Source organism: Drosophila bipectinata, chromosome 3L (genome assembly GCF_030179905.1).
Source record: "Drosophila bipectinata strain 14024-0381.07 chromosome 3L, DbipHiC1v2, whole genome shotgun sequence".
Taxonomy (NCBI): Eukaryota; Metazoa; Arthropoda; class Insecta; order Diptera; family Drosophilidae; genus Drosophila; species Drosophila bipectinata.
In genome coordinates this window covers 12,633,725-12,865,626 of record NC_091738.1, presented here as the reverse complement: position 1 = coordinate 12,865,626, position 231,902 = coordinate 12,633,725, and the positions used below count along the sequence as shown (strand labels likewise).

The 231,902-nt window shown below is 43.2% G+C and overlaps 43 protein-coding genes, 2 long non-coding RNA genes, 1 other non-coding gene and 1 pseudogene across 76 annotated transcripts; 23 read left to right on the top strand and 24 right to left on the bottom strand.

Annotated features, from left to right (window-relative positions):
* Positions 1-8,821: 8,821 nt before the first annotated feature.
* On the bottom strand, positions 8,822-11,793 carry LOC108120054 (prominin-like protein). Of its 4 annotated transcripts, none has more exons than XM_070279401.1 (8): positions 11,425-11,793; positions 11,255-11,362; positions 10,840-11,204; positions 10,661-10,788; positions 10,438-10,603; positions 10,021-10,381; positions 9,201-9,969; positions 8,822-9,140 (listed from the first exon to the last, which is right to left on the bottom strand). In XM_070279401.1, the coding sequence occupies exons 1-8, from the start codon at positions 11,781-11,783 to the stop codon at positions 8,874-8,876; spliced, it is 2,523 nt and encodes an 840-aa protein (XP_070135502.1). In that variant the 5' UTR covers positions 11,784-11,793; the 3' UTR covers positions 8,822-8,873. The 4 variants fall into 4 exon arrangements, with proteins under 4 accessions (XP_070135502.1, XP_070135505.1, XP_070135503.1 ...); XM_070279402.1 differs by having other exon boundaries at positions 9,106-9,161; XM_070279403.1 differs by lacking the exon at positions 8,822-9,140 and having other exon boundaries at positions 9,794-9,961.
* Positions 11,794-12,982: 1,189 nt separating this feature from the next.
* On the bottom strand, positions 12,983-23,981 carry promL (prominin-like). 7 transcript variants are annotated; one of them, XM_070279395.1, is made up of 16 exons: positions 23,880-23,957; positions 22,796-22,987; positions 18,390-18,469; positions 17,744-18,322; positions 17,539-17,686; positions 17,348-17,476; positions 17,104-17,291; positions 16,882-17,046; positions 16,691-16,821; positions 16,289-16,624; positions 16,119-16,228; positions 15,115-16,057; positions 14,919-15,058; positions 14,252-14,311; positions 13,985-14,164; positions 12,983-13,278 (listed from the first exon to the last, which is right to left on the bottom strand). In XM_070279395.1, exons 3-16 carry the CDS (start codon positions 18,451-18,453, stop codon positions 13,167-13,169), a joined length of 3,285 nt encoding a protein of 1,094 aa, XP_070135496.1. In that variant the 5' UTR covers positions 18,454-18,469; positions 22,796-22,987; positions 23,880-23,957; the 3' UTR covers positions 12,983-13,166. The 7 variants fall into 7 exon arrangements, with proteins under 7 accessions (XP_070135496.1, XP_070135497.1, XP_070135498.1 ...); XM_070279396.1 differs by lacking the exon at positions 22,796-22,987 and having other exon boundaries at positions 23,880-23,981; XM_070279397.1 differs by lacking the exon at positions 22,796-22,987 and having other exon boundaries at positions 23,870-23,953.
* TRNAM-CAU (transfer RNA methionine (anticodon CAU)) lies at positions 19,035-19,107 on the bottom strand. Its single transcript has one exon. It is a non-coding gene; the product is annotated as a tRNA-Met (tRNA).
* Positions 23,982-24,346: 365 nt separating the features above from the next.
* LOC108120060 (hippocampus abundant transcript 1 protein) lies at positions 24,347-40,305 on the bottom strand. 5 transcript variants are annotated; one of them, XM_070279547.1, is made up of 9 exons: positions 29,803-29,984; positions 28,071-29,112; positions 27,490-27,585; positions 26,898-27,422; positions 26,629-26,837; positions 26,478-26,564; positions 26,323-26,420; positions 25,990-26,262; positions 24,347-25,831 (listed from the first exon to the last, which is right to left on the bottom strand). In XM_070279547.1, exons 2-9 carry the CDS (start codon positions 28,836-28,838, stop codon positions 25,734-25,736), a joined length of 2,154 nt encoding a protein of 717 aa, XP_070135648.1. In that variant the 5' UTR covers positions 28,839-29,112; positions 29,803-29,984; the 3' UTR covers positions 24,347-25,733. The 5 variants fall into 5 exon arrangements, with proteins under 5 accessions (XP_070135648.1, XP_017089042.2, XP_017089043.1 ...); XM_017233553.3 differs by lacking the exon at positions 29,803-29,984 and having other exon boundaries at positions 28,071-28,346; positions 28,419-29,176; XM_017233554.3 differs by lacking the exons at positions 28,071-29,112; positions 29,803-29,984 and adding an exon at positions 39,646-40,305.
* A 370-nt stretch (positions 40,306-40,675) lies between these two features.
* On the top strand, positions 40,676-42,133 carry Alg2 (alpha-1,3/1,6-mannosyltransferase Alg2). Its single transcript, XM_017233563.3, has one exon. The coding sequence runs from the start codon at positions 40,845-40,847 to the stop codon at positions 42,117-42,119; it is 1,275 nt and encodes a 424-aa protein (XP_017089052.2). The 5' UTR covers positions 40,676-40,844; the 3' UTR covers positions 42,120-42,133.
* Positions 42,134-42,237: 104 nt separating this feature from the next.
* On the bottom strand, positions 42,238-44,999 carry Usp5 (ubiquitin specific protease 5). Its single transcript, XM_017233562.3, has 2 exons — positions 44,375-44,999; positions 42,238-44,318 (listed from the first exon to the last, which is right to left on the bottom strand). Exons 1-2 carry the CDS (start codon positions 44,889-44,891, stop codon positions 42,355-42,357), a joined length of 2,481 nt encoding a protein of 826 aa, XP_017089051.2. The 5' UTR covers positions 44,892-44,999; the 3' UTR covers positions 42,238-42,354.
* Positions 45,000-45,417: 418 nt separating this feature from the next.
* BtbVII (BTB-protein-VII) lies at positions 45,418-54,815 on the top strand. 2 transcript variants are annotated; one of them, XM_017233547.3, is made up of 7 exons: positions 45,418-45,487; positions 46,754-47,389; positions 47,452-48,073; positions 48,159-48,397; positions 48,471-48,579; positions 53,021-54,192; positions 54,250-54,815. In XM_017233547.3, the coding sequence occupies exons 2-7, from the start codon at positions 47,219-47,221 to the stop codon at positions 54,622-54,624; spliced, it is 2,688 nt and encodes an 895-aa protein (XP_017089036.1). In that variant the 5' UTR covers positions 45,418-45,487; positions 46,754-47,218; the 3' UTR covers positions 54,625-54,815. The 2 variants fall into 2 exon arrangements, with proteins under 2 accessions (XP_017089036.1, XP_017089037.2); XM_017233548.3 differs by lacking the exons at positions 53,021-54,192; positions 54,250-54,815 and adding an exon at positions 49,621-52,093.
* Positions 54,816-55,743: 928 nt separating this feature from the next.
* ND-30 (NADH:ubiquinone oxidoreductase core subunit S3) lies at positions 55,744-56,836 on the bottom strand. Its single transcript, XM_017233550.3, has 3 exons — positions 56,660-56,836; positions 56,516-56,587; positions 55,744-56,456 (listed from the first exon to the last, which is right to left on the bottom strand). The coding sequence occupies exons 1-3, from the start codon at positions 56,721-56,723 to the stop codon at positions 55,801-55,803; spliced, it is 792 nt and encodes a 263-aa protein (XP_017089039.1). The 5' UTR covers positions 56,724-56,836; the 3' UTR covers positions 55,744-55,800.
* Positions 56,837-56,973: 137 nt separating this feature from the next.
* On the top strand, positions 56,974-58,903 carry LOC108120058 (uncharacterized). Its single transcript, XM_017233549.3, has 2 exons — positions 56,974-57,126; positions 57,190-58,903. The coding sequence occupies exons 1-2, from the start codon at positions 57,124-57,126 to the stop codon at positions 58,765-58,767; spliced, it is 1,581 nt and encodes a 526-aa protein (XP_017089038.2). The 5' UTR covers positions 56,974-57,123; the 3' UTR covers positions 58,768-58,903.
* Positions 58,904-59,181: 278 nt separating this feature from the next.
* On the top strand, positions 59,182-60,819 carry rasp (protein-cysteine N-palmitoyltransferase Rasp). Its single transcript, XM_017233544.3, has one exon. The coding sequence runs from the start codon at positions 59,248-59,250 to the stop codon at positions 60,760-60,762; it is 1,515 nt and encodes a 504-aa protein (XP_017089033.2). The 5' UTR covers positions 59,182-59,247; the 3' UTR covers positions 60,763-60,819.
* Positions 60,820-62,974: 2,155 nt separating this feature from the next.
* On the bottom strand, positions 62,975-64,182 carry Asciz (ASCIZ zinc finger protein). The gene has a single exon (XM_043213779.2). The coding sequence runs from the start codon at positions 64,135-64,137 to the stop codon at positions 63,055-63,057; it is 1,083 nt and encodes a 360-aa protein (XP_043069714.2). The 5' UTR covers positions 64,138-64,182; the 3' UTR covers positions 62,975-63,054.
* A 20-nt stretch (positions 64,183-64,202) lies between these two features.
* On the top strand, positions 64,203-67,755 carry LOC108132814 (LITAF domain-containing protein). Of its 2 annotated transcripts, none has more exons than XM_017252378.3 (3): positions 64,203-64,333; positions 66,700-67,001; positions 67,068-67,755. In XM_017252378.3, exons 2-3 carry the CDS (start codon positions 66,730-66,732, stop codon positions 67,171-67,173), a joined length of 378 nt encoding a protein of 125 aa, XP_017107867.1. In that variant the 5' UTR covers positions 64,203-64,333; positions 66,700-66,729; the 3' UTR covers positions 67,174-67,755. The 2 variants fall into 2 exon arrangements, with proteins under 2 accessions (XP_017107867.1, XP_070136204.1); XM_070280103.1 differs by lacking the exon at positions 64,203-64,333 and adding an exon at positions 65,601-65,619.
* A 184-nt stretch (positions 67,756-67,939) lies between these two features.
* On the top strand, positions 67,940-70,377 carry LOC108132803 (tRNA (guanine(37)-N1)-methyltransferase). The gene is made up of 3 exons (XM_017252368.3): positions 67,940-68,033; positions 69,625-69,786; positions 69,842-70,377. The coding sequence occupies exons 2-3, from the start codon at positions 69,625-69,627 to the stop codon at positions 70,013-70,015; spliced, it is 336 nt and encodes a 111-aa protein (XP_017107857.1). The 5' UTR covers positions 67,940-68,033; the 3' UTR covers positions 70,016-70,377.
* LOC108132783 (tRNA (guanine(37)-N1)-methyltransferase) lies at positions 68,059-69,597 on the top strand. Of its 2 annotated transcripts, XM_070280119.1 has the most exons (2): positions 68,059-69,230; positions 69,276-69,597. In XM_070280119.1, the coding sequence occupies exons 1-2, from the start codon at positions 68,177-68,179 to the stop codon at positions 69,551-69,553; spliced, it is 1,332 nt and encodes a 443-aa protein (XP_070136220.1). In that variant the 5' UTR covers positions 68,059-68,176; the 3' UTR covers positions 69,554-69,597. The 2 variants fall into 2 exon arrangements, with proteins under 2 accessions (XP_070136220.1, XP_017107835.2); XM_017252346.3 differs by having other exon boundaries at positions 68,060-69,595.
* Positions 70,219-71,161, bottom strand: LOC108132794 (protein G12). The gene has a single exon (XM_017252357.3). It carries the CDS (start codon positions 71,153-71,155, stop codon positions 70,373-70,375), a length of 783 nt encoding a protein of 260 aa, XP_017107846.2. The 5' UTR covers positions 71,156-71,161; the 3' UTR covers positions 70,219-70,372.
* A 256-nt stretch (positions 71,162-71,417) lies between these two features.
* Positions 71,418-77,116, bottom strand: MnM (myomesin and myosin binding protein). The gene is made up of 4 exons (XM_017252300.2): positions 76,754-77,116; positions 75,466-76,229; positions 73,966-75,400; positions 71,418-73,910 (listed from the first exon to the last, which is right to left on the bottom strand). The coding sequence occupies exons 1-4, from the start codon at positions 76,833-76,835 to the stop codon at positions 71,857-71,859; spliced, it is 4,335 nt and encodes a 1,444-aa protein (XP_017107789.2). The 5' UTR covers positions 76,836-77,116; the 3' UTR covers positions 71,418-71,856.
* A 406-nt stretch (positions 77,117-77,522) lies between these two features.
* Positions 77,523-79,514, bottom strand: Agpat4 (1-Acylglycerol-3-phosphate O-acyltransferase 4). 2 transcript variants are annotated; one of them, XM_017252280.3, is made up of 5 exons: positions 79,412-79,514; positions 78,811-78,982; positions 78,209-78,744; positions 77,789-78,146; positions 77,523-77,728 (listed from the first exon to the last, which is right to left on the bottom strand). In XM_017252280.3, the coding sequence occupies exons 2-5, from the start codon at positions 78,974-78,976 to the stop codon at positions 77,649-77,651; spliced, it is 1,140 nt and encodes a 379-aa protein (XP_017107769.1). In that variant the 5' UTR covers positions 78,977-78,982; positions 79,412-79,514; the 3' UTR covers positions 77,523-77,648. The 2 variants fall into 2 exon arrangements, with proteins under 2 accessions (XP_017107769.1, XP_017107777.1); XM_017252288.3 differs by having other exon boundaries at positions 78,811-78,977; positions 79,412-79,466.
* A 345-nt stretch (positions 79,515-79,859) lies between these two features.
* LOC138926259 (uncharacterized) lies at positions 79,860-83,014 on the top strand. Its single transcript, XR_011442713.1, has 2 exons — positions 79,860-79,942; positions 82,345-83,014. It is a non-coding gene; the product is annotated as an uncharacterized lncRNA (long non-coding RNA).
* On the bottom strand, positions 80,155-83,580 carry Agpat3 (1-Acylglycerol-3-phosphate O-acyltransferase 3). Of its 3 annotated transcripts, none has more exons than XM_017252240.3 (5): positions 83,474-83,580; positions 82,109-82,295; positions 81,515-82,050; positions 80,631-80,988; positions 80,155-80,571 (listed from the first exon to the last, which is right to left on the bottom strand). In XM_017252240.3, exons 2-5 carry the CDS (start codon positions 82,287-82,289, stop codon positions 80,486-80,488), a joined length of 1,161 nt encoding a protein of 386 aa, XP_017107729.2. In that variant the 5' UTR covers positions 82,290-82,295; positions 83,474-83,580; the 3' UTR covers positions 80,155-80,485. The 3 variants fall into 3 exon arrangements, with proteins under 3 accessions (XP_017107729.2, XP_017107738.2, XP_070135932.1); XM_017252249.3 differs by having other exon boundaries at positions 83,446-83,507; XM_070279831.1 differs by lacking the exon at positions 83,474-83,580 and adding an exon at positions 82,432-82,529.
* A 549-nt stretch (positions 83,581-84,129) lies between these two features.
* Positions 84,130-87,910, top strand: LOC108132761 (uncharacterized). 2 transcript variants are annotated; one of them, XM_017252322.3, is made up of 7 exons: positions 84,130-84,407; positions 84,489-84,810; positions 84,873-86,762; positions 86,824-87,027; positions 87,094-87,289; positions 87,364-87,573; positions 87,648-87,841. In XM_017252322.3, exons 2-7 carry the CDS (start codon positions 84,515-84,517, stop codon positions 87,687-87,689), a joined length of 2,838 nt encoding a protein of 945 aa, XP_017107811.2. In that variant the 5' UTR covers positions 84,130-84,407; positions 84,489-84,514; the 3' UTR covers positions 87,690-87,841. The 2 variants fall into 2 exon arrangements, with proteins under 2 accessions (XP_017107811.2, XP_017107803.2); XM_017252314.3 differs by having other exon boundaries at positions 84,130-84,810; positions 87,648-87,910.
* A 445-nt stretch (positions 87,911-88,355) lies between these two features.
* Positions 88,356-91,011, top strand: LOC108132774 (neurofilament heavy polypeptide-like). The gene is made up of 4 exons (XM_070279600.1): positions 88,356-88,528; positions 88,592-90,359; positions 90,423-90,663; positions 90,733-91,011. The coding sequence occupies exons 2-4, from the start codon at positions 88,708-88,710 to the stop codon at positions 90,772-90,774; spliced, it is 1,935 nt and encodes a 644-aa protein (XP_070135701.1). The 5' UTR covers positions 88,356-88,528; positions 88,592-88,707; the 3' UTR covers positions 90,775-91,011.
* Positions 91,012-91,333: 322 nt separating this feature from the next.
* LOC138926242 (uncharacterized) lies at positions 91,334-92,951 on the top strand. The gene is made up of 4 exons (XM_070279601.1): positions 91,334-91,496; positions 91,881-92,329; positions 92,384-92,518; positions 92,580-92,951. Exons 2-4 carry the CDS (start codon positions 91,956-91,958, stop codon positions 92,719-92,721), a joined length of 651 nt encoding a protein of 216 aa, XP_070135702.1. The 5' UTR covers positions 91,334-91,496; positions 91,881-91,955; the 3' UTR covers positions 92,722-92,951.
* Positions 92,952-93,813: 862 nt separating this feature from the next.
* On the top strand, positions 93,814-95,165 carry LOC108132612 (uncharacterized). The gene is made up of 3 exons (XM_017252057.3): positions 93,814-93,974; positions 94,381-94,766; positions 94,821-95,165. Exons 1-3 carry the CDS (start codon positions 93,972-93,974, stop codon positions 95,029-95,031), a joined length of 600 nt encoding a protein of 199 aa, XP_017107546.2. The 5' UTR covers positions 93,814-93,971; the 3' UTR covers positions 95,032-95,165.
* Positions 95,166-95,399: 234 nt separating this feature from the next.
* LOC108132688 (uncharacterized) lies at positions 95,400-103,635 on the bottom strand. Its single transcript, XM_017252217.2, has 9 exons — positions 103,499-103,635; positions 103,101-103,438; positions 102,985-103,043; positions 102,807-102,930; positions 102,567-102,747; positions 102,320-102,512; positions 100,885-101,973; positions 95,775-95,915; positions 95,400-95,674 (listed from the first exon to the last, which is right to left on the bottom strand). The coding sequence occupies exons 1-9, from the start codon at positions 103,633-103,635 to the stop codon at positions 95,438-95,440; spliced, it is 2,499 nt and encodes an 832-aa protein (XP_017107706.2). The 3' UTR covers positions 95,400-95,437.
* On the top strand, positions 98,483-100,814 carry Gagr (Gag-related). Its single transcript, XM_017252228.3, has one exon. It carries the CDS (start codon positions 98,833-98,835, stop codon positions 99,871-99,873), a length of 1,041 nt encoding a protein of 346 aa, XP_017107717.2. The 5' UTR covers positions 98,483-98,832; the 3' UTR covers positions 99,874-100,814.
* Positions 103,636-106,698: 3,063 nt separating the features above from the next.
* On the bottom strand, positions 106,699-114,897 carry fax (failed axon connections). 2 transcript variants are annotated; one of them, XM_017252071.3, is made up of 6 exons: positions 114,765-114,897; positions 113,955-114,519; positions 109,753-110,091; positions 108,438-108,781; positions 108,265-108,367; positions 106,699-108,202 (listed from the first exon to the last, which is right to left on the bottom strand). In XM_017252071.3, the coding sequence occupies exons 2-6, from the start codon at positions 114,360-114,362 to the stop codon at positions 108,149-108,151; spliced, it is 1,248 nt and encodes a 415-aa protein (XP_017107560.1). In that variant the 5' UTR covers positions 114,363-114,519; positions 114,765-114,897; the 3' UTR covers positions 106,699-108,148. The 2 variants fall into 2 exon arrangements, with proteins under 2 accessions (XP_017107560.1, XP_017107570.1); XM_017252081.3 differs by having other exon boundaries at positions 108,438-108,772; positions 114,765-114,896.
* Positions 114,898-115,558: 661 nt separating this feature from the next.
* Serinc (serine incorporator TMS1) lies at positions 115,559-118,139 on the top strand. Of its 4 annotated transcripts, none has more exons than XM_017252139.3 (7): positions 115,559-115,713; positions 116,016-116,571; positions 116,630-116,739; positions 116,795-116,978; positions 117,032-117,241; positions 117,554-117,695; positions 117,758-118,139. In XM_017252139.3, exons 1-7 carry the CDS (start codon positions 115,678-115,680, stop codon positions 117,894-117,896), a joined length of 1,377 nt encoding a protein of 458 aa, XP_017107628.1. In that variant the 5' UTR covers positions 115,559-115,677; the 3' UTR covers positions 117,897-118,139. The 4 variants fall into 4 exon arrangements, 3 of the variants coding, with proteins under 3 accessions (XP_017107628.1, XP_017107618.1, XP_017107610.1); XM_017252129.3 differs by having other exon boundaries at positions 117,542-117,695; XM_017252121.3 differs by having other exon boundaries at positions 117,533-117,695.
* On the bottom strand, positions 118,031-119,915 carry GluRS-m (putative glutamate--tRNA ligase, mitochondrial). Its single transcript, XM_017252109.3, has 4 exons — positions 119,520-119,915; positions 119,050-119,460; positions 118,607-118,993; positions 118,031-118,547 (listed from the first exon to the last, which is right to left on the bottom strand). The coding sequence occupies exons 1-4, from the start codon at positions 119,855-119,857 to the stop codon at positions 118,136-118,138; spliced, it is 1,548 nt and encodes a 515-aa protein (XP_017107598.2). The 5' UTR covers positions 119,858-119,915; the 3' UTR covers positions 118,031-118,135.
* A 95-nt stretch (positions 119,916-120,010) lies between these two features.
* On the bottom strand, positions 120,011-121,957 carry TyrRS (Tyrosyl-tRNA synthetase). Its single transcript, XM_017252094.3, has 4 exons — positions 121,248-121,957; positions 120,822-121,188; positions 120,439-120,762; positions 120,011-120,383 (listed from the first exon to the last, which is right to left on the bottom strand). The coding sequence occupies exons 1-4, from the start codon at positions 121,885-121,887 to the stop codon at positions 120,137-120,139; spliced, it is 1,578 nt and encodes a 525-aa protein (XP_017107583.2). The 5' UTR covers positions 121,888-121,957; the 3' UTR covers positions 120,011-120,136.
* Positions 121,958-122,647: 690 nt separating this feature from the next.
* PIG-C (phosphatidylinositol glycan anchor biosynthesis class C) lies at positions 122,648-123,802 on the top strand. Its single transcript, XM_017252155.3, has 2 exons — positions 122,648-123,217; positions 123,275-123,802. Exons 1-2 carry the CDS (start codon positions 122,663-122,665, stop codon positions 123,632-123,634), a joined length of 915 nt encoding a protein of 304 aa, XP_017107644.3. The 5' UTR covers positions 122,648-122,662; the 3' UTR covers positions 123,635-123,802.
* Positions 123,803-123,905: 103 nt separating this feature from the next.
* Positions 123,906-124,152, bottom strand: LOC108132669 (drosomycin-like). The gene has a single exon (XM_017252178.3). It carries the CDS (start codon positions 124,150-124,152, stop codon positions 123,943-123,945), a length of 210 nt encoding a protein of 69 aa, XP_017107667.2. The 3' UTR covers positions 123,906-123,942.
* Positions 124,153-124,912: 760 nt separating this feature from the next.
* On the bottom strand, positions 124,913-125,483 carry LOC108132660 (drosomycin). Its single transcript, XM_017252167.3, has one exon. The coding sequence runs from the start codon at positions 125,121-125,123 to the stop codon at positions 124,914-124,916; it is 210 nt and encodes a 69-aa protein (XP_017107656.2). The 5' UTR covers positions 125,124-125,483; the 3' UTR covers position 124,913.
* Positions 125,484-125,950: 467 nt separating this feature from the next.
* Positions 125,951-126,163, bottom strand: LOC122322307 (drosomycin-like; annotated as a pseudogene).
* Positions 126,164-126,519: 356 nt separating this feature from the next.
* On the bottom strand, positions 126,520-129,646 carry ZnT63C (zinc transporter 63C). Its single transcript, XM_017232590.2, has 6 exons — positions 129,460-129,646; positions 129,277-129,401; positions 128,687-128,784; positions 128,113-128,629; positions 127,820-128,054; positions 126,520-127,752 (listed from the first exon to the last, which is right to left on the bottom strand). The coding sequence occupies exons 1-6, from the start codon at positions 129,634-129,636 to the stop codon at positions 127,549-127,551; spliced, it is 1,356 nt and encodes a 451-aa protein (XP_017088079.3). The 5' UTR covers positions 129,637-129,646; the 3' UTR covers positions 126,520-127,548.
* Positions 129,647-135,251: 5,605 nt separating this feature from the next.
* pst (pastrel) lies at positions 135,252-137,955 on the top strand. Its single transcript, XM_017232588.3, has 7 exons — positions 135,252-135,474; positions 135,532-135,731; positions 135,794-135,928; positions 136,002-136,540; positions 136,605-136,694; positions 136,768-136,937; positions 136,992-137,955. The coding sequence occupies exons 1-7, from the start codon at positions 135,371-135,373 to the stop codon at positions 137,818-137,820; spliced, it is 2,067 nt and encodes a 688-aa protein (XP_017088077.2). The 5' UTR covers positions 135,252-135,370; the 3' UTR covers positions 137,821-137,955.
* A 771-nt stretch (positions 137,956-138,726) lies between these two features.
* LOC108119407 (protein ST7 homolog) lies at positions 138,727-142,078 on the bottom strand. Its single transcript, XM_017232589.3, has 2 exons — positions 141,666-142,078; positions 138,727-141,598 (listed from the first exon to the last, which is right to left on the bottom strand). Exons 1-2 carry the CDS (start codon positions 141,802-141,804, stop codon positions 140,139-140,141), a joined length of 1,599 nt encoding a protein of 532 aa, XP_017088078.1. The 5' UTR covers positions 141,805-142,078; the 3' UTR covers positions 138,727-140,138.
* Positions 142,079-142,213: 135 nt separating this feature from the next.
* HIPP1 (HP1 and insulator partner protein 1) lies at positions 142,214-145,738 on the top strand. The gene is made up of 6 exons (XM_017232591.3): positions 142,214-143,543; positions 143,603-144,141; positions 144,201-144,883; positions 144,937-145,147; positions 145,207-145,353; positions 145,409-145,738. Exons 1-6 carry the CDS (start codon positions 142,430-142,432, stop codon positions 145,559-145,561), a joined length of 2,847 nt encoding a protein of 948 aa, XP_017088080.2. The 5' UTR covers positions 142,214-142,429; the 3' UTR covers positions 145,562-145,738.
* Positions 145,739-146,578: 840 nt separating this feature from the next.
* LOC108119410 (uncharacterized) lies at positions 146,579-149,261 on the bottom strand. Its single transcript, XM_017232592.3, has 2 exons — positions 149,090-149,261; positions 146,579-149,022 (listed from the first exon to the last, which is right to left on the bottom strand). Exon 2 carries the CDS (start codon positions 149,015-149,017, stop codon positions 146,732-146,734), a length of 2,286 nt encoding a protein of 761 aa, XP_017088081.2. The 5' UTR covers positions 149,018-149,022; positions 149,090-149,261; the 3' UTR covers positions 146,579-146,731.
* A 62-nt stretch (positions 149,262-149,323) lies between these two features.
* On the top strand, positions 149,324-168,060 carry Pka-R1 (protein kinase, cAMP-dependent, regulatory subunit type 1). Of its 4 annotated transcripts, none has more exons than XM_043209824.2 (5): positions 149,324-149,992; positions 166,256-166,615; positions 166,674-167,048; positions 167,118-167,254; positions 167,315-168,060. In XM_043209824.2, the coding sequence occupies exons 1-5, from the start codon at positions 149,819-149,821 to the stop codon at positions 167,397-167,399; spliced, it is 1,131 nt and encodes a 376-aa protein (XP_043065759.1). In that variant the 5' UTR covers positions 149,324-149,818; the 3' UTR covers positions 167,400-168,060. The 4 variants fall into 4 exon arrangements, with proteins under 4 accessions (XP_043065759.1, XP_043065732.1, XP_070135780.1 ...); XM_043209797.2 differs by having other exon boundaries at positions 167,115-167,254; XM_070279679.1 differs by lacking the exon at positions 149,324-149,992 and adding an exon at positions 161,581-161,697 and having other exon boundaries at positions 167,115-167,254.
* Mst77F (Male-specific transcript 77F) lies at positions 150,129-151,512 on the bottom strand. The gene is made up of 2 exons (XM_017232584.3): positions 150,878-151,512; positions 150,129-150,818 (listed from the first exon to the last, which is right to left on the bottom strand). Exons 1-2 carry the CDS (start codon positions 151,307-151,309, stop codon positions 150,441-150,443), a joined length of 810 nt encoding a protein of 269 aa, XP_017088073.2. The 5' UTR covers positions 151,310-151,512; the 3' UTR covers positions 150,129-150,440.
* Positions 153,000-153,712, top strand: LOC108119404 (uncharacterized). Its single transcript, XM_017232585.3, has one exon. It carries the CDS (start codon positions 153,140-153,142, stop codon positions 153,602-153,604), a length of 465 nt encoding a protein of 154 aa, XP_017088074.3. The 5' UTR covers positions 153,000-153,139; the 3' UTR covers positions 153,605-153,712.
* A 960-nt stretch (positions 168,061-169,020) lies between the features above and the next one.
* Positions 169,021-170,803, top strand: LOC108124708 (uncharacterized). The gene is made up of 2 exons (XM_017240494.3): positions 169,021-169,674; positions 170,191-170,803. Exons 1-2 carry the CDS (start codon positions 169,383-169,385, stop codon positions 170,559-170,561), a joined length of 663 nt encoding a protein of 220 aa, XP_017095983.1. The 5' UTR covers positions 169,021-169,382; the 3' UTR covers positions 170,562-170,803.
* Positions 170,804-171,538: 735 nt separating this feature from the next.
* Positions 171,539-172,496, top strand: LOC108124709 (uncharacterized). The gene has a single exon (XM_043214041.2). The coding sequence runs from the start codon at positions 171,967-171,969 to the stop codon at positions 172,189-172,191; it is 225 nt and encodes a 74-aa protein (XP_043069976.1). The 5' UTR covers positions 171,539-171,966; the 3' UTR covers positions 172,192-172,496.
* A 156-nt stretch (positions 172,497-172,652) lies between these two features.
* CSN3 (COP9 signalosome subunit 3) lies at positions 172,653-175,227 on the bottom strand. The gene is made up of 9 exons (XM_017240490.3): positions 175,069-175,227; positions 174,706-174,954; positions 174,383-174,645; positions 174,128-174,322; positions 173,881-174,057; positions 173,331-173,462; positions 173,089-173,271; positions 172,959-173,026; positions 172,653-172,898 (listed from the first exon to the last, which is right to left on the bottom strand). The coding sequence occupies exons 1-9, from the start codon at positions 175,121-175,123 to the stop codon at positions 172,883-172,885; spliced, it is 1,338 nt and encodes a 445-aa protein (XP_017095979.1). The 5' UTR covers positions 175,124-175,227; the 3' UTR covers positions 172,653-172,882.
* Positions 175,228-175,246: 19 nt separating this feature from the next.
* On the top strand, positions 175,247-176,999 carry LOC108124705 (zinc finger protein 846). Its single transcript, XM_017240491.3, has 4 exons — positions 175,247-175,678; positions 175,731-176,256; positions 176,309-176,689; positions 176,752-176,999. The coding sequence occupies exons 1-4, from the start codon at positions 175,392-175,394 to the stop codon at positions 176,884-176,886; spliced, it is 1,329 nt and encodes a 442-aa protein (XP_017095980.2). The 5' UTR covers positions 175,247-175,391; the 3' UTR covers positions 176,887-176,999.
* Positions 177,000-178,673: 1,674 nt separating this feature from the next.
* On the bottom strand, positions 178,674-220,247 carry LOC108124703 (uncharacterized). Of its 4 annotated transcripts, none has more exons than XM_070279676.1 (19): positions 220,079-220,247; positions 216,340-216,508; positions 192,097-192,807; positions 188,823-188,959; positions 187,778-187,965; positions 187,593-187,696; positions 187,282-187,512; positions 187,073-187,203; positions 186,107-186,289; positions 185,101-185,130; positions 181,997-182,188; positions 181,528-181,937; positions 181,248-181,466; positions 180,854-181,187; positions 180,529-180,795; positions 180,286-180,469; positions 180,015-180,221; positions 179,743-179,944; positions 178,674-179,599 (listed from the first exon to the last, which is right to left on the bottom strand). In XM_070279676.1, the coding sequence occupies exons 2-19, from the start codon at positions 216,341-216,343 to the stop codon at positions 179,494-179,496; spliced, it is 3,840 nt and encodes a 1,279-aa protein (XP_070135777.1). In that variant the 5' UTR covers positions 216,344-216,508; positions 220,079-220,247; the 3' UTR covers positions 178,674-179,493. The 4 variants fall into 4 exon arrangements, with proteins under 4 accessions (XP_070135777.1, XP_070135779.1, XP_043066451.1 ...); XM_070279678.1 differs by having other exon boundaries at positions 220,087-220,247; XM_043210516.2 differs by lacking the exons at positions 216,340-216,508; positions 220,079-220,247 and adding an exon at positions 193,468-193,709.
* LOC138926288 (uncharacterized) lies at positions 199,972-206,030 on the top strand. Its single transcript, XR_011442758.1, has 3 exons — positions 199,972-200,118; positions 200,248-200,325; positions 205,927-206,030. It is a non-coding gene; the product is annotated as an uncharacterized lncRNA (long non-coding RNA).
* Positions 220,248-231,902: the final 11,655 nt, after the last annotated feature.

Sequence of the window (231,902 nt, the reverse complement as noted above, 5' to 3'; positions counted from 1 at the left end):
TTCCTCATTCAAAACATTGCTTAAATGTGGTGTTTAAATTTTTCGAATTTTTTCCTAGGGGTACCCCTACAAAATTGTGGGTTTTCCTGGTTTCCCCTTTTTGCTCCATCCGATGGCCATAACTCTGCCAATTCGTATCCGATCAGGATATAAAGTACCATTTAGTAATCAGCGAACCTAGAAGCTACTTTCCTCATTCAAAACATTGCTTAAATGTGGTGTTCAAATTTTTCGAATTTTTTCCTAGGGGTACCCCTACAAAATTGTGGGTTTTCCTGGTTTCCCCTTTTTGCTCCATCCGATGGCCATAGCTCTGCCAATTCGTATCCGATCAGGATATGAAGTACCATTAAGTAATCAGCGAACCCAGAAGCTACTTTCCTCATTCAAAACATTGCTTAAATGTTGTTTTTAAATTTGTCTTATTTTTCCCTAGGGGTACCCCTACAAAATTGTGGGTTTTCCTGATTCCCCCACTTTTGCTCCATCCGATGGCCATAGCTCTGCCAATTCGTATCCGATCAGGAAATTAAGTCCCATTTAGTAATCAGCGAACCCAGAAGCGACTTTCCTCATTCAAAACATTGCTTAAATGTGGTTTTTAAATTTTTCGAATTTTTTCCAAGGGGTACCCCTACAAAATTGTGGGTTTTCCTGATTTCCCCACTTTTGCTCCATCCGATGGCCATAGCTCTGCCAATTCGTATTCGATCAGGATATAAAGTACCATTTAGTAATCAGCGAACCCAGAAGCTACTTTCCTCATTCAAAACATTGCCTATATGTGGCTTTTAAATTTTTCGAATTTTTTCCTAGGGGTACCCCTGCAAAATTGTGGGTTTTCCGGATTTCCCCACTTTTGCTCCATCCGATGGCCATAGGTCTGCCAATTCGTATCCGATCAGGATATAAAGTACCATTTAGTAATCAGCGAACCCAGAAGCGACTTTCCTCATTCAAAACATTGCTTAAATGTGGTGTTTAAATTTTTCGAATTTTTTCCTAGGGGTACCCCTACAAAATTGTGGGTTTTCCTGGTTTCCCCTTTTTGCTCCATCCGATGGCCATAACTCTGCCAATTCGTATCCGATCAGGATATAAAGTACCATTTAGTAATCAGCGAACCTAGAAGCTACTTTCCTCATTCAAAACATTGCTTAAATGTGGTGTTTAAATTTTTCGAATTTTTTCCTAGGGGTACCCCTACAAAATTGTGGGTTTTCCTGGTTTCCCCTTTTTGCTCCATCCGATGGCCATAGCTCTGCCAATTCGTATCCGATCAGGATATGAAGTACCATTAAGTAATCAGCGAACCCAGAAGCTACTTTCCTCATTCAAAACATTGCTTAAATGTTGTTTTTAAATTTGTCTTATTTTTCCCTAGGGGTACCCCTACAAAATTGTGGGTTTTCCTGATTCCCCCACTTTTGCTCCATCCGATGGCCATAGCTCTGCCAATTCGTATCCGATCAGGAAATTAAGTCCCATTTAGTAATCAGCGAACCCAGAAGCGACTTTCCTCATTCAAAACATTGCTTAAATGTGGTTTTTAAATTTTTCGAATTTTTTCCATGGGGTACCCCTACAAAATTGTGGGTTTTCCTGATTTCCCCACTTTTGCTCCATCCGATGGCCATAGCTCTGCCAATTCGTATTCGATCAGGATATAAAGTACCATTTAGTAATCAGCGAACCCAGAAGCTACTTTCCTCATTCAAAACATTGCTTAAATGTGGTTTTTAAATTTTTCGAATTTTTTCCATGGGGTACCCCTACAAAATTGTGGGTTTTCCTGATTTCCCCACTTTTGCTCCATCCGATGGCCATAGCTCTGCCAATTCGTATTCGATCAGGATATAAAGTACCATTTAGTAATCAGCGAACCTAGAAGCTACTTTCCTCATTCAAAACATTGCTTAAATGTGGTTTTTAAATTTTTCGAATTTTTTCCTAGGGGTACCCCTACAAAATTGTGGGTTTTCCGGATTTCCCCACTTTTGCTCCATCCGATGGCCATAGGTCTGCCAATTCGTATCCGATCAGGATATAAAGTACCATTTAGTAATCAGCGAACCCAGAAGCTACTTTCCTCATTCAAAACATTGCTTAAATGTGGTGTTTAAATTTTTCGAATTTTTTCCTAGGGGTACCCCTACAAAATTGTGGGTTTTCCTGGTTTCCCCTTTTTGCTCCATCCGATGGCCATAGCTCTGCCAATTCGTATCCGATCAGGATATGAAGTACCATTAAGTAATCAGCGAACCCAGAAGCTACTTTCCTCATTCAAAACATTGCTTAAATGTTGTTTTTAAATTTGTCTTATTTTTCCCTAGGGGTACCCCTACAAAATTGTGGGTTTTCCTGATTCCCCCACTTTTGCTCCATCCGATGGCCATAGCTCTGCCAATTCGTATCCGATCAGGAAATTAGTAATCATTTAGTAACCATTACTAATGATTACTAATGGTAACCAGTAACCATTTAGTAATCAGCGAACCCAGAAGCGACTTTCCTCATTCAAAACATTGCTTAAATGTGGTTTTTAAATTTTTCGAATTTTTTCCAAGGGGTACCCCTACAAAATTTTGGGTTTTCCTGATTTCCCCACTTTTGCTCCATCCGATGGCCATAGCTCTGCCAATTCGTGCTGATTCTGATTACTGCTGATTACTAAATGGTACTTTATATCCTGATCGGATACGAATTGGCAGAGCTATGGCCATCGAATGGAGAAAAAGTGGGGAAATCAGGAAAACCCACAATTTTGTAGGGGTACCCCTAGGAAAAAATTCGAAAAATTTAAAAACCACATTTAAGCAATGTTTTGAATGAGGAAAGTAACTTCTAGGTTCGTTGATTACGAAATGGTACTTTATATCCTGATCGGATACGAATTGGCAGAGCTATGACCATCGGATGGAGCAAAAGTGGGGAAATCAGGAAAACCCACAATTTTGTAGGGGTACCCCTAGGGAAAAATAAGACAAATTTAAAAACAACATTTAAGCAATGTTTTGAATGAGGAAAGTAGCTTCTAGGTTCGCTGATTACGAAATGGTACTTTATATCCTGATCGGATACGAATTGGCAGAGCTATGACCATCGAATGGAGCAAAAGTGAAATCAAGAAAACCCACAATTTTGTAGGGGTACCCCTAGGAAAAAATTCGAAAAATTTAAAAACCACATTTAAGCAATGTTTTGAATGAGGAAAGTAACTTCTAGGTTCGTTGATTACGAAATGGTACTTTATATCCTGATCGGATACGAAGTGGCAGAGCTATGGCCATCGGATTGAGCAAAAGTGGGGAAATCTGGAAAACCCACAATTTTGTAGGGGTAACCCTAGGAAAAAATTCGAAAAATTTAAAAACCACATTTAAGCAATGTTTTTAATGAGGAAAGTAGCTTCTGGGTTCGCTGATTACGAAATGGTACTTTATATCCTGATCGAATACGAATTGGCAGAGCTATGGCCATCGGATTGAGCAAAAGTGGGGAAATCACGAAACCCCACAATTTTGTAGGGGTATCCCTAGGAAAAAATTCGACAAATTTAAAAACCACATTTAAGCAATGTTTTGAATGAGGAAAGTAACTTCTAGGTTCGCTGATTACGAAATGGTACTTTATATCCTGATCGGATACGAATTGGCAGAGCTATGACCATCGAATGGAGCAAAAGTGGGGAAATCAGGAAAACCCACAATTTTGTAGGGGTACCCCTAGGAAAAAATTCGACAAATTTAAAAACCACATTTAAGCAATGTTTTGAATGAGGAAAGTAAAAGGAATGAGGAATGAGGAAAAGGGGTACCCCTAGGAAAAAATTCGAAAAATTTAAAAACCACATTTAAGCAATGTTTTGAATGAGGAAAGTAACTTCTAGGTTCGCTGATTACGAAATGGTACTTTATATCCTGATCGGATACGAATTGGCAGAGCTATGGCCATCGGATGGAGCAAAAGTGGGGAAATCAGGAAAACCAACAATTTTGTAGGGGTACCCCTAGGAAAAAATTCGAAAAATTTAAGAACCACATTTAAGCAATGTTTTGAATGAGGAAAGTTCTGGGTTCGCTGATTACGAAATGGTACCTTATATCCTGATCGGATACGAATTGGCAGAGCTATGGCCATCGGATGGAGCAAAAGTGGGGAAATCAGGAAAACCCACAATTTTGTAGAGGTACCCCTAGGAAAAAATTCGACAAATTTAAAAACCACATTTAAGCAATGTTTTGAATGAGGAAACTAACTTCTAGGTTCGCTGATTACGAAATGGTACTTTATATCCTGATCGGATACGAATTGGCAGAGCTATGACCATCGAATGGAGCAAAAGTGGGGAAATCAAGAAAACCCACAATTTTGTAGGGGTACCCCTAGGAAAAAATTCGAAAAATTTAAAAACCACATTTAAGCAATGTTTTGAATGAGGAAAGTAACTTCTAGGTTCGTTGATTACGAAATGGTACTTTATATCCTGATCGGATACGAATTGGCAGAGCTATGGCCATCGGATTGAGCAAAAGTGGGGAAATCTGGAAAACCCACAATTTTGTAGGGGTTACCCTAGGAAAAAATTCGAAAAATTTAAAAACCACATTTAAGCAATGTTTTTAATGAGGAAAGTAGCTTCTGGGTTCGCTGATTACGAAATGGTACTTTATATCCTGATCGAATACGAATTGGCAGAGCTATGGCCATCGGATTGAGCAAAAGTGGGGAAATCACGAAACCCCACAATTTTGTAGGGGTATCCCTAGGAAAAAATTCGACAAATTTAAAAACCACATTTAAGCAATGTTTTGAATGAGGAAAGTAACTTCTAGGTTCGCTGATTACGAAATGGTACTTTATATCCTGATCGGATACGAATTGGCAGAGCTATGACCATCGAATGGAGCAAAAGTGGGGAAATCAGGAAAACCCACAATTTTGTAGGGGTACCCCTAGGAAAAAATTCGACAAATTTAAAAACCACATTTAAGCAATGTTTTGAATGAGGAAAGTTCTGGGTTCGCTGATTACGAAATGGTACTTTATATCCTGATCGGATACGAATTGGCAGAGCTATGGCCATCGAATGGAGCAAAAGTGGGGAAATCAGGAAAACCCACAATTTTGTAGAGGTACCCCTAGGAAAAAATTCGACAAATTTAAAAACCACATTTAAGCAATGTTTTGAATGAGGAAACTAACTTCTAGGTTCGCTGATTACGAAATGGTACTTTATATCCTGATCGGATACGAATTGGCAGAGCTATGACCATCGGATTGAGCAAAAGTGGGGAAATCAGGAAAACCCACAATTTTGTAGGGGTAACCCTAGGAAAAAATTCGACAAATTTAAAAACCACATTTAAGCAATGTTTTGAATGAGGAAACTAACTTCTAGGTTCGCTGATTACTAAATGGTACTTTATATCCTGATCGGATACGAATTGGCAGACCTATGACCATCGGATGGAGCAAAAGTGGGGAAATCAGGAAAACCCACAATTTTGTAGGGGTAACCCTAGGAAAAAATTCGAAAAATTTAAAAACCACATTTAAGCAATGTTTTTAATGAGGAAAGTAGCTTCTGGGTTCGCTGATTACGAAATGGTACTTTATATCCTGATCGAATACGAATTGGCAGAGCTATGGCCATCGGATGGAGCAAAAGTGGGGAAATCACGAAACCCCACAATTTTGTAGGGGTATCCCTAGGAAAAAATTCGACAAATTTAAAAATCACATTTAAGCAATGTTTTGAATGAGGAAAGTAACTTCTAGGTTCGCTGATTACGAAATGGTACTTTATATCCTGATCGGATACGAATTGGCAGAGCTATGACCATCGAATGGAGCAAAAGTGGGGAAATCAGGAAAACCCACAATTTTGTAGGGGTACCCCTAGGAAAAAATTCGAAAAATTTAAAAACCTTATTTAAGCAATGTTTTGAATGAGGAAAGTAACTTCTAGGTTCGTTGATTACGAAATGGTACTTTATATCCTGATCGGATACGAATTGGCAGAGTTATGGCCATCGGATTGAGCAAAAGTGGGGAAATCAGGAAAACCCACAATTTTGTAGGGGTAACCCTAGGAAAAAATTCGAAAAATTTAAAAACCACATTTAAGCAATGTTTTTAATGAGGAAAGTAGCTTCTGGGTTCGCTGATTACGAAATGGTACTTTTTATCCTGATCGAATACGAATTGGCAGAGCTATGGCCATCGGATTGAGCAAAAGTGGGGAAATCACGAAACCCCACAATTTTGTATAGGTATCCCTAGGAAAAAATTCGACAAATTTAAAAACCACATTTAAGCAATGTTTTGAATGAGGAAAGTAACTTCTAGGTTCGCTGATTACGAAATGGTACTTTATATCCTGATCGGATACGAATTGGCAGAGCTATGACCATCGAATGGAGCAAAAGTGGGGAAATCAGGAAAACCCACAATTTTGTAGGGGTACCCCTAGGAAAAAATTCGAAAAATTTAAAAACCACATTTAAGCAATGTTTTGAATGAGGAAAGTAACTTCTAGGTTCGCTGATTACGAAATGGTACTTTATATCCTGATCGGATACGAATTGGCAGAGCTATGGCCATCGGATGGAGCAAAAGTGGGGAAATCAGGAAAACCCACAATTTTGTAGGGGTAACCCTAGGAAAAAATTCGAAAAATTTAAAAACCACATTTAAGCAATGTTTTTAATGAGGAAAGTAGCTTCTGGGTTCGCTGATTACGAAATGGTACTTTATATCCTGATCGAATACGAATTGGCAGAGCTATGGCCATCGGATTGAGCAAAAGTGGGGAAATCACGAAACCCCACAATTTTGTAGGGGTATCCCTAGGAAAAAATTCGACAAATTTAAAAACCACATTTAAGCAATGTTTTGAATGAGGAAAGTAACTTCTAGGTTCGCTGATTACGAAATGGTACTTTATATCCTGATCGGATACGAATTGGCAGAGCTATGACCATCGAATGGAGCAAAAGTGGGGAAATCCGGAAAACCCACAATTTTGTAGGGGTACCCCTAGGAAAAAATTCGAAAAATTTAAAAACTACATTTATATCTAGAACTACATTTATATAAAGAACCAATTTAAATGGTTCTTTATATCCTGATCGGATACTAATTGGCAGAGCTATGACCATCGGATGGAGCAAAAGTGGGGAAATCCGGAAAACCTACAATTTTGTAGGGGTACCCCTAGGAAAAAATTCGAAAAATTTAAAAACCACATTTAAGCAATGTTTTAAATGAGGAAAGTAACTTCTAGGTTCGCTGATTACGAAATGGTACTTTATATCCTGATCGGATACGAATTGGCAGAGCTATGACCATCGGATGGAGCAAAAGTGGGGAAATCCGGAAAACCTACAATTTTGTAGGGGTAACCCTAGGAAAAAATTCGACAAATTTAAAACCACATTTAAGCAATGTTTTAAATGAGGAAAGTAACTTCTAAGTTCGCTGATTACGAAATGGTACTTTATATCCTGATCGAATACGAATTGGCAGAGCTATGGCCATCGGATGGAGCAAAATTGGGGAAATCACGAAACCCCACAATTTTGTAGGGGTATCCCTAGGAAAAAATTGAACAAATTTAAAAACCACATTTAGGCAATGTTTTGAATGAGGAAAGTATCTTCTAGGTTCGCTGATTACGAAATGGTACTTTATATCCTGATCGGATACGAATTGGCAGAGCTATGACCATCGGAAGGAGCAAAAGTGGGGAAATCAGGAAAACCCACAATTTTGTAGGGGTACCCCTAGGAAAAAATTCGAAAAATTTAAAAACTACATTTAAGCAATGTTTTGAATGAGGAAAGTAGCTTCTGGGTTCGCTGATTACTAAATGGTACTTTATATCCTGATCAAATACGAATTGGCAGAGCTATGGCCATCGGATGGAGCAAAAGTGGGGAAATCAGGAAAACCTACAATTTTGTAGGGGTACCCCTAGGAAAAAATTCGAAAAATTTAAAAACCACATTTAGGCAATGTTTTGAATGAGGAAAGTAACTTCTAGGTTCGCTGATTACGAAATGGTACTTTATATCCTGATCGGATACGAATTGGCAGAGCTATGGCCATCGGATGGAGCAAAAGTGGGGAAATCAGGAAAACCCACAATTTTGTAGGGGTATCCCTAGGAAAAAATTCGACAAATTTAAAAACCACATTTAAGCAATGTTTTGAATGAGGAAAGTAACTTCTAGGTTCGCTGATTACGAAATGGTACTTTATATCCTGATCGGATACGAATTGGCAGAGCTATGACCATCGGATGGAGCAAAAGTGGGGAAATCCGGAAAACCTACAATTTTGTAGGGGTACCCCTAGGAAAAAATTCGAAAAATTTAAAAACTACATTTAAGCAATGTTTTGAATGAGGAAAGTAGCTTCTGGGTTCGCTGATTACTAAATGGTACTTTATATCCTGATCAAATACGAATTGGCAGAGCTATGGCCATCGGATGGAGCAAAAGTGGGGAAATCAGGAAAACCTACCATTTTGTAGGGGTATCCCTAGGAAAAAATTCGAAAAATTTAAAAACCACATTTAGGCAATGTTTTGAATGAGGAAAGTAGCTTCTTGGTTCGCTGATTACTAAATGGTACTTTATATCCTGATTGTATACAAAAGTGGGGAAATACCTTGAATTAGTTTAATGGATACCCCCAAAGAGGGGTATATTGTGGGATTTCCTAATTTCCCCACTTCTGCTCCATTTAAAGGTAGGGAAGGTATTCAATTTGTAAATCCGCCAAGGGTTAGCCGAGCTAAACACGAAGTTTTGTTTCATTTCTGTCGTCTTCATTATTGGCAGAATGGAAAACATATAAAACTTATCCTACTCCCTCTTGTGTTTGGCCACATCCCAATAGAAGTCGTCATCCACATTCGATTCCTGATGGGCGGGCAAGTATTTATAGCAGTAGCAGCGAGGCAAGGACACCGGAATCATAGTTGGGGCCACAAGGTTCTCCTCTCCCACGGAAACCAGTGTGGCGGCGGAACGGAAGCCCAAACCCCTCAGACCACATCGCAAGTAGTGGGTACAGAACAGGGCAGGAAGCAGCAGGCAGGCGAAAAGGAATAGCCCAAACCAGATTCCATTCTAAAAGGGGGGGAGGATAAACTATTAAAAATAGTAAACTACAAAAATATATACTTTTACTATGGGTTTAACAATGCGGTTGCATAGATCCGTATAATCCTTCATGGCCTTCGAATCTCTGCGAGTCAGAGGCTCACATATCGCCTCCGCATCGTGGGTGGCCTCGTCCACCTTGCGAATGTAGTCATCCAGCTTACTCTCCACTACATCGTTGATGTTGCGACTGAACTTATTCATATCCTGGTTAAGATACTCATCGCCCTGCTTGATCTTCGCCAGTATTTGGGTTATATGTTTGGCGAAGCTGCCAAAACCTCCTGCTAACACATTGTCCACACCCTTGAGGGCACGTAGGAGCTTCTCTAGGATCCTGAGCAAGGGTTCAGCCAGGTTATTATGGAAAGCCCTTAGGTGAATGGCCTGATTTTGCAGGACGGGGCCGGCATCTACCCTTCCTGAAAGGCTTTCTAGGTTCCGAATCACCTCCGGCAAAGGTCCTGGCTTGGGTTCGGGCACCAGCTGCCTGCAAATATGCTGGGTAAACATGGTGCTATTGTATCCGGAGAGGTTGCTCTTGAGGAGCTTCTGGGCCTCATCGTCGGCCTTCGGGTGAATGGGCTTAAGGTCTGTCGGGATTGATGCACTCTCTAGATTTTTTAGGTCCTTGTTTATATCGTCCAGCAAGTCACTGCGAAAGCCGTCCAAGTTGTAATGATCCTTCAGACCCAAAGCATTGTAAAGGGTGTCATTGTTAACGCAGTGCCGCAGGACCTTTCGGATATCAGTTTCCGAATGAGACTTAGTTAATCCTTTGGATGATCCTGCCCCTCTGTAATATTTATATTATTAATCTTTAAAGCATTTTTTATAAAATAATTACCCAGAACAGAATGCGTGATACAAAAGAGCCCCATGTACCAGATAGAAAAGCAAAGGTATTATGATCAACCAAAACAGGACAAAGATGGTGAGTGTAGCGAGGCATAAAAGCCAGGTGGCCACTCGGGGACTGGAGAACACGATCAGCAGACTGATGAGGAGGAGCAGCGGCACCACCATCAGAAAGCAAAGAATGATTAGCGTGGTAGCATACCAGGAGGAGCCGAGCTTGCGTCGCAGGGCCTTAAATGGTGGGGATGAGGCGGCCTTCCTTATCGTTGATTTCGAATCCTCTTTCTTATCCTGCAACACTTTTTTGAAAACTTCCAAGGATGCTTTATGCTTTTCTTGGAGATTCTTAGCTGTTGATGTTACAATTGTATCAGGTAATCAGGGTTTAGTATCTCTTAATTAGTACCTCCCTTTTCCAAACCCTCGTGGACTACTTTAAGCAATCTGTTCAGGTGATCCTTAAAGGCACTGGCAATACTTAGCAATTGTTTGGCTGCCTCTTCAGGATATGATGCAAAAGTACTCTTTGATAGCTCCTGAATGCCTTTCAGGAAGTCCTCAGTATCGGGCAACTGGGAAAAAATATGATCCATCGAAATTGAATTAATAAAGTCCTAATCGGATCTCACACTATCATAATGCAGGCAACCCAGGTCCAGTATCCTTATCTCATTCTGACGATAAAAGTCCTGACACTGACTGTTTTTACACCCTGAGATCAGATGCACCATTAGCTCCCGCTTGACACCACGCAATCCTGGAAAGATCCTGGATCAAACAGAAAGGAAAACAAAAATAAGAAACCCACCATCCCTTAACTGAGTGGCCAACCGTCTGCCTTTGGCCAAGTCCCTTTTAAAATCATCCAGAAGTGTTTGAACCTTCGGTAGGTTTTTAAATCCCTGGCCCAGGTTTTGAATGGTTTTCGCCAGGGCCTTCACTTCGCCAAAGGAATGGGGTTTATTCTCCAGGCTATCCTCCACCTTTTTGGGGAGATCCTGGTAATTTCTTACGTAAAGCTTTCGCAACGGTTCAGAGATTGTGTCCATCATGTCACCATCATCATTGACCGTCGTACTTGAGTTACTCGTATGGCAATGGCCTTTTCTGGGCAAGGACTGAAGGTTTTTTTTCAACTGGACAGTGGCAAGGATGGCAAGTATAAGGATCAAACTGTAAACGGGAAGCTAAGAAAGGATAGTAACAAAATCATAACCTCTTACATCATGGCCAGAGCTAGGAGGCCGAGGAGGGAACCCAGGCAATAGCGCTTTCCCGGGCTGGCCACATGTACACTTCTGCATTTAGAACAGCAAAAGGCATAGATTATCCTGGCAGAAGTTGAGGGCAGGTCTGGTTATAACGACTCTCAGAAGTAAAAGTAATCTCTTACCCAAAGATGATGATCCCTATAAACCATAAAATCAGCAACAAACAAAATATATTTAATATCCTTTGCGAGGCCAAGTACTTTCTCCATTTATCGGCCTCCGCCTTGGGTCCAATGTCATTGCCATCGGAGGAGACGTATCCTTGGGGTATTTTCTGTGAATCGCTTACCAGCAGGCCAGTGAATCCATTTGACACTACATAATAGGGACTCAGTGAGTCGACATATCCCTTTTCTGGAGTACTCTTTTGATCCAAATTAGTAATCTTCGAATAATCAGAATCATAGTTGGGTTGACAGTAAATCAAGGACAATGGAATAAGCCCAATCACTCCCCAAATAATAGGACTATTCATTTCCATGTTTTTGATTCTAGACTGATTCTAAAAGTAATGATTGCTTGGCTAGAAATCAATTCAATGTTTGGAGAATGTTCGTACATAAAACCACTTGAAGTTTATTGACAAAAATGTTTGCAAACGACTGAGGCAACCATCAACGTAGCTCGATGATCGACTGGCAACTCGGGGTCTTGTGTATTCGATTTTTCATTTTTAAAGGATCTTATTAGATAATCTTTACTTGCACAGGGCAATATTGATACATGGTTACTTGACTTAAGCGGAAATCATTCAATGTACGTCAATCGTAAAATACAACATACATTCTTAATTGTATAATAATACTAAAATTATGTAATTGTGTAATCCATACAATATATGATCCATTAGTGTCAGTGTAGATTCGTGTATGTTTTTTCTTTCCAAGGGTAATAATCTTTTCTTTTTTTGGAAACTTACAGCTTGCCCTTAGTTCCTAGACATTACAATTGGAAACGTTTAAATGCTTTAGGGTTTTTGGGGGATTTTTCCTTTTGGTTTCACTTACTAAACTATGACAACGTTTTAAAATACGTGTAGCGGTATTTTCTGTATCTGATAGGTAGTATAATATTGAATTTATTCCAGTGTTTGAGTGCTTTACTATTTTTTAGTGTTTGCCTTGCCGTTTTCTAAAATAAATACATTAAATGCATTGAATAACTCTCTCTCTCGTCGACTGTTTTTCTCAGATTTTACTAAATTAAAATGGCAGTTTTGTTTATAGATCGTAGATATTTTGCTTTTCTTTCTCTCAGATTTTGATTTCCTGGAAGTTTACAGATTCCATAGATCGGTTATTATTATTTTTTTGCATGCTAAATACTGTTCTATGTTTTATGTTTTATGTTGTTTAATGTTTGTTGTGTATGTGTTGTTGGTGTTTGGGTGCATAATAAAATTATGAGATTCCTTAAAGCTTCCGCCGCCGTGCGGCCCGGCGAATGGCCAACTTCTTCAAGGGACTCATCAGATCCGACGCCTGCCGCTCGGCTCTTTCAACTTCTCCTTCATCTTCTCCACTCGGACTATCCACTCCGGACTCGTGCTCCTCTCGTCTTTTGGCAACATTTTCAAATTAATTATGAAACAATATTTTTAAGAATGTTTGCTTCGTCTCTAACTTAATTAAATAGCTATCCTCTCGCGCCCTTTTTGGGCCAAAGTGATACCACATAATGTTGCTACAATACTACTTATTTAAATTATATAATTTCAGTTATTTTCCGTTTACGCTTTTAACTAAAAGTACAGTCTCAGTAAGGGGGGCACAGAAGTAGGGTATTGGGGGTCGGGTTACTGCGATGGTTCAAAATAAAATCATTCTCTCCTCCATGTTGCCTCCTCTCTGTTGGCTCCGTCCGCTTAGTCCTGCTCGGAGGCACCCGGATAGTAGTAGGGTGGCGGACGCTCGTACTCCGAGGATGGCGGCGCAGCCGGCGGGTTGTGGTAGCGTGGCGGCTCGTGGTCCCAGTGCCTGTGAATGGTAGAGAAAAATAGGGCATTAGGTCGTGTCCACATGCAAGTCGAATTGAATATTTATAGTGCGACCACTCACGCACAACAGCGAAAAATGCAAACACCGGGAAAAGCATTTAACTTTGTTTAATCGGATTAGTCGGCCATCACAGATTAAGGACCGATGGGGAGTGTTAGTTTCGGGGTTATCGAAACGGGGTTTATGGCTCCAGAAGTGTCTGTTTGTCTGGAGCATCGATTCACAATCAAATCACATAAATAAGCTTTGGGTAGATCAAAATCCGTACACGGTTTCGATACGAACTTCTCGTACAAATATTTGCCAATAAAGTCACAAAACTATAAGGAAACCAAACCACTCGAATCGAGGTTGGTTGGGGGGGAAGCACACGGATTGACGGAATTTACCAAAAAAACGAAAACCAAACCGATTAGCGTACTGGCCATGCCTAAAAGAAACCATCTGCCGCCAAGGCCCTTGGACGAGCGCCAGAGGCCACAATTTTAGCGCTAAATTAAACGAAAATTAAAAATTAGCAGCTCTCTATATGAAGTCTATGAAAAAAGCAGCTAATAGATTTCTGAAAAGTCCGGCATTAACTTATTTTACAAATTTCATTAAGGTTAAGATTATAATAGCTTTTAATTTTTTGAGGATTTCTTCAAAGATTTCTAAAACAACTCTTTCTTAGGAAGACACTTACGTGGGAGCCATGTCGTTGTAGCGCATGCTGCTGCTTCCCGGGGCATCATCCCGTCCACCACCACCACCGCCGCCACGATCTCCGCCAGAGCGGTTCCGCGACACACTGGGCGAGGCGTCCTCGTAGTAGTCCTGCTGCTCTCGTCGGCGCTCGTAGGCCTTGCGCCGCTTCTTGGGGACACTACACCGGGAAGATGAGGGGACGGACATTATGATTAGGTTGAATCCTGACCAGAAACTAACTACAAATAAGTGACATCGCTCTTACTTTGCCAATGGAACGTGTTCACGATCGCGTTCGCTGTAAGCGTCGTACATATAGTCGCTGCTGCGGATGCAGATGCAGATGTGGATGCGGATGCGTGCAGTATTGTTTGTTTTTGGTTTTGTTGGGGTTAGCAGTGAAATGAAAAGAATATGGTTGGAGGTTAAGTTGTGGTGCAACTGGCAACTGCTAGCAAATTTAGTGACATGCAAAAATTTGACAAGATTGCTGACATTCTTGATTCTAAGTTCTGGATGGAGTCGTCAATGAATAAAATCTTGTCTTCGAGCTCTTGCTCCGCTAGAAGGTTGCCCCCCTAGTGTTAGTCCCTCTTGTGCTTGCTGGAGGACTTCTCGACTTCAATCTCTGTGTCCGCCTGGGACGTAACATCGCTCGAGATATCTTCTGTTTTGCTACTTGGGTATTCGTAGTCCTTCATACCGTCATCTTCATCGTCGGTGGCATTAAATGCACCCTCGTCCTCGGGCTGGATGCCGCCACCCCCGCCCCTAGGCCGGCTCGGACAAGCGCATTCACCTTGCTGTCCACCCGAGCACATCATCCGTGGCGGTGGGACATAGGGGGCACCCGTACAAATGGGACAGCTTAGGGTTTAGGTGGGACAAATAATCGCCTAACAATGATGATAATTTTTATCCTAAAAACTCACCCGCCCTCAACCACTCCGACGGCTCCAACGGAAGCTAGATACGGATAGATCTTCTTGTACAAGCACATTAGTTTGTGGGCCACAAACAGGATTGGCAGGAGGAGCAGCGCACACAGCAGGATGCCCACCCAGAAACCATTCTGCAATGGAGATTCTAATTAGACAAGTGGGATGATTAGGACTAAGAGGTACTCACAATAGGGTCCACTAGACGATGGCAGATGTGATCGACTCCACGATAGTAGATGTACGACAGCGGTGCACAGTGTCCCACACTATTCTCGGCATCATTGATTATCATGTCCACGTACTTATCGTAGTCCACGTGAATGGATTCGGTCATGTTGGCGGCGATCGTGTTTATGTACTCCTTGCCGCGAGTCTTGATGAATTGCTCCGAGGCGATGGCGGTCGTGGTCAGGATGTCGATGCTGGTAGCGAAATCTCGGTTGTCGTACAAAATCAGTTCGTCAATCTTTTTCAGGTTGTGTCTCATCTTCTCGACAATGCTGTTCAGCTTGGGCACAAAGTTTCGGTGGAAGGCCTTGGTGTTGAGGCCCTCGTTCCAGAAGGAGACCTTCGCCCAGCCGTACGTCGGATACTCCAGGTCGTTGGAGAGCTTGTACATTTGCTCGGCGAGAGCATTCAGATTCATGGGGGTGAACTGATTGCACAGGTTCGTCAAGTACATGGCGCTGTGGTATTGGGACAAGTTGGTATCCTTTATACTGGTCAGATCTTTTTGTTCTTGCTGAGTCAACAATACGATTTTGGAGAGATCCTCATCGAAGAACCTGTTCGGATCGGCTTCCTCGTCCGGTTCCGTCAAGATTTTCACGCGCGACAAATCACGGATGTCGTAGACCCGATTGTCGCGTAAGACATTGAATATGGTCTGGTTGGCATTACATGCCTTTATTGCACTCGACATCCTCATCGGAGGCCGATCGTCATCATCGCCACCCGAGGGCGAATAGTCATTCAGGTTAATGGCCGAGTCCAGTTGGCGGAACAAGGCGTTATTCTCCTGATCTCGTAATGGCGCACAGGCACCCTGGTACGTCACGAAGCCCACAATAAAGTAGAAAAGTCCAATCAGAGTGAGGAACGAGAAAACGCAGAATATTAACAATATGGCACTGAAAGTAAAGGAATAATAGTGAGTTATATTCATTGAAATAACTCGCACAAACCACTCACAATAGTAAACAAGATGCGCCTGTGGCCTTGCTGCAACAGTCGTCTCCGTATCCAGTTCTCCGGCGTCCAAAACATCCGCAGAGCAGTGCCACCACCAGGATAAACAGAATCTAATGGGGGAGTATTTATGGATAAGTAGGTCTATGACTCAAATAATATAATATGCATACCAGTAGTATAAGTAGGCAGGCAATGAGACTCATTACGGAACGGTCCGGTCCAAAACGCTCGTAGACATCGTCAAAGGACTTGCCGGACCGTACAGACTTCAGGTGGATATCACTTATCATAGCCTCAACCTTGTTTCGTAGATCTGTAGCCGTATCGCGGAAAGTGGTCTTGCCCTTGTTCAAGTCCTGCGCTATGGGCGGGAGAATGTTCGCTATGTGTACCTTTACTTTCTCGTTGATATTCTGCATGCGCGCCAGACCCGCTTGAGGAATAAGACGATAATTCGCATTTACTATCGCCTCCATTCCCGAAACATAAGCCGATGTGTTTGGCATCTGGAATACAGATTAGAGATTAGTTTTAAACATTCTTTACAAACTTATGGGCTAGTAAGGACTTACCTTGTCAAAATGTAAACAATTGGATGTGTCTATGTACTCAATGTTGCTGGTGATCAAGAATTTCTGACAGGCCTGAAGTTGGCAGAGATTGGCCACAGCAAAGTTGATGTCCCGTTTAATGCCTCGAACACCTAAGGGTTTAAGATTGGTGAACAAAGCGGATATATTTCAAAAGTTGAATGGTAACTTACCATCTCGTAACTGAGCGCCATAGAATCGAAGGTCCGTTTCCAGTTTTTCCACTTCTCGCATCAATTCGAGGGCCTCTGGCATGTTGTCCAAGATGCGCTCCAACTCGGCCAACGAGTTGCTCTCGGATGTGTCCGCCAAATCCAAAAAGATGTGCTTGTGGGCCTCTGAAAAGGAAGAGTGGGCATTAGAAACTACACTTCCCACTTTATGGCTATTCTTACGGTTTAGTTGGTCAGTGACATGGGTCTCGAACTCCTCGTAGTTGTAGACCAGCAAGTGGTACATGTGGTCGCCGACGTCCTTCAAAAACGTGCACGTATCCTGGCTGCCGCGTTTAATGGTCTGCGTGGTTTCGGCAAAGCCATTGTCCAGCGTCTTATTAGTAACCATAGCAATGATGATGCCAAAGCTAAAGAATCGAAAGATATTTAAGATCAATCAGAGGAGAGGCTACGCTATACTCACATCAGTCCAATGATGAGGAACAGCAGGCAGATGCCACAGCAGAATCTACGTTGGGCATCCTGCTTGGTCGTGCATGGCGGACAGCCTTGGCGGCACCGGCGACAGCAACAGAAGCAGCAATAACAAATCCTAAAGAAAAGGAGAGCTACCATTAATATCCATAAACTCCAAAGATCCATCATTAGACTTACGCAATGAATGGTATGACGATGATGAGCACCAACAGTAGGAAAACAATGATGAAGACCAGCCAGTAGTGTCGGAGCAAGTCACGCCAGTCGTTCTCCTCCACTTTGGGTCCCAGAGCCAAGGTGTCCCCATTCTTGACCATAATATAGCCTTAAGAATACACCGATTACAATTAATATTCCAAATGCAACTGTTCCTGCTACTCACCATCGGGAATGGGCGTATTGCTGTAGAGGATCTTGTCGTAGAGAAAGTGCGTAAAGTTGTAGATGGAATTCATGGACGACGTGGGCGGTGCAGGCTCTTGGGTATAGTTCGAGGTTGGCGTGTAGGCGCTATACTCCACTGGTGCATAATGAGGTTGGCCCAGTTGTTCGTGGGTGGTTCCATGGCCTGCGTATCCCATGCGCCATGGTCCCGAAACCGTACCATTGGATGTGCTTCCGCCATCGCCGCCTCCAGGGCCTGCACCTCCCCCGTCTCCGCCTCCGGCTCCACCGTCTCCACCTCCCCCACCACCACCGGGAGCATCAGGGCTGGCCTCTGCCGGTCCGGCTCCCGGACTGGCTTCGGGGCTCGCTTCGGGAGCGGCCGGCGGTTCGTCCTGAGCGGCCGCTGGCCGGATCAACGTGGATAGGGCAAACCCAAAGATGACCACACTCAGGCCACAAATGACCAGGTAGGCGATCTGTCTCCTCCGGCGCTGTCGCCGCTTTCTGGTGCGCATCGACTTTGACTTGCCAGGCGCCGAGGTGGCGTCCACATCTGCAGAGTTCATCGCCATTGCTGGATACAATGATGTGTTATCGCAATGTTGTTGGGGTTTGGGTTAAGCTAAAGCAATCTCACTAACACGATAGAGGCAGGCTGGTGCAGCTTTTGATCTTAATTCCTTCGGTGCAGTTGTCCACACCCATTTCACAAGCCAGGCGCCTGAAAAGATACGAAAACCGATTAGCTTATAAGTTCTATTTTTCGCCAGCCATTTGCATTTCGATTCCCAACATGAATAAGACAAAGCCCACACCCTGATGTGGGCAGTGGCATGTCCTGCTCCCATAACATTCTGCTGGGGTTATAAAACATATAAATGGGGGCGCAACCCACTCCCCAAGACTCGTCGATAGCTAGGATTGGTTCACTTGGGGAACACTCTCACAAACACATCCACTTGACATCAATTAAGGTCAATAAAAGCCAAGAAGATGACAATGGCTGGAGAGGCTCAAGCCCCTGCTTCTTGAGTGCCATCCGGTGGCGACACAAAAGGACTGCAAGTGCTCATATTGACGGGCAGGTGTTACCACCTATGCCTGTCCAGGAGGTGCAAGTCTCTGCTATGACTCACTGGGTCATAAACGTTGCGTGAGTGACCCGCAATATACAAAAATATAAAAAAAATTAGCCAGCAAATTGCACAAAATACCAATTGCATATGCAAATAGCTAAAAATAAATGTAATAAAAAAAAGAAAAATAAAATAACAAAAAAATGTACATGCCCCGGGTGAGGCTCGAACTCACGACCTTAAGATTATGAGACTTACGCGCTGCCAACTGCGCCACCGAGGCGATGTGTTCAGCGCCGGCAATAACGCCAGTTGTGGCTAACTAATTCCCAGGAATGTTCTAACGCCAAAACGAGTATAAAGTTCTATAATTAGATTTAAGATGAAAATAATAATAAAAAATAAGAAACAAGTGTATGAGTTGATTGGAAATTATTTAAGAAGCTCTGGCAGTGGATTCTAAGAATATTTTTGATGACAAATCGGAGAACCTCTATATGGATATGCAAATCATTTGTTGGAAAACAAAGGCACTCACAACCACTGGCAACTGTAAAGTTATGGTGGTTTGCTGGAAAAAAAAGCAACAAGCAGCAGTTACACTCTCATCGACTGCCTTTCCACAGTCATAGATAGACAAAGAAATCGAAAAGTTTAATGAACTTTATGCGGCCTGGCCTGGTCTGGGCTGGCCTGGACAAGGGAAAACTCAAGCGGCCAAGGGTCTGTCCTCAGCTGCTCAATGCTGTCGGTTTTATGCTTTATTGCCCTCCTTGCCCTCCTTCTTTGACACTTTACTATTAAATATAGTACAAGAGCACACAGAAAGAAAATATTTCAAATAATTATAAAAAATCAAGAATCAAGAAGGTTTTAACAAGAAAGAACCTCTAGCAAGACCAGAGGAGCTATCTATCTAGTAGTTGAATCTTTTAATACTCTTTATTTTTTCCAGTGCATAGGCAACAGAGGCGACAACGTCAACAGCTACCCCAACACATTACAGACACACACACACACATGTATCAGAATAAACTCGGAGCACTCCACTGCATTCGCCGCCAGCTTATCTCGGAGGTTTCTGTTTTCAGTGCTTACTTTCCGAAAAGCGATGGGTATTACTTCGGATGAGTGTCTGCTAAAATAGATGCCACTGCACCTGCTGACAGGGCTCTTGGCTACAGGGCTCTTATTTGATATTTGGTCAGGCTAGGCCAACAAACACACACCAGCCAAGACAGTGTTTGGTTTCGATTGCGTATACGCCGCGTTGTCTGGCTGGGAGCGAACTAAGCTGGGAAGCTGGAAAAACTCGGGAAGTTTCGCTTGGGAAGAGACGCGCGCTGATGCTGCCACTGCTGCTGGAGATGCTGTGCAGAAAATTCTGTATACCGTTACTGGAGCAGCCAGTGAACGGCCTTGACACAAGCGGCATGCAGGCAGGCAGTCCACGAGGAGGTTGCCAGAGTCTAGGCTTTTCCACACCGCCTGTGTGGCAGAGGCAGTGGCAGAGTGGCATGCAAATGAGCAAATGACCGAATGGGTTTCTCAATTCTAAGCCATGCCTGGCGGTGGAACTTTTTGGTGAAAAGCCGAGCCGAGAAAAACAAAACAATTTGCAGGCTCAGCTTTCGGGGAGGACACTGAGGCAGGACATGCGCAGTGGGAGGCTGCACGGAAGGACTGCGATGCTGCATTTGAACAGTGGGCGGGACAGGCAAGCTCTCGACACAAGGCCACCCAAAGGAGGTCCTAGTTCCGGCGGTTAAGGTTCTAGCCTCTAGCCCAGGGTTAAAGTTATTGGGAAATATTTCAAATGGAAAATATTTCCAAATATTTCGAAAAACTTTCCAGAAACTCAAAAATTTTAAATACCATTCCGATCGCTGTAAACAAATAAAATTAAAAAACAAATCAAGCCAATAATGTACATGCCTCACAATAAAATGTATCTTCTTGTTTATGTTTTTGGTGCGTGTGTCTGTCGGTTTGAGGAAAATAAAGTAATAATAATAATCAGGTAGTAAAATGAACCGAGTTCTGGGAATTCTGAGACTAACAATATGCTCATTTGTCGGAATAAACTTCATTGTTGAGATCCAGCAAGTATCTGCAATGATATCTTACATGCTATAACCTCGAGATACAATATACCCTTTTGTGATGCGAGTACCGGGTAGCGTAATAAAGTTTCCCTTTTCAGACAGAGGCTTTTTCTTTCAAATAATGAATAACATCTATCCAGCTGATTGAAGCCAACTGGTTTTCAAAACCAGAGAAAGTTGGCAAAGTAAAAAGACTTATTTGGCAAAGGTAAGTAACCAGTATTAGGTCGCCAGCACGGAAGAACTACTACTGAACCGGAGAAGTCAAGTGCAGGTATTCCATAAATCAGCAAAAAAATAAATACACACTTAATGAAGCTATCTGAGCGACTGTATAAACAAAAGAATTAAATACAAAGTGAAGGATAAATTAATGAGAAGCAATTTTCACATATAATATTAAAACCAATGTCGGGCAAAAAACGCTGATTGCTAAACAAAAATATATATATTTTTATAGTTCCCATGGAACTGCTAAAAGTGTCAAGTGGGTATTGAAATTAATAGCAGGGGAGTAGTAGCTGGTACTAGCGATAAGGCTAATGAGAGATTTAACCTTAGAGGTTCAAGATAGATTAAGAAAGATCCATTTAGAAGCTATTATTTTTAAAAGAATAAATGACTTGTTTCTTAAGAGAATCTCTTCCAAATCAACTGATATTTGGAATTAAAATTAAGAGCATCATCAGGCTGGCGAATGTGGAACAGCCGGTGGACCATGGACCATAGAGGTGGTGCGAGTGCGAGGCTCCAAAGAGACAGCCAGAGAACAGGTTGCCCTGCCAAGGCAAGAAACTCGTTTCACCGGCGGTGCTGTGACTCACACACTCAACTCTGCCATATAAAGAGACCGCAGAAATGGGCTAATCACACAACCAACCAGATACAAAGTAAACTTCTTTAGATCAAAAACTGAACGAATTCAAACAAAGGAAGTCGGGTAATGGAGCCCCCGAAGAAAGGGGCGGAAATGAAGAAAGAGGCAGAGACGGCCACGGAAGCCATTTACACTCGAGATACAGATACGTGCCAGCACAGAACAGTATTATAAAATAGACCATAAAAATGTATATTTATTCAATGAATCGGCGAGAGGGCTACCTTATCACATATATCATATAACTCCTGATAAACTTGATCTATTTTGGTGGGGATTATGGCATTAGATGAGAGTATTTATTCAACAAATCACTGTCTCTAGAATCTAGAATTACGTATGAGTTTATCAAAAGTAGCTTCCTTGGATAACAAGACTTTAAAAGCAAACCCAGCCACGTCAACTGGTATCTAAATACAATCTTTGTACTCTCACTCTATAATCCCATTTAATGGCCAAATTACAAATCCAGCAAGTCACTCACATTACTCAATATTTAACCAAATAATCACAGCCCATTAACCCATTTAAGAGTGACTAGATTGGTCGCTAATTTTAGCCGATTTGCGGACTATTCGAGTAGAATTCCATTTCCTGCCCAAATCCGTTTGAAGTGTATGCTGTGAAATAGGCCTGCGTATCTATAAATACATAATTTCTCTCGGTTGGGTGTCGTTTCGGAGTTGGAATACACAAACACGCCAAACATACGCACGCACACTGTATCTGTATCTAACGCAGGTCAGGGATGTATCTTGTGGATGCGGGTGCATGTGTATCTTGCGGCTAGCTCCCTCAAGTAATTAGTGGCAGTGCCGCACATTAATTATGCACTTCGTCCAGGTGACGACGAGTGCAGGTGATGGGAGACAGGATGGGCGGATGGGATAAATGGACGCCACCGCAATTCGGGTAACTCGGCAAATTGAAAATAAACGAAATAAATGGGCTGAATCCGAGGCAGGCACAAAAACACATCGCCAACTCACCGACATCGACAACGACTGCCCTCCGCCCGCCTAAGCCAATTAAGCTGGCTCTTGGGCTCTTCGGCTTCGTTTCAGGGAGATGATAACGATGATGATGATGATGATGATGATGCGTTGTCCCAAATCCAATTAAACTGGCCAGTGGCGGAGCGTCTCAAAAAGTATCCAAATATTCGGGAATGTTGCTGCTTCCTGTGTGGATGAACCGATAAGTTCGAGACCGGGACTCAAGTTCACTATTTTGGTGGATAACGTTCCTTCTCTCTTATGGAAATTCCGACGAAAAAATAATGCTGGACCGACCCGAGCGGGTTAAAACAAAAATTTGGATATCTCTACTGGTGTCTGAAGGGTTCAAGAGTGGTGTCTTAAAAGCGCAAAACACGGATGCAACTTTAATTAAAATTATAAACTAGTGTTTATTTATAGTCTTATTTTGTCTCAAAACCCTATCGAATATGTTGGAGTACAAAAGTTGTAAAAGACTGTATAACAGATAAGTCAAAACAAAGTGTTTTCAAAATCAAAACCAGAACTAGGAATCTCAGAAAAGCTATTTCCGGAAAAGTCACTTGTTTATAGTTGAAAGACCATCTTGTAACCCTTCAAAATGGGTCACGAGAATTGGAAAGAAAATAAATTGATTACAAAAACGTATTCAGGTCGCTGTCTCTGCCGCAATGAGATTGTTTTCCCAACGCAGCTTCCAGTGGCCTGCCTGTACGGTCTGGCTGCCCCAATTGGAGTTTAGCCGAGTTCTCCCAAGAGTTTCCCAATCAATTAGGCAAATTCACTTGCATATCCGTTTTGCCATTAAATGGGAAAATCATATGCAGGCACGCGAACTTATGCTGCTTCTACATATGTATATATATATATGTATTTATGTACAAACATATCCATGCTTGTTTGTATGTATCACTGCACCGCCCTTTCGAAACATTCTGGCTCTTTGTTTGCCTTTGCACCGTTACACTTGAATGGCGGTTGTTTTGATTGCTGAGACACTTTTGGGTGCACTTAGTAGACCTCCACGAGTCTAGTTTCAGTCAGTTAATCGACCATTTAATTCACCTGGATTCACCTTTTTCTTGTTTTCACAGGCACTGGCACATTCTCCGATCGAAATTTTCACCCACGACCGTGGAGTTCTGTTTTCGCGTCTAGTGTGACCGTTGGCGGAGCAACTTGAAATACCTAGCGGCTCAAAAAGATACTTAAAGATACTATCTGAATGTTATGGAAAGATACTTTTGTTAATAAAAAGATAAATAGTTGCTATTGCTTTAACTTTACTTATTTTAGTTAGAAATTATCTTAGAATCTAATAATTTTATCAGTATTTGCAGTTTATGGTATTTCAATAAAATACCACCAACTATCGGCAACTCTTAGAGATGGCCGAGAAAAAGTTCGTTACTTTTTAAATTTCAAACCAAAATGATCAAAGTCAGATAATACACCTTGGAACTGGACAATCTTTTGAAAATTCCAAAACTTACCTACAAAATACGTTATCTTTGAGATATCCACAAGTTAAAAGATTAAAAGTGTATTGTACTAGCGATTCATTAAACAGTTTTGTTTATTTTGGTTTCGTTTAAAACACTAAATTACACGTTAAATAATTTACAATCAAAATTTGGGTTCAGTTTTGTTTTTGTTTTTGTTTTTGTTGTATACTGTCTCTAGCTGCCCACCAATAATTGTGGCAGGGGCACGATGCCTCCCATTGACGGTTGCCTCTTCTAGCACTGATGTATGTGTATGTATGTCCTATGTCTGTGTGTATTGGGGGCCTTCTTGGGGCTCGAAAGGATCAGGTTGGGAGACTTTACACTGTTGTAGCAACGTCGAAAAATATAACTTTCATCTATATATTATAGTACAATACATACACATGCACGTGTGCTTCGTCCTATTTTAAATATGTACGTTCAAGCATTGACTTTATCAAAGGCTATGCATAACTTATGTCCTTGCGCCAGGCTTATCATCATAAAAATTAGAAAATAAAAAACTACAGCGAGTTACACATGATCTCGGTGATCTCTCGGAGGCGCTAACATAGCAATTAGCTAAATAAAAAAACATTACAATTTGTGTGTCATACATCCATCCTCCTCATACTGTGCCACATACATATATCTTTCTCTATATATATATACAATACATAATTAATTTTTTGTATATATAGTTTCTGGTTTATCGGTTCTCAGCTTTAGCATCCTATTATCCTCATGTTTCGCTTTTAGATTAGGGTTTTAGATTTTAAATCACTACAATTTTCAAAGTAAAGCTTAGTATTCAGTTTTGGATTTTCTTAATTTTTTTTTAAATAAACACTGGAAACGCGAACTAAGACTGTGGCGTGGAAAATGTGTTTATTGTGCTGGATTATCGCATTATCAGAAGATGACAAGTTTACAATTACTCTGTTGTTCTTTCTCTCTTTTTTTATTTGGCAGTTATTTTGTTATTTTTTTTTTTGCAAAAAACATGCTGTGATGTAATCCCGAAGAAAAACGGAAGCCAGAAAGCGGGGCAAGCATACAATGACCGAATTTGTGACTACTCTTACTTAGGCGATAATAAATTATATACGAATCCTGGCTGAGGTGTTTGTGGTGTGTGGCCTGTGTGGTGGTGGTGGTGGGTGGAGACTAAAAACAAAGATTTAACCACGCAAAAACATAACATTATTATCCTCGGTACGATCTATATGCACCATGTTCTACTAGACTCGGGGGAAGGGGGAAACTAAAGCCAAACTAGTTACAGCATTTGTTACAGTTACAAAATCGGTTACAGTTATACTCCTTTCTATCCTTAACTCTCCTTAAACGTATATGTTCTATATGCTGCAGGTGTGTGTCCGTCAACGTGGATGGGACAACGACCAGGATTGGGATTGGTTTGGTTTACAGCAGGAGCCTTACTACAGCTGCGCCAGCGAGTCGGAGCGGATGAGCGGCGCCAGGGAGCTGGGCGCTTTGTGGCCCGTCTCAATCTCGTACTGGACGTCGAGCGAGGCACCTGCAACGGCATTGGAACGGAACAAAAGAGGTCACAGAATGGCGAATTTATTCATTAATTTTGCACAATACTAATTCAGAACTGGCGCGTCTTGCCCAGGGCCTGGGATGATAATGGTAGGAGTGACAATGATTTAATGGATGGCTCGCCTTGCTTACGTTTCTTCTCCAAGTTGGTCTGCTGGCCCTCCGGAATGAAAGCGGCCACAATTATGGCACAGAAGACGCACAGAGCGCCAAACACGAACGGCGGACCCGGCACATGCTCCGAGAACTTCTCCACGTTCGTCGCCCGGCTGCCGCTGCTCCTGGCGTGCGAATCATGGTCATCGTTCAGATCCACATTGAACAGGTAGAATATAACACCGAATACTGCCGGACCCAGACCGTTGCACAGGCCTCTCATGCCCGTAATCATGCCCTGAACAGCGCCTGTCAAGGATAATAAGTGTAACTAAGTGATATACTAGGATGTACTAAGGTAAAGCTTACCCTGACTCTCGGGGGCTGCATAGAGCGACACAAAGGCGCTGATGGCAGGATAGGTGATCGAGCCCAGGGCTGCCACAACGCCACCCGACCACATCATCCTGGCGGACAACAAACATTATTAATAGTTCAAAGAGAGCCTAATCCGATATACTTACCACTTTTGGCTACCAAAGCCGTACCACAGCAGCTGGACCATTTCCAGGGCTAGGCCCACAATGATCGTGCGCTTGGCTCCGAAAACCCTGAGGGAAAGATATAGCGGATATAGCTTCCATTGAATGGCAAAAGTCTGACCTGATCACTTACTGCATAAATGAGCCGAGGGTAACCTGGACTGTGATGCTGAGAATGCCAACGATGGCTATGAATATGGAGACCTCCACATAATTGAAACCCATTTTCAGCTTCAGGTAGACAAACATGCAGGAGTACTCGCCAGCCTCGGGCAGATAGGAGAGCAGCACGGTGAGGCACAGCATCAAGACGGTCTTGTCGGTTCCCACCTTTCGCAGAGCCTTTGAATATAGAAACCGAGAAATGAGTCATCTTCCAACAGAAATCAGAGGCATTCTTACCGCAAAGGGATCTGCTTGTTCCCAGCTGATGGGCGCTCCCCAAGACGAAGGCCGCATCTTCTCCGACAGACTCTCCGGCACGGCCACCAGGATGAAGAACACATCCAGCAACGCTATGGCCGTGGACAGAGCCACCACAAGCGTATCACCATACCAGTCCATCAGGGCATTTCCCAGGGCGGGCGAAATGACCAGACTGGCGGCAAAGGTGGCCGAGGCCAGACCGTATGCCTTGGAGCGCTCCTCGGGCGTGGTGACATCCGCCACGTAGGCAAACACCACCGAAAAGGTGACGGCGAAGGCGCCGCTTATTGAGATCATGGCAAAGAACCACCACGTATTGATGGACATCAGCGGTATGGGCAGGCAGGTGAAGAATACTGTGACTAATAGGAAAAACTTGCGGCCCCAAATGTCCGACAGGGCGCCGATCAAGGGCGCCGACAGGAACGAGAGGATGCCCTTGATGCCCATCACCAGGCCGTTCATCAGGAATGTGTGATCCGGAAAGGTCTGGTTGAGGGTCTGCCAGGGAAGATATACGATTAGCAAGCAGGTAGATAAGATCTGGATGAAGTCATCGTTAACTCACCGATATTATGGGCATCGTCAGCAGGCCCCAGGCGAAGAACTCTAGGAATATCACAACCAGCGCATGATGAACACTCGGCTCGCCGATTCCGGAACTCTGTGGGGACAAGACAAGAGGATAAATTAATGACTGGACTGGCATTAGTAATAATAGATGGTCGAAGCAATTGTCATAATTGCAGGATGCCCAGCAGAGACGCACCCAGTCGAGTGCGTCATCCGATCCGGTGGATAAGGCGCCGTGTGTTAACCCTTTGAGGCCCCGGTGTGTCCGCGACTGGCTGTCTCTGAGTGTGTCTCTTTTTTTTGTATATTTGTAAACATTTGAGTCCCAGAGTCTCGGTTCAAAATAAATTGTTCTAAATGCGAAATTGTTTGCGCTCGTTAACTGCCCCAATGCCACTTGGAGCGGTGTCAGCGGTGGAGGCTGGTGATTCCACCAACTGATTCGTATTGTTGCGCATCAATAAACAAAAAAAAAAAAGTGAATTCCCTCGAAATTCCTTCTCTATTTGGAGATGAAATCAATTGGGCGGAAACCAAGTTCAAGGATGATACCCCCACATAGCCAGAAAAACCCACCTTGCAGCAGCAGATGTTGCAGGCCACCCGCAACCACTCAAAGAATCGATTCCGTTTGGGCCGCTCCGGCTGCTGCGGATCTGTACTGCCCGCCAGTGACCGCATGGAGATGTACGACGCCGCGGAGTGGGTGCGCCGGTGGGCAGCGCCTCCGACACCTCCGCCGCTGGTCCGGCCGATTGCAGCGCTTCCTCCTCCACACAGAACGGACGAGCTGGCCGCCGTCTCAGCAAACGCTGCACTCGGATGGGCGGCGGCGGCTGCATATCTCGACGACTGTGGAGGATTCACAGAATCGGAAATGGTAGTGGATGAGGGCTGAACTTCGCGTCGATGACAGCCGCTTACCGTGGGCACATCGTCCAGGTCCGGCTGCTGGCTGCTGCTGGAACTGGTGCTGGCACTGGAGCTGGTCGTGTCCGTGCTGGTCAGTTGTTTGTCCTTTAGCGGAGAGTGCCGCTTGACCAGTTGACTGCCGGCGCGCTCCTTGAAGCCGGGCGGCGAGAGTGGCAGGGAGCTGATCGTCTCCACGTCCACATCGGCCACGTCGGCGGTGGTGGGCGTGGAACTGTTGCTGTGGAAGCTCAATGTGTCGGTCTGCTCGCCGGTCTCCTCTCCGAGATTCCTCTGCTCCTGATCCTTGAGCGGCCCTGAAGCGCCTCCCTGTTCCGTATCGCACTCCGCCTCGGAATCCTCGGGCTCCTCCAGATCGAAGCTTCCCTCCAGGGTCTCTGTCTGCCGCTGGGCATAGCTCCTCCCGCTTCGCATGATCACTGGCTGTCTACCTCCTGCTGACCTTCACTTGTTCTACTAGCTGGTTACTGTTTTTTGGGTTTGTTCCTTCCGCTATCACACTAATGTCCATTGCCACGGACTCCACACTATCATTGGAAGATGGGTCACAGCTTCTCGCTTCGGTCTCCTTCGTCTCCTCCTGCTCCGGCTGGTGGTGGGTGCTGCGATCGGAGCCACTTATCTTATCATTGGTGTGGACTACCCGAAATATTTCCGCTACTGCTCTCCGCCGCTGGCACTTTTCTGGCTGTAATTAAAGTTGGCCAACATTTGTTTTCACTCGAAATGCGCGATTTGCTTTCCTTCAGCTGGGGGGACTGGGACCACTCTACAGGGAAACTTCCCTAAAGCGAACTTAACCTAATAGAAATTATGCAAATGAAGGAAAACTAGAACATGGTGTCTTAACAAGGCTGATTAGGAAGATAAGCTTCCCAACATTAGATAAGATATCTAGACCATGTGTTCTAGTTTCTAGTTCTTTATCATTAAATCTCAGAAAATCACTGTAGGCAAGTTCAACTGTACTGTACACTCTTGTTAATAATTTATTATTTGCGCGGCTTTGGGTTTCAATTGGCTGGCTAATTGCGAAACCCGAGACACTATCATCATGAATCAGTATCAGAATGAGAATTCGGCTCAAACGCCGCCAAGTATGCAATGCCCATTAGCACCAGCCTGTTTATTTGGCCCAGAAAAAAGGCCTAAGAGATCGCGCACTTAATCCCATTTCTGTAATGCTTTTAACATCTGAATGCAAATTGAAGCCACAAGCTAACCAAAATAGCACCTCAACAAAGCAAATTAAATCAAAAGGCATATTGAAATATCTAATTCGAGTCTCGAATATCGGGGTTAGCCTGGAAATTATTAACAAGTTATACAACAAGGGACTCGGAATCGGACTGGCAATCGCGTCGTGCAACAAACATACTCGCCGGTGGTTTTAAGGTTCAGGGCTCGCGAATTTCCACTGCCAATTTTAAAAACGCACTCGCGCTATAGGTTCCAGCCGAAAATATTAAAAAAAAAAAACCAAAAATCGAAACTAAAACTTGGCTATAATTTTGACAAACATCTCTATAACTCTATAACCGACTACACCGATCTATATGTCTGCTGCGTTTCAGTGTTCGCGACTCACAAACAGCAAGTGCCGAAAGCCAGAAAGCCTCCAGCGTGGAGCTGTCGGTTCTCCGGCGAACGGAAGCTCGTGTGTGTATCTGAGAGATACATTTTCAGCAAAAGATACTCTCCGCAGAGAGAGAGAGGGAGAGTGTGCAAACTGACGAATTGAAAAGAATTAGACGAAGGTACCCCTCAGCGTTTTCAGATGCGTGCTTTTAATGAAATCCATTTGGAAGCATTTAACATTTTATTCCATTTAGTTAATCGAATAGGAAACTCAGAGATAGAGATACAAAATAAACCATTTTATGCTGTGATCAGCAATTTCCAACACGATCGCCGGCAGTTTATTTACATTGACATCACAGTAAGCCCCACGCATAAACGCCTTTATGGTGTTAATGCTATAAAAATAATAATAATAAAAAAAAAAAACCCCAAAAAGTAATTGTCGCACATATCCAATAGACGAAGCTCCACACACACCGCGATGATGATGAAAGTTTCTCGCGAAAAAAATATCAAATGAGCTCCGGAATGGAAATGCTCATGGAATTTATTTTTATCTTTTGCTCGGCAATTATGCTGCCACTAGTTGTGTTGGCTTAATCCAACAAAAGTCCAACAGATGACGAGGCTAGAGAGATACACAGCTCTGAGACTGAGATTGTTTGGCGAGGGGTCGAGTTTGTTCTTAGAATGCATGACAGAAACAGATTCTTAATTCTACAGTGTCAGCTCTAAAGAATGGTCAACAAATTCAGAAATTGTAACAAGAGTGGGGGATTTTTTATAGAATCTTTAAAAGGGAATACTTCCTAGGAAATATATTAAATTTTATGAGCCTATGTTAATTCTATCAAATAAAAAAAACCATTGTCGCGGTAAAATACTGAGACTAACGTCCGATGATCCTATATTCATTTTGGTGGGGAAAATGGGGAAATTCTGACTAGGCTCGTATCTGATTTATATTTTATATAATACATACATTTACATAAACTAAAATTTATAAAGCCTTATGCCCATTATTCATATCCATCAAATAAAAAAAGCATTTTGACGCCATCAAGGTGACGAATGCAGAAAATATCTAATATTTTTTTTTAATGCAGAAATCATCCAATATATTTTCTATGTAAATGAATCAAAATAGTATCTGATTTATATATTCTATTCTAAATATCTAATATTTTGGCATGGATTAAGGCTTGGATCTGATATGTATATTGTTATTCTTATTCTTATCTATATATTTTAATTATAAGAACCCTATTGCCAATATTCTCAAATCTATCATGTAAAAAAAAAACAACCACATGACTCGGTGACGAGAGTAGAAAATGTCAGATATATTTGGCATGAAACAAATGGCATTCCTATAATATTCATTCCCTCATGCCTCATTATTAGTTATAATAACTAGGAATTACTAATAATAATTTATCAGTGATAATTAGTACGTTTTTATTTAAAGAGTACTTTTACTTAAGTTACTTTTTTTTAGGTAAGACTTTTTCTTACTTTTCATAAACATAAAAGTTCATAATTTTTGGCGGCATAAACCTGAAACTGCTGACTGTCGCTGTGCGTGGAATTAGTCGGATGAGAACACATTTAAAGTGACCCGATGTGTGGCTGGCCAGTGGCCACCGTGCATAAATCATGACGACCTGCCTGGCTGCCTCGCTGCCCTCCTCCCTTGCTGACACTGCCGTCCCGTCCAGTCCCGTGGGCTGTCCGTGTGAAACAGCAATCGGGTCAAGTGCAGGCCCGAGAAGGTAGTGCCAGAAAATGAAATTTCCGTGGAATCAGGCTGGATGGACACAGGATGGACGTGGCATAGAATCCTGTTGCTGGGAATCCCAACAGGAAAGACTGGCCATCAAGTTGAGAGGCAGATGGATTGAGTGCAGTTAGCTGAGAGGGCGGGGGGATTCAACATGGGGCATGCCACATGAAAAAAACAAACCCCACCAACTGGCTGCATGTGTCGCATCAAAAGGCATTAGGAACGACCTTGACAGAAGCGGGCAAAGACAAACGGAAAACTGGAAACCGTCGGAAGGCGACAGGAAAACGGCCGGACGGACAGGCATCCGTTTGGGGCGATTGGAGGAGGGGTGTGTGGGTGGTATGGCAAACAAAAAAAAATGACAGCAAGTCCATGATGGCGTAACGGTTTTGGCAAAAGAGACGGAAACTGGAAAATACATTTCCATGTTTTTCCTTCATTAATGAGGAAAACAAAGCATAGGTTGGGCCAAATTGAAAAAAAAAAAGCCGGCTAAAATGGAAAGTGAGCTAACGTGCCACAAATGAATGTGTTTGCAACAATTTTTCTAATTAATCTTGAGGGGAAAAAAACAGGACACGCAAAATTAAAAAAAAATGGGGGGTAAGCATCAAGGTTATTCTCTAATCAAATATTCTAAAAATTCGTGATGAAAACTTTACTGGGTTTCACCTTTAAAATACTCTCAATTTTAAGCTTGGAACTATGTATACCACGCATGTGGCGCCTTGATTTGAAATTGGATTTCGCAAAAAGACCATTACGACCGCCAGACAATGGCCAATAAGAGGCAACTCCATTGTTGTGGCTTATTGAAAAGTAGGCCAAAGCCCAAGGCAACGAGGACGAAGCCAGTGCCATTGGCATTGGGATATAGAAGCCGAGAAGTTTGGGCCAAAAGACTCATGACTTTTCTTTGAGTAGGTGGTAGATGGTGGGTGGTCGGTGGTGGTTGGTTAACAAAGACTCCCTAAGACTGTCGTAATTTTAATTAAAAATATTCTTGAACAGGTGACGGCTCGCAAATCAATCAGCCAACCTTCCGGACCCTTGCCTTCCTATTTCTTGGCAAGCTAATTAATTATTAAAAGCCAGAAGCTTAAAACAAGCTTGGAACAGGTTTAAAACCTTCAAGCCATTGAAGAACTTCCTGAAAAATATCCTATTTCATATATCCTCAAAACCTATTTCCTCAAAAGTATGCAATAAAAATAGCAGCCAAGAGAAGAGAAACCGAAAGCATGTTTTTTTTTTCATTTCCTGCTAAGCGTGTGTGACGCCAAATGTCAGGCGATATGAAAAATGGACCCGCTTCTGTCGACTGGTGGCTAATGGAGAGGCATTCCCTCGCCCAAGATGACATCCAGAACCAAGGTCATATGAGTGCAAGAGCAAAGGCAAAAAAAGAAAAGCCCATAGTCGAGGCAGATGCTGTTGAAATTCAATTCAAAGCCTGCAGCGCGTGCAACGTGGCGTATACGTATTTTTCCCCCTATACGTATACGTAATGTGCTCGTTCACATTAGCCTGTATGCCAGAGAACACACACACATAAAGCCACTGGCAGTGGTAGTGGCACTGAAAAGCTGCCTGCCGCCTTTCAATATTAAAAATAGTTTGTCAACAACGTGGCTAGAAAGTGTCAAGCTGCGACGGCTGCAGCGTCCAAATTGGTTTCGGCCACAGCCGGGGAGGCTCTGAGGGACATTTCTCTTCGTCTCAGATCTGGAGCATGGATGAAGCCCGCTCATTAATCAATAGTATTGATTTTTTAAAAACTAGATTATGCGAATAATTACTAAAATGCTTGAGGTCTTTAAAGAAAATTATTTTATGGCAGTAAAGGGTTTAGGCCAGAAAGTATGGAGTCTGAAAATATGACACCTTGCGATGGTCATATCTTGGCCAATATTTGTACGATTTTTACGCGGAATATTTTTAACAATTACTATAAAAATTCTCCCTCAATCTGTATCTAAATCTAAAAAAATAATTTTTTGACAGATTTTAGGATAAGTTTTCCGGTGAACCCTCTTTGCAAAATTGGAAAGAGCTTAGAGGGTCGAAGAGCCACCTAAAATAAAAGCCATATCTCTACCAATATTCATTCGATTCTTCGATACCAATTCTTCATTCGAAGACACTCCGATCTTAAAAGATTCGTGGATGTATTCTCCATTAATATGCATCAAAATCCTGAATACAATTTTTTTGTCGATTTTCTGTACATTTTTCTGGGGGTGTCTCATCGTAAAATGCGTTAAGTACGTTACCTCTGAGGCCATACCTTACCCAAAATTCAAGCGATTCTTAAGCGAAGTATCTTGTAAGATTTGTAGATCTATCCTCCACCCTTCTAAAGGTTTTTTAAAAATCATTCCTATATAAATTTTAAAACCAAATTTAATAGACCAATCTATGATATCAGAGAGAAGTTCACTCAGGAAAGCATGAAATTTCTACAGCAGTAACTACATGACTTATTTGTGTGCCCTCCTATTGATTTTGCTGAGGTCCACAGATTCGGGCTGTCAGATAATGGAAATTGCATTGCAGGCCAGATGTCCGTCCATTCAGCAAAAACATGGCCACAAACCAACCCCAGACGGACGTTTGGTGGAAAAGGGTTAAGAGATTTCGTCACAAAAAAAGGCAGAACGGCCGAAAACAACAAAAATTGCATAGAAAAGATAGAAAAGCTTAGTTTGGGCCAATCCGAAGTTGATATACCCTTGCAGTTAAGTTTATGAAAGTTTATTTTCTATGATAACATACTGCCAAAATGGGATATTCCAAAGGGATGGCAATAGGATTTTCCTTGTCAAAATAATTTTTTTTTTTAATAATTTATTTTGAAAAAAGTGGCAAGCTTCTTTTCTTCAAAAACACAAATATAGCTTAAAGCTAAAAAAAATTACAAAAAAATATTAAAAAAAAAAATTACAAAAAAATATTAAAAAAAAAATTACAACAAAAATTACAAAAAAAAAAAAATTAAAAACAAAAATTACAAAAAAAAAAATTACAAAAAAAAAAATTACAACAAAAAAATTACAACAAAAAAATTACAACAACTAAAATTACAACAAAAATTACAACAACAAAAATTACAACAACAAAAAATTGCAACAACAAAAAAGTACAACAACAACCAACTACTACTACAACTACAACAACAACCAACTACTACTACTACAACAACAACTACTACAACAACAACTACTACAGTAACAACTACTACAACAACAACTACTACAACAACAAACTAGCAAAGCACCAAATTACAAAAACAAAAACTACAACTTATAAAAAAAAGGAATTTTTCCCATTTTCGGGCCTGCTTAAGTGCAACCTATGAGAATCGAGGAGGAGGGCGCTGTTTTTTAATTAATTATTTTTAAAAATAATTTTTATTTTTTATTAAATAGTCATCGAATTAAAGCATCTTCTAAAATGTTATTATACCCAAAAGAAAGCTAAAATTAAGCTCTTTATTACTATTTGACTTCTAGAGGCCCTTAAAAGTAGGCAATGGAAATATGAGGGTTTATATTTTCAGATTAATAATTTATAAAAAAAAAAACATGATTTTCTATAAAAATTATAGTTTATAAAAGAATCATACCCTCTGCAAAGGGTACAAAAAAGGGCAAGTGAATAGGTGTCTCTTATTGATTAGCTGCGATGATGCATCCTACCTACCTAACCCCATCCGAATGCTAACCCGATCCGAATTTAAATTCGATTCCGAGCACCACCATCGCCACCGCCACCGCCGCCGGGGATGACCTTGCATGTGGCACCAAGCACGGCGGAGTGACAAACACGGAAGCGGCGGGCAGCAGCGCGGTTCGTTTTGGCAACACAAGCAATTTTAATAAATTTATGATTCTTGAACTGTTGCCCAAAATGTGTTGACACAACAACAAAAACAACAGACAGCAACAGCCACTAAAGGAAAATTACACGACAGGACTGCATCCACACAGGAAGCCGTGCAGTTAATTTGCATAAGGAGACAGCGGAAGCGACTGAATGGAGGTGGCTCCTGGCTCCTGACTCCTGGCCAACATTCTTTTTAGGCAAATTTTTAGTTTCGACTTTTGTTGGCTTGACAATACCAGCGATAAGTCCGGTCCGAATAAGAGAAATGTGATTAAATAATATAAACAAGACCCCTTTCTGAGGCAAGACTTTAAAGATGGAAGGATCCTTCCAATCCTAACAGGACAGTATCCCCAATGCAGTATCTTGGAAACAATAGAGACAATGGCCTTACCTCCAACAAAGGACCTCTGCGGTTCATCATTCCGCAGCTCCAAAAGCAAACAATACCGCCAAGCAGGAAGGGCTATAATTTATGGATGCCACTGGATTGGGTTATCTAAATGCTTCCCCCCTTCTATATAGTAGCACCACTTGTATGGCAAAGTTTGGTCATAATTGATTGGTATTAGAGCGCCGCTGACTGAACAAATATTTGTTGTAGCTCCAGGACTCAATCCGCCATCCAGAATCGACTGTGAGGATGAGGATAAAAATTTATGCGTGGCAGACTTTTTTCCGTTTTGACTTTCCCGCCGACACACGAAAAGTGTCGTGGAAAATTTGCCAACGAAAGTTTATTGAACTTTTCCCTAGTACGTCAGATTCCTAGGAATAGCATATATATTAAAGCTGGAAATCTGTGGGACTACCCCCACTCTGGAGAGCTGGGTCATAAAAACGAGCTCTCCTTTATGAGCTCCAAATACGTTTGAAATTATGCGAAATTTGCAGGACATTAAACAGGAGGAGGATACTGGTCAAGGGAAAGTCAGCCGAAGGATTAGGGCGTTGGGGTGACCTTCTTCAAGGAAATGTACACAGAGCGAAAAGGTCATTTCTTGAAAATTTCAATAAATTATACAAAGTTAAATAATGGAGAAAATTAAATATATACTTTGGGTAAAAAAAAGGAAAAGCCCTTTTCCTTTTGCACGAACTTTGTTTTTCTTTGCACGAAAGGGAACAACAAAGAAAATCCCAAGCACGATGGAAACTCTTGAAAGGGAAATCCGCCCCCAACCACCAACCCGAGAAAGATGCCAAAAAAAAAATATAACCACATATTGTCTGATCTCATGAGCACGTATCTGAAAGATACAGATACAAGACAAAGGCATAATAGAATCGAGAATAACAACAACAACAAGAGTGTGAGTACAGTTACAGTTTGCGTAACGGGACAGTTTTCCGTGGGTGGTGAACAAAAGCATCGAAAAAAAAAAACAACCAGAAAAGAAAAGCACGTCAATTGAGTGGCCCAGTCAGTAAATTGGGAAGCATTTCAAGTTCACTTTTTGTCAATTTACTGCTCTTTTAAATTCTTTTAAATTTTTTTTTCTAATTCTAAATTCTAAATTAAATAAGCACACACTTTTTCAACTTTTTTTTCAACACGAAACACGGAATTTTCCAAGGGAAATTGGTTTATTTGGATATTATATGTATATATTCTCGGTAGAAGGCTATATATGTATATATACTATATATTTTAATTGCACATGTTGAACGGATAATTAACAACAACAACAACAATAACAACGACGTCACGAACCGAAAAACGAAACCGTAAAGAAAACTCTAGTGTGGAAATTATAGTTTACAGTTAGTTTTGATTATTTTGGTACACAAGACGCGACAAAAGGTGCGCGATTCCGTTGTGCGCTTTTCCACATGCTGCGTCCTACTCCGTGCTCAGCTGGAAAAGCGTCTGTTTTTCACTCGCTGCTACCCTGGCCTGGCCAATGAGCATTTTCTTGCTATGCACTGCAGTGTTTTTTCTTTTTTTTTCCCAAAAACACGCGACCCACCAAAGCTTAAAAGTGTGTGGAAAGCTTTTCTGGTATTTTTTAATGGGGTTCTGGGTTCTCTCCGCAGCGAGAACTCATGAATTATTCGAGGGAATTGCATATTTAAGCAGTTAAATATTATAGGATATTTTAGAATAAATTTAAGAGATTTAATGAGAATTATAGTTTCTTATATGTGGATTCTAACACCCACAGTAGGGCCCACAAAAGAATGTCCCTAATCTCTCTTACTTTCACTCGTGATTTCGATTTTTTTTTTGTTTCACTTTCGTCGTCGATTTTTGCTCCAAAAACCTGCTTTCTCGCGTGCCACAAAATTTCCCATAACAATTACCACAGGCTGGACTTTTTGCATTGTTTGCCTTGTTGTTTGTTTGCATTCCCTTGCTGTGTTGCATGCCACATTGCATGCCCCCCATCTGCCTCTGGTGCTCGCGCACCCGGCGTTGAGTTTTCCGAGAGCCAGAGCTTTTGCGGGCATTTTCCTCTCTTTCTCTCTCTCTCTTGCCAATTCATGATACGACTTTGGCACCTGTTCGCTTCTGCGCCCTATGGCAGTATTTTATGAATGAAGGTGCTTTCCTTTCCCGATTCTGAGCCCAAAGCTTAGACAGGGGGATATTTTCGGGAGGGAAATTTTTGAAAAGTCTGAAAAACCAACAACACTGGCAACATTTTAAGGCAAATCCCCCGGGCAAGATATCCAATGTAACGACTGCCTGGTTCGGTAATTAAGGGGTTACCAAGGTCACCAAGGCAAACTCCAAACATCAATTATCGTGGTGCCAGCATATAATTAACCCCCATATCCATACCCCTCCCAGCAGCTTGCAGCGCAGGCGTCATGAGCTTCCACCGGAAATTCAAAATCTGTTGCATAAAGCCGGGGGCTTGGCGACAAACAGACTGCCACCAAATTCCACTACCCATTCCCCAACTCGCACCTGCGGCTAGTTTTCATTTGGGCCTAGCCAGAGGTCTCAAGCGCCTGCATTAAATATACATGACGGAGTTGTAATGGGTTTGGTTATGGGATTGGCCTGAGAAATGGGTTAACTTAGAGGAGGAGGAGGAGTAGGAGCCGGTGCCCAGGTGGTGGAAAATAATTGTGACTAATGTAATACATACACGCGCGGCTAGTTGGAGCTGTGATTTGCGATCATTAGTGCTGGGAAAACAAGAGCCAGTCAAATGTAAACAAACCAGCCAGCTGGCGGTTCAATGCCCCAAAAACAAGACACAAAAATAAAAAACTACTCCAGAGGCAAGTAGCAAGAAGCAGAAGACAAGAAGCGAGAACCCACTGAACAGCTTCTCCATGAAATCGAAAGTCAACCACAAGTGGGGTCACCGATGTTGGGAATTGATTACGCCATCGTACCCAGTGCCAGTGACATACTTATGGATGTGGATATGGATATGGATATGGAACTGGAGTGGAGTTTGAAGCTCTTATCAGGCACGAGCGCACGCCTTTTTATGGCATAATTGCACTTTGGTTTCGGTTCCAGTGCAGAGCTTTAAACAAATTATGGCCCCTAGGCTGGGGCCGTGATGCTATGGGGAAAACCTAGCGATAAATCGACGGATATCGGCCGATGTTAGTCACAGTTCGCACCTTTTAAGGTGGAAATTTGTTTTTCGTGGCAATAGTTTGTTTTTATTGAGACAATAAAAGGAAGAAAATTAATTATAATTGAGAATATTATGATTATTTTGTGTATTAGTCATCATAATGTTTATAAATGTACTCCAAGTTGTTTTGAATTATAACTCACAGGCTGCCAGCCAGTGCATCACACAATTGACATTAAAAAACCCCCCCTAATGTGTTAAACCAAACGATCCAAAATCGCCTCATAGTACCTGATTACGTCGAAAAACTAATGCCAAATCGCTGTTCGGAGCACACGCTGTCTGTGGCCTGCTGATTCATGGCGTTCGACAGGTCCGCCGACGATAAGGGTTATCGCCGTGAGGCGCTGAAGTGTACACTTACCGTAAAGATACTGCTCTTGTGGGCGCGATTCCGAATGACCAGACCCGCCAGGGGCTTCTTCACATAGATTTTGGGCATCTTGGCGGCGGCGATGGCGGTGGCGGTGGCAACGTTGCGGCTACGTGGCTCTAGTTCTTGCTCGCTGGATGGGTGGGTGGTGGTGTTTGTTTTGAATGTGGAATCGTTGTACGCCGGAGAGCGACGACGGCGGCGTTGATTAGCTCTCGTTATTGGGTGCCTCTAATTTTTTTTGTGTTGCTTCTCTGAGCTTCAGCACCTGGTATGCATCATCCGCGCCGTGTTTGTTGCTAAACCAATTGAGGCACACACTCGCTCACCCCACTTATTTGTTGCTATTTGCACGGAGCGCGATACTAGGACGATTATTACACGGTGGATCTGGATATAAAGATGCCTGGCGGATAACAGCAACAATAAGAGCGGGCTTGAGGCTATGGCGCGACGCATGCCTATGGTTGGATGTTAATCGGCCGCATGTGGATTGGAGTGAAGCACCTGGTCTATTGCACTGCCGGTAATTGTGGGTATTCTGGCTGGGATTCTGGATTCCACGGAAAATTTAATGCGTTCGTTGCAGAAACACGGACCGAAAGCAAAGTCTAGTTGTGGCTAAAAAACGCCGAAACGCGATAAACAGGCGCTGTCAACATGTGTTCTAGGGTTGCCAGCTACTACAGGGTTCTAGGGTTGGAAAAGGTCTAGATAATGGTTAATGAGATAGTAGTCTTTAAAAAAATATATATATACCAATTTAAAGTTTAAATAAATGATTACAACTTAAAGCTAAGATTTATGAACCAGAAAAATAAGACTTAGAATACTAATTTGATTTTTTTATTACTTGTATTTCAAAAAATAAAAAGGTCAATTTATTAAAGATCATGTTTAGCTTTTAATTTATAAATGTTTTGTTTTATTTAAAGAAATAATTAGAATACTCCGTTCTATGTTAAAAGATCAATCTTGACCAGTTCTGGGTAACTTGAATTAGGAAATGATCTAAATGGTCCACGAAGACAGTCACACTTAACCAGTCAGCTGAACAATATTTAAAAATAAAAAAAGTCCTTAAAATAATGATAAAATTCTGACCTCTTGTTAGATATAAGGGTCCTTCCCAGTTGGTAGTTTATTTTATTCTTAAATTTTTTGTTAAAAAAAAAAACTTCTACTTTGTCATGGTTCGCGTTCTGTTCCTTCATCCGGATCTGGGAATCGGCGGAGCCGAGCGCTTGGTGGTGGATGCGGCTTTGGCCCTCAAGGAGCGAGGTCATCAGGTTAGCTTCCTGACGAACCACCATGACAGTACCCATTGCTTCAAGGAGACGGCGGATGGGACATTCCCCGTAAAAGTCATCGGCGACTGGCTGCCACGCAAGCTCTTCGGAAGATTCTACGCCTTTTGTGCCTATTTCCGTATGCTGTATGCTGCCTTCTACGCCAGCTTCTTCATGCCGCAACGGGAACAAGTGGACGTGGTTATCTGTGATCTGATTTCCGTGTGCATTCCGGTTCTACGATTGGCTAAACATCGTCCGAAGGTTCTATTTTACTGTCACTTCCCCGATCAGCTACTGAGCGCCCAGGAGGGCCTATTAAAGAGGTTGTACCGTTTCCCCATCAACTGGCTGGAGGAGCACACCATCGGGTTGGCGGACAAAGTGCTGGTCAACTCCAAGTTCACCCTACGGGTGTTTCGTGACACTTTCCGTCGCCTCAAAACTGTCCCAGACGTACTGTATCCCTCGCTGCACACTCAGTACTTCGATCAGATGCAGAAGAAGCTGGACCAGAGGGCAGAGATCCTGGACGAGCCAGTGCATCCGAGGGTTCCACGCAACTCCTTCATTTATCTGGACATCAATCGCTACGAGCGAAAGAAGAACCACGCCCTGGCCTTGTACTCCCTTCGGCTTCTTGCGGACCTGCTGCCCGATATAGACTTTAAGCGTTGCCGGTTGATCATCGCCGGAGGCTATGATACCCGCTGCCTGGAGAACGTCGAGCACTTCGCGGAGCTGGAGAAACTCGTAGAGAAGCTAAAACTCCAGGACCACGTCATCCTGCTGCGCTCGCCCACAGATGAGGAGAAGTGCCGCCTGCTATTCGCTGCCCACTGTCTGCTGTACACGCCCGAGAATGAGCACTTTGGTATTGTGCCGCTGGAGGGCATGTACTGTTCCAAGCCAGTGGTGGCGCTGAATAGCGGTGGCCCCACGGAAACAGTGGTACACACTTCTACGGGATTCCTATGCGAAAAGCAGGCGAAGAGCTTCGGCGGGGCTATGTACCAGCTCTTCCGGGACGAACCGCTGCGTATGAAGATGGGCGAGCAGGCCCACAAACGCGTCCAGCAGAAGTTCTCATTCCAGGCCTTTGCTGATCGGCTCAATAGCATCGTCCAGGAGCTAACCACCATTCCAGAGCAGTCGCGCAAAAAGAAAACTGAATAAAATTCAATACAAAGCTGCAGAAATTGGATTCTTTTATGGTTCGGGGGGAAAATATTTTCAGGATGAGTCACCATGGAATTCTCAGAAAGATTACATACATACATAGATATATCATATATTTGTGTAGCAAGTGTATTTTATTCTTAATTTCCGTTTTCAGGGCGTATTATAATAATATTCAAAAGGGGCAATATAAGGAAACTTATGTTTTGGACTGAATGTGAGATCGGACTGGCTACTCGTCGCGCATGTAAAGATACAGGTAGCCGAGATCCTTCGGCGGGTTCTGCGACTTGGCCACCTTGCTGTCATTGAATATGACCCACTCGCCCTGCTTGCGAATGTGGCACACGTAGTGGCCCACCTGGGCGGAGGTGCCCATGTGCGAGATAAATGCCACCAACTTGTATTTTCCGCCCCCATCTCGGTAATTGGTCTTACTATTCCCACCCGACGAAGCTGGGGCAGCGGGGGTGGGTGCAACTTCTTCCACGCCAATGGAATCGGCATGCGAGAAAATCCAATCGGTTGCGCGTTCCACATTCCCATCGGTGGCCTTCAGAGCAGCTACCGCCTGGCGCTCATCAAAGCCCATGCTCATCAGCATGGCCAGGCTTTCCGGATTGGCCACGAACTGATCGGCGGCGCAGTCGCCAATCCTGTTGTTGGGCACTACAAACGGTTCCGAAATATCCTCATCGGCAATGTGTTCCATCAGCCAGTTGGAGGCTGCCTCCAGTCCGGTATTCTTGGTGTGGAAACAGGCCCGTTTGCAGGCTTCGGGCGGGAAGCCCATGGTCAGAAGCTCCGAGATAACTGCCTCGTCGAAGACGAACTTGACTTCTTCCGCCGCCGCTTCTGGTAGGGCTTCTTCGCCAGCCTGCAGTCCTCCAGCGGACTTCCAGTTGCTCAGATCCAGCTGGTCCGGCATGTCAACCGAAACATCGAGCTTCTTGGGCACCCAGTCATCGCCCAGGGTAAACTTTCCAAGGTGGATCATCAGGCAGTCGGGCATGGTGGCCAGTCGTGTGGTCTTCCTGGCGTTGGTTTTTCCCTCAATGGCAGTAGAATAGAACTGCTCGATCAGCTCCGGGCCAAAGAAGCGTTCCAAACAGGCCTGCAAAGGCACCTTGTGTCTAACGATGTCTCGTTCTACCAAGCGCTGGCCGCTCTCGCGGGCCGCCTTCTCCCGCTCCTGAAACTCCTTCACTTCATCCAGATTCGTGGCCTTCTCCAGCGGAATCGGCAGTCGGAAGCTATACTCCTCACGGGTCTTGTACTTGACCTTACGGCTGGCCAGGCACTCCACACGATCCTCGAGCAAGAACTTCAAGGCATCTGCCGGATTCGATTGATTCCTGGAATTCCGGTCCAGCAGGGTGAGCAAATGTAGATAGAAATCATTGGCATCCTGCTGTTGTTTGGTGCTGAAATCAGGGTGATTCTTGCCAACGATGTTCTTGAACATGGCAGGGGAGATACCCGTGGCGTGCTCCGTGTCCAGGGTGTTGGCAGCGATGCTGCTGTACTTCCCAGATTGCAGGCCCGATCCCAATTTGGCCATCTGAATATTAAAGTCGTTGGCTGGGTCGTTGGGGAACTGACTGAAGTAGCGTTCGGCGCCGGTGCCCACAAAGCGCTGCTGGAAGTCTGGGATAACGAACAAAACCTGCATCACACTGTTGATGTAGCAGGAGTTGCCCAGATTTTTCATGCCCGTGTATCCTGGTCCGGCCAGAGGCTGCAGCTCACTCTCGCTCTCGGTCAGCGCCGACCACTCTCCAATTCTCTGATTGATGTCCAGTTCTAGCTCCACCATTGACTTTTCGCTCTTCTTCATTGCCGCCATATTAATGCCAAAGTGGGACAGATGACGCTCCAAGTGCGGATCCAGCACCATGTCGTCCTCTGGATACGAAAACACATCTGACTTGCCATCGGCAGTAATGGTTCCCAACTTAACGGCCAGCGGATAGCCCGTCTCACGGAAATGTTCCACGGCGTGGTCATTGCCTCCGCTACCGTCAAAGAACTTGCGGCCACAGAGAATTGAGCCGTCGGTTAAATTGAGCCAAAGGTTGTTGGTCAAATCGCACTTCTGGCACTGCCAGCCGAAAGGAGGGATCTTCTTGCCATTATCCAACTGCTGCAGGTCCTCTGCGTACTTGGAGGGCTGTCGCACCTCACCATCCCATGTACCTAAAGAAGGAATATTCATGTAGTTAGCAAAAATATAGATTAATAATCGTGCTTACCCATCAGTGTGGCCTTCTCCAGCTTAGCAATGGCTGAATCGGCGGCCAAAATGGCCTCCACCGCCTGGGTGACGCGCATAGGCAACTCGGGATCCGGATAGGGCAGCTTTTTGTCCAACTGTGAAGCCACCACGATGCTGTAAGTGTCTTTGATCTCGTATTTCTTGGCCATATCAGATTCATTGTATCCGCCTTCAACCCCAATAGCTAGACGTGTGATCTTCCTCTCCGGACCGGCCTCAGCTTCAGATTCCAACTCTGGATTGCCATCAGCACCTTCTTTCAAAGTTTTCACCCGTTGGATGTGAAGAAACACCTGGTTTCCCGTCTTAGAGGCGTACTCCCGGACGTAGGCCTCTCCAAAGCCCAGGAAGCTATTGAGGCACACGTATAAGCCGGTGGGCGTCTCTGGGTTGTCGTATGAGTAAACGCACTCGTCCTTATAGATCGGCGGAGCTGCCGATCCTGAGCCGCAGGGCACGTTTATTTTGGACAAATGCTTGCGTAGTTCCTCCATAATGTGATTTGAAATTCTGGAGACAGCTTTTTTTTTTTTACATATACTAGGACGAGTCGGATGAATTTGAGTTTTTTTGCAGCTGCTACTGAGTGTGACCAGGTTACGATAAAGAAAGTGTCCATTTTTTCCCCAACCGCCAATTAATAGAAAAGCTTGGAAGTCTATGTTTAAATTATTTTTAAGTTTAAAGCTTCAAATAAAAACAAAGTTTCATCGAATTTCAAAATATGTTTGTATAAAATTTGGATAAATTAAATGAATACGCACAATTTTTCCTGCGTGTGAGACCATAATATGAAATAAATTTAATTCCTGGGCTTTGAAAAAAAATCATCCTAAGAATCTTAAGATTGTTCACTACTAAGTTACTATTCAAATATTATTATTTTAAAAACCCTGAGCATTGTTAAAAATTAAGTTTATCTAATATAACTGTGTTATTTGTTGAAATTAAAAAAATAGCTAGAACGACAGTTCTGTTAAGTGTGCCCAAAACACCCTGAAATGTGCAGGCGCTAATTCCAAAGAATGTAGTACTACATCACCTTTGCTACCTGGCAACACTAGCGAAATAACGAATAAAGAAGTAAAACGTAAGAATTTTCAAATACATTTTCGTTGGAAAATATAAAGAAAAATAGTGATAAACAGGTGCCAAATAATAGTGCGTAAAATGCTGCTAATGAATGCAGTGAGTTAAAATAAAATGAAGCAGATTTTAATGCTGTTTTGCACTCGCATTATTTTCGTTGGGGCTCTCGCGCCATTTTGTCTGTTGTCTCTGTCTCGCCTGTGGGAGTCTCTGTTTTTCCCTCTCCGCAAAAAGGCGAATACAAAAGCAAAAACCTACGACAAAGGCGAAAAACAAGTCGGAAAAGCGGTTGAAAAACATGTGGCAGGATATACATAGTTTGTGTATTAGTTTGATGAGCCTATACTAAAATAACGCGCGACATCACAGTCTCATAAATAAATGCTACTGAAAATATCGATACGATGAATAAACGAAGCAGCGATTAGTACGTCGGCCGCCGTTCGGATGTGTGGGTGCGAAAGAGAAAGAGATGTGTTTAAGGGGGTGGTGGAGCTGAGGGCGACCGCGATAATTACGTCATAAGAATCAAAGAAAATTCAAGGTCTACGCCGCACACAGCTATTCGGTTTCGTTACGTTTACGTTCTCGGTTTATCAAAAATAAAACTTTGGCCAGAAGCAGAAACAGAGCCGCCAGCGCCAGCGCATCGGGCCCCAGCAGGGGGAAAAAAAAGACCTCAAAGCAACAACAAGTACAAGTTCGAGTGTGCGGGTGTTTGTTGCTTCGTTTTCGCGACTGTATAATTACATACACACGCAGCAACAACACGCGGATGTTGTTGTTGTGGTTTTTGTAAGCAGCGAGAGCGCGCAGCTGTGATACAGAAGAAACGCGGAGAAAGGAGTGTGAGAGAAAGAGTGGCCTCTAGTGGGAGGGCAACAGCAGCATTCGTGATGAAAGCAGGAAGGTAGGGTGGTAGGGTTGTAGGGTTGTAGGGTGTCGGGAACAACGGCTGAAAGAGCGAGAGAGAGCGGCGAACACAAACAAAGTTCATGGAATTTGTTTTTCGGACATATTTTTTGTAATTAAAAATATATATAGCGTAGAATTTCACAAAAAATCAAAGGGAATAGAGGCACTAAAAACTTGTAAAATATTAAAAAAAAAAAAAAGATATTTTTTGAATATAAAAATATATAATAATTAAAATTAAGTCTCTTAATGATCTAATCATTCCTAATGATTCAAAATAGATCTAAAAAGAAACACCACCAGATAAGACTGACTAATGTTGACTGTATTTTTTTTTTTACCCCTTTTTCAGTGACTCGCGATGCGTGCGGCATAGAAGTCGTCACCCCCCGCAACCCCCGACCCCGAGTGCCACACACACCAAACACGAACACTCCGGCGTCACAGACAAAGTCGCCCCGAAAAAAGTAATACTACTGTTCTTTAATATTAATTAGGCAAGGGCAGAAACAAAAACAAAAACAAAAACAAAAGCAGAAGCAGAACCAGCGAAGGAAAACAACACACCTCGGCGCCACACACAAGGGAACAAAAAAATAACAAAAGAAAGAAATTAATAAAAATCAATAGAGCGGCAACGGTCGGTCGGTCGGAGGCGATAAAAAGTGTTATCAGTGTGAATTCAATTGCCGCCTGTGTTTCGAGCAGCGCCGATAACTGAAGAGAGAGAGAGAGAGGCGCGAGGGCGAAACGCGGGAGGAGGAGGTGGCGTCGGGAAGCGATCCGATCGCAGCCATCCGAATCCGCATCCGGCACAATGTCCGTGCAGCAATTCTGTCTGCGCTGGAACAACCACCAGCCCAACTTCATCTCGGTCTGTTCGTCGCTACTGCACAATGGTACTCTGGTGGACGTTACCCTGGCAGCCGAGGGACGCCAGCTGCAGGCGCACAAGATTGTACTGTCCGCCTGCAGTTCGTACTTTCAGGTATGCATTGGGAACCACTTTATGGGGCTTAAACAAAATAATCCATTGCCCTTTCTCTGTAGGCACTGTTCACCACAAATCCGTGCCAACATCCCATCGTCATACTGAAGGACGTGCAATACGATGACCTCAAGACCATGGTCGACTTTATGTACTATGGCGAGGTCAATGTGTCGCAGGAACAGCTGCCGCACATCCTCAAAACCGCCGAAATGCTCAAAATAAAGGGCCTGGCGGAGATGCCAACGGACCCGGCCAATCTCACCAAGTCCGACAGCAAGTCCTCCACCGATGGCACAGAACTGGTGGGCGGCGGGTCCGGAGTAGGTGCCGGGCCGGGTACCTCGGCGGGCAGTCTGGGCGCTGCCAGCGGTAGCAGTGTGGGCGACTCGCTGTGGAGCAGTAGCGAAGCGCAGCAGTTCCAGCAGCAACAGCAACAACAGCAGCAGGCCCAACAACAGCAGCAACAGCAACACCATCACCACCAGCAACAACAACAGCTCCAGCAGCAGCAGCAACAACAGGCGCAGCAGCAACAACAACAGCAACACCATCACCACCACCAGCAACAGGCGCAGACGGCGCAGGCCCATCACCACCAGATGAGGCGGACACCGTCGCCCCTGAGTGCTGGAACGTCGCCAGCTACGCGGCGTAAGCGATTGCGGAAATCCTCGAATAACGGTGAGTTGGAGTTGGGTAATGAATCGCCAAAGCAGCTTTCGTTCCTCAGAAATCATATTGGAACTAATATGTGCTATCGTTGTAGGCTCTGGCGAACGGAACAATGTGGCGGAGGAGCACAACAGCTCACTGGAGACCGGCGCTGGAAATGCCGGCTTGAGTCTCGCCCAGATGAGTCAAATGTCGTTTGGCGCTGGCGGAGGCCTGGCCGGGCACTCGCTGCACGCCGCCAAGCTGCTGAAGGAGTCGGCAGCCGCCGAACTGGAGCAACAACCCCAGGACTCTGATCTGGACGACGGACACGGACACATTCACATGCAAATTGTAATGAAATTGGTCACGTAGCCCTCGCTATTGGCATCCATGAACAATTTAACTAATCGTTGTCTACTTGCAGAAGCCCGAGGTGGACATTGGAGGCGTGAACCAAGCGATGCCGTTGGACATCTCTGGAGCCACAACCCCGTCGGAGCACGATGCGCCCAACTCTCAGTCCTCGCACTCGGGTAAGTCTAGAGAAGAAAAGCCGAAAGCTATCAAGTGCCCTCCAGTACACTGTCTCATCCATAACTCATCATTGTTCATCGGGTAGGGAAGTCATTTGTTGTAGAGCTATTCAAGTTGATTTAATTTTTGTTTAAGTTTTCCACACAAGACACACGACTCCTAGAGGCAGGCTTAGATTGGTTCGAAATGATATCATAACTGCACCATTGACTTGGTCTCTATTTTCCGGGGAGGGCGGGAGGGTAGACTGACTATCATCACTCTCTGACTCAATCAGCTCAGAATTTTGATTAGTGGCTCATCGATCATGCTCACTATTGTTCTCCACATGCCATTATATCTCACAAAACCACAATCGAAACAATTTCAGTACACAGCGCTTGGAGAAATGAATGCTAAAGCTAAATATGAGAACTAGCATATATACCGATTTACCGACTAAGTGCAACCGACTATATATTTGTAAAATGCCGATAAAAAAAAACAGCTGAAATTGCCGTACATTGTTTTCTCTATGTTTAACTATTATTGTGTATTGTATTCCAAAAAAGAAAAAAAAACCAAAAACCGAATCCAAATCCTGCCTGAACTTGGGAATGGGAGAGAGCTAGCACAGAGTCCAAGACAACCAAAAACTTCCAAACTATTTTTTATACTATTTCGTTTTTTTCTTAAATCTCAATTTTGTTCAATTTTTGCTAATTGCCTTTTGCATTTTGTGAATTAAGTTTTAATTTTTTTTTTTTAAAGAATATATTTTGAAATGAACAGCGGTTTCCGATGATAATGATTTAGCCTTAGCAATCTTTCTACCTCTACTACCTACCTACCTACTTGTTTGTAACTATCCAAGAGCTGCTATGAACCAGTACTGCCAGAACCAGACCAGACTAAGACTTGCCCGGCAGACCTCAACCCCCCAAAATCCTTTAGAGCTAGGAGAGCGATCGAAATAAAAAAACCAGTACCCAGTACCAGTACCAGTAACAGTACCAGCCAATATCTCATTCGCTGTCTCTCTCTCTCTCTCCCCTTCCCAGGTCTGCAATGGACGGTTGTCGATTCCAACTATCCGCGCTTTTCCTTGCCCGCCTGCCAGTCCAATCTTCTAGGCAATGGTGGTGGCGGCGGCGGCTCCGGCAGCCAGAGCAGTGGGGCAAATAGCGCGAATAGCGATCAGCGCCAGCAGCAGCACGAAGCCCAGCAACAGGCGGCGGCCAATCAACAGCAGCAGCAACAGCACCTGCAGCAGCTGCACTACCAGCAGCAGCAACAACAACAGCAGCAGCAGGAGCAGGCCTCCGCCTCGGCTACCGCTGGACAGGCGTACTCCTCGCAAATCATCACAGTGAACAGCTTGGTCAGCGGCTATGCGACGACGGCGCAGAACCTCTCGCCCACATCCCCCAACGAATCCAATATGGTGCAATCGGTCTACAGTCAGGGTCCCACGCCCACCCAATCGCCCGTACACGCGGGCACCGGCGGCAGCGGGGGAAACGGAAATGCCACCGGAAACGGAGGAACAGCCGGAGCGGCCAGCCAGGTGGTGAAGCGAAAGCGTTCGGTCAACCCCCAGGGAGATGAGAACTTTATCCGAGCCCTAGAAGCAGTGCGCACGGGAGGAATAGGCTTCTGCAAGGCAGCCCGCTTGTACGGAGTGAACAACCGCACCCTGTGGCTGGAGTACAAGAAGAGGGGATATCCCGTTTCGCGGCCGAGCATCAAAGCACGGGTGGTGAAGCAGGAGCCGAATCTGTCGCCATCGCCGACACCCTCGACGAACCCGGGAGACGATAACACAAACGAGACGCTCAGCATGCAGATTCCTCCTCAAGCGGAGACGCCGACGCCCTCACTGATGTGCACGCCACATCACACGGGCATTGGGAGTGCGGCTGGCAGTCTGCCGGGCAGTGGAAACTCCCATCCGGCCATCGGTGTGATGAGCCTGTTCGACCCGCGGTACATGGACTCACCCGGCACGGTTCACTCGATGACGCGGCAACGGTACATCGACAGCGGAGCAGGGGCTGGGGCGGGGGGTGCGGCCACCGGAGCGGGAACCGGCACCATCAATGTGAACCCGAGCACCGCCATGAATCTGCAGAGTATTAACTTCAACTCGATATAGAATACGATTTCGAGCCAGGTGGCGGGGGGGAGCACCACTCTGCTGCAGGCAGCCGCCAGGAGCCAGGAACCCCTGAGCATATCAGCCATGCCCGTCTCCGTGCCCGTACCCGTGCCCGTGCCGATGGGCATGGCCCACAGCTTCCTGATCAATAACTTCGTAACGGTGACAGCTCCACCCGTGCAATACCTGGATAAGTAGAGCCAGGAACAAACGTGAAACGTGGATACGGAACCGGAACCTCAGAATCGAACGATACAGGTATTACAGAGAAACCAACGGCAACAATCTAGTGTACATAGCGGACCGCCAGAGTGGACACAAAGTATAATCGCGTCCTGCGCTGAGCTGAGCTAAGCGTCGCAGGACCCAAACACCAATGGGGTCAAAACAATGGGTGGCAATAGAAGGAACATATGTATAATCCCGCCCTGCCCCTGCCGCACTTGTAATAACTTCAATTCCTTAAGCTTAATGTTTTGAACCCTTACATTTTTACGATTGTTAACTAAGGAAAATCGGTAGTGCAGATACGATATATATATCTATATATATATTTGATTATAAAGTATATGTAAACGTAGCTATATTTCGTGTAAAAGATTATTGTATTTGTATATAAATTATAGAATTTTATTAGGGTTATAATCCGAAACATTTAATGATTTGTACACAAACTAATGGTAAAAAAAAAACAAAACTAAAAATATGGATAAAAAATAGAAGAAAAAGAAAGAAAAAAAGATAAAAATGTGGTGCTGTGTGCCAGCAGCTGATCAAACCTTCCGGAATTGGAATATTCCATAATTTTCCCCCACTCGTTTTTCTGTAATTTGAACAAGCAATGGACGAAACCAAAAATTTTTAACTTTAATTGTAATTAGAGATGTTAAGAACGTATGAGATTTATCGGCAACTATTTGGCTTGATTTTAAAAAACATTTTCAATGGAGATTTTTTTAATTGAAATTCTAATGAAGTCCCCGAGGGTTTGCTAGGTTGTACTGGCGCATCAGAAAATAACTTATCTTCCTCGTTTCTAACGAAATTTGATTTCTGCACTTGTGTTACAATAGCAAATATGTCGGTATGTCGTTGGCTAAATCGAAATCATATAAACCCATACACATACATACATACATACATATATATATTTATATGTAGCTTAATTAAATTAAGTGTCAGTGATGCGAATACATTTTATTTAAAGCATATAAGCGTAATCGTTAGCAAACCCTTCACGACTTCACGCCGAGATATATAGCGAGAGAGAGATGCGCGGTTCACAATAGTCTATAGAAAATCGGATATGTATGATAAATATGTACCAATCAATATACGTGTATATATATTTATATATTTGTGAGTGTATTAACCAACTTTTTCATTTACTCGATCATCAGTTTTTCTATCAGGTTTTAATACCTATATATATATTCGACATATCTGTGAGGAGGGGTGTATATTTTTCGGGGAATATATATTTATTGTTCTTTTGTTTCGGAAATGATTTCTTTGTACATAGGTGTGTACATATGTTGGGGAAGCGATCGGTAGTGGAGCCACAGATCAGATCAAGATACAGAAACTTAAATAACTCGTAACCACCCAAATCCTAAATGGAGACTGCAGCTAAAGGCAAAAAAATAGAAACGAAACGGAAGCGGAAACGAAATTCAAAATGGAGTAACTCTCATAAACGACAATTTCCGGTTATGATAACGATTACGAATAGTGTTTTTAATACTAATATTGTAACTAATAGAGAACTTTTTATATTGTGTCAAGGCATACTAAGAACTAAGCGTGATTTGTTAGAAGTCATAGAGTAACGTAAACTTTGATAATGGACTTTTATTATGAGAACACACACCAACACACCCCCAAAAGGATCCCCAGATCCCAGAACAAAAACAAGATATAGATACAAATCAGAAGATACAACGCGAAAATAGCCGAAAACAATAAGCAAATATTACTAACTCTGTTTCCTAAAATTGCAAAACGTACCAATAACTACGCTAGTTATGTGTGTTAAATATATATATAAATTATTTAAATCAGCGAGAGGGCATAAAACGAACCGATTGTATTATAAGTTGCATAAACCATACCAACTAACGCGATCCCCGAATGATGAACGAGTATCGCGATGGAACAAACATTCTAGACTGTAGTCGATGTGCAAGAAACGAATAAACTTTCAAACCTAAAACATACACCATCCTGTCGTCTTCACTGCTCCTTGATTGGGGATGCAACGAACCTAACTAAATGCAGACACCTCCCATATTTTGTTCTTTCAGAGCCCAGTCCGGCGCACGCTCCTCCGCCGGCCCATCCGCCGCTGGGGGCCACCACCAGCAGCAGCAGCGGCGGCAGTGGTAGCTTCGAGCGCTCCTTCAGCATCGGCGGAATCGGAGGCGATGTGGATCCGGATGCCCCGCCCAGTTCTCCGGTGGTTATGGGAACGAAAAGGAATCGGGTACTTACCCGACAACCGCGAGTGAAGCGGGACAGCGACAGCATCTCCTCCACAAATCAGATATCACCGGACACGGCTGCCACGACGCTCGACTTTGATCCTTTTAATGCAGCTGGAGCTACCACGGTGACTGCCAGGGACTACTCCACTACTGGATCCCATCATCTCCACCATGCGCATCACCATCACCACCACCAGCACCTGCTCACTGTGCCACCGCGTATAGAGCGGCACGCTTCGGAGCCGGCGCCCAGCCTAGGGTCCTCCTCCTCGTCTCCCTCCACTCCGCACCTGCTCAGCGTGCCGTCCAGCACTCCCTATCTCATCAAGCAGCACTCGGATCCGCTGCTGCCCCGCCAGTCCGCTCTGCAATCGGTTGGCTCTACTTCCGGGCTCTCTGGCAGCAATCCGTTCGCGCCGCTGCACCGCCAATACTCGCATCCGCTGTCAGGAAGCAGTGCCGGCTATGTGCCGCCCACACCACTTCACCATGCGCATCATATCTCGCTGCCCGAGTCCATCTACGCCTCGGGGTCTCCGCCGCCGGCCGGCTCGTCCCAGTACCTGGTCCCCACACGGGTGGTGGCGGTGTCCAGCGAAACGGCTGCCACCCCGACGAACGCCAGTCCAGGCTCCTCGGCCCCTGTATCAGTGGTCACCTCACCGACGGCTGGACTCCAGAACAGCGGCAGCAGACCCTCGTTTTCGCCCACCTACGCTGGCGGATCGGAGGTGTCGATAGAGAGAAGATCCCCGCACTCGCCGACCATCACCAGGACACAGATTATAGAGCGGGGTGTCAAGAGCCAGGTGATTACAGAGTCTGCTAACGGAGGATCGCGGCTGCGAACATCTAAGTCGGCCTCGGGCTCTGTCATTGGCAGCAGTAGTCACTTGCATCCTGGCCAGGCCACCATGAGCAGTTCGTTTGAGCATTTGCCCACCCTACGCGTCAAGAACGAGGAACTGCAGCGATCGGTGTCATCTCCGCAGGTAAGACCTTTAGATGAGAACTTGAGCTTGATCTTACTTACGAGAGACTTTTTTCAGACCCAACGGGAGATTATTACCCTGGAAAATCCGCGTTCTAGTCACTGCCCCGTCATCCGGCCGGGTCCGGCGCTGGGCTGCAACTTCTGCTGGAACACCATCGACGGGCATGGCCGGATTTTGCGACGCAAAACGAAATACCATTGCCCGGAGTGCCAGACGAATTTGTGCATTGTGCCCTGCTTCCAGGAGTACCATGAGCGGCTCAACAACGAGGCTGCTGCCGCAACCAGCGGTACCGCGGCGGGTTCCGGGGAAAACCAGCTGAGCAGCAGCACCGGCTCTGGGTCGGGGTCTGGTAGCGGCAGCAGTGGCAAGGCGTCGCCGTACGTCTCATCCGGCAATCGGCATTATACCAAAACGGAATCCATATAATCCGACGGGTGCTCCCGCTAATTTGTATTTGGGAACTGATGGCCGATCAGGAGGACGACCCAAGGTCCCTCTAGGGCCGTCAGTTGAATTTGTTTTTTTGTCAGCAGGCTGCCACAGTGCACCTGCACCCGAAATTTTAATTTGTTGTCCAGCGATCGCGCTGTGCCTCCGCGGACTCGACATCCAAGGAGCACGCCGACATGGAACAAAGGCCGCCGGCGGTGGCGGTGGAGATTTGTTTTGAGTCGTGCGCACAAATGTGCCGCGCACGCAACCGTTGTAAAGTAACGAAAACGATTTGGAGCCTCCTCCCGTCACCATTCCGACGGAGGGGGGCACTTTTTAAAAAAAAATCGCTAAATGTAAAACTATGTTTATGTGTGTGTACCTATGTATATGTGTATGTTCTTGTACAAAACCAAACGAAACGGATAAAATGAAAAATACATTAACAAAATAAAAACGTTATTCGGACGTTTAAGGAGCTCGAATTACGTCTAGGTTCTCACCAACTAAATACTAACTCGCCCCTCAAGTATATGTACTAAGGTGTATCTGTTACAGGTTTAAAATGGGACACCGCTAAGCAGGAGAACGATGGGTCACAAGCTCACCCACAGTGGTTTTTGCTAAATATTTTATATGTGTGTAAGGAGGATTGAGGTGCTAGATATCAGGAAGAATATTTATCTGAGTGTGAACTACTAACGATATGGAAGTCTATAATGTTGAGCCCTATGGATTTCAAAGTGCGTTTCAAAATATTTAGACATTCTCTATTTAACATTTTCATTTTGAAATAACCTATTGAAGAGCTTCACAAATAATATTTCCAAATTGGTTAATTAGTTTCTAAAACTTCCAACAAAATCAAGTTTATTTTATTCTTCTAGAAACGCACTTCGATTCCAACTCTCTGTTTTAATCCAAAAATTAAAAAAAAAAAAGTACAAAATTCCCAAAAACTAACCCCGTTTCCTAATCGTCAACTTTGTTATTGTACATGTTTTGGTGATTTTATGAATGCGAAAATGAGCTTAATAAACTGTCTCTACTGAACTCAAAGAGTTGAATATTCAATTAACCCTCGAAGCGTTTTTTTTCGGTGTACTACATATCTCATTTGATGATCTCGTTTATTGATCTAATTACCATTTAACACGCCGACCTAGGGGCTTACTTCTTTTCAGGCTGTGGGGGGATCACCTCGGCTGGGGGATTTGCGTTACGGAAGTTGGGGAACTGCTCCCAGGGAGCCGACAAGTCAAACTTCCTGAACTCCTGGGCCAACTCCAGAGGTTCGCAGACCACACGTTTCTTCTCGTCGTCGTATCGGAGCTCCACGTAGCCCGAAAGTGGGAAGTCCCGACGCTGTGGGTGTCCCTCGAAACCATAATCGGTCAAAATGCGACGCAAGTCTGGGTGGTTGGCGAAGAAAACGCCGTACATATCCCAAATCTCACGCTCGTACCAGTTGGCCGCCTTGTGGACCTCGCAGGCAGAGTCCAATGGAGTCAGTTCGTCGGTGTAGGTCTTCACACGGATGCGCGAGTTGTAGCGCAGGGACAGGAGGTTGTAGACAACCTCGAAACGGTGCTTCCTGCAGGGCACATCCACGCCAGCAATGTCGACCAAGTTGGTAAACTGCGCCTGGTGGTGATCCTTGAGGAACTGAAGCACGGGGACCACTCCTTCGGGGGCAATAAGGACCTCCAGCTCGTCTCCAGAGGTCAGCTGGACCTTCTGCACATATTTGGGCAAGCACTCAGCCACATATCGACCGAAGTCGGAGAGATGTGACCTGGCGACGGCATCCGGCTTACGAATGGTGGCTATCGGAAGAAGATTGAAGCTGCAGTAATGTGAGTCGATCCATTTATCTGATACTCACGCTTGTCAGCTTTTTTATCTGCTGGTGGAGCGGTGGACATCCGCAGAGCAGCTCCTCCAACAGCTGGCACCACTAAATTATGAGATGAGGTTTGGATGTTAGAACAAAATAGAGCTAATAGAGCTGGGCAGGGCTTTTACTTACACTGTTTGGACGCCAGGGCAGCGACAGTGGCCCGGGCACCCAGATTCCTGATTAAGGCCGCCATTAGTACGAATTGTTTAGTTTAAATTCAACAATTTGCACCCAGTTTTGACAATTTATGTAATGCTAAAATGTCAATACAGTTGTTGTAGTTCCAGGGCTGGGAAATCGACGGGAGTTGACAACCCTGTTAGCTGTTTCGTTTGTGAAGTTAGGAAAGCAATTAATGTAAGAAAAAACTTCATAAATACAAAGAAAAAGTAAAAAAAATTATAACTAAAATATTTACAAAATATATTCCAATTTAACATCAAATTACATTTTATTTTTCAGCTGGAACGCGTGGAAAAGAGTGGCTAGTGTTGAAAAATACGATCCAAGGGGCAGTGCTGAAAAGCGTAGGGTGACAGTTCTTATAGCGACGCCACAATAGGAAATTGCAAAATAAATCAAAACAAACGAAAATGGTAAGTGGAATCCCGCAGTTATCCATTTAAATTCTTACGTGTTTTATCCCTTTCGATCCGCAGAATCATCTAAAGTGGATGGGGCACTCGTCCACGATAATGGACATCCAGCGCTCACTGCGGAACGATTCCCAGAGCTGTGAAGTGGTGCTGGCCTCCAGGGATGGAGTTCGGGTGCGCGCCCATCTCTTCGTGCTGAGTACTTGCAGCGACCTGATGCGGAACATTCTAGTGGACGTGCTCCCGGGGCAGGAGGCTACCATCATGCTTCCTGATATAAGGGGCGAACTTCTCGAAAGCATGCTTTCCTTTATATACATGGGAGAGACCAGCCTGCCCTCCGCGTCGCTCTCGGAGTTTTTGGAAGCCATCAATCTTTTGGGAATCAAGTCTGCCATTAGTTTTGAGTGCAATCCTTCGATTTCAAATCACTCCGCGGACGTAAGCTCAGCTAGTACGATGGCTGTGGAGACTGCCAAATCCATATCTGGTCTGCAGATAGCCCAGGCAGAACTTCTGGAGGACGAGGAGGAGGTCCCAGCCCCCAGTACCGTTGCAGCCACTGTCATGGCTGACCCGCCCACTCACTCTGCACGTTCGCTGGAATACTTGGACGTATACGACCCCCCGAAGATCACCTACTCCATCGAGCATATGGATGGAAACACAAGTGGCAATCAGTATATTCTTACGGAAAATACGGGAACCTTTACCATTACACAGACCGCTTCTTCTCTGAGCAAGCTAACAGACCCAACGGAAGCAGCGGCTGGTGTTGCCGATGCGGAAATGGCGGAAGAAGATGTTGACGCAGATGGGGATGGGGACGCGGATCAGGACCCAGACGTAGACCTTGCTGAAGACTCCGAGGAACCCGATACCCAGATTCTAGAAGAAGAGTATGTGGCAACCAATCCGCCTTTCGAGATAGAAAACGCAGGAGACATGGACGACGATGATATGCCCGAGGAAATTGATGAGGAAATTCTGGAGGTAAAACCACGTAAGTTTGGTGGAGGAAAACCACGCGGCCGCCGTTCAATGGGTGCCAGGACGACAAGGAGGTCATTTGGTAAGCACCACCAGCACCAGCAAGAGGAATTCGTGAATCTGAAGCGCGATATAAAGGATGATATTAACGATGCCCTGGACATGGCAGCAGATGCAGTGATCCTCGAGGGATTGAGCCTGCAGAAGGCAGCCGATCGATTCGACATCTCCAAAACGGTGCTGTGGCGTCGTGTGCGCACTAATCCAGCTTATATGCGAAACAATCGGGAAAGGCCTTCACTTTCGGAGGCATATGAGCGCCTTAAGAACGGAGACTCTCTGAAGAGCATCAGCCAGGACCTGCGTATCCCCATGTCCACTCTGCACCGGCACAAGGTACGTCTGTCGGCCCAAGGCCGTCTGCCCGATTTCGTGGCCTGTCGCCGCAGGGACACCACGCCGAAGGACGAGCTACGCGACAAATTGGCCAAAGCAGTACATGCATGCCTGAACGAGGGCATGTCCCAGAATCATGCAGCGAATCTCTTTGAAATCCCGAAGAGCACACTTTGGCGTCACCTTCAGCGCCAGGAGGACCGGAAGGTTAAGAAGGAGCAGCAGGACGAGTACGAGGACGATCTGTTAAACTAGAGTTTGTAGAAGCAATCTTTAGTTTCTTTTTTAGATTTATTTTTAAGCAGTTTACGCGTACTTTGTCCCATCAAAATGCATATAATACTAATAGCATGTTAATGTTTATAATCTAAAATAAACCAAACCTATCATATACGTTATTTTATCAATGAAGTAGTGTGAGAATTCAAGCACTAGGTAGTTCCCCCGAAATAAATCTAAGAAGCCATTATTGCTAAGTAAATGCGTGTGTGTAGGACGTCCCCTCAACGTGTTCTCCTCCATAGTTTCCTAATTATGAATTTAAATAAAAATAGAAAACCCTAAATAATATGTTACGAGTCTGGTGTTGGATGTAGGGTTTATTAATCTAAAAGGTTGGTTCGATTTCCTTCAGAATCTTACCAATTATTCTAAAGAGTTATGGTCACACCTTATTCCGTCCATGGATCAGAAATCAGCTGACAGGAATGAAGATTCCCCGGCGAAGGGTAAACAATGTCCAGGATACAACCTGCTAACCGATCTCTGCTGAGCAGGTTCGAGATACTCCTCTACTTCGGCGTTTACATTGCCTACATAGTGACTGGCCTGTACAAGATATATGGACTGAGGGATCGCATTGCCGGGGAGTCCAAGTTCCAGTTCTCGGAGGGATGGAGCCTGTATCCATTCTCGCAGCGTAGGCGAGATGATAGCAACGACGAGTTGGAGAACTTTGGAGACTTCATCGTTAGGTTTTGGCCCTACTACGTCCTCCATGCGCTCGTTCAAGGTTTAATCTGCTGGAAGCGGCCACGACTTCAGAGCTACGGATTTGCAGGAGTATGTGCCCTTGCACTGGGCTTAAACCTAGACTGGTCATCAGGACTCGTGGTGGCCACGCTGATTGGTAGCTACTACTTGGTTGCCTTGAGTTCCTCCAAGAAACTGGTGTGGCTTGTTTCTGCCGGATGGATTGTCTGCATAAATCTGATGCAGAAGAATGCCTGGTGGACGGATCGTGTGGGGTACTCGGAGTACGCCCTGGTGATAGTCACCTTGTCCTGGAGCTTGCTTAGAGGCTGCAGTTTCGCCTTGACCAGGATGCGAGCTAAAGATGAGGATTTGGAACGATATACCTTAATTGAATACCTCGGATACGCTTTGTACTTTCCCTGCCTGACCTATGGACCCATCATCAGCTACAGGAGATTCGCATCCAGGCGCGAGCAGCAACAGGACTGGCTGAGCTTTGCTGGCGGCATACTCCGCAGTGCTATTTGGTGGCTGGTCATGCAGTGTGCCCTCCACTACTTCTACATCCATTACATGTCGCGGGATGTGCGCATGGTGGAACTGATGGACTCTGTGTTCTGGCAGCACTCGGCCGGATATTTCATGGGCCAGTTTTTCTTCCTGTACTATGTGGTCACCTACGGTTTGGGCATAGCTTTCGCCCAGCAGGACGGGATCCCAGCGCCAAAGCGACCGCGTTGCATCGGAAGGATTCACTTCTACTCCGACATGTGGAAGTACTTTGACGAGGGCCTCTACGAGTTCCTATTTCAGCACATCTACTCGGAGATGTGCGGGCGGGGATCCTCGATAGGCGCCAAGTTTGGAGCAACTGCCCTGACGTTTGCCTTTGTTTTCGTGTGGCACGGCTGTTACACGTATGTGCTCATATGGAGTGTCTTGAATTTCCTCTGCCTGGCGGCGGAGAAGCTCTTCAAGGCCCTGACTTCCCTGCCAGCCTATCAGCGATGGACCCTCCGCTATTTAGGCCCAGTCGGGGCTCAACGCCTGTACGCCATGATGGCCACGCAGCTCTTCATTCCAGCAGCATTTTCCAATGTGTACTTCATCGGAGGCCAGGAAGTAGGAGACTTCCTAATGCGAGGCGCTTACCTAAGTGGCGTAGGTAACTACATGGCGCTCTGCTTCTGCAGCTACTGCTTCTTCCAATGCTCCGAGCTCCTTATGACCAAGTCGAAAGACAAAAACAACTTACCTCGCAGAAAGTCTGCTTAGATATTAAGTGAAAAGTGACTTATTTTGTACCATTTGTATTACGAAAGTATTTTGAAACGAGTACAATTAAATAACAGTATAAGAAGACTTACTTTATGTCCTTCCCCTCCTTGAAAATGGCTATATCTTTCCCAATTCTCATCCGATTTCCAAGCGGAGTACCTTAAACGATTTCTGGATCGATTCGCCACCGTTCTGCACCAAAATCCTGAGACAAAATATTTTTTAGATTTTTTGTCCATTTTTCGTGATGGGACCCCTTGAAAGTGGGGTTTTCCCCTATAGCGTCCACAGTGAAGGCTATATCTTTGCCAATTCTTATCCGATTCTCAAGCGGAGTACCTTAAACGATTTCTGGATCGATTTGCCACCGTTCTGCATTAAAATCCTGAGACAAAATATTTTTAAGATTTTGTGTTCATTTTTCGTGATGGGATCCCTTGAAAATGGGGTTTTCCCCTATAGGGTCCACAGTGATGGCTATATCTTTCCCAATTCTTATCCGATTCTCAAGCGGAGTACCTTAAACGATTTCTGGATCGATTTGCCATTGTTCTGCATTAAAATCCTGAGACAAAATATTTTTTAGATTTTTTGTCCATTTTTCGTGATGGGATCCCTTGAAAATGGGGTTTTCCCTTATAGGGTCCACAGTGATGGCTATATCTTTCCCAATTCTTATCCGATTCTCAAGCGGAGTACCTTAAACGATTTCTGGATCGATTTGCCATTGTTCTGCATTAAAATCCTGAGACAAAATATTTTTTAGATTTTTTGTCCATTTTTCGTGATGGGATCCCTTGAAAATGGGGTTTTCCCTTATAGGGTCCACAGTGATGGCTATATCTTTCCCAATTCTTATCCGATTCTCAAGCGGAGTACCTTAAACGATTTCTGGATCGATTTGCCATTGTTCTGCATTAAAATCCTGAGACAAAATATTTTTTAGATTTTTTGTCCATTTTTCGTGATGGGATCCCTTGAAAATGGGGTTTTCCCTTATAGGGTCCACAGTGATGGCTATATCTTTCCCAATTCTTATCCGATTCTCAAGCGGAGTACCTTAAACGATTTCTGGATCGATTTGCCATTGTTCTGCATTAAAATCCTGAGACAAAATATTTTTTAGATTTTTTGTCCATTTTTCGTGATGGGATCCCTTGAAAATGGGGTTTTCCCCTATAGGGTCCACTGTGATGGCTATATCTTTCCCAATTCTTATCCGATTCTCAAGCGGAGTACCTTAAACGATTTCTGGATCGATTCGCCACCGTTCTGCATCAAAATCCTGAGACAAAATATTTTTTAGATTTTTTGTCCATTTTTCGTGAAAAACCCCTTGAAAATGGGTTTTTCCCTATAGGGTCCACTGTGATGGCTATAACTTTCCCTATTCTCATGCGACCGTGTGGAAAGGTAATGCTCTCAAGAATCCATCCAATTCTTGACTCTATTGACGGGTTATAAAGAGGTAAAAACAAAAAAATTTTTTTTTTTTTTTGAATTTTTTAATTATTTTTAAAAAATATGGTGTTCCTAAGTACCCCATATGAGAATCGAGGAGGAGGGCACTTTTTTTTTTATTATTTTTATTTTTTTGTTTAATTGGGTTCTATTCTATAAGAATTTATATATTTTGAATATATTTATAAGAAAATGGTATGACAGTATATTCATTCATACATCTTGGCGCTATTTGCCAAAAACTTCACAAAAACTAAAATCTGCTTGGAATTTTTATTCAGAATGATAGATAATGGTTCCAGAAGTCATTTTAATCATCCCGCAGAGGCAGAGTTATAGCCTTTGCTGGGGACATACTGGCATTCCCCGTGTTTTTGCAGGGGACCCCCTACAAATTTTGACAAAAAATCCAAAAAAATATTTCCCTCCAAGATTTTTTTAGATTTTGGATTTCTAGATCGATTTGCCACCGTTCTGCATCAAAATCCTGAGTCAAAACATTCTTTAGATTTTTGTTCGATTTTTCGTGATGAGAGAAACTAGTTCGCGTAGAAACAGACAGATAGAGGGACATGCTTAAATGAACTCAGGAGGTGTTGCTGATCGAAAACATATATTCTTTATAGGATCGGGGATGTCTCCTTTACTGCGTTGCACACTTTTGATCAAAGTTATAATACCCTCTGCAAGGCTATAAAACACAACTGACCTCGCGAAAAGGCTGCCTAGATATTAAGTGAAAAGTGACTTATTTTGTACCATTTGTATTACAAAAGTATTTTGAAACGGGTATTAATAATTAACAGTATAAGCCGACTTTCATGTCCTTTATCCTTCCCCTCCTTCAGCATTTTCCTGCCAGTCTAACCACCTGGTTTGTGTGTATGTAGAGTTTTCCAGGAATTCCAGTTCGTTCAGCATCTCCTCGCAGGTTTGTGTATGCTGGGTGTTGTGCAGGTTATCTGGCCAGTAGGTCTGTGTTTGGATGTGAGATAGGCCCAGCTCCTCGAACAGTTCGTCGCAAGTCTGGGTGTACATGTGAGCGGATGTCTGAAGACCGAACATGGACTCGTTTCCAGGATAGGTCGGGAAGTTGCTCTCTGCTGGCGGTGGGGCTGGATTCTGACTTTGCTCCTGAACTGGGGGTAGTTCCTCCTCTGGTATGTCATCTGTCATCGTGCCCTGATCCCATCGCGTCTCTGGAGTCTGCGTCTCAATGTCGCGCAGCAATGGGGCCAGAACTTCGTTCTTGATCTCGTTAAGATCATCGAACTCTGTCTGGGTCTCAATGTCCAACTTCTGTGACTCGATTAGTTCCAGATATTCAATCTGCAAGGTGGGCAGATAGCATAGGATTTGCTCCTCAGGTACGGGATCGGGGATAGGTTCCGAAGGCGGAAGTTCTGGGACTTTTTTCGGAGGTGGATTTAACTTTTTCCATGTGTTCAGCGAGGGTATGGAAACCTTGTTCGTTGGAATATCTGCAATGTGGTTCTTCCGTCGCATGTGCGTCCTCAGGGCAGCCTTGCTGTTGTACGTCAGCTCGCAAACAGGACACTTGTGCTCCAAGCACTCATGCTTCTCCAAGTGCCGCTGGAGCAGGAACTTCTCGCCACAGCCTTGGCATTCGAAGTTTTTGTCCAGGTGGCTCTTCTGGTAATGCTGTCGTAGCAGCCGCAGACTGCTAAAGCTCCGGCAGCCCTTTCTCTCGATATGGTAGATGCACTGCTCCACGGGGCAATGATAGGCGGTGGGCTCAGGTGTCTTATTTGATGGTATGACGACCTTGTGCCGCTGGCGGAGGTGCAGCTGGTAGTGGCTCTGGTTTCCGAACACCAGATTGGGACACTGGTCACAGCGGTGCTCCCGTACGGGCTGTAGTTCGGAAACGTCTGGAGTAATTTGTTTCATCTGCACCAAAACAATAACAAAAGGACCACCCTAAAGTTTGAATCAGATGTTTATCGAAGATTGCAGTGTGACCAGACAGCGATAGGTAGTGGATTTTGGAGAGAAATACCAATATCAATAGCACACCTGGTTACACGGATATCGAATTAATTTATTGAAAGTAAACACGTAAAAGTCTCTCGTAACCAATTTCGAGGTAATGCCACTTTCGAAATAAAAATTAAACTCTTTAAATTGCAAAGGTGTAAGCAATCATAAAAGGCATTTAAATAACGGCATTTCAAAATCCTTTTACTGTTGCTAAAATCAGATACTCCTAAGATTAAGATACATATGTATCTTCCCGTGTATATACATATGTTTTGGTTATGTGCGTGTGCTCAAAATTTGCATAAATATGAACTGAATTTACGGGTATATCGCGGATACAATTGAAAGTGCGATTGAAAGTATAGGAACTACCCTACATCTATAAAAGTTGGTCGCAACACGCCAGTTTGCATTCCAGCCTCACCTGAACACACACACACACACCTGTTAGGTGTTGCTCTTGTTTTTTTTTTAGCCGTCCCGCCCCCTTTTTGCTACCGCCTACAAACGCGGCTATTTTTGGCGCGACTACGTCATCTGTAGCATCAATTCAAAACATCTGGTGTGAAGATAATGTGCGCGAACTATCAAAACGAAACCACATCATGGAGCTGAGGGGGGGACCTGGGGTTAGGCCGTTTCAAAAGGCACCCGCCCAAGGCCGCCCAACCTCAAGCAGATAGTTGTAGTTTCCAGTAATTGCTTTCTGCGGGCTGTAATTATGCTTTTCTTAAAAAAAGTTAAAGATCAAAGTTGAAGTTGTGGAACAACCTACCTTTGAACAGAATTCATTATTATTTATATTTTCAAAAGGCCACACATCCACTGTGTCTGAAATTAACACAAAGGCTAAAATTAAATACATATTAAGACGTTTTTTTTCAAATCTCTTCTGTCAGACCTTGCACGCACAGACATACACAGCTGAATTCTAATTTTTATAATACCCTCTCTTAATGTCTTAAGACTTTGTGGTTTCAGAGAAATAAAAGTTATCAGATATCATTTTTTAAAAGTGAAATTGAGTTCCATTTCCCAAAAGATAAGAATTTCCCTTAAAAACAAACTAAAAGTATTCGAACCCATTAAGAACTTCTAAGAAAAGAGGACATAAATTAAACAATTATTTTTATTAGTTTTCATAGTCATATAGACAATAACTAGAAAAACTTTTTCAACAAAAGCCAATTAGCTGGATGTCAAGTTTGAAAGAACCAGAGATTCATCTGAGCTGAGAGATAATTGTCTGACGTAACCACTGTAATGCAGTATCTGTAAGATTGGTTGTCGTGCCTGTGGCTGAAAATCGTCAATTAGTGTCGTCAGTCGGTCATACGCCTCTGGTCTTTATCTCTCCATGCGCGGAAAATTTGGAAACCCCAAAATAGTGACGTATGCGATTGCTAATTTCATTATCGTGTTGGCCGAAATCAAGTATAAACCGATTCAGAGTTGATTCAGCAGCTTGGAAATGCATATCGCCCACATCCATCATCGTATCCAGCATTGAATCGAATCTGTAGTTGTTTCCGCCAAGTGCATCAGCTTTTAGCCAACTGTTGGCGTTCTGGCCAAGACATCTGGTTCTCGGCACTCGGCCATATCTACTTCCGCCTGCAACTTTGAGTTTCCATGTGGATATCTGACTGTGCGGGTATCTGTTGCATGCCAGCCAACGGAGAAAGTTGGCCTGGCTATTGGATGAGGGGCAGGTCATTGTCCATAGTGCCTCGCTAAAAAGTGTTTGAATATTTGTCTATTGGGTCAAATATTTGTTTAAAATCATTGCCTGCCAATTTCAGTAACTTATCTGAAGCGAACAATCATCAACCAGAAACTCCAAACACGCTTCCAATTACCTACATGAGTACATACATACTCCCTTCATGGAATTCAAATTGCTAATTGCGATGTGACCTCTTTTAGATGATCAAGCCCTGTCCGCGTTTCCATCAAAGTACACTGACGAAAAATGCTACCCACCTTTAAGTCCAAAAACCTCAACCTAACTCAACATTTTGGGAAAGAATCACACTAATCTAATCTAATTTATTGTATTTTCTTTATATGTATTAGCATATATATTTCAGAATTGTCTTGCAGGGTATATATATGTGGATGTCTCTTCAAGAGAATCGCATAATGCTCTTCTCTTTGATAGATTCGATTTGTGCCAAATGAGTAAAAGTGACTCATGGCTGGCCATAGGGCTGTGATCTATTTTTAGTCCTTGTTTTTTTTAATCGCCTCTCAGTTGGACATTTACCTTTATTTTGAAACAGTTCTTTATTAAAAAAGTGTATAAACTTATCAATAAAATACTTTTTTAAAGGTGTTCCCATATAAATTATAGTATTTTTGAATAGAACTCTGATTCAGATTAAACAATTAGTAGCCTCAATTGCCAGAACGTATTGCACGAATCTCCAATTAAATGATTAGTTTATTTTCTCTTTTAATTTTCCTTTTTAGAACGCCAAGTGCATTTATTAATCTACCAAAATGAGCAAACCGGGCAGCAGTGCGCCACCGCAGTTCACCTATGTGCCGCCTCCCTCGGCGCCACCGTCCTACCAGGAGGCCGTCGGCGGGGTGAAGCCTGTGGGTCCCTACACGCCGGTGGCAAACACCACGATTGTGACCACTGTGGTGCCCATTAGCCGCACCTCGACCCACATGATCTGTCCGTCTTGCCATGCTGAGATCGAAACGACGACGCGCACAGAGCCTGGAATGATTGCCTACTTGTCTGGATTTCTGATTGCATTGTTCGGGTAAGTGGGCTGCATTATTCATAGTCCAAGAACGTGCATTCATTGAATCTTTCTTATCTTGTTCAGTTGCTGGCTGGGATGCTGTCTGATACCCTGTTGCATCGACGACTGCATGGATGTCCATCACACGTGCCCCAACTGCCGGGCGTACCTGGGCCGCTACCGTCGATAATTCGGCCCAATCCCAATCCAAACGAATCTGGAAGCTCCAATATCACCGTGGTGTAGGCGGCTTACTTTAAGAGAGCGTTTTGCCTTTATTTATTTAATTGTAGAAATGTCATTCGGATTCCGACGAGACAAGGCTTCCCCTAATCTAACGCTAACTTTTCTAAATTGCTCAACCCGTCTTACCCCCGTTTCGATCGTTTTTATTTGGCATAAGCTAACTCTTTACCTGTTGATTGTACGTTTCTGCCACAGACTAAAGATAGGTATATATGTATGTAAATTAAACGGTCCAGCCATCCGCGGATAGATTACTACAAAAATGAAATAAACTTGCTTTTGTACGCAAACTCGGCCCGGAACCATAAGCACTTTGAGACGCGCTTATAAATATCAGCACAAATTGTAAATCCATTGAACTTCGGCCCTAGTTTTGTTGCACATCGATGGTCAAGCAAGTGACCTAAATTAGTTTTTAGTCATTTTAGCTAAAGACAAATACAAGATATTTTTGTAACAATTTGTAAAGAATCTTCAGCGAAAGTGCATATTGTACACTATAAAAGCTAATCCGTGTAAAAATTAATCACTTAATCTTTTATTCATAATTGAATTTTTATTTTTAAATAAAAATAAAATGTGACTAAAAATTGTCCAAATAGGTTTAATGGGAGATGTCCTTTTAACTAAAAGGTAGTTTAATTTTTAAAATATTGGGAGAGTATACATTTTAAAAAATAAGTGTGACCGCATAATATGTAACGGAAAACGCAGAATGTTTATCGATTACCTCTGGAATCTCACCATTTTGTTTGGCTTTAAAAAGGAAGGAGCAAATTCTAACGAATTTCGGAATTTTTAAAGGTACATTGGGTTTTGTTTTTGCATTTTATGAAACCTAAGGTAGTGCCACAGACAGTTGCATAGTTAGAAGTTAAAAGCAGCACGTTCTAAATCATCTGAAAGGAGAAAAACTGAAAATTAGAACCACACGTGCTTGGATACCTATGGTGACCAGAGTGAGGGTTTCGGAAATAACGATTTTATCCACCCGTTTACGTCACTACTTTCGAAACATGGACTGCTTGGACCTCCAGCCACCTGCCTCCGTTCGCGGAATGCAGGAGCTGCAAAGGGAGCGGTTCCAGAAGAGTGTCCCCATTCCCAGATTGCGTGTACCTGAGTCCCACGTCCAGCTGGTGATGCCTTTGGTCAAAAAGTTTCTGCTTAAAATGGAGCACCTGCATCCTGTGAGGGCGCTCGAAGCTAACCGTGAGATCCTTCTGCATCCGACACCCGTTAAGGACTGGGACTCTCTGCCCACTGAGGAGTTGCAGCAGAGGGAGGTGACCAAGGAGCATTTTATTGTATCGGACCTAGAACTATCCTATGAGAATTGGAGCGCCAACGAAATACTGAAGAGCGTCCTGCCGGCGGAGGAGGAAGGCCTCACCTCCTACTCCCGCATCGGCCACATCGTTCACCTGAATCTTAGAGATCACTTGCTGCCCTACAAGCAGCTAATTGGTCAGGTCTTTCTAGACAAGCTGCCCAACTGCCGCACGGTGGTGAACAAGGCTGCCACTATAGACAACACTTACCGCAACTTCCAACTGGAGTTGATCTGTGGAGAGGAAGATTACCAGGTGGAGACCAAAGAGAATGGGGTGCCTTTTGAGTTTGACTTTTCAAAGGTGTATTGGAATCCACGCCTCTCCACAGAGCACGAAAGGATTGTAAAGTTGCTAAATGCCGGAGACGTGCTCTACGATGTCTTCGCAGGCGTGGGGCCTTTTAGTGTCCCGGCGGCCAAGAAACGCTGCCATGTGCTTGCCAATGATCTAAATCCAGTGAGCTTCCAGTGGCTGCAGCACAATGCCAAAAGGAACAAGTGCTTGTCCCACATCCAAATGTTTAACAAGGACGGGCGGCAGTTTATTCTGGAAGAGCTGAAGAAAGATTTGCTGAAGCGCCTTTTGGAAACTGACACCACCTCCTATTCCATCCACATAACCATGAATCTTCCCGCCATGGCAGTGGAGTTCTTGGATGCTTTTAGAGGTATTTTTAAGGAGGAGGAGCTGAGTGACCTCCCTAGTAATGTAGTTTACCCCTTGGTCCATGTTTATTCGTTTGCGAAGGGAGAAAACACCAAGCAGCTAGTGCAAGAGCTGGTTGAAAGCAATCTGGGCACCACCCTGGATGATGAACTACTCCAGGGCATCAGTTTTGTTAGAAACGTGGCACCCAACAAGGATATGTACAGGGTTTCCTTCAGGCTCTCGCACAGATTACTGACAACTCCCAAAGAGGCCGTCTCGGTAGCCTCTAGGAAGCGAAGCGGCGAGGAGGAGGATGTGCCCACCAAAGTGAAATGTGTTTGATATTTAAAGGAAATAAAGCTATTACTTTATTTAAAAACCATGAACCATGTCTCCTCTTATTCTATTTTCAGATGGGTCGCAACAAGGCGAATAACAAAAAGGTGGCTCCCGGGGCAGGGAAGCCAAAGACTCCCCTGAACAAGTCCAAGAAGGCCAAAAATGTGTTCAAGGTGGCCGACAGCAACAAGGGCAAAGGCAAGAAGCCCAAGGAGGTGCAGGGAAAGCTAAAGCAGGTAAGAAGTTATGGTCTCTAAAATAATAAAACATTAAACTGGGTGTAATTTCTAGATCAAGGAGTCCGTCAAGGCTAAGCAGGAAAAGGTGGATGCCAGCCTCAAGACGCTGCACAAGGATCTGGTGGTGAAGAAGCCCAAGGCCGCGGTGGCTCCCATCAAGAACCAAAAGAAAAAGGCGGGAAATGCCCAAAAGGTGTCCGACACGCTTGGAAAGCTCAAGTTTTGAGCAATCAGAAGGCTATTGAATTAGTCTGATTTGCGATTTACATAGAAGTAGTTAGTCCCATTTATTGTTAAAACTAGAACAAAGATCAGGCAAATATACCCCATGGCTATATCAGCAGTGATGGGAAGGTCTACCTCCTAGAGATTTGTACCTTTACCTATTAGGAAATTAATGTTTTATCCAAAATAACAAAAAAAAACTACTTGTGTTTAGTTTCCTGCCCCTTTATACACATACGATTTGTAATATATTTTAAATTCCATTTAAAATTGTATAATATTTACAATGCCTAGGTGTCTCCTTTGACCATGTCCCAGACCATGTGTCTTTCCCATCACTGTGCATTAGCTGAGTCCCCTAAACCGTCACTGTGTTGGAGTTATTGGGGGGCACTACTGCACCCGGGATTCGGGTTGGAGCAGGGAGAGATGCTGGAGCGGGTGTGGTGGTTATGTTTACGACATTCCATCCAAAGAACTGACGAATTCCAACGTCCAACTGGACAGTGTCAATGCCAGCGTTCTGAAGCTGGGTCAGTAAGCGGGTAACTTCCGCCGAAGCCACCCAGCGATCGTAGACGACCCGAAGGCCCTGGACTCTGGACCAGAACTGGGAGAAGATGCCCGGCTGCATAAGTTTCGCATCGATGTGTGCTCGAATGGCGTATATGGGTACATATAGCTGCGCCTCGTTCAGGAATCCTTGCCAGCCGTAGACCGTGCCAGACCAATAGGGAAAGCGATTCAACAGTGGCACTTTCAGCTCCTGTTCCTCCATTTCCCAGCCGCCACCAGAGGCGAGAAGTTGCTGGTCCACCCACTGCAGGAAGAGGATGAGCTCCGGCTGGGAAAGCAGACGCCAGCGGGCTGTGACGGCGTCGTTGCTGTTGATAATCCGGACAAAGGCCTGGAACTGGGCATCGTTAATGAGGTAACGCACCGCCAGTTGCTTCAGCTGCTTCCACTGCACTAATAGTTGGATCGGCTCCAGGTCCTGGGTCAGAGTTGGCGGCGGAGCTAAGGTTCCGATGGGAAGAGGGGGATACTGTCCATTGGGTGGTCCAATCAGTTGAGGTGGCCACTGGGCGAGGGAGCTGCTGGCCAGCGAGATCAGAAACAGCCAGCCCAGAGTGAAAGCCATGACTGAAGGAAGATGACGGATCCCCGAAAATATATCGCCCTTTATATATCATTCCCAGATTATCATCTTCTGATAACAAATCCCCGGAATTTGTCGCAGCAACATCACTGTTTACACTCGGCGGGATCTGATAAGCGTTCTTCGATCTGTTTATAGTTCCGAGATTAGCTCTTCTCCCAGCAGCATCTCCAAATCCCCCACGGAAGTCTCTGATATTGGGTAAACAAGGGGCTAAAATTGTCCAAGAGAAAGTACTCAGGTGTACGAATTTATAACATGCTAAGCTTTATTTTCAAAGTGAATCACCAAACAATCCAACGAACACTTCATAACATCAGGATGTACATAGCTCCACATACATACACAAGGCAAAACCAAACTTGGGATGGGGATGGGGGTTACGAGATGGAGGATTACGGGAATATATTGCAGTCCTGGCCAAATGAATGATATCCGAATATTGAAAGGTTAAAGCAAGCAATGGTTACATGGGAATCCCGAGAGGATTGAAAAGGATTTACGTATACAGTTTGGGGTAAATGGATAAGCCATGAGCTGGGCATGAGAATGAGGATGAGGATGAGAACACCTTCAACTTTACCTTAAGACATATTAAAATAAGTCGTATGTAATAATAACTAACTTAACCGATAAACGCATGTGAGTGTGATTAGGGGATGGGATGGGATCTGAAGGATCTCCTAGCTGCCATCCCCGACCATCCGGCGTCGCATCCAGCCGGGTATGTAACCCCTAACGGCCTCACCCAACTGTCGGTAGATGATTAGTCCTAGGATGGGCAGCACCAGGCGGGTGTCTTTGAACAAGTAGACATAGCAGGCCACCAGGAAGAGGACCAGATCCGTGCAGTAGCTTAAGGCGGAGCGCACCTTTTCGTGGGCCTGCTCCTCCGACTGGAGTAAGGCCAGGGCGGCTGCCTTCTCGAGAAGATCCCGGTCGGCAGCAGAAAGGACAAGTGCTGTCGAGGGAGTAGCCTCCAGAGCGGGTGCTCGACTAAGTGAGGCGTCCCGCGAACGAGTGCTGGAAGGCACCCGCCTCTTGATCACCCTCTTCACCTTCACCAGGCGAGTCCTGCCCCTGGCATCAGGACGAGCTTCGACCATCTCGCTCATGACGCTCTCAGTTTCAGACTCGCTCTTATTCTTGGACTTGGGGGGTGGTACAATCAGCACAGTGGGATACTCCGGCTCTTCGTCGGGCTGCTCATACGGTTGCTGGACAGGAGAGTCCGGCCGAGGTTGCTCCTCCGCTTCAGGAGCCTTGTGAAGTGCCAGGTTGCTGGCAGCATCTCGGACATGGACGAGCTGCTCTCGCTCCGAGATGGACAGACGGCGTTCCCGGACCACTGGCGGAGCCAAAAGCATGTCGTCGTTGCTACCGAGCCTCTTCTTCAGTTCCGCCTTGGTGGAGGTCAGCAGGTCCTCCTCATCGGTTTCTGCCGCAGCCTTTGCCGCTGCCCGCTTCAGTTCATCCCTGTCCAGGTAGAGCGGCGTGTGGTATCTGTGGGAGCTGCCCACCTCGCGCACCAGATCGCTGTAATGGTCCACCGCGGCGTGGGACTCCTCCTGCATAAGACGGTCTTCTTCCTGACGTCGCAGCTCCTCCTCCTCCTTGGCCCGTCGCTTTGCTTCCAAGTCGGCCGCAATAGCTGCTGCGTTTGTTTTCTCCAAAGGATTGGATATCTCGGCGTTAGCCTCCGTGTTCTTTTCGGTGGCTGATCGCTTGTCCCGGCTGAAGAAGGACTTGATGCCCTTCGCCAAGTCCATTTTGAGATTACTAGGATTAGTGGGAGGCACTGTCGGAGGGGCTGAAGCGGTAATCGATTCCTTGGCAGGTCCAGTGGGTTGAGGACTAGGTAGAAATTCCACGTTCTCGTTGGAGGATCGTTTCAGAATGGGTTTTGGCACGAAATCGGGGCTTGGGAGTGGCACTGGACGAGTCAGGACCACGGCTGCCTGCTCCGGAGTAGGCGCCCGGTAGGGAGTGAACGTTCCAGATGCCATACTGCGTGGATGATAGGTTTCCAGATCCCGGGGACTCGGCGACCGAGTTCGTGCCAGCAGCTCCATCTTAAACTTCTCAATGGAGTCCTGCTCCGAGGACGCAGTGCTCTCCGTATAGTCGGATCCAAGGTCACAGCTCGACTGTTGCTGGAGCTCCTTAGGCGGTCGATACTCCTCGTCCTCGTCGTAGTCTATGTCTTCGCTGTCGTCGGCCGTGCTCTCAGTAAGATGTTCCTCCTCCAAATCCAGTTCCTCCTGCTCCAGCTGCTGTCTAGGCTCGGGACTGGGGCGCGTTTCCAAAGGCAGCTGTCCTGTGGTGTGGATGCGCGACAGATTCGATTCGTTGACATTCTCCCTGGAATCCCATTTGCGTCCCATGGACACCATGTCCGCTGACTGGCGACGCAGCTCGCTCCTTCTTTCGAAGGAAACCCGCTCAGCCTCCGAAATGGAACCGAGGCGCTTTCGAAGATTGGCCGGCGGCTGGTGAGGTGGATTGGCCAGCTTTTCTTGCGATGTCTTTCGCGATTTGGAGGCCTGTTCCAGTTCTACAGCCTCATAGAACCTGGCCATCGCCCGCTCGTAAAGAAGCTCTGTAGAGCTTACGGAGCGACGGAGCGGGAAGGTGGTGTGCAAGTTGGTGAACTCCAGGAAGGCCAGGTCCGGAGCCGAAATCGAAATGGGCGGCGGCTGAATAGCGTCCTCCAGGTCCAGCTCAAAGGAGTCTTGTTCTGTAAAAAGTTAGTATGTAGTTTCCTGGAGTCCTTAACCTCCCTTGATACTCACTGTCCTTGTCCTTGACCTTGCTGTTCTTATCGAAGACTACGAGCATAAACTCATTGCTGGTATGCACGTCATCGTGTTTGTCCGCCGTCCTGGAGAATCGCCTAGAAGTAGAAGGAGCTGCAGCTGGAACTGGAGATGGAGATGGAGAGGAAGGAGCTGGGGATCGCATCGGTGGTAGCTCCTCTTGGGGCGTTGGAGGCGCACTGATTTCTATAGTTGGCAGCTTTTCACCAATCACTGCAGTCACCCCTGAAGCCACCGCCAGGGCCAAGGAGGGTACATTTCTGGCCGGGCTCAGGGTTTGACCGGAGAAGCGCCGCACATTCTGATTGACCCCCAACTGGACAGGCTCCGCACTCCTGAGCAAAGCTGGTGTGGATTTGATGGGCTCCGGTGGCGTGGGACTTTTGCGAAGGGGAAACGGTTGCCTCTTGTTGGGTGGACTCAGACTTCTCTTCCGATTGGGAGAGGATTTCTCCAGCTTCTCTTTGGGTGGCGTTGGCAGAGGCTGAGGCTGCAAAGGGCTTCTGTCCCTGGGAGCCGACGCAGGCTTCGGGTTGAATAGTTTGAGCGGCGAAAGGGTCGGCGACTTTGGTGGCTTTGGAGGCGATACCTTCTCTGGTACTAACACCTTCTCCACGGGGGCCAGAGTAGTGGTGACCAGGGTCAGGTTGAGCTTCGGATTGGAGCCAGCGGTCGTCGGCTTGGCGGCCAAGTCGGCGCTGCTCTGGGAAGGACTCTTCCGCACATCCATCTTCAGAGCCTGATCCGAGGTGCCGTAGGACATCTCGTGATGCAGCTGCTCGTTGTCGATAAGCTGAGGTTTCGGCTTCCTCTTCGCGCTGGGCGACTGCTTGGGAGACATTCCAGTCGCGGCATCGGCATGCGGACGTGGTGGCGAGAGGGTCTTCCGGCGTGGAGGAACCTGCACCGACGAAGCACTGCCCTTGTTTTTGTCCTTCTCGTCCCCAGCAATCCGGATGGCTGACTTGGGTTTTGTGATACCCCTCTTCGGATCGGGTATGAAGAGCAGTTCAGACTCCCCGGAGGGCTCACTCAATCCGTAAGGGTTCTCTGCCTTCACCCGGAACTTGTACTCGGATCCCTCGATCAGATCGTGAAGCGTTGTCGTCAAAGCCCGAGTGGTGGCCGCCTTCAGCCAGACATTCCAGCCGACGCGGAAGTACTCCACAATGTAGTTGCCTATCTTGCAACCACCATCATCTAGTGGAGCCGTCCAGGACAGGGTAGCCGACTTTCCAAAGGACATGTTCAGCTTTGGAGCTCCCGGTGGATTGGGTCTGGCCGTCACAGTGACCAGAAACGAGGTAGTATCTTCGCCTAGTCGGTTCCAGGCCTTCACCATGTACTCACCACGGTCCTCCCGCTGGACATTGTCGATCTTGAGCAGCGAGTTCTTCTCCGTGTTGGTGACCTAGCGGAGAAAAGTTAATTTTTAATTTAAGGATATATGATGTAATTTGGAAGGATGTACTCCACCTCGAAGCGTCCACCTGGGGCAATCACCTCGCCCTCGTGAAGCCACGTGATGGCCGGCGGCGGCTGCCCAGCCACTCCTACTTTCAGTCGCAGCACCTCCTCCGCTTCCACAATCAGACCATCCTCGTAGGTGCGTGGAAGGCGAATCTTTGGCGGAGCCTGCACCATGAGCCGGGCCTTGGTGACGACATGACCCGCCCGGTTGGTGGCGGTGCACTTGATTTCTCCCTCATCCGTCAAGGCCACCTGGTGGATGACCAGAACACTGACATCGTTGTCGTTGACGATCTTGGTGCGCCGGCTACTGAAGATCTCGTAGCCATCCTTGAACCAGTTGATCTCCGGCGGAGGTTCGCCCAGGATGCGCACCCGGAACTCAATACGCTCATCCTCCACAGCATCTGTGTCCACCAGCTCGTCGATGAAACGGGGCACGGTGATGGCGTTCCTCTGAAGAGTCACCGTCAAAGGATCAGACAACTCGCTGGCATCGGACCGCCCAACGATGTTCTCGGCAAAGCAGCGGAACTGGTAGCGCCATCCAGGCTCCAATCCACTGATGCACACATCGCACCGAGCCACTGGAGTTGGTGTGGCCCGCACCCAATGCGGGGAGCCCATGCGTCGATGTTCCACGGTGTATCCGGTGATGGGGGAGCCGCCATCGTGAAGTGGACGATCCCAGCGTAGGTTGACCACGTCTGGCTGTTGCTCCGGCAGTGCTAGTGGTGTAAGTATGGGTCGTCCTGGCGGGGAGGGTCGTTCTGAAAAGGGATTACAAGATGGGCAGAAATCTATTTAGTTTTTGAAGACATTTCGGGTTTATTGAAGATTTAAATATATCTGAGATATAAATTTAAAAATTATTTGAAAAACAAAAGATTCTTATTTTTTAAAAGAAGATAAATAGGATTGAAAGTAACCAATGCACTTGGCAGTGCTCGAGTGGCTTCCCAGCATAATGTTTTCCTCAAATTCCGAACAACAACATTACTTTGACGTAGCAAGTTTTTGGGGGCACATAGCCGGACGGAGAGACAGACGGACGGACAGACAAAGCGGACGGACAACCAGAAGAACACTGAACACAGAACACAACACGGCAACCACTGAGTGTGCGATTGGATCTATTAATAGATGCATTTCTAGCGCTCCCACCAGCCGACATCTATGCTATGTGGGCTCCGTCGTCCGCCTTCGACCTGCCTCTGATCCAATAGAAAAATATTTGTATCTCTTGCAGGCCACCAGCGAATGATGGGATCCTTTCCGGATTATTTCTACTTGCCTGCAGACTTCCAGGTGACATTCTTCTTGGGGCGCCCGCTCTGGTTCTGATGCGTGTGGAGCTTGCCCGGCTGATTCCCCATTTCGAGGCGTTAGAATTTAACCTATTTGCAATTGTGCTTGCCTATACAGAGGATCTATATATAGACAGTCGAAATTAACTTGGGACACTCGCGGACCCGTCGAATATTTATCGCCAATAGAGGCACCGTATTTGAACCGAAAACTAAGAAGATTTATTAATTAAAATTGAAGTTTCGTTGTGATTGGCTTTTGTTTCCAAGCGTAGCCATTTTTGCGGCGTTAAATAATCCGTTCGTACATCCTATTCTCCGGTCCGATCCACAAGCGTTTCAAACGCTTCTCTTTTCGAAAGCTTTCTAAACTTTTTTTTTTCAAAAAACCAAATTTTTGAAAGCCAAATATCGGATGCTGTCGATGATTCGGATGGATATCGATAGGTAGCATAACTATAACGATCCTGATCGGTTAATCCTGTTAGTAACTTTTAGTAAAAGAAAAGTGTTCGTTTAACTAGGCCCTAATCTTATTATAATTTTTGAGGAGCACTTAGCTTTGGTGCACTTTAGTTATCAAGTAATATTTTTTAATCAAGCAGTACTCATTAGATTTGTGATTTAATAAATCTGATTAAAATCATTTTCAATGCGACAAGGCTTACGACATTTCAATGCGACAAGCAACTATAGTAACAGTCTATTGATCGAAAAAATGTTTTTAATACCTTCTGAAAGAGTAAAGAAATAATCTTATTAATCAGTTCATTAAAATATTTATTCAGTTGGTTTTTATTTTATTTCTAAAGATTTTACAGTCCATTTTTCGATTAAATCATGAAAAAATGTCACCGAGTATATAAACTCTGGAATAGGATTCTATTTCTTGGCAGAAGTTCCATAGGCGGAAGCCTTGCTGATTTTGGAGGCATTCACGGCGTGCTCCATGAGGCCATAGACTGTAAAAGACTCATTAGGTTAAATAGTTGACTCATAAATATTGCATTTAATGAACTTACATCCAGCCAAGATGGAAAAGACGGTGAAAAAGCCAATCCAGTTGCCGGCAAGCAAGGAAGTAACCATATAATACAGAATCAGGAGAGTGGAAAAGCTGGCCCAGCCAATAAAGTTGAGCAGAGTGCTCAGACGCGGCTTGTAGATCTTCTCCGGCACAGCCTTGACCCCGGAGGTCTTGAAGAAGTCGCCTGTCTCATGGAAGCTGTCGATGAGCTTGTCCTTCTCCACGTAAAAGTCCTGCATCCATTGAGCAGCCTCCTTTTCACCTTCGGGAACCACACTCAGAGGAACGCGGCGGATGTACATGTACGGCTCCACAGCCTCTCCGTTCAACTGAGACAACATGGTGGGCTTGGGCTAGAAAATCACAGATAATAATTAGCTATCCTGGACATTATACGGGACTTGGGAGCACCCACCTCAGCAGTACGCTTGAAGGCCAGATTGATGTCGTGGATGCCAGGGCAAATGCCGCGCATGGTGGGCAGACTGGTGATGAATCCCTTGGTGCGAGGAATGAGATGGTGCTTCAGGATGGGCAGGCCACGTTCCTCGGCAAACTTCACGGACAGCTCGTGCTTGGCCGGAGTGAAGCGAGTACCCTCAGCATTCAGCAGTAGCCACACGGGATCCGGGTAGGAGTAGACCTCGGTCAGTTGGTTCTTGATCACGATCTTGTCCTTGTCGAAGTTGCGGTCCAGGAAGATGAACTCAGCCATCCACCAGACCCATCCCAGGATCGGGACGTAGCGCAGCATCTTCTTGGCATAGGCCTTGGTGTTGCCCAGGTTGCCCAGCTTGTCGGAGATCATCCAAGCGGTCAGCCAGTCGATCTCGTAGGTGTGGTTCATCAGGAGCAGGGCGTGTTCCTTGCCCAGGAAGTACTTCTCATCCTCGGGATCGATGAAGACGTGCAGTTTACTGCCGGCATACCATTCGGCGACACAAACCAGAACTGGAAATTGGCATCAATACTTTGTAGTCAAAAATTAAAGTTTAAAAGATTTTTAGATCAACTTACTGCCGTAAAAGGAGTAGGTAAGGTAGTACATAATACTCCTGGAGAGTCGCTTGTCGAAGGGCCTCACCAGAACGATCAGGAGAAGCTGGGCGATGTTGACAAAGAAGCCGCACGTGAAAAAGGTCACGGCGATCAGCAGTCGCCCCAGGCCCTTGTAGTTGCCCATCCTAAGCTAAAAATAAATGAATTAATATTAAAGAATCACTTTACCGGAATTTACGTAATGTTACTTGAGAAATTCGGTATTCCACTACGGAAATATGGAGTTAATAAATATGTCTAGCAAGCGATATCGAAATAATTATGGCCCCAATCAAACTTTGCACCCAATGTATCACGGACGTACCGAGTTGCTTGAATTATAAGCACTGTAAAAGCACACACAGGTAGACAGTACCTACTTATATATAATTATATAGCTTGGATTAAAGATGAAACTGGTAATTAAAAGATCATAAAAGGTTCGGACTTATCCACCTTTAAATACTTTAAGTGTTTTTCTTCTTCACAGGTTTCAGATAATTTCACAATTGTTGTCTTTTTGTCCACCTTATAGATAGTCTCCTGTAGAACACACACACACACACAGTGACTAACTCACCTATATTTGGGGATCTTAACAAATTGGAGACCAGAAGTCACAACTTGTGCTACCAAACGACCGAATCCAACTGAATGAAATAAAAATTTCGTTGGCAAGTTGGGCCCCGGTGATAAGGATCTTTTACACCCCAAAAAAAACCTATAAACCGATTCTATTAATCAGCTATTATCAGTTTTGGGGGGAACCAGCAGAATAGCTTATCTCGCAATATAACGACAAATTTATGCTGAGTGTATTTGTGTGGGGGGTAGTCAAGGGCACGGGGGCAGTCTACACGAGGAACCAGCGGAACGAGCGCCGCCTTTGATTCTTACAACTGATAATATTATCAATATTCTAAATGACCAAAAGTGTTTGACATGGTGATAAGCAAATATATGTCGAGAACCAAGGAAAGCAAAGATAAGAAAACTAAAACCCGAACAGTAATGTATCTTGGCTCAAAGTTTACAGTTGTGTTTATTGTAGTTGCGCAATAAAGGAATTATCGCATTTATTTTGACGTGATAAATACACATCAATTGTAAGGTAATCATTATTTATATTTTTATAACCACAGTTTATTTTTGAAATTACCTTTTTATAACTAACTTCATCGCGCCAAGGTACAAATATTTTAGTATTTACTGGCAGAGTAAATACTAAAAAAAAATACCTCTCTCTCCACTGCTTGCGATCATCAGCTGTTTGCGCCCTTATCAGTGCACTGCTTGCTCTAGGAATATAAAAACACAAAGCAGTTTCTATCGGTTATTTTAATTATTGCAATGCTCGCCAAAATACACTTGATTAAACAATTAAATTTCCACTTAGGTGTACAGTACAACTACGAACTACGTACGCAAACTTATGGCTCTGGCTTACGGGAGTTGCCCCGTATAACCATAAACTTAGACAAAACATTCAAGTATTATTTATTCTGTTCAAACACTATTACATCGTCCTTTCCAGGAGAGGAGGAATCGCGAATTGATCCTTGTAGCAGAGAGATTTGTGAGAGGACTGCCTTTTAAAAAGTCACGTGTAGATAATTGAGTTTGTCAACAATCAAACTAAATGCAAAACTGAAAGTTATTTTGTGCTTGCTTTTGCCGCTCCGTAATTCGAAGCCTTGCTAATCTGGGTCTTGTTGATGGCCTGTCCCATTAGCCAGTAGACTGAAACGGTGAAAGGTCTATTAGATTAAGATCTTAAACAAATGGTTCATTAAACTCACATAGCCCCAGCACGGAGAGGGCGGTAATGAAAGCGGTCCAGTTGGCCGCCAGCAGGGAAGTAATCAAGTAGTAGAAAATGCAGAATAGCGAAAATATCGCCCAGCCGGCGAAATTGAGCAGCGAACTTAGCCGGGGCTTGTTCACGTAAGCAGGAACCTCCTTCACACCGGATGTCTTGAAGAAGCTGCCTGTCTCGAGGAAGCTATCGATGATTTTGTCTTTTTCGACGAACAGATTCTGTAACCATGTAGCCGCTTCCTTCTCGTCCTCAGGCACGGTTTCCAGAGGAATACGACGCATCAGAAGGTGAGGTTCCACGCTCTTACCGTGCAACAGACTCAGCATAGTGGCAGGGTTCTAAAAAGAGAGAAATAGTTAATTAAAGTCTGAAAAATTTAATTGAAAATAGCGATGACTTTGATTGATATTGACTTTACGGATTAATGATGACACAAACACGCTAAATCACCATCAACAAAATACTTGCTTTAACGAGCTTTTAAAAAAAAATACCCGATCGTTTATCAATTTGTTTCCATCAACGTTATAGCCGCAATATAAGGGGATTATTTAGTGGCCTCATAAACAGATTTTGTCAAATTTGCTGCAATTATTTTTGGAATCGAGATAATTAGCCAGATAGCTGAAGCATTTTATGATTAGATTGCTGCCAACAGTCAGACGGAATCGACTATACTGACTAATGTGGTAAAGCTTATCGGCTTTTATAAATACATATAAATGCACAATTCTGCATAGAAGATAATTCTGACCTTGAGCTTCTAAAAGTCACAGCAATGTTGGCCTGAACATCAAAAAAAAAGGAAATGCGAAGTTCCTAGGTAAAGAATCTCTACTGTAGCTATAGCATAACAATGATTACCTTGTCTGTGGGCCTGTAGGCCAGATTAATGTCGTAGATCACGGGGCAAAGACCGCGAATTGGCGCCAAACTGGCAGTGAATCCTTTCGTGCGGGGGATCAAGTGATGTTTCAGCACCGGCATGCCGCGCTCCTGGGCGAACTTGACGGATGCCTCGTGCTTGGCGGGAGTGAAGCGAGTACCCTCGGCGTTGAGCAGCAGCCAGGTGGGATCGGGATAGGAGAAGACAACTTTGAGCTGTTCGGTGATAATGGACCTGTCCTTCTCGAAGTTGCGATTGAGGAAGACGAACTCGGCCAGCCACCAGCCCCATCCGATGATGGGCACGTAGCGAATGGGCTTCTTGGCGTAGGCCTTGCAGTTGCCGAGGACACCCAGCTTGTCACAGATCATCCAGCCGTTGAGCCAGTCGATCTCGTACTTATGGTTCATGATGAGCAGGACATGCTCCTTGCCAGCACGCTTCTCAAAGTCCTCTTTGTCCATATAGACAGTCATCTTACTGCCGGCATACCAATCGGCCACAAAAACAAGTTCTGGAAAGGAATCAAGATCGATAATTATGATTTTCAGAGATTTTCGGGTCAAACTCACGGGAATACAGCGAGTAACAGGCATAGTACATCAGCTTCCGGAAGAGTCTCTTGTTTATGGGCTTGATGGTAACGTGCATCACCAGCTGAATCAGGTTCAGACATAGCCCACTGGTGAAGAAGGTGAGCGCGATGCACAGGTGTATCAGTCTCAATTGTTTCAGCTTTTCCAGCGACACCATTTTGATCTGTAATCATAATAATGTGAACTTTACGTAATTTCAACTTTAATTGTAGGTTTCCCCTCGACTGGCCCGATCGTAAAAGTTACGGTTTACGGTCCCATATGAAACGCTTCTCAAAAAGTTACGATCTCACACTCACTCAACTTTGACTTTCCGCGAAAAAAATAAAACTAACTAGCGGCCAGACGGCTAAAAAGACGGGAGTAGAGGAAAACCAACTGAAATCCACGCCAGCTGACAACGAACTGGGGACTTCAACGGCAGCTAAGATGTTCGCAACCTATTGCTGCCATATAGCCACCGTTGGCGGAGGAATCTAATCAGCCTTGGCCTCTGGCTATCGAATCGATGACTCCCCTGGAAACACTACTATATGTACATATACAGCCGAGGGGAACAAAGTCCGGACGGAGGAACCGGGTAGGTAGTTATTATGGGGCAATTGGCAGATACTGCAGACAGAGAGTGCTCGAACGTGTAAACATTGTTGGGGAGTGAACCCCACTAAAAGGTGCAAGGTTTGAATATTACATGAGGAGCGGTTTAGTTCTATTTCAGCTCTGCGTAACTTTGTCCAGGTCCAAAATAATCTCATTTGTATCTGATGACAACGAACATTCTTAAGACCATTCTATTGAGGATTATAAGATACATATAGAAAATCACGTAACCTTTAAGTTATTCAATGACTTTAAAGAAATAAATTATACTTGGAAATAAAACATTTAAATGCCTTCTATTTTTGCAATCACTTTTGATTGGCCAAACACCTTGGGGAACGTATTTAATTAGTTAACTCAGACTACAAAAGAGTTCTTTGCGCTCACACACACGTAGACGCACGTGTGTCCGAGAAGAGCAGGGGTGAGGCGGAGGAGGAGGCGTGTGGCCTGTGTGACGTGGTTGAGATTGTGGTTTATGATTATCACTCCTTTGATTCGCGATCCACGACCGCCTCTTCTCCACCCACTATTATCAAAAACAAAGTCCACGGTTGGGCGATCCGTCTTTATCAATCCGCAGCTGCTCTTATCGGTTATTCCCACTCAATGATATGAAACTCTGCCAACGGCTTTGTTCTTAATGCTCACATATCTCCTGCAGCGAGTTTTATTTATTACTTATACTATTATCTACTAGAGTGCCTCTTTACCACTTCAATTCACGACCCCGCCGTTTACCTTTTTTGCAATGTTTTTGTGCGAATTGTTTTGTTTTTTTATTTGTGGCGACGTACAGAGCTGTAAAAATATCGATGTAACTATCGATGGTATTGATAGTGTCACGTTGGCCTATCCAGATTGTCACGAGATATTAAAATAATACCAAATAATATTACTTTATGAATATTAGAAAGTAATATCATTGAAGATATACATAAATACAATAATTTATACATTTCGAATATTCTTTCCAACTTTAAAGAATCTTTTCTCTTTACAAATTTTTTCTTCTTTAAAAATGTTTTGTGTCTGGTAATGTTTGTTTATCTTTTGCTTTTTGGGGCAAAAGGAAATAAATATATTTTTTATATATATGACAAGTTTTATAGATGTATAACATTGGAAAACCCAAATTTAGGGAGATCCCTAAATTTGGCGGGAGATGTGATAGCTCTTGTATTTCCTTTTCTTTTGAAACTGTGCGTGTATATAGGGCTTAACCGATTCAGGGCAGTGCTTTCAGAAATCAAAAATTTTAACTCTCAAGCAAAAAATATGATTTAATTTTACTGGGGTTTGCTAAATAAAATTAAATAAAATAATAATTTACAAAAATATATGTAGTATTTTTATATTTCGATAAAATAATCAATTTGACGAAGTATATCGATATATTGATATTTTGATAATCAACAACCCTATCTGAAATTTTGCAAAACGCGAAATTCTTTTTGTTGGACAATTTGGAGGGCGATTTGCAGCAAAGTAGGGGCAAATCGAAGTGCAATAAGCCAAACTAGTTCAACTTGCTCATTGGATGATCCATTTAGGAGGGTCCTGCAGTCAGCAAGGTCCAAAAACACGGTCGGCAAGAAAGTCAGCCGGCAGACCAGACGCAGACGCTTTTTTCGAGCGAGCCAATTTTGCAGACGTGAGCAGGAGATAGGAGTGCGTGAGTTGGGGGTTAAATCCAAATGCATATAGATACCTGACCCGGGGGAACACTATATGTCGTTGCAACCGATCCAATCAGATCCCCGATCCGACCGGCAAAGTGACATGGACTTGAAAGTCAGTTTGGAAGAGTTGAGCAGCGATGAATACAGTCAAGGCGATGACGACGATTTGATGAATGTGGCTGTCATTAAACAACAGAGTCCAACTCCCAGCCGGCCTATAGTCAAATCCTCTGAAGTTTCAGGAAACGGAGAAGTAGGACAGAAGAAAACTGTCCTGGAAATTCAGCGTCCACCTATCAGTAGGGAAGAGACTTTTCGTCGCATTCGGCTTCTACGCGAACAGCATAATCTAAGCGCGCGTCCGTATCTCTACTTCAAACGCCGCAGCATTAAATGGTAATATAATTTATTTTTTATTTTTCGGTTTAAACACTATATGACAATTGATGTTTCTGCAGGTCGAGGACCAAGGCCAAGAACTACAATACGTATTTAGAAGGTCTAAAGATTGTGATTCCATTAAGTAACTTCGCAAAGATATTCGAAAGGATTATAAAGAAAAATAGAAAACACTGCAGAAGCAGAAGTATGACTCGCAGCTACAGCCGATCCCTCAGTCGCAGTCGCAGTCGCAGCTGCAGTCGAAGCCAGAGTCTCAGCCGAAGCCGCAGTCGTAGTCCCCACAGCGCCAGCCAGTCTCCAGACCTCATATGCCTCGATGACACTGAGAATGAAGAGTCACCTGAAAAATTCGATCCACCTCCGAGGGTGGTGGTGACGCCTGAAAAAGAATTCAAGACTGGGGTCATTGCGCCCCCAACTCATTTTGAGCCTCGCGAAAAACCCAAGGCACCCCCAGTTCATACCGAGAACGGTTCCTCCGGTCTGGAGGAGTTCCTCATGCTGAAGGACTCAAATGCAATACCCAAACAAGCGTTCGTTGGTGAAAATGATTATGAACTGGCTAATATTTCTGCCTCTTTGGAGCTTCAACAGGAAGTGGTCAATAGGAGTCCGATTCAAGAGTCGTTACACAGAGAACAGGAAGAGGACATTTTAATGGAAGTGGATGGCCCAATGAAACGACGACGATCAGTGACTCCCCCGGAAAATGCCATTGAAAAGCGTTCTAAGCCAGATTCTACCGAGACTTTGGAAGAAGATGATTCATCAATTCATTTTCTGACAGTTCCGGAAGATGATGCCGTTATGGAAGCGGACCAACAAGAGCCTCAGATGCTTCACAAAGAGTCTGTTGCTCCGGCATCTAATTCAGATCCTACTACGCAGCAAAGACAGCCTGGTTTTAAGCTAAGCTCGCCCTATTCATTGACGGTGCCCGATTCAAATGACCAGGCAGTTAACCTGGCAGCGCCATCCTACAGCTTGGATACACCTACTCCGACGGCAGTACCAATGGAAATTTATTATCCGCAAAAACTGACAAAGATTACATCCCACCAGGGAGGACCGCCTCATGTTAATATAGCTCAAGCTCAGCATCCTGCTTATTCTTATCCCAAGACTCATTCTCCAAAGGTAGCCCCATCCCAACCAGTGGTTCCTTCTTTGAAGACCCCTTATCCACAAAAAACGGTTCTTGCACAGAAGGTTATGGCACCGGCTGCAGTCCACCAGGTCGCTACTCCTATTCAGGAGGTCGCTGCTGCAGATCATCATGCAGTGGATCCATCACATTACATAGTTCACACACAACATGTAGCTTCTTCGCCACACTTGACACTTCCTCCAGCTTCTCCGCAGCTGGCTCCAAAACAACACCCAACTCTGGCTGCTAATCCATCCAACTTTGTGGCTCCTCAGCAACCACGCCGCTCGGAGACGGTATCAACTCAGACGCAGGAACCTGAACAATCGCTTCCTCGCCAAAAGACCAGCATTGATCTCAATAACAGCGACGCCAACTTTCACCAACGGGTGAAGGAGCTCTACACCGAAATGGACTCGATCATAAAGGACAAGGTAAAGACGGTACCCCCCGACTTTTGTTCTTATTCTGATGAGCGGGAGCGCGTTGAAGCTGATTTGAAAACGCTGGATAAGCTAATAGCTCAAAAAGAGGATGAATACAACCGGCTTTTGCATTTACGATGCGTTAAAGAAGAGCTGCGGGGAAGACTGGAGCGTAAGCAAATAGTGTCGGTAATCAAGGACATGTTACCTCCACTTTTGTCAAAGTCATGCAGCACCGTGGAGCTTCAAGAGATCCATTCGATGCTTTTAGAAGAAGAAACGGCGCCGATACCATCTAAAAATGGACCCTCGGCCATTGAGCGCTGCTTAACCAGCATGGAGCAAAACCAGACTACTATCCGACTGCTTAAAGGGTAAGGTAGCGCTAAGAGAGTTAAACTGTGATATTCCTCTAAACTTTTTAATACCTTACAGAGTCCTAGGGATAAAGCAACAAGATCCGCCGATTCCTCTTCGCCAATTTGAGGAACAAAACTTGTATCAGCTCAAAAGAAATTCGTTGCCGGGTCGCCAAGTCCGAAGTCGAGACCTTCGGGAAATGGAGGAAGATCCTCCAAGGAATTCACGGGAGCAAAGCAGCGAAATGCCTCCAGCTAAAAAGCGGGCCAAGCTTGATAGGTGCGAAGTGCCTCCCTAGATATTTTTTACTTTAGCTTTGATTAACAATCAATTCTTTTTGTTTAGATTCCCACCTGAGATGACGAACTCAATGCCAAATCTGTCCCATTCTTCCTATCTCAACAATAAGCTTCAGTCTAAAGGAAAGGCTCCAGTGCAGAGTCAGAGCTCTTTGGATACCCATTATTTTGAAAATGAATCGACGCTCAAACCTCTTTTCAACAGCAGTCCTATGGTTAATCGCCAAACTCTCATAGGACAAGTAAGAAAAAATCAAAATTTATTCAGTTTTTCTTATGAAAAACCTGGATAATGAAATGTATTTTTATTTTTCAGCCGTGCTTCGACTTATATTCCTCCTATCGTAATGACGGTGATTTAAGCCGGACTAACGTGGCAAAGTCACAGATTTCGCGACGTAGAGTCGAGAGCACTGCCACCATGAATGGCACCGATGTTAAGTCCTGCAGCTACTGTGGTAGCCCCGAAGGTGTCTTTAAGTGCCCCAGATGCCAGAATCAATCTTACTGCAGCCGTGAGTGCCAGGTGAGGATTACAAATTATTTACATCCTTTTATACGGTAAAATGATAAAATGATTCTTTTAATTTACCATTAAAGATGCGCGACTGGAACTCGCACTGGGAAACGTGTGGAAAGTAGATGGGCCCTAGGAGATCAGCATTACTATATCTTTAAACTATAACTACACACTAAGCGTATCGTATTATATCGCATATGCCCAGACTTCATTAATCAAATTCATAGAGTCACTCATGATGATGAAGTATAATTTGTACTCATCCCAGAAATAAATCAAATACTTCAAGATCGTAAGAAATGTCAATAATAAGTTTATACGTTTATTTTTTAAGAAAACTGAATTTTTTGTATCATACTCATGTGGTTTGAGTTAATTTCCATTTAACGAATATAAAAAAAAATTCGGTTAGCTATGAAATCGATTACATTTTTTCTTTTTGGTTGAATAAATTTAATATTTAAAATTAAATTTAGGTTTCAATTATTTTATGTTTTAAGTTTAGTTCCGGTTATGGGTTAAATCAATACAATAAATAATTTATATTTATTTAATAAAAATACTAAATTTATTAAAATAGTGTTTTTTTTTTCAACACTCTTATCGATAAGTATCGAAAGCTTTTTTGTTGGCGCCAAACTTTTAAAGAACCAAACTTTTGCAGAATTCAGCTGGCGGAGCGCGTGAGTTTTAGGTTATAAAAATTCACATATGAACTTCAGTTAGGGCAATCACCATGTCATTTCTGTCAAATGTCGATGACGATCCGATATATGTGACTGTCATCTCCATCTACCCTTCCTAACGTCAAACTGTCAGAAAATCAAGAAAGTTGAAGTGCCGCAAGAAAAAAATCTGCAATTCATTTTGCACAGATTCCCGGTGCATTCGAATACAGAACCGGCGGCACCACGATTTCTTAGATTGTCGATTTCTATTGCAAACGCCGTAGCTTCAAATGGTAATTATTGGTAATTTATTATATTGCTCTGTTATAAAATTGACATTCCTATCGCGTGCCAAGGCCAAGGACTAGAGCACGTGTTTGGAAGGCTTAAAGATTGCGATATCATTAAGTAATTTTGCAAAGACATTCGAAAGGATTAAAAAAAAAAAAGAGAAGACTGCCAAAGCAGCAGTATGAATCGTAGTTACAGCCGATCCCCAACTCGCAGTCTCAGCCGTAGTCCCCACAGCGCCATCCAGTCTCCAGATATAATATGCTTCGAATACAGGGAGATGGAAGAGTCACCTGAAACAGCCGATCTACCCCCGAGGGAGGTGGTAACTCCTGAAAAAAAATTCAAGACTGGTGTCATTACGCCCCCAACTCATTTTGAGCCTCGCGAAAAACCTGAGGCATCCCCAGTTCATACCGAGAATGGTTTCGCCGTCTTGGAGGAGTTCCTCAAGCTGAAGGACCGAAATCCAATAGCCAAACAAACGTCCGATGGTGAAAATGATTATGAACTGGCTAATCTTTCTGCCTTTTTGGGGTTTCAAGAGGAAGTTGTCAATAGGACTCCGATTCAAGAGTCGTTACACGAAGAACAGGAAGAAGAAATTTTAATGGAAGTGGATGGCCCAATGAAACGACGTCGATCAGTGACTCCCCCGGAAAATGCTATTGATTCTACCGAGACTTTGCAGACTTTTTCTACTCAGCAGAGACAGCCTGTATCAAGTGAAACGCAGGACCCTGAACAATCGATTTCTCGCCAAAAGACCAGCATTGATCTCAAAAACGTCAACGGCGAATTTCACCAACTTTTGAAGGGGCTCTACAAAGGAATGGTCTCGTTCACAAAGAACAATGAAAAGACAGTACTCCCTGAACAATCGCTTCCTGGCCAAAAGACCAGCGTTGATCTCAAGAACATCGACGCCAACTTTCACCAACAGGTGAAGGAGCTCACCATCGAAATGGACTCGTTCATAAAAAACAATGAAAAGAAAGTACTCCCTAAACACTCGCTTCCTGGCCAAAAGACCAGCGTTGATGACCAAAAGACGGTATCAACTCAGACGCAGGAACCTGAACCATCGCTTCCTCGCCAAAAGACCAGCGTTGATCTCAAGAACATCGACGCCAACTCTCACCAACAGGTGAAGGAGATCAACATCGAAATGGACTCGTTCACAAAGAACAATGAAAAGACAGAACTCCCTAAACACTCGCTTCCTGGCCAAAAGACCAGCGTTAATGACCAAAAGACGGTATCAACTCAGACGCAGGAACCTGAACCATCGCTTCCTCGCCAAAAGACCAGCGCTGATGACCAAAAGACGGTATCAACTCAGACGCAGGAACCTGAACCATCGCTTCCTCGCCAAGAGACCAGCATTGATCTCAACAATATCGACGCCAACTTTCACCAACGGGTGAAGGAGCTCTACACCGAAATGGACTCGATAATGAAGGACAAGGAAAAGACGCTACTCCCCGACTTTTGTTCTTATTCTGATGAGCGGGAGCGCATTGAAACGGATTTGAAAACGCTGGATAAGCTAATAGCTCAAAAAGAGGATGAACACAACCGGCTTTTGCATTTACGATGCGTTAAAGAAGAGCTGCGTGGAAGACTGGAGCGCAAGCAAATCGAGTCGGTAATCAAAGACATGTTACCTCCACTTTTGTCAAATTCATGCAGCACCGTGGAGCTCCAAAAGTTCCATTCAATGCTTTTAGAAGAAGGAAAGGCGCCGATACCATCTATAAATGGACTTCAGGCCGTTGAGCGTTGCCTAACCAGCATGGAGCAAAACCAGACTACTATCCGACTGCTTAAAGGGTAAGGTAGCCTAAAAAAAGTGTAAAACTGTAATATTCCTCTAAACTTTTCAATATCTTACAGGGTCCTAGGGATAAAGCAACAAGATCCGCCGATTTTTCGCCAAGTCCAAAGTCCAGACCTTCGGGAAACGAAGGAAGATCGTCCAGGGAATTCACGGGAGCAGAGCAGCGAAATACCTCCAGCTAAAAAGCGGGCCAAGCTTGGCACGGATGTTAAGTCCTGCAACTACTGTGGAAGCCGCGAAGGCGTCTTTAAGTGCACCATATGCCAGAATCAATCTTACTGCAGCCCTGAGTGCGAGGTGAGGATTAAAAATAATGTACATCCTTTTGTATGGTAATAAAATGATTCTTTTAATTTACCATTAAAGATGCGCGACTGGAACTCGCACTGGAAAACGTGTGTCAAGTAGATCGGCCCTAGGAGTATTACATCGCATATGCCCAGACTTCATTAATCAAATTCATAGTCACTCATGATGATGAAGTGTAATTTGTACTCATCTCAGAAATAAATCAAATACTTCAAGATCGTAAGAAATGTAATAATAATAAGAAGTTTTTGGGTTCATTTTTGGAGAAAACTGAATTTTTTGCATCATACTCATGTCGTTTGAGTTAATTTTCATTTAATGAAAATAATAAAATAATAAATAATAATAATCAATAAATAAAATATTTAAAAATAAAATTATGTTTCAATTATTTTAAGTCTTAATTTTACTTAGCGTTATGGTTCATTGAATCAATACAATAAATAATTTATATTTATTTAATGAAAATACTAAATTTATTAAAATAGTGCTTTTTTCAACACTCTTATCGATAAGTATCGAAAGCTTTTGTGTTGGCGCCCTTCTTTTAAATAACGAAGTTTGCAGAATTGAACTGGCGGAACTCGTGAGTTTGGAGCTATAAAAATTTATATATAAACATAAGTCAGTGGAATCACCATGTCATTTCTGTCAAATGTCGATGACGTTTCGATAAACGTGACTGTCATCTCCAGCCTAACGTCAAACCGTCAGAAGTTTCCGGAAGTAGGCGCATAAAAAAAATCTGCAATTCAATTTTCGTCGCATTCGAATACAGCATTTCGTTCGTATTTCTATTTCAAACGCCGCAGCATTAAGTGGTAATTATATATTTTATTTTATTGTTCTGTTAAAACATTGACTTTTCTACCACGTGCCAATGCCAAGAAGTGGAGCACGTGTTTGCAATGCTTAAAATTGCGATCCCGTTAAGTATTTTTTCAAAGACATTTCAAAGGATTTAAAAAAATAGGGAAGATGTAGCGACATACAGCCGATCCCCTAGCCCCATTTCCCTTTCCGGAGGCCTCCAATCCAAAGAATGAACTTCCTTCACAAAAGGCTATGGCTCCGGCTGCAGTCCACCACGTTTCGGCTTCAATAGCCCTTCCATGGCATTATTATTTTTATACACAACATGTGGCTCCTTCCCCACAAAAATCCCCAGCTCTGCCTGCTAATCCAACACTTTCCACTTTCCTCAGCAACCACGTATCTCGAAGCCGGTATCAAGTCAAACTCAGGAACTTCAACCATCGCTTCCTCGCCAGAAAACCAGCATGGATCACAACCACCAACGGGTGAAGGGGATTTTCACCGACATGGACTCGATCCTGCAGAACGGGACGGGTCCCTTTTCTGATGAGCGTGAGCGCATCGATGCTGATCTGAAATCGCTTGACAACCTTATAACTCAAAAAGTAGATGAATACCACGAGCTTTTGCGTTTGCGAAGCTTTAAAGAGGACGTGCGTGAAGGACTAGAGCGCCAGAAATTAGTGTCGGCCATCAAGGACATGTTACCTCCACTTTTGTTAAAGTCATGTAGCACCATGGACCTACAAGAGATCCATTCGACGCTTTTAAAAGAAAAAGCGCCGATACCATCTAAAAATGGACCAACGGGCAGCGAGACAGTTAAAATAGTCAAAGGGTAAGTTAAGAAGCTAAATTTAGATATTCTCCTTAACTGTTCAATACATTACAGATTCCTAGGCATAAAGCCACAAGATCCGCCGATGTCTCTTCGCAAATTTAAGGAAGAAAACGTCTTCGGGCCCATTTTGAAAATGGAACAAAGCAGCGAAATGCCTCCAGTTAAAAAGCGGGCCAAGCTTGAGAGGTGCGAAGTGCCTCCCTGTTTTTATCCCAGCTTTGATTAACAATCAATTCTTTTTATTTAGATTACCAGCTGAGCTGACGAGCTCAATGCCAAATCTGGAGCGCTTATCCTATCTTTACGATATTATAGACGAGGGTACTGCCCCCATGAATGGCGAGGAAGAAGAGTACTGCATCTACGGTTGTACCCCTAAGTGGGATTGAGCGCCAGCACCTAGACTCAATGGCGTTGAAGCCTGAAGCATGTAGATCTTATACTTAAATCTATACTCTTTTACTCATTCAGATTATACTTCTGAAATTCAATATCCATAAAGTTACGCACCTGGAACTCCCATTGAAAAACTTTTGGTGTTCTACTTAAATTCCGTTTAATGAAAAACGAAAGAAATTCAGTTAGCTGTCGAATCTATACTTTTTCTTATGTTTGGTATTCAATTAAATAATTCAAATATTTAAAAATTAAATTGATGTTTCATTTATTTCTTATTTTAATGTCTTAAGATTAGTTATAGGTTATAGGAATGGGTATGGGGAGGAGTTAAATCGATGCATTAAATCATTTCTATTTATTAAAAAAATAAATATAAAACCACAACAAAAAATTGCGGCAAACCTTGACCTCCTTGGATGGATGTCCATATCTTTGCCAATTCTCACCCGACCCTTACGGGGAATACCTTAAACGATTCCTAGACGGATTCTCCACCATTCTGCATCAAAACCTGTGATCAAAATTTTCGATCCATATTTTTCGAATTTTTGTGGTGGACCCCCTCGTGAAATCCGGGATTTCCATAAATGGATCTAGCAATGTCTATATCTTTGCCAATTCTCACCCGATCCTTGCAAGGAATACCTTAAACGATTCCTAGATGAATTATCCACCATTCTGCATCAAAACCTGTGATCAAAATTTTCGATCCATATTTTTCGAATTTTTGTGGTGGACCCCCTTGTGAAATCCGGGATTTCCATAAATGGATCTAGCAATGTCTATATCTTTGCCAATTCTCACCATATCCTTACAAGGAATACCTCAAACGATTCCTAGATGGATTCTCCACCATTCTGCATCAAAACCTGTGATTCAAATTATCAATGCAATCCATATTTTAAAAGAGTACTTTTTTCAACACTCTTATCGATAAGTATCGAAAGCTTTTGTGTTGGCGCCCTTCTTTTAAATAACGAAGTTTGCAGAATCGAACTGGCGGAACTCGTGAGTTTGGAGCTATAAAAATTTATATATAAACATAAGTCAGTGGAATCACCATGTCATTTCTGTCAAATGTCGATGACGTTTCGATAAACGTGACTGTCATCTCCAGCCTAACGTCAAACCGTCAGAAGTTTCCGGAAGTAGGCGCATAAAAAAAATCTGCAATTCAATTTTCGTCGCATTCGAATACAGCATTTCGTTCGTATTTCTATTTCAAACGCCGCAGCATTAAATGGTAATTATATTTTTTATTTTATTGTTCTGTTAAAACATTGACGTCCTACCACGTGCCAATTCAAAGAATTGGAGCACGTGTTTGGAAGGCTTAAAGATTGCGATCCCATTAAGTTATTTTTCAAAGACATTCGAAAGGATTTTAAAAAAATAGGCAAGACTGCCAAAGCAGAAGTATGAATCGTAGCGACATACAGCCAATCTTCCAGCCCCAGTTCCCACTCCGAAGGCCTCCATCCAAAGAATGATCGTCCTTCAAAAAGGGCTATGGCTCTGGCTGCAGTCCACCAGGTTTCTGCTTCAATAGCCCTTCCATGGCATTATATTTTTTATACACAACACGTGGCTCCTTCGCCACAAGAACCGCCAGCTCTTTCTGCTAATCCAACACTTTCCACTTTCCTCAGCAACCACGTAGCTCGAAGCCGGTATCAAGTCAAACCCAGGAACCTCAACCATCGCTTCCTCGCCAGAAAACCAGCATGGATCACAACCCCCAACGGGTGAAGGAGATTTTCACCAACATGGACTCGATCCTGCAGGACGGGACGGGTCCCTTTTCTGATGAGCGTGAGCGCATCGATGCTGATCTGAAATCGCTTGACAACCTTATAACTCAAAAAGTAGATGAATACCACGAGCTTTTGCGTTTGCGAAGCTTTAAAGAGGACGTGCGTGAAGGACTAGAGCGCCAGAAATTAGTGTCGGCCATCAAGGAGATGTTACCTCCACTTTTGTTAAAGTCATGTAGCACCATGGACCTACAAGATATCCATTCGATGCTTTTAAAAGGGTAAGTTAAGAAACTAAATTTAGATATTCTCCTTAACTGTTCAATACTTTACAGAGTCCTAGGCATAAAGTTGCAAGATCCGCCGATGTCTCTTCGCAAATTTGAGGAAGAAAACGTCGTCGAGCAAAGCAGCGAAATGCCTCCAGTTAAAAAGCGGGCCAAGCTTGATAGGTGCGAAGTGCCTCGTGGAGACGAGAGTACTGCCCCCATGAATGGCGAGGAAGAAAAGTACTGCATCTACGCTTGTACCCCTAAGTGGGATTGAGCGCCAGCACCTAGACTCAATGGCGTTGAAGTCTGAAGCATGTAGATCTTATACTTAAATCTATACTCATTCATATTATACTTTTAAAATTTAAATATACATAAAGCTACGCGCTTGGAACTCCCATTGGACAACTTGTTGTGTTCTTTGTTTCATTTATTTCTTATTTTAATGTTATAGATGTTAAGATCAGTTATAGGTAATGGGCATGGCTATGGGGATGAGTTAAATCGATGCATTAAATTATTTATATTTATTTAAAAAATAAAATCACAATGTTTCAAAATAGTGTTTTTTTCAACACTTTTTCCGATAAAAATCGAAACCTTGTTTTCGTTGGCGCCAAACTTTGAAGGTGGATTCCAAAGTTGCTGTTTGCTTGTTATCAGTCAAATGAAATGTGCAACTATTTGCTCCTCTTGCGCACCTGGCACAGCAGCTTAATGTCATTAATATGCAGTCGTAGTGGCTGCCGCCTTGACCAGGGGCCTCGTCTCAGCTTCCGTATACGCAGCTGCCTGCTGCAGTGCAGCCTAGATTTAAGATGAGGATTCCACACGGCACCGGCGTTGTTTGAGGCGGAGGGCGTGACGCATCTATACGCGTATTGCCACCATAATCGAATGCTCTGCTTGGTGCTGTGCTGTATAAAAGGTGGGTGGGTGGATTATTTAGAAGGTGTGTGTTAGGCCGTAAATATTATTGGCCCTAAAAATTGTCTGATGGAATAACATAACACTCACCATGTAGAGGGGCAAGACGTGGAACCGCCTGCACTCCCGCCTCCTGAAATTAAAGGTGATGGGGCGGCGGTGGGTAGCGGACAGTTTGGTCAGGTGCGAGCGGATAGCACTGGCGCTCGTCGATCGCTGCAGACGCTGGAGCTGCAAAAGGCGCGCGCACGTAATTAGTTTTTCAAACAATTGATCGTTTTTCGAGAACACAATTAATATGCGCAAAATGTTGGCAAAGAATGCGCTTGCCAGCCGAATTTGGCTTGCAAATTACTCGTATTCGAATCGGGCTGTTTATTTGTTTTGATTTACGGCCGTTAAGATATTTATAAACAATAGTTGTAAAGTTGAGGGCTGTTTTAACACCTGGCGGCTCTAGTCAGCCATTTTCGGTACTCAAATATCTACTATATTTAAATATTTTTGATTTGAAATCGAATTTAAAACAAAAACAGCCACGAAAATCAAACTTTTATAAAATCATCACGACTGAATAATTATTATAGTAATATTCATAAATTTAAACTTGTAACTAGCTTTATGGAAGTGTTATTTGATATACGATATAAAAAAAACTGATAAGATTTTAAAATTGAAAAACAAATACAAATCTAAAATGTATACATCAATTGTATTTGATAAGAGACTATGAATGAAATAATATATATAAATCCCGATATCTTATAATTTTTATCTTTTTTAAGGGAAAACTCCACAATTGCCTGGGGCTTAGGCATTTATTTTTATTTGCTGGGTAGGTGGGTGACTGGGCTGGGTCTTGGATCGGGCGTGGGGGTGTCCCTGAACCCCTGAGCTTATCAAGGCGGCAAAGTAACTTTGCTGTTATTGTCTACATAATGACTATAAAAATTACAGTTGCAAGTGGCGTGAATTGTTTTTGCTATTCCAGTCACTGTGCTTCGATTGCAACTAAAAGCGACAAGCGAAAGTCATCCAACTCGAAATTGATAGCAATTAAATCCGCTTATCAGTTTAGAGACTCGATTCAAATTAGCACTCCAATGGAAGAACGATCAATATTCCCCCTTTCACTCCCTAAAGCTGAGTAGTCTCTTTTTCTCCGATTTGTCCTCGACGATGACGACTACCCGCCGACAAGTTTTTGCTATTATTAAACAGTTTTACAAGCCGCTAACGCTCAGAAATTGTTGCTAATTAGTCGAACCGCGCACGCCGGCGCAGCAGACCTTAAAAGCTACCTCTGATGGGCCGGGAGTTGCGGGCGGGGTTATGTGGGAAAACCGTCAAGCCGTGCCAGCTCTAATAAAGGTGCGCATTGGTATTAGTTCCTATGCACAGTTAAAAATAATAGTTTTTACAAAAACTATTAAAATCAAAGTCTCACCATGCCTATTAAGAGCTGCTGATACTATTTGGAAAAAACACCCGTCCATAATAATTGCCCTTATAAATCGATACAAATCGATAATGACAGATAAAGGTTCCGTTTACAATACTAATTCAATGAATCATTATATACCGTTAAAATTCGTTCAATTATGGCTAATTCGGTCATGACGGAAATATGTACATTAGTTTATTTTAGAAAAGAATTCCCCCAGTGTACGTGTCAAGATTGGAGGCAATCGAGCTGAATTAGACGCTCTGGGGTCGATTGAGTGCAGATCAAGCGATGAGCAATTCGAGTGCAGGGTGCAGCGAGCGGCACAATTAAATTCTTCGAAAAAATCTGAAATTATAAAAGGACCTTGAATGCAATTGCTCTGCGAAAAAATTTGCATTTCAATGCAGGCTGTTCTATTTCTGGGACATCACTGCGTATGCGTGATTTTTTCAAGCAGTGCTTCTAACGGGGAGAACTCCTTTTCAAGCAGTGCGCAGCCATCCTAGACTGTGTTGGTGTTGTTGTCTTAACCTCACGATCGGCTACCTCTCTCTCTCTTGAACTTTCAACAATTAACACGACAACAACAATGGCAACAAATGCAAAATAAACAAACAAAAACAAATCTAACGCTTCGTTTAAAGCGATTTGTGCGCGCTTTTTCATGAAATTCGATGTTGGTCTATAAGGGGGTATGTGCGTGCTTCGTCGCTTTATTGGCGCGCTTTTGTTTGTGTGTGAGTGTGCGGGTGCGGGTGTGTGCCGTCTCCGTGTCCGTTGGGTTGTCACTATCTCTATCTGCCCGGGCTATATCTAAGCGCGATCGGTCCGGGTCGGGTCGGGAGCAGGGCGTCGTAGTATTTGTATTTGCAATTGTATTTAGATTTGTGTGTGTCTATGATTCAGCGCCGGGTACACCACTAAAAACAACAACAGTAAACAAATGCAAAGAATCAAGTTTAACGACTTTAAGATACTCAGTTAATAAATAACGGGAAAATCACAATAAAGTGTACATAAATAGTGATTGGGAAGTGATGGGAAGTCTTTAATTAGTATCTATAGTTGGATTATGAGGGATTTAAACAAGAATAACAGTATCCTATAGTCCTTATAGTCCTTATCGTCTTATCATTAATATTTTTGTTTGTGAATTGAGGTAGAGATGGGATTAAGGAGTACTTTCCACCATTTTCCTTACTTAAATTTAGTCAAATATCTTCAAATAGTTGAGAAACCGATTCCCCCACCTGAGTACACCTGGAAAAACGAAATAGCATACCCGACACACTCCACACCCACGAGGTACCACAACTCCCACCACAATGAATGGCGGCCGCTGTGTTCCGTTCTGTTTTATTCCGCCAGTTGATTTCGGTTCGGGTTCGGATCCGCTCAGCTCAGTTCTGTTTTGTGTCCCGTCGAATTCGCAACCCTCGACCACTCAACACATCGCCGATCGCCGGATCGGTGAGGGTCTTGCCAGTAAAATTCATGTTAATGAATGTTAATTTATACATTTGTAAGAATCTAAAATCTGTTTTCCATACACAACAATTATTGGTGCGGCAGAGTCGCTCGTCGGCTTCAAATTTGGAAACAGTCGCGCCCGAATCGTCACCGTGATCGTAACGATCGTTGAAAATAACGGTAGCATAACGGTAAAAGTAACGAAAACGAAAGTTTAGCAACGTTTCCGTGATGGATCCCGAGTTTGTGAACAAATACAACCAGGTCCTGAGTCGCCTGAAGCTCGTGGAGAACTTTGATGGGAGTGATCCTAGCAAGCTGCCGCAGTTCCTGCAGAAAATCGAGGCCCTGATGCCGGCCATAAATAGTTTCGATGAATATTATAGAGCCCAGTTAATAGGGCACATCAAAAACAAATGCACGGACCGGGCAAGAGAGGCGGTCTTCACCCGACAGATGAGTGCTCCGGTGGGGAATGGCAACGGCGCCGCCAATGGTCACCTTCTGAAGGCCGAGTCCTGGCTGAAGCTCAAGGATCAACTGCTGTACAATTACGCGGAAAAGGAGTCCAGCTACTCGCTGATACACAAAATACGTAGTGCCGTGGTGGACTCCAACATAGAGCTGTATTACCAAAAGATGGCCAAGCTGAAGCACAGACTGATCAACAGGAAACTCACCCACAACGACACCCTGTACTCCCTGGAGGATATAGAAAGGATCACGCTGCAGGTGTTCAGAGATCACCTGCCTGAGCCCACGCACTCCATGATCCTGCGCCGCAATCCCAAGTCCATGGAGGAGGCCTACCGCTACATAGTCGAGGTGCAGCAGCAGTTCTACACCCAGAGCGGATCCCTGGCCACCGACCAGGCGGCCACCTTCAGCACCAGCCACAAGCAGCCGACCCACGGCGTGGGCATGGGCGGAGTGGGTGTCAGCACCGTGGGTCTGGGCGTGGGGATGGGAGCTGTGGGCCTGGGACTCTCCTCCTATGCCCGCCAAATGTCCGACAAAGGACAGCAAAGCAACACCAAGAGCTACTACAACCAGGCAGCACCTCCTGTGGGGGCCGGAAAGACCAATCCCATGTTCAAGAGCATCGGCAACCCCACATTCAAGTCCAGCTTCAGCTACAATGGGAGCAGCTCCAACTCCGGAATGGGCTACGGCTACTCAGGTGGCAAGAAGTCGGACATAAAACAGAACTATCAGCAGCAGAAGAACCTTAACTACGCGAAGAACTCCTCGACAAGTGCCTGGAAAAAGTAGTAGAAGAGACCTTCAGATCTTCAGATCTCTGGATGAGACAATCTGTAGCCATGGGCATGACCTAATCCCTTGGAGCCTGTGACTAATCCAAGGCAAAGTGCTTGCCACCTCATGCTAATTACCCGATCCCAACCTCACCTCTAATAATTCAATGATTCCAATGATGAGGTAGATGCAGATTATAGAATGTGAATGTAGATTAAAAGTGAATAGAAGTGTGTAATGCCGAGTATAATAGCGACAGGCAGACAGCAAGCAGTCTACAATATAATCATGTAAATAAATAAATTGTTAAATAAATTAAATAACCCCGAAGATAAAATAACTTAATCAAAAATAATGTACATATAGGAATATAGCCGAATGCAAATAATACAAACGATGTGAATGTAGATGAAGATAATGCAAATAATAATACATACAATGTGAAAGCAAATAAAGTGCCTGCTGATAAATGTAATCAATTCACGTTAAAATAAATACCGTTGTTGATTTTAAAATTATGATAGTAACGGTCAACGTTGTACTAGAAATGCTATGCATCGAAATCAATTCATAATGTTGTTTTGTTTTAAAATTTAAGTATAAACTAAATCGGATCTGATGATTGAATTACAGAATTAGACGATCAAGTATACATATAAGGAAGAGATCGTGGAGATGATGTCGATATACCAGATAATGATGCCGATCAAAGCTGATGATGCCCAATAATGATGACATCGATCGCGTGTCTATCGATGATGATCCATCCACCGACAGTATGGACATGTTAATTATTAGCTCATAAGACTCGAGTGTACATAGCCCCACACCTCAACCCAAGCCCCAACCCCAACCCCATCCCCCACCCCATCCCAGTCACATTACCCACTTTTTTCTCCCACAATCGCCCACCTTTAAATGTGTTTTTTGTTAACAATAAAGTGTAAAGTCTAACAGTCTTCTTGTGTACTTGAGGGATTTGAGGGTCAGGGAGATGAGCCTATTTTTGGCCACTTGTTTACTTACTATCTGCTGTGAATTGGATCGACTGGCCGAGAGTCTCTGCTCGTAGCCCATGTCCTGGGGCAGTGGCTCCGCCTGCTGTTCCTGCAGCTTCACTGCCTTCGGCTTGCTCTTGTCCTTCATATCCTTCTCCGGCTTTCCAAACAGTCCCCTCTGCTCTGCTCTTCGGATCAAATACTTCTCGTTCAGGTGGGTCAGGGTCTTCCTGCGCACCAAGGACAAATAGCTGCCGGTCACCTGCTGCTTGATGCAGTCGTCCTGATTGATGCAAATGTCCGGAACCGTGTCCTGCACGAACTCATCTATTTCTGGATTAACAATCAGATCGATACTATCCACCCTGGGCAGGGGAGGACCTGTAGATCCCGGAGGTCCTGCAGCTGGTGCCTCGGCTGGCTTGTCCTTCTTCCGGGGAGAGTCCTTGCTCATGGCGGCCGCTGGAATATTGGCAGCTTCCAGCTCAGCCAAGGCCTCCAGGCGCTTCTGCTCCTTGTAGGCATTGCGATGTTTCTCCAGCGCTAATTTGTTGATCAATTCCAGGACGTGCCGGACCATATCCTCGTTTTCAGTGCCCACAATGGAGTGCGTTTGGTAGAGCACGAACTGGACTTGCGGCCGCGACATAGACATGGTGAGGGTCAGCAGCTGCTCCTCCAGAATCATGGCCACCCGCTGACGGCCCTCCTCGCTGACCTCCGACTCCGTGAGCACCTCCAGCATGCTGAGATCCCCACCCCGCGAACAAATCAGGTCGATGGGATCCGAAATGGCGCTAAAGGAGTTCGGCGGCGTGGCAAATATCCCCACCACTGTCCTGAATCGATTCGATTCCATGGGAAACGAGGTAAAGGCATCGCCGAACAATCTGATATTATTAACCCCGATTAATTCCATATAGCGACGATACTCCTTCAGATTGGCTCCCGCCCCATACACATAGAAGTTGTTTACCCGATTAATCGAATAGAAGAGAGCTGCCAAGTATGCGGTGGATCTGGGGGAACCGATATGGGTCTGAAGAATGTCCCCGTCCAGCTCAAAGTAATCCATCAGCTTGGACATGATGGCCGGACCAAAGGTAAAGTTTTTGTCCTAGAAAATCAATTAAAGTTAAGAGCTTCAAGCTATTTAAGACTTAACTCAAAACAAAGTATTAATTACAATAAAGTAAACTCTATAAACTTTATAGTCTTCTCCGATTTCGTTTTAGAGTCTATCACTCATACGCAGTGTAGGCTTCTGGGTACATCTGTGTTTACAAATGGACACATAGAGACTATTTTCCACGAAAAGACGAGCGTACGTGTTGTTCGATCTATTCTAGGCCTATCACATTACAATACATTAAATCGTATTGTCTTTAATTTATCCATTTAACTAGCTATTAACTAACGAGACGGTGGAATAATAAAAAGACTAGAATGATATCACATCTCACCTGCATAATAAAATAATGCTTGGTCATCAGTACAGATTTTGTGAACTCGCTGCGATCCTTGGGAATACAGGATATGACCAGTGGACATATATTATCCCACTTGCAGTGCTGCTCCAGAAGTGGCTGTTCATCGTCAGGTCCATGGACAGTGAATCCCATCTCAGTGAGAATCTTATCGGCCTCATCCTTGTTACTAAAAAGGAGTATATTTATATTCTTAACCTATATATCCTTTCCATTTACTAACCGCACTAGAAAAGGATTTATCCAGCCTGTGACTACGGGATTAGCAGCTGCAAAGGCCACTTTCTCATTTTGCAAGTGAATGGGCAGCAGTTGGGACAGCCGGAGTGCTCCCACCCGTATCCGCATCCGGGAAATCGAGGCGGCCAAACGTATGCGATGCTGCCAGAGGTCAGAGGCCAGACCTTTTGGAATTCATAGAGGGTCTTGACTAACTAAACTAGTACATTATTCTACCTAATACCTGTTACTTCGGCCTCTTTGTAGAGATCCGCTTGAAGACCCTTTTCTTCAGAGTTACGACCCTTGAACTGACGATCGTAGAGCTCGAAGAGCATCAGCCAGATACGTTGTTCGTCTTTCAAATACTGGAATATATGATAAGATTTATGATATTTATTTTAGGAGGATCTTTAACCCACCTCACTGTGCTGCTCAAAGAAACTAACATCACTGAGCGCATTCGATAATACAACCTTATCTGTAAAGAACCAGGAAAATCTAGAAAAATACAAAAAGCACAATTAAGGACACCCACATCGAAAGACATCATAGATCAAGGAGTAGGCCAATCTCATCTCATGCTCGTTCTGGAAATGGACGGGAATCGGTGGCTTCCTTAGAAGTTTGGCGGCATTGGCAATAGTGGGCAGAGTCCACCGGGCGCCAGATTTTAGTTTTATTTTCACAGTGGTGGCATGGCAGTATTTGAGGGTCCTACTCCGCCGACCATTTGGGCTAACCCCAGGCGATATTATCTTTGTGATTCTCAAAGGATCGAAAACTGGTTTCTCCTTTTTGTTGATGTCCTGCAGGGAAACAGTATCATCGGTGGAGTCATTCACCTGTCGTTGAATCTCCAGGAGCATATAATACCTTTCAAGTACCATTATTTAGGTTGGTTTTGAGGTAAATAACAAGGATTAGTGTACATACATTTTGTCCTGCCACTCCTCATCACTGGGCAGATATATTTGCTTCATCTTTTTAAGCTTTTTGCTCTGCTCCTTGAAGATGGCGGGATACACCGAGAAGATGTCCGCCAAACTCAGGAAAAATAATTGATTGGACATGTCTAGGATTTTAGGATTAGTTCTAGGTAACTCTAGGATTACTCAACCACGTTTATTGAGTTAAATAACAACCATTATATAGCTCTAATTTCCACACTAGTTTTTTAGTTCTCTAATATTTATTATAGAGGGTTTTTGTTCAGATTAAAATTTTATATTTTTTGTATAACATGGCTATAAAAACACTATCCAACGATCTACATAATTTCCACGATCGGTTAATTGCAATGACCTGAATCACAAGCCCCCATCACCCCCACCCACACAGTTGAGTCACAATTTAAAAACTTTTCTTTAAACTTTTGTTTGATAGTTTGAAGGTTAAACGGATAAAAGGACACTCGGATAAAGGACTGTTGTCGTTTAAGGAAACAATAAAAGAGCACTGCTACTTATCCGAACCGAGCACTTGGAGTGAACAACAGCAACTGCTGGATGGATGAGCAGGCTGAGGTGGCTCCTCCTTACGTTGGCGTGTCTTTCATCTCCCTTTGGAACCTTGAGCCTTTGGTCCCCGCCTCCTGTCAATTCCTCCTCCCCCCTCGCCCAATGACAATGACAACTGCTGATTTTCATTCTCGTTCTCTCATTTTCATTTCCATTTCCATTTCATTTCATTTCGTTCGGTTCGTGCTTAACACCAATTCAATGCTGGGAGCCTCTGTTTCTGCTTCTGTTTCTGAATCGACATCAAACCGCGCTGCATGCTCCATGGAATTACTTATCTATCTCTTGCACTCCCAACCGCCCCACCGACCCACCTGTCGAGCCCTCTCGCTTCCACCTACCTGTCGCCGCATGCAATGGTGCACGCCAATATAATGGCGCCGTCCTCCCGTTCTAACTACCTGGGGTAACCAAAAAAAAAAAAAAGATATAGTATGTTTGCCGCAAAGGACAAACGAAATGTTACGGTTACGCTTCTCAGGATACAGATTGGGTTAAAATAATAGTTTCTTAAGAATATTTCATTAAATTAAAGCTCTTTGCTTTTCAATTCTTGAAACCGAATCTAGCCAAGATTAGAAATCTTAAGAAAAGTTTAAAAAGCAATTAAGATCTTAAATACTATACCAGAGGATTTATACTGATACCTCTATAAACCTATAACCACTATTATTTCATCAACAACTGTAGTGCTTTAGCTTTAGCTGGATAGCTATATAGATCGAAACGATATCACACTTACCTTTTATTTTTTACGGCCCATGCCCGTCTGGCGTAATAAATTCCGTTTGCCATATTCGCATGATTTGCTCTGATTGGAATACGTCTTCAATAAATTGCCAGTTTGCCAGAAATGTCGCTGATAGAAGGGATGGGTTTGGGGGCTAGACCAGGGGTGGGTGGAGCAACGTAGTGCCGAGGGGCCTGTCATTCTTCGATGTGTTTGCATTGATTAGTTGGGGGGCTTAGAGCCCGAACCCCTATTTAATGTCTGATGACTTCGAAGCGTTCGAATCGAACATAAAATTAAATGTTGATTAGACAACTTCCCGTAACTTCACCAAAGGGTGGGGGGGAGGTGACGGGAAATTTATTGGCCTAGGCCCCTAGGTCAAATATCGATTATCGCCCGTCACTATATACCGTTATTTTGGGTCAGATTGAATTGAATGTCAATTTGATTGGCATATCTGGGATATACAGTCTATACTCCAAACCGAAAGTCTCCTTTGTGACCTTGAGAACCGGAGATGGTTCCATTATTGTGTTTACGATTTCATTCCGGCACCGAGTTTGGCATAATTGAATTGCTTTCGGTTGGCTTTGGTTAACTCCTTAACTGAGATCAATTATAATTGGAAAAAATCATATCAATTAAAAATGTGCCCCAATCTGATTCATCTAGCCTGATTGGCGATGACCGCACAAAAAAAGCTACGGTACGGGGGCTTCTTCCTCCCTTGGTCACCGGGGACCAGTGAGTGCTATCGAGGAAATATACGGCCGAGTACGGCCAAGTACTATGACTGGTTAGATATGAATAAGCAAACTTGAATTAGAGTTATCACGGGGCATATGTCCAAAGATAACTCGAGTGTCATAATTAAATTTTTCTCTGTTTCCCGTAGTATACCCGTAGCCTTTTGCTTCACATCGTAAGCCACCCCGGCTTAAAGTCGACCGATGCGACTTCTTTATCGAGACACCCGGGTATACCTACCTATACGTATACGGTATACGGTATACCTGTCGTAAATCAGGGGGGCGCATTTTGGGGCTTTGTTTTGTTTTGTTTTTATTTTTTTTGTTTTTATTAAGAAGCATATTTATTATATATAAGATGTATGTAATACAATAATTTTTCTTTCTGTCCTGGTTTTTTTTTTCGGGGTTTTTTCTTTGTTTTCTTTTCATCTCTTTTATGGTTTTCGGTTTCATTTCGGTTTATCGTTTTCATTTTTGTTTTGTTTTTATCCATTTTATATAATCATATAAAACACTGAGCTACAATACAAATATTTTGATAAAAACTTACAACATAACCTTTAATACATAAAAATACTTGCGTAGTCTACAAATCGTATCGTTATAGAGATTTATTCTGCTTCTGCTTCTATATCGTCTTGCTCTGGCTCTCTTCTCGGATCGATCGATCGTGGGTTTCTTCTGGTGCTTCTTTCTTTCTTTTATTTTTTGACCTTCCCCTAAATTGTTTTTACTGCTTCGGTCGCGCCTGAATGGATTCTGTATTTGTTCTCGTTTTATTTCATTTCTCCTTAGTTGTGTGTGAGTTTTACCCTATTAAAAGATTTCATTCATTCATTCCATATTTGGTGTGGCTCTTGAATGTTTCTTCAGAAAGAAGGTTCGCGATAAGACAAAAAAAAAACAAAAGGACCACAATAAACACCGAGAAATCCGTGAACGAGGGAGGCCGACTGGATAAGGGAGAAAGTGTGTGATAGTGAGAGTCGAAGAAAGCCCTCCCAGAAGACAATTCTTCTTCGCCAATTAGCACGAGTTGTTCTTCCGATTCTTCTCCTTGGATGTGTGTTTCTATGAGTTTTGTTGTTTGTTTTGTTGTTGTTGTTTGCAGCGTTTTAATTACAGTACAAATTATGTTTATAATTATATATATATTTGCATAATCCATATAATTAAATTAAATCGTATAAAACACAAGACAGTAGAAAAAATATAAATGAGTCGTACATAATTTTGTTCAGTGGACGTACCAAAAAATGTTGAAACATCGATAAAGCAACGCTCTGAGCATCTCATACGAAAAGGATTTTGGTTAGCAAAATCATAATACACAATACAATTACAATAATATTTATAGAAATAAAATATAATCATAATATAAAAAAAAAAAGAAAAAACACCAACATACTGTTTTTATGTTAGGTTTTTCTTTCTTTCCTCTGTTTTTTTTATACACATATTTATGCATAATGGGCGTATATAAGGTTTATGTATATAATTATAAGTAATAAATTTTATCAGCATTTTTAATTATTTGCACACGAGAATCAAAATTACTATTTGCAATCATATATATATAAAAAATAAACTTAATTGCCGGCGTTCCGTTATATCATTATATCGTTCCTATACCATTCTTCTCATCATATATCATTCCCATTGCATTCCATCCCTACTCCACCGTCACTATATCATATCATATCCTCCTATCGTTTATCGTTTATCGCGTACTGGTTTTGGGATCCTTTCCATTTTTATTATTTTTTTGTTTTTTTTTTACTTTAAGCTTAATCAATTTTGGAAGAGTAAACAATACCATCGAGTTGCAATTGTTGCTGCATATGCTATATATATATATGTGAGTGTGTCTGTGTGAGTGTCTGTGAGAGTGTGAGAATGTGGATGAGTGTATTATATAGAGCGCTTTGAATGAAAACTAATGATTAATGCGTAATGTATGCTGTTCTACACCTTCCGTCCTCCTATACTCTCCTACATCCTTCATCCTTCCTATCTGCCTTCACTCTGTTTTTTACTCACGTTTAGCTCACTTCATCTTTTTGTTTTATTCGAGTTCTTTAACTAATTTTTTATAATTTCTCCATCTATTCGCCCTCATTCATCTTAATATTTATACGTATAAACTTTTATAATTTTATACTAAATGGTTTTTTTTTACGTTTCTTGTTCTGTTAATACAAACGTCGTCGTGTATATATATAAAAAAAGATGTCCAAAGTTTTTACGTTACGTTATTGTATATACTTTTTTTTTGTTTTTTTTCCCTTTTCTTTTTTAATTACTTAGTGGATCGTTTTGATGGTTTTGCCTGCGTTTGCTTTACAGTTGTCCTAGGTTTGTAAATGGGTGTTTTCATTTTTTGTTTTTGTTTTTTGTGTTTCGAGTGGTTTTCTGATGTCTGAATGCTTATATATGAGAGCGCAGCGCCTAGCTATATAGGGCCTTACTATATAGTATCGTACTACATATGTATATATATATAATGTGTGTGTATGTGGGGTGTTTTCTCTCGATCATACACATATACTAGATATATGTACGAATATAACTAACGGCGAATTTACTTTGTTTCCTCCTTCTCTTTGTTCTCCTCGGTCGACTCCTTCTCGTTCGACTGTAAAGGATTAAATTATAGCTATTAGTATAAGGATCTTGACCAGGTAAGTATTAACCTACCTTGTCCTTCTCCAACTCCTTCTCAATCTTGTCGCCCTCGGTGCCTTCCTGCTCATTTGATTTCTCCTGCTCGCCGCCTTCCTTGCCCTCCTTAGTCTCTGGCCTTTAGAGTTCAAAAAAAGAATCAATTAGTTCCACAAATCCTTGTTTGAAAAAAGTCTAAAAGTACTCACTCTGGCTTGGGAATGTGTGCATTCAGATCCAGCTTCGTGCAGATCTCGTCCCAGTCGGGGAAGCACTTGTCCTTCATGCGCGAAACATGGCCAATCAAGTTGGGGCACTTCTCAGTCATGTAGTCGCGCAGAGGATATGCGATGTCCTTGGAGAGATAGTGGAGCTGCGAGAGGACCGCAAACGCGACCACATCCAAGGTAGTGGGCTCGTCACCAAAGAAGAACGGCTTGCAGTCGAGCATCTCGCTGAGCACTTTCAGATCGCTCTTGCCGAACTCCTCGATCTCCTCGGCGCTGTGGACACCGATGCCATGCGCCTTCAGCTTCTTCGTGCCCTGGAACCACTTTTTGTGTTGAATAGATGTTTGCCGCACAGACGGTTACGGTTTACGGGAGATTACGGGGGATATTAAGGAGGTTGGGAGGATTCACAAGCATTCATTAGGGGATTAGGGGAGGAGTTCAGTTACATGGGGTTAAGGGTTAAGGATTAAGGGGCACAACACATTACAGTTAGATGTTCAAAACCAAAGTAGTATGCAAAAAAGAACGAAAAAGAAAAAAGAGAAAACCATGCAGAGTTAGTGATAAAGTAACGATCGTTTTTTCTTGTTTTTTTTTTTAATTTTTTTTGCTTAATTTTTTGTTTGTTGTTTTGATCAATTCCAGCTGAGGTTTGGTGGGTTGCTGTTGGTTGTTATGTGAGAACCCGATGGTGTTATAAACAATATATCCCTTTACGACACGATTTGTTTATATTAGGCCAGGGTTTTCGGGGTAAACTATGTGTTGGGGATGGTTGGGTGATTGTGTGTTTGGAGTTTTAGTTTGGTTTTGGTAGGTGCAACTTAATACTCTACCGCTTCCTTTAATTGTTTATTTACACTACCCATCCATCCCCGCCTAATCCACAACGCCAGCCAACTGGGGAACCTCTTCAGTTTTGAATTTCACTTGAATCTAAACAAATGGCGGATGATACATTTGATTTTAGGAACTGGCTGGAGTTCAGCTGCTGGCGGTGTGAAATGTACGGAACCAACTACTTCAGCTACTATTTAATTCGAACAAAAAAATATGCTATAATTTTGGGTATCCTCTACTGGTCTAACAGGCTTCAATCGGTTTTCATATGTACGTATTGTTTGACTTTGATTTAGAATGAAAACAAACTCAGTAATAGAATATATTAACATTTGTGAAAACGACCAAAAAGTATGCAATAGATTAAAAATTCCATCGAAAATCATACAAATTGACGCAATGAAAACCAAAATACCATGATCATGACCTTCGATTCAAACCATCCAGTTACCTTGCGACCAAAGGTGATCTTGAAGAAGAAGTTGAGAATGGAGTTGGGCAGCCGCAGGCCCAGGGCGTGCTGCAAGTTGACCTTGTAGCCCTTGAGCACATTGTCCGGATACTTGGCCCTCCAGTAGAAGATGATCCAGATGAGATGGTTCTCCAACATGGCAATGGTGGCGTAGGACACATTCCTCTGCTCGGCGGTCAGTCCAGCATCCAGGTTCTTATCGTACTTGGCCGACAGCTCCTTGATGATAATGGCAGAGTCGGCGATTTCCTCGCCGTTCAGCTCGATGAACGGTAGCTGACCCTTCTTGGAGCGGAAACGCATCTTATGATCAACATTCTGAAATGGGGAAAGAACACAACCGTATATTTATTATTTCCGTTCGGTATGATGAGTAATAGATTGTGGAATTCGAGGGAGTGGGATACTGTTGTTTATCCCCCACACCTTATTATCTGGGAGAAGCATAAAAATATTCATTTTGCGGAAAATCATCTTAAATGGTCATCATTATCAGTGCTTTAAGTATTCTATATACAGAAGAGACTTTAAAAAGTCTTAAGGTCTTGAAAAAGAAACAAAATTATCATTATCCTTCCAAAGAGATAAACATTCCTACCCCTATGTCTTCCTCCTATCTTCACAAATCTATAAATACCCAAAGAATTGTAATGTCCATATGGACGAAATATTGGGTTTTTTTTCTCATGACTAACGGGAAATGTAGTTCAATCCTTAGGATGAATACCGGCCGCTAGATGGTGCTCATGACATACATATAGCCGGCAAACGTGTCCTACCAATGTGTATGTACATATTTCCTATGTATGCCAAGCAGATGCTGAAAAACCAACCACTACACAAAAAGCTGTACCTCCCAGGAACCCAAAACCCAAAACCCACAACCCGAACTCTAGCGTTCAAACCCAAATCCGACTACGAAAAACCCACCCAGGAACCAACACCCCTAACACACACACACACAGAGGCTAACGCAGACACCAATACAAATGCAAATGTGAGCACAGCGGGAGGGAGACTGCGTTCCAATTGCCCGCTATTTGAACATTTTGACATATTCCAATACTTCCAGTGTGTACACACGTCCGCCGTTTGAACATGAACCGTTACACGGCTCGTGTGACAGATATAGGCGGGTGTCCGGTTCTCTAGATTTCGTTTTCGGCTTGGCTGCACAAATCTACATAATAATTTCTAATTAGAAATTTGAAATTGCTGCCACAAACAAAAAAGCCGATCCGAGCCGAGCCGAAACCGTTGAAGCCGTTGGGCCGTTGGCATATTTTATGCTTTCGCGCCCTGCCGAAAAGGGAGAGGCAGGGTGTGGTTGCCCGAGAGAAATGGAGAGAGACACCGGTAGAGAGAGAGAGAGCGAGTGGCGGCGGCGGTGTGTTATAGAGAGATTTCCAGCAGCATCGCAAAAAGGGTGGAGTCCCGTCCACATTTCAATTCCAATGATCCACAAAAAAGGCAGCCTGTCTGCTCCCACTTCTTCTTCTTCATCTTCCTTCCCCATCAGCGTCTTCTTCTTCTTACTCTTGCCCACCGCCTACGCCAATGAGCATAACGGTCGCCTGTCAGGCCATAAGAACAGCCGCCACATTGTCGCCCCACAATGCAAATATTTATTTTTTTATTGAATCATTATGCCAATTAAGGCGACAATAATGGAGTTTATGATTGCTCGATTTTTTCGCCAAGTGTAAAATCCAGCAAACATCAAGAAGAAGAAGATGCATGAACAGCAATGCAATTATGCAGCTCATTTGTGAAAATGTATGAGTGTGTGTGTGTGTATCCACACCCTTGTTCAAAAATCCAGGGAGAGAGCCAAGAGAACCCCAAAATTGCAGTCGAGCGAGTGAGCAACAACAAAGGCAGTTGGCTGTTGTTTTAATGCAAATATGCGGTTTATTAATTAAAACAAAAGCAACAACAGACCCACTGAAATAAAACATAAAACAAAAACAACAACAACAACAAAAACAACAGCAAGAGCAGAAAAAAAAAACTTCACTTCCTTTCACACGTACAGTTGCATACAGCACAACATATGCGACACAGAGTTGCCAGATCCGCTGGCAAATTAAAGCGCGCCAGCATTTTCTTTATTTGAATTGTAATCAGTTTGCGAAGCAATTGAAATTTATGCGTCGTCGATCGCCCTCGACTTATTTGTGTTTGTAATGCAATATGCATATGGTAGGAAAAATGTGAATTAATTGCACAATCTACAAAGCGGCAGCGGGCGACACTAAGGAATTCCAGCAATGCGGGCCACCGCCTCAAAAGCGAAACTGATGTGCTGTTGTTGTTGTGGTTGTTGTTGGTCTTCGTTGCCTGGCTGACTCGCTTGCTGCTTGGCTGTTTTTGTTTTTGTTGTATTTGTTAATGGGCGCCGCCGTCGTTGTAGTGTGAAAAAAATATGCATTTGGTTTATCATCAATAAAGAAACAACTTCTGCTCTTGTTTACACTGATGAATGTGTATACAAAAGCAGGGAGAAAAAAAAAAAATGCAGTGGCAGCGGGGCAAGCAGCGGGTAGCGGGGGCCCAGGGGGTAAACTGGCTTAGTCAGTTGCAGTGAGTTGCACCCTCCCTTTGGTGATTAATGCAAGCAACGCTACGCCACGGACAACAACAAAGACCGACCAGAAATGTCAAAGGTCCACACAGTTTGTTGAACTCTTTTTTTCCTTTTCCCTATTTCATGTCCCCCCCATCCCTGCTAGTATTATTAATATTTTTTTTTGGGTGCCTCGTTATCAGTGGAAATGAAAATGGAAAGTATTTTTCAGCTGCGGGCCAACTGACGGACTGTCAATCATAATTGCCTTGCAATGCATGGAATGCAACATATGGCAAGATGCGGGGCGAGGCGACGGCGGTGGGGTGGGGTGGGGTGGGGTAGTACTTATCGGACATCTGTAGATTCTTCAATTAAAATTCCTCAGAGGCTCGTTTTTCATTAACCAGTGTAATTAATAAGATTAAACAACAATTGCGTCTCTAGTTTTGTGCGGGTGACCGCACCCATTCCTCCCCGTTCCCGCTGCGCCACCCACTGTCTCAGACCCCTGTCCCTTTTATAGTTTTTCCCTCCCCACCACCCTCAAAAGTGTCTGTAAGCCTATAAAAAAAAAAAAAAAATATGAAAAATATGCAAACCGCATCGCGCGCTTTAAAAATGAGTAGGAAAAAAAGCGAAAAGCTAAAATGGAAGGCCCCAATGGAAGTCGTTGACAGTCGCCCGGCTGCTCCCCCTGTCCGACCGCCCACACCATTACAGCTACTTAACGGGCTGACAGATAAGAAGAAGCAGCCGAGGAGCCGGGGACCCAAGAAAGCTATTTCTGAGTCGGTCTTAAACTGCATCAATTTTAATTTTTTTTTATTAAAAGCAATTACAAGCTGAAAGAAGCAAGAAGTTGAAGGAAAAGTGAAATAAAAAACAGTGCAGCAGCAACAAAGACAAAGAGCAGACAAGAGAGAGTGAGCGGGAGAGACAAAAGGAGAGAGTCAGAGTTGGCAAGTGCAAAATTTGAAGCACGACTTCGTTTGAAGAGGGGTGGTGGGGCCGTTGTTTGGGGGGAGAGTGGAGCATAAAAGTTGTGCTTTTATGAGAGGCGTCAGTGGCGTGGGAAATGGGGATGAAGGAATTGCAAGTTTCGCAAACAAAGAATGGATTTTTTTCCAAAAGTATCTGTGATTTTAAGAAAAGACCTATTCCAGGGCAGATCCTGTACTGCAAATAATGCAATTATCTATGTTAGGACTCCCACTCAAAATCCTGCGTACGCCCCTGTAAGGAGCAGCACTGAGGCAGCGACGCCGCCGCGGCGTCGGCGCACACACAAATTTTATGTATACGCTGTTTTATGTAGACGACGCACGCACACACTCACACACACAGGGCCCGGGAAACTGGAAGAGCGAGCGAGAGAGTTGATGCTAAATGTATCCCTTCTTCAGCTACGGGGCAGGGCAGGTCACACACACACAAACACACACGCGCAAACAGGCTTAGCACACAATCATGGCGGTTGAGAGCTCTCTCTCCCTGTTCAACGCTCTCCTGCAGGAGCCAGGAAAAAATCTGTACCGCAAAAAATGCGTGGCTTGAAAATCAGCCAAGGAAGAATTCTGGGGCTCCGAATCCCGGATACGGAGTTGGGACTCACCTCGTACTTTAGGCCCACCAGGCGCAGCCAGGTCTCCACCTTGAGGCAGTAGGGCGAGAGGGAGGGCAGCAGAGGGGTGCGTGAGAACTGGTACAGATAGATGATGTCCTTCTCGAAGTTTGCCTTGTGCACGTTGAACTTCTGTGCGGGCGGCGGGGCGTCCGTCTTGGCCACCGCTGTGGCCTCCTCCTTCTTGGCCTCACCGTCTCCGGCAGCGGCGTCCGCCTTCTCCTCTTTGTTATCCTTGTCCTGGGCAGCATCGCCCGCGCCCTCCTTCTCGGCAGGGGCGGCGGCTGCGGGGGCGGCCTCGGTCGCCGCTGCAGGCTTGTCGGCCTGCTCCGCGTTTTCTGTGCTGGCCGCCACCGCGGGCGTTTCCTCAGCGGGAATCTGGGCTACTTCAGTTGCCATTTTATTTGCTTTTTTTTTTAATTTTCTGCCTGTCTAATGTATGTTTTTCCAAAGAGGCTGCTTCTGCTGCGCTTTCTTCGGCTATCACACTTTCCTTGCACACGCGAACTCGGAACTCGAAACTTGAAATGCGAAATGGAAGAGCGATCTGGAAAATCTGGAAAAAGAAAATTGTTTGGTGGTGGCGGTTCTGTTGCGACGCTGTTAAGGCTCTGTTAAGGCTAAAGGAGCGGTAGCAGCGATTCAACTGAAGAGAGAATTCTGCGACGTCTCTCTCTCGCGACCCGGACTTTACCGTCTTTACAGTTTTAAAAACAGCGCGCCAAATTTTAAATGATTTTATCTTATATTTTTAATGTTTCTTTTTTTGTATATATCCCTAGAACTCGATGTTTCACTCACAATATTATCCGTTATCCGTTACCCGGTACATGCGTCCTCTGTCGCTGTCGGTACATTGATTCTCTATTTTTCGTTGCTCTCCGCTTTTATACCCCGGGTGGCTGTTGCGGTTCTGTTGCGACGCTGTTATGTCTCTGTTATATCGGTGTTTTATCTCACAGATGGCGCCAGCGGTTATTTTTTATAGGGTTTTCGGTATTTGTCTGGCAACACCAGAAAAATATATCGAAATTTACATTGAAATATGGAAAATAAAACAAAAGTGAGGGTAAAAACGTTATTTTGAATTTAAATGGGAATTATTCTTACATTCTTTATTTTCCAAAATAAGTACAACTAATATTTGTTTTCCTAATTTTTTAAAACGACAGTTTTAAAATTCTCTTTCAATAATTTTAAAATAAACCAATTATGAACAATTTGAAGACATACAGCCAATACAAAAATAGGTCAACTATTATTAGTTACTATTATTTCTAAAGTGTGGCCGGTATTAAAGAACTTAGCCCACATCTGTTAAAAACCTAATATTTTTCATTTCTATTTCCCGAGAGATAGAGGTTTGAAAAACATGCTGTTATTAACATAATTATTTTAACACAAAATATTCTTTTTGACCAGCTTTCCCATTATACCTTTAAAGCGTTCTCTTATTCTTCAGATTTGGTTTCAAAGAGTTCTATTCTACTGCCTTACATTTTATGAAATTTATAAAAAGAAATCTAAAATTCCCGCTGTACATTATTTTAACCGCAATCACACTTTAAAATATCAAAATCTAACGGGAAAAGGCTGAGGTGACACCACTGCCACAGGGAGCTGTTCAACACTGCTGGAAGGGGCTTTGTTTTCCTTGTGAAAATTGATAATTTGATAAAAACGCAATAAGCAAGTGCAATCCAATTCTTCTATAATGGGAGCTGTCCTAGGACTCTGTTCCGCCGCCCAGGTGAGTTGGACAATTCCAGACCAGCCAAGGAACCGAGCAGCCAAAAAATAAGTTTTTCCATTTGGCAACAAATCAATAATGTCGCCATATGTTACCCCAGGGAGTCCCTAATTGTGGGATTCTCCCTTCCTAGATCGGGGTATTCCGTTTGAACTGTTCAGATGGGGAATTCTTGATTCTCAGCAAGCATTGTCTTGATTATGGCTATTTTCCTTTCCAAAAAGAGTTTAAATATGATATCCTTAAAACGCATCCAGACAAAGGACTTCAATTATTTTATTGCCTTTGTTTTTTATTTCTAGTGCGCTATGTGCTGCGGCGGCACTGCTGCCAGCATGTGCTGCTCGGCCTGCCCCAACTGCACCAACTCCTCTTCCTCGCGTTTCATGTACGCCTTCATGCTGTTGGTGGGCACCATCCTGGGAGCCATTGCCCTCTCTCCGGGGCTGCAGGAGACCCTGAAGAAGATGCCCTTCTGCATCAACTCTACTTCCACGTACAGCGCCGGTGCCCTGAGCACCTTCTCCGGAGGAACCTTGCAAGCTGACTGTGACTTCGCCCTGGGCTATATGGCTGTTTATAGGCTTTGCTTCGGATTGGCCTGCTTCTTCGCGTTGATGGCTCTGATTATGGTGGGGGTGAAGAGTTCAAGAGACCCGCGATCCAGCATCCAGAACAACTTTTGGCCCCTGAAGTTTTTGATCTGCTTTGGAGCTGCCATTGGAGCCATCTTCATTCCGGACGGGTCCTTTGGCCCCTCCATGATGTGGGTAGGTCTTATAGGTGGTCTCGCTTTTATTCTCATCCAGCTGGTGATTATTGTGGATTTCGCTCACACCCTGGCGGAGAACTGGATAGGTGAGTCATAAAGGTCACTCTCTCTAATGATTCATTAAACATCATCTTTTTATTCCAGAGAGTGCCGAAAACAGCCGCGGGTATTATTATCTACTAGCTGGGGCCACTTTGTTGTGCTATATCTTATCGTTGACTGGGATTACACTGCTCTATATCTACTTCACCACTGTGAGTGCGCCATGGACAAATATTTGTTTAGGATTAACCATTTTCCCTCTAACAGTCCACCGCTTGCGGCATCAACAAGTTCTTCATTTCCATAAATTTGATTCTTTGCGTGGCCATTAGCGTGATCTCGATCTTGCCGGCTGTTCAGGAGCGTTTGCCTCACTCTGGACTGTTGCAGAGCTCTTTGGTTACCCTGTATACGGTTTACTTGACTTGGTCTGCTGTGGCCAACAACCCGGGTAAGATTTTTAAGCCTATAGACTTCTCTTAAATGAATATAAACCTCTTTTAGAGAAAGAATGCAATCCCGGCATGTTTGGGCTGATGGAGAGCTTTAGCAACGCCACCACCACTCCGGCCCCATCGACTCACAACTCCAAGGTTACTTTCGATACCACCAACATCATCGGTTTGGTTGTGTGGCTGCTGTGCATTCTGTACAACTGCATCAGCTCGGCAGTGGAGGTGTCCAAGATTACCCATGACAACAGCGAGAAGCGTGGTAAGTTTTGTGTTCCCCATTCCTGGTGCTCCGTCCGCATTCCCATCCCACTCCGCATTTCCACAGTTTCCATAACGCACATTCGATCGCCAATCACTTTTCATTTAGTTCGCTGTAGAAACAAAACCAAGCTAATACTGGTAATTAACACTCTTTTGCTTTTGGCCGCCTTTTGATTTCCTGATTTATTTTCCGACTAACACCACTAACCTGTGACTGGGTTAAATGATTCTTGAAACTGTGTGAAACATGGGGCCGCTGCCGCTCCTCTTTGAACTCCGATTAATGTAGTTTTAACAGAAGCTCTATCAGACACAGAGGCTGGCACGGATGCCAACGGAAAGTCCAACACCGACACCGAGACCGAAGGCGTCTCCTACTCCTGGTCCATGTTCCACATTGTCTTCGTGTGCGCCTCGCTCTATGTTATGATGACCCTGACCAACTGGTACCAGTAAGTATTAAGTCCTTAGTAATCTTTGTGTGGAATACTCAACATATGGTGCCTCCTTTCAGACCCAACTCGGACATTAAGCTGTTTAACGCCAATGAGGCTTCCATGTGGGTAAAAATCATCTCCAGCTGGCTGGGCGTTTTCATTTACGGCTGGAGCTTGGCCGCCCCAATTGTTCTCACCAATCGCGACTTTAGTTAAGCGATTTAAAAATAGCGATTACTATCTATAGGAGTGGTGCTTAACAAAGCAAATCGAGAATGGCCAAACGGAACCGAAAGAGCAGATAGTTTTGAAACTGACGAAGAATAATCATACATAATTTTGCCTCTTAGTGTGGTGTCTACTCATTGATCTTATTCTCAAATTGCAACAGTTACAGTATATATATTAAATGTAAATCTATAAACACTTAAACAATATAACTAAACTTAACCAAATCAAGACTTTTGTTTCAACTGGATCTCGTCCTTGGGCAGAGCTTCTCTGAGACGTTCCAGGGTCACTGTCTTGCCCAAGATCTCCATCATTTCAGCCACGCCTGGACCTTCTTTCAAGCCGCTCAGTGCAGCTCGTAGACTCTTCATCATCAGCGGGAACTTGATGTTTTCTTTTTGGGCAAAGTTTTTCAGTCTGACATTGAGGTCGTCTTTATTAAACCCTTCATGTGCGTCGAGTTCGTGGATTAAAGTATTCAGTTGCTCTCTCGAGAGGTCCTTTAGCTCATAACTTGATGGTTTCACCCACAGGAAGCTCAACTTGCTGCTGGTCAAATCTTGCAGAAGGGTCAGACGCTGGGAGGACCAACGCAAGACGTCCACTACGTGTTCCTCAGCCAGATCGAGATTTGAACTGGAATTTTAAGTAAATTATAGGTTCTACGTGAAATACTTTAAATAAAGAAGGCTCACTGTTTTGGATAGGCTTTTTTGACTAGTTCCTGAACGTTTCGGATCAAAAGCAAGCGGCTCTCATTATCCGCCAATCGCTGTTCTATTTCAAGTCGATTTAGATCTTCGAGTAGCTCTGGGTTTAACCTACTAGGATGGGAGTTGACTCGCTCTATAAGAAACTGTCTAGACAGCTCCTGAACGCTGAGAAGTTGCTGCTTGCCACTGTCTCTATGCTCGAATCCACCGCCCGCGGAAACCACATAGTTCAGTAGAGCCAAAGGAAAGTATCCCTTCTCCCGGAAATGCTGGATACCTATGTCGCCCTGTCTCTTGCTTAGTTTTGTGCCATCGGCATTTACCAAGAGCGGCAGATGTCCAAATTTGGGAGGTTCCCAGCCAAATGCTCTAAGGAATTCCAGAAAATGTAAGTAAGTTAAGGGAGATATTAAAAGAATCCTTACTTGTAGAGCAGGAGATGCTTGGTGGTAGATATCTGCCACTCCACTCCTCTCAAGACATGAGTGATGCCCATTAGATGATCGTCGACCACGTTCGCAAAGTGGTAGGTGGGGAACCGATCGCTCTTCATAACCACGGGATCGCCTTCGTTGTCGCTGACATTGTGATGGACTTTTCCGTAAATGAGATCATCCAGCGGCTCCTCATGGTCCGTTAGCTTGAATCGGATGCAATGAGGGGTTCCCCTGTCTAAGAGGGACTCCACTTCTGATTTTGTTAGATGCCGGCATTTGTTATCGTAGCGCGGAACCTGTCGTGTTCTGACCGCCTCCTTACGCAACAGATCCAGACGACGTTCCGTGCAAAAGCACCTGTAGGCAGTGCCGTTTTTCAGTAGCTCCTCGATGGCTTTGCTAAAATCATAAGTAAACAGTTTAATTAATTAATTTAGGGGTCCCTTTTTGGTAGTTACCTGTAAATCTCAGTTCTTTGGCTCTGAACATACGGTCCAAATTGCCCACCAAAACCAGGACCCTCATCAATCTCTATGCCCGCCCACAGTAGATCCTCCACCAGGCGTTCACTGGCACCTGGAACCAGACGCGTTTGGTCAGTGTCTTCGATCCGGAGCAGAAACTTTCCATTCAAATGCCGGGCGTAAAGAAAATTGTACAACGCCGTACGGAGACCTCCCAAATGCAAGTATCCTGTGGGACTGGGAGCAAAGCGCACTCGCACTTGGCTTTGGGATTGGGAGTAGGAGCGGTGCAGCACCGACCAAAAGAGGTATCTTTGGCTAAATTTCCACATTTTTTAATTTAAAAAAAATCTAATGGGATGCAAGTTTTGTTTACATCGAACAGCTGTTAGATCGAAAGGAACTGCCAACCTATTTTATTACCAGTTGTTGGTTAACAGAGGCTTAACATAGGCGCCTGATTCATGATTTAAAAATATGAAAGATTTAGAGACTTGCGCGCTTTATTTAACAAAAATGCATTTTTTTCAGAAGGAATTAATAAATTAGCAGCTTGTGAACATTCGGCTTAATAAGTATTACACGGCTCAGGTAGGCTGGTACGTGGAGACCTATTTAATAGAACAGTTGGCCAGCTTGCTGGAAAGTTTCTCGCCCTCGGGCGTCAGCAAGAAGTTGTCCTTCCACACGGCCAAGCCATCGCCGTTTGTCTTAAAGTCGACGGAGAGCTTTTCCCATACCTTCTTTTTGGGATTCAGCTGCTCGTCGGGCGTGCCACTGAATCCTTCGAAAGCGAGCCGGCTTCCAGGAGCAGCTGAAGCCGGGACTATAATGGGCTCAACAACAGTATGATCGGCGCTGGAAAGGCATAAACAATTAATGGAGTTTCAAGAATGATCCAAGCCAGACATACTTGGAGGTGCACAGAACCATTCCCTCTGAGAGAATACCACGCATCTTGGAGGGCTTCAAATTGCACAGAACGGTCACTAGTCGCTGTTCCAACTCCTCTTGTGTGACAAACTTGACCAGGCCACTGATGATTGTCCTGGGCTGCTCCTCAGCCAAGTCGATCTTAAGGACGTAAAGGGTGTCGGCATCGGGGTGGCGAGCTACCTCCACAACCTTGCCCACGCGGATATCCAGACGATAGGGGGCATCCTCATCAGCGCCAGCAGCTGGAGCAGCTCCAGCCTTAACCTTTGCCGGTGGCGGATAAGCAGCTGCACTAAGTTTTCTACAAAAAAAGGGTTCCTTTAGAGAAGATTAAAATAATAGAGATTTTAAGAAACCCACTGAAGTTCTGGCTTCTCAAAGGCCTTGCGAATGGGATCCAACAGTCGGTTTATGTACTTCTCCACCGTGGCTTTCAGATCACCTGGGTGTAGCTTGTCTTCAGCGTAGTACTTCTCCAGATCCTCGTACTTCAGGAAGGTAACATCGCCACCATGCTCAGCCTCTCGGTTGACCTCGAATCCTTCTCCTTCTTTAAAAAGTGAGAACAGGACGTGCTTCACGAAGGATAGCAGTCCATTGTCGGCAATGTTTCCGGGCTCGCAGAAGGCCTTCTTCAACTTCTTCTTGACATTGGCGGGCGAGTCCAGCAGGTCGATCTTGGAGTCTTCCTCGGAGGAGGACATCTTGCCACCAGCCAGACCAGGCACTGTAAGTAGATAACTATAATGAAATACGCTTCAATTTTACGAAATTACGATGACTCACCCATGGGGTTCATGAAGTGGATGCGCTTCTCATAGCCCAGCTGGGGCAGGTACTTTTCGGAGAAGGTGAAGATCTTACGCTGATCCACGCCACCAAACTGGGCGTCCACCTTCAGGTACTCCTCGTCCAGGGCCTGCAGTCCTGGGTAAAGCAATCCAGAGAGCAGAGGGTACTCCACCTGCTTGACCACCTCAGCTCCGGCCTTCTTTGCGTCGTGCTGAGTCACAACCGAGCTTAGTTTGTAGACATCGAGGGTGTATTCCTTGGAAAGCTGGTAGTCGCTGCCCTTGACGAACTTCAACTTCTCAAGAGGAACTCCAATGGAGCTCAGCATGGCTTTGATAACCTGCTCGTAGTACTGGGTCCTCAGCTCCAAGAGGGACCACGGCGCCTTCATGTTGTCCAGGTAGGCGTGCAGATCGGCAAACAGGATGGTGACCTCGCAGCCGGCCTTCAGGAAATCGGCAATCTTCGACATGGGCACGAAGTAGGCGACATGTGGTTTGCCCGTCGTCGCCGTTCCCCAGTAGATCTTCAGATCCCGCTCTCCGAGGATCTTCGTGAGCTTGTCATCGCCTAGAGTCTCCTGCAGGTTGCGCGTTATGAGCGCTTTCTTATCAGCGGGCGTTAATCCAACCATTTTTATGGAAATTCTTGCGTGCGATTTCGCCAAATGTTGTTGGGGAAGAGGAAGAAGAAGACACCTGCATGCGTGGTAAGCAGCTGATGGGCGGGCCAACTCGACGAGCACTTAACAGCTGTTACATCACTGTTATTATGATGTATGTAATGATGAATAATTGTAATATTGAGCCTGCCTGACAACGAAGGCCATATCTCAGTCAAGCGATTATTCAAGCGATTCTCAAGCGGAGTACCTTAAAAGACTTGTAGATAGATTCTCCACAAATCTGCATCAAAATCCTAGATACGATTTTCCGATCCATTTTTTGTGAATTTTTCCAGGGACCCCCTTGAATAATTGGATAAAGCGTGAGGACAGAAAAAGTGACCTACTGCGAAGGCCATATCTCAGTCAATATTGAAGCGATTCTCAAGCGGAGTACCTTAAAAGATTTGTGGATAGATTCTCCATAAATCTGCATCCAAATCTGAGATACGATTTTCCGATCCATTTATTGTGAACTTTTTCGGTCAACCCCCATGTAAAAGCGAAAGTGTCGTACTGCAAAGGTTATATCTTGAAAAATATTCTTTTGATTTTTGAGAAAAAAACCATTAAAGGTTTTTAGGTCGTTTTTCCAAAGGTCTTCATAAAAAATTTTATAAATATTGTAATATTTTAAATCAAATTAGTCCAGAAACTAACAAATCAAATAAATTGGATTAAAAATACATACTAACAGAGTTGAAATACTGAAAAATACCGCACATCAGCTGTCGTTCCCTAGAGGATGTGTACACACTGGTCTGCTAGCGGATGTAAACAAAAATTTAAAACGATAAAAATGGTTAAGAAGGAGAAACCGAAACTACCGCCATGGGTGAAGAACCTCTACTCCAACCGGGAGTACCCCGACAACTACACAGATGCCAGCTTTCTCAAGGATCTCCGTACAAATCTTCATGTCAGGATATACACATATCCGGAGGCGCTTGCCGGTGCCACTGTGCTGAGCAATCAAATATCCTGCATTACTGGTTTCCTTATTCTCTTCCAACTGCTGCTCAGCGATAGAGTGGCACCCACCACGATCCTGGTACCGAGCTGCGCAGTCACTGGAATCGGTTATCTCTGCTATCGGGGCAGGAGTCTTAGCCTGTCGCTCCTTGGCGAGGATTCCAAGACCCTGTTCACTGTGGTCTTTTTTGGCTACTTATTCTCCCCGATGCTGCACACCTTGACACAGGCCATCAGCACGGACACCATCTACACGATGACCTTCTTTGTGCTGCTAGCTAATCTTGTGTTTAGCGACTATGGGTTGGATGTAGCTATGGTCTCCAAGGTGTACCTTTGTTCTCTTTTCACTTAAACACAAATCACTAATATAAATCGTTACTAGGCCATCTCCCTCAATGCAGCCATATTTGGAGCCATTTGTCTGGCCTCTCGCCTGCTGACGTCCTATCATGCATTCGTCCTGCTGGTCGAGGCTGCCGTCTATTTTGTGCTTTATCCCATTATGACTGAAGCTAACTGGAGTCCTTTCTTTATGGTGCCCATCTTCGCCGCCTGCTGCTCATCTTTGTATTGGATATCACAGCCCGTGCTCTACCTGTACGCCTCCACCATAATTTTCATCAACTTTATCAGCCCGTTTATTTTTGTGAGACTGCAGCAACACAAGTTCAACATTCACGGACCTTGGGACGAGGCGATCGTCGAGGAGAACACCGACGAGAACCTGCATGAGAACTTATAGCGGCAGCTTTGCTTCTCACAGCAGCTGCAGCCACTACCAGGTGGCGGCGATGTCGGGGAGCACTTCACTGATCATTAACCAATCGCACTATATTTTGTTATTTTTTTAATTGATTGTTGATATTTTATGAGTTATTCTATGTCCTTCTTCTGGCCACTTTTATCCTGCTGCCTCATTATAGTTGTAAGTAAAACTTTTATAAATTATACTACAAAATATACTGTTATTAGAATCGTAATGAAAAATAGTTTTTTGAATGAAATTCTTTTATTTATATTTCGAATTATTGTTGATACAATAAGGGCCAGCTAACATCCTTCGCACCAGCATTTGAGACTAGCACTGCAGTGTCCACTGGGTCGACGTTCCTCCTTGCAAACACGTCGGCAGGTTTCGTTGTCCCAAACAGCACAAGGACCTCTGTACCTTCCGGAGAGACAGTCAGCATCCGCTTCGTGGGCTCCCAGGACGACCATCATTACGACGGCGGAGAAGGCAAACCAGAACTTGAACTGCATTGTAGAAAGTTAGGATACTGGACGAGAAGCTATCGAGTTAAGACTTGGGTTGGATGTGTGCGGGCTCTTCTTGTGTCGGAGTTTATATAGAAGGGCACTTCCTTTGCTATCTTTCCTCCTTTTTGGTTAGGTTTCTCTTTCATATGGGTAAGCAAAGTCATAGACATATGTGTCATAAAGTCCTGTATTATTCCCAGCATATGTAGGTAAAGACCAATTCTAAGAACAATTTCGGGAGTTATCCCTATTCTCCTGAACCGCACTAATCCGAATGCAATTTATTGTTGTATTGCCGAAAACGTTTCACTGCAAGAATATTTTAATATAGGTACATTTTTTCACCCAGCAAGGTTTTGTAAATTTTTCCAGGGACCCCCCCTAATGCATAAATCGGCATAAAAATCTGAGATACGATTTTTCGATCCATTTTAAAAAGTGAAAAAGTTTCCTACTGAAAAGGGTTCTAAGTGGCCATATCTTAAAAAGTATTCTTTTGATTCTTGATGGAAAAACCCTAGATGTCGGGAAGTACTTCACTGATCATTAACCATTCGCACTGTATTCTGTTTTTAATTTAATTGCTTGTTGATATTTTATGATTTATTCTATGCCAGTTTTCTGGCCACTTGTATCCTGTTAAGTCTTTATAGTTGTGAGTAGAGCTTTTTTAAATTATACTACGAAATATAAATTTTTTTTTGAATGAAAATAATGCATTTATTTGAGTTCCGAAGTTATATTCATAGTTATATAAGGGCCTGCTAACATCCTTCGCACCAGCATTTAAGACTAGCACTGCAGTGGCCACTGGATCGACCCTCCTCCTTGCAAACACGTCGGCAGGTATCGTTGTCCCAAACAGCACAGGGACCTCCGTATCTTCCGGAGAGACAGTCAGCGTCTGCTTCGTGGGCTCCCAGGACGACCATCATCACGACGGCGAAGAAGGCAAACAAGAATTTAAACTGCATTGTAGAAAGTGCTCGAGTAGCTATCGATTTAAGGCTTGTGTTGGATATATGAGACTTCTTCTTGTGCCGGGCTTTATATAGGGTCCAAAGATGCAGTTTTTTTTATTTTAGAAACCACTGAGAACTGCTGTCGATGATAACAATGTTTACGGTTGATCTGCTTCTCGGTACACAAAAATATTAACCGGTTGCTGATAAACCCAGTTTATCATTGTTGGCTTCAAGACTGAATCAGTGAAATGCGTATTATTATAGTTCTGAGCCGTTGGGAGTTCCCAGAGATGTTTACTTCCGAATGGAAAAAAATATCATTAAACAAATAAACAAAGTTTGTACTCTAGTATCTCGACTAAATATATGCTCATATTGTACTTCTTTTGTACTTGAATAAGTTGTTTTTAAAATGATTTAAAGTTGATTAGGTTATAAAGGATATCTATTATCATTATTTATTTATGAAAATATTTATGAAATTATATATTCTAGCCTATGGCCTGGGAAATGTAAAGTCGGGACATCCGTAAAGAACTCTATTTTTGTTTATTTTTCAACAAAGAATTGCACTAAAACCAAACCTGTATTTTAGTTTGGTTGAAACGCCATTTAAAGGTAATAAAATATGTTGATCAAAACATACATATATTGTTTATTTTTGTGGGTCAATACTACTGAAGACATAAAAACAAATTAATTAGTAACTTATAAAGTAAGCAAAGTTTAGACATAGAAGTTCTTTAAGAATATACTGAAATAAAAACTTACTGAACAGTAGGATCATGCAAATCCTGGAAAATTATTACTTTTATTTATTAAAAATTTATTTTCTTTTAACATCCTGAGCACCAGCATTTAAAGCTAGGACTGCAGCGTCCACTCACGTGTCCTTCCTCCACGCAATACCGTCTGCACAGCTCTTAGTCCCATATGGCACAAGCTTCTTTAGATTTCCCTGAAAGGCAATCGGCTTCAATCATGTTGGCAGTCAGGACCAGAATCAGGACCACGGATAGAAGAGCGTAAACAAATTTTATTTGGGCCATGATGATAAGGATTTTTATCAGAGAATCAGGATCCGCTAAAATGATTACTTTGAGTCCCCAACAGGGACAGGAATGAGCTCTTCAACTTCGGAGAAGGCGTATATATTCTGTATATATTCTGTAGATCTGTTGGCTTAGCTTGAAGATTGTATTCCTTTTGCATTGACTTACTCATCCTCCTAATTGATTATATAAATTCTTCAAGATTTGCTCGAAAAATGAATTTTTAAACTGCTGTGCAATACTTATTCTGAGCTTAACACCTGGGCTTTAATTTAAAAAGGATACATTGTAAAAGCACCTAGAATTTCATTAACTTTAAGAAACTCTCATATTTAAATAAAAATATATAACAATTGATTATGTTTGGCATTTATTTACAAACATATACAGGATGAAAGTCAATGCAGATCATAAAATAATACATGATGTTCGCATTAAATGTATATTCATTATAAAGATTGATACGATTAGAACTAAATAGAAACTAGTTTGCTTGTGGTAAAAACTCGATCTTTTTTTTACAGATAGCAATAAATCTACTAAGATTAAGAAACTATGCCTAACCATACATAAAACACACCTATGTGTTTCGTAAAGTGTCTTTAGTCATTTGCTAATTTGTAGGTTTGAACTATTGAATACAATAATTTATTTCACGTATGTATAAACTTTCTCAAAATGTAAAAAAACGTAGTACATATGTATGCTCTGTTGGTTAGGCTCTCCTATTGACTTACTAACTAATGCAATTAACTACCATCGCATAGGTGTAACATACTATATAGTATATATATATGAATGACGCTTCATTAACTGCATAATCCTATAAAGTTTGTGCCCACTCCGCACTCGGATCAGATGATCGGGTCTTTTCAAATTTCTAGCTTTTCTTTTTTGATTTTTCCATTTGATCTAACCTTCACTCCAATCCCCAATGTCCTTCGATCCTGCGATCATTTGTCCTATTCTCGTTTATGTCTAAATTCCGCTAAGAACAAATAATATTACAAACACTAAAACACGAACGCTGCACCATGGCAGACCAGTCTCCATTGCAGCGGTTACACAGATTTAACGTTAAACTAGGCTCCTAATTAGAGGGCCACCTCGTCACCGTTGCGGGTGCTCAGGGGTGACACCTGCTCCTGATACTGCTGTTCGGCCCGCAACTGAAGCTCCCGTCTCCGCTGGGCGGTCACCGAGAGATGGCTCTCGGCTGCGGTGGAAGCCACTTGGTTGTTGGCGCTTGGCTCGCGCATTTTATCACGTACGGATGTTGTTGCTGTTGTGGTTGCTGCTGCTGCAGCTGCTCCTGCTGTTGCGGTTGTGGATTTTTTGGTCGTGGCAAAGTGTACTTGTTGTTGCGCCTGCTGTGGCTGTTGTCAGACCAAATCGCTCTTTGGCGTCGACGTCGCCGCAATGGCAGCCAAGGGCACTCCCCCGGCACCCGCACCCGAGGCAGAGCCAGTCTGGTTGCCACTGGATGTGGCTTCCAGCAGGGAGCCCGCCTCCACGTCGCCGGCTTGCCGGGCTGCGTTGCGCTGGCGGCACAGGTAGGGCGAGTTGGTGGGCGAGGGCAGTTGATTCTGAAAAGTAAATAGAGTTTAGTGTTGGTTTTTAATTTTAAAAATAAATTGTTTATAAATAACTAACCAGTTTGTTGTTATTCTGGCAGCAGGTGGCCTTAACGCAGCCCTCTTCCGTGGTGGGACAATCCAAGGCGCAGCAGTCGGAGCCGCTCATGTTGATGCTGGAGGTGCCATCCGACATATTGCAGCCCTCGATCTCGCTGAACTCTGGCTGGATGGTGGTGGAGTGGATGCCCTCGTTGTGGAAGAACTCCTTAACCTTCTCGGCGATCTTCATGTACTCCGATAGATTTCGGCAACTAAGTAAGTCCAATAATAATAAAATATAGTATTTAATAAGGACCAAGCAAAACTTACCGAATATGAGCCGAGGCAATGATACGGTCCCCGGCCAGTTGCCACACATGGAACTCGTGCACGGCCAGCACGCCGTCCACCTTCTCAAGCAGCCGCTTCTGGATGGCGTCCACCTGGATGTGGGTTGGCACCGTTTGCAACAGAATCAGGGCTGATTCCCGCAGCAGCGGCCACACCGAGTGCAAAATCAGGATCACCAGCAGAATGGACAGGGCAGGATCCATGTAGTAGCGGTACTTCCACTTGGTTAGCCACACCACCAAAGCACTGATGACCACAATGATGCTGCCCAGGGCGTCGCTCAGGACGTGAAGGAAGGCTCCGCGCATGTTCATATGACCGGGATCGTGGCTATGGCCGTGACTGGACTTCTTAACCGGCTGCTTCTCCTTCTGCTTCTCGTAGGAGTAGTCGTTCTGTTCGTCATCGCCCTCGTCCATGTTGGCCAGCTCGGTGAGGCGGCTGTGGTTGCGGGTGAGGCCCCCGCCATGCGAGTGTCCATGGTGACCGCCATGTTCTATGGATATACATAGGTTTTAGTTTATTCTCCAACAGTGTATGGATGTACTCTTACCATATAGAAGGCAAAGTCCAATAACGTTCACCAAGAGGCCCAAGGCACCAACGATCACCAAGAGCTCGGGCTGGTGGATGGGTTCCTCCTCGATGAATCTGAAAAAAATATCAAAGAATATTAGTATCAATTAAATGTCTACTTGGGCCAATTAGACATAGTCCAATCAAATATTAGTAACCTTTTTTTTTATCAATGCTAACTTGTTTAATTTTTATCAGTGTGTCGGACAAGTATCGGTCGGTGGCTATTGGCAACAGATTCAGATTCACCTCGTTTAGCTTTTAAAAATATATATACATATATATTGTGCACGTTATGCGCATGGAATGCAAATGTAGTTACTAAAGTGAATAATTCCCAAGCCCGGCCTGGCACTAAAACTTCGTATCGAGCGTATCACAACAAATTGGCTCACACAGACAGGGAATTAAGCGATTCGAGAAAATTAAAACAAATCACGTTAGCACACACGTCGATGCCAAGGCGAGCTTATTTCTCGTAATTCGGCTTACTGCTCACAGATCACCGAGCAACTGGGACTGGGTGTGGATCATTGATCGGTAATTACTCCTAAAAAACCCACTCACCTTTTACACGCCTCGATGGTAATGCTGAAGCAGAGGGCCACCAGGAAGACGGCGTTGACGAGAGCTCCCAGCACCTCAGCCCTGGCCCATCCAAAGGTGTTCTTCGACCACTTTTTGGGTGACATCTATCAAGATAGGGGTTACAATTAGTGATTTGGAGATACCACTATGGAGGAGACTTACCTTGACCGACAGAAACGAGATAACCAGGGCGGCAATGTCGCCCAACATGTGAAAACTGTCGGCCACCAAGGCCATGGAGTTGGTCACATAGCCCACAATGATCTCCACAAAGAAGAAGAACGCCGTCAGCCACATCATCGAGAGCAGGCGACACTTCTTGCCAGAGTACTTGGCCATTTTGGAGAATCTGAAAAAAAGAAAATAAAGACTTCAGTAAGGGTCTTTTTATATTCCATCGAATATCAATCAAAGTATTGGGCTCAGTTCGTTCAACCTCCGGGCTTGTTATTCTGGGGACACGCACACCCAAACAAATTACCAACAAATTGAGTTTTTCAATTGTTTTCCATTCAAGCGGGTTGGTTGTTCAAACTATTTTCCATTTAGGCTTTTTTCTAGCCTTTAATTGAATATGAGAAGGGTAACAGATGAGATTTGGGGGGAATTGGAACCTCATTTAAAATAAAAATTAAAAAAGGGGCCTGGCCATCGATTCGTTATGGCTGAGTGGCTATCCCGATGGAAGCTCTGGACTCACGCAAAGAGCTCCATTCTGATTGCTGGCCTGGAACTGGGAGACTGTGGCTCCTCGCGATCTATACCCGGCTGGTGACTGACTATTCCCTCAGATCGGAACAGTTTAGCCAGCTAGCATATTCCCTCGAATCGCCAACGGTGCCAGAACGCGATGTGTAAACAAAAACTCAAAACATTTTCAACTGAATCGACAATGAATGCAAGTGTATCGGAATCGAAAGGGGACACAATCCCCATCTCCGTTGCCAGGGTGGCTAGGTGGCTAGGGCGTAATGGATGGAGGGGGCGTGGCAAACAGTCAAGGGAGTGACGTTTCTTTTCTTGCTACTGTGGCGACGGCGACGGCAACGGACAAGAAAAAAATTTGCATTTTTCGACAAGAACCCCAAAACGTAAGCAAAAAGCTATTGTCCGTTTGCCAAGCAACCAAATAATAAAGTGCTCAGCCCTCTAGAAAGGTACTCATTTCTAGAAAATGTTTGAAAATTATGAAGGATATACTATAAGAAGGGTGTTGGCTTAATTCTAACTCCATAGCTTTAAAAATAAGAGACTTCTTTGAGTGGAAACATGGGGATATGCTAGATCTCCCTAAAAGATTCTTTAGACGACAGTCCTCACTGTGGGAGAATCCACCTCATCTTTAGCATTCTGGTTGGCGCTTAGTAGACCCAGTACTGATTACACAATCTCCTCGTGTGGCTGTTATCGCCAGCCCAGGCACATTCACTGCCTCGGCACACGAGACGCCAAAAACAAAAGCGTTTTTTTTTTGCATTTTTGATTTTTATCTGCGACGCACCCACCACCACTGAACGCGATTCCGGTTAGGAGGTGGGTACCGTGTGCACTAATGCCAATAAATGCGTATCTGGTGGATCTGCCTGGTATGTCGGCTAACTGGTAACTAAGGACTCTATCCACCAGCCAAGCAATTCGATCTTCTGGGTCCATATGCCAACTATGAGCATGGGCTAGATAAACACGACCGATAAGCCTCTGTGCTGGCTGTGCCTCAGAATGCAAACAATTCCGGGCAGCAGCCCCTTATCGGGTCGGCTGGATAAAGGGTTGGGCTCGGAGTGTGGGTGTCGGGTGTATAGTCTACATTGTTGGCTAGCCAAATATTACAATCCAAACAAATGACAAATAAAGCTATTGCGTTTTATGGCCACTCAGGTGGGCAGTGATTGGAAAGAAAGTTGTTGAAAAATGAGATCTAGGAAGGAATCTAATGCAAGTTTATGTCTGGAATATCTAGATGTATTATTTTTCTGGAAATTCCAAGCGGTTTCACTTCAACTAACTGGTATTGAAGGGTTTGCTTTTGTAAAAACTTGATATAGTTACTTATTAGGAGAGGTATTACCTTTAAAAGGTATTGGGTATGGCATGCACGTTCGTCACTGTTAGGATGATTTTTTTAAGATTTTAAGAAGTATATCTTTTGGATAAAAGTAATTTATTTATTTATAAAATTTATATAGCTAGTTAAATCCTCTATCAACACTGATTAATAAAATAAACTAAACTGAATCACAGACTTACACGGTTGGAGTGGTACGACTAGCACGAAAATACTTATACTTATTTTATTTATTTAAATTAGTGTTTTTTTTATATTGTGGGAGAGCGTGGGCGGGCGAAACCTTGTCCGTTCACGCTCGAATAGTTACTGCATGGAGTGCCTGGCCGTCGGCCCTACCTGGCCTCTACCTGTATCGCTCAGATAGGCCGGCGCGGTCAACTGGCGAGCGGCTTAAAATGTGTCACTTGCAGCTGATAGCCACTGAGCTCTTAAGCGCCTCCGCCCGGGCAGCCGCGATAGCCGGAACGTGCTCCGCATAAGCAGCCCAACGCCCGCCATCCGCCGGTTAGTATCCCAAAACTATGGCCCTGCGGACATTGATGAAATCGTTTGTACATTTTGGCCATCTAGAGGGGGGGTTATGTATGTCACAGCTATCCCTACAAACAATCTGTAGAAGCACTTACTTTTGTGGCTAAAAATAATCGACAAGTTTACAGGCTCGCGGGCTTAAACATTTCCCTTTAATGCCAATTGTAATTCAATTTAACTTGACATTGGCCCGTCGGCCTTGGGGGGCTTAGGTACGTGATGTGCTCTACAATAAAATGTGATCCATCGATATATAGACACTATTCGAGGCAGAAATATGGCCAATGTTTCCGGCTAAAGATCATTATTTGGGTACAAAGAACTGACATGCACGTGACATGCGTGGCCTACGCAATTAATTCAAACCATTTAACATGCAACTCACACTCGAGTGCTTCAAAGTACAAATTCGTTAAATGCACTCATAGATGCACTCTCGTCTGGCGAAACTGGGCTACAAAATATTCTAGGTCAGGTGCCTTAATTGGCCTCTCCAGTTCCAGTTGCCAGACAACAAGGATTCATATTTCGGATGTGTTACTAAGCCAACCAAGCCAGGGCTATAGTAAAGCTTCCTCTTTAAGAGATATGAAATTTTGGGGATGATAAGGCAAATCAATGAGTTACTGGTACGGAACAGGTCTACCTACCTATATGAGGCACTCGAAAAGAACTCTTTCAGATAATCTGAATGAGTCCTATGATTTATAGATTGAAAATGTAAGGCACGATTTATTAGCCAATAATTAAAGTAATTTCCGATAATGCAAATCATCGAATATCATCGAATACAAGCTGAGGTGTTCCCAAAAACGGAATCTTTGGAGTAATTCCTAGCAAAATGGCTTTAGAAAGGCAGTCAAATAATTATTTAATAGCCAACATTGCAGTTGACCCAAAAAACGAAACAAAAAACAAAGAAAAAGAATCATTTGTTCGCCCAGTCGACGATTAACCCGCTTTTTTCCAGGCCCCCGGGAACGGAACAGTTGCGAAAAAAAAGGGCAGCCAGAAGAAAGGCGAAAGTAAGTGGCGGAATGGTAGGTGGGTGGGTCGGCAGGTCCAACCTACATAGCTGAAAAACAATAAAAATATATATGCATGATATTGCATGGATGTGTCAGCTATATATAGGCAAGCATATTACCCTAAAGTGGCACAGATGGATAAACAAATCAAATTTCAATATAAAATCTTTGATAGAATCTAGACACTCATGTCAAGGTCGTCTATGCAGGCCATAAATTGTACGAAAAAAAAATGCTAGTTAAGATTATAATAATGGTACCAAAGTGGGAGGAGTGGGTGGACCTTATCTGGACATTGCCTAACCTAGTTTAGTTGCACGTCGTAAATTAAAGCAGCTTTATGGTTGCTGCTGCAAACATAACCCAGTTCTTTATTTTTTTTTTTTTGGTTTATTTTCCATTAAAGTCACTATGTTTACCCACAAATCTAATGGACCATCCAGCCAGCCAGTCAGTCAGTCTGTTTCAAATATTAAACGTAATTAAATATTCACCAAATGAACTGAATAAACAGGGAATTAAATATATAAATCAGGGCACAACTGCTGCTGCTGTTCTGTTCTGGTGAGCTTTAATTTATTTGCCACAAAATTGTATTAGCAAATATTGATTTTTCCCCTCTCCTCCGTTTCAATCAATTTCAGTAAATTGGCGTTGATGAACTGGTGAAGAGAAAGAGTTGGAAATGTCACTTGGGTGGGTAGTGGGACGTGACCTTTAAATCGAATTATTTCAGCCACAGCGGGCAGGCATTTAATGTGATTTCATTAGCTCGAATATGTATGGAAATGGAGGTAAATCATACTTTGAGAATAAGTTATAACAGGAGAGGCAAAATCCCACATCGAACAACAATCCCAGTGAGTCAGAAAGAATTTCAGATAAAAAGACATGCAGCAACTAGCGATGATTAAGCCCGAGCCCATCGCATGGCCGTATGATAATGACTTGAGGTTGTAAAGAACCGGTTTCCTTTGGGCCGGGAAGCCCGGGAAGAGGCCATAAATCAAGTATAACGAGTCCTAGACACAGGCACCAAAAAGGAAGCGGCCGTCACATCAATTGCTGAAGTTCAGATATAATCCAGGCAGAGAACTGCTACCTGACCACGCCCACCCGCCCAGTTCGGTGACCCAGGTGCAGGTCACTGCGTTAAGAACAGGTATTGTCTTGAGGTAGAAAGCCAATTCAATTCATTTAATTGACAATTTTATTAATTGTACTTCTAAAAGATAGTTTTTAATTAAGAAAAAGGGTGCTGCCAGGATAGTAACTCACTTTAGTTTCGATTTTCAGAATCGTAGGTGCTGATGATCGCTGGCAGGTGCGCGACTCCTGCGGAAGTTGCTAAAAAAAAAAGAATGATTTATTAATTGATGAGACACTCGTTCTGTTCTCCAATTTAGGCCACGCAGTAACAACAATTATCGGCTTTAATTTAAAAGATTTTTTTTTTAACTTTTAAAAGACAAGTACTCTCGAAAGGAGTAAAAATCTTTATCAGTGTACTTGTATGTTGACAAAAATAAGTAATGCCTTTGCTGATTGCACTTTCTAGTTCCTGTTAACCGATATCCGATGCACTGGCGAATGGGGCAAATGGGCGGGGCGCGGTGGGGCGGGAGGAATTGTGGCTCTTGTTGCGATAAAAGCGGAGAAAAGTCTTTGTTTTCTATTCTTCCAACTGCACAAGGCTACACAAACGAATCGCATAAGACAGGGAGAGAATGCCTAGTAATCTGCGAATCGGCTGGGATGGGAAACTGTTCCAAGCTAAATTCCTGCGCTTCCTCCGCCCAGGGGGTGGCTCCGACACACAAGTGTATGTGTGTATGCAAGTTAATTGTGCAGAGTCACAAACTGTAAGGCTGGGGGAGTGGCGGGGTATTAAATGATATGCACGTGCAGTAGTCGCGATTAAGGGATTCGTCACCCGTCAACGAACTTTACCGACTAGCAGCTTTTTGATTTTCAGCACACGGCGTGGAGCGCAAAAACTTTGAAACAGTGGACGAGCTCGCGACTTATAAATTATTTTCCATGAACGGTGTGGGTGCTAGATAGGGTTGGAGAAACACCGATTAGTGGTATCGATAACTTTATAGTTTTCACTTGTCTGTGGCTTTCTTGGTCACACTAATACTTATTTAAGCTTTCACTCTTCCTTTCTTATTTTGAAAATATAGCTAATCATAAGAAAATAAGTCTAAAAACTATATAAATTTGTTTGGAAAACAATTTTCTTTTTGGCCATGTAGTATTTTACAAGTCCATCTCTAACTTGTTATCGAGGCTCATGTGTTAGTTCATTCCCACCGCTAACGATCCTCATTTTAGGCTATAAAAAGGTGATTTCCGGTAATAATGGTTTAATCGATGTCCAGGACAGTCCAGAACAGTTGCACAACAAGAGAGCTGAAATAACTAAAATTTCTAATAAAAAAAAATGGCAGAGGCTAATAACAATAACGGCAACCAGCGCACGGCTCGCGAAGTGCAGCAAGAATTTGCTGACAAGCTCGGTTACGCGGAGCAAATAATATGGGACTTGTGAGTATTGCGCATTTAAAAATTTTTGATAAATCCGAGTGATGATGTCATCCTTAGGCTGTCGGAGGAGCAAGCTCATTTGCTGGAGGACAAGCTTAATCAATTAATACGCGATCCTCAGCCTCCTTCCAATAACGAGTTGAGAGAACGAGCGGTAACTCCGGAACTTCTTATCAAGGAAGAGAAGGCACGAACCAAGCTAACCAATGACAACAGAAAAGCTCGGGACGCAATTTTTAAAGCAGTATGGGAGCAACGTAAGCAAATTTTGAACTACTATTTGTGTTTATGTTGCATTTTTGTATTTTTTTATTATCAGGAAAGTACACAAACCGGCAATCGCTGACGGCCATTATCTATGTGATGGTCGTTGCCGACGAAAAGGACGTCAATCGTGCTGAGGACTGTACTAAGTTCTCTTGTCATCCTGTATTCCGGGCCCGCCGTTGCATAAGTGAGTCCTAGTACATTTTTGGGAGTTATCTATAGAAGATTATTATTTTTATAATCACTTAATACCATTTTAGCTGACAGTAGTGGACGAAGCAGTGACAGTTCCGACTGCTGCAATATTTTTGTGGATGAGAACGGACGCGTGTACCAGAACTGGGACCAGTATGTGGCCACTAATGAGTTGCCCGCAGGCATAATGGTGGCACCTGAACGGGGAATCTACCGGCTCGTAAATGATCATGTGCGGTTGGACAAGTATGTGACTCCGGCGGGTAGCGACAGTAGGAAAGTACTTGGCTTCCTGGACGTGGGCTCGGCAGTTGGAGGATTTGCAGCTGCCGGTGTTTCGATCGCAGCATTATGTACTCTACCAGTGTCCGGTCCGTTGTTGGCAGGTGCCGGTGTTGTGGGCTTGGCCAGTGCCGGGTATGGTACGGCCCGATCTGCTGGAAAGCTGGTGGATCGCAGCCAGCATGAACAGTCGATTAACGTAACCGACCGTGAGGCGCGAAGCCACTGGCTGGGCACTATTGCCGGAGTTATAGGATTGGGAGCTGCCGGCGCCACACAAGCCGTTACTGTGGCCACTAATGCTGGACGTGAAGTGGGGGCGGTACGTAAACAATTACCCCAACCCATATCAATTGCAAACTTATCTTGACTTTGGAAAATTTCAGATAACCCAGCTGACGGTGAATGGCATGAACATTACCTCTATTGCCATTTCCGGGACTGGCTTGGCCAATGGAATTCTTGATATGATATTGGTAAGCTTTTGGAGTGAATCTATCGATACACCGAGAGATCTTAAAGCTCTGACTCTATTCTTCTGAACCACAGAAAGTCCAGGATGGGGATGACATCACCGCTATTGATGTGCTGCAGCTGTCTGCATCCCTTGTGCTGTTCACTCACAGTGTCTACAACTTCAAGCTGGCCTCGACCATCATTAATGATACGGCCAATAAGACCTTGACAGGCTATAGGGAAACCCTGAGCAATCGCCAAAGGTAAGCTACTTTGGGATCGAAAACCTCAAACGACTAAACTATTTATTTTTCTAGGCGCTCGTTCGACAAGGCCTATAAAGAAACCATTCGTATAAGTGGCAATAGGGCCAAGCTGGACATTATACGCAACGTAAACGAGATTCCATCGAAGCAGCAGTTCAATGATCTGTACAAGATCAATAAACAGCTCAACAAGGAGGGAGTGCGATACTCTTTCGGATCCGATGGCAAGACCATCCTATTGAATGGAGAAGTTCAAACGACAACTGCGGATCTGCGTGCCAGTGTGCAGCACAACCAAGGACCTAACATTTTGAAATCAGTGACCCAGCCTATTCCCGCAAGTCATTCGAATTCAGTTAACGTTGGATCGACTGGTGGCTCGCGTATTTTGGGCCCCCAACCCGGTTACCAGTCGCGTCAGGAACCGAAAAATTACGCCGTAGGAGTGTTTGCATTGGAACTTAGCTCCGTGGTCATTGGAGGAATTGTGTTTACGCTGGAAAATTATGGACGTGTCATCTTTGAGCACATAGCCAGTGCCGAGGCCTTTGAAAACATAATTGAAGGCATGTGCAAGAATTTGCCACCAGAAATCTTTGACTTTATTATGAAACTAACGCGCACCTTCATAGACACCATGCTAGATGACCTGACCACGGTCCTCAAGTTCTTTATAACCACGGAATCGGTGCTGTACCGCATGTTGATGTATGTGCTGCACAACTTTAGAGACTTGCCTCTTGAAGTCCTAGAACAGCACACTGGGGACATTTTAAATGCGTTGAAGCGCTACTACTTGTCCCTCAATCCGAACAACTACACTGGTCTGCTTCAGAAGTGCAAGGTCTGCAAGGGTTACTTTCAAATCAGTCCATTGTAATTTTAACTTAACGATGCATTTAGAATGATACAAAGTGCCTTATTAGGAGACTCAAAAGCAAAATGATTACAAATTTTACTAAATATACACAAGAGCAAGCATTGACACAAATTATTGTGATATAAAAAATAAAAACAGGAGCACAAAGCGTTATGACAACACAAAAGTATTTAATAAAAAGATATTATTTAAGAATGGTATTTGTTGTTTTCTAATCTAGTACCCTAAAAAAATCTGTGTTTTATTGCATAAATAAAATCATGTCTACAATTTCTAAAAGATGTATTTAGTGGATGTGGAAAAACTAGGTATTTCCTTTCTTCCTTTAACTGAAAATTATATCAGGGGTTCACGAGTTTATAAAAACTAGTCTAATAAATGAATAATACTTCAGCTCTTAAATTCTTTGAAAAAGTACCTGCTAAGGTTAATCAATTCATTTCTTATCAATGTCTGAGCCAATACAATATTTATTATTCCGATAACTGATTATTTCAGATAGTAGAACAAACTAATTTTAGGTGGGATTATCTATTAGTGCGGTTATCTTACCACAGAACCTTTCCATTTTGGGCAAAAATTTATTAAGAAAAAATAAGTAAAACAAATAAATGAATAATTTCTGCATTTAGTTTACTCGCTTGTCGTTCTCTGTTACAATAATTAAAATAATAATAAAACTTAAGAATAATTTAGTTTCCTCTTGCGTGGCTGCTGAAATTCGTTTCCTACGGATCACTTGGAAGCTGGAACTCAATGTTTTTGTTTTTTTTTAATTTATCTCGTTTTTGTTTTCCTTTTTTTTTATGTTTATTTCACGAAGACAACACAGACATAATAAGATCCAAAATATATATAAGGTTGTCAAATATCTCCCTTCCGCCTTTTTGTCTTTTGAATTTCGCGGCTATGTACAAAGCGCTACAGAGCTCGTATCTGGCAACACTATACATAATTTAAAAGGTCTTGACATAACCTACAAAACGACGCTATGCATGATTAGTTTGGATATTGCGTTCACCAGTTATAGACGTGTAAACATGGAGTTCACTAACGCCGAAATTCGCGCTATTTTAAAGTTTTCCTTCGTTAAAGGCAAATCCGCTAGAGAAACGTTCCGTGAGATTAATGGGGTTTTGGGGGATGGTACTCTATCACTTCGAACCGCGGAGGAATGGTTTCGACGATTCAGAGCCGGTGAAAACGACACCATGGATAAGCCAGCCGGCGGAAGACCTGTGACGACAAATACCGATCAAATCATGGAATACATCGAGTTAGACCGGCATGTGGCTTCTCGTGACATCGCCCAGGAGATGGGAGTTAGTCACCAAACCATTTTAAACCATCTGCAGAAGGCTGGATACAAAAAAAAGCTTGATGTTTGGGTGCCGCATGATTTGACGCAAAAAAACCTTGTGGACCGAATCAACGCCTGCGATATGCTGCGGAAACGGAACGAACTCGACCCATTCTTGAAGCGGATGGTGACTGGCGACGAAAAATGGATCACATACGACAATATCAAACGAAAACGGTCGTGGTCGAAGGCCGGTGAATCGTCCCAAACAGTGGCCAAGCCGGGATTGACGGCCAGGAAGGTTTTGCTGTGTGTTTGGTGGGATTGGAAGGGAATCATCCACTATGAGCTGCTCCCATATGGCCAGACGCTTAATTCTACCATCTACTGCGAACAATTGGACCGCTTGAAGCAGGCGATCGACCAGAAGCGTCCAGAATTGGCCAACAGGAAGGGTGTAGTGTTCCACCAGGACAACGCCAGACCACACACTTCGTTGATGACTCGTCAGAAGCTACGGGAGCTCGGATGGGAGGTTTTATCGCATCCACCATATAGCCCGGACATAGCGCCAAGTGATTACCACCTGTTCCTGTCCATGACGAACGCCCTTGGTGGTGTAAAGTTGAACTCAAAAGAGGCTTGTGAAAAGTGGCTGTCCGAGTTCTTCGCAAATAAGGAGGGGGGCTTCTACGAGGGAGGTATTATGAAGTTGCCGTCTAGATGGAAACGGATTATCGAACAAAACGGCGCATATTTCAACTAAATCGGATCACTGTAACACTTTTTATAAAGCATTGAATAAAGAGCAAAAAAGCGGAAGGGAGATATTTGACAACCTTATATATGTATTTATATATATATATATATGCATGTTATGTATTTATGGTTTGTGTAATTTTGAGTGGATTTGTAGCTTGTTGGTTGCCGAAAAATGGATGCGTGTGAGTGTGATTTTGTGTCATTCGAGGGGTGGAAAGTGGAGGAGATCCTAGGATGTAGGATGTCTCCTGTAGGTTTAAACGCGCGACAATTGCTGAAGCAAATTGCACGGCCAGAACGCCTCGATGCGCTCCTTGAGCAACTGAAACGGATACGAGATCCAGGTAAGTACGGTCTGTGCCAGATGTCCCATCGGTTCCGGATACTGATGCGTGGCTAAAGCCAACAGAGCGGTAATGCTGCACAATCCCGCCGTAAACAGAATGAAAAAGGGCAGCTCCTTTTTTGGGTAAACAGAAACTTCGTGAAATGCCGGCAGCAGTTCCCGATCGGCGCACTCAGTGCACGTTGGATATGGATAGAAGAGATGGCCGCGCTCCAGTGGATACGGTAGCATGCGAAATGTGCCCTCCCAGGTGCAGTGCAGCAGATTCAGGGCACCCTCCACCTGCTTCCAGTGCTTTAAATGGAAGAACGCATAGGCCAGAGCCTCGGAATCGCCGCGCTTGAGAATGTGCTCTGGCGGCAGGATGAGACGCTTCGTCTCTAACAAATACTTGGGCACATGGGGATTAAATTCCACAGCCCGATGAATTGCCTCCACGGCGCTCATCTCTGCCGGACTCAGTCCCCGCTTGGAAGCTATGTCCGGCGAGAACTTATCCGCTACAGCGCGAGCCTTCAAGAGAGCTGCCGTGTAACATATTGTGGCCGACTTGGGCAACGAGATGTCATCGTATTTAGCCAGAATGGCATGGCAATCGGCGTAGGCTTGCATCTCCAACAGCGTCTCGATTAAGTTCTCGTGAATGTTTAGCACGCTCATGATGGACGGGATCTCTTTTGTGAGATCCCTGAACATCTTGGCCGCCTCCTTTAGTTTACCGAGCTTCCTGGCGCACATGGCCAGGCGACGCTTGATGTATATTAGAACATTAGTATCCCGACGATGCATCCCGTCCGCTATGGCTCCCTGGTGTTGGGTGGCTTGGGACTTGCGATAGTTGATCTCGGCCACTTTTAGAGCGGTTTTTAGGATCTTCTCTGCCTCCATGATAGTCATGGCTTCTTCCTCCGCCAACAGGATGTAGGCGGGAGCACACTCTGAATTGATTTCAAGAGCGCTGTTTGCTGATTTTATTCTCTGCATTGGATTCCTTTCCCGCCATGCAGTCTGCATGATCTCGTACTCCTCCTTACGTGCATCCCCCTCACAGGTGAAGAAGGTCTGGTGGTCTTGGGCGCTCAAGTTCATATCGTAGTATGTCAGCGGTTCCTTATTGGTCACCCAGAAAAATCGCTGGTACTCTGCGCCGCGAAACAGATTCAACGGGTTCCTCCAAACCTTACACTCGGGCATTTGGGTTCCAGTGCTAGTTGTCGCTCCTGTCCCTCCGGCTGCACTCCCTCCACCCGCTCCACCGTTGCTGCTACTACTGGAGCCGCTGCTGCTGCTGGATCCACTGCCATTACTGGACTCCGATTGTCCATCGCTGCCGTTAATCCAGGGGCTTATGTGGTTGATAGACACTTGCTCTGCGACAAAAAATTATGTACAACTAGAAGATAATTTAAATCGGAATAAAAAAAAAAGGTAAAGTACCTATGAAAGAGGTGCCGTATTTGCGGAAGTACCACCACTCGAAGATTAAAATCAGTCCGGATATCAAACTAGATGTCCCGGTGAGCGCCACGTAGAACTTTGGCGTCAGGGTGCTGAGAAACATCGACGAGTCCCACATCCTGGGATGTGTATTCGACGCCGTTTCGTTTCCCTCTCCGTTGAATTTTGGTTTTGTTTTCGCTTGGCTTTTGCCGCTCGGTTTCACCTCCTCCCCGGGTCTTGGTTGTTTGGTTTGTGATTTACGGACTTCAATTGAACGGTTGATCAATACCAACTGGCCGTTGTCTTTCCTCGCGCTATATCCTTGTGCTTATCCTTTTTGAGGACTTTTTTCCATCAAGTATTCGCAGGGGGACTCTTTCGATGTGACCAGATGTTGAGCGGAAATGCCATCACCTCTCGCTAGGGATGAGAGTCTAGCTGATGTTTATTTATCAGATGCTGTAGCGCCAATAAGAAATTAGAATAAAGCTTGAAAATAAAGTTTTAACTCTATCAAACTTTACTAAGAATGACCAATCAAAAGTGTTAATTTAAAATAGCTAAAATATTAAACTGTATTATTGCAATTATAATATTCTACTTTAAGAAGCACTGCTATCGATAGCCATTTCACCGAGTCCTGGCCATCACTAAAAAATGGCGCTTTGCTGCAAGTGCATTTTTTCTTAATTTTCTGTAAACTCGAAGATAAATTGGATTGATTGGCTGCCTATTGAATAAGATAAGAAATAAGGTCGATCATGGCACAGGTGACGGAAGCGGACACCCAAGTGGATAAGCCGGAATCCTTACAACCGGTGGAGAACGCCGAGAAACGGGAAACAAACACTGAGGCTAAGAATGGTGAGACCTCTTTGGAAGATGAACTCGCTGCGCTGAATGGAAAAGATGCGCTGGACGATGATGGCCCGGGTATCGATGAGCTGACTTCCCTGGAGCAGGAGATAGCAAAGATGCACAACATTCGCCCAGTGCCTACTTCTTCAAAAAAGGGTGAGGCTGGCTCTGTTAGTGGAGCTGCTGAAAATGGCGGTACCGGCGACGCAGATGAAATTTCACACCAGGCGAGCAAATCCCCGCTTGATGACAAAGGTCAGGATACCTCGGGTAGCGGGCAAACCAGTGAATCTCCTCTGGAGGAGGTGGACCTGATCGCTCTGCTTAAAGGAACGGACACTAGTCATGAGCACGAGAAGGACGGGGATAATGAGAAGAAGCCAAGCGGCGTGGAAAAAACCCTTTCGGAACTGGATAACGTGGACGTTGGCGTTACCATTGAGGGAGAGGGGCAGTACGAGATAATGGAAATAGATGACGATGACTCGATCGCCGCCTCTTCAAATAGCCCAAAGCCATCTGCAACGAAATCTCATTCATCGGTCCGCTCTGTAGCTCCTTCTTCATCCAAACCCAAGCTCTCGGCGGAACAAGCCAGGGCTGTGGCTTTGGAACAAATTGCTGGTCTCAATTCCCAGAAAAGTCGACCCCGAAAGGAGCAGCCTCAGCCTCCGCCGGTAATGAAGGCCAAGGATATAGTTAGTTCTCTAAATGACGATTGGGATGACTATGACTCTGACGACGATGTCGCCACGCCGTCGATTTCAGTGGCCAAGGCAAGTGTGCCAGCCCCACTGGTATCCAAAAAATCGCCATCGCCTGTAAAGAAGCTGTTATCCGATACCACAAAGTCATCAAATCCTGGGTATGTGGCGAACAACAAACCACTTATCAGCAGCGTAAAAGTAATGCTGAAGACCGTGACACAAAAGCAATTGGATCAGAGCCTGAAACCCGTTGTTGTGGAGAAACCCACAGTGTCCGCCGCGCCCAAGACCGTAGTAGAACCTACCACAGGTAATGCCCTTTTTTTAAGAATCCAGAAAGAATTATTAAAACTTCCATTGATCTTGCAGGTTTCAAGCGAATGCGGGTGATTAAGCGCAAAATAATCTGGGACCCGGATGTACCGGAAACAGGGAAGTCCTTTGCGCAATATGCCAGCTCCAAATCAATAAGAACTTCAGTTTCTCCAAAACGAGCACCCACACCTACTCCTGCCCCAGCCCCAGCCCCCGCCCCAAAAACGCTCAAAGTAAGAGTAAAAGCTACTTCCCCTACATTGCCAATCAAAAAGGAGACTGCTGCAAAGAAATCGCGGGCATCAACGCCCAAGGATCTGTCGACAACCACCAAAGCGGCTGCACAACCGAAAGCTTCTGAGGCCGCGCGTCCCTCGTCACCAGCAAAGCGACGTTCCCAAACGCCCAACACCGGTCTGGCAAACGGTGGCGCCCAGAAAAAGAAGAAGGTTAGCGAAATTGATCGACTTATGGGAGACGAGGGGGCGGCCAACATGATCCATGCGGTGGAGCACGAACAGCGAGAGATGAGCGGTGGCGAAGTGCCCAACAAGCCATTGATGCGGAAGCGGGCAATGACGATAACCGGGCGGGTATGTATCCAATGCGAAGTTTTAAAACAAAATATATTAATCTTTATTCATATTCGTAGAACCAAAATGCTGCTCTCACACCGGAACCGAACGTTGCGTCCAAAAAGGAGACAAACAATTCAACAAAGTCCTCCGGCAAACGGGGGTCCGATGCCGTTTTCTCCAAAACCCCATCTACAACGAGCACTTCTGGATCCAAGTCGAGCGCTTCGGATTCCTGGGATTATGTATACAAGCAACGTGCCAGCGAGGAGTCGATGATCATGCGCCGGCGTTCTAATAGCTCGTACTCGAGCAACGCCTCCGTTAGCAGACTTTCGCTCGACAATAAGCCAGGTGGAAGCCAGGCTCTTTCGGATGATGCGGCTGAGAGATCTGACCCATCTTTTAAGTTCCTCAAGCCGACAAACAAGAACCAAAGAGGGGTAGAATCTTCATCCCACACCCTGGCCAACGACCTAAAATCCAACAATGGTCAGTTGGTAACTCTGCAGAAAAGAGACAAGGTCGGTCACCTTACGATCCATACGCAGCGCGGAAAATCCGGATATACGTACAGCAGCCAGCTGTTGGAGAAGCTTAGCGAAACGTTGAACATAGTGGCGCGTAGCAACGAATACAACACGGTGCTGCTTACCGTCCAGGGACAGCAATTTTGCCAAGGCATCGATTGCAATGAGCTGGTGCAGGGTTCGCTAGATAAGCGCAGGAACAGTGCCAGCCAGCTGGCGCAGGCCCTCAAGTAAGTCAAATTCGAAATTCCAATAGCATTAGTTGGCATATTTTGTCTTGCAGAACATATCTCCGCACTCTAGCTACATTTCCCAAGCCCGTGGTGGCGGGTATTGTGGGCAACCTCAAGAACCTGGGCGTGATGCAGTTGCCTCTAGTTGACTACGTGGTGGCCGCCGATGATTGTTGTTTTGAGACCCACTATGCCAAACTGGGGCAACTGCCTGAAGGATATGCCCTTTGGCATGCCAACGAGAAAGTAGCAAGTGATTTGGTAAGCTATTAAATGTTAGATTCTTTTCAAGTTATTTTTTTAACAATATTATTCCATAGCACTCGCGTTTGTTTCTGTTGGGTGAGAAACTGACGACATCGGATATTCTGGGAGCCAAGAGCTTCATCGACAGGACCTGCAAAGCCCGAAGTGTCAACGACGAAGCAATGGGAGTAGCGCAACATATATCCAAAACCTCGGCAGATGTAAGTTACTCACTACCAACCTAGGCAATCTGTTAATTATTATTATTCCTTTCAGACATACCGCACCCTGAAGAAGCTAAACCACTCAGCCAGCAACGCAGCGAAATTTCCGCGTTTGGACGAGGAACTCAAAATTATAGCCGAGCAATGGTCGTCTGCTAATTGTGTGGCGAATTTGAAGCGTTACCTTAGCGACACCGACTTTTAGAGTATAGTCTAAGAAAATTGCAATTATATACCATAGTTTGTACATGGTAGATAAATTCGTTTAAAAAAATGTTACCATTTACTGCTTTGATAATTATTTAAAACTTTTAGGAGTTTTATTCTGAAATTGATCCATTTTAAGTTTATTTTTTTTTTATTTTACCTACAATGAACCTTTGTAATGTTTTGTATTCCATTGTAAAATAGCTATGCAATGTAAATTATACATAATTTGGAAAATAATTATCTTTCGAATTCTGTTATATTTTCAATTGGAAATACACAAAAACGTTTTTGTAGTTGTAATCCGTTTTTTCAAGGGGGTCCTCTGGAAAAATTCACAAAAAATGGATCGGAAAATCGTATATAGGATTTTGATGCAGATTTATGGAGAATCTATCCACAAGTCTTTTAAGGTACTCCGCTTGAGAATAGCTTGAAAATTGACTGAGATATGGCCTTCGCAGTAGGTCACTTTTTCGGTTCCCACGCTTTTTCCAACTTTTCAAGGGGGTTCTCTGGAAAAATTTACAAAAAATGAATCGGAAAATCGTATATCAGATTTTAATGCAGATTTGAGGAGAATCTATCCACAAATCTTTTAAGGCACTCCGCTTGAGAATAGCTTGAAAATTGACTGAGATATGGACTTCGCAGTAGGTCACTTTTTCGGTTCCAAGCTTTTTCCAATTTTTCGATGGGGTCCCCTGGAAAAATTCACAAAAAATGGATCGGAAAATCGTATGTCAGATTTTGATGCAGATTTATGGAGAATCTATCCACAAGTCTTTTAAGGCACTCCGCTTGAGAATAGCTTGAAAATTGACTGAGATATGGACTTCGCAGTAGGTCACTTTTTCGGTTCCAAGTTTTTTCCAATTTTTCAAGGGAAAAAGAATATCTTTTGTTTTCAAGAATACTTTTTTTTTTGTGTAGCTAAAATAATAATTCCAAAATTAGGATGTAAACTAAAAAGAAAAGTATCTTTCAAGACCCAGACATACTAGCATATAAAATATAATGTTACAATACATCTGTTCTATCAGTTTATTATGGGAGGCTAGAAAAGGTTCTATTAATGTACAATGCAATGAATGTTACTAGTTTAACTGGGTTTTACGCTTGGCTAAATGCACGTTAACCTGATCCGGATGGGATGGCGGTCATCTCTTTAGTTGTGCATCACGTTCTCATAGAACACGGGCAACTCCGATTGGAGGCGAAGCAACCGTACATAGGTGAGCAGCTTCCACTCACTGAGCGGCTTCTCCTCTGGATGCACGAAGGTGGACGTGTACGTGACCAGCTCCTGGGAACCATCCTGATCCAGATCGGCAATAAGGGTTGAGTACTCTTGGTTATTGAGGTCCGGCTGGCAAACCACTTCGTTGCGATCATTCCGGCAAAACTGAACGATGTTGCTCTGCGAGGTGTTCTCGATTCGGGTATCGGCCCCAACGAAGATAACCAGCATTACAGTCTCCGTGATCATCTGCATTTTGTAGCTGCCTCCGGTGATTCCAGATATTCCATTAGATTTCGTTTGGTTTTTAGAAGGAACCGCGAAGGTTTCCCTCTTCTGCACTAAATGCCCAAAGACATCGAATTCTTGGTGGGATGGTGGGAATCGGTGCTCCTCAGCCTCGTTGCTCCTCTTCAGCCTCTGTTGCTGTTGCTTCTTTTTCTCCTGCAGCTTCTCCCTATCCTTGATGGCATTCATGTTCTTTGTGTGATTGCTGCTGCCACTCTTTTGGACATTATTGCTGGAGGAGCTGGGTTTCGATGGCTTCACCAGACCATGCCACTTCCAGAATTTCATCACAAAGCCAGACATCTGGTTTTTCGAGTTCTTGAAATGCCACTGGGCCGGAACCATTCCGTACATTCCGCTTTCGCTGAAGCTACGGAACACACTGGGTTTCCCATTGCGAACTTCGCTAAGGACAAAGGTCACGTTGCAATCCTCCGGACATCGACCTCGGTTCTCGACCACCAGCTCCCGTCCGCTGAGGGAATAGATGTTCTTCTGTGAGTCCACTTCGCGCCGCTGCCCATGATTGCGGTGTTGGGAAATTTTCGAGGACGGTAGAAGCCTCTGGCCCACAATAGATTTGTTGGTAATGAGAGCGAACAACTCCGCCAGACTCTTGGACCGCGGCTGCTCCGTTCCGTTGGACTTTTGGCATGAGAAACTAACATTGCCACCCTCCACGTTATTTAATAGTTTAACGTTAATTAATCTCTGGCAATCGTGGATGCGGAAACCTTCGCCAATGGGGCTGCCCTTACGGCCGGATAGCAAACGTAACACATTCCGTGCCTCCAGTTGGGAAGGCGGCTCGTGCTTCTGCTGTGCCAGCGACTTGGTTCGCTGCTCCAGCGACAAACTGGTCACCAGAAGTAAGTCTAGCACTCCATCGTTGTCCAGATCCGGAAGAATAATGGGAAAATCAAAGGCATCCACTTTGCGAGCTGATCTCTCCTTGAACCACCAGAGCCACTGACCGGAGACTGGGTTAATGGCACCCAGTTCACCATATTCATCCAGCACCAGGCAATCCGATTTTCCATTGCCATCAACATCAATCAGGGTGCAGTCCAAAGCCACCGGTTCGTCCACCATCTCCACAAACCAGGCCACAGCTCCAGAGCTGCCTATCAAGCAAATGATTCCATTGCGACGCTCGTTTCCTGGCCGAAATTCCGGAAAGAAGGCATCACCGCGATACATAAAAATCAGGTTGTTCTCCCAGATACGCAATCCACCTACTACATTGACTCCTCCTTTGAGCTCCGCCCGGGTGTAGTTGTTTAACCAGTTGTGGGTCTTGATTCGATCCCCGACAGCTGGACAGGCGCCAGTTCCATCGGCATTTCCGCATGGCACAAGCCATACAAAAGAGACTACGGCAAAGACACAAAGAAGCAGGCTCCCAATAAAGCAGCATCGCCTTACCGGGGACATGGGGGTCCGCTTGGACTCCTCTAGTCCCTGAGAGCCGCCTAGTATGGCTACATTGTCGGCGTTGGAATCGAATTCGCTATTAAAATTGGACAATTCGGATCCAACCCCACCATTATCGCTTAGCATGACGGACCGAAAAGTATTCTGCATGTTGGTGGCGTAGCTACTGCCCTCCAGTTGAAATTTCTGTGGGTTTCTGCTTGGAAAGGTTCCGTTTGCTGAAGTCCTGGGGACTATCCTTGTGGTCGTTGCGGCCCGTGTATGTGGTGACTTCAAAGGTAAACTGTTTGGCGGAATGCGGCTTCTTTGGGCTTGCAGCTGGAGAGGATTTGTCGACGGCTGGTGATGCAGGCTTTCTAGTTTGCGGCTGTATTTGCTGGCGTTGTGTATCTCGATCTCTTCGTCGGATTCGGAGTCGCTCATCGCCTGTCTTAACGGTGCATAGATGCCACCCGGGTGGCCGTTATTTTGCAACGCTTCCGTGTGCAGCATTTTAGCTGAAAAATCAATAAAATTCCGTTGGAGCACCCGCAGTGAAACCAATGAAAAAAAATGTTAACTTACCTCCGGTAGATAACAAACACACTCAATGGCCGCTGGCATCCACATAGCTACTGCTTTTGATCTTTATTGGATTAGGCGAAGCATTAATTTACGAAAAAAAAACACCCTTCGATTTGAAAGCTTTTTTTAAATTCAAATGACACTTTCGCAGGGGATGGCACTTATGCGATACTGAATAGTGTTGGTCAACGGGAGTGGCTGATCGATATATGTATATCGATAGATGCATTTGCCCATCGCTAAGAAAAACAACAACAACAACGTCTGTGGTTTACGTGCGTGAAAATTAGTTAAGTTTTGCTAAAAAACCACATTTAACGCTGTTCTAAGTACTCCATATGCTGCAGGGCAGACTAGGGAAAGCGGCGACCATCAGGAGGACGGGATTCATTGGTCGAAAGTAGCCGTAAAGCGTGAAATAGCGAAAGTGAAAACGGGTCAGTGCTGCGAGGAAAAGTGAACAAAACCCACTATACGCCACAGAACGGGTGCCAAAATTGCGATAAACGAGAAAAACATATTAGAAATCTAGCCCAACCAGTTACTAAACAAAATCCACACCATTTAACTTAGTTTAGGGCGATTTCCTTCGAAAAACAAGGTGGCCAAATCAAACAAACTGAACCAAACACCCACACACTTTCTCGGACAAATTGTGTATATTGCGTTGCGAGGAGGGGAGAGCTCGGTGGGTCAGCGCAAGGAAAGCGAGGAAAAGCCACCAAACACATGTCCTACATGATGGCCAAGACGCTGGAGGAGCAGAGTCTGCGGGAGTGCGAACACTATATCCAGACGCACGGTATCCAGCGTGTCCTGAAGGACTGCATCGTCCAGCTATGTGTTCGCCGCCCCGAGAATCCAGTGCAGTTCCTGCGCCAGTACTTCCAGAAGCTAGAGCGGGTAAGTCTAAGCATGAGGTAGTTTTATTTTAATTCTAGTTTTTTTTTTCGAATTTTTAAGCCTTTAAAAAGCCTTTGTATGGATGAGATTACCATCGAAGGAGCAGTCTATGAAAGGAGAAATCATTGAAACACAGTTTTTGGTCAGACAGATTTTTTTTAATCATTTTTGAAGGGGTAGCTGGTCCTAATTGTAAGCCGGAATATAAAAATGGATAAATTATGAAAGTTCCCTTTCCCTGAAGCTTTGAATCTATTCTTGGGATTGGTTTCTTTTGAAGGATGGCGCTGCTCTTCCCATCCAGTTCACTGAAGGCCGCATCTTGATTTCCCAGCAGCTTTCCGAAATTCCTAATTTTGATTTAACTTTTGGAATCTGTCTGATTTTTTAGATTTTTTTTTTTAGACCGAAATATGTTTGGGGGGACGTGAGGCTGTCGATCTACCGATCAGCATGGTCTTGGGCAAGCTGGCTTCGGCTTTTGGCACTTGGGTTTGGGCTTGGGGCACCTGGGCTTCCGCTTGGGACACGCCGGGGCCCTACGGCAAGCGTTCTTGCGTTTGGGCTTTCGGCACTTGGGTTTCGGCTTGGCGCACCTGGGTTTCGGCTTGGCGCACTTGGGCTTCCTGGCGCAAACCTTCTTCTTCTGCTTGGGTTTGCACATCCTAGGCTTCTTCTTCTTCATGCAGCACTCTCCATCGTCAACGCTGCCGATGGAGACGTCCTTGCTGCTGGCTGGCCCAGACTCGATGTCGATACCAGCAAAGGAGAATGCTGCCCCATGATTGTCCGATGACTTGGCGTTAAGAGCATTCGGAACTCCGCTCTGTCGGAGGAAAGCACTCATTCCAGGTTGGATTTGGAAATCCAGAAATTGTAACTTACCCTAAAGAAGTTCTTAGGAGGTTCACTATGCCTGGTAGCTATACCAATCCAGTGTTTCTTCGCCGCCGCGGTTACCTGATCGCGTTGGTAGTAGTTGCCATAGCGCTCCCTGAACTCCATCAGGAAGCGCGTGTAAGGCGTTTCTTCGGAACGCGACCGGAAACGATCCTGCGCGGCCTGGGACTGCCGGCCGTGCGACCCTCTCGACGACCCTGCCGCCTGAGAATCTCGACGAGACCTAGAACCAAACATGGTCCCTTGATCCTTATAGCCTCTGGCTTCTCTCATCGACTTGGAATTCTGCGGCTGGGATGGGGTCCTCTTCTGGGATGTGCCCCTCTTCTTGGTGGAAGGGGACCTCTTTTGGCGGCTGCACGGCTCAACACAGCTGTCATGGTCACTCGACAGGTCACTTGATGAATAGTTGCTCATGTTGACTTTTATTATTTTTTTTTCACTATTTAATAACCGAAAGTTAAATTTCTAATTCACTTGAAAATTTCTTTAGAAAATTACAAAAAAAAAATATTTAAATTTACTGAAAAATATATAAAAATCACTTGTAAGATTTGAATTATATATTTTTTTTTGGCTAGTACGTGTGTTCGGGACGACGATTTGCTTTGGAATGATTCTGTTAGGGCCTGGTCGGGACCTGCTCGACTTTTGGATCAAATATTTCAAAATCATAGACTACTGAGTTTGCTTGGTTTTCGATTGTTGGATAAAACATCACATGTTTCAATAACTACAAGTATAAACCATACATTATATGTATTTTATGAATTTTCGAAGGGAATTCCCTAGAAAAATTGGCAAAAACAACAAATTTGAAAAACAAGAAAGAAAAGCTGACTGAAGTTGATATACCCCTGCAGTTAAGATATGATATATTGCATAATTTTAAAAAAGTTTCAAGCTTTTATCTTAGAAAAAAAATAGAAAAGTTGGGTCATTTCCGATCGTTTAACTATATAGTAGCTATGGGATATAGTCGTCCGATCCCGGCCGTTGCGACTTTTATACTGCATGGAAGGAAAAGAAGGGTGGGTGTTTTCAAGCATTCAAGTATAGATTGTTTCAAGTATGGATAGGTTTAAAATTGTAGACTAGTTTGCCTAGAAAGAGTCAAACGGACAGACAGACGGATAGGCGGATATGCTTATATGTACTCAGGAGGTGATCCTGATCAAGAACATACTCCATTGAAAACTTGTGTCCTATCATAATACCTTCTGCAAGAAAATAATTAAATAATAGAAGCATATGTAGAACAATTATAGAGAACAATGTTTGTTTTTATGGTAGGAGGTGAAAATAACTCAAAGTCTTTGTTTAAACTGGACCTGTTAACCTGGACCACCTTTTATTTTGTTAAAGGTCCACATTTCTCGACAAAACTACCTTATAGTTATAGTTATTGGTTATCTGTTATAGCCCGTTAACAACTTTGAAATAAAATGTTAACAAAGTGTAGTAGCTATATTAATAAGTCAGGATGACATTAAAAACTTCAATTGGCGAAAATAATTGGCAAAAATATTGTTTTACTAACTATAAAAAATTTAATAAATTTATTTCGTGCTAAGGAAGTTATTTCCTTAAATCCAAAATCCAAAAAGCCTACTGATTTCAATGAAAAAAATAATTCTTCCAAAGGAAAATGTTTAAGGAAAAATCATAGAAGCAGAAAAATAAAGATTTCAACTTTGGATGATTATTCCGAAGATATGGTAACTGCTAGATACCACTTTTTAATTCCAGTTGGTACACATACATTTCAAAAATAATATTTAATAAAAACAATGATGGTTAACGCAATTACACGGCCTATACATGGTAATTAAAAATATGGCAAAATTTTAACAATTTCTTCTCTTGTCCAAAACGAAGGTGTACTGCAGAAACTGTGGGTGATGGAACTTGGACCTTGTTGTGCTCTTTGGTTCAGTGGAGCCTAAAGGTAATGGAGCAGTTCGAATTATGCGTGGAGAATAACAAAAAATTGGAAATTGACATCCTCTATTACTTGCCTTATAGCAAGAAAGTGAACAACTTTCAGATCTTTGAAATAAGTAGGCTTGGTTATATTTACAACTGATTGTAGGGCGGAGATACTTTATACAGATTCAGTATTCCAACGGCATTCATATGCTAAACATCTATATTTGTCGAAATAGTTTTCAAAAAATTTTTCCAACCGGAATTTATACTCAAATTTGATAAATTTCACAACAATAATTGAAATTTCTGTTAGCGACCATGCCGCCTAAAGCCAAAAAGATGGACGACCGTCCAGCTAATCCCGTTTTCATCACAACTTGTCCTGAGTACAATTTTTTGCGGGAATATCGCCAGGCGTGCAAGCAGAAGGACAGCGATCCGTTGACCATCCTAAGAGAGGCCTCGAACGCCTGGAACGCTCTCTCGGACGACGAGAGGAACATGTTTGAGGAGGATCGCTATCTGCGTGTCACCTTCGATCGCTCCAGCCTGGATGCCATGGGACTAGCCGTCGATGTGGTGGCCGCCGAGCAGATGCTCGTGCACCGCACAGCCAGTGAGCCATCCAGTGTCAGCCAGAGTACGCCAAGACGCCGGGCAGCTAGAGGTGGAATGAGGGCTCCCTCTTTGAAGATGCCCCCTTCTACACCAAGAAGGGGTCGTAAACGTCCTGCAAGCAGCCCGGGCACACCGCGTCGTTCCAAACGGCGCCGAGAGCAATGACTTCATCGTAGTTTCAAATTTTTGTTGCAGTTACATTAATGGGGATTCCAAATAATAATATAACCCCCTTTGACTTCGGCCAATAAATAGCCACAAGCTAAAAATCAATATAGCCTCAGAGGTCTATTTTTAAGTGGAGTTCTAAAAATAAATACAAAAGTATCCATGGGGGGAACTCTACTGGGAGAGCTGTGAAGTTGACATGGCTGTCGCTGAGGCAATTAATTGCATCCTGCATCCTGTCCAGGAAGTGCAACTACGCCGAAGGAAACCAGGCTGCAGCCAAAGCTTGCAACGCTGCAATGCTACTGTAACAGAGAGCACCTGTGGAGGCAGTGCCCACCCACTCACCCATTCCACTGCCCCCGTCGGGCTTCTCTCGGGCGTGTGTGATGGCAGGACCTGCTGCCTGTTGAATGCTGGACCCTCCAGTCAGTCGGATTAGCAGACTGGCGCCGTGCAGAAGCGTCCTTCTGCCACAGATATTATTTTGTTGTGCCGCTGTCCGGTGTTTATTTTTTTTGTGAAATGGGCAACCAGTTGAGCGTGAACAGCATCCAGGATGCGGTCATCGATCGCTTCCGCTCCGTGGCACTGACAACCGATGCCAATGGAGCGATGCGCATCCGTTCCTTCTCGGAGGGTGGCGTCTCCACAGCCACCCACCACCATCATCTGCCTGGCCACCAGCATCATCATAACGAACAGCACCCGCAGTACAGTGGGCGTGGCGGTCGCCTCCTACGCGAAAGCAGCATCGACGGCGGAGTGGCCGTCTTTGATGCCCTGCTCCGGGACGATCACGAGCACCGTCTCAGCCTGGATGCAGTGCATCGGATGCGGCACGTTCGCACTTCCTGCACCACGATACCCGAGGAGGATGCCGTCAGCGATCGCAGCCTGCAAATGCATCTGACATCAATTGCTCGGGAGCATCAAGTAAGTGGCAGTGTGGGTTATGGTCTGCCAGAGCTTTCGTCTTTTGGGGGCCTAGTACTAGGGAGTAAGGGAGTGTGCGCGTGGGAAAAGCTTTGATTTCCCAACGTTTGGGGGAGGGTTTGGAGCTGCAAATGACGGCGTCGTTGGTTGTGTGGCAGAAATAAATGAAAACAAGTTGGTTTTGGTTAAGGATTATAGACTACTAGCAGTACCCTGCCACGTTTCGCTGTGGCATATTGTTGTTGCACGCATAAAAAATAAGTCAAAGAAAAAAGAATAATTTTCAAATTAATTAAATTCTGTAATACTTGTGGGTATACAATATTCTTTGTTTCTCCTCCTTAATCATTCATTATTATTTCTGTATTTTAGTATATAGGTTGCTCTTCACTCAAGCACCTTGTGATACACGACATTTTTTTTTTTATTATCAGGCGCAAAAACAAACAACGCAGATGGTTTTCCGACCCGTGAACATGCCACGTATAATTGACCATGGGAAAAACATGAATGTTCTAGATTTAAACCACAAACTTTTAAGGATTGGGCTTGTGATTTGTTGATTGTCATGGCAAATGCAAGACGTATCGGAAATTGAAGTCTTTTAAATTCAAACGGCATATCGGTTGGGATCATCGGGATCCTCGGAATTAGAACTTCCTCACCTTTGAATTTTCCTATCATTATCGTAGCGTAAATTACATTGTTCATCAATTTACTAACCACCAAACGCGTACCGTTGCACAGTTTTGGTTGGTTTATGTTTCGAAGCATGATTACTACGGAGCCAACCTTTAGGCGTAAATTGTGCGGTGGTAAGCCAGGCACGTCCAAAGAGTTTAAAAATTCAATTGGATAGTTGGTGGCTTCATCTTCATTTGTGACGCAGTCAATAGATTTGAATGAATGCATTGTTCCAATGATCTTATTTTGAATTATGTAGTTCAGGTCATCTACATCTTTATTCTTAGCCGCTAAAATTGCTCGCTCACTCAACCATTCATTATTTTTGTAGTTAGAAATAATATTTGGAAATACATTGTTGATAAGTTCGTCTTTTGATGAGACAAAATTACAAAAATTATTTGGAAATGATATTAATCCGCTCGATTCATCGACAGGTACTTGACCATTACCGATAGTCAGAAATTGCTCCGAGAAATCTTCAGCAGATGTATCATTAAGCAATGTAACTCTCATGTTTGTTATCAGCTGCAGTTTCTTCACATAGCGCCATAGATTTGACGATTTGAGGCAAGCGTTTATTTCGTCGGCAGCCGCAGATCTTGGAATTACTGGCAACTTCACTTTATCATTAACGCAGCATAATCCAGGCGTTTCTCCGGAAAACTTTAATGCACCACAATACTCGCAAACAACGTCCATTTGCCCAATGCAAACGCTAGGATGCAAGCTGTAATCATTGCTGCAATCGTATCGAAACGCAGCTCGATTCAAATCAGCTAAAATTTTTCGTCGCAAATTAAAATCTATTTGAGAAGCACGAAGTCGAGCCTTACTATTGCGGCTCTGTTCACGTGCAATTTTTCGTTCTTCTTCAGTCCTTTCATATGCAGTATTTTGTATTCTTCTTGCATTACGGCTTTGTCGGGAAAGATTCGATCGTCTTGGTCGCGGCATTATTAATTAAACTTCACTTCACTTCAATCCACTTGTTAATTATTTATTTAATAGAAATAGTTTTAATATTGATTTCTTACAAATATCAATAGAGAGTGCAGAGGCTCTAGTGGTGCTTCAAGTTGAGGCAATTTCACTTTCCCGGAAGCGCAACACAATCTTTTTGGTTCGTTGTTAAATTTGAGAGCCTGACTATGAATTTGACTTCGTTTGTAACTGACATTTTGACATTTTCTTCTTAGCTGTCTGCCTAAATAAAAAAGTATGGGCCAGGGAGGAACGCTGTCGAACGGGACAAAAAGTATCCTATGTCCTTCTCCTGGCTCTAAGCTACCTCCCTACCAATTTTCACTCAAATCTGTTTTTCCGTTCTTGATTTATAAGTGTTGTAACATAAAACACGTTGTTCTTTTATATATATAGATTTAATATTCTTTAAGGTCTAAATAGCTTTAAAAAGGTCCATTTGACAGATAACCAACTAGTTACTACCTTTAAAAGAAATATTAGTTATCCTTTACATCCTTTTGTCCTTAAACTCTAAGAAAGTAGAGCTACCTTTCTTAAAATCCACCTTTAAACCAATGTACGATAAAGCATCTTAACCTCTCTGACTTATGGTCTTAATTTAATATATCAGAAGGATAATAAACCCCAATAGTTAATATACCCTTTGGAAAGGCTATATCCTTCCACACCGACACAGACCCTATCGGAGCCATAGCTTTTTGCGAGTTTATGTCGATTTTGCACTTGAAACTCTCAGGAAAGGCAAACAAAATCAAAGCCCTGCCATTGCCTTTGCTTTTCTGTTAGTCCTTTGGCTGGTCCTTAGTCCTGCGAAAGCTTTTCCCGCCACTGGCTGCGTCATAGCTTGTTTTGTTGCGAAAACTTGTCTTTTTTTTTTCCATTTACTGTGCGTGTTGCTGAAGGTCATCCTGTCGTATTCGGATTCTGATTCGGATTCGGATTCGGTTCTGGGTTTCGTTGGTGTTGGTGCTGTCTCTGTTTTGGGGGCGATGAGAGTACGCTTTCATCCTCGGCTGCCACAGTAACTCAGTCACCTTTTGGCCACCGACAGCACCATTTCGCATTTCGCACTTGGCCAAGTTGAATAAACAGCTCCAATTGGTAGAATATTTATTGTTTTCGGTCGTTAGCCCGACGATTCCGGCTGATTGATTGCCACGCGAATTCCGCCATCGAATTGTCCACTTTTACGGCCATTTGAATGCCTCTTTTACGGCTGTCATCGTTCTGTCCACCAGCTGATAACCATCGTGCCAACACTAAGCCATTATTTAGGCCATAAAATAAACATAATTGTAGGTGCAAGGAGGCCAGGATCAGGAACCGGAAATAACACAAAATGGTGGGTAAACTGTCATGAGTTAAATATGTCTTGGACCTTAATCCTTGATGGTTAAACCTTTGGAATGTGAAGAATTTTTGTGAAAGTGTCTTGAATTTCAAAGGACAAACAGTTTATTACTCATACGCCTTGTTGCTTCTTAAAAAGATATCTTTCTTGTGCAATTTATGTTCATATTTCGTCGCAAAATAATTTGCCATTATAACCTTAAGTGGCTGTTAAATGGTAAACAAATAGGTTACTAATATTAGCCCCTCAAATCTGACCTCGGCTCGTCTTTTATTGGGAATTATTTCCATTTGATGCTTTTGCATCCGAAGCTTACAATTTTCGTGATATTTTTAAGTGGCTATTCCGAATGAAAGTGATTTATGAATGAATCCCCTGCGGGATTATGGTTAATACTTTGAATATTGAATTTTAGACAGGGCTTTGGTTTTGGCAGGGCTATTTTTGTGAATAATTGAGATGGTGCCATCCTTGATGGAAACCTTATCCTTGGGGTCCTTTCCGGACTATGCATACATAAATTATCGTTTATTTAACGGCCAGGTTCGGAGCTCTGAGCTCCTGAGCCTTTTATCGAAAGGACCGAAATCAATGCGAAAATTTTATGTAAATAATATACACAAATATACAGAGAGTCCTGCTCCCGCAAAGGTATTCTTTTCTGTTGTGTATCCTGTCGGATGCGGTGACCTTTTGTGTGCCGATCCATTAAGCGGCTTAGAAACTCTCCTCACCGTCGAGGGTTCATGAATAATTTGGCCAATAATTAAGGACCCGACCGTGGAGATGGGAATCTCATGGAAATCGCTAATGAAAATGTGATAACTATTATTATCCTTTTCTCAGCATTCACACCTTAAACTGATTATCCTTTTCCAGTCCCACTGACGTCATTTGGGACTTGAGCTGGCAAACTCTTCAGGCTTCAGCTGTCAATTTGCTGCCTGGCTGCTCCTGGCTGACAGCTGTGACGACGATTGTGGCGTGTCCCTTTTTCGCAGGACATTCAGTGACCACTTGCAGAATCAATAGGGAGGTCCCTCCCATCCCGCCTTTTGTGTGTCCATTCCCCCCAAAAATAATGTTTATGCAGGCAACACAAAGGGTCTCCTGGATGCCATAACTGATGGCATCCTTTTCCACAGGAGTGGTGGGGAGTGGGGAGAGGGGGCGTGGCAAAACAAAAAGTTCACTGAATTGGAAATTTCGCTGAAGCAACTTTTCGACGGGCTATTTTATGCGGGCCTTTTCAGCTTTATTACCAGGAAAATTTTAAAGCGTCGAGACTCTCTGCTGCCGTGTGGCATAGAAAGAGAAGAGAGATGCACACACACGGGAGTGAAAGAGCCGGGGAATTTCTGCGTCAAGTAGGGCGCAAAATTTTAATTAATTCGATTATAACACATACCCATACAGATGCCCATATATTATAATATATATATTATGTACCTGCTGCTGAAAGGAAACAGGACGACAAAAAGCTTTTTCGCATTTTAGTGCAACGCGTATCTGGTGATGGGCCTCCCCTGCCGGCACTTCCGTTTCCGTATCTCCTCCATGTTGCAGGCAGGCGACAAAGTTGTGGCAAGTGTGTGGCGATAGAAAGTTATGGGAGGTCCACATTTAATGGGTTTTGCCACAGGATTTAAAAGGAAGCACGACAATAGATAACAAATTTAATTTGTTTTGAAGGCTTTTTCCTATTTTATTCTCTTTATAAACCTAAAAGATTATAATTTTCATATCTTGGCAGCATATTTCTAATAAATCTGCTTCGTTTTTCTTTAATTTGTTTAAAATATAGCACTTTTTGGTAAAAACTTGCTAATACTAGTTTGCCAAATGGGCTAAAAATTAGAGCCTCTCTATTAACAATAAAATCAAACATAAAAATACCCAGAAGAATATTAAAGAACTGATAGATTGCTAATCAAGTTAATAAAAATAAGCCCACTGCTTGATTAAATCATTAAAACTCATGATATTTATAAGAAAAAGAGTATTTTCTGAGTCTCGATATACCAACCATGCCTCACATTCTACAAATTGCAACCAATTGTCACTCTAGCCGAGTGGCTTTCTCCTCCGGGCGCCCTGCAAATTGGCACACTTAACCTGTCGGCGGCCCACCTGCCCCCAAGGTTTCATCCATCTAATCCCCAACTAGGCGCCTGTGAGAGCCCTTTGCCTTGAGATCGCACTAACGAGAGCGTTGCATGCCACGAGGACGGCTTAGAGCCCCCACTCGTTGCGTATACGCCACGTAGTACCCGATTGAGATACCATTAGGTAACAAAACATAATGGCTCATGTAATTGTTATTGACAATTTATTAAATGAACGAATGTGCGAAATGAATTTGCATTTTTATTAGCTCGTGGAACTATAAATCGCCACTGCCGCAAATCAAATTTGTTTCCGGCGCTGCCTTGGGCAAATAATCCCACCCGCCTACACGCTCTTTTGTAGATTTGTTTTTGTTTCTTCTGTCGATTTCTTCTTGGATGTTTTTTTGTTGTTGTTTCCCCACCGGCTTTTAAATTGATTTCTTTTGTACGCGGCGAGAAATCAGAGAATGGAATTTGGGAATCTCTTGCCCAGTACTTTTGAGTACTTTGAGTTCCAACTCAGACGAAACTATCTCTTTTGGTTTCAAAAACTGTCTAATTTTGTGGTTTTTGCTCTTCTGTAGTTTTGTAGGAAGCTTCAAATTGTTATTTTTAATATTTTTGAGTGAAAAGAGACTTTTACTTTCGTTTAAGAAGCGAGAGCTCAGTTGGCTTTGGTGCACACTTGGAGAAAAGAATTTTTTAAATTATTCGGAAAACTAAGAAAATATTCTTACGTACTAATCTAATCTAATCTAATATGAATTTTCCCTCTAAAAATATTTTTTGTACTCTTGAAGTAAAACAACTCCACTCTTTGCAATCTTAAATCATAGAGAGACTGTTATTTTCATTAAAAATGCTGATGCTTATTTATGTTTTTATATGCACTTGAAGAAAACACTTTGAAAACAACCTGAAATCTAAGAAAATATTATTTTAGTTACAAAATATATGCATTTTTTATCTAAAAATTGGTTTATAAAAGCTTATATAAACTTTATACTCTTGGAAATGAACAATTCTACTCTTGAAAATACCTTTAATTTAATTTAAAAGTCTTGGTAGGCTTGCCCTATTTGCTTTTTTATGTGCACTGCGAGAAAACAATGCTGGAATAATATTAATCTATGAAAATCCTACTTTTGTTTCAAAAATGTGAATATTTTCTTGAAAAATTTGATCCACAATCTTGCAGTTACTTTTGAAAATTACACTCTTTCTTAAATCTAAGAAAACCATTTATTTTTTGTCATAAAAATATATATTTTTCTTAACTCTTTGGGTTGGGAATTGAAGTAATTAAAATAAAATATATGCAAATAATTCCCCAAGAGACACTATTTTGATTGACATTGACTTTTTGCATTGTCACTGACGTTTGGAATTAATCCTCTTATTTCTGGCCAGTACTGGCTTCTCCCCTGGGCTATTTGTAGGGTTTTATAAAAATTATACACTAAAAAAAATTATATAATTAAAAAATAATTTTTGTAAATAAGTTTTGCCTTTTTTTCCATAAATATCAGCCATTAGAATGAGCTTTTTAGGTATTTTTCAAAGTTAAATGACTTTTAGTTACCCCCCGTAGCTTCCAGTGTATTATTAGCCCTTGTGGCTAGGCTACTGCCCACATTTTTGGATCTTTTGGCCGCAGAAACCTCCACAAGGCAACCGCAAATGGTTCGCAAAAAAGCGAAAACAACACATAACGGTATCACCCACACTCGTGCAGAGATACACTACCACACATGAGTGTATATGTGTTTGTGAGGTGGGGCCACTATTGAGGGGGGAAAGATGAAGCCGCTGCCACTGCCGACGTTGACTGTGACGTCTGCGTTGACGCTGACGTTGACGCTGGCGTCGTTTGGCGCGAGCTGAACGCGAAATCGAATTGAGTTTTCAGTTTGTGTCGCGCCTCCGTTTTGTAAATACGCGAAAGACATACGTCGGGAAGAACAACAACAATAGCAACAACAACAATTACAGAAACAACTAACTAATAAAAACGGAAACAGCGGGTAGACTACAATAACATGAGACACACTGTGTTCCTGCAATTGGATTAATTAAGCAATTATAAATGGCAGGAAAAGCGACAAACCCAAAATGAGAATGAAAATGAAAACCCAGTCCTGAAAAATTGTTAAATTGGACATTAGCGAACTAGTAGAAGAATTAAATCAAATGTTTATGTACCATTTATTAGCGGAGGTCTAGTGACGCACGATCTCATAAAATATATTTTTAGGATTTTCTCTATTTTTTTTATATAATTTTATATGATAGCTGTGGCCGTTGCTCATTTATGCCAATTAATTTGGTTGCGATTTCTTTTAATAGCCCACTGGGGTAAATATTAATCATACGCCCTGTGGTACGCCTCAGTCCTGGATTCGATTGATTGCTGAAGAATATTCTGAACCAATCCTTTGGCTTGCTTATTTCTTGTGCCCCAAAAATATTTCCAATTTAAAAAAAAAACGAAAAAAATAGAAATATTTCAAATCTTTTCAGAGCAAATCTCAAATATTTATTTTTATAAAACTTTGACATTGGATTTGTCATTGCTGGTGGCGGCTGTTTTTGCTCGCATGTCCACGCCGCGTATACGTAATATTTCTATAATTCTTTTGCTCGTCGGCATGGTTCTTGAGGTCTCTTTCGAGCAGAGTATTCTCTAATTATTACAATAAATTTTTACAAATTCTAAAACACAATTCTCCGCTGCCACTAGTTTTCATTTTCATTTAGTTTGTTTGTTTGTCTCTCTGTGTCCATATTAGAAGCGAAGCGTTTTTTTTCAAAATTTGTTGCACAGACATAAGTAGCACAAGCACACCAGCACCAGCACCAGTACACGGATTAAAAAACACAACAAAAAAACCAAACACACACACACCACCACACACACATATCTAAAGACACACAGATACAGAGGCTAAAAGCAAAGAAACATGTCTAAGGTTTGCCAACGAGAATAGTCATAAATAAATGAGTCTGTTGGTGGTTGTCATAGTTTGTAGACCATAAGTCTAGTTTTTACGGCAACGGCTATTCAATAAGCACTCATTCATTCGCTAAAACATACATACATAAACATACATATATGTATTTAGTTTAATATTTAGAATTCTGTTGCACAATTGCATTGTGCAGTGTAACTGACTGACTGTCCCCCACAAAAGTCGACGCCTTTGCTGCTCTTTATTCATGCTCATTGGACGCAACAATGCCGCACTGTCCACAATTGCCAGTGGCATCCATTATATGCCTCGCTTATGTGGTTCTGGGTCCTACCTCACAGCATGTTGTGAACCATGTATAGCATCGCCTCTTTAATAGTCCATTATCACTGTTTTTTTCTGGATTTTACACTAAGAATTTTGAATCTTAGGTATCCTTAGTATTCCAAAAAGAAATAAGCAAGCTAAAAGCCAAAAGCATTAAATACAAAAAAGCATAGAAATCTTCTTTAAAATAAATTTCAAACCAAATAAAAGGCCCAATTAGAAAATCTTCAAATCATTCTTGACAAACTTTTCATTCGATTCCCCTACAAGCTTAATTATTCCATAAGAAAATTGGATTACTATTTATAAATTTATATTTTTCGAAAAGCATAAAATGGAAAAGCCTAAATCAAAAAAAGCATAAAGAAGCATAGAAATCATAGCATTCTTCAAAAACATAAACTTCATATGTGTCTTTCCTTATGTTTTTTTATAAAGGCTTTTATATTTCTTAAGAAAATAGTGTTTTTAAGGAATACTTTTTTAAACGCATAATAAACAAAAAGCAGAGTACCAAAAAGCACAAAATGTACCTTACCATCAGTGGAGCTTCTGAAAACCAAAAGTAAAGGACTGCTTTTCTTTCTTGGTTTTAAAGTAATGTTTTTAACTGCAATCCAATATTAAATTCCAAATGAATAAATGGTACAAGTTTCTAAATTTATATATTTTTTGTTAAAATGAAAAAAAGCATACAAAAACATAAATACTTTAAATACCAAAATGTTAAAAATAGTTTCTAAATTTTGTCTATCACTATTACAAGATTAATAAACCTAATAATAAGGTGAAAATGTCGGTTAATTAGATTTCATTACCCAACCTCCCATGTGCTGTACATACTACGTCTCATCTTGCCCCACCCTGCACACCTTGCCCCACCTACCTGCCCCGTTCGGCCGCACCAATTGTCGTCACCTAATCAAGACCTGCATTTGTCATGATTCCCATAAATGTTCGGGTTTTTTTTTGTTTTGTGTGTTTATTAGCGAGTATTTTGATAAGGAGCCAAGACTTTAAAGTCAACAGAAGAGGGTGTATGTACATACGTGGGCCCAGCGAAAAGCAATACCATCCAATCAGCCGTTTCCAGACCGCAGAGTCAGCCCATCCGGGAGGGGATTGGATTCAATTTTCAATTCCAAATCGATTTCCGCTTAAAATGTCACAGCGGAAAAAAATAAAAAAAAAAAGTCGTGCAGCTCCGCCCGGGAAAAATGGCAATATGACGAAGGGTTGGATTGGGAGACTGCTTGTCCATGGCCATGGCCAATCCCAGGGCTACTAGTTGGCTGGGCGCCGACTCCGCGTCTGCACAAAGGTCACGGCCACACGCGCCACCTCTCCAAGTTCACCGCCGGCTTGGCTCTGGCTCTGGCCCTGGCCCTGGAAAAATGGCCATAAACAAGTTGCACTTTTTCCCATCAAAGGGGAGAGGGAGCGATAGGGTTCCGGTGGGGTTAGCAAAATGCCATCCAGTAAGCTGGCTGCATGATGAAAATTTCACTTAACTTACACAGTTGTATGCAAATTCATCGACAGCTTTTAAAATGGTGCACTCGAAAGGCACTCCGCTGGGTTTTATTTATTTTTTATGAGGACAGTACTTTAAACAAAGTGTAGTTTATAGTTTATAGTTTAAGTAGTTTCTAAAGATTAGTTTTTGTAGATCTTGACAAGACTTGGGGGTACATTTTGCAAGTGTATCCTATATTTTGTAGCTCTCATTATAACGACATTTGTATGCCACACGTTGACACGAACTGGGCGCCAATGCTCGTTATCTTTTTCTGTTTTGACACCTGAGTTCTCCAGGGGGGTTGGAGCCTGCCTCCAGGTTCCTTCAGCTGACTGGCAGCCACCCAAGAGCTCCGTCAAGTCATTGGCTCGACATTCAGCTGGGGTTTTCGGGTGAATAATACTTATGGAGTGGATCGTTATCTCATCCACGATCCATGATCGGCTGGCCAATTGCTTGGTTCACCTTATAATTGTGCTTTTTTTCGGTTTAATATTTATTTTTAAATGTTTTCTTCCCCTACCCGCTGCTTTGTTTACAATATTCGTGCGTACTTCATGCAATTTTTGATTTGGCATGAAACAGGTTTTGTTTAGACAATAAAAATTAATGAGCACCGCCGCCATTCATTTGAAGTCGTTGGTTGAAAAATGCTAGCTTTGGATATTTTCGTTCAAGAGGTTGCGGTTGGTCGAAGAAATCCAATCAAGTACAATTATTTATATGGAATACAAAATATTTATTAGCAGCTTTGATGTGAGAAGAAATAGGGCTATCAAAGCTTTAAATAATATTCTAAAATTCAAAAAAATATTACAAGTTGTTTATTTTTAAATGGGCTTTCCCTCTAAAACCTATACCCCATTCAGGAAAACAATAAATGGGTTTCATAGAGACTTAGTCATTTCTTTCCTAAAAATAAACAAAAATGCTGCATTTCTTTATTTTGTGATTAATTGTTTTTCGAGATGTGAGGCTATTTTCGGGAAAAAGCACCCATAAATGCCAGAAGCCGCCACTTGCAGTTAAATTGAGTGACAATTTAATGCAACTTAATCAGCATCTTGGCCAGCTGGCAATTATTTCAGCTCGACCGCCTTGACGTCACAGGGATGGACGGGCGCTGCAATTGGGCAGCTGGAACTAAACTTTGCGTGGTCAGAATTTGAATAAAAAGGGGGCGGTGGTTGGGAGGTGGCAGTTAAGGAGGGGAGGTTGCATGCAACAACTTTAAATGCAAAGCTCTTCAGCTACCCGGGATTGGAGCCTGAAGCTTCATGATTTCCATTAGCGGAGGAGGTGGTTGAGCTTTCCCGGGTGCGACGCATCTGCCTGCCACTTGACGCATGCAGGAAAATAACCACTGGTTGCAGTGGTGGCAGGTGGCAGGTTGAAAACTCCTTTTGAGAGTGACGAACATTGCCGCGGGAGTTTATTATTATTATTATAAAGAAAGTGCTTTTAGAAGCCATATAGTATTCTTTTTGAAAGGTTTTGGAATTAAAGGTAGAAGGTCTTAATTCAATATTTAATTATTAAAATTTGTATTAAAATAGTTCTTTAAATTAAAGATATCTTAAGCTCAAGACCTATATCTTAAAAGTATTCCCTAAACTGGTCTACAAACTATTCCAAACAGTAACTGCTATACAGACCTTAAACCCAAATCTGATTAAAAATCAAATAATATTAAAACCCTTATAAGAATAATGACCCGATAAAAGCCAGCTATATACTCAACATATGGTTTATTTTTATCATCGACAGGAACAAGTCAAACTGGATGCCAGTAGACAGGTAATCAGCCCCGACGACGCCGAAGATCTCAGCCCGATGCCACAGACAGCAGCTCCGCCCGTGCGCCGGCGTGGCGGCATTTCCGCCGAGCCCGTCACCGAGGAGGACGCCACCAACTATGTCAAGAAGGTGGTGCCCAAGGACTACAAGACAATGAACGCCCTGTCCAAGGCCATTGCCAAGAATGTCCTGTTCGCCCATTTGGATGAGAGCGAGCGATCGGACATCTTTGATGCCATGTTCCCCGTGAATCACATCGCCGGCGAGAACATCATCCAGCAGGGGGATGAGGGTGACAACTTCTATGTCATTGACGTGGGCGAGGTTGATGTGAGTAACACCTAACACCTCTACTTGTTACTTTACTAATTACCTTATTGATTCACAGGTTTTTGTCAACTCGGAACTGGTCACCACCATCAGCGAGGGCGGCAGCTTCGGAGAACTGGCGCTGATCTATGGCACCCCTCGGGCTGCCACCGTCCGGGCCAAGACCGACGTCAAGCTGTGGGGCATCGACCGCGACTCCTACCGCCGCATCCTGATGGGCTCCACCATCCGCAAGCGAAAGATGTACGAGGAGTTCTTGTCGCGCGTCTCCATTCTGGAGAGTCTGGACAAGTGGGAGCGCCTAACAGTGGCCGACTCGCTGGAGACGTGCTCCTTCGAGGACGGCGAAACGATTGTGAAACAGGGAGCCGCCGGCGATGATTTCTACATCATTCTCGAGGGCTGTGCGGTGGTGCTGCAGCAGCGCTCCGAGGTAAATGACCTCTCTTAGATTTCTGGAGAAGATTAGCTTATCAAATGGTTATCTTTAATCTCATAGCAGGGCGAGGAACCGGCCGAGGTGGGACGTCTGGGTAGCAGCGATTACTTTGGCGAGATAGCTCTGCTTTTGGACCGACCACGGGCGGCGACTGTGGTGGCCCGCGGGCCGCTCAAGTGCGTCAAGCTGGACAGAGCGAGGTAGGACTTACTAAGACCATATAGTACTATATACTGATCCTGATACTGATCTTATTGCAGATTTGAACGTGTTCTGGGACCCTGCGCTGACATTCTCAAACGCAACATCACGCAGTATAACAGTTTTGTATCGTTGTCCGTTTAAGCCACAACGACAACAACAGCAACAACAACCACAACATAATAGCAACAAACAGCAACAGCTAAACAACAACAACAACAACATCAACAACAACGCAGCGAAAGGATACATCAACTTGAAGACGAAATAAGTGAATGGAAGGATAATAGATTGATGGATAAATAAGATACAAAAAAAAGAAATAATAATAATAATAACGCTCAGAAGGATCTGTAAACCAATCGTAAACCCTATAAGTGTGGTTAGGTTATTTGCTCGATTCTGGTTCAGAATCCGCGGGCTGGAGCAAAAAAAAACTAAAATGTTAATTAATTGATTCTGTATGTTGTGCTGAAGTTACATTTGTATGTGTGTGTCTCTGTGTAAAGGTTGCAACGGCATGTTCCCGTTACAACTTTCTCCTAGCCCTTCACTTTCTTCGCAAAGGTCCTATCTTTCCTTCCATCGGAACATGCTGGCTCCCTTCAAAGGAAAACAAAAAAAGAGTTTCAAGTTCTTTTCAATATCCAACTGACATCTGAATGTTTTGAAGATATTTAAGAAAAAAAAAAAGAAGATAAGGAAATTAATAATATATATGTGTAATTGTACAACAACAACAACCACACACAGGCACAAAAAAAAAAAACACAGACACACACACGCCAACGCCAACCTCATACACTCTCATACGATCGATCGATAAAGTCAAGAATTGAAAAATCGGGAAAATTGTATTTCGCTTTTGTTGATAACTGATAAAGAAGAAGAAGAACAACATCTACAATCTTATTACATAATTTTAGTAAATTATTTTTAAACCTAAAGCTTAGCACAAGAAGTCAGCGCGAGTCAGAGAGAGAGCAGTCGACTGCCAGGCATTCACATGAAAAATATTTAATTAAAAAACCAATTAGCAAATGATTTTCAAAATGTTTATTGTTTCTTCATCACCTAGTTTTATAGTTTTATGCTTTTTGTTTTTTTTAGTGACTAATTGAAGCTTCAAAACAAATTTCAAATCAAAAAAACCAAACTGTTGCATGAAAACTGGGCATTTCCAACAACTGCCAGCTTTTGAAAAATATTTTGAAAAACAAAAACAACAAATCTAATTAACAGAAAATGTGGGTGTGTGTGTGTGTGTGCTGGGCGAGGGTGCATGTGTGTGTGTGTGGAAGGATACCAAGCTTATTACCCAAACGAGAAGTTGCATTTACAACACCCCGAACAGAGAACCGAAATATCAACCGAAAAAAAAGATCATTTTTGTGTGTATATATATATATTTTTAAAATCTGATTCGATCATGGCACTATTAAGAGCTGTTGCTGCATCACAAACACACACACACACTCCCATTCGCACACCCAAACACACACGCATTAATAATAACTAACAAAAAAAAAAAGGTTAAGGGTTGAGCCTAAGGATTTTTTAAGGGGTTATGCGCAGTGTGCAGACCACGCCCACTTTTGGGTGTCGAGCGAACCCGCCGGCGGGTTACAAAATACGGAAGGCAAAAGAAGAGCTAAAAAAAAAATAAAAAACTAACTTTAAACTTTAAACTTAAAACTGGAAAGTCGAGCGACAAACCGAATGCAGATACAGATACAGATACATATGCGATGTGCGATATGAGATATGAGTTACGAGATATGAGATATGAGAAATACAATTAATTACAAAAACATAATAATATTATCAATGTAAAATCGTATGTAAAGAATAAACAAACCAACGGCAGAAACTAAAAAAAACTGACAACAGAAACAAAGTAAAAAAAATAATGAAACAAAAAAGAGAAATTAAGAAATAAATACATTTACATAGATGTTGCAAAAATCAATAGAACCGCGTGATCAATGGATCTATCGTCTTGCCCCTTTTCCTCGCCTCCGCTTCCGCTTCCGCTGTTGCTACCACCTCCATTGCCTCTGATCCTCTATAGATTTGTGTATCTTGTCAGTTAGCTAACAAGCTCGCCTCCCGGATCAGGTACTGGGTATGTTGCTGGACGCCATCTTCTTCCTGCCCACACTGTTCACCTACCTGCTCATCCTGCTGCTCATCTGCATCCTGTGCTTTATTGTCATCTATATCAGCCACAAGATCTACATCTCCATCTACGACAACCTGCCGCTGCCAGGACACTCCCGCCAGGCGCTCGTCCGTGCCTCGAACCATGTGATGACCATGCGCAGCTTCTTCGAAGGATCTCGCATAGCTCGCTCCAATCAGGGCAGTTTACGCTCTCTCTGGATACAGAATCGCTCCCAGATTCTGGATACGTCAACTGGTAAGATCTCGGGTGGAGGGGTTAATACCAAGGGTTAGATGGAAAATAGATTGATTTTCATAGTTAGTTGGTTTATAGAAAAGGGTGGGTTACCAAAGGCTTTTTTAAGAAATCTTCATAGGATATTATATGTTTTCTATATATGTTTCCGGTTTACTTAATATTCTAATTTTTATTCTTTATTAATAACTTTAAATTGATTTTTAACTTTAACTTTTGAGAGAGTTTTAACTGAAAACAAAAATAATTTAGAATAAGAGTTCAGTATAGAGTTCAGAGCTTTTTTAAGGTAAACTTTTAATTCTTTTTTTTCCAAATTTTGTTTAAAGAACTGAAAAAGTATATATTTCTATAACTAGGTTATGCAAAACAAGATAACTAGTTAGCAAAAACAAGTTTTAGGCTTGCAAATTAAAAGCTTCAACTTCTGTTTAGAATTTCCGCTTCCGGTATTGACCCCTTAAGTTCCCAAAATTGGCAAATTCTTCAATACTCTTTCAATGCCCTGCCCCCTAGTGTTAAGGATTGTTGTAACGCTGGAACCCTGCTATCTGGTAAGCATCGAGTTCGACGTGAGTCCCAGCCGCCGGGCAATGAGCTTCCTGTGCACCTGCGACCGGGATGATACCGCTTGCTGCGCTGTGGAGCCCCGGCCCTCGAACTCGGTTCACATCATCCGGTATTTCGATCACCTCTCCAAGGTGCCGCGCCTGAAAGTCATGCTTAAGTGCAACCAGAGGCGGACGGAACAGCGCCGCGACAGCCAGGCGAGGATGACCCTCGACGAGGTTATCCAGGAGGCCAAGGAAGCTCAGTGCACGGATCCTGGAGCCGCATGCCGGCCGCCAAATGCGCGTCGATCCAGCCGGGCGACGGCACCGGACTGAGGAGGGGGGATAGCTTTATCAGGGAGGACTTTATTAAATGTGCCTATTAACCGGCTGCTGTGATGTGGTAGAACTCGTTTTATTGTGTCGTAGCCAAAGTCCAGGTGGGGGCTTCAGGGTTGCCGGGCGGGTCAGTGGGTCGGGCACTGAGATCACGCCAAGCTATGAAAATCGCGTGACAACGAAGGTGAAAGTCAAATCGGTGGTGGTGAGGTGGACAGGGGCGTAGGTTTTCCCAAAAAAAGTTAGATATCAAGAAAGAGGGGGGGCTATAAAGTTTAGATTTTCATTATCCATAGGGGCTTATAGACTTTTAATGATACTTTGATAGTCCCAACAAAGTTAATAGGCCATATGTATAAACGTATCACCCTCAAATAAAAATCTGAAAAATAGATAAAAAATATACCTTTTTCTAGAGATATTCCTCTAAAGACTAATGATATTGAAAGTTTATAACTCAAGGCCCTTACAAAAATCAGAAAAATGTGTGGAATTCTATCCAAAAACTATATATACTCTTTAGCACACCCGTGGCTTCTAATCTTTTTCGTGGGTGAGCCCATAGTGTCGTGTTTTTCGGGCCTTATCATTGTGACTGCGGTATTTGTTATCAATTGATAAAGTGCTGTCCAGACCGCTGGTATCGCGGCTAATTGCCAAATCACAAGCCCCCACCCAGATCTCGCCACCAGGAACGGCCGAGAGACCCCAAGCAATTTGTTTGACGCCATTTCATTCTTTATTGACGCGGCCAATTAAGACGGCAGCGTTGTTGATTTGATTGCAAGGCTGGATCGAATGTGGCTGGAATTCCATATACCATATTACGAGTTAAAAATAAAGCTGGGCTCCCGATCAAGTTGCCAGATGGAGAAAACGATAAAGGGCATCAGAGGGAGGAGGAATAGCTCGTCTAATTTAATCTCGACCAGAGCTACAGACTCCCATTGCACAAGAAGCTTATCAGAGTATTAGGCGCCGCCGCCATCCAAACAGAGACCCGATCGGACAACATCAAGAACAGTCTGGCAACGAAGCGTATACGTAATGCGACGAAGCACACAGTTCCATTCAGTTCAGTTCACTTAACTCGTACGCTGCTCAGTTCTCAGTTCTCGGGCAGGTGTCAAGCGACGCACACACGAATCGCCGACAACGCGCTACTATTATTAACAATTCCAGAATATCTTATATGCTATATGCTACATGCTCGAGTGCCTAATTAGCATACGCGTTTCAGGCCGTCAGCCTTTCAATACCTGAGCTTTATCACTCAGTTGGAATACACAACAACCGAACACACGGCGACACACTCTTTGATTTTTTTTTTGGGAAAGCGAGTACAAAGTCACACAGATTTTGGAAAAATATATACCCCCTCGTTTTAATATTGTGGACAATCATGCTGGATCCCATTTCGGATACCCCGCTGGTCTTGGCCTATGCCTTCATGTCGCTGCTGGTGCTCATTCTGTGCTTTATAATGGTCAATGTGGTCCACAAGCTCTATCGCAGTCTCAACGACCAGACATCGCTGGCCGCAACGAGTCCGATTTCCACACAACAGCAGCAGCAACTATTTCTGAAGACCTCCATCATGGAAGTAGACGCCATGAAAACCGGTTAGAGGAGGTGGACGGATGGAATCAAGGTGCAGCTGCTGTGAGAATCTCTCTCCAGTTTCATTTTCGGCCGATCGAATCGGATTTGGAATCGGAATCCGAGGCCTGCCAGCTGCACGCCCACTGCTTCGCACACATCTAGACAATATTTTAATGATAATAATATAAGCAGAAGCAATTAGACGTAAATACCACTAGACTTTAAGTACCGCCTGGTCTCTAGTCACTTAATTGTTCATATCGTCCTAGGGTTAGGTTAGCCATACGATGATATTGTATTGTAAATAAAGTAATGTGAACGATAACTAAAGCGGCAATTAAGCTAGATTGGGGGCAAGTACAAAGCACTTAAGAGAGTCGCCTGATCGATACGCAAAATGTCTTATCGTTCCGTTCCACCGTAGACATCGTAATTTGTGAGTCAATCAAAATTGGTGATAAGAATTGGGTTTCGGAAGAGCCGGACTTAGTCATAGATTTATACATAGTTTATTTAAAATAGCATGTTCATCTATAAATTTTCAATAAGAGCGCAGTTTCATGTTGTTATAGCTGGATGAGTATCAGCATTTAGGCCCAGGGCCTCGCCGCTGCGACATGATGTACATTATGTGGGAAATGATTTTTTTGGGAATTGGATGATGAGCTTTGAAATGATAGCAGCAAACTGCTGGTGGATCTACGGCGGTGGCATCATCAATCTGTGGGATCGCTGCAAATCAAATTACTATTAATTATATATTCTGTTTTTGATATTTTAATCGAAAATTACCCCGAGAAAGTCTTTGGATGCTGCGACGTTAGGTCATCATCCTGGCTGCCAAGAGCCTTTTTCACATACTGCCAAATATTTGAAAAATTATGAAATCTATAAATATATTGGAAGATTCTTTAATACATACCAAGGGGTTTAATATAATCTCCTCTTCCATTTTATTAATTTGCTTAACTAGCTCCAAAACCTGAGAAATATTCGTTTGCACGTTGAGGAACATGTCCGGTGAGTTGTATTTTTCAGGATCGTCTTTGAACAGTACCATGCCGTCCTTTTGATTGATGCTGGCATAGATTTCACCTGATTTTATCTATTTAATGGAGAATCGATGAGTTTAAGTCGGAGATTAATTAATATATATTTCCTTACCATATTAAGGATATAACGTTCTGCTTCGGCGGCACTGGATAGCTGGACACGACTAGCTACATCGCTTAGAGAAAGCGTCAAAAAGGTTTTCGTTAGCCGCTGGATGTTTCGCTTGTAGAGGGAGGTGGCAACCTGAAATAAATTGAATAATAAACTGGTTACGAAATAAGGTCAATGTAAGGCTGCCTTTCATAGTAAGATTAGGCCGGAAATATAAATGTATCACTTTCTGATTGTGATTGTGTATATCAACCCTTTATAGGGTTATCGAAAAGTCTTGTTGTTGCATTCAAAAAAGCAATAAAAACATGATTTGCGAGGTATGGAAACTACAATTATGACTTGCCAGTTATATGGTTTATTCGGTAATAATGAAAGCTGTTATTAAAATCACGCTAATTGTCCATGGCTTGGTTACACTTTCATAAGAGAAATAAAAGCATAGGTTTACTTGTTACTCGAGTTATAATCATACTAATTATAGACAATCACAACTTTTTTTTAGATTTAAAAAGTAAAATTCTAATAATGGCAAATGATTAATACTTGCCTGCTTCGCTAGTCCCATATTGTTATCACGCGTAAATGCTTCACTGTACTTGAGGATGATGATCCGCAGCTCTTCGCTGGACGAATTGGCGTACACATTGACCAGGTCGTGGTAGTGATTGGCCATCGGCTTCATAAAGCGTCCGATGACCTGTGTGTTTTTTGGTATAAACGCTATCTGCAATGCATACATTTTTCGATTAATCAGAAGATATAGAGATGCCCCCATGGGGTTATATAAAAGTCACCTTGCCCTCTACGATGAGTGAAACCATGAGAAACTTTTTGTAGGCCTCCAGCATGATGTGTGACATGGCCATTGCCGGGGTGGTGATGCACACCTCGAAGAAGTAGAGAGCACGCTCGTAGTTCTTCAGCGCCGTGTAGATCATTCCACCGTAGTAGTAATACAGCAAGAAGTACTTGGCATCATTGTTGGCGTCCTAGGGGAAGAGATGATAGATTCAGTTAAGAAGTAAGATCTTGATTCTTATGGTCCTTACTGTGTGCTGGTTCTGCTGTTGCTGTTGTGTTTTGCACTCGGCGGCAACGGTAGATATATCTGTGATGTCTGCATCCAAGTAAGGCATAACCACGCTAAAGTTTTTCGCCTTCAGGCTGAGCAGGCAGAGATCGGCGTGGATGGGCGTAAGCTGTGTGTCCATTTGTCGGATTTGGTCGATGGCACGGGACAGGATGCGTATGCCCAAGGCACTCATGCCCTTCTGCACCAAAAAGTCCGAAAACAGATGGCACGTTTCGTAAACTGTGTGGAGAGTTTAAAATTAATGCGTTTCTAATTAAAATGAAGAATATTGCAACCCACAGGCGCACACGGCAAAGCGAAGCTGGTCAGTATTGTGCCGCTGGACAAAGTCACGCATTAGCTGGATAAGCTGCACCGGCTCCGGGTTCGCGGTGGATGAGCTGTGCAGTTTGGCCAGGAGCACATAGAGAACGCCCAGCGTGTGCTGCTGCATGTCCAGCGTTTCAAGGACATTGTCCAGGATGCTCCAGTTGCGGGCCAGCAAGGACAGAGACTCGGGCAGCTCGTCGGCCAGTTCCCGGTAGCTTGCTGAAAGATATCCGGCAGAATGAAATTTGCACCAAAAATAACAAAACAAAGGCGGCGGCTTTGCCGGTTTGATGCTGCACGCCGGCCTTCCTGGCGGCCGGATTGAAAACTTACCGGAGGCACTCAGCGTGCGCACCTGATTTACATAGTTTTCCAGCGCGCTGCCCATTTTAGCGAGTCTCCGCGACAGTGTATTTATATTATTTTGCGAAAATGTACACGCTAATTCCTATTGAAACAGTGTTGCCAAATGAGTTATAATTCGCTAAAAAAAACTCTAGAAATTTGGTATTCTGCAATAAATATACTGCGGCTACTCTGAATTTGCAATCAGCTGTTAAAAAAATACCGAAAGGAATAGGTGGCGCTGTTAACTATCGAATGCCATCACTAGCGGCGAATCAACTGGGTTTGTTTTGATAAATTGTTTTTGGGAAATGGAAAATTCTCCCCGCATTGTTTACGTCTGCAGCTTGTGCTTGCGCCAATATGATCTTCTGGAGGATTTACGTGGCCACATGGTGTTCTTCCACGGCTGCCAAGCGGTCTCATCACAAATTGGAAAAAAGAAATCGCCAAAAACAAAGCAGAAGAAAACCGGAGTAGGTCAGGACCAAAATATATCAGAAGAGCCAATAAATGACCCGGAGGATTCCCCAAAGGAGCTGCAGCCTATGCCTTTCAAAGATTTTCGTTTGGTCTTGAGAGCCAACATGCTGGAACCGTCTGTATTTCCCAAGGATTCAGTACAATTTTTATAAACAAATTTATTTTAGATGCTCCTTTGGCAAGGAATGTACCTTTAAGTTCCTGGATGTTAAAAAAATGGAATTGCATTTAAGGTGCCACAAGGACAGCAATTTCGCATGCTGTGAGTGCGGAGTGGAGCTGCCCAATTGGAGGCGATGCTCTGCCCACTTGTGGAAGAGCCACCAAATAGATGTGGATTTGTTGGAATGTCCTGCTCTTGATTGCCATTACAAGTCACCAGTGTCTGCTCTGATTTGGCGGCACATGCGCGTCCATAAAAAGTGGCGACCTAGAGTCCTTCGATCCCTGGCTGCTGTTCAACGTAGAAAGAAACTGAAAGAGCAAACAGGAGACCTGCTTCCACTGCCGGTGACGCCTTCAACTGCTTCCAAGAAAAATAAATATTATGCTGAGAAGACCTGCGAGATTTGTAGCAGGAAATTCGTGAATGGTAAAACACTGTCCAAGCATGTAAAAACAGTACACAACAAGATAAAACCTTTTATTTGCAACGTTTGCGGCAAGAAGACCGCTCGCAAAGCCAGCTTAATAGTGAGTACCAATGCAGTTTACTATCCATCACCTTACTATCTTTCCTTCCTAGATCCACATGAGACAACACACTGGCGAAAAGCCCCTGCAATGCGGGGTTTGTAAGTTTTCTACCCGTGATCCCAGTGTTCTGCATAAACATAGGCAACGTCATGGCAGCCAGGATACTCAAAACAGCCTCAAATGCAGCCAGTGCGACTATCAATGTATCCAGGCTAATGCTCTGAAGCGGCACATGCGACTCAATCATCCTGAGGCCTATCGGGACTTGTGCTGTGACCTCTGCAGCTATACATCCATCAACGCAGAGAGATTACTGGCCCACAAGCAGGATCACCGGCAGGGCTTGATCGTTAACTGTGATGACTCCATGGATGCCACTGGCACCTCAGGTTTCAAGTACCCACAAAAGCCAGGCGATAAAAACGGCGAAGTATATTTATACAAAATTAAAATTAATATAGTTTTTTTACACAAAATGTAAAACAATTTCAGATATCGGCCGATTGTTTTATGCCACTAGAGAGTGTGGATTCCCTGCCACATGAACCAGCTGTAGATACCGGAGGTGTCACAATACCAGCACCACCCTCCGAGGATACTCAGTTTCCAACTTATTTAAAAGACTAGGCATCTAGAAAAGTATAAGATTTAAGTCTTGGGATAAGCCAGGGTTTTATATTTCTTCTTATGTTTATTCTTTTTATGAATGGGTTTATTTATTATATTTTATTTATATCTTACATTGGTCTACGACATCTTGGGTTAAAAGTGTGCGGGTTTCCGAATTGTGCTGTAAAGAGTGCTGTACAAAATAATGTTCTCATGCAGTTGGTTTTGGGGATTTGAATGCTCGTTTATTAAGTTTTTCAGTTTTTCCATTTAATTTTAATATCATTTTAGAATCTGATATGATTTTTGTTTTGTTTTTTTTTTTTTTTGCAACATTCGAATTATTTATTCATGCTAGTTTACCGTGTTCCGTTTTTGGGGTTTTTTTTTCATTACTATTATTAGGGTTTTGTATTAAACTAATTTAAAATTTAAAAATCTACTCTTGCGATACTCATCCGGTTTCAGTTCGGTTTTAAGATCAGAGCATAACGCACTCGCTCGCTTTAATAATCTAAGTTACGACAAGGGCAGTTTCGCAAATAACTGGTTAAGTCCGTTAATCATTTAGTTTAGTTAATTGGTTTAGTAGTTGGGCTTTACGTTTGCTTTAATTTAATTATTTACGCTTGAATGTAATCGTCGGCAGGCCATCCTAAAATGAAGTACCTCCTGCTCTCGTTAAGTTAGCTATTTAGTAATTGAATTAAGTTACCATCATCGGGCCACTTTGAGTTACAAAAGAATAGATTTAAACGTTTATTGTCTGAGTTTGATTCGAATATCAAAACATGTTCAGTGTTTTTCAAAGAGAAGTGCAACTGAGGTGTGCATTGCAGAATGGCAAATAAAACGCTCAAATGTAAAATTGTTAATATCATACAGCTTCTATTTGTTCTTTTTTTTTGTTTTTATTTACAGTTCTTAAACGAAGGAAGAGTATCAACAAAAATTGCATATCAACCGATTCACACTGTCTGTTGTGTTGTCTTTCGGAGTCCCTGATCCCTGCTCCCTCCATTTGGGCACCCGGTTGGGCGCATTGCTTTGCTATATTGGTTAGATCCCCGATCCTTAGATCTTGGTCTCAACGACGGCTTTTTTCTTCGACACACAAACGGGTTGTTCGAAAGAGAGAATACAAAATAGAAAAGGATTCGATTAAGTTAGCTGCCATTGAGCCGAGAGCCAACATACGAGGATTGCCATGCAAAGAATTGATTCTGATACTGATACTGATATTGGTTTGGTTTTGGTTTGGTTTGTGAAGGGAGCAGGCGCTAGATGATTGTGGCATGGTTGGTGGCATCTATGAGAGCGAACTGTGCACTTTTGGAGACAACAAACAACTTTAACAACAATGGGCGTGAGTTGAAAATGACTACGACTTCTGAATCTGAATACGACGAAGTACCCCTAAGTGGTTGGTTTGATTTAGCTTTGATTATGCTGATATTATCCATGATCACTACAACGTCTATTAAACAACTAACGAATTCATCTAGCTTCTATAAGTATATATATATGGGTTTATATATATATATATGTATATATATATATATATTGACATATCCGACTAACCGCTCTTATTACCCCCTTTCCTCTATCTGGCGACTAATTTACGTTTACGATGCATCCATCAATCTTAAAATGTAAAACATACTTCACTTACGATCTACGCCTGCCATTGTCGGTTCAATCTCCAGCTTCTCATCATTTTTATTAATTGGTTTTATTCCTCGACTTATTCTTGGTTTTGTGCGCCGCATAATAAATGCTGTGGGAGTTTCTGAAACATTCCCCGAAAAAATCTAACCCCTTCTATCATCCTATGATCCTATGATGCTATGATCCTCTGATCCATTCTGATCCTTTCCGCTTTTAGTCAGTTTGATTAGCATAGTACGATACACTTAAAGGCTATTAGGAAACAGTTGTATCTACATAGGTCTATGAGTACTCTGTAAGAACCAAAGAAACGAATCTAATGGAAGTTTTAACTAGTCAGAATTAGTCCTGTTTCTGTTTCTGGTCCTGGTCCTTGTTCTCGTTCTCGTTGCTGTCCTTTTGTGTTACGCAATCGTTCGTATGTACAGTGTGTGTGTGATTGTTCTTGGGTCAAGTTGGGAAATCATATCGAAAATACATACGAAAAACCCTAGGCCTAGAAAATTGCTTATAAAATTGCGCGACACTAAAAAAGAACATCCGAGTCATTCGAGTCTTGTGATCTATAAAATAGAGGTCAATACGAAATAGAATCAATGAAATCCTGCAAACTCTAGCAAAGGATCTCTCCTTCTCATCATCATCATCATCATCATTATTAACTTTCTTATAAATGCAGTTTAAAAAACAGGTGAACGATTTTGATTTTGGTATTGGTTTTGATTTCGAAAAAGTGTTGCCTTTTTGTTTGTTTGGGTTCGGGTTTGGTTTCTTGATCGTTTCATTGTTGCGTTTCGCAGTCGCGTTAGTTGTGGTTGTGATTTCTGTTTCTGTTTCTTGGTATTCTTGTTGTGGCGGTGTCTGTTCCGGGGCACAATTCTGCACGTTACTGGTCGTCGAGCATCAGACCGTGGTTACACGATCGATCTCCACGTAACGCACAGAATTGTCGCTTTGTCAGCAAATCACCTCCTTTTCATCCAACACCGCCGTGTCCATGGAGCTGAGTGACTTCAGTCGCGTCTGCAGCACCGAGGAGCCACGCAGCTTGCGTTTGATTTTTCTATAGGAAGGAAGAGAAAGGATTAAAAGGATTGAAACATACATTAACATAAACATTAACTATATTTAATCTAGGAATATGGAATCTTCTAATAAAATATTAATAAGATTTAATATAAATAGATTTTAAGATATAATACTTACTTGTAAGCAAAGGCAGCAAATGCACAACACGAGAGTACAAAGATTAGGCAAAGGGTGGCCAGGATTTCGGCTGGTAGCTTCATCAAAGCGGAGCACTGGAGGAAGGCTTCATCATCGCCGGACGGACAGTGGACGACGCCATCGCACCAGACACTGGCGTTCACACAGGCGCCCAGTTCGGCGCACTTGAACTGACAGTCCTCTATAAGATTGCCAGGATAAAATATTGAATAGGAATTCCTACAGGATGGAGGAAGGTAGGTTAGACTTACCCGCCATGCTGAGAGTGGGTCTGGGGACAAGCTCCATCCAGTTGAAGGAGTACTCCCCATTGCCGGGTCGCAGGAACTCCACGCTGATGGCACGAGATCGGTTGATGAGGGCAAAGTTGGGTCTTTCGTTCCAGCCCGAGCTAAAGATCTCCACGAACTCATAAGCACTCGAATCGGGACTCAGTGGGCAGGCCACAATGGTTAAACCTGAAATAAAATATTAATTTTTCAATTAAAAGATTCCCTTTTATTTTTAGAAAACGTCGCTTACCTTCCGACGTGGTTAGGACTGCTCTCGACTTGGTCTCACATCTCCAGGTGTCGGTATGGACATAGGTGGTGTTTAGGGTCTTCAGGGGATTGTGTTTGCTCAGGAAGATGGCCTTGAGACGGACATACAAGAACTTATTGCCATTGGAGGGTTCAATTAGCCAAGGTCTCGATCGGCATTCGATCTAGAAAAAGTATAAAATTATAAGCTATAGCTAAGGACTCAAAAACTATCAGGACTTACATCTCCAAAGGTCATGTCTATGGTGCCACTGGGTCCGAACTTCCTGCGTCCATCTTTGCAGCTGGTCGGAGCCTTTACAAACTCAAACATTCCCTCAAAGTTGACCGTATCGGGGTCGTCCAAGGTGGTCATGTTCTGGGCTATGAAATGGACCTCCACGTCGCGACTTGTGGAAGTATACTCCACGGGCAGGTGGGATTGGTTGGAGGAGTTGCACATGCAACCACGATGCAGCAGTATGGAGTCATGATAGGGTCTTTCAAAGATCTAGAAAGGGGTTTTTATTTAATTATAATAGTACTTCAATAGTTGTCAATAGTCCTACCTCTATTCTAACATTGGTATCTCCGTAGCAGAAGGACCTGTTGATGTCCTCGTCTACTTTGGAGTAACAAGGTCGATTGGTGGTTGTTACTTTTCGTAACTTGATCCTGACCCTTTCGCCCCTCTGGGCCTCAAACTTGTAGATACATTTAAGGTTCCTGGTGCCACCTCTTCCGAATAAAAATATATTCCGTACACTCCGGAAAATGGCAGGATCCTTGCGATCCATCATGTTGCTGAGGAATTTCCGATTGCAATCGTGTTCGCCGCCACCCCAGGGTAGACCATCCTGATGGAGGTCAATGAACTCGTATTTCAGCTTAAAATCCAGGGGTCTGAAAGGTATTATATTGAAGTCACTATAGGTTATTAGAAAGGGTTCATAGTAAACCTACCTAAGGGCTGTGGATTCCGTGTTGCGTAGCTCCAAGGTGATGGCATCACTGCTGGAGACATAGCTCTCGGAAATGGTGCAGGGTCGGGCGTAGGTCTCATTAATGTTGGATCTATCACAGGTCCTGGGAATGGTGCCCCGACAGAAGCGGGCGATGACATTGGTGGTATTTTGGGTGGCATAGTGTCCTAAGCTGCTGTAGCTTGTAGTTTCAGTGGCACTATAATGAAATACATAGATTTAAAGGACATTTATGAAGTATAATTCCAAGGAAAACCCACCAATTCAAATCCTTGCAAACAGGAGCATCCCTGAGTGTTCCATCCCAAATGCGTAGCATACCGCTGCAATCCTCCTGGGTCTGCAGCACTCCAATAGCCCCTACCGAGGTCTCATCGATATTCCCGAATTCGGGATCCAGATTGAACTTTAAAACGGATATCCAGACCTTGAACCGGGACAGGGGTTGATGCATTCCCGACTGACTGCTCGTCCGGCGGGATAGACTCAAGTGGTCAAAGGTCTTAAAGACCCCAAGACCCTGCAGATGGTACAAGCAGGTGGAGTTGGGAGCCAGCGAGTGCTTGGGGTTCTCCAGAATGCCACGACCTGCTCCACGAATCCAAAACTCGCACGGTTTCTTGTTTTTCGAGTAAGTGGGACTCTGAATGTCGACGAATTGAACCTCCACCTGGAATTTTCAGAGGAAAATAAACATAACGGAGTGATTAAAACTCAGGGAGTACTCACCTCCAGCTGGAATCCGTAGAGGGGCAGCACCTGGGAGGAGGTGCCGGTAAAGGTGCCAAACGGGGACGTGCTGAACTCGACCAGAAGCTCCGGGCCACTTGAAACCGCCGCCGGCACGGCCTGACCGCCGCCGCAGAACTTCAATATGATGGGGTCACGTGTGGTGTAGCCGTCGTACACGGTCACGTAGTCCTGCGGGTTATGGAGCCGAGCGAGAGGGTGACCCACGGAAAGAGAGAAAAGAGAGTGGGGAGAAAGAGCAGAGTGGATGAGGAGAGAACGAAATGAGTGAGACGAGCGACAAATGTGGGTGGTGGTTGTTGATTTCACCATGTGGGTGCCACTAGCTACACAGTGAGAAACATCTAGCTAACTTTAACTAGTTTTATAATAATTATATAAAGTTTGCATTTTATAAAGTAAACTTTAAGAATCAAGCCTTTAGTCATTATTTTAATGTCTTAATATATTGCAATTTATAACTATGTATTTTATTTGTTATATGTATATATTTATTCATAGAAGAATTTATATTTCATATTTTAGTCTAGTAATGAGAGAAAACTATTTTTTCAAGTGTAGTAATTGAAGCTGAAGGCCGAGTATGGCCAGAAAATGGTGGGCGTGGCTAGGGGGGACTGTGTCGAACCGAACCAAGTGCAAAAGAACGGTAATTGCTGTAAAGAAGTGGACCCAAAGTGCAGCTGGCAACACTGCTCTCATATTACTTAATGGCCACTGGACGTATACGTGATTTTTGGTTACATTCCGCTTCCAAGGACCAAAAGTAATGCTGCGGTGTATTAGGACTTTAAGGATGGTGGCAAGGGCAAGTGGCAAGTGGCAAGTAGCCTGGAGCAGGTCCAAGTTGTTCAGCACAATGGCTTTGATGTGTCCGGGCCACTTCATGTCCACTAAATGTCGAACATTTTAAGCTCATTGTAAGTTGGTTCGAAATGTTTATGCCATGTACGTTTTATGTTTTCAAAATATCAGGGTCTAAGGCTATGTTTTTCGTTTTATTAAGTGAGAGTCTAAACTTTCTGAAGGATTTGTGGATATTTATAAATAGACTAACTTTCTAAAGGCCATAATTGGGGGCTTATTTAGTTGAAAAACTTTGTAAAAGAAAATATTAGAGAATTAAATTAAATTATAAGATGAATTAACAAATTATAAGATTGTTTAGTTTATAATAAAAATATCTTGTTTAAAAACATTTGTATTTGTAGTATTTGTTTGTCTTTGTTTTTATTTCTTACAAAAGGCTTTAGTTATTTTAAGAATTTATTAAAAAACCCCAACATTCTCCACGCATAAACCTCACTAACTAATTTATTTGCGGTTGATGCTGGCGTTGGAATTTTGTGCATAATTGTGCGAATTTTAATTGAGTTGGCCTTGCCGTAGGTGCGAGATGTGATTGTGTATTCAGGGGGTAATGGCACTGGGATTTCCTGGCTCTGGCCCTGGCACTGGCACTGGCACTGGATGTGAGGGGACCTGTCCATGGGCGTTTCCTACCTTTCGGCCAAAACGCATGACAAATTAGTTTTGTGGCCAGCGACTTTTTGCATTAATTTAGCTGAGGTTTCTGTTTCCTGGGTGTCCTTGTTTGTGCACCTGGCCGCAAATTTAAACTATGCCCGAGACCGCAGACCAGATTCCGGAGCCCAGTGGAGTACGTGAAAGGTGGCCCAGGTAATTTGTGACCACAAATTTATTGAAAGCGCCGCGTTTGTACAAATTAATGCGGACACAGATGAGGGGACTTATATAAGTTGGGGGTGTCCTTGTTTTTTGCTCCCTTTTATTTGGGGCAGTAAATATTAGCAGGGGTGTAGTTACTTTACAGAGAAAGAATTCGAGGCTGCATAAGTTGTGATTTTTTGGGTCTGAATAGTTTTATTTCTTTCTGTGTAGAAACAAAATCTCATGCAACTACCATACAACGATTATTCACACATGCCGCACCGAAATGGCCAGCACTTTTGGACATTTTGGCTTAAGAGCGCGACAAAAAGTGGTGCAAAAAAGTGGTAGTCCGAGGGAAATGGCCAAGAGCTGGACAATTTGTAGGCAGAGTGCAGAGGCCTGCAGGATCCTGCAATCCTGCAAATGGCGCTAACGGCCGAGCGGATTGCTTTCCGACTGAATAAGCAAAAAGTAAAGGGGTTACGGCTTGGAAGCCAGAACGGTTTAGAGGTTCAGAGGGGTCTGAGGTCCGGGTCTGGCCAAGGGATTTGCACGCCTTGCTGCCACAACGAGCATTTAATGGCAACTGCCGAGGGTGGTTATCCTGGCTGGAGGATTTTGTTGTGAAGCGAAATTGAATAGTTGCTGATGACTAAATGGGCAACTAAAAGCAACATTCCTCGACACGGAAATCCTCAAAACGTTTTAGTGAGGATTCTCTATCCCCTCCTTTCAGGATATGGGGGCTGGAATGTCTTTGACCGCTACAGCGGATCGGATCAGCTTAGGGGACCTCTTTCAATGGCTCCCGGAAGTGGCAAATCCATCAGGAGTGGCATCCTCTCATTCACTGAGACTGTCCCGGGCTTTTGTATGATGAATGCCTGTGGCAATTATTTACATGAGACCCAAGCACGTTCGTCCACTAATGTCCTTGATGTCCTCGCTCCCGGTTAGCCCCGCTGTCTTTGTGTGCGATTTATGATGTGCGTGCCAAGTGTTCATTAATATAAATCCAATGACAGATTTTTTTTTCTTCCTACTCCTCTAACATGTCTGTGTGAGTGTGTGTGTGTTAATGAATATATTATCCTGTCCATTGATATGCCATAGATGTCGATTTACCCAGATCATTTTGATTTGTTTGCTTAGAGGGGGTTGTGCATACATTTAACTTGATTAATTGTTTCGAACATTGAAAGATATATATAATATATCAAATAATTGTTGCTAATACTAGAGAGAGAGAGAAGGATAAAGCCAAAGATAGAGATAGATAGAGAGGGAGTGTAATGGGGGGGTGGTTCAAAGTGCTCTTCTATATAAAATATCTACTTCTATAATTGATTTGTGGCAATATGAGTTTGAATCGCACTGATTTGAACTGAATTCTTGATTATTTGTATTACCGTGGATTTCCATTTGGGCTTTACATTTTCCTAGAATATACATATACAGATGTTTAAGTACTTGAGCGTTTACCATAGTCTAGTTTTTAGTGCATTTCAAGAAATTAAGTGTGTTTTCCAAAAGAGAAAATTTTTGCAAAGGGAGTGAGATTATAATCTAAACAAAAAGTAATTAAGCTCCCTCTGTTTTATGTTTGAGAAATAGTCTATTTTTTCCCCTATTTAACATCATTAAGGTGCCATCATTAAATTGTGCTCCTTGAGCCTCAACCATATCATTTTTCCCCCGGCCTTTTTCCACTTTTCATATCCCAGCTCCTCCGGCTTATCCCCCATTTATGCACCATTCTCTGCATACACGTCGCTCATTAAGAGCTCATCCGAAAGTTGCCCCTTTTAAGTTGGTGGGGACTTTATAGAGTCCGGATCCTGCTTCCCGATGACAAACAAAAAGGAGGCTACGAAATTAACACTTCCTGCCAACTGGCCGGCTGGCCAACTGGCCAAGAGCGTGGAGCTTCGCCAGCCTATCGAGCCAGCCTGGAGGACTTTGTCCTGGAACTCGGACATGGACACGCACACAATGCCGGGGCAATGACAGTGGAAAATAAGGGGGAAAAATTATAGGGTTGGGGTTTGAGGGGCAGCCCCCGTGCAAACAACTGATTTCAGATTTTTGCTCATTTCTTTTTCAATTTGTCGTTTTTTGCGCAGTTACTCTGCCTCCTCCCCCTCACACAAAAAAAAAAAAAAAAAAAAAATAGGTCCTGCCGGCCAACAGAGGAAGTAATTTTTATGCTGGATCTCTCTCGTTAAAGTTGGCAAATGCAAACACACTGGCCTGTCCAGCTCTGGGGCCCAGAGACAGACAGATACAAGCGGATACAAAGACAGATGCAGATACAGATACAGATACAAAGTACAGATACAGATACACAGTCAGAGATAAAAAGTTAAGGATAGAGAAGGGGATAGGAAGTGCATTTAAAGGCAAAGATTTAATTACCTGAATGTAATCGCAGTCATTCCATGTTTTTAGCCTCGGTTCGAATTTCTTATCCTTGTCGCTGGCACTGGGCGGCGGGGCCATTTTGTTAGCCGTGGCCGTTTCCTGGGTGGAGATCCAGACCAGATTGCCCTTGGGCTGCTTGACTAGAATCAGGGCGTGCTTTCCGTGGGGCACGTCGTGCTGTGTGGACAGGAGAATTAAATGCAAATTAATGAGCCGCAGAGCACAGTGAGCGCCAAGAAATGTTTTCTTTGACAATACCCGGGGTTCCCGGGTACACAGCCCTCCCCCAGAATAAAAATGGAAATGGAAATACAACTGGGAAGTAGGAGGATTAATTGAAGCATTTAAATTACAAAACTCAATGGCGTTTTCTGGGCGGGCTTCCAGCTGGTGATTGATCTTTGTGTTTTACATTGTATTTCCATTTATTTTGTTTTGATTCTATTTGCTTTCAAAGGGAATGCGAATTTATTCAATGAATTTCTATTTACGGACTCCAAACAAAAAGTACTTTCTCTTTTTTTTTTAGCAATTAAGTGTTCTATTTTTTATCCAATTCGTGTGCGTTTTTATTCAAAAGCTTACAACAATCTAATATTCTATATAAGGACATCCTCAGCATGTAGCATCCCAGCAGACATATTAAAAATTCCAGTGAGGATGGGTCCTCCAGTTAATTATAATAAAAGCTCATTCTATTTTGGAATGTAAATTGCTGTTTAATTTTTTTCCCTCTTGATTTTTTGAACTTTGTTGTGGCATCATGAATGAAATTAGGGCCCAACATTTTACGCAATTCTGTGTATTTTTATGAGTCAGGCGCCCAGGATAACGTGGATGAAATGTTGCCAAGGCTCCGGGTGTGTAACCTTTCTCGGGGTATCCCGGTACGGCTTGTTAGCCAGGACATTAGACTCGAAGGCAGGAGTTTAATTTCGTTTTAATTGTTCTCTAGCTCACCTGTCGCACTGCGTAGTAGCAGGTGAGGTTGCGGGGGTAGATGCCCGGGAAGTTGGGCGACTGCAGGCGACAGGCCTTCTTGTCGCAGTCGCTGAAGATCCTGGAGCAGTAGGTCCCCGGAATAAGGTCACCTGCGAATCAGACAAACAGATGTGACATTCGCAAATGGTACTTAATGAGTTGTTAAGAGTTCTGGAGGCAACACTCACCCAGGTAGTATTTTGGCTCAGTGTAGTTCTGCTCGTCCTTCGCCAGCGACTTCTCCAGCGAGTCCATGAAGGTCTTGTTGTTGGCATACGCACTGAACAGGCTAAAGTCCTGTCCGTACCGATCCGAGCGAGCGCCACTCGAGTTGGTGAAGTCCTCCAGGCTGCCCCCGGCCTGCTGCTGTTGCTGCTGCTGGCTGAGAAAGCTGCTGCGATTATGCCACTGGGCGAGCTCTGGAAAATAAGTTGAAAGGATTAGGACTCTTCCCCATCCCCGTTTTCATTCGGGGTTCAATTTCTGCGGCGGCACGCACCTGCCAGCTTAATGCCACCGTATCGGGTCACCGAACTGTCCCTGGACAGGACCTTGTATCTGATGCGAAAGTCAAAGTTGTAGCCGCTCTGGTCCCTGGCCAGTCTGTGGGGAAAATCATGGTTGAATGGTGTTTGGGGTTGAATATTACATGTCGGGGTCAGTTAATCGACCCGAAGTACGCACCTGTTCAGCCGGATGGTAAAGATGAGGGAGCGGGTTTCGCTGTAGAAGAGCACCGGGCCCCAGGATGTGCCGCACCACATGCCGCCGATGGGTGTCCTGGCCGATTCCGCAATCTGCATGTATCCGTCCGGACAGCCCTCGTGCACGTACGAGGTAAACCTGCCAATCGTGAAGCTGTCCAGCGTGACCTAAGGGAGTTAGAAGGATATGACGGTAACATTTTAACAATTATTTGCTTATTTCTTTAATTTATTTATGAGGCAACTGTGTCCTTAATACATTATATGTTTCAATTACTTGGGACCAATTCCCTTTTATTAAATATCTTGGAAACTATGGCTTCCCAGCATAGTCTGGTAATATGGTTACTTTCTCCAACAATCTAGTATAATTTTGTGCTCTAAGAGTAACGAGGACATAAAGTATTTGCCGGATGAGCCGGGAAAAGCAAGAAGGGAGTCGGTAATAAAGTTTCGGTCAGTGGGCATGGTATCAGTGCAGAATGCTTTTGGGAGGCACTCGAGCATGCCAAAGGCTTTGGCCTTCTTCCCCCTTCTGCCTGCTATTGCCTCCTACTCTGGCTACTGCCTCCTCCCTTTGGCTACTGCCTCCTCCTGATACTTTCCCCCATTGGCTTCTGCCACATCCCAATTGGAGGTGCGAAGTGGCGTAATAACTAACAGGCACTGGCACTTGCTTCCCGGTTTGCCAAAACTGGGTGGTGGTGGTGTAGACTCGGTGTAGGATTTGTTACGCCCCAGCGAGTGGCTTTGAAATCAATATTGCCAGTGCCGCCCAAAAAGGACACCACCCACAGGCCACCCAGTTTCTTTGTTGTTGCTTATCTTTTAATGGCGTAGTTTATCCCGTTTACAAAATAAAATGTGAAAGGCAGTATCAGTGGCAGAAGGGGGCTTTCTAGATTACAAGATGCAGAGAGAAAATAGTAGAGACTTTATACTCGAAAGCCTAGTAGCCTAGAAGCTTTCCTCTCAGTATACTTTTCTCAGTGTAGTTCAAAGTGCAAACCCCTTCCTTGACTCACCTGCACCACATCTCCGTGCTGGCCTCCTGCCGCCGTAAACGTGAGCACACACACAAAGGGCACACGATCCTGCTTGGGACGATGCAACTCCAAGGCGTAGGTCTGTCCGATGTCCCCGTAGTAGGTGCGATTACAACCTGAAAATAAATGTATATATATCTATATAGTTCATGGTATATATATATAATGCAATTAGCGTTAGTTTGGCAATTAGTTTGTTTGGGGCGCGCTGCCAGGCAACAGTGGAAATGGGATTCCCCGCAAAAGGCTCATCGCCCTGGGAAATGGCAATTGTCACGCCATAAATCATCGCCATACTGCCAGGCAGACTGTGAGGCAGATGCTCCGACAAAGTGGCAGAGTAACAAATTAACAAAACATTTACTTCATATGCAAACTGATTGTACGCAAAGTAGATTAATCCATTAAGGTGAGTGATTGGTGGTGCTTTCCCTTTAATGTCTTGTCATTTTTCTCGTGGCTGGAGAAGTTGAGCATGGTGGCAATTTAATTTGTTCTAAAATGTAATTAAATATTTCCAAGAAGAGTCTTAATAAGTGATAATTATTGCCACGTGTTGGAGTTTATGATTTTCCATTGAAAGATATTACTCCACTTACTTATTTCATTTTTCTTTTAGTCTTATTAAATGGACCATTTTTATATCTTTTAAGATTGAATATTTTATTCTACAACTACACAAATATCTTGTTTACTTTTGGCTTCTAAATAAATCAAGAAAACCATCTGAGGAGTATCCTTATCTTCCCTCCTTTCACTCGATTATGTATTCCGATTTGGAATTCCTTTTCATAATTGAATGACCACAAACTAGAATGATTTATGCTTGTGAGATTTGCATATATGGTATTATGTCCTGCCTTTTTGTCTTTCTGTTCCCCAATATAGACTGAGTATCCTGGCATTTGCATGGAAATTGCCAATTTCTTATGCGATCCTGGGGAATCCTCTTCTCTCTTTCCCTTTCATTTCAATTAGTTTTATTAAAAATGCATATGAATCGAAAGTCAGGCGGCCTCTGGGCAAAATCCGAATTTATGGCTTAAGTGTTGGTAGTTAGTGGCTACCGCTCTAATTGCTTTCCGCCCTCTGCATTCAATCAAATTTATTATGCGCTCAGCCATCAATAGTCAATTAGATAATTATGGCAATAGTTTGATTGCATTCGAGTGGGCGAGGGGATTCATTCAACAGTTCCAGCTCTAGGCGTAATTCCAATTCGATTGCCTGTCTGTTTCGTTTATCCGGCTGCCATTCTGCCGGGCTTGTTGTGGGCGTTTCGATTTGCGGGGGCGTGGCCGTAATTGCCACAGCCATAATAACAAATTATAAGCTTTCAAGCTTTGATCGTTCAATTACAGTTTTTACACGACGGCTAAATATCAACGGAATACTGTTTTTTGAAGACATTACAATTTAAATTATTCATTTTTTTTCCAAGGGGTACCCCCACAAAATTCTGGGTTTTCGAAATTTCCCCACTTTTGATGCTTCCGATGGCCATAGCTCTGCCAATTTGTATCCGATCAGGAAATAAAGTGCCATTTTGTAATCAGCGAACCCAGAAGCGACTTTTCTCATTCAAAACCATGCTTAAATACCATTTTGAAATTTTTCGAATTTTTTCCAAGGGGTAGTCTCACAAAATTGTGGGTTTTCGTAACTTCCCCACTTTTGCTCCTTCCGATGGCCATAGCTCTGCCAATTTGTATCCGATCAGGAAATAAAGTACCATTTTGTAATCAGCGAACCCAGAAGCGACTTTCGTTATTCAAAACCATGCTTAAATACCATTTTGAAATTTTTCGAATTTTTTCCAAGGGGTACCCTCACAAAATTGTGGGTTCGCCTAGTTTCGATGGGCATAGCTCTGAAAATTTGTTTGCTGTAAGAAAAAAAAACAAATAACAAAATGAACAATAAAAAACTACAAGAACCAAAACTTACAACACCACTAACAATAAAATTTAAAAAAACAAAATCAAAAAAAAAAAAAAAAATAAGAATTTTCGGATTTTTTGTCCTGCTTAAGTGCTGGCTATGAGAATCGAGGAGGAGGGCACTATTTTTTTATTATTTTATTTTTTTTTAAATAAAATTTTTTTTAATAATAATAGCGTCTTTCCAAATGTTTCTTAATAAAAAAAAACGCAAGGCCTCATCCTCCTGGAAGGCTGGTTGTTCAATTAAAAAACCCAAAGAGTCCCCCACCCTCCTGAACCCGCCCATATCATGGGATGTCATTGAAAAATACTTAATTAAATTCATCACCGCTTGACATGACGCGCCCAGGAGCAGAATCAGAAACAGAAACTTGAGGCTGGGAGGCTGTGGAGAAAGCTGGCAGCCAATTGGCAAAAGTGAGAAGTTCACTTTGCCGCCATTATGGGGGGATGGCCAAAAGGGGGTCGAATCCTATAAGGATAGTATGGAAAGGGGTTTGAAATGGAAAATCCGTGTGTGGGCGATGGGGGGAGTGCTTAATTACATTTACACATGAAGGCCGTGTTTACAAGGGCGGCCACTGAATGCCGCCCAGGTTTTGCAACGGAGGGAGTTGATTGCCGGACGGTTATGGAGTTTGACAAGCTTGATTGCTTCCAGGCGGAGCAGGATTCCATGGGGATTTACTTCTGGCCACCTCACCAAGCTCAACGCCAACGCAGCACTGGAAATTTTCAGCGCACTATCATTGTATACTCTAAAGAAAAATATGAAAGCTTGTACAACACTGCGTATACGTAATGTGTTCATGGTGAAGATGGTTTTCTCAGTCCATTAGTTTGCTGTTGTTTTTATGGCAAATTACTTGTTATAGGGAATATAGCTTTTCATTACCATTTCTTTTCCCTTTTGTTGGCGGCCATCAATCGGCCAGCAAATTGGGCAAACAAGGCTCTTACTGGCCTGGCCATTTGGTTGTTTCTCATTATTTTTCGCTTTACATAATTGCCTTCGACACATTGTTTTCGAGGCCGTGCTCCATTACCGAGCACTCCTCGGTTTTGTTACACTGATAAAAAAGATGCCAGTTATTCTTCAGTAGAAAATATTGTTTGAAAAATGTTCGAGAGGGTCATCTTTTAAAAATTTTAAGAATTCATGGAAGCGAAAATATGGCCCACATCGATGACTACATCTTTGACAATAGTCTTTCAACTCTTAAGCGGAACGCCTTAAACGATTTGTAGATGGAGTTTCTTTAAGACTTTATTCAAATAGGGCGTTTTTTGATTTTTCGAGTGTTACTTACGTGTGCAAAATCGCGGCTCATCGCTGCCGTCGCCGCAGTCGTTGGCGTTATTGCAGTACTTGCTGAGCGGTACACACCGCCCATTGGAGCAGCTGAACTCGGCGAGGGAGCAGCCGGCAGGAGCGGAGTTGGGAGCCATTTGCAAATTGGCAGGTTTGCCCAGTCCGGACGATGGGGAGGAGAAGGAGCCAGCTGTTGCCCCGGATCCGGCTCCGGATCCGGTACCTGCCCCCGAGCCTGCTGCTGCCACCGCTGTGGCAGCCAGGCCCAAACTGAGGCCCAAACAGAGCAGCAGCGTAAGGGTTGACGTCGAGGTCGACGCTAGCGCCGGAAGTGGATGTCGCCGCTGATGTATCTGTTGCAGTTGTTGTTTCTGTTGCTGCTGGTGTTGCAACCAGCTGGAAGTCATTGTGGATGCTGCTGCTCTTCCTGTTGCTTTAATTGCGTGACATTGTGTTGGATGTGTCTTTTGCAGAACTTGCAACATTTTTGCGACGTTTCGTTGTCGCTCATTTGGCAGCCATTTTGTGTGTTGTTGCTTCTTCTGTTTGCTTCCCGTTTCTCTCAGTCTGCTGTTTAATGTTGCTTTTGTTGTTGCAGTTGTTGGTGTTGCTGGGGCAGTGTTTGTTGCAAGTATTCGTTGTTTCAGTTTCTTTGGCCTTTTTCTGCTTTTGTATTTCTGTCGCCATTTCAATGTCATTACTGTTGTGCCTGAAAAATAGAACAAAAAAAAAACTTTATTTATGTTTTGGTTTTTAATTAAAACTTAAAACTCTTTTGTTTAAAAAATTAACATTTATGTTGCAGCAACACCTAATTGTATTGCACTTTGGATTAATTACAGGTCGTTGTTTGCACAACTTCTTAGTTGAGAAATTTTAATTGATTGTTTTACATTTTTCCATAATTTGAAATATAATCAGTCCCCCCAATATTTGTCTTTTTTTTGCCTCGTATCATTTGCACATAAATTGAAAATTATTCACCACATTTTAATTAAATTAGGGTCAATAAAAATCTACATAATTGATTCCGAAAGTCTGGTGATTAATAATTGGTCGGGACGTATCTGAGTCTTTTTTTTTTTGGAAAAAATTTCAGAAATTATTTAAAATTCAAATGCCAGGAGCAAACAAGTTTCAACAAGCCTCGCTGGCCGATTACACGCCAAATTTATGGCCAAATATTTATAGGCCCGAATATACTCGAACATTGCGAATAAATATTCGCTTCAACCATTGAAAATCATAAATATTTGCTGCGCAAACAATTTTCCTACATGTTTTTGTTTTCATTTTTCTTCTCCTTTTTTTATATATAGTTTTTTACATATATTTTTTTGTTATTTTTTCGAGTTTCTCTGCGACTTACTCGCATATTTTTCACGCCGCGCTAAGGACGAATTTTCACGCGCGTTGCACATTATGGAAAGTTACGAGGATTCTTTTTCGGTTTTTTGGTTGAGCTTGCTGAGCGTGTAACGGTTTCATTTTGTCCTTGTTTTTCGGCTTTTTCTCCACTATTTTTTTTTATTTTTATTTTTTTTTTTGCCTGGACGAGAGTATTTCTCGATCCACTCTACACAATGGATATATGCATGGTGGTCTGGCGCTCCAGCCAGCCAGTCAGCCATCCAGAGACGATGTCGGTCGGAATTGATTAATGTGTTTTTTGTGCAACGTAGCTTGGCAAAACGCAAGGGGGCATGAGGCGACTGTAACGGGGAGTCTGTCGATTGCAGCTTTCCAGTGATAACGATGAGTAGAAAAACAACAGCACCCAAGCACCCAGGCACCCGCCTCGGTCTGCTGCCCCACCTCTGCAAATGATTTATGAATGTTGTTTGGGGCCTTGCAACGCATGACCCCAAAACACTGCCCAACAACACAAGTCCGCAAGTCAATGAGTGCCAGTGGGAAATTATAGCATGTGGCCAGCGACAGGGAAAATCGCAGAAAACCACGCGCTTGCAACAAAACCAGAAACAACCAACAACAGAAAAAAAAAATTCAAAAAAGGGCAGTTGCATAATTTTAAATTAGACGCTCAGACACGGAGCAGACATGCAGACCACAAGTAACCTAAACGGAAGCTGCCATGGAATGCACTGGGAAAAATACAGGCTGTTTTTAACTTTTATAAAGAATATAAATTAAAGAAATTATAGGTACTTAAAATATTTTGTTAGGGAAGGATTAAAAAGCTCATCAAAAGCTGAGTGATACTTTACTTTATACTACTTTAAACTTCTTATTTCCATTCTGAAAAACACTGAAATTGGTTGAAATTTTCGTAAAATATAGACCCAGTAGACCCACTAAAAAAACTAAAATTTTGAAGAAATAACAAAAATATTAAAAATTTTTCGATGAGTGGAAAAATAAATGGCAATGAGTAATCTAAGGGATGAGGAAAATATTCAGAGACAGCGGCGTCAGCAGACAGTAGTTGACGCGGGAAACGAGATGGAAACTGATGCTGATCCTGAAGATTTTTTTTTATCCAGCTACCTTGTTGTACCAAAGAACACGAAAATCACCATAAACTATAATGCACAGAGTTTTTAGAAAAAAAAAACTTCACCAAAACATGCAAAAAATTTTTGGGAAACTCAGGCACAAGGGCACTCAAGTCAGTTACAAGCGAATAAATATTGTGCAACCTAAATTAAGTTTAAAACAATTTGTAGAAATTATTTGGCTTACAAGTTGAATAAATTTAGTAAGTCCTTTGTTTATTTTCATTATAAAAATTGTTTTTATTTTAGCTCAAATACTAAAGAGCAACGAACTCTTGTCGATTAAAACCAAGTCTGGCTTAAAGACTCTTCAATTTTAACGACTCCTTGGACTTGTTATTTTTAAAGGACTTTCGGCGGTAGCCAATATGCCTGAAGCGATTGTGGCTCAGCCAGCATGTTGTTTTTACCATTTTTATGGCTCCAACCACTGCGCCACTCTGCGTCCCGATTTCCTCTGCATTTTGGCCATTACAACGTCTGGCGTCAGTGGAATTTGCCACAAATTCGTGCAGCGTAAAAATAAAATCCCCAGGGGACGGGCGGCATGGAAGGACGAACTGGACGCTGTCTGTCTAGTCGTGCATTAAATTGCTAATAAGTTTTAATGTGGCCAACTTTGTCTCGTCCAAATTTGCGCCAAAAGAAAAACATTTTCATTTAAATGGCTCCTCCTTAACTCAATGTCGAAAGCTATTCGCGTTGCGATTTTCTACGATCCGACAGCGTAAACAGTAGCTATTTTTTTGCGGAGGACTGGCTTATCAGGCTGGAGTCTCAGGCACGCTAGGATATAGCTATCGCCATATCTGTTTACGAGCCAGAAGATGGATATGGAGAGGCTGCCGCCTTAATGGAACTCAAAGGATGGCGGAGTGTGGATATCAGCTTTCCGCAAGTGCTATATAGGATGTGCGAAAACCACCCCTTCCAAGGTGACTTTGCTAACCCCTGAGAAAGGATATGTCAGTGTGAGTGTGGCAAACACATATGCAAAATAGTTGCACATAAAAAAAGCCAAAGGACTGGCACGGTTGTCACTTGTCGTTACTTCTGCCTCTGGGCTGGGATTGTCGGTAGTCATCATCGTCTTTATCGTCATTGCTCTGGCTTGGCCCCAGTTCTGTGGCAAACCGGATTGGAACTTGACTTATGATACACTGAGGGAAAGAATAAAGTTAGTATGATCTAGGTTACAGGTCTAAATAAGAAATATTTGGATTGGTACATCTAACGATTTCTTAAAGCCTTCTTGAAGGGCTTAATACAGTAATTTTCTTCAACAATTGAAGAATCCTTCTCCTTCAATATTCCTCCCTATTTCTCAGCAATATTCTTTAATAAAATTTTATTCTGTTTTTAGAATTATGATAGAAATTCAATTCTAGGTGTAGCTGCATGTCCTTCTCTTGAATTCCTGCTCTGTTCCTTGGCATTCTGGACCCAACAAAGTTTGTCCCAATGGCGCAGCGGAAAAGGAAGTGCACACAGAAACCCACCCACACCCACACACGCCTTAATTTGTGTGCGTGTGAGCTTAAATTTAGTTGCATACGCGAGGGCGTTTTGGCAGCTGCGGTTCAATTCCTGCATTGAATGTCGACGCTGGCTCTGACGCCTCATTAGCGTTGCGATTTGCTGCCAAAATGCCAAATGATAATTGCAGCAATTTGGCACCAAAAATTAAGCGACACAAATTGTATCTCTCGCACAACTTGAAAAGTTCCTCGAAGCAAATTGGAAGAAGTGGAGAGTCGTTTTACGGGGCATGTTCCATGTGGGTTATGTGGGCGGAGGGGATAGGAATAGTAAACCCCAAAAAGTCGCACGACTTGGCAATGCGGCTAAATTGTAACGAGCTAAACGGGGTCTCATACGAGTTTGAATTCCCAAGTTGCTCCTTTCGAGCAAAGAAGTCAAATTTCTTTCGGGCACGTCAAACTCATGCCTTCGTCATCAAAGTTTTCCATCCAAAGGATGAAATTTCCTCACACACTCACTAATGTGTTTCATTCACATATATACATATAGAGAGAGAGCGCGTCAAAGTTATTTATACACCAAAGCTACGTCCTGGAAATGGAAAAAAGGCCTCCTGTCACATATTCAGTTATTCCTTTCCGCTGTTGTCTGTTTGCCACATTTGGCAAAGGACTTTCACTAAGCCGCTTAGCGTCACTGAGGCGTCATGCCAAAGGCTGCAGATCCTGCAGCATCCTGGCCGGAGGATGCTTTCGTTTGCGGGCGTGCCTCTTTACTTAACAGGGCTAATGAAACTTGAGTGTTTGAAGCCATCGTTTCTTTTGGCAAACAACTTTGTTTGCTCGAGAGCAAATCCTATTGAATAAGTGCTGGGATTTGATTGTTTTAATATCCTTTTTTTTGGCGAACATCAGGCATTTACATCAACAGTTTTAAGCAGAAAGTTTTGTGATTAAGTGTTATTTACAAGATTTCTCTTTAATTTACTTTTAAAAGAATTAAGAGGTATTTTTCTGCCAGGACACTCCATGGTAAGTCATCATTTTAGCACATGTTCTTAAATTAAGTTAATTTTTATGGACATTTAAGAAGTCAGAATTTAATTACTGAAACATCATGCAACACTTGAAGCCGTCACGGGGATTTTTGGTCAAAATTGATGGCGCTTTCCTTTCAACTGTCAGACGGCAATAAAAACGCGAGCACATCCTTTCCCACACCCAACACCCACTCTCGAATCGATTCGGTGGCATTCCATTGTTTAGCCTTTGATTGTCATTCACTCGGCGCGGCGTTAAAGTGTATTTTAATTTGATTTCATTGTTCGCTGTCATTTGCCGTCATTTGATGGCCGGAATGAATATGAATTGAATTGGCGCTTGGACGGGTGGCCGGGCCTGATAGAGTTTCTGAAAACTCAACTCGTGCTCTCCTATTCTGCTTTTTTTTTGTGTGCTGGGAGCTCCAATGACACTCGTTTCATTGCGTTTCAACAATTCGATTAGCACCGAAAATTCCAAAGAGCTGGCAGGGCTTGAAACGACACGGCTTTTTAATTAGTTTTTAGTTTTGGGATCGGGGCCGAGTTGGGCGGGCTGAGTTGGCCCAAATGAAATGGAATGGCTAATTAATATGACAGGCACAGATCACTGCAGAGTGGCCAGAAATTTGAATTCCATTTGAGAGTTTCAGACAGATTCTATTGTCATTTGAGGGGTTTTTGGGCAAACTACCTAATGAGCCGCATGTGGCATGAATAATTCGGTTCGATGGCCCAAAAGTGACAGGCAGAAAATTCCATTTAATATTTCATTTACCACCGCAACAGCACCGCATCACACTCAATAATGCAGGGACTAGATATACTAGAACCATACTGACAAAAAAGTAATATTTTTTTCCAAAAATATGAATGTTATTTATAAAAGATCAAATCAAACATTGCTGGGATTTTTAATTAAAATTGTAGCCAGTGCAGGAGGTATAGTTGAAATATCAAGCATACGCCGTGTTGTCATACTTCAATTTTGATGATTTGATTTGAAATATTTCCATTTTCCCGGCATGACGAGCATATATTGAAATTTTGGCGAATTTGGCCAAAAGCTTCGATTGAAATGCGTTTAAAGCGATTGGAGTGTTTGCGGCGCCTTTTACATATGTCATTAATTTTAATGCCTCGAACAAGGATATGCATATGATGGCTGCTGCCTATCGCCTGTCAACTCAGCCTCGTCCTTCATCGTCATCCTTCGCCTGATTCAACTTTATGCCATCGTTGTCGTTGCCGATGTTGTTGTTATTATTATTTTGTGAAGCAAATATCTAGAATGTGTGCGTTGATTCTTCGGGCGCATTGCATGAATTACTTTTGCCTTTGTTAAGAGCATACACAATGGCCTAAACTGATGACGGCCAGGAGGGGATGAGATGAAGGGAGTGATGAGGCAAGCCTGACGCTGATGCTGTGCTGTGCGTGCCAAGGATTTGTAAGCTGTGAAACATTCAAGGATGCGCGACCCACATATAATGTACACAGAAAATAATATGTGTCATAAGTTTAATTTTCTTGTTTAGTTAGACAACGATTTTTGCCTTTCAAATATTGTTTAAATTTAGTATTCCCCTCATGTGCAATCTTTTCTTTTTTTAAACAATATATTCCTTGTCCTTTGATTCAATTTTTTCCGATGTACAATGCAAGACTCGGAAGACAAGGCCTAGCAAATGGCAATGCGAAATATTCAAATACTGGCTGGAGAATATGAAGGATATGGAAGGAGACCAGTGAGGCACATTTCTTGTCACATTTTGTAGCTGCTAAACATTTGTCACAATGTCTTCTCCCATCTGCCATATAGCTGGGAAAATGGGAAGGAAAAGATTTTCTTTACAACTAAGCAATGTCGGAGTGTGTCGGCAAAATAACTTGGCTCCCATCGCACCGCTCCGCTCCGGTTCCGCTTCATTTAGATTTAAAAGGAAAATTGTTTTTGCCACAGTAATTTGTTTTCTATGCAAATCCTTGGCATAACACATCCCGAAAGTGTGATGAAAAAATGTTGGAGGTGAGAGCAGGACTTTCGGGCCTGCTGTAATTCCACTTAAAAGCTTGAAATCAATGGGAAGCGGAGAGAAGCCACTGAACGTTAGTCACTTTGGGCGGCAACGGAGGGCAGATGAATAACCCATCCACCCAGCCACTGAACTCCCTGCTGGAGTGGCACTCAACTTTTACAAGAGCGGCGCGAAGTGGCTGCCCGAGCTGAATTTGCAACAAATGGCAAAGAAAAATCGAAATAGGAATTGAGAAAAAAAATCAAATTTCAAGTGCCTCTGTCGGGGGTGCCGAGAGCTATTTGCATAATGCGACTGCTGCATGAATAAACCATGTCGAAAATGCCAGGATCTCCAGAATCGCGGAATCCTGTCCCGACCCTTCTACCCTCCCGCCACTCCGTCATCCGCCACTGTCTGTGGCAAGGAGGAAAGTAAAACGTTTAAATCAAATCAGACGGGGAGGGTTTTTTTTCATCCCAGCCAAAGCTGCAGACAGCCCAGGTTATGATGATGCATACTCGCACATATATTTAATACGGACGTATATCCTTAAACCCACACCTTAAAATTTCAGGATAAAGTTGGACGATAAGGAGCCGTACGGCGTACGCTTGATTGAACATTTTTCGCTCCGAACAGCTGCAAAGTACCTTGCCCGTTCCGTCCTTTTAAGGACAATTTATGTGGCTTTAAGGACAAAAGCGTCTGCCGATGGGCCTTTGCCCTCATAAGTATGCCATGAAAAATGTATAGAAGCACGACGGCAACGATGAAAAAAAAGGAGCGATGAAAAAGGTATAAAAGGAGGAAGCAAAGGCAAACTACCCACACACACACAAAACTGACAATGAATATCAAATGTCAATGACAGCCGCAGCGCGTCACCAATGTGGAAACTATTTGGCAGGACGACTCACATACAGGCCAAATATGAAATAAATCACTGGACGGGTTATTGACACGTAAGCAAATATTTGCAGCTGCCCAGGCAAAGCCAAAGGACTCCAAGGAAATGTCAACTTGCTCCCATCGACCGAGTTCCGCTTGCCTCATTTTCCCTCCGCCTTTCCACCGCTTTTCCACCTTTCCAGGCCAAACACATCGGCATGCAAAGCCACACTGTAAGGACACTGGAGGGGAAAACTTCCAAGAACTCTGGCCTCTGACAGGTATTTTACACTCCAAGAATATTAAGATACCTTATACATTGATGGCTGAGATTTTATGAGTCATTCTCAAGCTTGAAATCCATAAAGTCCTATAGTATTAAGAGTTTTAATTTCTCAAAACTATGATTTTTTTCTCAGTGCCAGCCTACTACTCGTCAAAACTCCGCTAGCATGTCGACAGCAAAGTCCACTTAATCCAAATTCTGTAAAAATTGTCAGGACCCTGGGAAGGAGTCAGGGAAGGAACTGCTTTCCTTTAACGTTGACTTTCCCAGCGCGATAAGAGCGGCAATGTCAACCAGCTGACGTGTGTGTGTGTGGGCTTAAGGATATGTGTGTTGTTTGCTTGGCATGCCATGTCATCAATTTCGCCTTGAATTTGTTTACCCATTCGTCCTGGTGGCTGTCAGTTGGCGGGGTAAGCGAAGGGAGCTGGCCAGGAGTATACGGAGCGATGGGACGGTTATTTGTTGTAAGTTCTGGGTGAACAATTTACAAAACAAGGATTTCAATATGCTTCATGTCCTTAGCTAATTAACAGGTTATATAGGTTATAAGTTGGTTAAATTCGGAGGAAGATCGAGGACTCCATTAAAGGATACTCTTTCGCTTAAATCTTCTGTGGAAAACCTTTATTTAAATACATTTCCTGATCACACAATCGACGAATAAATGGAAGGCAAACATTTGGCAGGTTAACGATGTTCCGCCAGAGTTCAACAAATTCATCACGGACAGGATGAAGACTTCTTGCCAACTCATCCTCTCGTCCTTACTCTATTTTTTCGGTGATGTCTGCATCTGCTCTTGTGCCCACGCATTTTTCCTATCCTCGAAAGAGTGTTCAATGCTTGTCCTTAGTCCTTAGCAGCTCACACACACATAGAAGCTTTGGAAGCTACTCCAGTCATGCATTAACCTGCTCTTGCCGTCCTTCGACATCCTTTGGCTCCGACAGAGTCCTCCGCCGACAGAGTCGCTTCCACATTCCGCAGTTAAGTGATTGGTGAAATGTATTTGCATAATTTTTACAGATTTCTCAATGGCTGTCATGCATAATGCTTGGCAAAGGACCTGCGTCAAGGACTTGCCAGCCATCCAGTCACCCAGCCAGCAGCAGTTGCAATGATAGCACAGGACTCGGGTCCTTCGCCCTCCTCTCCTTCCCAGAATTTTGTGGCAAACATGCCAGTTAAGCTCCTCCTCCTATCGGCGACGACGCTGGTGTCGTTGCTGATGGAAGCTCCAACGTATGCGAATATTTTATGCAGATTTATGTCAACTTTTTGGGCTACGACGTGTCCTGCATTCTACCCACGTGCATTTATTGAATTAGTGTGTGTGTGTGTGGCAGTGTGTTGGTGTCGGTGAGCCTTCTGCCATCCAGTGTTGTAAACTGCCCTAAAATGTTGTAAATTTCTCGGGCATCAGCTTGCCATGACACGGGCCAAAAATCCGGCCAAGTAACTCGAAAACACGGTCCCGAGCCCAACTGTCAGCCCAACAGGCTGCAAACAACAAAAACTTGTTTGCGCCCAACTCTCAGGATGGCTCCTTCTTGGCTTATGCATTTAGAAAAAAATTTATTAAAAAATTTCCCGAATATTTTAGGTGTTGGGTTTTATAAAAATTGTAATATATGTGCCCTAGTGCCTTATTAAATTATAGTTCTTTAAAAGGAAGTTAAAAGTCTCAAGACTTATCTTATTTTAAAATTTATATTTTAATAGAGTTAGTATCCTTTTTTCTAGCTTTTTTTTTTGAGTGTAGTCTCCACTCCCCCTCCACCCGCCGCACGCATGTACGACAACAAACATTTGCAATTGTTGTTGCTGATGTCGCCTGTCGCTGAAGCCTGTTTCCTGTCGCGTTGCGACCTATTCCCCAATGCCCCAGCCCCCTCTTGGTGTGTCCAACCACTGCCCATTTTTCCGTATTTTCTTTTCCATTTTTTTTTTTTTTTCATAATGAAAAGAGAAAACTTATCTCCAACTTTATGATGATTTCCACACAGAAAGCAGCGGAGGAAAAGAAACTTCAAGTTGGAGAACGACAAGGAGAATGAGAATGGGGACGAGGCTTTTCCTCCTTCAACTTCTTGTTTGTGTTGTGCGCTGCTTTTCCATTTCCTTTGTGTCCATGTGTGTGTGTGAGTCACCTCACTTGTAGGCCCCCTCACCTCAATGCTCTGGCAGGACCCTCGCTTTTGCCAACTCAGCTGAAGACTGAAGTGGGACAACACTTAATTTTGTGTAAGTACTCACTCAGCTCATTAACTGAGCCAAAAGGAAACTGGGCCTTCGCCTCTCCAGTCTCCAGTCTTCAGTCCGGACTCTCGACGGCTCGTCTCCTACCGGAAAATGCAAATACCGAATTCAAAAACGTCTCTGCCGGCGCAGGGGAAATTAAATTTAAGCACCAAAATGGATGAAAAAAGGCATCATCACCACACCAGAAGTCCATAGAAGTGGAAGCATTTGAAGGAAAATGGCTAAAGCAATTTACCAGAAACGGCTGTGCCGCATCTTCTGGCCAAGTGGCATAATGGGGAAATTGGCAAGGGGCATGGGGGCAGGATGGCATGAATCCGTTTAGTTAGCGCCAAGTGGAGCCATCAATCAGGGGAACACACTCACGCACGCATGCACGCAATCATTGCGAGTTCCATTTTGGCCTCTACAGTTTATAGGGCTTCCCGAGTCGGTTCCGAGGTGGGAGCGGATTGGGTGTGGAGATGCAATCGGTGGCTATAACTCAGCTTGACGCGCCCAGGGCCAGGCTATGCCAGGCAGTTGGTGGTCAGAAGATCTCCGCCAACAACAAGGCGCCTGAATTATGGCAATAAAATGGCATTCAAAATTGCGGAAATGCCAAGCCATGAATTTCTTTGTAACATCGCACACAACTAACTGAAAGGGAAGTCTCTTTTGGTCTGAAAGTCGTAAATTTTCAACATCTAACAATTGTTGGATTGCAGTGACTAATACGAATAAAAGCGGAGCTCTTCAAATTGCATTCAAGAAAGGCATTCAACTTCAAAGCTTATGCTTAGTCATTAATTACCAGAAACTCAACTACACTCTTTTATTCCCCAAAGAAATTTAGAAATAAACTAATATTTGAAGGCATTTATTTACATTAGAAATAAGAGCAAATAAATTTGAAAATCAAGCCTATAAAATACTGATTTTCAAGCCAAACAAATTACACTTCCATGAAGGAAATAAAGTTTAGGCCTTTAAGACATCTCAAGACTTAAATCTTCATATCCTGCCAGACTAATGTGTCAAATAAAGTTTCCCGAAAACTCAGTTTGTAGGCAACAAGCAAACAATTTCCGGTAGTCGTACTGCCAGGTAAACAGGATCTGTCAAAGACATAAATAAATCCAACAGACTTCCTAAGACATCACCTGTGCAATTTCCCACGCATGTCTGTCGAGGAGAACTGCATCCTGTCAGGACTATCAATGCGGATTTTTGCAAGCCAAATAAATCTATCTACGACATGAGATACATCTGAAAATTGTTTCCCTATGATATGAACAGGGACATCAGGACATCAAGGTAAAACCACTTTAAGTAATTACAATGCAAAAAATTACAATATGGGAAGCACAAAAAGCTGGCATCACAATATAAAAATATGTACGAGTCTTCATGCAGATACGGAAACCACAAAGCTCACATAAATATGCATAAACAGGACCCACAATGGCCAAACAGCATTTCACTTAAATTAGAAGCGAAAATGGCGGAAAAATATATTTCAGAGGAAGTCTCCGTCTGGGGTTTCGGGAGGGAAACAGAAACAGAACCACACGATTTCAGACAATAATATCTGTGTCAGCACCGGCAGCACAAGCAACCCAACAATGGCCAAGTGAGGGGCATGCCCCCGGCCTAAACCGACTGTCAACAGCACCCACCCATCGCCCCATCTCCCCATCTCCACCCAAAAAAACCCTTCAGGTAAATGGCGGCTAAGCGCCAGAACTCAAAAACTTAAATCTCCGTGTAATATTTTTCCATAAACCTGGCTGGAAGAGTTGCGAGACCTCCTGGCCACATATTTAATGCTAAAAGTTGAACTACCAAGCCCAGCCAGGCCGCCAGGTGCTGATAGAACTCATTCGAGTTGCAGGCAAAGTTGTGGTGAGTGTTGAATGGAAACGGCAGAAGGAGTGGTGGGGACTGGAGAATAACTGGAGCATGCAAAGCACATCCGAGTGGATGCAGTGCAACTCGAGGGATTCCGGGGGCCACTGCACTGGCGACAGGTTTAAAGAGGTCAGCTTCGGTCCCGGAACAATGCTGGAAAAGGACCCAACTGGGCATTCGCTTTCTGTTTTCTGCTTTCCCGGCGCAGAGGAAACGATGCAAGAGTCACCGGCCAAAGTTGTCCATTCAACCAATTAGCCGGAGATTATTTCATCGATTTTTGCCAGAGATTTCTGACAGAATTATCAGGAGGCGATGGGCTGGTCAGTTGAAAGGGAGAACATTTTAGCAATTTTCCGAATTAGTATTACTGACAGAAATTGGTGAAGTTATATTACAAATTGAAGACAAATTATTTAGAAATTAAAAACACTTCTAGAATAATTTGTAAACTTAATTTTTAAGCTTGGAGTTTTCAAAGGAATACTCTTTTCTTATGCGGATTATAGATCATATATTTTTTTCCATTTAAGCGCTATTTTAATAAAAATAGTAAAATATGTCTGTAAATTATAGTGTATAAAATTTATTAATAGTATATTTTTTCCAATGTCTTTAGACAGAAGGACAAAGCCCACTTTTGCGTGCGGCCAAGACAATAAAGCTAACTCGGTGGGGAACTTCGCAGCCAGCTGGGATACCGCCTGCTGTTCCAACTGGCTTTTGTGTGGTCCAGGAGGAGCTACTGCACTGCATGTGTGATAAAAAAGGATAAGAGGGAACTTTGGCACGCCCATCTAACGCCAAAACACCCAAACACCCAAAACACCCAAACGCCCCAACACCCACCCAAGAATACAAGACAATATGCTCACGGCTCCATGGATAACTTCGTGGTTTGACAAAGCGACGACTAGGACGATGCCTAGAAGGACGACTAGGACTACCAGGAGGACGCCTAGGACGACGTCAACATTGCATGAAAAATGGCACTTGATAAGGCGCCCAAGGGGTGGAATGTGAGAAAAGGAGTCATCCTGCCGAGCAGGAAGTGTGAAGCGGCGTGCATAACAAAATGGAGGAGCAACCTCAGTATATGTGTGTGTGTGTGTGAGTTTTGGTGGAAGTGAAGTTGCAGCTTGCCCCACGGGCAGCCATTTCTCTCTCAGCCTCCTCTCCCAGCTCTCCTTCCCTTCATAACATCCTTTAACCCGCTTTTTCCACCGAATAAATAGCAAAAGGCGCGTGTAGTCGCCTTCTTCGGGGCTTTTCAGCGGCAAACCACCATCTAGTGTTGCCAAAATAATAATAGAAATAGTGGCTAAAATAAATTTATTAACTTAGATTAAAAATTTTGTTCCTTGTTCCTCTGATTTAAAATTCTTTAAATATTCCAAACATTTAAACTTCAACTCTTAACTCATGTATATTTTATTTTCAGGCTGAAAACCTCAAAGTTTGTAAGATGTTTAGCCAAAGTTTTCAGGGAAACCGAGAGAAAAAGGACTGATGAAGACTAAAATGAATTAAATAACAGACTACTAGGAATACTCAGCTAACAAATTGGGTTTTCTGATTTAAATAAGGTCATAAGATTCAGACTTTTTTTTCAGACTAAAACAAAAATGTTGCAATACAAGCCACAATAAAGCCATCTTTTTCAGAAAGTTATAGCCAGATCCTGGCCATCTTCTCAGTTCTGAAGGCATCCACTCCCCGCCCCTTCTGTGGCTTTTGGCCGTAAGTAAGTGGCTCTTGGTTAGTTCGTTTGCGTTGGCACTTCCGCATCAGAAGCGCTGTTGTTGGTGTAGCTCCATTCGAGGCAGCTGCATCATGTTCTGTCCACCGTCTTGTCCTAATTTGGCCACGTTCCGTTTCCCAATTGGCGCAGTTGGGTAAACAGACAGAGCGAAGCATGGGGCGATGGGGGGTCACCAGGCGCATCAGGCTCATCAGTGGCAGCGGGAGGATGACCCCTTAATCACCGTAATCAACCTAATGGATAATTTCCCGCGGAAGTCGTAATTGTGTCTCGTGAACAGAATGTTGCAACTGCAACAACAGCAACTGTCAGTCATAACTGTCAACAGGCATTAACGAAAGTCAACGAAAATGGATGCGAAACAAAGGACTATTTTTTTATAGCACTTATTGGCAAGGATCTGACGGTTAAAGATGGAAATTGGTCTTGGTTTTTACAAGGGAATTTTTGAATAAAAAGAAAATTACAGATAAGTGATAATGGCTTTTGTGAATTACATTTTTATACATAAATTGTTTATAATTAAGCTTAAGACTATCTTCAGTAAAACTTTTAAATCAGTTTCTTCTACAAATTTCCAGGATTTAAAATCTTTGATTGAAAACTTCTCCAAATATATGGCCTCATTTTTCTCATACCAAAGACCTTCCATCTCCTCAAAGTTCTATGCACCAACTTCACCCGAAGGATAGTGACAAACTGGCACTGCAATTTGCAACATAATGTCGCAAAGACGCCTTCGCCCAGAATGCTCATTGTGTGTGATGGCCTAATCAAGGACATCTGGGCCCCGGATGAAGGCAGGAAGCCATTCGCCAATGCAGGTCGGTCTCGTTGTTGTTGGTGAAGAAAGGACCCGTGACTGCACTGCCAATCGGAGCAAATCAGCGTTGAATTACCTCATCGAAGGGAAGACTATAGCATACTTTTCTGGGCTCTTGGCGGGGATCTCGGCTGCTTATCCTTGGGCACGTTGCAAATTAACTTAATGCTGGATTTTCAGCGAAGCGGTGGCTGGCAGCAAGTTTGCTTGTCTACTTCCGCTCGGCAAAAGTGTCCTTGAGTGTTGGTAATGCCAAGCTGCAAGGAAACGGAAACTGCCGACGAGACAACTCGCACACAGGACGACTAATGGGCTAATGGCCGATGTCTTGGCTTTTAGCTCCTTTGCAGCTTTTTTGCTTGTTAAGCTTTTAATAAAATAAGAGATTCCTCATTCTGCCCGGCCCTGTGTCGCTTCGAGTGCACTTCATATACAACAATCTATAGATAACTTGCCGCATGAAAACATCAACAGCAATTGAAGTCAAGTTTCCAGCCCATCTCCTTCCGCCATCCTCGCCAAGCGGATATTATAAATTTTCAATTTCATATCCTTGCACTTGCCTTTATGCCTTGCCTGCTTTCAGACTTTCGAGCTTTCTGCCTTTTAGTCTGCATCTTGGTCTCTAATGAGTTTTCCCTTATGCCGCCGAAGCGCTTAAAATGAAAATATGTTTGCTTTGTGGCTGCATATCCTTTGCCTCCTTTTTCGCTCGCCCCGTTCTCATCCTCGTCCTCGTGCACATTGCATTTCAAGTATTATACTTCGCCACTTTACTCCGCCTGCTTGGATCCTTTTTTCTTCTGATGAGAGAGCCGTATCCTTCAGCTGTGCCTGCCTGGATCTTTTGTTTTCGTTCGAAAAGAAAAAAATCCAGAAGCTGGCAGGGTGCTGAGGCATGCCAAAAGGATAACTGCAAAAGGTAGCGACAGTCTGGCCAGGAATCTAGGAATGTGGCAAGGTGGCACGATGGCACGGTAGCACGGTGGGTGGCTACTGGATTTATGTTCCATTCATTTCTGCATATGCTGATTGCTATTTTCAACATTCTCGTTTTTTGTTCGTGCTCTTTGTTCTCGCACTTTGCGAATTATGCCATCGATTTGGGTTGCTTTTTTTCCAGAAAAGTTTTAAACTTTAGGAAGTACTCTTTACTGGCAAACTAAAGTTTATGGATTGCTATGAAAAATATTTCCAATTTATTTAAGCTGAAAGATATTTCATATTTTTTTAAGCAGCACATCCTTTTTTTACGCTTTTGTAACGGAAGCCCTTCGATAATATCAAGTAAAATATTTATGGATTGGTTGCCCCTTCTCAATAATGAAATATTCTGCATTTTTGATTAAACTTATTCATTTAAAAATACCCTTGTGATCAAAGAAATTCATGTTCCGCTCTTGTAATTTCAATAATTGCACCTTAAATGCGAATAAATATCGTTGTGGTGGGGACTCGTCTGCATTCGCATTTAATTCGCACTGTTCTTAGTAAAAAGTACGCAGGTTGTGTTTAATTTAATTGCGCATAATTTGTATTTTTTACTGTTGTCGTGACGGGTGACTGCATCTGATAACTTTCATACGGAAATACTGGGTTTGAGGTGAAATATGAATTACTGCAACAGCACAGTAGTAGTAGTAGTGGCGGCAACAACAACAAAAAAATGTCAGCGGCGCAAAAATGTCAACACGACATGCAACAACATGGACCGCAACAACATGAAACTGCAGCAACAATGGATAAAAAAATATGCAACTGGTATAAAGTAGGGGGTGGTGGTGGTGGTGCGGCAGTTGCAGCTGCCGTTGACACAGATTTAAGCACACACAGATACACACACACACACACGCTTACGCAAAAATGTGGCCATAAATAAGCGTTGCATACTTTTAAGCATGCATTAAATGAAACTGTGGGCGTGGCAGGTTGGAGCATATATATATATGCACCGTATGCGGGGGCTTGAGAGAGGCAGGTTCCTTTTCAAGAGGCTGCTTTGGCCCAAATCGATTTTGGATAGGCTATTATGCCACATATTGCACTGCCGGCACTCGAGGCGGCTTATTTGGGCAAGGATACGAGGCGAGGACGTGGGGGCAGTCCTAGTGGGCGACCTAAATCGATGCGTCTTAAAGGTGGTTAAGCATTTCCGGAGGCCCGTACAATAATGGCCCAGCATTAGCATAGATTTTCGTTCCGTAATCTAAAGGCAATAATCACAAATTAGATTCTTGCCATTTTAGCATAATCTGAATAGGAATCTCATAATTCTGGAATCTAGATAGTCTATAATTTGTTGGTAATTAGGTCTACATTTTCCGTTGAATCAAATTAAAGCATTTTGGGAAGCATTTAATGACTATTAGCAGGGAAAACAGAACTTTTCTTTGAGAGTAGTGCCTCATTATGGCCAGGAGGCACCCAGGAAGGACCTAAACGGCCCCCAAAAAACCGCCTCCACCTGCTACAGTGCATCTGCTGCCACTCGAGGCGTGCGAAAGTTGAATTTTAATTTAAATGTGACCAACTTTATGACTTCGGAATGAGTTCAACAAGCAAGCCGAGCCTCCCTGCCAGTTGAGGCAATGATGTTTGCACCAGAGTCCTCTGCAAAGCATAGTTTATATGTATATATTTGTATATAAATATTTATGGGTATATGAGTGTGTTTAAACAGACTGGGCAACGGACAGTGGTGTATATTTTGGCATTACTTTGCATAACGTATATTTCCGCATGTTGATTTCGATTTAAATGCAATCGTTTTCATTTTATTCGGTTTCATTTGAAAAAAATTTCCGCTATTCGATTGTAAATTCAGTAGAGCTTATTTTATAACCGAATAAATAAATATTTCTGTAGCTGCTTCTGTAGCACTGTTTTCGGTTCGGTTTCGGGAGCCTTGTGTAATAATAAATAAAAAGCAAATTGTTTTGTGGCTATAAAAGGTCCTGGCCGTTGGCATGGGGCTAGGGGATGTGGCAGGGAATGTGGCAGATGCCTCGGAGAAAAACTTGTTTATTTGTGCGACTGTGGATATTTGTATTTGTGTTTGTGTTTAAAAGAAAATTTCTCTCATTCCCAGTTTGTTGTTTTTTGCTTCTTTGTGGTGCGTAATGGGGCAGCTGGTGCCGAGGATTTCAGGATGAAACAGGTTTTGAAACAGTGTTGCCAATTAAATGTAAATCAGTCGAATAGAAACTAAATAAATAAATATTTTAATATAAGGTTGTCAAATATCTCCCTTCCGCCTTTTTGTCTTTTGAATTTCGCGGCTATGTACAAAGCGCTACAGAGCTCGTATCTGGCAACACTATACATAATTTAAAAGGTCTTGACATAACCTACAAAACGACGCTATGCATGATTAGTTTGGATATTGCGTTCACCAGTTATAGACGTGTAAACATGGAGTTCACTAACGCCGAAATTCGCGCTATTTTAAAGTTTTCCTTCGTTAAAGGCAAATCCGCTAGAGAAACGTTCCGTGAGATTAATGGGGTTTTGGGGGATGGTACTCTATCACTTCGAACCGCGGAGGAATGGTTTCGACGATTCAGAGCCGGTGAAAACGACACCATGGATAAGCCAGCCGGCGGAAGACCTGTGACGACAAATACCGATCAAATCATGGAATACATCGAGTTAGACCGGCATGTGGCTTCTCGTGACATCGCCCAGGAGATGGGAGTTAGTCACCAAACCATTTTAAACCATCTGCAGAAGGCTGGATACAAAAAAAAGCTTGATGTTTGGGTGCCGCATGATTTGACGCAAAAAAACCTTGTGGACCGAATCAACGCCTGCGATATGCTGCGGAAACGGAACGAACTCGACCCATTCTTGAAGCGGATGGTGACTGGCGACGAAAAATGGATCACATACGACAATATCAAACGAAAACGGTCGTGGTCGAAGGCCGGTGAATCGTCCCAAACAGTGGCCAAGCCGGGATTGACGGCCAGGAAGGTTTTGCTGTGTGTTTGGTGGGATTGGAAGGGAATCATCCACTATGAGCTGCTCCCATATGGCCAGACGCTTAATTCTACCATCTACTGCGAACAATTGGACCGCTTGAAGCAGGCGATCGACCAGAAGCGTCCAGAATTGGCCAACAGGAAGGGTGTAGTGTTCCACCAGGACAACGCCAGACCACACACTTCGTTGATGACTCGTCAGAAGCTACGGGAGCTCGGATGGGAGGTTTTATCGCATCCACCATATAGCCCGGACATAGCGCCAAGTGATTACCACCTGTTCCTGTCCATGACGAACGCCCTTGGTGGTGTAAAGTTGAACTCAAAAGAGGCTTGTGAAAAGTGGCTGTCCGAGTTCTTCGCAAATAAGGAGGGGGGCTTCTACGAGGGAGGTATTATGAAGTTGCCGTCTAGATGGAAACGGATTATCGAACAAAACGGCGCATATTTCAACTAAATCGGATCACTGTAACACTTTTTATAAAGCATTGAATAAAGAGCAAAAAAGCGGAAGGGAGATATTTGACAACCTTATATTATAATTTATATTTTCATTGGGGGGTAACATCAATTGACTAAATGCGTATAGAGTATTGTCAAAAAAAATAAATTGTGATCTATTATGGAGTTTTAATAAGCTGTAATCGATAATACTTTAATATAAGAAATATATGAAATTTTAATTCTTTTTTATATTTTATTTTTGGCTTGAAAGTATTAGTTTTGACAACACCCAGCTTGGTGCCTTTATTATGGCAAACTTTCTGTACGGAACGTGCCACGACAATTCAACAGGAAATATGTATTAGGGATATGCCTGCCATTAACACAACGTCTTTAAGGGCAAATCCTCGGGCAAATAAAAATAAACACATAACAGAGGACAAAACACAAAGGAGCTGGCAGGATGGCTGGCGGGATAACGAAGCTGGGAAAGACGGCATTTGCCTCTGCCGGTCATAATTCATATCAGAAAAGTCCAAATAAAATAGCACAAACACACAGAGACACCAACACATTGATACGACAATTAAATTGAAATTGCCATACACACACACACACTCGCATAGACACACAAAGGACACACTAAGGAGACGACAATGAGACGAACGACAGGAAAACGTATCCTGAACTCTTTTATGCCACAATAATATTTCGAAGACATTTGTATAAATTTGCAATTGCATTTTATTGGCCCGGTTCTCCTATGGATCATAATATTTACATATGTATGTGAATATACATATATGCGCGGGTATGTGAGAGTGTGTGTATAAATGAGGATGTTTTTATGTGACTGGCATACACAATGGCCCGCCTTTATATGCCTCATTGCGTATACGCAACGTGGTATATGGGAAATGGAGAAATCAATGCAATCAGTTGCGACGAATTGGCCAAATATTGTAGCTTACGGTACACAAAAGGCCTCTCCTGCCTGATCAATTCATTAAATTAGACCCGGAATTGGTTTGAGATGCCAAATGAGTTTTCATTATTCGTATACAGAAGAGTTTTCTAATAATTAATGAATGAATTTGATAAGTTTTTATAAGTAGATACAAAACTAAATATTTGAAGCATTCTATATAATTAATTGATAATTTTTCCCTTTTTGGTTATGAAAAAATGTTTATAACGTGGCTTATACTTGGACGGTTCAGAAATGTTGTACAATCATTTCCTATCAAAATCTGGCAATAAAAACCGTCGACCGATTTGGAAAAAAATTTTGTAATTTTCCGAAATTATCCAATTAAAGTTCAGTGGAGTTCTTCCAATCCCCAAGAGCAAGCTCAAATTTAATCTACGGATAGGAAGAACAACAACCATATTTCAATCAAGAATCACATTCCACATTCTCATTTGGCAGCCACAAATTATCATCAGCTGGCATGGCTTTAAACAAAAGATAATAATAATAAAAATAAGCAAATAAAAATAGCGTTGACAATGCAGAGACAGTGGCAGAACAGCAGCAATTCATTGACACACTTTCTCCCATTTCTTCTCCGGCAAAAAAAAGAAAGCAAGAGCGGCAGTCGAGCAGCAAAATCGATGGCCTGAAAAAGGCAAGTGAGAATAAAACAAAATAAAAACCGAAAGCAAAGCAAAGTCGCAGTAAATCGCACAGAATTTGACCTCTTGGCACAGCTACCCCGCATTTATGATACCCTTTTTCCCAATCCCCCACTCCTATCCCTCCATCGCCCACGATTCTGTGGCAGTTGTACGTGTCATTTGGCTGCAGCTTTATTTGCTCGGCCATAATGCAAGTTTATGTTTATGGCCCTGGTCCTGCTCCGATTTCAGTTCTCATCTCCACGACTATCCCCAGCTGCAAGGACCGGGAGGACCCTATCCTGGGTCCTGCTTTTGGCCATTGAAGTTAGCTGATCTTGCACTCGGCTAAGCAGAAAACACACAAAACACAAAGCTCGGCGAAAAACAAAAAACGGGCCAGAATGCCATCCAGTTTTTGAGGGCGAAGTTTGGTTTACCCTGAAATAGGACTTGCTTAGTAAAGTTCGATTTTGGGTTACAAGTTTTAAATGAAAGTTTCTTGGTTTCTTTATTGTTTGAATTAGATTTAAAAGAAAGTTGCTCGGGTATTCTTATTTTCTTCTCCTGAGAAAACTTAGTAAAGGCTTGGTTTAAATTTTTAGATAAGATATGGCTTATTCTTTTAGCTTATTAGAAAAGCTCTATTATTATTTTCCAAGTTCTTTAAATCAAAATAGTGTCTTTTATTGAATGGCCCATCTATCCTGTGAAGCTGACACTAAGAATCCTTGTACACTTTCTGCAAACGCTAGCTGACCCTAATCGTTGGCACATGACGTTGCACTGACTTTTCCAATGGTGAAAATTGTTAAAAATAGATTCAGCTTGGCATTTTTGCTGGCCAAGCCTGAGGCCAGCCCCAAACCGCCACCAAAATCAGGCTGCAGCCCAGGCTCCGGGTGAGGGTCCTGGCCGGGGTCCTCAGCCAAAGTCAGGACACCGACTTGGGCACGTTTCCATTGCTCTGTCAAGCAATGAAATGTTCTAATGCCATTTGCAAGTGGAACGGAAGAATGGGGCAGGAGCAGGAGCAGCAGCAGGGCAGAGGTAGCTGGGATGTTGGCTTTTCAGCTAGCAGACAGACGGGCGACAGTTTTTTTCGGGCGAAATAAAAATGGAAAGTTGGCATAAAAAGTAAACAGCAGAAGGTAACTAAACGGAAAGCGAAAAGCCAATGGTGCTGCTTTTGCTGCAAAAAGAAAGGAAAAGAAAGGACACAAAAAATGCAGCTGGAGGAGCAGAAGCAGTAGCCTGGATGGGTAAAAGTTACTAAATCAGGTCAGGGATTTGGATGGTGAATGCTTTGGCTCTCTATTTTAGCCTTCTCCAAGCCCGTCCCGCCCTGCCACCGAGTTGGTGTTGCTTTGTTTCGGCCCTTTTGGCTTACCATTTCTATAGGTTCCCAGCATTTCGGCGGCGACAGCAAAAGTCAGCAATGTGGCAATAGCAGAAAGTGAAATAGAAATTACGTAGTCGGTGGTCCCGATGCAGGCATTAATTTAATTACAACGAAAACCAACAAGTTGAACTGAAAAGACGGCCAAACGAGTGCACCGCATATTCAAGTCTCTTTATGCTTTGTGTGTCACTGGAGCAGTCAGTTGGCTCTCTGGCTCTGGCTCTGGCTGGCTGTCAGCTTTTAGCCAGGCCAAGAGGATAAAGAGATGGGTGGCAGCGGGATGGGTGGCAGCGGGATGGGTGGCAGTTGTTTGCCCGACCACCGCAAGCTGCATTTTTAATTGCGCACACGTGCGAGAACCAGAGGCAGCCTCGGGTAAATTCAAGAAATAAGAGGAGCCAGCAGGCAGGACTCTGTGGAAGGACGAGTGGAGCAGCGGGCCTGGAGGAGCTTGTGGTAGAGCTCTACTTGAACTCATTCGGCGTGGAAATTATGGCACGCTCAAGTTGATTTTGACAGGCAGGAGCAGAAGCAAGTGTATTCCCAGCACAAACTTAAACACACCCATATAAAGCCACCACACGCATCCTTGAATCGTGGCAAAGTTTTGCGCAAATATGCGGCACATTTTACGGCCTCCGTCAAGTACTCATACGTTCCTTGATGCACAGAGAATGATTCTTGACTATTTCTAAAATTCATCTTTTTTATAGCAAAAGGGTAGAGACTTTTCCTTGGAATTTCTATTAGTTTAAATAAAAATCAAAGGATTTCTTAAGCATGAATAAACAAACAAAAAAATTATCAGAAATAAACTAAAATTTTCAAACCAAAGTAAACTTTCATTTGGTCCTAGACTCTTCCTTTGAAATATTTACCTTTAACCTCTCAAAACAGATAATTGGTGATTATTCATGCCGGAGATATGCAAATGTAATATGAATATCGTTATATTATAAAATCAAAAGCCACATATGTGTGTGCATTTATTTGCCAAGTGGCAAGCGACTGTTGAACTTGCAACTTACAAGTGGCAGAGCAGCACTCCTGAGAACTCCTGCCTGGCAGTAGGTCCTTAATTGATATGCAATAAACATTGCGTACCGAACAGGAATCGATGGATGGATGGATGGGGTAGCTGTCTCCGGATGGCAGACAAAAGCTGGCAAAACTCTGACAAGTAAATCCGGGCAGGACTCCATTTTGGTTGGCACTTGCCAGCATTTTCAGCTTCTGTTTTGTTTCCTTTCCGACGCTCCCATTTCCGTTTCCCTTTTCGTGCCTCCCTCTTAGTGCCTAGTGCCTGTCAAGTATTCAACTTTAATGCGCTTAGTTCTTCCACTCTGACTCCGATTCGGTTAGGTCCTGCCTCCAACTTTGTCCTGTTGTGTTCATTGTGTTACATTCAAGAAAATTGAATTACAATGTATTTTGCTAAATTTAGCAAAAATTTCTGCCTTCTATTTGAGCCTGTGTGTGTGGTAAATGGCCAGGCTTTCGAATTGTTTATTTAACAAGCATATTAAACAATAATTAAGAGCCCAAATACAAGCCAAACAAGCTAACAAGTTTTTATGAGTTTCATAGACAAAACATTTGCAGAACAAGAAGCTTTCATTAAAGGTTTCTCATCAATTATTTCATTATTTATGTAAATGGACAATGTAAGTCTGAGCAGAATGGAAACTTTATTAAAAATTTACATATTTATGTAGAGCCAAAGGTACATTTTATAAAAGTTTATATTTATATTAATACAGATTGTTTTCATTAAATAATTTATATATATTTTTCCCCTATTTAGAGTTAATTATAATGATACTTACTCATTTTATTTGGTGCAACAACTGCCGGCCTTAAATGATTGGCTTTGGTTTAATTTTATCACGTATACGCCTAGTAGCGCATATTGGTTAGCACCAAAATTGGATTGGATGAACTTAATTGTAATATAATTCACAGTTAAATTTGAAGTTTACTTTCGCGCTTCGAATGCTGAATAACACACAAAACAGATAAAATAGGAATTTTCAATTGGCAAAAAAAACACACACACAAAATAGTACATACACCCACTGAGACAAATGGCATCTGGTCCTGGTTTAGATGTAGTTTTGTGTTGGAAAACCCCAGGACATGGAAATTTGTCGCTGCTTCTGATTGCCATTTAAATGTGCATATTTAATTTGTTTATTTATCGGATTGACCGAGGCTCCAAAAGAGGAAATACAATTTGGGTTTTAATTTTAATTTATTTATGGCATTCGTCTTTTTAATTCTACCAAAAATATTTGCCCGAGAACGATTTTTATTTGAACGCCATTTTGGCTTTTGTCTCGATAATTTATGCAAATTATTTTCGAATATTCCATGTTCGCTTGCTCAACAAAATGGGGGAAATTCGGCATTTTCTGTCTGGCATTTCAATAATTCATTATTGATTGCCAAAAGTTCTTTCGAATGAATGAACTTTGAGTGAAATTCAATTGGAATTGTATTACTTAAAGGTTGCACCTCCTTCTCGGTATAAAAATGTTTGGATTAGTCTGTGAAATCTGAAGCGTATTAAACCTTAATTATGTTTCGAAAGCAATTAAACTCGATCCCTTGAACTATTTTAAGATGCATTGCATAAGCCTCTCCTATTTGCATATTAATTTTCGCATAGCTGCCCCGCCCGTGGCATTCAAAGCTTTTGTGTGTCTGGCTCTCGAATGCAATTAATAAATTGTTGGCTCGTTTCTTAGGGAATTTATGTACACGAAATGGCACAATAAATATAAATACTTTGTGTGGCCAACAATGAGATTAATACAAAACGGTTGATTAAATTTTTATGACCGCAGTTCCACCGTTCCAGGCATTATCACTCTCCACTAGTTATTAACTACTTTGTTGCCAGCGTGAAAAAGAAAATTAAAGGATCCAATTAAAGGACGAGTCAGCATGATGCGAGTTTCTCGACCTTTAATTATCCTCGTCTCTGTGCCAAGGAATGAAGGAAATTTTTCCAAAGAGAAACTAACAAACAAAAACTTACTTCAATTTTGTTTTAAAAAAGTTTTCATAATCTTCTTTAGGCATTTTAACAAAAAAGTTACTTTTCCTGAATGCAGATACCCATTTCCCATGGAAATACCCTACAAAAAAATGTGTAAAATGTCCTTTTAATTAAAAAATAAAAACTCTCGCTCCAATAGCTTCCCATTTGTTAATGGAACTGGCAGCTCAAATAATTTTATTAACGCCATTGAGTGGCGGAATTCATTCAAATTGGCCATTTTCCTGTGAACCGGTTGTGCCGGCCCACTTAGGGCTTTTTTCTTTCAATTTCAAATAATTAAAATGCCGCATGTAAGCCTAGTCCTAAATCCTTTTTGAGTCGACGAACCTTTTCCAACCGCAAATATTATAATGTTCAGGGCCATATTATAACCCCGAACCGATTTTGGCCAGAATTTGGAAGCACTTGAGCGTTGCTAAGCAAGATTTATGAGCCGCCCGGGGGCGTGGCATTGGCATCCTGGCCAAAGTCCGCTCGTGCACTGGTTATTTATATTTTTTTTGGTTGGTATTTGCCAAGGTCTTTCGCTTTGTTTGCCATCTTTTGCGGTCCCCACAGAACTTTTCAACTGGCCTTGCTCTTTTCGACCTCCTTCGTCCTTCGTCCTGCCCTTAGCCATCCCCAAGCAGCCTATTCATCCTCATCTACGGGCTGTGGCATTTAAATAATTTAAAACATTTGAGCATTTTGGGGCAATTTGGTTAATGGCCTGTACCCGTGCCGGTCCTGCTGCTGTTCCAGCTCCAGCGAAAGGGTTCGTTCGAGCTGGAGTCCCAAAGCGGGCTCGTAAATAACGCCAAGCGAAACGATAACGATTGGCCTGTCTCAGCTGCCTAAATGCGGCCAATAGCCGATAAGCCGGAAAGTATCCCAAAAATAAGGCCAAAACCCCACCTTAAAGCCTGTGCTAGCTTTAAGGCCATGTGACGCAGGTTCGTGCAGAGCTGGCTTGTATGTGGTGCACTGGTTCAAGGACTCGTCCGACTCGTTCTCCAACCCAATTACGCAAAAACTACACAAAAACACTTGCACATAGTATATGTACACTACGCGAAATATCTAAGGTTTTATGGAATGTGTTTTTTGCATAATTTTTAGCTGTTAATAGATCTACCCCATTAAATCTTTTTAAATAATGAGGGGCTTTTTGAGGGGCTGGTAGATAGCTTTTTTCCAGCAACCGACCTAATAAAATGGGATAATTTTTCTTTTTATTCATTTTACTTTAAAATAATCCGTTCACCATTTATAATAGTATTAATAGTTTAAGTTTTCTTTCTTTCTATGGTTCTTTTTTATAAAATTTTTATATCAGTTAATAATTTAAAATGTTAATATCAGTTAACAATTAATTTCAAAAGCTAATATTGTGGTAAAAACTTGGCTTTTCCTATAAACTAATATTAATAAATGCCATCTTTAACCAAAAAAAGGTTATGCCACTCATTAATCCTATTAAGAGCTCCGATATTCCTTTCAAGCTAAAAATATTTATTATTTGTGTTTATTTATGTTAAGGATTTAAGCCCTTATGTACAAAATATGTAACAATTATTTTTGAGCCTTGAATAATCCTGTTTTCTCTGTGCAGAAATACGGGCGTGTAATAAATGGCATCCAACCTGCTATGGCAGTGGCACACTGGCAACCTTTAACCCTAAAATGCGACCCGACCTAGAAATGTGTGTTTGCTTGCTGGTGGCTGATGGCCTGGTGGCTCTCCGTCATCATATAGGGGACTCGTTTTTTTCACAAAGCTAGCGTAGCGTGCCATGAATTTTTGTTTATGCTTGCGGGCAGAAGATAAACACACACATACACACACACACACTCACAACACCAAAGGACGAGCTGTACGGAAATGTGCCAATGCCAGTCGTGTGTCATGGGGGTGTTAGAGGGTGTCGGGGGTGAAATCCTTGCTGACTGAAATGACTGACTGAATGACTGGCTGACAACGACATAACCACAAGCAGATATCGCACACCCAGATGGCGGAGAGGATAGCGGGAGGAGCTTATGCAAACGTTCAAGGACATTGCACGCCAGCAGATGCGAGGAGCGCCTGCAGGTTATGCAACACTTTCTGTGTTTCGCTTTGTGGCCTCAGCTTCAGCCTCAGCCAGGCAGCCCCAATCAGCGACCCAGTGAGCCTCATTTAGTTTCGTTCTGGCCTGGCTTTAATTGCTGGCAATTTGTCAGGCTAATTTGCCAAATTTGACACCTCAGCGAACGCACACGAACACAACACTCACAAATTAATGACGTCAAAAATAAAACTCTCTCTAGTCGTCCTCAACCTCTCGCTCTTTCTCTCTTTTTCGGTCAGTTCTGTATGTGTGTGTGTGTCTGTAGCAGCTGTGTGTGTTTTGTCTTTGTATGTGTGTGTGCTGTTTTCACTTTCACTTTCATTGATTTTCAAGCATCGCCTTTAATGCTTTGGCCATTGTAATTTTCACGCCACCTTTTCACAAACTGGACTATTATTTTCTAAAAATTACCCGCTCACTTTTCACTTGATTTTCTGGCCAAAATTTTCGCGGGAAATAATATACATCTTTCTTTGTTTTCTAGTGAACACTTTCTCTGGCTTTCCACGGTCGCGTGGTTACTTTGCGTGGCATCATCCGCTCCTCAATGGCAGCCCGCAATTTTCCACGTCGCACTGCGCTCGCTGCCAAAACTGAACTGAGCTTCCGAGCCAAAACCAGCAGCAGCAGCAGTAGCAGCAGCCGTGCCAGCTCGCATGCTGGCTAAAACACAAAATACTGGTAACAGTTTTGCAGTTGGCGGCGCAGGCGCAGTCTTCCTTCAATTTCCATCAGACTGTTGCGTCCCAGAGTCTCTCAGTTTTCTTAACTTTGTTTACATTGTTCGGCTGTGGAGGTATTCTCGTGTTGGCATCTATAAATAACGTTACGCATACGCCACGTGGGCCATGGGCGAGGTGCGTGGGAAGCCTGTCAGTCGCGTGATTGATTGTGGATACATCTTATTTTAGATTCGGAAATATATCTGAAATTTCATCAGCACCCACAATTATCGGGCCAATTGTGAGTGTGACTCAATTTAAGGAAATGCTCTTCAAATGCTTTTCCAAATGCCTCAAATAATAACTCTAACAAGAAAGCAATTTTCACCCTGATTGGTTTTCAGTCATTTTTCCTTCGTTGGCCTTTCATTTATTTTATTTTTGGGGCCAAACAAGCGAAAGCCAAATGTCAACCCACTCTAGCCCACACGCCCTTAAGGACTTTCGGAATTTAATAATGAAATAGCCCAGTCGTCCTTGGCCTGTGAACAATTTTCAATTTTCCACTTTCGGGACTCGACTTTCGGCCTTCGGGCGGAAATGCGTTTGATAAATTTTCCCCACAACTCGCCATTCGACGTGGCACGGCAAACTTTTTTATTTTCCCGCATTGATCACGAACTACTAGTGGAAATTACTGCTGCAGCCCAGTAGCTCATCAAATAATCATTTGCAATAACTAATTAAAAGTTTTTCCCGTGCGGATAATTTAATTTCGTTGTGAACTTTCTCTCTTTTATTTCCGTTGTATGGATTTTTGCGCGCAATTTCGCATGTGAACCGAAATGCGTGGGGAATTCCCATAAATAACAACAAGTAATGCTCTCTTCCTAGTTGGGGGTGTGGCCCATTAACTGTTAGTGGCAGGGGGAGAGAAGGTCCTTGTCAAACAAGCCCCCGAGGCTAAGAGAAGCCAAAACCGGGAAAGGATGCGAAGGGATCTGATTTTTATCAATGAACGATGGGCGACGAGACAAAGTTATTATGCGGAATCAGTAGGCGGCTCGTCCTTGTTTGTCCTTGCGTGGGAAGATTGTTGCTACTTGGGATGTCATGTGTTGCCATCTATCTGAGGATATTGCCTGGATTCCCTAATGGCAAGAGGGGTAGATTAAATATTCTAAAAATAAGAGAAGGTTTTAGGAGGTTAAGTAGTAGCTGGGATTATTCAAAAATAAATGGCATGCGATTTCAGGAAGATGTTGGGCCTTTTCTATTGAAACTATTAATAAATTTTACAAAATTTAACTTCTTCTAGGAAAACCTTAAATACCTTTAACTGAAATATTCAAAAACGAAAAGTAAGCCTGCGGAATGCAAACACAGAAAACCTTTTTCGAAAATCAATTTTAGCCTTTTCAAGGGTATGGCAAACGTTGGCTGAAACGCAAGCTCCAAACTCCCATTGAATAGGACTTCTTCGTCCCTCTCGTCTGGCAGGATAGCGAGTATCCTGGTATCCTTGATATGCCATGCCTGCCACTCAGCTGGCGGCCATCTCGCCCCAAATTGAGTGCCAATCGAGTGGCGATACGGAAAGCTGGCAGAGCTCGAACTTTTACGACAGCCATCCAGTTTTCGGCTAATCATAACCGATAACCGCCGCAGGGCGGATTTTCATGTATTCAGTAACTATCTCCCTGGCAAGTTGAAAGTTTTTTTTTATCCTTAGAATATGATTTTTTCTTTTTGGCGGGTGTTGAACATTTTCTGCTCATTAGGGCGAAACTGTTGCAAGATTCTCTCGGCCTGTTGTCGGGCTTGTGCCGAGCTTTATGGCGGGAATGTGTGTTCGTCCTGGCGCACTTACACTTAATTGAATCCTGCGGGCGTGCCGGGTGGATGGGCGTGGGCGGACGGAGTGCCTGGATGGTGAGGCATGCCTCTGAGGCATGTGGCATGCCAAAGCGTTTAGCAACCAAATACGCTTTGCTCCCGATTTTCACCCAAAACGCCATCCTTGGCTGCTTGCCGGTCTTTGTTGTTGTTCCTAGGACTCACATCCTGCCGGCGGCACAAACTCATCCTCGTCGTCGTCATCCTCGTACCGATTTCTATCCGACATCCACATTCACATCCACATCCAGTGAACCAGGCAAGGAGCCACTGAGCGAGGAGCGAGCGAGCGGCTCTAATTCAATTAGCAAGTTCAGCGCCAAAGCGGCAAATGGCTCGTTAAACACGCTGTGTTTTTGTAACTTCCCCCTCAGCTTCCCCGCTCTATAACTCTACATTTTCACTCTTCCGTTCAGACACTGCAAAAAAATTAGGTGATATTTGTTATAATTTATGATTGTAAGAGCAAGATAGGGAAATGCCTTGGGTTATATAATATTTTCTAAATTTCAAATTATTTATTTAATGTCTTATTCATTTTAATTATTCAGTAAATTTTTTTCAGTGTCCTAACTTTGCATTCAACATTCGGGTTTGTCCTCCTGCTTAATGCCACTTCACTTGTGTTTGCTCTTTTTTTAAACATGTTTTATTACATTTTTTGCACTTGCTGGCGCCATTTTCATGGCAACGGAAGTTGCCACACACACACACATACAGTTGCAGCCATAGAGTGTGTGGCAAAATGAGCAATGAACAAATGAGCAAAATGTTATAAATTGCCAAAAGTCCACGTCCGCGTCCGCCTCCCGAAAAGCGGGCGTTTTTCTTTTGTGCTCAGCGGTTTTTTGTTCCCTGTTTGGTTAGCAGATAATGCCCCGGAAAATCTTGTTCACTTGAGCAGATCCTGGTCACTGACCAAATGTGGACCCAGGATAATTATGAGCCATGTGCGGAATGTGTGTGGTTTCCACCTATGTACGTTTAATTTATGCACAAATACCCCGAGCAAATTATTCGCTTTGTTTTCAAAGAGGGAGAGGAGGCCTTCGTCCTTCAGTCCAATAACTGCAGGAGATAAGCTGGTGTGGGACGCCCTGTGACCGCCTCTGCCTGCCTCTGCCTTTTGACCATAATCGCCTTTTCTTACCGCTTGCCAGCACGGCCGGCATATGCCCATCGTTAGCTGGTTATCCCGGCTATCCTGCCGTTTCGACAATCCTTTTGCCCTTTGCCGCCACTTTCCATCTACGTTTCCTATTTTTTTTTGTTCATCCCCTTTTGCGTTTCGCACACATTTAGTTTGGTTTCAGTTTTTGCTTTTCCCTTCAGTTTTTCCAGCAGCTGCAGCAACAAAAGTCCATTATCCTTTTCGGCGTTATCGGTAATCAATTTCGGAGGACCATCGTCGGGGTATTGGCAGTAAAAAAGTTTCGGCCCTATAACAGTGGACCAAACAACAAAAGCGTCAACGGTGGCAACAGGACATACATACGTACAGTAACAACAACAACAACTACAACAATATCAATTGTTAGTTTTGAAATATGCAAGACCCTCGATCCCTTCGATATCTCCCTACCCTACGTAAATACTGAATCCCTTACACACTTTTTGCACCAGAAACTTTTGGGGTTTTTTTTTAATTTTTCATTAGTGTTATCTTCAAAATATAAAACCATTAAACTTTTAATTTCGGGTTATTAATAGATTAAGTTATTAGAAATAATAAATAATTATTATTTGTAGAAATAATTTTTTTTCATATTGAAAGAGAAAAGAAAACAAATATGTTATTTTTCGAGAAATGTCTGTTTCTTATTTCGAATACGATTTTATTTTATTAATATACTTTATTTTACTGTTAAGCTACCGGTAAATAAAATTATATCATATCGTTCATTTTATGTTTATATGTATTCAGATACATTTTATATTCATTTTCATATTATATAATAATCTATTCAGGATAAATTTGAATAAAGTAATACATCCTTGCCATATTAACCACTGTGTTAATTACTTTGTAATGTTATTAAGCACTTCTTAATTTTTAATGATTAAGCTCTAGAAAAAGCATAAAAAATGTAACATTTAATTGTTCAAATTGTGGGCAGTGCACTTATTCATACGCACATGTCCTAACAATGGCTGTTGAAGTGTTGTTGGCTGTTGCAGTTGAATGTTTGGCTGCACCCGCCACTCCCCCACCCCCCTCGGAATGCGAGCGCATTTTGCAACGCAATTTCATTCACCACCCCCGACCACCCCCACCCTCTCAACGAATAATTCAATTGCAATGTGGAACAATTTTCGTTGTTGTTGCAGGTTGCCAGCCAAAGTTGCTGCCAATGGCCAGTCACTTACATAGTTGTCGAGTTTGTTTGAAAACTAGATTTTTTTTTTGCTATTCTTGTTGTTGTAGAAGCTTTTTGCCATTGCTGTTGATGTTGCACTCGCAATTGGCTACAAATTGGCTTGTCGAATCATAAGGGATGGGTGGGCCAAATCAGGGCTCAGCCTTGCGCTAGATTTGAGCGGCAAGTGGCTCCTAATTGAATGCGGACAGTAGTGCGATTCCCTCTCTAACCTGATATAATTACATTTTCCATATAGATACAGATACATGTATCTAAGTTGTGCAGATGCAGATACAGTTGGCAGTTCCCCCCCTTTTCTGGCTTGCTGAATTATGCAGATGCTTCTGCTGCAGCTGCTCATCCTTATCCTTTTGTCCGGACTCGGATACAGGCTTGGGTGTTCATTTCCCCACCAGCTCTTTATATCCTTGCCAAAGGACGAGGACAAGGAGCAGAGGGAGAAAGTGAAACTGTAGTCTCGACTCGACTGTAGCCTGGTGAAAAGCACTTTTCAATTTGGCGGCTTGCCTCAGCCAACTCATCTGAATTGGGCCTCTTTCGGCTTTCACTTTTCAATTAATTCTTGCGGCGGCCGCGTTGTGGCATTTTATGTAAGCGCTCCCTGGTTGCCTTGTTGGCTTTTCAATGCCCTCAGGTTGGCCAAAAAGGGTTGGTTAGCTTTGCTGCATAGCTCAAAATAATGCAGATTTTTCGCTAGCTTATGGTTAAAATTTAAAGGGATTTTTTAAAATTTAAGCTTTAGGAAAAGATACAAAGATATTAATCCTTTCTAATGAAATTCAAACCTACTACTTTGTCCTGTCCTACTTTTAGCCCAATTTTAGAGTATTACCAATTCCCTGTTTTCTGGCCACAAACAACATCTGGCTTTCCTGTCTCACTATTATTTTTGGCTGTGGCTTTTCTATGTGGGTCAGTGCGGAATTTGGCTGCCGTTCAGAGAGAGTGCCAAGCCACGTGGCTATTTGGAACAATTGCAGGAGGAAAGGCCCAACCTAGCCCGTCCAAACTCAGCCAAAACCCCTGCAACAATGTGGGCCGAGTGTGTCGATTAGCAAAATTGAAAATGACAAGCTGGAAGCGAAAAAGAAGTGCCATAAACTGGGCCAGGGAGCAGCTTATTATGCTGAAGATGATGCAGTGTGGCAGGATGGCAGAATGGAGAGTGGGTGGTGGTGCAACTATTCAGGAAGTGGGTCAACTGCTTAGCGAATGCCTGCCAATAGAGTACATTGTGGGGTCGAGTGCAAAAAACATAAAAATTGAGGGAAAAATTGTACCCAATATATATAGTATATACCGGATAAATCTCGATATTTTCCAGCGGCGGTCCACTCGGCGTATGAGTAATTTTCTCTAAGCGGTTTACGTCCAATCCGACTGACTGATTCCCAACGATATGTAGTGGGGGATCCGACAGGGGATGGGATGGTATGGTATGGTTTCCATGCTAAATCCGATATACGATTTATTTTGGTTAACTGCACATCCAATAAACTGCAGCCAAGCAGAGGGCAGAGGGTTGAAGGGAGTGGCCCTGAAGGGGTGGATGTGTAAATATTGACTTTCGAAAATCGAAATCGTCAAAACGTTCATAAAAGTCCAATGGAAACCGTTCAGCGTAGCAAATATTTGGCTCTACGAACAGACATGACTCGCCAAACTTCCAACTCCACCCAGCCCTGACAGGACTTTACGTATATGTAGATGGGTATGGGTCCTTTGGGTTGGGCTTGTGCATGACCAGCACGGAAACTTTGACCACCAGTCAGTGATCCATGCTCATCGCTTCCTTCGTCCTTTGGCCATGCCCCCCTCTCTTGGCTGAAAATCACAGCGTATAAATAATGAAAAACGATTTAATTTTTAACAGCTGCAGTTAGTGCCTTTGGATCGCGTGTTGGCGCTTGGCTTGTTTCCTTTTTGTCCAACTGCTGTATTGACCATCTCCACACCAAGCCAACCCGTCAAATTCAATTCATTCTAAACGACTTAAATTCTCAAATTTCACACTTCATTTCGGCGCAACTTGCAGCTATGGTTGGGGATTTTAAAAAGGATTTGTTGGGGTTTTATTCCCGGGCTTCGTGTTGGGCTGATGAAGTTGTCGGGTCATCAATTACGGATACTCACAGGTGGTTGTGGTGGCTGGATAGCCAAAAATCTATTTATCTCTAAAAAGAATAAATCCCAGACTAGTGCTTACAACAAACCTCTGGTTAAATAGCCTCTAGCTCGTCTTAAAATCAAGCATGTCATGTTCTCTGGCATAAACTTTGTTGCCATATTCCATTAGAGCCCTTTAACTCTTTATGACCTTTTTCCCAGCCGCAATTGTTCTTAGAGATCCCTGGGCTCCCAGCATATTCCCTGCAGTTGTAAGCCGGCTTGTATGGCCTTAATGTGTCTCTGCTCCGGTCATAAAATAAAAGTTTTGCCATTCGAGGTAATTTTCATATTTTTATGCTTACTTTACGCCCCAGCTGATTGAATCGGACGAGTTGAGATGATGCACCTGCTCTGCCTGGAAGAGTGGCTAAATGCTTTATGTTTTTGGCTTATTGGGCCGGGGGAGAATGCCATTAAATTGTTTATAAGTCTTGCTCATTAAATTGTAGATGATTAATTTGCGGGTTTAAAGCGAGGGACAAGTTTGTCCGTCTCCAGTCCTTTGGGTGCTTTGATGGTATATAGCTTACAGCAAAGTTGACATTCATTATGGGGCGAGAAAGCGAAAAAAAAATGGAGAACGGAAGCTGCTTGGCTCGCCATTTTCTTCCATTTCCGCCATCAGCTCCATCATGGACATCGGACAATGGCAACAAGCGAGGCTCTGAATTAGCAGTGGGGAGTGTCCTGTCAGAGTCCTCGAACTCGAACAAACCTCCCCTCCCGCTCTCTTTGGTCTCTGGTCCCTGGCCCATCACAAACTGTTTGAAATGAGTTTTTATTAGTTTTTGTTGCTGCCATTTTTTGCTGTCACTTGTTGTTTGCTATCTTTCTTTTCCCATCTTGTGTGTCTGGGTGTGTGTGTGTGTGGGTTTTTTTGTGTGTGCGTGTTAATTAAATTTCAAATGCACAAAAGAACTAACGACACGTTGAGTGGAGGGACATAGCCAAAGGACACAGCACAAAGAGAGCGAGAGTCCTGGGAAGCAATGGCGGTCGAATAATACGAAACCCATTCTCGCCTTAATTGCATCCATGTGTGTAAATGAAAATGTTTGCTCATATTTTCCATCTCTCTTTGTTTTGGCATTTTTGCATTTAAGCAACAACAATAGCAACAACACCAGCCAACATCCTGGGGCAAGTAGCAAGTTCAGCGGCAAAGATTTAGTCGGACCAACGCCAAGTTTCTGGCCATAAACTTTATTCCGGGGCTTCCGACTAAAATGTTTTCCTCTTTCCAAAGGATTTTCCTTTCCTCATTTTTTTTTGCATTTCTGGCTCGGCAGCATTTGTTTTGTTATGGTTTTAATTAAGTTTTAACTGGCGCTAGACCAAAAATGCACCACACCAGATCCAGGCTGCAGGAATGGTTATTCCTACAAGTATAACTCACATACAGTGCACCGGAAATATTTCGGATTAAGATTATTCAACTACGTTAGTGTTTTGAGGTTACAAAGTTGTGAAAAATAGGAATATATAAGTTGAAACATGTATACAAGGATTAGAAACTTATGAAGACTTTACAAGTTATTTGTTTTCATTTCAAAGCTCATGTGGTTTTTGAAAAAAACTTTAAAGTAAATGAAACTAGAAATGTAATAAGATATACATATATGATCAACAAATGATTCTTTCTCCCTGTACACTCATTATCCTTTTCTCCTCCCCAGTAGATAGAACATATATTTTATATCCTGTTGGAAAAAGTTTTAAAATAATTACACAATCAATCTTATTTTGCTCGGTGCACAAACTAAACGAATATACAATGAAAACCGAAACCTTGCCCATGAGGCAAACATTTAGCTTTCGGTTTCGCTTGGCCTGCCCGGATGATGCTGGCTGGCTGGCTGGCTCCTTGGCAAGGACGAGAATGTGACCGAGGATGAGGCATTCTGCTGCTGACAGGCGACGGGGAAATTGATTAATGTGACTTGTAAATGGCGCCAGATGGGCATTGGAATGGGGCGCATTGAAAGGACAAGCAGGGGGCATCCTCACAGACAAAATATTGCCTCGCAACTGCATCCATGTGCGGCTGAAATTGTTGCGCCAAAAGTGTCACATGCAATTGTTGTAACCCAAATGCTATTAGCCAAGGTCCTGGCTCCTTAAGGACCTCCCTTATTGTTTAGTTAATAGCCTACACCATAATTAACAGCCGCCGAGCAAACAATTTCAATGTTTGCCACCGAATGAAAAATGATTTTTGGCCTCTGCGGCGCGTTTCACGTGGCAAGGCATCATAAATTTTCAGCCCAGCCACCGTGTTCCAAAATTTCATTATGCGAAAGTGAGTTTCGTTAATGTGTTTTCCGCCAAGCAGGCAGGCGGGTAAGAAGGGGAGAGCTTGGAAAGAAAGTGCGGAAAACGCAAGAGAAAACACAGGAGCAGGCATACCAAATTATGCACAAGACAAACAGTAAACATTAATGCGGGGAATGTGAGGGAAATCGAATGTTTAATATCCTATTAAGGTATTTTAAGGATAAACAAGGCTTAAGGCTGCTTTAAGGAACTACAGTCTTAAGAAAAAAACTTTACAAAAAAAACTTAATAAGTGTTCGCATCTCGTATATCTAATATTTTTATACGATTTTTAAATACCCTTCACACAGCATAATCCTGAGATACCCTTATCCAAATAAGAGCACTCCCCATAAACATATTCTATATAAAATATTAACCTCAGTTTCTGTGTGAATTATATGATTTTTCCTCTTGAACGTGAACACGTTTCTCATTCAGCGCCTTCATAAATAGGAACTCAAGCATACTTTCGTATTTGATTTATCCGGTTTTCTGAATTATTATACAACTTTGAGGATGCAAAAATGCCAGACAAAGCTATTGATTGTGAGGGGATCTTCTGGTAGCTGTCCGTAATTTATGCTTCAGGAATTGTTTATGCAAAAAAAAAAAAAACAATTTTCTCCAAAAGGCCAATGTCAGTTGAACAATTTAATAGGAACGTTCCCGTTTCCCCTTGCATGTAAATAAGTTAACTGGCTTCGAGCTGCTGGGTATAGCTGCCTACGATAGTCAATGCAAATGCCAGTAACGCGAATTTTGCAATTTTTGCATTAAGTCAACACGGCGGATGGGTGATGGTTGATGGCGGGAATGGCAGGAGTGGCAGGATTGCCAGGGAAAAGCTGGGAAAATGGCAGGAAAAAAGGGAAACATTTGCTGCGTTGCTGTTGTGACATTTGTTTGGTTTTAATTTCGGTTCAAAGGTTGCCATGGCTGCCAGACTCTGTCTCATGCGCCCTGCTCCTGCCATTCCCGCCACTACTCCCGACACTTCCTCCTGCGGCTGATGAAGTATGCAGGACGAACCAAAACACTTTCTGTCGTCGGGAGAGTGGCGAATACGAAATTGAAATATTGCATGAATTGCAGGAATGCACTAAGCCATGAAGCAACCACCATTCCTCCCACTAAAGTCGGCCACTGCCTGCCAACACACGACGTCGTGCAACTATTTAATAAACATCAGCAGGGGGCGTGGCTTTGTATATTTCGTCCTCCTCCGCCTCCACCCTCTGGCACCACTCCTCGCCACCCATGGCACTCATTTTGGCTGCGGTTGGGAGGCGCTTTTGATGTCTCGCTCGGTTGCATTTAATAAGCTGCCGGAACGCCAGGACCCAGAGGAGGGCAGGGGCATCGTCCAGGACTCGCTTTGACTCCAAGTCAATGAGGCTGCCTCGGGGGTTTCCAGGAAAGTAGAGGGACCTTCAATAGGGACACAAGGCATTAAGTATCTTCTGAAACAAGGCTGTGTCGTAGGATATTTTAAATTACAAGATTGATTACAAAATAGTACCCCTTGAAAAAAAATTGAAAAATTTAAAATAGTTATTAAAGCAATATTTTGAATGAGGAAAGTCGCTTCTGTTCGCTGATTATAAAATGATCGGATAAAAATTGACAGAGCTAGGGCCATCGGAAGGAGCAAAAGTGGGCAAACTAGAAAAACCCACAATTTTTTAGGGGTACCCCTTGGGAAAAATTCGAAAAATTTCAAAATGGTATATAAGCATGGTTTTGAATGAGGAAAGTCGCTTCTGGGTTCGCTGATTACAAAATGGTAATTTAATTCCTGATCGGATACAAATTGGCAGAGCTATGGCCTTCGGAAGGGAGCAAAAGTGGGCAAACTAGAAAAACCCACCCTTGGAAAAAATCCGAAAAATTTCAAAATGGTATCTAAGCATGGTTTTGAAGAAGGAAAGTCGCTTCCGGGTTCGCTGATTACAAAATGGTACTTTATTTCCTGATCGGATAGAAATTGGCAGAGCTATGGCCATTGGCAGGAGCAAAAGGGGGGAAATAACGGAAACCCACAATTTTGTTTTTTTGTTCCAACCCCTTGGAAAAAATTCGAAAAATTTTAAAATGGTATTTAAGCATGGTTTGGAATGAGGAAAGTTGCTTCTGGGTTCGCTGATTACAAAATGGTACTTTATTTCCTGATCGGATACAAATTGGCAGAGCTATGGCCATTGGAAGGAGCAAAAGTGGGGAATCTAGGAAAACCCACAATTTGATGGGGGTTAAGCAAAACTCAACACATGATTGTTGTGGACTTACATACTTTATCTTGGAAATGAGGCAACAGATATCAATATCTGTTAATGAAGTTAATCATTATAAACCCATTAGTAAAGCTATAGAACTCTGAGAAGTTGACTTTATTTCAGGTGCGAAAAGTTTCACAATGAAATGTATGTTTATGGTACGCCTCTGAGCCCATTGTTTATATATTGCCAGTTCGATTTGTTATGCAATTCAGCTTCCAGTACATTTTGGTAAGCAAGTGCGAACGGAATACAAAAGAAAACGTTGTTTGCGAACGTTGGTAAACAAAAACGGCAACCAACTGCCAACTGCTACCTCCTGCGCCAGGAGTTCTCCTTCTAGATTTCCCTTCCCGACTGCCCTGGCCGGATGCCAGATCCTTGTTTGGATGCTGAATGGTAGCACGGAGAAATCTACAATCCACAATAAAATAGCGGAGGCAGTGCTGAAAGCAGCGGCAAAAACCCAAAACTATTTGCACTTAACAGCGGCAACAAATGTTGCTACGTTGTGGTTGTTGCCTCAGTTGCCTTGTGC

Bases quoted from the DNA above. Each gene is read 5' to 3' on its own strand.
- LOC108132794 (XM_017252357.3), bottom strand. From the start codon at position 71,155: ATGGCTTTCACTCTGGGCTGGCTGTTTCTGATCTCGCTGGCCAGCAGC.
- LOC108119404 (XM_017232585.3), top strand. From the start codon at position 153,140: ATGCCGCCTAAAGCCAAAAAGATGGACGACCGTCCAGCTAATCCCGTT.
- LOC108132669 (XM_017252178.3), bottom strand. From the start codon at position 124,152: ATGCAGTTCAAGTTCTGGTTTGCCTTCTCCGCCGTCGTAATGATGGTC.
- LOC108124709 (XM_043214041.2), top strand. From the start codon at position 171,967: ATGCTGGATCCCATTTCGGATACCCCGCTGGTCTTGGCCTATGCCTTC.
- LOC108132761 (XM_017252314.3), top strand. From the start codon at position 84,464: ATGTCGTTGCAACCGATCCAATCAGATCCCCGATCCGACCGGCAAAGT. The intron at 87,028-87,093 runs GTGCGAAGTGCC...CTTTTTGTTTAG, and splicing joins AAGCGGGCCAAGCTTGATAG to ATTCCCACCTGAGATGACGA. The intron at 87,574-87,647 runs GTGAGGATTACA...TTACCATTAAAG, and splicing joins ACTGCAGCCGTGAGTGCCAG to ATGCGCGACTGGAACTCGCA.
- BtbVII (XM_017233547.3), top strand. From the start codon at position 47,219: ATGTCCGTGCAGCAATTCTGTCTGCGCTGGAACAACCACCAGCCCAAC. The intron at 47,390-47,451 runs GTATGCATTGGG...CTTTCTCTGTAG, and splicing joins CCTGCAGTTCGTACTTTCAG to GCACTGTTCACCACAAATCC. The intron at 48,074-48,158 runs GTGAGTTGGAGT...CTATCGTTGTAG, and splicing joins GCGGAAATCCTCGAATAACG to GCTCTGGCGAACGGAACAAT.
- LOC108132774 (XM_070279600.1), top strand. From the start codon at position 88,708: ATGAATCGTAGTTACAGCCGATCCCCAACTCGCAGTCTCAGCCGTAGT. The intron at 90,360-90,422 runs GTAAGGTAGCCT...AATATCTTACAG, and splicing joins ACTATCCGACTGCTTAAAGG to GGTCCTAGGGATAAAGCAAC. The intron at 90,664-90,732 runs GTGAGGATTAAA...TTACCATTAAAG, and splicing joins ACTGCAGCCCTGAGTGCGAG to ATGCGCGACTGGAACTCGCA.
- LOC108132660 (XM_017252167.3), bottom strand. From the start codon at position 125,123: ATGCAGTTTAAATTCTTGTTTGCCTTCTTCGCCGTCGTGATGATGGTC.
- pst (XM_017232588.3), top strand. From the start codon at position 135,371: ATGGCAGAGGCTAATAACAATAACGGCAACCAGCGCACGGCTCGCGAA. The intron at 135,929-136,001 runs GTGAGTCCTAGT...ATACCATTTTAG, and splicing joins CCGGGCCCGCCGTTGCATAA to CTGACAGTAGTGGACGAAGC. The intron at 136,541-136,604 runs GTACGTAAACAA...GGAAAATTTCAG, and splicing joins CTGGACGTGAAGTGGGGGCG to ATAACCCAGCTGACGGTGAA.
- TyrRS (XM_017252094.3), bottom strand. From the start codon at position 121,887: ATGGTTGGATTAACGCCCGCTGATAAGAAAGCGCTCATAACGCGCAAC. The intron at 120,763-120,821 runs GTGGGTTTCTTA...CTTTTTTTGTAG, and splicing joins TTTGAGAAGCCAGAACTTCA to AAAACTTAGTGCAGCTGCTT. The intron at 120,384-120,438 runs GTATGTCTGGCT...ATGCCTTTCCAG, and splicing joins ATGGTTCTGTGCACCTCCAA to CGCCGATCATACTGTTGTTG.
- Mst77F (XM_017232584.3), bottom strand. From the start codon at position 151,309: ATGAGCAACTATTCATCAAGTGACCTGTCGAGTGACCATGACAGCTGT. The intron at 150,819-150,877 runs GTAAGTTACAAT...TTCCTCCGACAG, and splicing joins CTCCTAAGAACTTCTTTAGG to AGCGGAGTTCCGAATGCTCT.
- fax (XM_017252071.3), bottom strand. From the start codon at position 114,362: ATGGCAACTGAAGTAGCCCAGATTCCCGCTGAGGAAACGCCCGCGGTG. The intron at 110,092-113,954 runs GTGAGTCCCAAC...TCCCCATTTCAG, and splicing joins TGGTGGGCCTAAAGTACGAG to AATGTTGATCATAAGATGCG. The intron at 108,203-108,264 runs GTAGGTTAATAC...AATCCTTTACAG, and splicing joins AGGAGTTGGAGAAGGACAAG to TCGAACGAGAAGGAGTCGAC.
- LOC108132783 (XM_017252346.3), top strand. From the start codon at position 68,177: ATGGTGACCAGAGTGAGGGTTTCGGAAATAACGATTTTATCCACCCGT.
- Asciz (XM_043213779.2), bottom strand. From the start codon at position 64,137: ATGAAACAAATTACTCCAGACGTTTCCGAACTACAGCCCGTACGGGAG.
- Pka-R1 (XM_043209797.2), top strand. From the start codon at position 149,819: ATGTCCTACATGATGGCCAAGACGCTGGAGGAGCAGAGTCTGCGGGAG. The intron at 167,049-167,114 runs GTAAATGACCTC...TTAATCTCATAG, and splicing joins TGCTGCAGCAGCGCTCCGAG to CAGGGCGAGGAACCGGCCGA. The intron at 167,255-167,314 runs GTAGGACTTACT...ATCTTATTGCAG, and splicing joins GTCAAGCTGGACAGAGCGAG to ATTTGAACGTGTTCTGGGAC.
- Agpat3 (XM_017252240.3), bottom strand. From the start codon at position 82,289: ATGGTGTCGCTGGAAAAGCTGAAACAATTGAGACTGATACACCTGTGC. The intron at 80,989-81,514 runs GTAATCATTGTT...CTCTCTTTTTAG, and splicing joins CCTACAGGCCCACAGACAAG to AACCCTGCCACTATGCTGAG. The intron at 80,572-80,630 runs GTGAGTTTAATG...TCACCGTTTCAG, and splicing joins CCTCTCCGTGCTGGGGCTAT to TCTACTGGCTAATGGGACAG.
- HIPP1 (XM_017232591.3), top strand. From the start codon at position 142,430: ATGGCACAGGTGACGGAAGCGGACACCCAAGTGGATAAGCCGGAATCC. The intron at 144,884-144,936 runs GTAAGTCAAATT...TTTGTCTTGCAG, and splicing joins CAGCTGGCGCAGGCCCTCAA to AACATATCTCCGCACTCTAG. The intron at 145,354-145,408 runs GTAAGTTACTCA...TATTCCTTTCAG, and splicing joins TATCCAAAACCTCGGCAGAT to ACATACCGCACCCTGAAGAA.
- LOC138926242 (XM_070279601.1), top strand. From the start codon at position 91,956: ATGGATCACAACCACCAACGGGTGAAGGGGATTTTCACCGACATGGAC. The intron at 92,330-92,383 runs GTAAGTTAAGAA...AATACATTACAG, and splicing joins ACAGTTAAAATAGTCAAAGG to ATTCCTAGGCATAAAGCCAC. The intron at 92,519-92,579 runs GTGCGAAGTGCC...CTTTTTATTTAG, and splicing joins AAGCGGGCCAAGCTTGAGAG to ATTACCAGCTGAGCTGACGA.
- LOC108119410 (XM_017232592.3), bottom strand. From the start codon at position 149,017: ATGCTGCACACGGAAGCGTTGCAAAATAACGGCCACCCGGGTGGCATC.
- LOC108120054 (XM_070279401.1), bottom strand. From the start codon at position 11,783: ATGGAAATGAATAGTCCTATTATTTGGGGAGTGATTGGGCTTATTCCA. The intron at 10,789-10,839 runs GTGGGTTTCTTA...GGATCTTTCCAG, and splicing joins GGCCACTCAGTTAAGGGATG to GATTGCGTGGTGTCAAGCGG. The intron at 10,382-10,437 runs GTACTAATTAAG...TAACATCAACAG, and splicing joins CGAGGGTTTGGAAAAGGGAG to CTAAGAATCTCCAAGAAAAG.
- PIG-C (XM_017252155.3), top strand. From the start codon at position 122,663: ATGTGTACACACTGGTCTGCTAGCGGATGTAAACAAAAATTTAAAACG. The intron at 123,218-123,274 runs GTGTACCTTTGT...AATCGTTACTAG, and splicing joins ATGTAGCTATGGTCTCCAAG to GCCATCTCCCTCAATGCAGC.
- LOC108124703 (XM_043210516.2), bottom strand. From the start codon at position 193,519: ATGTGCAACGCGCGTGAAAATTCGTCCTTAGCGCGGCGTGAAAAATAT. The intron at 187,513-187,592 runs GTGCGTGCCGCC...CTTATTTTCCAG, and splicing joins CGGTGGCATTAAGCTGGCAG to AGCTCGCCCAGTGGCATAAT. The intron at 181,938-181,996 runs GTGAGTACTCCC...TGAAAATTCCAG, and splicing joins TCTACGGATTCCAGCTGGAG to GTGGAGGTTCAATTCGTCGA.
- ND-30 (XM_017233550.3), bottom strand. From the start codon at position 56,723: ATGGCGGCCTTAATCAGGAATCTGGGTGCCCGGGCCACTGTCGCTGCC. The intron at 56,588-56,659 runs GTAAGTAAAAGC...CTCATAATTTAG, and splicing joins TGCCCTGGCGTCCAAACAGT to TGGTGCCAGCTGTTGGAGGA. The intron at 56,457-56,515 runs GTGAGTATCAGA...TTCTTCCGATAG, and splicing joins AGATAAAAAAGCTGACAAGC to CCACCATTCGTAAGCCGGAT.
- rasp (XM_017233544.3), top strand. From the start codon at position 59,248: ATGTCCAGGATACAACCTGCTAACCGATCTCTGCTGAGCAGGTTCGAG.
- Alg2 (XM_017233563.3), top strand. From the start codon at position 40,845: ATGGTTCGCGTTCTGTTCCTTCATCCGGATCTGGGAATCGGCGGAGCC.
- ZnT63C (XM_017232590.2), bottom strand. From the start codon at position 129,636: ATGGCCAAGTACTCTGGCAAGAAGTGTCGCCTGCTCTCGATGATGTGG. The intron at 128,785-129,276 runs GTGAGTGGGTTT...TATTTTTTTCAG, and splicing joins ACCATCGAGGCGTGTAAAAG to ATTCATCGAGGAGGAACCCA. The intron at 127,753-127,819 runs GTTAGTTATTTA...TTTACTTTTCAG, and splicing joins GCCAGAATAACAACAAACTG to AATCAACTGCCCTCGCCCAC.
- LOC108132803 (XM_017252368.3), top strand. From the start codon at position 69,625: ATGGGTCGCAACAAGGCGAATAACAAAAAGGTGGCTCCCGGGGCAGGG. The intron at 69,787-69,841 runs GTAAGAAGTTAT...TGTAATTTCTAG, and splicing joins TGCAGGGAAAGCTAAAGCAG to ATCAAGGAGTCCGTCAAGGC.
- Usp5 (XM_017233562.3), bottom strand. From the start codon at position 44,891: ATGGAGGAACTACGCAAGCATTTGTCCAAAATAAACGTGCCCTGCGGC. The intron at 44,319-44,374 runs GTAAGCACGATT...TTCCTTCTTTAG, and splicing joins GGAGAAGGCCACACTGATGG to GTACATGGGATGGTGAGGTG.
- MnM (XM_017252300.2), bottom strand. From the start codon at position 76,835: ATGGGGAATCAGCCGGGCAAGCTCCACACGCATCAGAACCAGAGCGGG. The intron at 76,230-76,753 runs GCAAGTAGAAAT...ATCCCTTTTCAG, and splicing joins TGTCACCTGGAAGTCTGCAG to AACGACCCTCCCCGCCAGGA. The intron at 75,401-75,465 runs GTGGAGTACATC...TTTCTCCGCTAG, and splicing joins CCCCAGGTGGACGCTTCGAG to GTCACCAACACGGAGAAGAA.
- CSN3 (XM_017240490.3), bottom strand. From the start codon at position 175,123: ATGGGCAGCGCGCTGGAAAACTATGTAAATCAGGTGCGCACGCTGAGT. The intron at 174,955-175,068 runs GTAAGTTTTCAA...GATATCTTTCAG, and splicing joins GCGCACGCTGAGTGCCTCCG to CAAGCTACCGGGAACTGGCC. The intron at 173,272-173,330 runs GTAAGGAAATAT...TCCATTAAATAG, and splicing joins AACGTTATATCCTTAATATG to ATAAAATCAGGTGAAATCTA.
- Agpat4 (XM_017252280.3), bottom strand. From the start codon at position 78,976: ATGGGCAACTACAAGGGCCTGGGGCGACTGCTGATCGCCGTGACCTTT. The intron at 78,147-78,208 runs GTGGGTGCTCCC...GTGATTTTCTAG, and splicing joins CCTTCAAGCGTACTGCTGAG to CCCAAGCCCACCATGTTGTC. The intron at 77,729-77,788 runs GTAAGTTCATTA...AGTCTTTTACAG, and splicing joins CTTTTCCATCTTGGCTGGAT to TCTATGGCCTCATGGAGCAC.
- LOC108124705 (XM_017240491.3), top strand. From the start codon at position 175,392: ATGGAAAATTCTCCCCGCATTGTTTACGTCTGCAGCTTGTGCTTGCGC. The intron at 175,679-175,730 runs GTCTGTATTTCC...AATTTATTTTAG, and splicing joins AGAGCCAACATGCTGGAACC to ATGCTCCTTTGGCAAGGAAT. The intron at 176,690-176,751 runs GTATATTTATAC...AAACAATTTCAG, and splicing joins CAGGCGATAAAAACGGCGAA to ATATCGGCCGATTGTTTTAT.
- LOC108119407 (XM_017232589.3), bottom strand. From the start codon at position 141,804: ATGTGGGACTCGTCGATGTTTCTCAGCACCCTGACGCCAAAGTTCTAC. The intron at 141,599-141,665 runs GTACTTTACCTT...TTTTTGTCGCAG, and splicing joins ATACGGCACCTCTTTCATAG to AGCAAGTGTCTATCAACCAC.
- promL (XM_070279396.1), bottom strand. From the start codon at position 18,453: ATGGGTGTGGACAACTGCACCGAAGGAATTAAGATCAAAAGCTGCACC. The intron at 17,477-17,538 runs GTAAGTCTAATG...CCTTTTCTTTAG, and splicing joins ATCGTCATACCATTCATTGC to GATTTGTTATTGCTGCTTCT. The intron at 13,279-13,984 runs GTAAGTGTCTTC...TACCATTCACAG, and splicing joins TACAACGACATGGCTCCCAC to GCACTGGGACCACGAGCCGC.
- LOC108120060 (XM_070279547.1), bottom strand. From the start codon at position 28,838: ATGCGAAGCGGGAGGAGCTATGCCCAGCGGCAGACAGAGACCCTGGAG. The intron at 27,586-28,070 runs GTGGGTTTTTCT...TTGTCCCCACAG, and splicing joins GCAACATCTGCTGCTGCAAG to AGTTCCGGAATCGGCGAGCC. The intron at 25,832-25,989 runs GTAAGCAAGGCG...ATGCCGTTGCAG, and splicing joins GACCAACTTGGAGAAGAAAC to GTGCCTCGCTCGACGTCCAG.
- Serinc (XM_017252121.3), top strand. From the start codon at position 115,678: ATGGGAGCTGTCCTAGGACTCTGTTCCGCCGCCCAG. The intron at 116,572-116,629 runs GTGAGTCATAAA...TTTTTATTCCAG, and splicing joins CCTGGCGGAGAACTGGATAG to AGAGTGCCGAAAACAGCCGC. The intron at 117,696-117,757 runs GTAAGTATTAAG...GCCTCCTTTCAG, and splicing joins ACCCTGACCAACTGGTACCA to ACCCAACTCGGACATTAAGC.
- LOC108132612 (XM_017252057.3), top strand. The intron at 94,767-94,820 runs GTAAGTTAAGAA...AATACTTTACAG, and splicing joins CATTCGATGCTTTTAAAAGG to AGTCCTAGGCATAAAGTTGC.
- LOC108124708 (XM_017240494.3), top strand. From the start codon at position 169,383: ATGTTGCTGGACGCCATCTTCTTCCTGCCCACACTGTTCACCTACCTG. The intron at 169,675-170,190 runs GTAAGATCTCGG...CCTGCCCCCTAG, and splicing joins GATTCTGGATACGTCAACTG to TGTTAAGGATTGTTGTAACG.
- LOC108132814 (XM_017252378.3), top strand. From the start codon at position 66,730: ATGAGCAAACCGGGCAGCAGTGCGCCACCGCAGTTCACCTATGTGCCG. The intron at 67,002-67,067 runs GTAAGTGGGCTG...TATCTTGTTCAG, and splicing joins TTTCTGATTGCATTGTTCGG to TTGCTGGCTGGGATGCTGTC.
- LOC108132688 (XM_017252217.2), bottom strand. From the start codon at position 103,635: ATGTCCAATCAATTATTTTTCCTGAGTTTGGCGGACATCTTCTCGGTG. The intron at 103,044-103,100 runs GTGGGTGTCCTT...GGTTCTTTACAG, and splicing joins GATCTATGATGTCTTTCGAT to ATAAGGTTGTATTATCGAAT. The intron at 95,916-100,884 runs GTAAGTAAACAA...CGCCTTTTGCAG, and splicing joins GATCCAATTCACAGCAGATA to CTCCAGCGTCTGCAGCGATC.
- GluRS-m (XM_017252109.3), bottom strand. From the start codon at position 119,857: ATGTGGAAATTTAGCCAAAGATACCTCTTTTGGTCGGTGCTGCACCGC. The intron at 118,994-119,049 runs GTAAGGATTCTT...GGAATTCCTTAG, and splicing joins AAGCATCTCCTGCTCTACAA to AGCATTTGGCTGGGAACCTC. The intron at 118,548-118,606 runs GTGAGCCTTCTT...TTAAAATTCCAG, and splicing joins AAAAAAGCCTATCCAAAACA to TTCAAATCTCGATCTGGCTG.
- Gagr (XM_017252228.3), top strand. From the start codon at position 98,833: ATGGATCCCGAGTTTGTGAACAAATACAACCAGGTCCTGAGTCGCCTG.